A 288358-nucleotide genomic window follows, 5' to 3' on the forward strand; every position below is an offset into this window, starting at 1 on the left:
ATCTGGGATTTGCTTTTGAGGAGCAGCTCCACAGCTACAGTCTACTGTGTTGGACCTTCAATACTCATCATCTCAAGATGGAGAATACTTTCTCATATTCCCGTGAAGAGGGGCAACGGATTATCACAGCAACATCACTGTTGGATGATTTACCCGGCGGTGAGCTACCCAGAGCTGATCTACAAAAAGTCTTTAAAGAACTGAGGCACCTGTTGGAGAAAGACACAAGACTCCATTTGAACTCAGTGACTTTGTCAGACTACTGGAGAAAAGGATTCATCCCCAGAGGACTGAGGATCAAGAAATTCCCGGCCTATGGAGGAGATGGTAAGAAGGGCTTCAGAGACAAGTGGGAAGCCATTCTCAACAAATGTTCCTCTGATTTAATGCTCTTGCTTATAGAAGAGTCAAATAAAGATAGAGAAGAACTCAAGAAAGCAATTGCTGAGGCGAAAAAGACAATAGCAGAACACTCAGCTACTACCATCAAACAAGAACTTGATGAAAAATTGAAGACAGACCTGATGAAGTACACCCAAAACCTCAAAGAAGAAAAGCTATGGAAGTTCCAGAGGGATCCCACAGACTACAATGAGGGCAAAGTCTACAACTGGAATAAGAGACCACAGAGGAGTACAGATGGAGGCCCATCAACGAAAGCAAAGCCTAGGACAGTCTCCTTCAACTTCACCAGCAGCGAAGAAGAGGACAACTACATGACCTCTGAACCCGAGACCACCCAAGAGGATGTGGACGTGGACGCGGACAAGGCAGGTCCAGAGGCAGAGGAAGTGGAGGACACGGAGGGGTAGAAGGAAACGAGGAACCCAGGAGGACGCGGAGCAAAACCAGGCACAAGACGTAATCAACGTCTCTGGCAAAGCTCTGTCAGAGGAGAGTATCCAAGTCCTTTCCAAAGGATTGTCCTTTGCACCTACCCATTCAGCAAAGTTGTTTGATACAAAGATCGACCTCTTCCGATTCTACAGGAATCTACACCTTAAGACACAGTACAAGCATAATGCCACTACTTCTGCAAGCTTCACAGACACAGGTCAGACAGACTCTTATTCCAGTAGACGGCAGTTTAAGCCTAAATCTACTTTCTGCCCATTGGTTCAAAATGCTGCTTTGAATACATTTGCCAATAAGGTTAATTTTGATGTGGAAAACTTATTTAAGAACAAGAGGGCTCACAAACAAAGTAACCTCTCACACAAAGAAAAGATAGCATTGGAAGCCCTGTCCAAAGATGATGAAATAGTAATTAAAAAGGCGGATAAGGGGGGTGCTATTGTTGTGTGGGGCAAGGATATGTATATAAAAGAGGCATTTCATCAGTTACATAATACAGAGTTCTACCAGCCCCTGCCTTACAATCCAACCCGAATCACTCAAACAAGAATTGGGAAGAATACTTTTGGAGGCAAAAGACAATGGCTGGATTTCAGAGCCTGAATGTAGTTTTCTATTGAATGAAAATCCGAGAATGGCAACGTTTTATATGCTACCAAAGATACATAAATGTATTGAGAACCCGCCAGGTAGATCTGTCATCTCAGGAAATGAAAGCCTCACTGAATCAGTATCTAAGTACATTGACTTTTCATTAAACCTTTTTACCTTCCCTCCCCTGCATATGTTCAGGATACATCTGATGTTTTAAACAAGATCAAAGAACTGCAAAATGTAGGCACTGAAACTTTTCTTGTCACAATGGATGTGGAAGCATTGTATACTAACATTGAACACCAACAGGGGCTTGAAGCACTCTCACATTTCTTGAGTCTACGACCAGCATCAGAGATGCCACCTACTGACTTCCTGCTTTCATTGACAGAATGGACATTGACTAATAACATCTTTATTTTCCAGGACAAGATTTTTAAACAGATAAAAGGGTGTGCCATGGGGGCGTGCTATAGCCCTTCATATGCAGGTCTTTACTTGGGCAAATGGGAAGAAGACTTTGTTTTAAACTGTGAAAAGAATGTGTTTCTGAAGTATATTGTGTGGTGGGGCCACTATATTGACGATGTTGGCTTACTTTGGTCTGGGTCAGAAACAGAGAATTCCATTAGTTTCTGAACAGCATTAACCCTAATATTAAGCTGTCCCTGGAATATAGTAAAGACTCTATTCACTTTTTGGATCTTACTATCTTTAAAGATGAACAAGGGTCTTTACATACCTCTATATATAGGAAACCAACAGACAGACCTTTTGGGCAGTTCCAAAGAGTCCGAAGAATTTGTGACCAAGATGAGGTTTTTGATCGTAATTCTAAAGAGATGATGACAAGATTTTTGGAACGGGGATATAAGAACACCACGCTCCAGAATGCCTACTCTATAGCAAAACACACTGACAGGTCATCGTTATTGAAAAGAAACACACACAAACAGACAAAAGACAGACCAATATTTGTCACTAAGTACAGCACAGAGGCTGAACAAATTAAACAAATTATAAAAAAGAATTGGGGTATTGTTGAGAGTGATGGCCTACTGACCCAGGTCTTCCCTGAACCACCTTTGATAAGTTTTAAAAGATGCCCTACTCTGCAAGACAAACTGGTCCACAGCTACCTCAAACAAGATGGGCTACAAACATGGATGGACACCAGGCCCAAGGGTTGTTACAAATGCCACCATTGTAATCATTGTTCTAATGTAATGCAGACCAAAACTTTCCAGGATGTTGTATCCCAAAAACAACTCATTATTAACCATTTCATTAATTGTAAAACCTCTTTTGTCATTTATAGACTGGAGTGCCCTGCATGCAATGTTTTCTATGTAGGAAGAACAAAACGACGACTACAAGATAGACTGGCTGAACACAAATATGCAATCCGCACTGGCAACATTAACTATCCCATGGCAAGACATTACATGGAACATCATAGTAGTGACCCGTCCACCTTACAGGCCTGTGGGATTGATCACATTCCACTGACCTTGAGGAAAGGTGATAGACAAAGACAGTTAAATCAGAAAGAAACCTTCTGGATTTATAAATTGCAGGCCACTAAATATCCGGGCCTAAATGAGGACCTTGACTTCAGAGTCTTTATTTGAATTTTTGCTTGTTTGTGTTTGTTTTGGGTTCACTCTCTACATATTAGTTTTTAATTTGACAATAATGTGTCTGAATGTTGACTTTTCTGTATGCATGGTTGTATATACGACATTTATTTCTCACAGGGATGTAAGGATGACACCTGCTGGTGGTTGTATACTCTTACACTTATCACCTGACTAGCACATCTGCAATGTGGAGAGTCCTGATTGGTTGACTTATTATTTAAAAAAACCTCTCCTTTCCTGTTGAGAACTGTTTGACTCCCTGATGAAGGCTTGTTTGCCGAAACGCATCAGAGTTTTTTTAAAGGTTTAAATGTAACCAAGCCAACAAAATAAAGGCTTTTTAACCTTTGACAATTGAGAGTGCCTTGGAATCCCCTGTTTTTCTCTCATCAAAACTATTAATGAACACATGTGGAATTATGTACTTAAAAAAAGTGTGAAATAACTGAAAACATGTCTTATATTCTAGTTTCTTTAAAACTATTGCTATTTTTTTAAATGGAATACCATATTCAGCAAGCCATAACTTGACAAATATTCATGTGGGCCAAATAACTTTGCATTCATTTATAGTTTTGATGCCTTCAGTGAGAATCTACAATGTAAATAGTCATGAAAATAAAGAAAACGCATTGAAATGAGAAGATGTGTCCAAACTTTTGGCCTGTACTGTATACATATATGCCGTCTCTGGTCTCAAAGTCAAAGTCAGCTTTATTGTCAATTTCTTCACATGTTCCAGACATACAAAGAGATCATCAGATGATGTTAAGCACTTTTACTTTGAGTATGAAGCTTTTTGTCTTGCCTTTGGCGAAAATTGTGCATAAATTCGCAGTGTAAAAAAACACTATTTTTAATTGGAGTTTTATACTGTCCTACAATTTATTCAGTCTCCTATCAATCCAAGCATGTTAATATTTAAAGATGAATTACAAATTAGTGATAAACAAAGACAGATCAAAATTAGTCAGAGACATTAATTGGGACTGGACATGGTTTAGGACAGTGGTATGAACCTGAAAACAGTGCCATAGTAATGGTGATAGAAGGGCATTGTTGAACAAAATGTAATGTAATAAGTAATAGAAAATAAAAACTTTTTTGTAAATATAGCAGAGATCATTTATATTTTACTTCCAGTTAGCTGAATGACTGAGATGTTTGGCTCTTTAAAGCCACTGGTCTTCACATGATGAACATTGTGTATGACATAATTTATTTAGGTAATAACACTGCATTGTAATTGTAGGTCTAAATGCATATAACATAATGTGTAATGTATACTTAAATGCACTACTTGTTACTTAAAATACATTTTTCTCTGATGACAAAGCTTAAACCATAATCATATCTTGATCCATGCCACAATCATGTGAAACACCATGATTGGTGACATATTGTGTGCCCTCTCTTAAGAACTGTGCCGCTCCATTTCTCCTAGAGATATCTAACAGTATCCAATTGTATTTTATGCATTGTTTAGTGTTATCTGTTGGGGGGAACTAAAATGGTGTAGGTGTTACACTCATTCATGTCTCCTCCTTTTTCTATTCTCCACTCCTATCTCATACTCCACCTCTACAAGAACACTCTTATCAGCTACCTGTGACTTGCTCACACACTCAATAGGTGGAAGGAATATTTAGATACAGGTTGATTGAACAGGTTAAAAGATACAACACATATAACAATGCAGTGGTACACAAAAGGACAAGTTAAGGTAATCACTAATCAGCAAGTTGATGCAATCAGAGAAATGTTTTTGATAAGTCTGCACACAGATATACACATTGCATAGACATTAGAAATTCAATGTGGAACGTGTTTATTTTGTATGTTTCTCTTCAATGGGTTTCATCATTTGTTCCTACCAAGTGTCATTGCTACAACTTGTCCTTACCACAACAATTCATTCAATATTCCAATATCCAATATTACTGTCAGGATCCTGCCTGGATGGATGACTGTGCCACCCTGGTGGCCATTTAGTGTAGTGTCCTGTGTGTGCTGTGTTTGCCTGTGTTTTGTGTTTACCTGCCTGTCACCTGCCTTTGTCTCCGCCCCATCTCCTTATTTAGTCTGTGCTTCCCGTCTTGTTAGTTTCCCCTCCATTTCTGCTTCCACACCTGTTACCTGTTATTGTCTCATTGGTCTCGTCCAGTCCTCTGTCTCTCTGTTAATTGGTCTGTGTATTTCTACCCCCCTGTTTCTCTGTCCTTTGTCGGATCGTCTCTCTATTTTGTCTAGTCAAAGTTATGTATGTGCAAGTCTGTAAATGTCAAGTTTATAGTTATAAATAAAGTGTGTTTGTCCGAAAGACGGCCTGTAAGAGTCTTGCGCGTGGGTCCAATCTTCAGTATCCTGACAAACTGATTGTCTAATATGCCTAATAGCACTCTCACTATAGGTATTACAGTTATTTTCAACTGCTTACACAATACATCTTAGCTTATCACACAATTTTCTAAACATGTCTTTCAAACACCACAACCCCACACCAAATCTGCAAAACCATAATTCTCAGTGTTTGGCACAGTTTTCAATTTCCTAAAACACAATTTGCAAAACACCACACATGTCTACCTAACACACAAACATCTAACAGGAAGTAACTTGATTTCGTTTTTCAAACACAACCTATCAAAATGCCACACTTATTCACCAGTGCTTGACTCTCTCTGCACACGTAAACACTCATGAATTTACTGAACACCATCCGATCATTGCCTTAGTATACACCTCTGAATAGATATACTCTCTATCAATCTGCTCCTATAGGATTCTCCCTTCTTCAGAAGAAATTTTGACCTCACAGAATACTAATTTCATAAGATTACTATTCCATGGATGTAAATATTATTTTATTATACTCTGTCAATGCTAACCATAAGCGATTATATTGTGCTGCACCCTTTCATGAGGTAAAAACAGCTTTGTTTTCTACACAGGACTAGTGTGTACACAGGACTAGTGTGTTATGGATAGTCATCTACTTGATGGTCTGTGTCAACGTAAATTACACAATAAAATTATAGCTAGTACCCTTTAATATTGTTACATTTCATATTGTATTTTTAGATTAGATTTTAGGAAGGATTAATATATGATCACTTTCAGAAAATGAGAACAGGGGCTGTGGCAATCTAGGAAATGCAATGTGCTACAGTTGTCACCATATTTGTGACAGTGAAGTTCAGGAAGTTAGGAAGGAATCTACCTTACAAAAATGTGAGCCATTCCTATGCAGAATCAAAGATCTATGGATACCCCTTGTGCAATGAGTTGTTTTTTTTTTTGTAAAATATACAGCTTTGGAAAAAAAAATAAGAGACCACTGCACATTTTTCTGATGTCATCCTATGGTTGCTGAGTGACATTCGAATGACGGTCATATTCAATTTTGCAGTGGTCTCTTAACTTTGAATATGACCGTCAACTCATTCGAATGTCACTCAACTGTAGGATGACATCAGAAAAATGTGCAGTACCGGTTAGTCTTTTAATTTTTTCCAGAGCTGTTTGTGCTACTTGTAAAATGTTGTTTGTTGAGAGCCTCCTTTTCCTTTATTTTTTTTCTCTTTTTGTAAAAAAAAAATTATTATTATTATTATTATTAATAATAATAATAATAATAATAATAATAATAATAACAATCATCATCATCATCATTAATTGTTAACATTATTAATAATATTAATATTATTATTATTATTATTATTAATAATAATAATAATAATTGTATTATTATTATTATTTACATGGTCATGTGTATGGTTGTATATTTCATAATATGTAACCGTCTTGAGATAGAGAGGGACACCTCTGCTCTGGTGACACTTTGAAGGTCGTTCCACCATTGGGGAACAACAAATGCAAATAGTCTGAAATGCCATCTGTGTGGGCAGCGGTGCCAGACAACGTGCTAGACGACATGCCTTGGAGGAACACAGTGGCCGAGAGGTAACATAAGCCTTTATGAGAGCACTTATGACAGACAAACAAGGTGGCTCGGAACAATAATAATATTCTAACAAACAATATTCTACGAACAATCCCACTTAATGGAAGGGAGGGGTCTGTTTGCCTATTTGGTGGCCTGTTGAGCTCACTTCACTATTGGGACAAATACTATAATTAATGACTGGTATTCTTCCTCATATGCAACCATATTTGGTTGGACGATCACTGTGTACTCAGCCTTTGGTGCCAACCTTACTTTGCCTAAGGCAGTGCTTCTCAAACTTTTTCTGTCATTCCCCACTTTAGAGGTGGGGCATTTTCAAGCCCCACCTGACCCCATCACCCCAGCAAAATTGTTATGTCCCCTGGATCTGATGTTGTTTTTATTTATATGTAGGCTTGTTTTTGAAAAGGCAATCATAAAGATAGGCCCATTAGTGGGGCCCGGCCCACACTGAGAACCATTGCTCTTTCTCTGTACATAACAGTATTAAAAGACAACAAGCAATTAGCAAGCTAAATATTCACCAGCTGGAATCTTTTGGAAAGTTTTGTGGCAGTATTCTCATCTGATTGACAAAATGAAGTCTTCCATGTGTATCTTAGCATTGCAGACTAATTAGACATTTGTGTTTAAACTTGGTTTAAAAATGGTGAGGATTTAAGAAACACTTTAGGTAAGATGGCTCGCCCCAGAGGTCTAAGGTAAATGTTTATTACATGTGTCTTTACATAATATACAACTTAAACCGCTAAAGCTGAAATCTAAATTCTAATTAAAGGGATACTTACAGTTCTTTGTTCATTTGTGTATGGAAACATTATGTAAGAAGTATGGGTGATTCAAAATCATGAATCAACTTTGGGAGTGAATGAACTGCTGTTCTATTCTGTCTCCACTCTTTGTCACTATTTTATCCAAATTATCATACTGTCCTTATGAGGATATGCAGGGCAGGTATGCAAGCTAACTCACAGTCATTTACTATGGCATGTTTTGAAAGGCGAGACTAGTGCCTGTGAAATTATCAATGTTGTCTAGACACTTTGAAGTCCATGTTAATGTGCATTTACTGTAGGGTGTGTTGTACTTCAGTTCATTTCTAGGTATGTGAACAATATGAAGTTAGGGCAATTCCACACAAAACTACCATGTCCATTACGCTAATACAATACCATGGTATGGTATGATGTGAATGATGATTACTTGAAATTTGAGCATTCACTCTTCTTGGTTGTAAAACTTACATGAAAATCATCATTCGCATCATACAAATACCATGACATTTAGTTGCCGTTATGGATATGACTTTTTGCATGGAATTGCCCGCTTTCACGCTCATAAAGCAGGCTGGAAATAAACATACTGAACACAAGTGAAATTGTATGATTCACAATATAGGTCTCATAAGGTTACTCAAATTCAAATAAGGTTACTCAAATTCTTGTTGATGATATATGGTCCATTAGGACAGATAAACACACCTGGCTGACACTCTGTAGAGGCTATGCAGACTATAGTGAAATGAAAATGTATGAAACACACACCATCTACTAAATTGTTAAGAGAGATGAATCAGCAGCAAGCTTTTATCAATGTTGCTGATGTTGTTGTGTTTCTAGGAATACTGTGGGATGATGCATTGTAACTCCTTGACCGATAGCTCTAACTTGGCCTACTTTTTGTGATATCAGAAGGTGGGGTAAATGCTTTCTTATGTCTGTCTGATTTGTTTAATTGCTTCTTAATCAATCAGAATGACGATCAATGTTGTGTTTCACTAGGAGTCATAGCAACTCACTGACCTATTGCTGAGACTGGAAAACAAGCGCACATGGATTGAGTAAGAAATAAAACATCTGGAATGGATGTAAACTGATCTAAATTAAGCCTTAAAGGAGATTTTTCACAGATCTTTGTTTCTCGAGATCACAGAGTACTGTCGGTACGAAAACAATCGGTTCTACCTAGCTTGAATTGCTGCAGCCGACAGCTAGAGTAGCCAGGCAGTTACAGTGTTACACTCTGGGGGCATGTTCATGAGCCCCCATGATCATGCCCCCAGTGTAGCATTGTAGCAAGTTAACTTGAGAGAACAGATGGAACCATAAATGCTGTGTGCATTTGGTACAGTCATGATTCCTTAAAGGAGAAATCCGGCAAGTTCTCACATAGATCTCCGTTTCTCGAGGTCACCGAGTACTGTCGGTAAGGAAAAACCCCGAAAACAATCGGCATTACCTAGCTCGAACTGCTAACGCAGCCAGGCAGCTACAGCGCTACACTCAGGAGGCATGTACATGGGAGCTCACAGACATGCCCCCAGAGTGTAGTGCTGAGGATATGCAGGGCAGGTATGCAAGGCCCCTTATGTGAGTTATGACAAGGGAAATTCATAACCAGAGAACGTTGGGAAATCCCATTCAAGTCAATGGAGTGCTCTAGTAGCATTGTGAAGAGCCGTATAATGATCACCTTTATTACATAATTCTCAAAGACAAATGCCGTGGAAATTGTTATTGTCTCTACAAATAAAAAAAAGTCAATGAAACTGTAATTGACCTAAATGTGCTAATTAATTATTTAGAATGTCACATTATCTGGTCCCCGATCCATAAAATATAAGTTAATGTATTTAACTTGGAGGGGGCCCATAACCTACTGTAGCGCTTCGCCTGTGCCAAGACTACCCAGACCTATCTGAACCTGAGATTGATAGCCAAGTAAGAAAGGCAGCACACTGGAAATGAATGTACTATGGTGTTGTATGCCCAAATCAGGGTAGAGTGTGGCACTTCTTAAGTTTGGTTCATTGCCTTGGCAAATATTACACACGGACGCATTTGGGCGTCAGCTATTCAATATGTGTTCAACCCTCTCCTTTTCAAATATTTGGAGCGCATACTTGCAGCCAATAATTTAAACAGAAGGGCAACACAGAAAACAAAGCAGAACCTTCTGGTCGTTTCTTAACACTTCTAATTGAATTTGGTTTTTTGGCACTGTGATTAACAACAGCTAACTCACAGTCATTTACTATGGCATGTTTTGAAAGGCGAGACTAGTGCCTGTGAAATTATCAATGTTGTCTAGACACTTTGAAGTCCATGTTAATGTGCATTTACTGTAGGGTGTGTTGTACTTCAGTTCATTTCTAGGTATGTGAACAATATGAAGTTAGGGCAATTCCACACAAAACTACCACGTCCATTACGCTAATACAATACCATGGTATGGTATGATGTGAATGATGATTACTTGAAATTTGAGCATTCACTCTTCTTGGTTGTAAAACTTACATGAAAATCATCATTCGCATCATACAAATACCATGACATTTAGTTGCCGTTATGGATATGACTCTTTTGCATGGAATTGCCCGTTTACGTTCATAAAGCAGGCTGGAAATAAACATACTGAACACAAGTGAAATTGTATGATTCACAATATAGGTCTCATAAGGTTACTCAAATTCAAATAAGGTTACTCAAATTCTTGTTGATGATATATGGTCCATTAGGACAGATAAACACACCTGGCTGACACTCTGTAGAGGCTATGCAGACTATAGTGAAATGAAAATGTATGAAACACACACCATCTACTAAATTGTTAAGAGAGATGAATCAGCAGCAAACTTTTATCAATGTTGCTGATGTTGTTGTGTTTCTAGGAATACTGTGGGATGATGCATTGTAACTCCTTGACCGATAGCTCTAACTTGGCCTACTTTTTGTGATATCAGAAGGTGGGGTAAATGCTTTCTTATGTCTGTCTGATTTGTTTAATTGCTTCTTAATCAATCAGAATGACGATCAATGTTGTGTTTCACTAGGAGTCATAGCAACTCACTGACCTATTGCTGAGACTGGAAAACAAGCGCACATGGATTGAGTAAGAAATAAAACATCTGGAATGGATGTAAACTGATCTAAATTAAGCCTTAAAGGAGATTTTTCACAGATCTTTGTTTCTCGAGATCACAGAGTACTGTCGGTACGAAAACAATCGGTTCTACCTAGCTTGAATTGCTGCAGCCGACAGCTAGAGTAGCCAGGCAGTTACAGTGTTACACTCTGGGGGCATGTTCATGAGCCCCCATGATCATGCCCCCAGTGTAGCATTGTAGCAAGTTAACTTGAGAGAACAGATGGAACCATAAATGCTGTGTGCATTTGGTACAGTCATGATTCCTTAAAGGAGAAATCCGGCAAGTTCTCACATAGATCTCCGTTTCTCGAGGTCACCGAGTACTGTCGGTAAGGAAAAACCCCGAAAACAATCGGCATTACCTGGCTCGAACTGCTAACGCAGCCAGGCAGCTACAGCGCTACACTCAGGAGGCATGTACATGGGAGCTCACAGACATGCCCCCAGAGTGTAGTGCTGTAGCAGAAAAGACATTTTTCTAAATCATGTCCGGTTTCCTTTTCAAGTTAACATTTAATGATCATAAACTTTATAATTTACTTTATGTTTTCTGTGGTTATGGATGTGGGAAAACACTCAAGATAATATCTGTTGAAGATATTTACTCATATGGGAGTGCTATGACACTGTTTTTCATCATCAGGCCACAAATGTGCCACCCTGCACCAAGTCATCTGTCGATACACTGCTAGTTGAAAAGGGGGACTGTACTTACTAGGCACACAAAGAGTAAAGAGTAAAGTAGAGAGATTTCACTCACAATGAATTAATCTGGTTATCTGCACAGTTTACAAGGAATGTTAAGTGTTGATATTCTCCTGATGGCCTTACAGTATTATAAACAAAACTATTATCTGCCATAGATTTAAGCTCACTATAAGCCATTATATCCAGCATACAGTATCCATTGATGCATCCTGTTGTACAAAAATAGGTGAAAATAGCTGGTTTGATTTTGTTTCCTGTTTCCCAGCTTTATCTCCTAAGAGTTTTTATCCACCTCTAGTCTTCTCTTTATTTTTTCCCTGACCTCAGGCAGATTGAAGTCCAAAATGCTACAGCATTCATAAACTGTGTATACTACATTTGTGGAGATATGAATCTGTGCATAGAATTTCAGAGCTTTTTGTGGGCATGGGGGATATTTTATTTCAGTTTAAACATGGGACAAAACTGTTGCACTAAACATTTTAGTACAGTGTCATTACATCATTTTCTAACATTTTCAAGTCTTGTTGTCTCAGTACCTTATACTAAACTAGGTATGCTTACACTAAAGGGACACTGAAGATAACAAGACACTTGAAACATCTGTATCATGTTTGGAGCAATGCGAAGCAAACTAAAAAAGCGTCCACTTGTTGTTCTTTCTGAATTGTAGGTTGCATCTTCAATCTTTTTTGAGTGTGCACCTCAACTGGAACACTAGACTACAGTAGATGGTACTATCAGCTAAATCAGGAAAGAAGAAAGTAAACATTCCCCTTAGGCACAGGTGTACATTTATCTGAGGATTCACTGCCAGGTCTATATTTGGCTGTTAGGGGTGGGCAATATGGACAAAAAATAATATCGATATTTTTTGTGATTTTGACGATAACGATAATTAGTCGATATCCTTTAAAAAATTGTTTTTGTTAAAGGGACACCAGGCAACGTTTTCGTGTTAATTAATCATCTTCGTAAGTCGGTATATGGTTAAATGACTCATTACAGGGCGAATGAAGGCTCTCTCGCCCCACTGCCTGTAGGAAGAATATCCCACTTGCAAGTTCGGTGTATCCTACCCGCCAACCGAAGCTGGATCAGTTTACAGCACAGAGGCAGGCTAACAAAACGCTAGAGATTGTTGCAAACGTGGCAGAGCCGGCGAAGAAGCAGCGAAAACCCTTGACGGAGGACGCAAAGAAAAGGAAAAGAGCTTCAGACGAGCGAGGGGGAGTTTCGTAGAGAAAAAATATCAGGCTTGCCTGGTGTCCCTTTAAAGTCTGAGTTACTTTACAGCTCATTATTTATGAATAGCCAGTCCCTCCAGGATTTCGCAAGGATTTTTTGAGATTGTTGCGATCTAAAATGCCTGATTTCGCGACAGCTTTTCTTTTGTTGCGAAGAAATTGCGAGAGGAAGTGAAAATTGCACAAATAGTTGCGATTTTTTTTCAATTATTTTTTAATTGAGGGTAATTAAGGTCAGTAAGACCAAAATTACACGGATCATCTTGATGCTTATTAAAAAGGATAAGTAAAGGTAAATAGTAAGGGTTACAGAAAATCAAAGTAGGCCTACTTTATTTGTGTAAATACTTTGACTGGGGTAATTCACAAAGCAATATAACCTTTCGTAGAACTGTCCAAAAAAGACAGCCCCCTAAAGAGATGGCATAATGTCATATGTTTCAATACATTCATATATGTTGTAATTCATATTAAGTTCATATCTTTTTAATAGGGCTGTCAAAATAACTGATTAATTTAGATTAATTAATTTGAGAAAAAATAACTGATTAACTGATTAAAAAATAACTGATTAAAAAATAACTGATCTCAAGGGGCCATGTCAACCCATTCCATAACCACTCATTTCATGTATAGCGCCACCTAGTTAAACACAAAAAAAGTAAAAATGAGGTGTTGCAATCGCAGGTATCTGTGACCTAACATAGTCAAAACTGCACAAAATTGGAAGTGTAGGATCATTATGACACCCTCTGAATGCACACCAAGTTTCGTGGAATTCCGTTCATGGGGGGCCACACAATAAATTAATTTATGTTACTATACACCAACTGGCCTGTAGGTGGCCGGAGACAGTTTTCTGTGAATATCTCAAGAACCGTAGGGCCTAGGAGGTCCACCTTTTTTTGTATGTTGGTCTTAAGGGGGCATTTAGTGACCGTCCAACAAGGATTCCCGGGACACTGAAAGACCGGGGTACACAAAACTTGGTGGGCATGTAACCCCATATGGATAGCATGGAACCATCATTTTCGTTTTGATCTGTAGCCCCCCCGCTGGACTGGACCCCCCGAAAGGAGGGTAGGGCAGACACAGTTTTCTGTGAATATCTTGAGAACCGTAGGGCCTAGGATGACCAATTTTTTCTGTTTGTTTGCCTCCAGGGGTCATGTTAACCCATTCCATGTGCACACATGTGCATAAACAGATACACACGCACACACATACATTCACAGTAATCATACGTATGACACACTTACACAGTAGACATATGTACGCATGCAAACACACATACGCAGACAAACACACAAGCACGCACACACGCGCACACACACACACACCCACACACATAAACATAAACGTGTGCACGCACACATGCACACAATTCAAGAATTTCTCAGAATTATGAACAGGCAAGATGGGGGTGGGGTTGTATAAAATGAATTTTACATGTGAAATCTATGAACTAATCATGTTTTGGTACTTGTTGTCTAGCAGATACCAATGAGAATTGAGTGTGGATATTGCAATTTAGTGAGACAGTTAGAATCATATAGGCCTTTCAGCGTGATTTATTTTTGTGGAAAAAATGTGCTGGACTGGGTGGCGGTCATATTTTGTACCGCTCTGCGGTACATCTAGTTTCCTTCTATGTTTTGTTTTAGAGCAGGGGTCTCAAACACCCGGCCCGCGTCCGGACCAATTCCGGCCCGCGACGTATGTCAAAATAATAATGTAATCCGGCCCTTGAGGCTATTTTTAATTGCGACAAACAACGATACTGATTAAAGTAGACGATAGATCCAAGTACGGTGACAAATCTCATTTGTAGCCTACTCTGCTCCACTATGTGCTAGACATCCAGAGCTTGATTCAAACCCAAAATCGCTGCGCAAAGTTTTCAGGAAATACTTGTATTACACGCGAGAAACACAAAGACGTACAAGGATACAAGGATACAGGGAAGTTTATTGTCACATGCATATAGTTACTGGAAGTAAGAAATGCAGTGAAATTATGTCTGGTGTCAGCCTATTTGTGCATTTATGGGGGGGGGGGTAAAAGTGCAGTAGAAGAGGGGTTTAGTAGATTAAGTGGCAAGGGCTGCATAAGGGCTTTCTTGAATTTCCCCTGGGGATCAATTAAGTATCTATCTATCATCTATCTATCTAAGAAAGGTGGGGGAGGATTGGGATTGGGGGGACCAACAAGGAGCACCCAAGAGCAACAGGGGCAAGGAAAAACTCCCTTACCAAGGAAGAAACCTTGGGCAGATCTTGGTGTGTGTGTTGGGGGATGACAGGGGAGGTGGGATAGTGTGCTGTGTATGTGGGGAGAGGGCAGTGTGCAATATGTGTGTTGGAGAAGCTTCCTCATGAAATAATGTGCTGTGTAGGTAGGGGAGAGGGGGGGGCAGTGTACCTGCAAGTATGGTGAAGGGACTTACTATTGCAAGCAGAGTACTGTATGTATGATGTATGTGAGTGATGACAGTGAAGATGTGTGTGTGGGCGGGAGGGGAGTGGAGCAGTGACTGTGTGTGTGTGTGTGTGTGTAGTGTGTGTGTGGGTAGGTGGGGGGGTAGAGGATGTGTGTTGGAGAAGATCCTGAAGACAATGTGCTTGTTGACGTGCATTTGTAATGACGCGGAAGCGATGCAGGCCATAGTTTTGCACGATCTGAAGCAGAAATAGGCCTACACCTAATGTTGAAAAAACGTTCACGTGTGATGAAGTCTTAGGTAGGCTATGTTATTCACCTATTCTGATTCTGAAGGAGAATATCCTTTTGGAGATTATGATCGATCGTCTATTGACAGTGATAGTCACAGTGAGTCTATGAATGGAAGTGCGTCTTTGCGTGTAGCCTATACGACGGTGTCCACTAAGCATACCATGCTTATTTCGACCCTCTGCCCAACATAGCTTGGAGGTTGCAATGGTAATCGTGATGAAAGTGTCCGTAATGGACGTGGTACAGACAGCAGGGCTAGTAGAAACAGGGCTCTAAAGCAGTGTTTCTCAAAGTGTGGTCCAGGGACCACTGGTGGTGTGCAAGCTAGCCCAAGTGGTCCGTGAGCAGACGTAGTAAAATATAATATAGAGGAGTTGTTTGCAATATTGAACCAACTTGTATGTAAATCCAAACATTTCTGCAACACTGCCTATGTAAGCCATGCCAGTTTAAATCATATGAATTCTCTGACACAATAAGCAAGGTGCAAATACAATCAAAGTGGTTCAGTGAGTAGGCCTATTGTGTAATTTACTATTGAAGTAGGAGTAGGAGGTTTTTTTTAGCTAGGTGGTTCGTGAGCCTTTTTTTATTGATTAAGTGGTCCTTGGTCTGAAAAAGTTTGAGAAACACTGGTCTAAAGAACTACAAGGTCACCCACATGATGCAAACTTCTCGGTACTCAGACTACCCGCAACAGGAACTGATTTGACCAGAATACTTTATTGTAGGCCTAGTGGTTTAGTAACACATCACTAAACCATATACATCTTAGGTGTTGGTATACATCTTAGGTGTTTTCCTGTTAATTTGTTATGTGGGTAATATGAAAAAAAGGAAAGTAAACCTGCTCAAATATGTTCATCCAGTATTTACTGAAAGGTGCATAATTTGAGGTGCTTGCCATCCAGTGATGGGTACATTTACCCCCTTCATAAACTTTTGTTTATACTCAAAGATTTTTACATTTACAGTAGGACTTTATCTCTGACCACTTTCAAGCCATGGCCTTTTGAAATTTTGATATAAAAATCCAAATGGTGTTGCTTTCTTAACTCTGACGCCTATTTGCCAAAAGTTATGAGGAGAAAATATTTTTATTTGGTGTGAAACACACACATACCCGTTTTTATGCTTTTTGTTTGTTTTATCATTTGTATTAATATTTATTTTATCATTATTTTATTTATAAGCTAAGGTTGCTAGCACAGGTGTCTAAAACTAGATAAAAACACTTGCACTTTCTGTTTGCAGTTTTGTGTGGTAGGCCTATTTGAAAAAAAGAACATTGCATTTTCAGAAATAGCCGGCCCTCCAATCAGATGACGTTGGCAGAAGTGGCCCCCAGCTCATTTGAGTTTTGAGACCCCTGTTTTAGAGCAATCACGTAGGCTAGCATTCCAAGTTACAGAATAGAAACTAATGCGTTAGCTTATGACTAATGTAAATGAGAAATCCCATAGAGATGCTAACGGTTAGCATAATCGGTAAACGTATATTTAGAGCGAACTTCAGTCCATTTACAAAAGAGTTACATGAGAATAGTTATTTGTTTACAACTGACTATTAAAATACTCAAAGGCTTATGTTTTCTCTACATATAATACCGTGTAGGAAAAAACGTGACTGTCTCATCAATGCTACTTGAACAGAAGTAGCCGCATAAAATCCTAAGTAGGCTACTCTTGCTGCACAACATAAACATTAGGCTGCGTGGGACAACGTTGTGACCCACTAGTAATCACGTGACACTTGCTCTGCACTTCTCCCGCATAGCCTACCTCCTGGGAATGTATGAGTCTTTAGTGAGTGATTTTGAGTGTTTTTTTCCCCATAAGTAGGCCTAATTTAAATACTAGATAATGTCAATTTGCACATGTTAAAACAACAATCACGATATTATCGCAGACGATATATATCGCCCACCCCTATTGGCTGTGTCATTGTATTTGGTCTGATACCAAGATTTGCTGATTAAATAGTCAAATAGCCTTTATCGGGACATATCAAGAGTGCCCGATAATACACCCTTAAAGCCTTTGTGCCTTCCAGCAGGATTGTTTGGTAAACAGGAGGGGCAGATGCGAATATGGGAGAGGGAGTACCTGGGAGTACCGGGCGGTAACAGCAGGGAAGGGCAGTGAGTAAAGACTGGGAAAGGGACCTCAACTGGTCACTCCAGGAAGAAAAAATATGATGGGGAATATAGTAAAGGAAAATGCCGTAATGGACAATTAGGAATGAATATTGGAGATAAAAACCTTGTTGGTATCAAATATGTAGGTGTAAATCAAGGTTTTGACAGGAAAACTAGAGTATAAATGATGTTTTAAACCTCTCGCCTACCTAAAGTAAAACAGTATGCGATTTTTAGTTCTTGCATGAACATGTACTGTGAGTTAAAACTAAATTAAACACATCACAGATTGTATCAGTGTTTGGAGTAGATTAGCACGCGTAGTTGAGATTTTGTTTTAGAATAGAATAGAATAGAATAGAATAGAATAGAATAGAATAGAATAGAATAAATCTTTTTAATGTCCACCAAGGTGGATTTCTTTTCTTTGGCTCATCAGACATAAAAGACAATCAATTTTATCTCTGCATTTTTCAAACTTGATACTTCTCTTGTATTTGACATAAAACATCATCAATCTACTTTTTAAGTATATATGCTAAATAAATAATAAACCTGGAATAGATATACTATACAAAAAATGTTAATCATTGTAATGCGCCAAAGACATACAAATTGGGGTGAGGCGTAATCGCACCTAGGCAGGGCTATTACTGGCCTCACCTTTACCCTAAGTCCAACGAGTGCTTAGTGGTGCTTGAGCGGTGTCAAGGATTCAAGGATTTTAATTGTTATTCCAAAAACATGGGTATGAGTTGGGAACGAAACAGGTTATTGAGGTCCCAGTTAAGGCCAGCAATAAATTACCTTAAAAAATACAGCCGTTCATAAAGAAATAAATAGCCGCCCCCCCCCATCCCTTCTCACTCACATACACACTTATGCACATCCCAGAATACACACACATACTGTATGCACACACTCAACCAGCTAGACCTGACAGCAGCATTAGTACTAAACTTATGAGCAAGTGCATATGCAAAAACTGTATAGACTGGATAAAGTCAAGTGCCCTGGTGGAAGGCGGGACTGAGTCAGGCAAGGGGATTCAGTGCCAAAACAAGATAACTACTGACGTTATGCCACAGATTGCATTGCAATTCAGGTGTTGCCCATACGGTGATCCCATGCATGTTCCTCTTAGTGGAGGACAACTCCCACTTGTGGACTATATGATGTACTGCATGCAGCATTTTACAGGTTGTATAAATTTCACATTTGCGCAAAGCTCAATTTGCTTTCCCAGTCACTTTGGATGGTCGCACAACAATCAGCTATCCTTTTGTTTCATTATTTATTTTATTTCTACTTTTTTACCACTTCTCTTGAACTAGTTGTGTTATCTATTTAGGGTATTTCCTTAACCTCTGATAAAACATTTTATCTTGTATTTATATTATTATCTTATATTTTCTATGTCTTTTGTTTCTACTATTTTACCATTGATATTTGTTCGTTTATGTACATATTTGTTATATATAAAGGGTGTACAGTTTTCTCATAACCATACTTACTTATCCTAACTACTGTACTGGTCCCTCTATTTTTGTCATGTTTCCTTATATATTTTGTTTTTATGCTGTCTTTGTTTGTTCTTGCTAAGCATCTTGCATAATGGTGGTGGTAGTGTACTGGTAAAGGAGCTGGGCTAGCGTGCAGCAGCCTGAAAAGCTGTGGTTAAATTCCCGGTTTCCACCGGGAACTTAACCCCAAGTTCCTCCATGGACAATGTAATTCCTTGTGATATAGTTGACATATGTAAGTCACTTTGGATAACAGTGTCTGCTAAATGAATAAATGTACATGTTCATATCTGCCGATATGTCGGTAATACAACTCTTCAACTGTGCCCAATATGATATTGTTCATCCTTAACCAATATAATAATATAATATAATACAATATAATATACAAGTAGCCTAGACGTCAAAAATAATTAGCCAGATCATATATAGGTCACATGTAGGCCTAGGGAATGTCGAAACTCAGTATTTTCACTACAACATAAAACATATGCTCTATGACCTTATTGCCCATAAAGCTCTTGGCTGTATTTTGGAGATGACAGCTTTGGTGAATGCTTTGATATATGAAAGGGAGATGGAGAAAGCCAAGATTTTAGTCTCTGGTCTCTTGGTGTCTACTAATGCTAACCACAAATGATGGCCTCCACCGGCAAATATCTAACTGTATGACCATTCTTCTTGTACAAAACCGATTAATTTATAGGCTAGTGACAAATGGTCAGAAAGGGCTTTAGTTTTTGAGATACCCCTACCGGAGGTAGAACTAAACCCAACAATGTTTTTCCTCATCTCTAAGGTCTCCCATATATGAAATGGATTCTTAGCTAAAAATATTTTACTGCTAAGATTGTTAAATTAACAGATATTGTTATACACCCCAAAACCAAAAAAGAACTAAAATATAGCCTGTCCGTATTGGAGTAAAGGCATATAAATTAGTGCAGATCAATCACACAAGCTCTGAGAGCTTTGAAACTTGGCATGTTTATAGTCAGGAAGTTGCTTTACCTACTAGAAAAGACGTGGATGTGAATATCTTGATGTATGGAATGAATAGAGACATGTAAACATACACCTAAAATAAGCGGACATGCAAAAAATGAATATCTATGCAGAATGTTTTCATTTACTTTGTAGATGATGGCTTATGGGAAAGGTGGGGTTGTACTGAATCCAACAATGCCAAATATGTAAATATAGTATGGCGAATCAGGGTGTCCTGTCACTCAATGTATGAGGTGTCCAAAATGAAAGAAAACGGAACACTGGCAAAATACAGTCTCCAAGTCCAAATCACATTATCAGTGGTGAGGAGAATGTTGACATTCATTGTTACTGCAAGGTAAGTTACATAAGGTAAGTGCTGCTCTATATTTACATTTAATAATGATACATTTCATATGTCCCAGTATTAAACAATTCATATGAAACACATATCCAATTGAATCAGGTTAACATTGGAATGGAACACCTTTATTAAAAATAAATATATATTTATATTCACTTGAATTTTGTTTTGGTCAAGTCATTACTGAATAATGGAAAATAATATTATTTAGCTTTTGTCTGTCCAGACCAGCAGTGGACAGTAGAGCCTACACTGCTTACTTCACCCCTAAGTAGCTAAACAGTTAGTTGTAGAAACTACTTTCCCTAGCTAGGAAAGTACTTAGCCCTCTGACCAATGTTTCATAATTCAACTTGATTTGCATTTCGATGAAAATTCTGAAATGTATATCATTTTTGCTGTTCACTAGTCTTTTGAATTATGGAGAATGTCTTACAGGCATTGGATCCAAAGCTTTGTATCATTTGTGGGAAACATTTTGAAAAGGGCAAGAAAAAAGATCCCTATGTCCAAAACCCCACAGTAGAAGGCCTCCAACATATACTTACCCTTGCTCAGCAGAGAGAGAGATGGTGATGTCCATAAAACTCTGGCTCCATATACAGATGATATTTCCTCCAAAATCAAAGTTGCATATCATGTATCATGTAGAGTGAACTACTGCAGTAAGACAAAAATCAGTGAGCAAAGTTGCAAATCAGTGAGCAAGTTGCAAATGCTGAGAGTGAGAGCACATCTGCACCAAGAAGGCTGAGTATCAAATACTGAGAGTTTCAAATACTGAGAGATTGTTTCATTTGTGGGAAGCTCTAGATCAGAACCTCTGACAGCCATTTCGACTGGTACAGGGGCAATGTAAATTATAGGCCAAGTATACTTGCGTATACAAGGAATTTGGTCTCTGCATTTATCCCATCCGGAACACACTAACCCGGAGCAGTGAGCTGCCTTATTACAGTGGTGCTCGGGGAGCAGTGAGGGGTTAGGTGCCTTGCTCAAGGGCACCATGGATGTGGGCATGGGAGAGCAGTGCTCAACCACTTCCCTCGCCTTTTTCCCTTCTGGGTCGGGGATCGAACCGGTAACAAGCCCAAACCCCTAACCAGTAGGCCACGGCTGTCCCTAGTACCAGAGACAAGGTCCTTCGGGCAGCTTCTGAAAGGCTTGATGAAGATGTACATTCAAATTCTTTCATGCCCAGATCTCTTTGCATATGATGCCAAATACCATAAAATGTGCCTTGCACACTCCATCTCTAAACGAAATATAACAGCAGCCATAGAAAAGAATCAAAAAAGCAGACCAATGTCTATAACAAAGCGTTTATTAAGCTCACTGAAGACATTGATAATAGAACAGTATTGTCCAAAGATATAAAAGTGATATCTCAATTCTTTGACTGATAGCTATGACGATATACTAATGACCATTGCTGAGCAAGAAGGTGTGTCTATAGTTCAACACAAGAAATATAGATCCTGGAAACTAAAGGAAAAGCTGATACAGCATTACAAAGACCGGCTTGCATTTGTTCCACGTCCAAGACAGTCAGATCTGATCTGCTCAGTATGACCAAAGATCCTTGATTACTAGCTCCGCTTTAACCCTCTCTGGTATGACCATGACTATAGTATGACCATATTGTGCACTGAGGGAAGCTGCTAAACTCACAGAAATAACAGTAGACTGAGACTACGCTTCCACAGACAAGTCAGAGTCTTTCCGAAATCCAAATATTACACAGGGCTGCAGACATATTGAGGAAAAGCATGGATCAGGTAGAGCATGACAGTGAGTAATATGTCAGCAGTGACTGTCTATTATGTTTCCAATGCAGCAAGTATGTACCCAACATCCTGTATGACTTTGTGAACTGGTGTGTTGATTAACATGCCCACAGAAATGACCAAACATGTGGTGATGACCCAGTTTCAAAGGAGAATCTGTGTGTTAATTTGTCATGATCTCATTGAACAGGGCTGTCACATCCATACGCCGATCACACTGGGAGTTCCCATTTTGATACATCATGAGTTTGGTAGTAAGACAGTCATCAATGAGCTCAGTGCAATGGGACACTGTGTTTCCTATACAGAAGTTAGGCACTTTTCACATCTGTTGCAGCAGACCAGATATCAAGGACAGAGAGTGGTGTCTACATCCCAACTGGCCCCACTGGAGTTGCTGAACATGGAATTTGTGATGCAGCCATCAGCAACTTTGACCAAAATGAAGACACCCTGGATGTGAAGCGTAAAAGAATGGACAAAATGTACCTGTAAAGTTTATCTCCATCCATTCATATCAATCGTGTTTAAGGTGGTGAGGGACCTCTGAACCTGAGAGAACCTGTGCTAGGCATTTATCTGCGGTGGAGACTTGGCCTCTTCGGAACACAACAGACATCATAGCATGAGTTGTACACTTCCCATCCCAGTTGTCGATGGCTGCATCAACAATTCCATGTTCAGCAACCCAAGTGAGAACAGTTGGGATGTAGACACCACTGTCCTTGATCTATATTTCTTGTGTTGACACACCTTCTTGCTCAGAAATGGTCTTTAGTATGTTCTCATAGCCATCAGTCAATGAGTTGAATCCTCACTTTCATACCTTTGGACAAAACTGTTTTATCAATGTCTTCAGTGAGCTTAATAAAGGCTTTGTTATAGACATTGGTCTGCTTTTTTCACTATTTTCTATGGCTTCTGCTATATTTCATTTAGAGATGTAGTGTGCAAGGCATTTTATGGTATTTGGTATCATGCAAAAAGATCTGGGCATGAAAGGATTAGAAGATGTACATCTACAAGCCTTTCAGAAGCTGCCCGAAGGACCTTGTCTCTGGTACTTGCGACTGTTCCAGTTGAAATTGCTGTCAGCAGGGATGGATTACTGCACGGCCCTTCCGGGCCCAGACCCAGGGGCCCAAGGTGTCAGGGGGCCCTGAAGCCCAAGCCTTTGCATGGAATCATTGCCTCAATATCAACAAATCAGGATGTAGGCTATGAATCTGATTGAATTTAGTATTGGCCATCCCCAAAATGCACCAGCATACAGGAAATCACATTAAACAAAATTAAAAATGTTCTGGGGGAGGACCCCCAACCCCCCCTCCCACATATGCAACAATTAGTGGGGGGCCCTTAATACATCTGGGCCCAGGGGCCTGAAAGTTAATAATCCGCCCGTGGCTGTCAGAGGTTCTGGTTTAGAGCTGGCCTTCCCACAAATGAAACAATCTCTCCGCATTTGAAATTATGTTGTATCAGCCCTACTCAGCCTTCTTGGTGCAGATGTGCTCTCACTCTCAAGATTTGCAACTTGCTGCTGCTCACTGATTTTTGTCTTACTGCAGTAGTTCGCTATACATGATATGAAACTTTGATTTTGGAGAAAATATCATCTGTATATGGAGCCAGAGTTTTATGGACATCACCATCTCTCTCTCTGCTGAGCAAGGGTAAGTATGTAGGCCTCTACTGTTGGGACATAGGCCTTCTACTGTGGGGTTTTGGACATAGGGATCTTTTTTCTTGCCCTTTTCAAAATGTTTCCCACAAGCTTTGGATCCAATGTCTGTAAGACATTCTCAGTAAAAGTATTCTCAGTATAATTCAAGAGACTAGTGAAAAGTAAAAATGACAGAATTTTCATTGAAATGCAAATCAAGTTGAATTACACATGCAACATTATTCAGAGGGCTAAGTACATTCTTAGCTAGGGAAAGTAGTTTCTACAACTAACTGTTTAGCTACTTAGGGGTGAAGTAAGCAGTAGGCTCTACTGTCCACTGCTGGTCTGGACAGACAAAAGCTAACAATATTATTTTCCATTGTTCAGTAATGACTTGACCAAAACAAAATTCAAGTGAATGTATATATTTTAATAAAGGTGTTCCATTCCAGTGTTAACTTGATTCAATTGGATCTGTGTTTCATATGAAATGTATCATTATTAAATGTAAATATAGATCAGCACTTGCCTTGCAGTAACAATGAATTTATCAACATTCTTCTCACCACTGATAATGTGATTTGGACTTGAGACTGTATTTTGCTAGTGTTCTGTTTACTTTCATTTTGGACACCTCATACATTGAGTGACAGAACACCCTAACTTGTCATACTACATTTACATATTTGGTATTGTTGGATTCAGTACAACCCCACTTTTCCCATAAGCCATCATATGTGTTTCTATGATAATCCCTGGTAAAGCAGCTACAAAGTAAATTAAAACATTCTGCATAGATATTCATTTTTTGCATGTCCGCTTATTTTAGGTGTATGTTTACATGTTTCTATTCATTCCATACATCAAGATATTCACATCCAGTCTTCTCTAGTAGGTAAGGCAACTTCCTGACTATAAACATGCCAAGTTTCAAAGCTCTCAGAGCTTGTGTGATTGATCTGCACTAGTTTATATGCCTTAACTCCCATACGGACAGGCTATATTTTAGTCCTTTTTTGGTTTTGGGGTGTATAACAATATCTGTTAATTTAACAATCTTAGCAGTAAAATATTTTTAGCTAAGAATCCATTTCATATATGGGAGACCTTAGAGATAAGGAAAAACATTGTTGCGTTTAGTTCTACCTCCGGTAGGGGTATCTCAAAAATGTGGGGCCATTGTCACTAGCCTATTAATGAAGCTCTAACTTTCTTCGGCCTCAAAGTAGGCGGTCCACCACCCGTAAGGGGTCCGTAAAATAATTTGCTTTAAATTATTAAATGAAAAATTCATATACAGATGACGACCCTTCTCACTAATAAAATAAGGAAATTGTGTCTATGGGTGCATTCAGAGCACCTCGGAATGACAAGGACCGCCCCCATGGCTACTTTGTTTTTCCGACAGCAAGTGTTCAAGTGCTTTGCCATCGAATGTGTGACAAACACGGATGCCACAACAAAGGTTAAACATACACTCACTAATCCTCCCAACAAAGGTCAAACATACACTCACTAATCCTAAACAAACAACTGTATTTGCTTAAAATATAGTGTAAGATGCTCGTGAAAGAAAGATATGCAGCTTTTCAAGTGATAAAAAGGGCAAATTCCCAAGTTCACATTAAAAATGTTGCAACTCTGTTAGCAAAATCTAGCCCCAGTTTCCGACCTCTGACTCACACATTAATGCTGCTTTCGAGATGTCTCGTAAATGTCTCGTAAATCCGCCGCCCGAGTTGGAAAGTGTAAATTACCCAGCTTTCTTGCGGCATTTTGGGCAGGCACGCCCACTTTACCTCGGAGTACTTGAGGCAAAGATTGTTAAGGCGGAGCAAGATATTTCATCAGGAGCCACTTCCGGGAACCCGGATCGCACGAGGGGTCAAAATCCCCCTTTATGCAGAGCAGAGGCAGCAACTGCTCCATTGAAGTCTATGGGCATAGCTCAGAATTTCACCACATACGCTAAGGTCTTGGTTCTATAGAGTTAGGAATGTGAATTTCGGGCACATTTTCATGATCCTCAAACCCTTCTGAACATTTCAGGTACATTTTTAGCATTTTTGAGCAATCCAGTCTGGAGAAAATGGAAAAAATATCAGGTGTGCGCCGGTTATTTATGCCGCTGCTGTTGGCCGGTTGCAACTTACGCTCGTCAATACGTCATCGACACGACTCTTTTTGCAGACAGGATTCGATCCCCATTTCGCGCCCATAGACATGAACTACGACGAAGTATCTTGCTCCGCCTTAACAATCTTTGCTTGAGGGTACCCCGAGGTGGACGTACGACCTTACAAAAAACATGGCTGCGCCCATAGTTGAGATGAGATGTATTTTTTTGCATATGTACTGTGTTGGTCATGTTAAAGTTGATGTAATGCTCTTACACACTAGATTACATTGCTGCTTCAATCCGGTCACCAATTCATGCATTGCACGGTCTTGCCTGCTGTACAATGTAACAATTTGTTTTCCAGCCGTTTAGCTAGAGGCTACATGTAGCACAAAACAATAACAATGACTAGCCTCCTGATAATGCCCCTCGTGGCTCGAGAGAAAGGCGTTCCTAAAGCCAGTCATTGGTACATGTTGTATGGGAGACCTAGCGTTCATGGGCTTCGGAAAAACCTTTTCCCCGGTGAAAACATCATCATTCCGCGTCATTCACGTCACGTAATGTGTGAGTCAGAGGTCGGAAACTGGGGCTAGATTTTGCTAACAGAAGGCGTGTTCGACTTTGACTGAGTCTGACTTGGTCTGGCTTTCTACGTAAATGTGATCTTCAGAGGCTAGCCGGGAGGAGCTACAACAGAGGGCAGCTCATCCCGGACAGACAGGCTACAGTCTGCCTGGCGTGACTCGCGGGGAGACATCCGCGGGGAGATATCGCGGAATGTTGTTTGCAATAAACACAGCAGAACTTTCATTCTTACTCATTAAAATGAGCATGATGACTGACAAAATAAATTCTTATGATGTAGTTTAAATAAACCACTGTTGTCATACAGTTAACAGGCCTGCATTGTAGCACATAAATTCAATATCAAGTGTTTCCCCTATATGTGTGTCTATCTATTTAGCCAACAGCAGAAAATAACAGAATATCCAAACATTTTCAGTAGGCTAGCCTACCATTGTTGCAGAAATCCGCGTTATAAGAAGGTATCCCCGATTTCTGTTTATTTTCGCATATTCCAACATAAGGAAGCAGCATGAGACTCTCGTCATAATCGTCATGAGGACATTCCTCCCAAATGGCCCTATCACGTCTTTGAACTGACGTCATGAGGGCGTGTTTTAGCTCGTGCAGCTTGTGAAAGGCAACTGCAAGATCTGACTGCAGGCTAAGACTCCCAATATTTTAAGGTCATGTGACATGGTGTCCGCGGTGGTAAGTCCCTCCCGGCTGACAGAAGTCGGACAGAATTTCTAACCAGCAAGCATTGCGTCCATCCCAGTATGCATTGTGTTCAACCCAGCATGCATCACATCAAGTCAGATCTGCACAGATCTGCCTCCAAGTCGAACACGCCTAGAGTTGCCCAGTTAGGGGCTCGTCATCACTTTTATTCGTCCGTTGTAGCATGGCGGATCTAGAATAGGGCTGGGAGGGGCAATAGGCGTGTTCGACTTGGACTGAGTCTGACTTGGTCTGGCTTTCTACGTAAATGTGATCTTCAGAGGCTAGCCGGGAGGAGCTACAACAGAGGGCAGCTCATCCCGGACAGACAGGCTACAGTCTGCCTGGCGTGACTTCATGGGGAGACATCCGCGGGGAGATATCATGAATGTTGTTTGCAATAAACACAGCAGAACTTTCATTCTTACTCATTAAAATGAGCATGATGACTGACAAAATAAATTCTTATGATGTAGTTTAAATAAACCACTGTTGTCATACAGTTAACAGGCCTGCATTGTAGCACATAAATTCAATATCAAGTGTTTCCCCTATATGTGTGTCTATCTATTTAGCCAACAGCAGAAAATAACAGAATATCCAAACATTTTCAGTAGGCTAGCCTACCATTGTTGCAGAAATCACGTATAAGAAGGTATCCCTTCGATTTCTGTTTATTTTCGCATATTCCAACATAAGGAAGCAGCATGAGACTCTCGTCATAATCGTCATGAGGACATTCCTCCCAAATGGCCCTATCACGTCTTTGAACTGACGTCATGAGGGCGTGTTTTAGCTCGTGCAGCTTGTGAAAGGCAACTGCAAGATCTGACTGCAGGCTAAGACTCCCGCAATATTTTAAGGTCATGTGACATGGTGTCACGGTGGTAAGTCCCTCCCCGGCTGACAGAAGTCGGACAGAATTTCTAACCAGCAAGCATTGCGTCCATCCCAGTATGCATTGTGTTCAACCCAGCATGCATCACATCAAGTCAGATCTGCACAGATCTGCCTCAAGTCGAACACGCCTAGAGTTGCCCAGTTAGGGGCTCGTCATCACTTTTGTCGTCACGTTGTAGCATGGCCGGATCTAGAATAGGGCTGGGAGGGGCAATAGGCGTGTTCGACTTGGACTGAGTCTGACTTGGTCTGGCTTTCTACGTAAACGTGATCTTCAGAGGCTAGCCGGGAGGAGCTACAACAGAGGGCAGCTTATCCCGGACAGACAGGCTACAGTCTGCCTGACGTGACTCGCGGGAGACATCGCGGGAGATATCGCGGAATGTTGTTTGCAATAAACACAGCAGAACTTTCATTCTTACTCATTCAAATGAGCATGATGACTGACGAAATAAATTCTTATGATGTAGTTTAAATAAACCACTGTTGCCATACAGTTAACAGGCCTGCATTGTAGCACATACATTCAATATCAAGTGTTTCCCCTATATGTGTGTCTATCTATTTAGCCAACAGCAGAAAATAACAGAATATCCAAACATTTTCAGTAGGCTAGCCTACCATTGTTGCAGAAATCATGTATAAGAAGGTATCCCTTCGATTTCTGTTTATTTTCGCATATTCCAACATAAGGAAGCAGCATGAGACTCGTCATAATCGTCATGAGGACATTCCTCCCAAATGGCCCTATCACGTCTTTGAACTGACGTCATGAGGGCGTGTTTTAGCTCGTGCAGCTCGTGGAAAGCAACTACAAGATCTGACTGCAGGCTAAGACTCCCGCGATATTTTAAGGTCATGTGACATGGTGTCACGGTGGTAAGTCCCTCCCCGGCTGACAGAAGTCGGACAGAATTTCTAACCAGCAAGCATTGTATCCATCCCAGTATGCATTGTGTTCAACCCAGCATGCATCACATCAAGTCAGATCTGCACAGATCTGCCTCAAGTCGAACACGCCTATTGCCCCTCCAAATATTTCTTCTGCCCCACCTAATTGGTCAATTTTAATTGACAGCTATTGAATCTGCCAATCACAGTTTTCTAATTCGTCCTAATTCGGAGGTTCACAGGCCACTGTGGCCTTGGTGCCCATTTCTTTCTATATTCTGCTTTGCATCCGACTAGCAATTTTTATTTAGCCTATGGCCTGATTAAGCTTAGCATTCACAACATAAAATTAATTTAGCCTATGTATTTTACGCGGTGGAGAATGTGACAGCGCCGCGGCAAGAAAGAAAGTCGTCCAAATTCACCCATTCTTTGCTGAAATAGCCTATACTCCGATAGCCTACTCTTCACAAAGATATTACAATTATCACATCACCGCGAAAAGAGCTTTTCTCAGCTTTTAAACGATGTTGGTCATAAGTTGTGGTAAACGGTTCATGAAAAAGTAACTTTAATGTATCATGTTACATTCTCTTCCATCTCCCTACCCATTCATCTCGGTGGAATACTTCACGAATTTTTCCAAACACATGACAAACCATATATTAGAAGAAACAGCAGACCTTACCGAATAAAAGGTGTAAAGCATTCCCCTGTACAGTTAGCCATTCCAGAGTAATCCGTTTTACATTTGCAGCAATGAAATGAGTTTCTTAAAGCTGAACTGTGCTTTAATTGTTCAATACATGATTTCATAACAAGCCACATAGAAAATAAATGTTAAATATAGCCTTGAGCCTAGATATCTGTAAATATTAAAATCAGATGACTAATATGTCATGTTTGCTATTAGATACGGGTTTTAAGGTGAAAAGTAAGGCATTTGTAGGTGAAACTGGGGGGGGGGGCGTGTATTCATTGTGCCCACCCCAAATTTCTATTTGCCCCCCCAATCTGAGCAGCCTAGATCCGGGCCTGCGTTGTAGTTTGTTTGTAGTCCATGTGGCCTTTCATGTCCAACAGTTTTAATGTGAACTTGGGAATTTTTCACTTGAAGGCTGCATATCTTTCTTTCACAAGCATCTTAAACTATATTTTAAGCAAATACATGTTTATTTAGGATTAGTGAGTGTATGTTTTAACCTTTGTTGTGGTATCCATGTTTGTCACACATTCCGACGGCAAAGCACATGAACACTTGCTGTCGGAAAAACAAAGTAGCCACGGGGGCGGTCCTTGTCATTCCGAAGTGCCCTGAATGCACCATGAGTGTACAATGATTTACGAGACATCTCGAAAGCAGCATTAGTGACGTGAATGACGCGGAATGATGATGTTTTCACTCGGAGAAAGGTTTTTCCGAAGCCCATGAACTCTAGGTATTTGCCCCGACCCACATTGACTCAGTCAGCTGTTACGAAAAAACATTCCTAACCTACTTGGCTTGGTTTTTTGTAAGCTAGCAAGCAAGCTGATGAACGTGGACAAATGTTGAGTCTGTGCACGTCATCAAGTGACGCAAAATCCAAAGTTGACAAAACCTAGCGTTCATGGGCTTCGGAAAAACATCATCATTCCGCGTCAATCACGTCACTTAATGTGTGAGTCAGAGGTCGGAAACTGGGGCTAGATTTTGCTAACAGCAGAGAATGTCTAATAAGGGGAGAACCTTCACTCAAAGATTGTTAAGGCGGAGCAAGATATTTCATCAGGAGCCACTTCCGGGAACCCGGATCGCACGAGGGGGGGGTCAAAATCCCCCTTTATGCAGAGCAGAGGCAGCGACTGCTCCATTGAAGTCTATGGGCATAGCTCAGAATTTCACCACATATGCTAAGGTCTTGGTTCTATAGAGTTAGGAATGTGAATTTCGGGCACATTTTCATGATCCTCAAACCCTTCTGAACATTTCAGGTACATTTTTAGCATTTTTGAGCGATCCAGTCTGGAGAAAATCAACCTTATATCAGGTGTGCGCCGGTTATTTCTGCCGCTACTGTTGGCTGGTTGCAACTTACGCCAATAATACGCCATCGACACGCCTCTTTATGCAGACAGGATTCGATCCCCATTTCGTGCCCATAGACATGAACTACAACGAAGTATCTTGCTCCGCCTTAACAATCTTTGCTTCACTCTCGGAACGCTTCCGGTATGGTACTGCATCTAGGGGCGCTCGCGGGCGAGTCCAGAATGAATGGAGGTCTATAGAGCTGTACCCTTCAAAATCCACTTTTCTCGGGATATAATTTTTTTTTCAAGTAATTTGAATATTGTATTCGAAAGGGGAGGCAAAGACAAAACACTTGGTTGAGTATTATATTTTTTACTTAATTGTTCTAAAAAGCCTTTCAAACGTGTCAATGACGTCATTCATTAGCATGATCATAGCATAGCATAGCATCGATGCTAGCGTGTTATGGGCAACAACTACCCAACCTGTAAGAAAACGAAAGGACATGACTCCCGGATTATTTCACTTTTGATTGATAATCCATATCCATTTTGCGAAAAAAAAAAAAAATCTGAGGTTTTCAGTTGTTAAATAGGTGAAAACAATAAATGTAGCCATGTAGCTCCATAGGACCCCATGTATTTTGGACTCGCCCGCGATCGCCATCTAGGTGAACTCTGGTGAACTGCAGCCAAGTTCGTTTTGTATGGGATTAATAGAGAGTGGGGAGGCTCTCCGTAGACGGGCTCTGCTAACAGAGTTGCCCAGTTAGGGGCTCTTCATCACTTTTGTCGTCACGTTGTAGTTCGTTTGTAGTCCATGTGGCCTTTCATGTCCAACAGTTTTAATGTGAACTTGGGAATTTGCCCTTTTTATCACTTGAACAGCTGCATATCTTTCTTTCACAAGCATCTTACACTATATTTTAAGCAAATACAGTTGTTTGTTTAGGATTAGTGAGTGTATGTTTTAACCTTTGTTTTGGCATCCGTGTTTGTCACACATTCGATGGCAAAGCACTTGAACACTAGCCTGACGAGCCAGACCCACATTAAAATGTACGGTCTGGGCACTCACCGTTCGCAGTGCTCAGTCCGAGGGGCGGGATAATCAGTTGTCTTTCAAATTCCCTCTGCACGCAATAGGACAGCGGCAGCGCTATGAATCCCATGCGTTTCCTACCAGCGGAGCTAGTTGGCTAGTTCAAACGTTTGCCAACTTAATAAAATCTTAACTCGTGTCACACTGTTCGCCAACAGCAGCATCCATCTTATTTGTCAAAGTCAAAAGTCAAAGTCAGCTTTATTGTCGATTTCTTCACATGTTCCAGACATACAAAGAGATCGAAATTACGTTTCTCACTATCCCACGGTGAAGACAAGACATATTTGACCAATTTTAAGTCCACAGACAAACATAACATTCAAGTAAACAAAAAAGTAAGTAAATAAGTAAATAAGAGGGCACATATAATAATAATGAAAAAATAAGAGCAGCAAAATTTTGTTGAAATTGTGCATAGACAGTCAATAAAATACTAGTGCAAATACTGTAAAATACTATAAAATACTGTTTGACCTAAGTAATAAAGAAAGTGGCATAGTGGTGCAAGTTATGTAAGAGCAGCAGAAGTGTTGTGTTTTCAGGACAACAACACCAAGTTGTAAAGTGTACAAGTGTGCAAGTGTTCAAGTGTGCAGGTGGAGTAGTGCAGGCGGCCATTGTGGGTCCAATGTCCAGGATGTTATGTAGCTGAGGGTGGAGGGGGGAGAGGAGGGAGAGAGTTCAGCATCCTTACAGCTTGGTGTATGAAGCTGTTAGTGAGTCTGGTAGTCTTGGAGCGCAGGCTTCTGTACCTCTTCCCAGAGGGCAGTAGATCAAACAGATTGTGAGCCGGGTGACTTGCATCACTCACAATTTTGGTCGCCTTTGGGGTGAGGTGGGTGGTGTAAATGTCCTTCAGGGAGGGGAGTGAAGCACCAATGATCCTTCCAGCTGTGTTCACTATGCGCTGCAGGGCTTTCCTGTTGTATTCAGTGCAGCTTCCGCCCCACACAGCGATACAGCTGGAGAGGATGCTCTCAATGGTGCCTCGGTAGAATGTGGTCATGATGGCTGGTGGAGCACTTGCTCGCCTGAGTTTTCGCGAGGAAGTACAGGCGGCCTGAGCTCTCTTCGCCAGTGATGCAGTGTTGGTGGTCCAGGAGAGGTCTTCACTGATGTGCACCCCAGGAATTTGGTGCTGCTCGCTCTCTCCACCACAGCACCGTCGATGGTCAGTGGCAGGTGTTGGGTGTGACCTCTCCGAAGTCAACAACAATCTCTTTGGTCTTGCTGGCGCTCAGCAGGAGGTTGTTGTCCCTGCACCACGTGGTCAGATGGTCGACCTCCAACCTGTATTGAGTCTCGTCGCCCTTGGTGATGAGACCCACCAGAGTTGTGTCGTCACAACTTGTTTTCAAGTAGCAGGGAATTCAAGCCAAACTGTTGCAACTCTGCCATCAATCATTATGTTAAGCCCACCTAACGACTCTATACACGATTTCATTGGCCTGATTGAGTTTCGATTTCTGGAGCTCACAAGCCAGAGAGTTGCCAGACTAGCTGGCAGGGCCGGGGCGCGTCTAGATTTCTAGGCTACTTGAACACTTGCTGTCGGAAAAACAAAGTAGCCATGGGGGCGGTCCTTGTCATTCCGAGGTGCTCTGAATGCACCCAAAGATCAAGTTACACACCTGCCATAAAACATGGGATAAAGAACCTTATTCTTCCTCACATGGGGTCCTTGGAACCTAAAAAATTGAGAACCCAGGTCTAGCAACTACGCAAAATCCTAAATCTGGAAATAAGCAATCTAGGCCTATGCCCAGAGCGGGATTAGCCTACCTTGGCTGAACCTTGATTTGGTCCACCCCTGAATAGAATTACGACAATAGCCTATAACAAAACCTTTAAAAAGGTAATTATTAAAGTTTCACAGTGCCCACTCTTCCACTTACTTACAACATTAAATTGTCTTATGCTCGTCTTCTTGACAAGTAAAGTTTAGTCTGCAGGCTCAACATCTCGTAGCCTAAACCAGCTAGATAACTTAGGAAATAATAGCCATAATATAATATTAGGCAAATAGATTGGATACACCAAAGAATGTCTAATAAGACGGGCTCTGGATACACTTTGGTCTTTAAAAAATGCCGCCCAACACATGGGAATAGTTTGTTACCAACTTCCGTGGCTGTTGAGGTCACACACATGCTCGTTCTCGCCATGATGTGTACCACTTTTTCACGCCCAAACAGATGTGCGCGTTCTCAGCACTTAGGAATTCGATTTTACTGACGCTGTAGGAACCGAAAGCTCCTCGAACGGTCACGAACTCCACGACCGTCCTCCTCCCCGGTTTCACCCTCATTTCAAACTAAGCCTGCACCTTGAAGAAAATATCATACTGATCACGCTTTGAACTAACGTTACGGTTTAATCGGCCTAAAAGCAACATGCCTGCTGTTTCCAAGGGTGATGGAATGCGTGGCCTTGCTGTTTTCATTTCTGATATAAGAAATTGTAAGTGAAAATCTTTCCTGCTTGTTTACTAGGAACGTGCTGTTAGCTGACTAGCTAGCTGTGTCAAACTAGCCAGCTAACATTAGCCAGTAAGATCACAAGACAAACTTAGAAAGTAAGCTAATATATACTAGCACGTACGGTTAGCTAGCCGAGTCAACAACATGGGCTTGTTCCCCTCGGAGCACCTTTGGATCTGGCGGGACAAAAATGGATGAAAGACGCGAAATGTTTGGCATATTAGTTTTCTGGTGTTGCAAGCAGGGCATTAATACTGATTAGTTAGCTAACGTTAGTTGGTTAACTTTTCACGTCTGCTAACATGGCTAATGTCAGGTAGCATTGTAGTTGGCTGACCTCAAATTGGGCAACTAACGTTAACCAGTTATCATAGCTAACTGGTATAACTTGTACATATTATTATGGCATAGGCGGTGTGTCTCGTAATAGGTGTCAGGCTGCAGACAAACGTAGCGGCTTAATGTGTCGCTGTGTAGTTGTGGTACAGTTTAGGTGGATGTGTAGCGTTAGATAACATATCTTGTCTGACTTGGCTAATCAAGATGTGGGTGTGACGTGAGCCAGGAAGATGAGTAAAAGCTATCGGTAGTTAGCTACGAGCGACCTAGCTAATCTGAAAACTGATGGGTGAAGTTGCCGATTCTTTTGAAGCACAGAGATAATGCAACGTTAACAAAATGGTAAAGACCTGGCAGCGTTAGAAACACCTGGCGACGTTAGCAGCTATGTTTCATCCGTGTTTGACGGTGAACCTGGAAGTCAGTTGTGCAGCAAGTTGATGACCTTAACTTAGCAAGAAGTTAAGTTAAGTAAACAAATGTCATTCAAAAGTGTCATACTAAGTTGTCGATGATCAGTGATCTTAACTGTTATGCTTTAACACCTCCACAGCCCACTGAGGTAGCTTTAACGTAAAAGTAATAGAGGCCAAGAGAGTAACATCCTTGAAGTATTCAGTGGGCGAAGGTTCGTTCCCGGAATCCAGACATTTCCTTGTAAAAATCCATGCTACAGATCTAGCCGACCTCAGACTGGTCAATACGTTTTTCATGTCTGGTCTATGTCACTTGATGATGATATTAATTATGGATACAGTCCAGTCGACTCGTGTGTTTGTATTTTAAGAGTAAGGCTTGTTGATGTTGTTTCCTTTGAACATAGGAAGTATAATGCAGCCATTTCAGTCTCACTACCTCTGTAATAGCGTAGTAGGCTACTGCATACTGGATAGACAAGTGTTGATGTTTTAACACTGTCCGGTACATGTCAACAGCATTTTTGCACACAGCAAGCAGAACAAAGGAAGAGCTCTTGAATATTTGATGAACCCAGTAGTGCCCTAGATCAGCGGTCCCCAACCACCGGGCCGTAGCCTACGACAAGAGCCAGATACCTCAGATACCTCAAAGAAAAAGAAGGGGTCATTCAATACGAAATATGACGAGTCATAGTTAAAATATGGTTTCGCAGAGACCGGTGACTCGCATGCACCAAGTCCTTTATGTGTGGTATTTGGCGATAAGTTGTCAAACGAAGCAATGAAACCATCAAAGCTAATTCGACATCTAGAGTCCAAGCATCCTACACTTAAAGACAAACCCCTTGAGTTCTTTGAGCGTAAGAAACGCGAGCAAGAAGGACAAAAAACTAGTGCGTAAAGCAACCACATCGGTGAACGTGGCTGCGCTAAAAGCCTTATAGTGGCTAGTCGGATTGCTAAATCTAAGAAGCCCTTTACTATTGGGGAAGAGTTAATTCTGCCTGCTGGTAAAGGCATGTGCAATGAACTCCTTGGGGAGGCTGCAGCAAAAAAAAAATAGCTCAGGTACCGCTTTCTGCAAGCAATGTCCATAGGCGAATTGATGATATGTCAGAGGATATTGAGGCACAGTTGTTAGAGAGGGTGAATGGGTCACCGTGGTACGCTATCCAAGTTGGTTGGTTGCAGGTCACTGGCCAGAGTGTTTGAGTTGCGAGAGACGCTGCAGAGATTTCTTACAGAAAAAAAGTCACCTTTAGCTGCATATTTTAGTGATGAGGGCTGGGTGTCAAAACTCGCTGTGTGACATGTTCGGGTTGCTTAATGACCTCAACCTGTCACTGCAGGGGAGAATGACGACTGTCTTAAACTGGCAGATAAAGTCGCTGCATTTAAAGCCAAGCTTGATTTGTGGGTACGACGAGTGGATCGGGGTGTATTCAATATGTTCCAAACAGTAGTGGGGGTTTTGGGAGAGACTGAGGCAGGGCCCTTTCTCTCGCAGCTGGTGCGCGATCACCTTGTTGCGCTTTCAAATGAGTTTGATCGTTACTTCCCATCCTCCAAAGATCCACGGCAAACCAGTGAGTGGGTCCGCAACCCATTTGTCAATATCCCGAATAGTCCTAACTTGTCAGCGCAGGAGGAAGAGCAGTTGATTTAAATTGCAAATGACGGTGGTCTTAAGAGTGTGTAGGCTATGAGGAAACCTCTCTGGCGGGTTTTTGTATGAAAACCAAAGCAGAATATCCCGAGATAGCCGTTAAAGCGCTGAAAACGTTTCTACCATTTCCCACCACGTATCTTTGCGAGGCCGGGTTTTCGGCAATGACTGCAACTAAGACCAAATTGCGCAATCGACTAGACATTTCAAACACACTGAGGGTGTCACTGTCTAACATCACCCCCAGATGGAACCCTCTTGTTGCAGGGAAACAAGCACAGGGCTCCCACTGAATATATTCGTAATGCACGTTTAGTTCCGATGTTTTGTTACCATATTTTGTTAAGCATGTTCACACATGATAGATGTAGCTTCAAGTTGTTCAATTTTCATAGTTTATATTGTTAAATTTTCACTTCTTGAAGTTCACGTTTTTCACATTTTTAAGAGTTCGTTACCTTCACTGTTCATACATAACTGGAGCTAGTTCTTTTCAAGTAATGCATGCACAACACGGAACCTGGAACCCCCGAACCCCCCCCCCGGTCCGTGAAAAAAAAAAAAAAAAGGGAATCAAACCGGTACATAGTACAAAAAAGGTTGGGGACCCCTGCCCTAGATGTGCAGCTTGGTCTAAAGCGGCAGACAGTGGAGATGTGTATTGATGCCCTATGTGGTGAACTGGTAAACTAGTATGACTGACAGTTAGGCTGTGGTGAATTGTTTTCAGTTGTCATTATGAGAGAAAGCTATAAATCTGGCCTTCTCTTTAATGTTTGGTCAGTTCAGTTGTAAACATGTAGGCTATGATTGGTCCTTAGGGAGCTGTACTGGAGATTTGAGGCGATTCACTGAAAGTAATAACCTACATCTGCTTGGAGTACAGCCCTTGGGAAAGAACCACTCATGAACCAGTTTGCAATCAGTCACTTTTATATAACACTAATTGTGTTAACCTCAATCTGACCACTCAGACTAACCATTTTTCTTAGGAATTAGGATCTTATTTTGTTAAGATGGTTCCAGTTTGTTGGTTATTGACTACTTCCTCATTGAAAAGGAACAACATTTAATCTCACTTTCACAACATGAATTGAAGGAGAGGGGGTCACACATAGTAGTGTAGCCTTGTGTAGCATATGAAATGACACTCAAGTTTAAATTATTCAGTATCGTTCTTTAATTATTCAATTGTTAAAGCTTTAAATAATCTTCTAAGTCATTGAGAAGCACTGCAAAATTTGCAGTAGAATTGCATAGCAATTGCATTGCATACCAAGGATGACGGTTATGATATTATCATATTTCGCGCTTCTCCTGTTCATGTGTCTATTTAGGCTAAACTTGGCTGGCCCACATCAGTAGCCACCTTTCCCCCACAGTCCCCAGTGGCCCTTAGAACAGATGAGCTTCTATTTAGAGCCGTTATATCTCTGCCCTTGAAATGCTGCTGTCCAGCGTGGCTTCAGATGGCATAGGGTGGTGGTGGTGTGGGTGGTGTGTTTCTTAGAGGAAAGAGAAACGCTTGGTGTGCTTGACAGTGTGAAGGTAACACTGATGATTTGGCCTCTGCCCGTCAGTGTACGGCTTTTACAAAGAGTTTAATTTTATTGTGGTGTTTCAGGTCAAGAGGCCTGTGTTGTCTATATAGCATCCGTTCAATTTCATGGTGTTGTGTCAACATTTTCGTTTTCTGCTCTTTTTTTTTTTTTACATGAAATTAATATTAGCAGCATTATTTAGGTAATGTAAGTTTCAGAACACACTCTTCAATACATTGCTATCTCTTCACAGGTAAAAGCAAGGAAGCTGAGATCAAAAGGATAAACAAAGAGTTGGCCAATATACGCTCCAAGTTTAAAGGTAAGTTGACAAATCTCAAAGAAGAATAGGCTAATATGAGATTTACATGAGAGATTAATTCCGGGTCCAGCCAAATCCCGTGCTTTTAATGTGGAGTTGGGTGTTGATATCCTGCCGTGGTCAGCAGTTTTCAAATAAATACTGAAAAGAAGCGTGTTTAAGGCCAACATGGGAATAGGTTAGAGCCAGGCTGGATGATTTGTTGAGTCATTAGCCCCAGCAGAGAACAAGGGTGCAGCTCGCCACGACTAGTCCTGAGAATCTCCCATGGAACAGCAAGCATGGACACAACACTAGCTACATTTGTAGAAAATACACACACACACACACACACACACACACACACACACACACACACACACACACACACACACACACACAAAAGACTGGGACTACCACCATATTCCTTCTTCCTTTTCCTGCCCTTTGAAAGTGGTCTAATCCTCGTCTCATTCCTTCACCTAATCCCCATCACGGGATGGTTCTGCCCCAGTCCCCCCCACTCCACTCTCTTTCCATTTTTTCTCTCCGCTTTGTGCTGCTTGCGTAGGATGTTAATGTGTCCCCTTAAATTGCATAGTTTGGCCTCCTTTTACGTGAGCCCATAAATGCATAACCATCACCATTGTCTGTAGCAGATTTAGAGCCAAGACCAGGTTTTCCATGCACAGAAAGAAAAGAGCTGTTCCAGTTTTGGCCTTTTTTGAGTGTTGAAGCCATGTTTCGGTGTGGAGTGAGTGAATAAGCCGGGAGGACTGGGCTGCCACTTCCTCTCAGGGGAGAGAAAGTGCAACGGTCAGCTTCCTGTCCCATGCTGCTGACTCACCCCTCACTATTCCTCCTCTGTCTCTCTCTCTCTCTGTCTCTCTCTCCCTCTCCCTCTCTCCCTCCCCACCTTACCATCAAACCACACTCCTTTCTCCCACCATCGTCGCTCCCTCTCTCCCCCCCCCCCCCCTTCCCCGGCAGAGCACAATCACTCCTGATGTTGCTATATCTGGTTGTTTTGAGCTTGACCTGTGCATTCTCTGTGAACACGCTCATGTGTTTAGGAGTGTATTAGCCTCAGCAGACACTCAGTAAGGCCCAAGACTCCTAATACTAGGCTACTTCGTGCAGCACTCGATGATGGTAAAACGTACATGAAGTCTGTTTGCTCTGCAACAGTGCAAATTGTAAAGCATGGCTGAATGTGTTTTGCTCTTTAGCCGTAGCATCATTAACTTAAATTATGGGTTTGGTAAGGAGTTCAAACGTTTTCTTGGGAGCAAAAGGGAGTTTTGAGTTAGACCGTTGTTTGCATCAGCAACAAAATGACTTATAGGTTGTACTGTAGCAGCAGCCATAGAGCCACGTCAATTTTCAAACCAATGAAGACAGTGTATTAGCTTCCTTCATATTCCGTTAGCTTCAAGACGGGTGCGTTCGACTTCTTGCAATGTTGTGCAGATCTGGCTGAACGTGACGTGTGTCTGTTGTAAACATGCATCACGTTCAGCCAGATATAGCCAGAAGTTAAACTCGCCCACTGATTTGAAGCTACCGGAATACAAAAGAAGGTAATACACTGACTTCATTAACAGTCCTTATTATAACCTCTCTGTACACTTTCAATGTGTTGATGTGATGTTCTCCACATTACCACTGAAGTATAAGGCTATTTTGAGCCTTGTCAGTGATTTTAAAATAGCTATTTATTTTGACATGACTCCACTGCTACCAAGCTATAAGCCATTGTGTTGCTAAGGCAAGCAAGAGCCTATCTCGAAACTCCTCAGATTAACATAATTTTGCTCACACATGAAAGTTGTGTCTACACCAAATCATTCCTTTAAATAAAACATTAACCTAATTGCTATTAGGCATGTTGGACATTTGAAGCATCAAACATTTCCCAACAATTGGATCTAATTTGTTCTGTGCATTAGGTGACAAGGCTCTGGATGGCTACAGCAAGAAGAAGTATGTGTGCAAACTCCTTTTCATTTTCCTTCTGGGCCATGATATCGATTTTGGTCATATGGAGGCAGTCAACCTCCTGAGTTCCAACAAATACACAGAAAAACAAATCGTAAGTTTGTCCCTACAAATTAAGTTTGTCCATGTAATAAGAGCTTTTGGTCAATTTTTGTCCCTTCTGAATCTTAGTTTCTCTTAGCTTATCGCTTCTCATAGATGCATGTTTCTTCATGCTCAATGTGCATGTCGGGTTGATCTGGTCTGTCACTGTGTAGTATGCATGTTTAAGCCTCGCTCTTCTGTCCTTACAGGGCTACCTTTTCATCTCAGTGTTAGTCAACTCCAACAGCGATCTCATCAGGCTCATCAACAACGCCATTAAGAATGACTTGGCCAGCAGAAATCCCACCTTCATGAACCTGGCCCTCCACTGTATAGCCAATGTGGGAAGCAGAGAAATGGCAGAGGCGTTTGCAGCAGATGTGCCGCGCATCCTGGTAGCAGGGTGAGCTGGATTGTAGCGCTTCCAAGACGGAATGATGTCACCTGACATGAATATTGCTCTTGGAAATTCACTGTTTGTGTGTGTGTGTGTTTATTGTATAGGGACACGATGGACAGTGTGAAACAGAGTGCAGCTCTTTGCTTGCTGCGCCTCAACAGAACCTCACCAGACTTGGTCCCCATGGGTGAGTGGACTGCCCGCGTGGTCCACCTTCTCAATGACCAGCATTTGGTAAGTATGGGCATAGCCTCAACTCAAAGAGTGGATGCACATTTGATCAAGTCAAGTGGGTTTTATTGTTATTTCAACCATATACACCGTATATAGTGAGACAAAATGTTTCACCATGGATCAAGTGGTGTTGATATTTAAATCATATAAAAAAATAATTTGAGAGAGGCTACATTTAGTGCACAAACATTCTACTGTAACATTCTACTGTAGATATACATAAAGTGCAGGTACTACTTAAAAGTAAGGGACAGGACAGACAACAAAAGACAGGGCATAAGTAGACTTGTAACAGAGCACTGATTGTTATAAGTTAAGTTCACATTGAGGTGGAGGTAGAATATATAGAATTTAGCAGCAGAGAAAAGTGCAGGAGTGCATTTCAGTTCATGGAATTAGTTGTCCTCTTGCACAGGGCGTAGTGACTGCTGCCACCAGCCTCATCACCACGCTGGCTCAGAAGAACCCAGACGACTTTAAGACCTCCGTTTCTCTGGCCGTGGCCCGACTCAGCAGGGTAAGATGGGCTCATGCTGTATCGAATTGCATTACATTGAATTGAATTTATTTATTGTCATTATACTGGTATGGACAACAATTCAGGTGCACCACCTTGGTGGAGCCCCCATAATATAGGGAATACTGAGCCGTTGCACATATGCAAGGCGCCATCACCTGTAGAAGAAGTTATATGGCCTTTTAGAACATAGAGGCCTCGGGCCTGGCTAACAAGAAGTGTTGTTAGTTTCTCATGATTTGAGCAAGCATTTTCTGGTGTGAATTTGTCCTATATTGTGCCCCCTCAAGATTGTCACGTCAGCCTCCACAGATCTACAGGATTACACATACTACTTTGTCGCAGCACCCTGGCTGTCGGTGAAACTATTGCGACTCTTGCAATGTTACCCTCCACCAGGTATGTGCAGTGTGTCGGTTTTCTACATGACCGATGTAATTATGTACGATTTAAAAGGTGATTAGCTTGAACTCATCTCCGGTGTTTCCCTGCAGAGGATGCTGCTATCCGAGGGCGTCTGACCGAGTGTTTGGAAACCATCCTTAACAAGGCCCAGGAACCTCCCAAGTCCAAGAAGGTCCAGCACTCAAACGCTAAGAATGCTGTGCTGTTCGAGGCAATCAGCCTCATCATTCACCATGACAGGTCAGTGCTGGCCAGGGCAGACCTCACACCAGAGGCAGCAGAGTTGATGCAATCTCAAATGTTCGGTGTCTTAAAGTCACATACTGTAACTGTCTGAAACAGTTAGTTGGTTTGTTTGTTATTTAGTTTATTAGTCTGTTGATTAATTAATTTAAATAGTTAATTTATTTGTTTATTGTCCCAGAGGGGGAAATGAGTTAAGTTGAGTTAATAAAAAAGGTTTTTGGTGCATAACTGCTGAACTTCTGAATCCATACAGTGAGCCAACCCTGCTGGTGAGGGCATGTAACCAGCTGGGCCAGTTCCTACAGCACAGAGAAACCAATCTGCGCTATCTTGCCCTGGAAAGCATGTGCACGCTGGCCAGCTCCGAGTTCTCCCACGAGGCCGTCAAAACACACATTGAAACAGTCATCAATGCTCTCAAGGTAACCAGTGTGCAATCTACGCTGTGTACATTTTGTTCTATATTATCTGTCTCAAGAGAAACATCTTGTTTTAATTTGAGAGCACAATAACATAATCTCTGTTTGTGTTTTGTGTTTGATTGTCTGCGTGTTTGTTTGTCTGCCTCTGTCTCCATGCTGCAGACGGAGAGAGATGTGAGTGTGAGGCAGCGGGCTGTGGACCTCCTCTATGCCATGTGTGACCGGAGCAATGCCAAACAGATTGTAGCAGAGATGCTCAGTTACCTGGAGACAGCCGACTACTCCATTCGAGAGGAAATTGTATGTCCTGTTTCACAGCCATAATCTTTGCCTCAGAGTATGGTTGTAAGTAATATGGTAATATGTCGTAAACAGTCACCGCAAACTTTTTTGCATCTATGTGCACTATAGGTGCTGAAGGTGGCTATTTTGGCCGAGAAATATGCAGTGGACTACACGTGGTACGTGGACACCATCCTGAACCTCATCAGAATCGCAGGAGATTACGTCAGCGAGGAAGTTTGGTATCGGGTCATCCAGATTGTTATTAACAGAGACGATGTGCAAGGCTATGCTGCTAAGACGGTCTTTGAGGTACAGTGTCCGATGTTTCTGCTTTCAGTAACTTCCTGCTTCTGTGTTAATGTGGCATAGGAACTACTTTGACAATGGTGCAACTACCACATTAAGTTCTCATTTTAAGTTTGTTTTTAATGCACTTGGCATAACCAGTTCATATGCAATACATCATAGAAAGACATCTGCTTCTTACATATGATCTGCAGTTCTTCTTCTCATGTTTATTATCTGTGTGGAGTTTAAATAATCAGAAATAATGTAGTCATTAATTGACACCAATGAGTAGTAAGTATGTCTAACTGTCTGTGTTTAACTTGTCTGCTCACAACAGTCCTCTGTGCTCCCCCCGTCCCTCGTGCTCAGGGAAAGTCCGGCCACCCGCACGTCTGCTTGCCAGGGCTAGTGCACTTCACTTCTCTCACCATAGCAACTGCTCTCTCGCTCTCTCGCTCTCTCTCTCTCTCTTCTCTCTCTCTCTCTCTCTCTCTCTTCTCTTTCTCTCTCTTGCTTGCTCTCTCGCTCTCTCTCTTCTCTTTTCTCTCGCTTTCTCTCTCTCTCTCTCTCTCGCTCTCTCTCTCTTGCTCTCACTTGCTCTCTCGCTCTCTCTCTCTTGCTCTCTCTCGCTCTCTCTCTCTTCTCTTTTCACGCTCTCTCTTTTCTCGCTCTCTCTCTCTCTTCTCTCTCGCTCGCTCTCTCTCTCTCTCTCTCTCTAGTCATGGCAGTGTAGGGGTGCCTCCTCTATGAAAGGGGCTTTTCACAAAAACCCATTTTGTTCTTGCTTCCCTCAGTCTCGGCTTGTGTCTGTCTCTACATAACTGTCTCACACTGGTAGGTCACTTCCAAGATCCAACAGCATTAATCCCCACCATACTGTCATAGGTTGTCTGGTCTCCCGCAGCCGCTGTTTCATTCATGCTGGCATGAGGGATTCATTTTGCATCTGCTACTTTGCCCAGCCCTCCCTCCGTGGTCCTCAGTAAATAATGTAGATTTATGTGCCAGTCTGCATGAAGCACACGGGTTGTAGTTGAAGCCCCCCCCCTCTTTTCCCCCCACATCCTCATGCTCTGTGCTGTACCGACATGCATGAAAGTAATAATGATCGATATTATGTACAAAAGATGAATAGACATCAATTTCAGCTTTGTCTATGGTGGTTGAAATTGTAGTTATCATTTCTTTTGCCATTCTGTGACCAGGAACTGACAGCAAATCATTTACTCAGATCTGCCTCGTCAGATTATCTTTTGAGTTGTGACGCTTCCTGTTCCTCTTTGCCACTGCACTTTCGAGCAACAAATCTCCCGCAAACACCAAGCTCCTCCCAGCCTTGTGTCGATTTGCCCACCCCATCTGTCTCTCCCCCCCCCCCCCGCCCCCCCCTCTCTCTCCCCCAAAAATCTGACAAAAAATCTGATTTTTGCCAACCCATTTTCTGTCTCCCTTTTAAACAACACTTGTCCTTTTTGAGCTTCACAGGAAATCCCTCCAATCTCACCAATCCCTCCTTATCCTCCTTCCGCAGGCTTTGCAAGCCCCAGCTTGCCATGAGAATCTAGTGAAGGTTGGAGGGTACATCCTGGGAGAATTTGGAAATCTTATTGCGGGGGATCCACGGTCTAGGTATGCTTTCACCAACGTACAGTACAGCATGGTAGAGGTGCCTTTTTGGTGCGATTTTAGTGGTTTAGTGGTAAAGCTTTGTGGATGAATAATGTATTGTAAATAATGAAACGTTCTTCTTCATTAAAATACAGGGTGCATAAGTATTCACCCCCCTATGTTAAACCTACGTTAAATTCCCATAGAGGCAGGCAGATTTTCATTTTTAAAGGCCAGTTATTTCATGGATCCAGGATACTATGCATCCTGATAAAGTTCCCTTGGCCTTTGGAATTAAAATAGCCCCACATCATCACATAATAATAATAATAATAATAATAATAATAATGAAGAACATTATTATGCCTGCCTCTATGGGAATTTAACATAGGGGTGCGAATCCTTATGACCCCTGTATTTTAAGGAAGAACATTTATTTATTTACAATACATTATTCATTCACAAACAAAATTGGTGTCCTTAAAGGTTGGATTTTCCCTCATTTTTGTTTTAATTAAGGCATTAAGATCAATTTCCATAAGTTTTTTGGTAACACTTTATTTTAATGTGTCGTCTTTACAGTGTACTTACATAATTAGGTACAGTGGTACAACCTGTGTAACAACATGTACTCATGTTAACTTAGGCAAATTGGCAAAGTTTTGTAAAAGCACTCAGTATTACAATGTAACAACTATATGTAGGTACACACATACATAATGCAAGTACAATGATAGTACCTGATAGTACATGGTGTTACACAGATTGTACCACTGTACCTAATTAGGTAGGTACACTGTAACAGCGACACATTAAAATAAAGTGTTACCGATTTTTTTTTTTTAATTTTTTTTTTTTTATTTTTATTATTCCTCTTTTTAGTGAACTTTAGCATGGGGGTGAATACTTTTGCAAGGCACTGTAGGTTTTAGTCAGAGTTTATTTTCTTCCGGATTTTGCGTCAACGATTCTCGGGACACTGAAAGACCAAGCGCCACAAAACTTGGTGGGCATGTAGCCCCACAAGGATGACCAGGAACCAATGTTTTTCATCGCCATCACCCACCCACCGCACCGGGCCTCCCGAAAGGAGGGTGGGCCGGACACAGTTTTATATTAATATCTTTTTTCTTTTGTTTTTCGATTTCGTATGTTTTTTTGATTTGAAGTGTATCATTATAACACCCTCTGAATGCATGCCAAGTTTCGTGGAATTCTGTTCATGGGGGGCCATACAATAAATTAACATATGAGTACATTTAGTGACTGTACACCAATCAGCCTGTAGATGGCCGGACACAGTTTTCGGCAATGTGGGGTTGTGGCGCCCTCTAGAGTCTTCAGTGCCCTCTCTTGTGATGTTTTCTGAAAATATATTCACAATATAACTAGTTGACACACGGCCCATTATAATAACTTGGAGTAAGATTTTCCAGGTAATTTAACACATGCTGCTCGTGTCTAACTATTCAGTTCATTAGCTTTCTTATGTTTCTGTACTAGCAAAATCTACCATGTCTACAAGTTTTAGACAGACTGCATTGTCTTCAATTAGGGCCAGATCTACTAGCATGCAATGAGCCATTTGGAAAGTGACTGTGTTTGGGGTTGTCTATGTTTTGTATTTGTCATCTTAAAAAAATATATAATGTATATATAATATAATATAATATAATATAATGTAGGCCAATTTAAGACCTAGCTCAAAGGCTCCAAAGCTCTCAGGACACCCGCCATTGTTCCATATATTTCCTATGCTCCAAAATGTGGATTTCATGTCATGCTGTGCTCGGCATAAGCCCCATTGAAACAGGTCCTCTTCCCCTCTCTCTCTGCAGTCCACTAGTTCAGTTCAACTTGCTGCACTCCAAGTTCCACCTGTGCTCGGTGCCCACCAGAGCTCTCCTGCTCTCGGCCTACATCAAGTTCATCAACCTGTTCCCCGAGGTGAAGGGCACCATCCAGGAAGTGCTGCGCTCTGACAGTCAGCTCCGCAATGCAGACGTGGAGCTGCAGCAGCGGGCGGTGGAGTACCTTCGCCTCAGCTGCGTCGCCAGCACAGACATACTGGTGAGGATTGGCTTCATGGACAATGAGTTGCAGAACTCTGTATATACCTTACAGAGTGTGTGAAGCAGCGGCGCCGGAACGAGTTTGAAAGTGGGGGTGCAAAAAAACAAAACAAAAAAAAGCTGGTTTCGGGCTGGGTTCCCCGAGACAATTTTGAAAATTCCAGAGGCCAACTATTCACGCACGTTTTCACGTGGGATATTACGATATAAGATAGTCTAATAATAATCTATTATTATAACAAAAATTGTCATTATGTTAGGTGCTGTGTAGTGATTTCGGGTGGTTTCATTCAAGATAATTGGACTGCAAGTAGCGTCTTTTTACGCACAGAGTGATTTAGTCTAGGCTACAAATTCTAAATGGATAATCTGCTAAAATAAACTGCGCCTGATATTGACAGACACAGACACACCAGCATAACCTGAATTTCCATTCAAGGAATAAAGGAGGTAGTCTGTAGCCTACAATAATAATGATCACAATCTCCATTTTCTGTCCTGTGCACGCAGCCAAGCCTTGTCAATGACTGTGATGAAAAGATCTGCACGTAACCTACTTTCTACATTTTGAAGGTTAGCGTAAAAGGTCCCCCGGTAACCTGTCACTGTTTATCCCCGTAAGAAAACGACACTAGAATTAGTTACCCAACTGTGCCTGTTCCCTTTGTGTTTGACTGTAATCATGTTATACATTAATTAGTGATTAAAAATGACCTTTCTGCGCTCCATATCTGCATGATTTGCATGATTCTCTACAACGTTTTACTGCATTGCCATGAACATAGTAAAGGCAAAAAAGGTGTTTCTTTGTCGAACAAATTGGGATGCAATGTGAGCCTTGAATTGAATGCCATGCAGGAATTTGCTAGGATCTCAAAACCGGATTATGAACATTCTTTGCCATAGAGAAACACACAATAGCGTTGGATTATAAACATGCTTTGCCACAAAAACAGAGCTATATGAAGTTATTATTTTGCTGTCACTTCGTCTGTTTTATAACCCAGAAGGATGTACTTGGTATCAAATGATAGCTCTGTGTCTCCTCTTTCATCCGACATGCGTGGCATATCTATCCGATGACAGGTCCGCGATTCAAACGAGAGTAATGGGTGTGCAGTTGGTTTTTGTACATGACGTTATTATTTTGCAGTCAGTTCGCCTGGTTTCATAAGCCAGAAGGATCGACATACTTGGTACCAATGGGTAGCCCTGTGTCTCCTCTTTCATCTGATATGCTTGCCATATCTATGCGTTCACGGGTTTGCAAGTAATTCAAACGAGAGTAATGGGTGCGCAGGTGAACGCAGAGACTGTAAATATGATGCAATTTCATTTCATGATTTTTTTTAAATCTTCATACTTTAACGTACAGACAAGTGCGTGATCTCGTTGGAAAGCCTCACTTCTGCTCTGTCATGCAATTAAGGCTTCTTGCTGCTAGGAACAGTTGCGGAGCAAAGTAACAGAGAAGAAAGGGTGTGTTTTTTGACGCACTTTGCATCAATCGGCTTCGAAATGGTTAAAATCTCACGGATCCCCTGAAGTGCCTTCACGTACCCCCATTTGGGAACCACTGAGCGATGCCGTGTCGGTGTTGTGGTCAACAACTGCCCTTTTTTTTTTACCCCCGAAAAGTGGGGGTGCGTTCGCACCCCCTGCACCGGTGCTTCCGGCGCGCTTGGTGTGAAGAGTTAATAAGGTTAGGTGAGATGTATAAATATGTATCCTGTCTTGATCATTGCACTCTTCGGAGCTTATTGCCCAACCTCATTTAGGTCAAAAGAGGAAGTACAGCTGCTTTGTAATGTAATTATTTCCCCAGTGCATAGTTTGCAGGCCCATCTGTGAATGGAAAAATAGATTGTTTTTAAATAAATCAGGTACTTAGTCACGTTTGTGCTCTGTTTGCTGTCTTCGCCCATTTAGGCCACAGTATTGGAGGAGATGCCTCCTTTCCCAGAGCGCGAGTCGTCCATTTTGGCCAAGCTGAAGAGGAAGAAGGGGCCTGGAACAGTGCCAGACATTGAGGAGAACCGCAAGGAGCGCAATGCCAACGTCAACGGAGGCCCAAATCATACCAGTGCCACCTCAAATGCCAAGGTGAAAAAGCTTTTTGAGACGTTTCACGCTTTGTTTATGAAGACGACTTTATCATCCGCTGTGTTTGTTTGTCTGGATATGGCAGACAAAACAAACACTATTTTAGGGTGGTAAAAAGATACGAGTCTGCTAACTCTATGAAAGAAAATACATGAGGGTGAAGGTCAGCTTAGTGTAAAAAGCATGTTGGGACTTGCTGCTGTAAAAGAAATGTAGAAATTCTGGACAATGGCTGTCTCAAACCACCTACTTGCACACTTCAAATACTTTAAGTTTTTGTTTAAGTTTAAGTGCATATATTGGGACAATACTAACCATCGAAAAATGGGCACAACGCAAGGACCGATAAGCGCTCATGTGCACACTAGCAATGTCCTGACGAAAGTATGCGTTTTGAGAGACAACCATCGTCTTGTCAAGAGTTGCTGTATGTCTACGGGTGCTTTTCCATATCAGTTCCCTGTTCCTCATATGACTTAATCCTCCCTCATTTCTCTTCTCTCCCTCTTTTTTATTTTGAAATCTCTTCACGCTTCTCTGCGCTCCACGCTCCACTCTACGGGCCTCTGCTCTTTCACTCCCCGGGGCTTCTCAGGCCTCCCCTCCATCCTTTGTTGGGGATCTGCTGGCTCCGGCCCCTCCCCCCACCAACCGGCCCCGCCCAGTGTCCTCCGCCTCCTTCCTGCAGAACCCCCTCACCCCTCTCCCCCCTCAGGCCTATGCTATCCCCTTAGCAGCCTCTGCTGGGACATTCTATCAGGTCTTCAGTGTGTGTGTGTGTGTGTCTGTGTCTGTGTTTGTGGAAGAGTGTGTGTGTGTGTGTGTGTGTGTGTGTGTGTGTGTGTGTGTGTGTGTGTGTGTGTGTGTGTGTGTGTGGAAGATTATGTCCTTGAGTGCCTGCTTGTGTCACGCAGCATGCATTTGCAGTGCTTTCCTCCACACCTTCCTCACGCAACCTAATTCCGTTTGTCAAAAACAGTCAATTGAAACTGATGTAACGGGTCTAAAAATGTCCTGTATTGCTGATGATATTTGAACACATCTCACTAACATTTGAACACAGCAGAGTCCAGGTAAGTCCTGGCAAAGTGCTATGCATTTGTGGATGGACTGGAGTAATCTGTTCACTGTATTGTAAGGTTGTTTGTTCGTTGCAAGTAAAAGATGTATTGTGCGTCATTGTGATATATCATTTGCCCTAATCAATTGGTATATCAACAAGGCTGCATGCTAGTTCTTTTAGATATTGAAATAGGAAACGAATATGAGTGATGCCTATTATGCTAATCATCATAGAGCTCCAGGAGCCTTCAAATACACCAGCGCTAACTGTTCTCTTCCTGTCTTCCTCAAAGCAGGTAGCTGCCCCTGCCGCCGCCTCCTCCACAGATCTGCTGGGTCTGGGAAGCTCCACCTCCCTTAACTCCACCCCTCCTGCAGCTGCCCCTCCCACTGCAGCGAGCCTGCTTGTTGACGTGTTCTCAGAGAACAGCCCACCGGTGTCGGCGCCGGCGCACATCGCTGTCCCTGCCACTGCCGCCCCTGCAGCCGATGACAACTTCTCCAGGTGAGGAGGCGCGGATGTGAGACAGAGATGTCACAGAGACGAGGACATGCTTGTTTATTCGTGCTTGTCCGCGAGTCTGCAATTTTATATCGCTTTGTTATATTACAAAGAGATGTTATCTGTTGTGTGTATTTAACATGGTCACACTGACAGTTAAAACTGCCGTACAAAAATGAGTGAGCCCAGTGGTGAGCTTGTATAGACAGGTTAGCCCATCGTGTATATGAACTTTTCATATAGTATGAAACAAAAAGAACATCACCATGTGCATGTATTACATTTGGCTGCAGCATCACAACAAAGTCCTTCCATGTGGCTGAATCAATTCTGGCAGATGTACAGGAACCAACTGACAAGTAAGGTGCCTGAAGGAGGTCAACCCAAGTTTATAACACTGGGGTGTTGATTTTAGGGAATAGGGGACTTGAGAAGCACTTAATTGACTGAACTGAACTATTGTGGCTGCATGTGTTTTTCCCCTCCAATCAAAACCCCTCTCTTAGGTATTGCATGACAGGAAAGGTGGGAGAGGCTCTGGGGTTAATTCTTAATGTAGCCTATAACATTAACAACAAAATGACGCCATGTTGGCATATGTACTTCAAAGTGTTTTCTCTGAGGATGCCATCTTGTGGCATTGGATTAGAATGAGTCACCTTTCTATTACACTACAGCTTACTACAAGCAACTCACAGGGCTGTCTGGGTCACAAAATCAATCACCAAGGCTCTTACTGAAGATGCACAATGTTCTCTGCATAGGATGGCTGTTGTGTGATATGTGTACACATACAGGTGAATTAATTCTCTGGGAAAGTTGTGCATCCTCTTACCGTCTCTTACCATCTCTTACTGTCTCTTGGTCAGGTTTGTCTGCAAGAACAATGGGGTGCTGTATGAGAACCAGCTGCTTCAGATTGGCTTGAAGTCAGAGTATCGACAGAACCTAGGTGAGTAGTACCCCCCAAAGCGTATTTCTGTAACCCTGTCTGTCATCCACAATTGAGACCACCAAAGCACCGGGTTAAAATGTCACCCAGGCTGCAAAACGCCTTTTGTTTTTCCCTTATATTCAGTACACTTAATGCTTCTCTAGTCACTTTGTAATTGTCATGTGGACATCGGCTTACTCCCACTCACTTTTGTTTCTCCTCCTGTAGGTCGGATGTATGTGTTTTTTGGGAACAAAACCTCAACACAATTCCTCAATTTTGCCTCCAATGTGGTCTGCCAGGACACTCTTGCTTCTCATATTCTTCTCATATTTTTTTAGCTCAAAATAGGAACTCACCAAGGAACTTGCCTATAAACAGTGTAGTATGTTTGCACACATGTACAGGATAATGCCGGTTTCCTACACATTGAAAGAACCAGAAAATTCCAAAATGTATAGGAATAAAATTCAAACAGTAAAAGTAGGTGTAATTCAGTAGAAGCTGTGGGAGGTGCTTGAGTTTCGATCCAGTTTGTGTGGAATATAAGGTATCACAGAATTGGCCAAATCTTTCTCTGTGGAGACCATCAGTAGATTAAAGACAGTGTAGATGTAATAGTTGTCCACAATACACCAGTGTTTTCCAGCCCCTTTGGCCCTGTCTGACTGAAACACAACAAAGGGGTTGTGTTTCAGTATGGACAAACAGTAATGGAAACTTCCAAGAATGACTGCTTCCGCCAGAGTCATGGTAACCATGCATTATTGTGTCAGAAATTCTCTATTTTTCCTTTAGTCAATCCCAATCCACATTTAGATGTGACCCTGACATTTGCAGATGTATGCACCTTGGAGAGCGTTTTTGAAAAGTATTGTTTTTTTGTGTGTCAGAATGTGCTGTTTTGGTATGGACAGATAGATGCAGAGAGCTAACAATGCATTTTCAAATTCACACGGGTTGGTATGGACGGGGCCTAATATTGCCGATGAGTTGGCTACAACATACCAACAACACGCTAGCTAAAACGCAATGCTAATAGATGTAAAAGCTGTTCTGAGATTTTTGTAGTGCTTCCGACCCAGAGGTCAAGCTTACATGGTGAATAGCCAAGTCGCGGTCTCCTCACAACACCATCATCTGAGCTGTATAAGTAGATCCTCTTAAAAGCAGACCTTAAAAAAATGCAAATGCAAAATGCTTATTTTCAGCAAAGAGATCAATTCTGTTAACACATAAACTAGGTAGTTGGCCCTGATGAATACAAGCTTACCAGGTGAACAGTCGGTCGGTTGGGTTGGGTTGGTGTGTTGTCTGTTGTAAACATTGAATAGTCTGTGAGGGCCTGTCTTTCCTCTATATCAGTCCATCCTTAACCAGCCTGCTCACAGCTCAACGTGCATCTGAAACCAGTTGATCCCACAGTGGATGGAGGAGCTCAGCTCCAACAGATCATCAACATTGAATGCGTGTCTGACTTTGTAGAAGCACCTGTTCTCAACATCCAGTTCAGGTACTGTGTTTTGTCTCTATTGTTTGACAGCATTTTGGTGCAGTCGAAAATTTTCACTTCGATGAAACAAGTGATGCCTAGACACAGAATGTTAGATACAACATAGTACACGTATTTGATGCTTGGAAACATTACAGGTATGGAGGCACTCTCCAGAACATCGCTGTTAAGCTGCCTATCACTTTGAACAAGTTTTTCCAGCCCACAGAGATGATGTCGCAAGACTTCTTCCAGCGATGGAAACAACTAAGCGCGTAGGACATTTTTGTTTGTTAAACTAAAATAGCTATATTAACTGATGTTTGCTTAGAAACATGTCAAATGTGTGTGTGTTGGTTCTTGTATTTAATGAAAACCTTTTAACTCCATGTTTCATTTATAATTGTGCATATCAGTCCACAGCAGGAGGTTCAGAAAATCTTCAAAGCCAAGCATTCCATGGACACTGAAGTCACCAAAGCAAAGGTAAGATTATCTAAATAGACCTCTGAAGTTCGCCTACAAAAAAGAACCAAAACGGCCATCTTTGCCCATATAAGGAGATCCGGTTGTTAATTGAAGCTAACTACCTATGGCAAGTAGCATTGCAAGTTAGCTCTGGGGTAGCAAAAATATAAGTGTACGTACCGGAGATCACAGTATCCACTGGAAGGCAGAGGACAAAAGTGTGTTCAGGAAAACGTCTGCATATCAGACTTTTTCACCCCCGCGAGAGTTTAACAGGTGCGATAATTCAAAATCCCTATGTTATTTTCTCATAGGAAAAATCGCCAGCTTTTTTGTAGGCGAACTTCAGAGGTCTATGAGTAGTGACTGTCTCCTAATAGGTGGAATATGCATTTCATTTGCTTATTGGACCATGGTAACCTTGACGGGGACAACAAGGAGGTGGACATCCCCCAGCCCCAGTTCGGTTTAATCTAATTTTATGCCTTGCTGCTGCTCAAGTTCTAGTGGCACGTGTTCTTTTCTCTAATGTTCTATCATTCATCTGCAATGTTCTTTCACAGATCATTGGTTTTGGAGTTGCTCTTTTGGATGGGGTCGACCCTAACCCCTCCAACTTTGTAGGCGCAGGAGTCATCCATACGAAAACCACTCAGGTGGGCTGCCTGCTTCGGCTGGAGCCCAACATGCAAGCACAGGTAGGCTGCCAACAGGTACTGCACCCACTGTGCTACAGCGTTCCCAAACACATACAATAAGACTATTCTGTCTGCATGACACTATGACTACTATTTTCTATACATAGATATTATGTATATTTGTTTGTTTGTTTGTTTGTTTGTTTGTTTGTTGTTCTTAGCAGATGCTTTTGTCCAAAGCGACTTACAATGACATCAATAAACATTGCATTAACATTATGTAAATGGTCAGTTTATAGTAAAGTCATTCACTAAATAAAAAAATGCCTATTATTACTTGTATATAGCACATTCCTAATGAAGGCTGAACATCGGCAAACCCTTTGTATGTTTTCCACAGCATGTTCATATATGAAATCTCCTTTGCTCTGTTTACTTTAGCAGTTAAAAAAACAAGGCATTCTTTGTCTTTTTCTGCAGATGTATCGTCTAACTCTGAGAACGAGCCGGGATACTGTGTCTCAGAGGCTCTGTGATCTTCTGTCAGATCAGTTCTGAAATGAACACTCTGTTCACTCAAGCCTGACCGATGGCCCATGCCATCTGATCCTAGAGCAGTCTTGAACATCATCCACCCCAACACACTTCATGTTTTGAGACCCACACAAGCTTGCCTCTCTGTATGGCACCCCCTCGAACCAACCAGTCGAGATTACCTAAATCAAAATGTGTTCGATGTACAGTGTAAATTCTCCTTTTTTATTTTTTACTTTACTAAAAAAAAGTGTATCTCTCTCTCACCACTTGGCTTTATTAACAGCTCACGGCTAACAGTCGCCTTGTCCTCTGATATGTCCATGTGCACACATATTAAAATCTTGCGCTTTTACAGTTGGGAGGTTAGTGTCTCAACCCTGATGCAGGGATTTGGGGTGGGTTTTTTTAACTGGAAGAATAAGAGTTTTTACAAGGTGATGGCTCCCCTCTTGTTGTGCAATGACTGCATCCAACTGTGCCTTCATTTTCGATTCTTCATAATCAAAAAACATTGTTAAATGGAAAGACTGTTTTTGTTGATGTTGATGTTTACCTTTATAGAAAAGTACTTTGTCACCTGTAGATGCACTTATCATTGTAAGATTCACTCCACAAACGGTTTTATTCCCTCCAGTTACTGTGTTGCAAAATGTTGTGTCCTTTGGCGGCTTAACTCCAGTCCTCATATAACGATTATCAGTATTGTGTACTGTCGCTGTTGCTGCTTGACCTGTAGCAGTGTCTAGGCTGACTGTATTCTTAAGTAGCATAGATTCTTTCAAATACATAAGAAACAGTGACAAACTCTTGCTGTTGAGAAGGCACTACTGATGAATCCTGTATTTAAATTCACCAAGGATTAAGTGCCTCATATTTGTATCTGCTCCAAAGCACACAAATGCTTCCCTTTTAAATAATTATTGTGAAGTTTCCTTGTTCCCATGTACCAATCAAGGACATTTACTTGAGTAAACCACTCAGGCAGTCTCAAAAGATAAAGGGATTTTTATTCCCAGTCTTCCCCCTTCTCTGCATCACTGTTATCACTCTACACATTGTTCTATAACTCCATTTTGGAAACTGGGAAACATGGCTCAACCAGAGACCGGAAACTCTTCAAAGAGCTTGTGCATGAAAAGCTAACTACAGTATCCTCACCATCATGAAGGGTACGAAGCCCTCTTACCTGCGTTGTCACTGGCTAACTTTACTGTCTGGTCAGGTGCCGGCTATGCCACTGCCTGTTCTCCCTGTGCCTTTAAGTTGTATGTTTTGGTTACTGATTTATTTTATCTTTGTGTTTTGTATGTGTGTATAAATGTGTATATACACCCAAACATTTGTTGTACTTTAAATCATATCACAGGTTTTCTCAATTAAACCAGTGTCTCACACAGTGGCCATTTCTTGAAAACCACACCATTTTGAAAAAATGGAGGAGTCTCTGTTGTTTTGGTGCTGCTTTCTTGCGTATCAACCAGGGTGCCTTGAATCTGTGCATCCTGGAGCTGAACATATAGCCCAGAGTCAGAGAACTCAGTTGCAGGTCATGGGTCCTCCGACAGGATAGTGACGCAAAACACAAAGCCAAAAGCACCCAAAATGGCTAGGAAGTTAGAACCCAACAGTGGACTATTCTGAAGTGTCATAACACTGTCATGACTGCTGACAAGACACTGCATCTGCAGGCAATTGAGTTTCTATTGATCAAAAGAAGCTACTTTTATTTTATACCAAACAAGATTCATCATGTGCCACCCAGCAAAATGCATAAAACATGTTTGTTTCGTAAGAGAGCACCATTAAGATATCCATAAGTTTCCTGCAGACAACTACATGAATTCTCAGGGAAATTTCCTCTGAACACTGATGTAAATGTCATGGACAAAGACGTCCTTGTGTCATTCTCCCATTTGCACCCATTGGCAGGGTTGTCTGGTTGTTCCACTGAGAAAACATGATCAAAGTGACAATCATCATATCATACTCTTAAGAGCATTCACAGAACACCCTATTTTCTTCCCCTTTCTTTGAAGGTGAAGAAAATACACCAAAACCAGAAAAAACACCAAAATCAGATCAGCTGTGATGTGTGGTTTGTTTTGCAACATCTCGCTGTACTTGCTCATAAGGGTGACAAGCTCAACATAGTTGAATGTAGTCTCTCCCCCAAAAAGTGGTCGGTGATGGGTTAGAATGCCCCTATGGCCAATACCCAGTAATTATTTTTGGTGAAGTTGACTAAAAACAGGTATAAAACATAATATTTTGGTGATTTGTTGTAATCTCACAATGAGGACAAATCCCAATCTTCAAGGGAAGCAAATTTATTCTGCTAGGTGCGACCGAGCTCGCACCCAGTTACCTGGTGCTGGGCATTGGCTAGGTTCACGGGCATACGCATGCCCAACACAGTAAGCACAGGAGTGGTCAAGCCTGCTGACAAGGTAGCCGGGCATGTGTAAGTTAATGTTACGCACAGTCGCACACTCAAGAGTGTGGCAGGTTTAGCCTGGGGTCTTTTTTTTTAATGATTATTTTCGGACGTGACACAAGAGCCTATCCGAAGGCGGGCTATGTTTTTATTCCCTTAGAGTCTTTGCCTCACCACAGTGCAATACCTCGTTTGTACACCAGACTAACACAGCCCCCCTCGGTTGACCAGAAGACAGGCACAGAGGTGTACAGGGTGGAGCCTTTCCGACATTGTTGGATCTCTATGCAAACTACAGCGAAAACCCACTGAAACTGTTTTGATCGGAAACGTGTGGTCGACAGAAAGGATATCCCTGTCTTCTCTTTTAACTCTGCCTTTCCCACCGCAAAAAAGGAAAAACTTTCTGAACGTCTCTGCAGCAGGTAGGATTTCTTTTCTTTCAACTCAGATAGGAATGTTACATTGTAACGTTAAGGCCAATAGTTACGTTAACAGGCCCTTGCGGTCGTTTGATAGGCAGTTTAGTCTAGTTTTTTTGGATTATGTTGAGAAAATTAATTGTTCGCAATGTAGGCCTACGTTAGTGTTCTCATACGCGATCGTTACATTTATCCGGGCCCCTCCATTCGATTCCACCGTAAATCTATCAACACTTCCTTTGTCTCGCGTCCGTTTAATCAACTCACCTTGCGGACTTTCCTGTGTAGCATAGCGTATTGCATGCCATTTGAGTTGATTGTTGATATTGAAATTACTGAAATGGATATTGCTATTGTTTGGATGGATTGTTACCCCATAACCGCCTAGTAGGCTAGCTTATTCAATGTAGGAGTAAGACCCTACTGATCAGAGGGATATTGGTTTTGCAGTCTGGAACTGTTTTAGGCTACTTTTTTTAAACTTTAGGCTTGTATTTTTCTGTCATTTAGACTGCCATGCTAGACTGTTCTGTAGGCTAATGGTTTGGTTTGGGAAGGCCTGTCTGAGTTTTGTGAAGTGGCAGTGGGGTCATGTAACCTATAGGGAATTAAATTAACTATATTAAGGTACATCCCGTTTGTGGTCACACATTTTGCTAAGAATTCAATATGGTTTTAGTTTTTTGCGTGTGTGTCAGCTGTTATGTGCCAAAGCTTATTCAGGTCAAGATCTTGACCTGACAGTGACTTTGTAAACACAAGTTTAATGAAGCATTCACACAATAAAACTGTTTGTTTTGAATTGACAGTCAAACAGCAGAGGAGGAGCATTTAACTAACACATAGGTGTGAGGCCTAGAGGCCAGATGGAAAAGACACTAAAAAGAGGTGAACAGCTTTAGAAAGGTCACTGAGTATAATCTGTACAGCCAAGAAAGCCTTTGCAGAATCTCTAGTGTGTAGGCTACAGCATGGTTATGCTCATAAGTATAAGTATATATACTCTTTTGATCCCGTGAGGGAAATTTGGTCTCTGCATTTATCACAATCTGTGAATTAGTGAAACACACACACAGCACACAGTGTACACACAGTGAAGTGAAGCACACACTAATCCCGGCCCAGTGAGCTGCCTGCATCAACAGCGGCACTCGGGGAGCAGTGAGGGGTTAGGTGCCTTGCTCAAGGGCACTTCAGCTGTGCCTACTGGTCGGCGTTCGAACCGGCAACCCTCCGGTTACAGGTCCGAAGTGCTAACCAGTAGGCCACGGCTGCCTAAGCATGCTGTCATGCACCTACATGGACTTATCTGAAGATACAATTACAAACAGAATTGTTTATACAGTTAGAAAGGCATTGCTAAAAAAAAACTGCTAATAAACGGCTAATAAATTGCATTTAATAAATGGAAGTGTAGGCATTTGAACTGCCATCACTTATCATGTGTGACTATGACAGTGAGCTGAGGCCTAGTGATGAAATCGCACGAGAGTTCAACCAGTATAGCTTTAATACCACCAATACTATAAAAATAAGGACATTAACAAATTAGTAGTCAGTTATAAAATAGCCTCTATGTCTAGGTTAAGGACCATACCAATCTTTCTGTTAGACAGTATCCACCTTGAAGGGACTACATTTGAATGAGCAACGATGTGAAAATGTGAACCCTGAAGGCTTTGTGGATCCACTGTCTGGCAACAGGGTGACTCATTCTGCCTCACACACACACGATAACACGAAGGTACAAAGACAAATTTATCCGCCCCTTAGCTCAGTACTTTGATAAGCATGTTCCTGTCGGTCCTGAAGTTGCCAGGAATGGAAAACAGATGACCATACAGAGGCTGAGTTATGATGTATTCAAAAGCTGAGCTATGATGTGTTCTTAGTCATTTTTAAACCTGCCACTCCCCTGGTGCTCTGGACATGAGTCAGGTAAATGGCAAACAGAGAAACCACACATGGACAAGTTCTTTATCTCAGCTTAGAAAAGTAAACTGTCACTCACAAATTGAGTCAGGTCTAGACCATGGCTCTGATTTTTGTTAACGCGACACAATGGAAGAATTTATATCTATGCCCCTTGGCATCAGCATCAATTTTCTAAGCTATTTAGCGCTAAGATGGTACCCAGTTAGTCAATAACTGACTAAAAATGTCATGATCTTACCCGATCAACAATAGTGCAACATTGAGCTTTATGGGTGCATATTAGCAATGTCAGAGACTTAAAGGAAAACTGTCCATTTTTCACATAGATCTCTGTTTCTCAAAGTCACCGAGGACTGTCTGGATGAAAAAAAAATGAAAACAATTGGTTCTACCTAGCTTGAGTTGCTGCAGCTAACAGCTAGAGCAGCTAGACAGCTACAGTGTTACATTCTGGGGGCATGATTATGGCTGGAGTTCTCCTTTAATTCCCCATATTAAAAGTCAGTGTAGCATCAGAATGAGTTGCATTGATAATCTCAGATTTAGTTGCATTGTTGTATTCGTCAGGTTTCTAAAATTTATTTATTAGGAAGTTGCTTTCATCAAATTAAATTAATCTCTGGGTTTTATTTTGTCTTTTCTTTCAGCATGGGGGCTTATGATGAAAAGAAAGAAAAATGTGGCACAATCTGTCTAAAGTACTTGCTCTTCACCTTCAATTTCCTTTTTTTGGGTGAGTGTGGTCACTTTATTTTCCAGTGAAGTTCTGAGCCCTTTGCATTGCTCTACCTGAGAGCAAGGTTTTAGTATTCTAATCTTTGAATGAACTTCTGTGTTTGTGCCAGACTTCCAGTACATACAAGACATTTTTGTACAACATTCATGAAAAGATGGGAAATATGAGGCTTATTTAGACAGTATGTGAAATATGAGGCTTATTTAGACAGTACATGTGATGAATTTAGTTAATCTGATTTAACATTTATATTCAAATCTTTTACCATTAACTTGTGATATCTCTTTGAAATGGTCATTTATTTCATTCAGATGTATGATAAATCATGTTGTAAGAAAGTAATCCTTACGGTTATAGATAATATGCAGCTTTAGTTATGGGCAATGAGGATGTGATTTGTTGTCCACTACCAGCTGGCCGGGGGTGCGGTGATGGCAGTAGGGATATGGACAGTGGCAGAGAAGAGTGACTACATCAGCCTGCTCTCATCCAGGATCTATGCTGTCTCGGCCTACATTCTCATTGTGGCAGGGATCATTGTCATGATTACAGGCGTCCTGGGATGCTGTGCGACCTTCAAAGAACAGAAAGGGCTCCTGAGGATGGTGAGACAGACATATACACACACACACACACGTGCACGCTCACACACACACACACACACACACACACACACACACACACACACACACACACACACACACACACACACACACACACACACACATATTATTGAATGACAGCTGGATGGGCTTGACCAATGATAAAGTTAGCTGATATTAAACTTAAATTATGCAATGGAACTCAAGCACACAAGCTACCACAAGCACAACTTATGTAGTCATTCAGCACCTAGCCCTGATGATGACAGAATTTCTGATGACCCAGTTATTGTAAGACCACAATGTAACTTACATTCATTGTCCGTCTACAGCTGAGAAGGTGGGTCAATGTTAGACCTTGTGTAACTGATAAATGCAGCTTTTTTGTGATCCAGATAACCTAACCAAGATGTCAGAGGGTAGTCTTTGATATGATGAATATATTGCTGACATCATAAATGTTGTTTGAAATAATGTAGAATAATTAAAATACAGTGATAATGAATATACGCTGCTGTTGAGTTTGGAATCAGCGAAACACATTTTCCCAAAGAAGTCCTACAGTGTTTGCTTTCAATCCATCATCAAATGTGGTACAAAATAAATAGAAAATATTGTCAAGGCATTGGACAAACAAATATATGATTTCAGCATTAAATAAGTTTTTTTTTTTTTTTTTGGAAGTCATGTGACTGTTTTGCCTCCATCAAAAGTGTTCATAATGCATTGATTAGTTATCACGTCTGTTCATTGTGACTTCTTGTTGGAATGTGTGAAGCACTTTTCAGCGTGCATTTGGAATGAGCATAGAGATTAGCTCCTTTAGGCATCCCTGATACTCCCTCTTGTCAGGGTCAGAGGGCAAATAAACTGGATCAGTCACTGACATTCTATCAGCCCTAGAATGTAAACTGATTAATGTGACTAAATTACTATGCCTAAATAATACATGTAATTACCAATATACAGCAATTCCACATGTTAACCATTCAGCAACCATTTCGAGACAACCCAAATCGAGGCTTTTGGTGATATATGGAATGCATGTGATAACGTGTGAATGGGACAGATATCTTGAATATCAAATTCCTTAGAGCTAAAACAATGGACTTGTGTGTGAAAGAATGTGGAGAAAAATGCTGGAAGGCACCTCAGTGCTTGCGGAGAAAGTGAGAAATCCCAGAACAAACCACAGCTAGAATAATGACAAGCCCCTAAGAGAGTGAATCGCAAATGAAGAGTAACACATGAGATGATTGATCTGTTTAACTGTAGGCAGGCAATCAGTCTGTGCTGTCTTAGCTGCTGCCTGTAGTACATATTGTGGAAGGATTTGTTTAATTTTAATCTCCTTGAGAGGAGCTAGATTTTCCTAATCTTATCAGTCAACTGTAGTGTAGTGTAGTCTTATGTCTGTGAAATTTGAACTGCTGTAGGCACAGTGGTAGGGAGGTCATGTAAGCAAGGGCATGTCCATGCTCGTGGTGGTATGCGTCTGCAGTGTGTCTGAAGGCTTCCATTTTAATGCTGCTCAAACAGGTGTTGTGGCCGGCCAGAGTGAGAGCCCCGCTCAGATGTGATTTATTTGGGCTGGGCTGAGGCAGGGCCGTAATCCCATTAGAGGCACTGACTCAGCTTTATGTTTCCTGTGCAGGATCTTGGCATGATGGCAACTGGCCAGTCTTGCATTAGCTCTGACGTGCTCAGTTATACTGAAGCAACATTGCTTTTTGATCAAAAAATCAGGATGTCTTATAGGAAGAGTCAAAGAATTGTTATTTTGTGCATTGTTTTATTTAAACATGGAGATGAGTGTTTTGAGTGTTTGTTCTAACATGATCATTCTTACTTCTTGTTGTCTTCCCAATTTAGTATTTTGTTTTGTTGCTGTTCATCTTCCTGCTGGAAGTCCTTGCTGGAGTTTTGGCATATGTCTACTACCAACAGGTATGTGCTTGTGTCTCGTGTACTATAATTAGTGAAACAAATCATTGTGCATTTTATGTCAGAAGGGAAGGGAGAATATAGAATCAGAGGCAAGCAGATAAATTCCTACATGCATCAGGATTAAACATACATCAGGCAAACTGGCATACCCTCAAATATGTAGCCTATATGGGATTGTGGACATTGGAGAGAGCCAGCTCTGTGTGTTAATAATGTTACTATTATAAGGATGAGCAGAACTATGAATCAGAAAATGGTATCAATAACCGATTCATTTACAGCAGAGTTTTTCTTTGAACTAATAAGTGAATATAATCATACTTTGCACTATTAAACAAAGTATAAGTATAAGTATATAGTATATATACTCTTTTGATCCCATGAGGGAAATTTGGTCTCTGCATTTATCCCAATCCGTGAATTAGTGAAACACACACAGCACACAGTGTACACACAGTGAGGAAGCACACACTAATCCCGGCACAGTGAGCTGCCTGCATCAACAGCGGCGCTCGGGGAGCAGTGAGGGGTTTGGTGCCTTGCTCAAGGGCACTTCAGCCGTGCCTACTGGTCGGGGTTCGAACCGGCAACCCTCCGGTTACAGGTCCGAAGTGCTAACCAGTAGGCCATGGCTGCCCTCTAAAGTTGCCGCCGAGCCAGCCAGGAGCATTATGTTGCTACATTCATCCATTCACTTCCACCAGCAAACTATATTACTGAAGTGAATGGATTTCAGACAGATCAGTATTACTCAATCAAGACAAAACCATGATCACAGATATTAAAAATAAGTGAACTCTGTCCCTGCAGCCTGTCTCATGTATGTCAAGTATTTGAATGAATTGGAGAAAAACCCATTTAGACCTTGTCATGATATGACACCCCCTGCTGGAGAAATACAGAAGTGCACTGTATTCTTGTGACACTCCTGGTCAACTGGTCTGTTGTGCATTTGCCTTGCCCACTAAAGCTGATTATGCACAAGGCAACTTCTTCCATGCCATGTACTTCTGCAATGTTCTTGAGTGTTGTTGGGGCACATTCCCAAATTTTAATCATCAACATTAATCATCAGAAGGCAAATCTGAATCATCCAAACAGAGCACATGGAACCAATCATGTGGTTTCCCAGCAACATTGCTCAAAATGGTGCCCTACTGTCGATAGGTATTCAAAACCCAACTTATAATGTTAACGATAAAAAAAATCGTATTGATGTCATGACAACTTGCTTTTGCTGTAATTCCATGGAGAACCACAAATTGCTTTACGGAAAATACATAAACCTTCTCAGTTGACATGGCTGTTTGGAGGTTGTCTTTGCTGGTTTGGAAACAAATCCACATGTACTGAGTCCAGGGTGAAGGGGGTGAGACATGAGTGGTATTTACGACAGTTTGTGTAAAATTCAAATTCTGCACAACTATAGGTGTACCCTGGAAATCCAGAGTTCTCGCGAGAGCTAAATTTGAATTTACTCAGCGAGTAACTCTGGCGACGAGTAATGATGCTCATTAGCTATACCCATGAAACCGAGCTGCACCAATCACATTGGTGTATCTGATAGGCGGGCCAGAGATGAGCTAAACAGATGATGACAGCGTTGCAGTGTCGAAGTCCGGAAACATTGGTCGTAGTATTATCCAATTGCGTGCAGTGATATTTTCAAATGCATGCTTGGTGCCGCCCCTCGAGTTGGGCCATTTTTATTACTCGTAGCCTGACCCTTAATCTTTCTGATTGGGTCTGGTCCTCCAGGCCACTATAGGGGGAGCCAGTAGCCAAAAAAATACATTTACACCAGTAGCATTCAATACGTTTAAATCTGTGCAGTGAGTGAGTGAGTTGAAACTAGAGTGTGAATAAGTATCTGACTATAACCTCTAAACTTTTAACCTTTAACTATAACCTTTATTCCACAGTTGAATGCAGAGTTAAAGGAGAACCTGAGAGAGACCATGGTCCAGAAGTACCAACAAAAAAATGAAGAGCACATCACTAAAGCTGTGGATAAACTACAGCAGGAGGTGAGCAAGAGAGGGTAGCTAATGCAACTTTGAGAATTCTGTTAGCCAAGTAGAAATGGCATGACATTTGAGAAAATTGAATAAATGTCAGTGGATGCAGCATTATAGAATAAGGATGCGTAATGGCTGCTGTCACACAGGTGGGTGTGACACATTGGTGGTGGTTAGTGAGTTTCCCCCTTCACTGTAAAGCACTTTGGGTGCCATGAAAACATTATAGAAATGCATTTTGTTGTTGCTGTTGCTGCTGCTGTTGCATCGGTTGCATGAACACCCTCTCTGTGTGGTTACAGTTCAAATGCTGTGGCAGCAACAGTTCCTCAGACTGGAGTTCCAGTGCGTGGGTCCGCTCTGGTGAGGCAAATGGGCGATTGGTGCCTGACAGTTGCTGCAAAACCATGACCGTAGAGTGCGGGAAGAGAGACCATCCCTCAAATATTTATAAGGTCGAGGTAAGACTGAAATATGGAAGTCATTTGTGGGTTTAGTCTAGGCAAATCACTGAGCACGGCATGGATAGAAACAGAAATAGTAATATAGTTGTTACACCAGTTCCATACTAAAAGACTGCCTGACATGCCATAACATCTGCATTATCTGTCTGAAGGGCGGATGTATAACAAAGCTGGAGAACTTTATCCTGGACCACCTAAAGATCATAGGTGCTGTTGGAGTTGGCATCGCATGTGTACAAGTAAGTGTCACTGTGGTAGCCAGCAGTTCCCATGGAGATTACATCTCAAGTATAAAAAGCTTATGTTGTTATTACAGGGTTGGCTGACTATGAGTGTTTGCTTGTTATTTATTATTCTTATTATGTTTGCTCAAATCATTGCAGCTATGTCTATTATGATTTAGTCTCTTGTCAGACATTATGACTATTGGCAATAACAGGTATAGGGCCCTGAGTTAAATGGTGGATAAAGTGCAAAGTTTAGAGTCTAACTAAGGGCCTGTCCACACGGAGACGCTTTTTAGGTTAAACGCAGAGGTTTTGCTTCGTCTTGGCCGAGCGTCCAAACGAATCCTGTAAACGCACTGCCCGAAACCGCACTTTTCTGAAACCTGGTCCCAGAGTGGAAAAATCTGAAACCGTAGCCCGTTTGAATTTCTTTAGACAGCGAAACCGCACATCCTGCTTGCATCCTGCCACACCTCAGCTGCCCTGGACTTGCACTTATAGTATTGCCTAACAATACTAGTTTTCATACATGACATTACCTACGATTACACTCCGTAAGATAAATATCACAACTGGTGCTGCGCAGCGCTGATAGCTTATGACTTGGTGGACTGAACACTGTTTTTCCCGGTGTTTTTTTATGCATTCTAGCTACTGTCAGTGACGCGAAGTTATTAGGAAAGTGCGGTGTAAGTTTAGGCTACATTAATTTGTGCGTAGTGCCAGTGTCATTCATTTATTTTACATGTCTTACAACATATATACATGCATTCAGTGGAGTGAAATCAGATATAAGCATAAAGACGCTTAGAACTCACGTTAAGCAGATGGTAGCACACTGAATGCAAATGCGCGATTTGATGCAGGCAAACGTATTGACTGTTACTAACGAAGGTTTTATAGCAATATTATAAATGTGGCGACAGAATAGCCTAGAACTTGGGTAAGCCTTGCGTTTAGTAGCCTAATTGCGGTGATAGCCAAAACTAATGTGAATCACGGACTTTCCTACAACCAAAGAAAGTAAAGGTGATTAGTAGGCCTACCTGCGTTAGCCAAATAAAGGACGGGACTGCACCCTTCACAAACCGTAAAATAAAGTTTATTAGTTTTACAGTTGACAGTTCACCATCAGTCCACACAAACAATTCTGGTTTCCTTGCACTAGCCATTTAAATTAAGTAGCCTATTCTGTCTGTTTGTAAAGCGCAAGAAGTTTTGGTCAATTTCTGTAAAAAAACAGTGCCACCTATAGGCCTGGGGTATGAAGTAACGTGTTGAGTCGTGTTGAGATGGATCCGTTTGGACGCAAATATTCTTGATACGGTTCCAGGGAAGACGGAGTTAAAAAAGATCGGTTTAGTACGTGTGGACTAGGCCTTAAATCTATTTCCTAGTTTAAAGGTTCTCTAAGCACGGTTGGGTAACATCACTTCTGTTAATGTTTCAAACAAAACAGAGAGCTAGCTCGCCCCTTCCTACCGTGCAATTGAAACTGACATGAACTGCATCTCGTCAGCGATTGGCTGGAACAGTTTGTTATGTTTCACGGTCCAGGCTGTTTTTGTAGACGTTTTTGGAGCCTGGGTTGTCCACAGAGACCGCTTTTTTTTACAGTATTCAGGGGACAGGCAACTAGCAGATTGTGAGGAGATGTTTGCTGTATGTGACAGAAATGTTTTATCTTAGAAACCATGTACCATGACTTAGAGCACCTTTAATATCATGAGCAAGATCCATCCTATGCACAAACATCAGCGGATCAGCTAAATGCTCCCACATGCCACAGCTTTATTTGATGCGCTAGACACTTTGCTCATTGAGTGACTTTGCACTTTGCTCATCATTTACATTAGGGCCCCAAGTGTTTAACATTGGATCACAAAGAGTTTTTTGAACATGTGCATTCTGGCTTACTCATTTCTTTCCTCTCTCTCTCTCTCTCTCTCTCTCTCTCTCTCTCTCTGACAGATAATAGGTATGATATTCACATGCTGTCTGTACCGAAGTTTGAAGGCAGAGCCATACTGAGGGTGATGAGGTACAGCATGTAGAGAGATATTTCACTGAGCAGCATTTCACATTAAATAATGTTAGCATTTTATTGACTACTATGCCTTATAGTTGGAGGTAAGGAAGAAGAATATTAACATGATATTGTTTTTAAAAGATTTTCTTATTGTAATTGTGATGCATATCCTATTAGAGCCCACTGCTAAATATTATGAGCTAAAAGCACTGCAGTTTATCATTTCACAGCATATAGGCCTATAGCAAACTGAAGATACTGCTTTGGAGCACACTAACTTGTTAATGTACTGTATATGTTGTGTTGAGGTACTTGTGGCAACAAAACAGGTATTTGTTAGTTAATGTAGTGTAAAATCGCTCACAACTCACATATTCACAAACAATTTTGTGGTCAAATACAGCATGCTTTCACAGGACCTAAGCTGAACTGCCTTAAATTACTAGCTCCTTTAAACCATGACATGATCCAGACTATGCAAGCTTTTCAAACACTGATTTCAATGTTATTATTACTGGTGTTTTGGCACTGTTTGAACATTTCTGTAATCAAAATGAGCTTTTGTATATTCAGGATTTAACTGACTGAAGTGCCAACTCTGCTGTATTCTCACATTTTTTACCGTTGTCAACGGATACCTTCAAACCAAAGTTTTGAAAATGATTAAGCCTTTATCTGCCACCGTGGTCAATGTCAGTTTTTTTTCCTGTCCTCACTGTATATTTTATTTGTGTTATTTTATGTTACCATTTTTTTTTTTAGCAGAAATGAAGTTGGATGTATGTATGTATTTATCATAATAATATGACCCAACATTAAACTTTCATAATACAAGGCTCATTCTCAATCACATGTTCCAGTCTTTTTATGTGTATAATGTATGGAACCAAAATAAATGTATTCTTTAAACTATTCAATTTGCACCAAGCGTGTTTTATATAACAAGTACAGAGGACAATTTCACTCAGTTATTCCATATTTAGGCGGGTCAATATATGAAAAAAAAACACCTAACCTCAAAAAAATTGATACAAAAGGTTTTTCAACTGATTATGATACCTTTAAATGTACTTAATAACATTATTATTAAATATCTAGTAAAATCTGACCCCAGTAAAGGGGTCATGTTCAAGATGGCGTCCAAGATGGCCACCAGAAGCTAATTTGGGCATTATTCAGCCTAGGAAAGTGTTTTTCGTGTTTAATCAGATTTAGAGGTCACTGATTCATATATGTCAGACTAAAGTATCAGTTCATCATTTTCAAAGACTTGTCATTTTCAAGATGGCATTAAAGATGGCCACCAGAAGCTAATTTTGGCTATACTGTATGTGAAACATTATTCAGCCTAGGAAAGTTTTTTTCATGTTTAATCAGATTTAGAGGGCCTGAATCATATATGTCACACAATCCTTCATTAAATCATGCCACCCTAAAAAGATGGTTGTGGCGTAACAAGAGGTCATTAATTAATTATAATCTATTGAATTGTAATCCCTCCTTTTCCACAACTTTCCAATCATGCTGCCAATTCAGTCTACTTAAAGCATAGAGAACGATAGACATCATTTCATTCTACTTTTTTTTTACGACTTTCTGTCAGTTTAGTCACATACATACGACAGACTATTAAGGCCACACATGAAGAAAACAAATATTTTTGCCATGATGAGAAGCCAAACCCAACATGTCGTTTAAAGTCGACATGTCAACATTAAATACAACATTTTGAGAATAAAGTTGAAATATCATGTCAACTTTAATCTCTATGATCTTTGGTGTCAGCAAAAGACAGCATTCCAGAAGAGGAGATTTTGTCCTTCAGTCATGTGCCAATTCCTTCACTACTCCCAATCAGACAACACAGGTGATTGGTGAATTAAGATGCCAAGTGATGGCTGTACTTTTTGGTGGGAAGTCCACAGACTCTCTTGCAACATTACGGCGCAACACCCTGAGTAGGAAGGTTGTCCTTGCATCATTATTTGTGACTCCAGAACGTCTCCCTCCAACTGAATCTGCTAGTAAGCTTCACAGCTTTTGACAGTTATCCGCTGTAACTGTGTGCATTTCTGCAAGACACTCTTCTGTTAATGTAGATACGGATTACGCTTCACTGCTGCCTGTGGAACATGTCAAAATGAACAATGTGACAATCTGCACAACTTCCTTTCAGAGGACTGGAGGATGATGGATGATGATGAATAATGATATAGTAATTATTTCTGATATACTAATAAATATAGTTTAATATTAAAGGAACCGTATGTAAGAAAAACATTTCAATTAATCATAAAATGGCCCTGATATGTCACTAGACATTAAGAAATCATGTTCATTTCAAATACTTATATCACTGACAACAGTAGTCCGGCCAGGATATTGTCATTTAAAAAGTGAAGTTGCAGCCCTCAACTGATGTTGATGTTGTGTTTTGTCATGTCATGTTGTGTTTTGGCCTGATGCGCCACCCTCCACCTATCTACTAATCACAAAGTCAGTAGTGTTTCGCCATCAGGGTTGGCATCCTCGAGTCAGGGGGGAGGGGGAGGGGATACACCGCTCTTCAGTATTTTGAAAGTGATTGCAGTACCAGTTTTGGCCACAATCGTACATATGGTTCCTTTAAGTTTAATTAGCTCCCCCCTTATGATAGAGGCCAACATGTATTTGATGCACACAAATATATAATGCATGCCTATGCATGGGTTATGGTTCACTAAAGTCATAGAACAGCCAGAACTATATATATTATAAAAAGCATATACCCTGAACATGAAATATAACATCAATCAACTTATGTTCCCAACTTCCACCAGACACCACACTTTGCTTAGTGTGCAAAGTTGCTAGTGTGCAGCTAGTGTGCAGCTGATACATTTTGGTATGTACAGTCCAGGGGAAACAAATTAAACAACCTAAACTATATATTTTCTGAAAACATATAACCTGTAGATGAGACATAACACCAGTTAAGACATGGCCCATCTTCCTCCATGAATGCACAATACATTGCCCTCTATTCTGTATAGGCGAATCTATATAAAGTGGATACATTTGGGCATGTCCAGTCCAGGGGAAACAAATTAAACACCCTGAACAATGATTTTCTGAAAGCATATAACCTGCAGATGATATAACATCAGATAAGACATGTCCCATCTTCCTCCATGCCAGGAACAATACATTGCCCTCTATTCTGTATTGGCAAATCTAGTGTAAAGCGGATACATGTTGGCCTATATTGTCCAGGGAAAAGATATTAAACATCCTAAACTATATATTTTCTGAAAGCATTTAACCTGCAGATGAGATATAACACCAGTTAAGACATGTCCCATCTTCCTCCATGACATGAACAATGCATTGCCCTCTATTCTGTATAGGCGAATCTAGTGTAAAGGGGATACATTTTAGCCTATATTGTCCAGGCAAAACAAATCAAACCCCCAAAACTATATATTTTCTAAAAGCATATAACCTCTAGATGAGATATAACACCAGTTAACACCAGTTCTTCCTCCATGCCATGGAGATGGTTCATAATCCTGTATTGCATTTGCTCTGTATTAAAACGCATTGATTTTAATATATGGCTGAAAAAGGTAGAGTTAAATTACCATTTAAAATCATATTCTTATTTAATATGACCACAATTTGACATCAATTTCACCCATGTAGGCTGAATAGTAATTGAGATATAGCAGAGCCCGTCTACGGAGAGCCTCCCCACTCTATTAATCCCATACAAACGAATTTGGCTGCAGTTCACCAGAGTTCACCTAGATGGCGATCGCGGGCGAGTCCAAAATACATGGGGTCCTATGGAGCTACATGGCTAAATTTATTGTTTTCACCTATTTAACAACTGAAACCCTCAGATTTTATTTTATTTTTTGCAAAATGGATATGGATTATCAATCAAAAGTGAAATAATCCGAGAGTCATGTCCTTTCATTTTCTTACAGGTTGGGTCGTTGTTGCCCATAACACGCTAGCACTGATGCTATGCTATGCTATGATCATGCTAATGAATGACGTCATTCACACGTTTGAAAGGCTTTTTAGAACAATTAAGTGACTTTAAAAAATATAATACTCAACCAAGTGTATTGTCTTTGCCCTCCCTTTCGAATAGAATATTCAAATTACTTGAAAAAAATTATATCCCGAGAAAAGTGAATTTTGAGGGGTACTGCTCCATAGACCTCCATTCATTCTGGACTTGCCCGCGAGCGCCCCTAGATGCAGTATCACACCGGAAGAGTTCCGAGAGTGAAGGTTCTCCCCTTATTAGACATTCTCTTGATATAGCCATTTTAACCTCTTGACAGCCATTTTGAAAATGACCCCTTTCCCAAGGTCAGATTTCACTAGATTTTTAGTATGTTATTTAACATGTCCAACAGTACCAGAATCCATGAAAAAACCTTTTGTATCAATTTTTTTGACGTTGAACCCTATATTGACCTGCCTAATTATGTAATATAGGACTACAAGAAATGTGGTAGCACAGTGGTTAGAGGAGTGAGCTCTGACCACAAGGATTGTTGGTTCAAATCCAGGCTCAGCACAACATTTCACCTTATTCCGCGCACAAACATGGTGGCGCTAGCTTTGCCCACATTGTCTCCGAACTTCCGATTGAGCATATATTTTTTAAAGTCACTTAATTGTTCTAAAAAGCCTTTCAAACGTGTCAATGACGTCATTCATTAGCATGATCATAGCATAGCACGAATGCAAGTCAAGAAATATTTGTGGATGTCGCCATCTACTGGATTGCGATTTCTGTGTGCCGGTGAATTAAAGTAGGCCTATTTACGTGTGGACTACGTGTGTGACTTTCATGTGAAGAACGTCTCAAAAACACGTAATTTTGGAAAGCGAAGAATGCGTGTGCTGGTGATCCACAAATGCAGACTCACATTTCACAAATGAAATTTTCGATTTTACAAATGGCATTTTATTTACAAATGCACATCTATATTTGTAAAAATCAATATACGAGTTACAAATATGACTTTTTTCATTTGTAGATATCAAAACACACATGCAAATCAAGAAATATTTGTGAATCCCCCTCTGCGCATATACAAATATTATTGAGACAAATTTAGCTCCATAGTTATTCATTCAAGAATTAGAGGTGTAAAGGTACACATTTTCACACACCGAACTATATAGGTACAGGACATCAGATTCAATACAGATGTGTACTGAATGCAGTCTTAAAAACGGTAATCAACAGTACAGGCTTTTTTGCGCGCAGACCATGTTTCAAATTCGAGTTCCCACACCTTTAGTTAATTCATGCCAAAAAACATTTGACACCTTTTCAAAACACTATTTCTATATGTGCTGAGCATCAGTAATATTGTCAGTGAATGTTAGGCTAGGAGTACTTAGAGGATTACTGTACTGAAAATTAACCAAACCATGACTTCAACACCAAGGTACGTACTTAATCATGACTTTTGTGCACTGTTACACCCCTATCGTGATATACAGTCCTTGATCATAGTGAAAGGTTGTTGATATTTCAGTTCAAACAGCCAATCAAACACCAAGCTCCCCTTGCCCCTGAAGCAACATTGCTGGTTGCTGTTTGTTTCCTATTTACAGAGCAAGGACTATGAATGGGCAGTATTATTTCTATATAATTACTTGATTTAAATACACACTGGATAAGTAAGAGAATAAGAGGTGTGAGTTCAGTAAGTGATTAAGTGAAGTGAGTCTGTTGTTTCGTCTGCAGGGGTGAATCTTGATTGCTCTTCTATCAGTGGAGAAGACACAGGAAGACCATGTGAAAGACCACTATGATCACTCCCGCAGCCAAGCTGGAAGTCCTTTTTGAAGCTGTGGCAGGAAAGAATCAGAGATACATGTGAGTGGTCAGAGAAAGACACGTGCCAAATTATTGTCCCCTCTGTTCTGTATGGATGATGTCATTATAATGTATGGAACTCTGTTCTGTGCAGGACTTCACCTGAGGATGCTGTAGTGTTTGCTGCGGTTGTAGCAACAGTAGTAGTAGTAGGAGTAGTAGTGGGAGTAGTAGTGGTGGTGGTCAGTGGGGTGGTTGTTTTAGGGACTGTGGTTGTTGCTGTTACTTCTCTACCCAGAAGGAGGACTGGCCCAGAGCGCACAGTATAGTTACTGGAAAGGATCGAGGTCACTAGAACATTCGGATTAACAGGATCACATGGCCCTGGGCATCTATCAGTAGCCTGCGTGGTTACGCAAAGGCTCACTGTACATTCGACATACATCTTTAGGAAGAGACACAAAAATATCAAGTCAACATCAGATATGCACAATGGTAGATTACAAAAACATAATCTGTACCAAGTAGGCCTATCTTTGACTATGCAGAGGTGTAAAAGTCCAGCTTCAGAAAGTAAAAGTCCTGGGGCCTCATTTATAAAGCGTTCTTACGCACAGATTTAATCTTAGGCCGTGCGTACGCTCAAATCCATGCCAACACTGAGATTTATAAAAAAACGTCTTTGACGTGGAAAAGTGCTTATCTCCACGTCAGGTTCAAACTTGACGTACGACCATTTCCTTGTGGTAATGCCGGGGTACTAACCTGAGGTTAATCTGAGGTCTAACTGCGATCAAAATTCCAAGACCAACGATTTCATGTCTTTCTTTGCCATATGCATGATCAATATCTCCGGCTTTTGACTCCGGCTGCATTACTGTAGGCCTACGATATGTTATGAAGTTTGAGCAGGCTCAGGATGCCAGATTTCAGTAGAAGACATAATAATCCGATCTGATTGGATTTCTGCCATGTCAGATTTTTTTGTCAGATGTCTTGCAGAATGAGCAGTCGAATATACAGTTTGAACACTGCAAAAGCATCCGTTTGAAGCATACTGTTTACCGTATGTGAGACTGAGATCGCATTTTTCTACTTATGCATTACATATTTTAATACTCCATTCAGCTAAGGTGTGGTAAAGAAGGCTTGATTGGGTTACACTTTACTTGACAGTAGCCTATCAACATAAGAGTGACATGACACTGTCATGAACGTGTCATAGGCTAAGTCATAAACGTTTATGACATAACGCTTCTGTTGTTAAGTGACATTCGGTTTTTGTCATAAGTTAGGTTAGCAAAAATGACTGGCATTAATATACACTGAGATAATTTTGTTCACATACTTCAGTAAAAATGTTCTCTGTTTCAAAAAAAATACTATGAAATCACCTGATAACAACCATACATCTACAGTAGGCCTACCCTCCAGAATTAGCACCTTTCACCTCACTGTGTGTTCACTGTGTGCTGAGTGTGCTTCACTAATTCACGGATTAGGATAAATGCAGAGACCAAATTTCCCTCACAGGATCAAAAGACTATATATACTTATACTTTGGAGAAGTTGACTAAAAACAGGCTAATAAGCGCATGTTATTCTACAGAGTTACGAAGAACTTTAATCTATCAGTACAGTAGGCAAATTTCCATGATCAACCAATCAGACAACATGACAAGTTATGCGGTTGCCCAGCAACATTGCTCAAAAAGTGCTCATCACCATAATAGTATGACTTGTAGAATGTGTAGAATTTACCTTTATCATTTGTCTTTTGTGGTATTCATCCTCATAATCATTGACTGCTGTTAGTGTAGCCTACTATAGCCGACTCTCCATACTCAGCGCAACATTTCACCTTATTCCGCGCACAAACATGGTGGCGCTAGCTTTGCCCACATTGTCTCCGAACTTCCGATTGAGCATATATTTTTTAAAGTCACTTAATTGTTCTAAAAAGCCTTTCAAACGTGTCAATGACGTCATTCATTAGCATGATCATAGCATAGCACGAATGCAAGTCAAGAAATATTTGTGGATGTCGCCATCTACTGGATTGCGATTTCTGTGTGCCGGTGAATTCCACATTACGTGTGGATTTGTGTGACTTTCATGTGAAGAACGTCTCAAAAACACGTAACTTTGGAAAGCGAAGAATCCACAAATGCAGACTCACATTTCACAAATGAAATTTTCGGTTTTACAAATGGCATTTTATTTACAAATGCACATCTATATTTGTAAAAATCAATATACGAGTTACAAATATGACTTTTTTCATTTGTAGATATCAAAACACACATGCAAATCAAGAAATATTTGTGAATCCCCCTCTGCGCATATACAAATATTATTGAGACAAATTTAGCTCCATAGTTATTCATTCAAGAATTAGAGGTGTAAAGGTACACATTTTCACACACCGAACTATATAGGTACAGGACATCAGATTCAATACAGATGTGTAACATACCACAATGACATCACTATGGGAAGAGCTTTAGTCATGTTATCCCTAAGCTCTAGGATTCACTTCCATACCTTGGGTATCAAGAAAGTTACTTTTTAAGTAGGCCTATTTTTTATCATTAGTTCTTCTTCTTCTTCTTACTATTATTATCATTATAATATATACTGCTCAAAAAAATTAAGGGAACACTTACAGTTTTCCACAATTGTTAAAACACATTTTTTGAAACCTTCCACCCTTTTCTCCATTCTCAAACATTCACAGAATGTCTGACAGTTCTTGCAAAATAAAACACTCGCCTCAAAAGTTTTACTTGTGCTCAGAACCAAACAGTGTCAGAGTACCGATCCAGTGTATTATTGAAGTGTTCCCTTCATTTTTTTGAGCAGTATATTATAGGCCTTTATTACACGGCTCTTCAGAGTGCTGCAGAAAGTTCCATTCACACGAATGGGCCTTCCCAATGTTCGGAGGTCTGTTAAGTAAGGGATATTGTCAAGATCGTCCACTGCACGTCGGGGTTCTGTTCTCCCTGTCGGGACTTATTTTCTGATAATTACCGGTGGACAATACAATCATCCCTTACATATTATATTATCTGACCTCCCTCAGAACATAATCAACTTCTTTGGAAGTTGCCATGTCAACTGCATGGAATGCAGCTATGCAACAGTAGCATAGCCAGGTACTGTCATTTGGGTGTGCATAAGGTGTGCAAAACAAATAGTTACCTGTTGATCAACCATAACAGCTTTGGCCCATTCCAGAATTGCAAATACATATCAAGTAAAGAAAAAATATATTTTTCCCATTTGTTTCATTTAACTTTTTATTCTCATAGAATACTTTAAATGTAACACTTTCAGCATGTACTGTAAGCCTCTAAGCTAGAGACTGTTTGTTTTGGAGTTACAAAACAAAGCTCACCCATTCCATCTGGATCACTTTTACTTCTTCATGCTTCTTGAACAACTCTGTGCTAAGCATAAAGGTTCTGCTGGTATTGGGTATATCAATGCCCCATCAATAAATAAAATGAACCAAGGTTACTGATGGATGGTGGGTTTCTCTATGATCTGTCTGTCACCCATACACACACCCACAAGGATTCCTCTATGCAGAGTCACCTGCTGCTGAGAGGATACTCTCTGAACTGCTTGAATGTCTGCTGACAACTATTTGCATACATGCACAGCAAAATCAGTGTGAATCCAACACTCATGAGATGAATGCATTCTGCCAAGTGCTGTCCAACAAGCTGCCTCATACATGGGATTTAAATCAACAACCTAGAGAGGTGCAAGTGGTTGCAACTTCCGTATCACATTTGGGTCCAAGTGCCCATGGGGAGACCCTTGTTCGAATCTGACCCAGGGTCATTTCTGGATCCCAGCTCTCTCTCCCATTTGCTTCCTGTCACTCTTCACTTTCCTATCAATGAACTAAGGTGAAATGCCCAAAAATATACTGTAGAAAAAGAAATTAGCAGCCCAGCTTAGTGTCACTGACGAATCAAGTAGCCTAGTATGCACATTTCATTTTTGAGTGCTCAAGAGCGCTGAATCAGCACCTGTCAAATTATGAAAACAACACCTCCTGAAATCATTTTTGGCTAAGAAGTTGCATCCGTACCCTACTTCATGGTTGTGCTGAGGTTCTATTGGACTACTGTTTCAGTTGTCCACTAAACAAATCTCCGCATCATAATCGGGTCGAGCTGATGGTCATTGCCTCTGCATTTGGCATGCATTCTCCATTTTGATATGGAGACTCACTATAACTGATTAGTGGCTCCTATTTACATTAGATCTATAGATTAGAATAAGTTATATTGCCTTATGCCTATGTGATCCTTATGGACTGGCATATAGGCCAACATATTCAAAAGTGAGAAATTTACAATAAGTACATCTGTTAGCAAACAAAATAGAAGTTCATTAACCTACCGTGTTCCCCACAGTTTTGATTTGAGCCAGGTTAAGTCGGTAGACCTTAATCGTCGGAGTTTGTATGAGGATTTCGAGACTTTTGTTGTCACGTTTACACCTGAGAGAGAGAGAGAGATTTCTTAATTTGTGTCACAAATGTTTGTTTTTCGGGGGTGAAAGGGGATTGAAAAGCAGGATGAAAGCAGAGAAAACATGGAACCACCACAAGGCTACTGACCCATTCTCTACAATAGGAGAAGCATCAGCAAAGTCCTCCGTCTCAGATTCTTTGCATCCACCCATGAGAAGCTGGGCCTGTGTATTTGAGCTGTTGGAGAACACGTACAAGTCCAGCTCCTCCAGTCTGTTGACCTCTTTCATCGCCACTCTAGCCTCCCTCGGAAACCTCCTAAACTGACCGATGCGGGTTAAATTGCCCAACGGGCCTTCCCCTGGACGATGGAACTCCAACCAGAAGATCACCTTCCCAAACACCTTCTCCTCTGTGGGAATGATGACCTTGTAGTGGGGGCCCTGAGCTTCCCGCCCTGCGATCCGGCAGGCCAGGGGCAGAATCAGCGTAGGCCGCCGGGTGATGGGGGAGGACACACCAGTGCTCCTCAGTGTGTTTGTGTACACCAACTCTGAACCAGAGTGCTTGGGGAAAAAATGACATTACACTCAGTAAGCAGATACTTTAAAGGTAGCCTACACCATTGGTTCTCAAAGTGGGGTCCGGGGACCCCCAGGGGTCAGCAGCACATTGTCAGGGGGTCCCTGACCAAGTTTGCTACAAAATATGAAATTGCCTTATGTCAGGATCTGGCCCGGACCGTTGGATTTGTGCCACCCTGGTGGCCATTTTGTGTATTGTCCTGTGTTTGTTTTTGCCTGTTCCCCATGTGCTTTGTGTTACCTGCCTGAGGCTAATAAGCTATCACCAACTGCTAGCATTCAATTGAACCCCATTCATTTTGGCGTGACTTTGACAGCGAATAACTTTACATCTGAAGCGTTTAAAGACTCTATTTGTCCATTGTTTCTTTCTAAAGAAGAATGTATGAAACGCTCCATTACCTTGTATCTCACATTATGGCCCCGAAGCAGCCGTTTTTGTAAAAATAGGCTAACAAGGATGGCATGCATGCGACCTTCTGTCGCACAGTAGAAAAATTATTTAGTCAGGAGAAGCTCGCAGAGAATCGGGGGAAGTATGTGGGGGATGTGGAGGCATACAGTCAAGGGAGAAGCCCATAGAGAGTCCATGAAAGCATCAGAACACAATACTTCAACGTTTTGATGGATTGGCAGTAGCCTACTTCGGAATGTGGCAAGTGAATTCATATAGGGTAACATTTAACCACGAACAACTAGAATATTTTAAGAAAAGTATATGAAGTTAAGTAGGGGTAACAAGGTACAACGGGGTCATCCCTATGTTCCCAGGATCCTATGTTCCTAGGGTCCTATGTTTCCCAGATTAATATGGTAGATAATGGGAACATGAAAAAGGGTCCTATGTTTCCAGGGTCCTATGTTCCCAGGGTCCTATGTTCCTAGGGCCCTGACTTTCTAATGGATTTGTGCTTAAAGACAAATAAAGATGAACAAAACTCACGAGACTCACGGAAGATGACACATGACTCACAGGAGATATCACAGAATTTTGTCTGCATTGGATATTACTTACATTTCCTTCCTATTCATTAAAATGAACATGATGACTGATGTTTAATAAAACATTGTAGGCATACATTTACCAAGTCATCATTATATCGTAACAGTAAATACTACTATGCAGAGGAGACCTTACGTAACAATACTATCAGAGGATGGGAGTGCAGAAACATAAGTACTAATCAAGTCTACTGAAGGAGATGGTGGTAGAAGGAGAAAGAGGTGGAATTAGAATGAATAAGGGAAGTGCATGGTAAGTGCATGTTAAGTGTTTTAGATGGTTGGAAGTGTTAGGAGAGGAAAGAAAGAAGAAACCAAGAATGAGTTTAACATCCAATATATACAGTATATATAGGCTATATACATATACAGTATATATATATATATATATATGACCTTCAAGTATTTTCTAAGCTCCTTGTATAAGCATTATATGCAGAAACTTTTTTTACCACTGTCTTCGTGCCACAACTACTCAGTGAAAAGCTAGCAGTCACATGAGTAGTGTTGTGGAAGACGGCGCAGGAAGGATCGTTTAGCTGAAGGTCATTCAAGGGCAGATCAGACATGGTGGAGATGGGAAGCACCAGAGACATGGTGCTGTTGATACAGTTAAGCTCTGGGATGGGCGACACAGAGGATGCAATTAGTGTCACTTTCTGTTTCAACATATTCAAGTCAAAGTTCATATCAATCAGACAAATGCGTCTACAGCAATGATTTTCCCCCAACAGTCAGACCAAACTGACTGCAGACAGACAGATTTATAAGAGTATCAGAGTAGGATGACACAGAGCAATTGTGTGATATGTTTGCATGCTACTATACCTGTGCCAGCGGGCAAGTCGCTCATAGGTCCTGAGAGGAATGGGAACAGATGGAGGAGTGGGAAGAGACTGTTAAAGCTGGGCTGCTTATTCACAGGGCACGTTATCAAATCTCAGTTTACAGAAAATGTTCCAAACTGAATTACAATGTGTATACTATATTGACTCTGTTTATTATATTGCTGTAGCTGTAGGTCTGTTAAAAATTCTTAAATGTTAATAGCTGTTATTCTATTGCTGTAAATCACCTTGGATAAACGCGCCTGCCAAATTAATAAATACATGTAACTGTAATGTAAATGTATACTATTCCAGAAGGGTCTTACTTTGCTGAAGCCAAATGCACCGAATCTCCGACTGCAAACTGCAAAGAAATCCATTAGTAAAAATGTTTTTTTTTTCACCATAACTATGTTGTCTCAAATGATGAGTTGAGAAATTACATTCATTTTATCAATGAGATATATTCACTAATCAACTGACTAATGTGACAACTGACACACACAATTACATTAATGATTACAGAGAAAACCTGTTTTAATGCATTTTAAGTTCAACAGATAATGTCAGCTAACACATATTTTGACTTAATTTTATGCAGTGATTCACCTGTCAGTATTTGCAGTGAAACAAATGGACAGCAAACGGCTGAGGTCATTAGGGCCTCTGACCCATGCCAGAGTGACTGATTTCTCAGATTCTTGTGTATTTTGAAGTGGGGATATGTACAGGCTGGGGGGACCAGCAATGGCCATCTCCAATACACTTTAAAAAGAAAAAGGAAGAAGATGTTCAGGATGGTTTAAGATGGTTTTAGTAAATATTTATGTAATTAGATGTTATGGGAAAAAATAGAACAGTTTCTCCATACTTTTCAGCCTCTGAACGAATGGTGACATTGAATTTCACCTCCTCATATGGCAGGACAGAAATCATAGCATTCTCATCTGGGCTTTCATCAACAAATACAGGCAGCACAGAACAGTCCGATAATTTGTTCTCCACTAGAACAACAAAGCAGATTCACGTGACAGATATGTTTCCATCCAACCCATAATTAGCATCTGTATCTTTGTACATAACATGATTGGTGGGGGTAAATTGATTTAACTCCAATAACCAATAACCAAAAATATTTTTTTCTATAGCTGTGTAATCAGATTAATGTCATGAAATTAATTCAGTTGTTTTTTAAGTAGTATCATCTAGTAACTGGACATATAACCCATACCACAAAACCATGTGCCTTAAGCATTAACACAAATCTCACCTGTGATGGAGAGGAAGATAGGATTTGAACTGAATGCCTTTTCTTCCATTTGGACAAAAGGTTTAGGAACGGGAAAATCCTCAACCATCAGCTTCACAGAGTATTGTCCCTCAGATGCTCCTCCTTTGTACCTCAGAGTGCAAGACGCCTGTCGAAAAGGGAGAAAATACGGGAGTAGGCTATACATTGAGAGCAGCTTGTAAAAGTGAGGCAAAGCCACTTGCTGAGTGAGGTCTCCGATAAGCAGGTAGGACTGTCAGGCTTTTCAAACTCACCTCATCTAACAGAAAAAAAGCATGCTGCGGACAGTTCCCATGGCACTCTCCGAGATCATCACGGGCGTATCGACACCTAACTCTATCTCCATCGAGGTCGTACACACTCAGGGGGATGTCACGAGAGCAGTTTGTATTTACCCTAATTTGGGAGCATAAAGAAATGGCCGGTATGATGTTTTCTTTTGCACTCCTTGGTGTAATGTATAATAATAGACTCGAAGAGCTCAAGCTTTTACCTGATTGGAGGAATCAGAGCTGAGAATGGAGACCGGTTCATCTTTCGTGTGTCCTTGCGGGTAGACAGGTCTGCTCTTGTGGAGAGCACAACACCAACATCGGACCTAAAGGGTAGTAGAGACATCTACTCCTTAGAAGTTTTGTAGTTTTGTCATCAATATAGTACAGCCACTAACACCACCATCATTAGTACTACTACTACTACTACTACTACAACTACTACTAGTACTACTACTATTACTACCACTACTACTCAGGACCGGCTCTAGGGTGGGCTAAGCCCACCCAAGCATTATGTCTTGCCCACCCAAACAAAGTCAAACCCAGCTTGGATGTAGATGAGTTGGTGTTGAGTGTAATGGTAGCTAGCTGGTACATAGCTGGGCAGTGCTGCTGCTGCTACTACTACTACTAATACTACCACTACTACTATAACTACAACTACTCTTACTACTGCTACTATAACTACTACTACTACGGAATTAGTGTGTGCTTCACCTTGGGCAGCCGTGGCCCACTGGTTAGCACTCTGGACTTGTAAAAAGTGTATATATATATATATATACATATATACTAATACTACCACAACTACTACTGCTACTATAACCACTACTACTACTCATACTATCATGCTACTGCAACTATTACTAAAACTACTACTAAATTCTTTTCTTGACACAGGTTTAGATCACAAAACCATCCAGTGTTGAAATGTTGAAATGTACTCACTTACCCCAGATTAATGTTGGAGGAATGCTGGCTGGGTACAGTGTTCTGCCATTGGCGGACACACCAACCAGGGGAAGGCTGACCTCCTTGCAGGGGGGAGGGAACAGTGTGTGCAATGCATAATGAATTGCCGTCATTGCACACACTGTCCAGGAGAGATGGACAAGGCAGAGGGGCGATCACACTAAAGTGGGCCCTCACCTGGACAGAGAGAAAAAGTGATCAGTGTCCACACATTTGAATTCATGTAGTCCAAATAATTTACCGGTCCTTTTACAATGTCAAGAATATGAAGACACATAAAGCTAGTAGCCTACCGTACTTTCCCGTTTATTAACTGAGAACTATTAACTGATTCATTGGGCTATTGGGCACTGTGGTTAATACAAGGGTGCGGTCAATATATTGTTTTTTTTTTATTTATTTATTTGCATAAAACACTGTCCTGCAGTTTATAGCCTACATAATGCAGCTAATAAATGGGAAATTACTGTAGGCCTACTGCACTCTACCAAATGAGTTCCAACAGGTAAACACCAAAATTAAAAGGAGAAATATTACCTCAGCACTGTTTCCATCCAAAGGTTCGGTGTTAATGATGGCCACTAAAAGGGATGCTTTACAGCGTGGTATCAATAAGAAAACACTTAGGATCAGTGCCTGCCTCCACCACAAAGTTTGGCTTGACATCGGGACCAGAAACAGGCCTATTTTAGGATGGATGTTCAGTTCTGTACAAATAAAAAGACATTCTTTGAATTGCTTGTCTTTGATGGTGTTTTTTTAAATACAAAAATATATATTATATATTAAAATATATTATCTAAATACAAAGTTATTTTTATTATTGTGTACTATTTGCTATTTTGTTTTTCATTTGTTGCATAGAATATTGCCACTTATGAAAAATACTGTATTTTCAGCAAAAGGCTGATGTTTAATACTTGATACCTTTGGACTACTATTGTTGTTACAGTAAAATAACACTTGAGTGCGTTATGAAATATTACTGTAATTATGCAATGTAACACTGTTAAAGATAGCAAGTGTTTTGAAAAAAAAAACAAAAAACTACATCAACCATTATCAAGGGTTCAAAGGCATGTTTTCCTGATAAATCGAAGACAAACCTCTATCAAAGAATAGTGTTGCACAGTCTGTGAGATTAAGAGATATCAAATATCTTACTCTCTTTGTACAATTTAACTTCCTCAAAATATGACAGATGTTCATGAAGAAACAACTCAAAGTCACTTTTGGTACTCAAACAATAATTAACTTGACTATTATTTTCATTTCGGAAATTCAGAAATTAAGTGCCAAATTCACAAATCATAAATTGTAGAAATATTTTCAAGTGTCAAATACCAGGATTAAAAGATGATGGAGCATAAGTGTATGATCGCCAAAGTTCAACGTCATATGTTCTGTGTAAAGCGCAATTTGCTTATGCTTGGTGAAGGGTAAGAATTTTTAAAATGTTTCTGGTGTCATAAGAGCTGTTTGAACTCATCTAAAGTGCAATTTTAGATTCAGAAAGATTTTTAGGCCTTAAAAGGTGTTACTAAGCCCTAAATATAAATGTGAAATATCACAAACTTGATCATATAAATAGCAATAAATTATCAGATTAATATAAAAAATCTGTCATTGAATGACGTAAAAATGAAAACTCCAAACAATGACAAGTCACTGAATCTAGATGTTAACTCGAGATCAAGTGGAAACATGTATGTTACAATTTAGCCTATGTTCGTATGCAATTTTATATTAAATCGAAAGAAAAATGCTTTCATTTCATTTATCACTATCAGAAAACAATCAGATTAAAGTGCATAGACTGCAACATAAGCAAACTATCAAGTACCAACCAATTTGGCCAAAATAAGAGTAAACTCTGATAAAGTGTGTTGTCAAATACCAGGATTAAAAGATGATAGAGCATAAGTGTATGATCACCAAAGTTCAACGTCACATGTTGTGCAAGTGTGAAGCGCAATTTGCTTATGCTTGCGAAGGGTCAGAATTTTTAACATTTTTCTGGTGTCAGAGCTGTTTGAACTCAGTCCAGCACAGAGTTTCACAAATCCAAAGTGCAATTTTAGACTCAGAAAGATTTCTAGGCCTTAAAAGGTGTTACTAATCCCTAAACAGAAATGTGAAATATCACAAATATGATCATATAAATAGCAAGTGCAATTTTAGACTCAGAAAGATTTCTAGGCCTTAAAAGGTGTTACTAATCCCTAAACAGAAATGTGAAATATCACAAATATGATCATATAAATAGCAATAAATAAATTGAAACATGTTACAATTTAGCCTATGTTCGTATGCAATTTTATATAAAATCTAAGAAAAATGCTTTAACACCCAGAGCTCATTTCATTTATCACTATCAGAAAACAATCAGATTAAAGTGCATAGATGGCAACACTAAGCAACCTATCAAGTACCAACCAATTTGGCCAAAATAAGAGTAAACTCTGATAACTCTGGTGAAAACAACTCAAATTCTATGTCATTTTCAATAATAAACTAAAGTCACAAGGGTCACAATGTAAGTTAATCTTAATAAAACATATTGAATAACTTACTTGCTAGGTGTTTAGGTTAGGTCCTTTACCCCCGAAAGCAAATCCAAAACTAGTGAAACTAACTTGGTGAGGAGGTGTGCAGTAAGGCTAGGATCTCCTGACTAAAACTATTGGTATGTACAGAAAGAAGGCAAACTGGTTTAACCAACACTCATAAAAGACCTGACATCTTACACTTTGATGTGGCCTATAAGGGTTCCAATCAGTGAGGATAAACTTATGGGTGGCCTTTATTCTGAGCCAATCTTGCAGCCAGAAAATGTATCAGAATCAAGATGCAACCCATGTATTAAAACCAATATAATATAGTAAAGGGAATATATCTTGGATGCAAATATTAATTCATTGTGGTTGACAACAGTGGTGGTAATAGTTCCAGGAGGGTCTATGGGTCCTCTACAATATTCCACAGTTCAGACTTTGACAAAATTTAGATTTCCAGTATACAAGGATACAAGGAAGTTTATTGTCACATGCATATAGTTACTGGAAGTAAGAAATGCAGTGAAATTATGTCTGGTGTCAGCCTATTTGTGCATTTATGGGGGGAGGGGTGTAGTGTGCTGTAGTGCGTGTGTGGGTAGGTGGGGGCAGTGTGCTGTAAGTAGAGTAGAGTATGTGTGCACCCCTGAATGATTGTGCTTATAGCTTGCTCCACCTGTTGAGCAACACGTCAGTGTTGACGACACTTTTGAGTGATAGGCCTGTAGCATTCAAGAGAATCACTGGAACCAGCTCTGCAAGACTTGGATAGCCTCTGGCCATCCTTGAAAGGTGTATGTCTGAATTAAGTGAATTTAGCACTAGGATGCCCAGATAAATGTTTTTAATGGGTAGATTACATTAAGGCTGCATAAGGATTAATGGGTGGCTAACTACATATTTTGCCCTAATCAACCTAAAATCAACAAGATAACATTTAGCATGTGGTTCCCCGTTGGGCTGGTTTTAAGAAATTAATGTTAGCCAAGAAAAAACCCAACATGGCCACCATTTCTAAAGATGGTTGCCAATCATCATCAGTCATACAGTCAGTTGTTATGGAGATTTGTAACATTGTTTTTTTTGTACAGTAATCTGGGTCATGGATGACCTATTTTAAATTAAAAACAACTAATTCATCACCTTTAGTTAATTTGGAGTTATGCCTAGACTGCCTGACAACATCCTATGGAGCTAAGATCGCAAATTCATTCTTCTCATATCAGACTGCAAAAATGCAGAATAAAACTACATTAAAGTTCCTGCCTTTACTTCACGTTTGTCATAGACCAATAACTCTTGGATATCCCTTCTCATACTCACACTCTGGCCTTACAATCAGTCCCCCTTCAAACATATTGCCGAGTCATACGGTAGATAAAATTCAATTGATGACTTATTCAAATCAAGCAAATAAAACCACACAAGACTACACAAAGCAGTGAGGGCAGGTTATTTTTAATGATAGGGCTACAAATTATTAACATGGTCATATTTTTTTTTCACAGGAATGGTCATAATTTTGATAGATTTAAGAGTCAAAGATCCACTCAACCGTTGTAAGTATCAGTAGTACATCAGTCCTTATAAAGAGTCATCAGAGTCCAATTTCAAAGCAATTGGTCCACTATTTCAAATGTCACTGCTCAGCAGAGCTAGACCTTCAGTCCATCTTTGAGGTTTTTTTTTTTTTTTTTTTTTTGACCAGCTCGCCAGGAGGTGTCCATTTCTAACGTGTTTATTGGGGTCAAGTCTAAAGCTACAGAATAGCCTGCTTTGATAGAGACCAATCAGTTGTCAGAGTCAATCCCAACCAGTAGGTGGACACCGCAGGTCTGGTAGGCAGTATGCTGAGGGAGTCGGGGGGGAGTGGGGGATTGGTCCCGCAAGTGCTTGCCCCTGTCTTTGCCCGTTCACTGTCCATTCTTTACATTCTGGATCTTCTCCTACAAAAAAAAAATAAAGAAATCCATTTTTATTTCATGTTCAAAATGTTTTAACTGATCAGAGGAAATTTAAATTTGAGAGGGAACTGAGGAACTCCCTGTGGGAAAGGGACTATAAATCATCATCGTCATAATCATCCAATAAGAACACATGGAACTAGTTCTGTGGTTGCCCAGCAACATTGCTCAAGAGGTTGCCCCATGAATCATCACCTATACTACTTTGTGCTATGAGGGATAAAAGACTTGCTGGAGCTAGGAGGTCAACAGGAGGACAACGAAAACACCCGTTTTAGTGGATGCGATTTGTTCATCGTCACATTCATATTTCAAACAAGTGGATGCTGCACACAATTCTTCCACCATAAGGCAAAAATTAAACAAACAAACAGACCACACATTTGTGCGTACCTTAATCATCGTCTCCAGCTTGATGGCATCTGCCGCAAACTTACGGATTCCGTCCGAAAGCTTCTCCACAGCCATGCGGTCCTCGTTGTGCTGCCAGCGGAAGTCCTTCTCATTCAGATGCACCTTATCCAGGTCAGCAGCCTTGGCTGGAGGAACAGGGCATATCAATGTATTTAAAATCAATCATAAAATCACTAGTAACATACTTATATAGTGTAAAGATAATTAGTAACATAGTTATGTAGTATATAGTGTAGAGAGCCATTTTTACCCGTCTGTGGTGTGAGGCAGGGAGTCACCGTGTCGTGGTCCTGGCTGAGCTCCCCTAGCAGCCCTGGGGAGATGGTGAGCAGGTCACAGCCGGCCAGGGCCTTCACCTCGCCGGTGTTCCTGAAGGAGGCTCCCATCACCACTGTGCTGTAGCCATACTTCTTGTAGTAGTTGTAGATCTTTGTGACACTTACCACACCTGAAGTGAAAAGACTTTGCATTAAAGGACTCTGCGTTGGGACATAAAGTACACATAAGCAGGTGCAATTCAAAAGTCTCTGGGTCAGTGGGAAGTAAGCAATCTTTGGTACATCTTGGCATATAGAACTTAGTTTCCTATTAAGCAGGTGCTGTTTTCCTACACCGACTACTATCCCTTGTGAGTACCTGGGTCCTCGTTGGGCTCATAGCTCTTGCGGTCTGTGTTCTCCTTGTACCAGTCCAGGATGCGGCCCACGAAGGGGGAGATGAGGGTGACCTTGGCCTCAGCACAAGCCACTGCCTGGGCGAAGGAGAAGAGCAGCGTCATGTTGCAGTGGATCCCGTACTTGTCCTCCAACTCCCTGTGCAACACACACACAATGAAAACGCTTATTTACACGCAACTCAAATGGAGGAAGCACTCGATTAATAAGACATAAATAAACAAACTAATAAATAAATATGCAAATAAAAATAGTCAAGGACAAAAAGTACACTGTTTTTTGTGCATGTAAGGGATACAATCGGAAACAAGGTACATTTCCTGTGCAGGTATAAATGTGCACATATATATTTATTTGAGTGTAACAGGGAAGGTAAAATATACCAAATGTAAAAAAAAAACATCATGCCTTACCGGCCAGCCTGAATCCCCTCCCAGGTCGAGGAGAGTTTGATCAGCACACGGTCCTTGCTTATACCAGCATCCTCATACAGGCCAATGAGCCGCCTTGCTCTCGCCACCATCTCATCTTTATCATAGGACAACCTGGCACAGAGGACCGGGTGGAGGCAGAATAAACGGCAAATTAGTAAACAACAACAAACTACTGGGCAATGGTCTTCATCCACCACAGCACATCAAGGTGGCAGTTTCTGCTCGTGGCTATATACTGTATGATCAGGTACAACCAAAGTGCATGGCAAGTGAATTACACTCTAAACACTACATTCTCGTCTCAAATAGAAAGTGTCCGACACGATCATCTCATTGTGTTGGTGCCCTGACAATCTGCAACTTCAACTGAAGTGAAGTGAAAACATATTGAATATTGAATGAAGTGAAACATTCAATACTCATACCTGGCATCTACCTCAGTAGAGACTCGGCCTGGAATCTTCTTCAGGATCTCCACTCCGAAGCTGACAAAAAGCTTATCCATGATGTTGGTAACTTGCTCCTCCTCACTCCTGTTAAACATAATGTAAATATAATATAAAAATAAATGACTGCCGTGATTAAAACTGTACATTTAATTTTGCATGTATGGGTTCAGCATGCTATGTCTGAATTAGGGCTGCATGCCATATTTCTGATAGATATTGCGATTTGATTTATGATATAATATTTGAAAAAGTCAAGCTTTGGTTCAACATCCCAAATTTCGCTTTAGGTTGGGCCACTTATGATTGGTGAGGATGCCTAGTGCATGAGAAGCACAGCATTTCTGTTAGGTGAGCTTCACTGTCTGTCACACAAGTAGGATGACATGAATATAAAAATCATAAATGTGACAACATTAACCACTGGGTTGACCACAGAGTTGCAACAAGCTGCATGATTCCGTTGAAGCCGTTGCGATTATCTATTTTCATCAGTTCAAATTGCAGCTTTGATTAAAAATCGGTTAATTGCGCAGCCCTAGCCAGAACTGTAACACTTGTGTCTGAATGCATATTCGCTGGCCTCACCCGCCCTTGGCGATACCGTATTTGATGGCCTGATCCACGAGGTGCTGATAGGCTGGCATTTTGGCAGCGGCCAGGATGAGGGACGGGTTGGTGGTGGCATCCTGAGGCTTGTACTCATCGATGGCTAAAGAGAATGACAAACAGATACACCATCAGCGCGCACACACTTACACACGTTTTGTTAATCAGCTGAAAAAACATTAAATACAAAAAAAAAAAAAGAACAGTTGGGGGAACAAAAAATAAATAAAAAAAGACAAACAAAAACAATTTAGGCACCAAATACCGTAATGGTCAAGCCAATGGCAGCTTCCCCCACTAGGCTATGTGTGTGCTTGGCTGTGGTCCAGGATGGCCCCATTGTCCAGTGCCCTGCACTTGGCTCCTTCCAGCAGTGAATTGAATTACTGGGATTCAATTGTTGCTTAGCAATACCACATCCCTCAGTGACCTCAATGTCCTCTTTTTGCAGTTGGACACTGCTGCCACCAATAATTAGGAACTGAAGCACAGAGTAACCTACATTCTATTTATGTCAAAGAAGCCGTGACCACTTTCAATTTCAATTTTGTTTACCTACACTGATTCCACTACAAACTGGTTGAACAGCCTATTGTTCACTTACAAGAAATGGCTCAAGAATTCAGATTAACAGTCGGTGATGCCTTTGTTGGAGACTTTAATATTACATACATGTCCCTCACTCTTTCCAAAACATCTATCTATCTATCTATCTATCTATCCACCTTATTCGTGAAACCCAATTTCTGTCTGGTTCTCATCTTCCGTCCATTCTGTTTACATTATAATTTAGTGGAGTCTCAGCAGGCTCACCAGAATATTCGGCTTTTCAAAATATTGACAATTCTGCACTCAATATAGATATGCTATATAATATATGACTAATCACATTAAAATTATAACACTGAACAAAATTAAAACAAACGGATTTCTAAATACTGAAGTGTCATGGCAAGGCCCATTGTTGGCTCATGAATATTGTGGATACCTTGGATTATAAATTACACAAGGACAAATAGCCTACCTTCCAGGCCAACATTTTAGTTACCATTTTGCCAGTACATGTAATGGCCACAAGGTGGTAGGCTACTCCGCCAGTTGTGATGTCACCTCTTTCACAAGCCTGCAAATTCTTATGCATCTAGTTTCTTCCACACAGCTCTCTTTTAACAAATAAAAAGCTGTGTACCTAATTATATATATAGACAAAAGATATGAACCAAACTATATGCCCCGGGTAAAGTTGCATTTAACAGCACCTGACTTATCAGCTGAATTTATCTGTGCAACAAACTACCATGACCAACAGAAGAACCAACATAGTTTTTTAAAAGGCATAATTGCTGACACAAAGTTTTCACAGAGCCAAGACCAGTGCGTGGCACACACATGCCCTGAGTGCAGACTGTCATTGTGTAATGAAGACACATGAAGCGTGCCACAGGGCCTAGGAGTGGACAGAGCAGTGGACAGATGACTGAGTACACACACACACACACACACACACACACACCCTCTGAACGTCAAATATTTAACTCGGCCCATAATCCTACTGCACATTAACAAACAAATTACATGAGCTCCAGGAATGTCTCACTCACTGACAAATTCTGTGTTATCAAAGTACTGTGAATAAGGCGGGAATCATATCTGGGAGTGGCTGAGCAAACATTACAAGCAAAGATGTTTACAACTGATACAGCCTTCGAGGTAGATAAGGTCATAATCATTCCCAAAGACAGAAGTATTTTTAGGGGAGCAATATCTGAACAGATCAAACCAAATTCCAAAGAAAAACAGTGTAGCTACGCTGTCTGATCGGAGTTGCTCAATGCCAAACTGCAGTGAGACGGAGACACAGACAGAAAGGTTGACAGAGGAAAGAGCTGGAATAGGCCATTGAGCTGCACTGAATGTGCACTGAAAAACAAAGCAGACAACTACAACATCTCAGCAACCTTGTCAGTGTCATCACACTATCTTCGTAGCCAAGCAGATCAAGTCTTGAGAAATCAAAGCATCTTAAAGAAGAAATCATCTAGAACTGGATTTCAATTCCGTACACAAATTTGAAACTCTTGGTCCACTGTCTATACACATATTTGGTTGGAGGAAGTAACCAGTATTTCAGGAACAGATTTCAAAAGTATTCAGAAGAGATAAAAGGCTCCAACAAGGAAGGAGGAAATTCCCCCAAAAAAGCAACACAATAGGGATGGCCACTTACATCGACACCTGCATACTATACAAGCTTCAGGAAGCTGGCAATTTTAAAACATAGCACTTTATTTCAACAGCTGTATTATCTGCTGATGTTTCAAATCATTCCTGTATGCAACAAGTGGCAGTGACCGTGTTAGAGAAACGAGTAACGATTGTGGCTGGATGGTCAAACCAGCAGGAACGCACGGTTGTGACGTCACTTTCTGTCTCGTCACTGTGACTTTGTAAGCATGAGGAAATCGGAGTTTTGCACAGTTTGGAAATGTATCAATTTCACAACATACATTTCCTCATCGTGCCCACGAGAAGTTAGGACATGACTGAATATTGCACAGCAGAAAGCAAGTCTAGCTAAAATCTAAAAATGATGGTCAACACCTGATTCAAAGTTTCTAATAAATAATGCAATCTATACGCACCCCGTTAATTACGGAAAATGCCTGTGGTCTGGTGTGCATATGATCATTTTAAACCCATTAGGTACCAGTCACATGTTTTAACAAATCATGACCGTACTAATGACCAGTACGCGTGACTGCCGTGGTAGACTTTGTGAAGACTATTAAACGGCTAACCCTAAGTGCATCAGCAATACAACACTGTTCGCTTAACCTTACCGAAGTAACTTTCCTTTCCAAGTGTAACAGCATGACGTTACATGACATGCATTAATGTAATTAAACGTGAATCTCACGATTCAAGGCCATTTGTTTGCTTGTCTGTCCGGTGAATTTAATGTTAAACATTAACTTACAAGATGTAACGTTAGGCTTCCCCTGTTGTGGCTTGCTACATTATTATGCTAACCTTATTTCTGCAAATGCTAAATGCAAGGTTAAACTTCCGAGTTGCGATAACATTAAACTTTAGATGTAACTTAGTCTTCACTCAGTAGAGTTTACAGTCAAGGCTGAGCAATAGTGTGGTTGATCATTTCGATCGGATTAACGTTACTGATGAGCACGTAGCAAGTGTCTAGCTGGCTAACTTGTTGCCTTGCGAACTGAGAGTAAGCTAGTTAGCAAGCTAATAAGCACCGTGGCGGCCTAGATCTAGCGAGCAAGCAGTGATGCACTGAAGCTAGATTCTTTAGACTGGTTACCGCACTTCAAGGTATCACTGATGCAAGCACTGCATTCTCAATTTTAAAATACATTTCCAGCTAGAGTTAGCTTGCTAATGCAAGTAAACGTTTCAGAGCCCAATGAAGTTCGCTTGCCCAGTCTTACCATTGAAGTCTCCCGTGTCAGCAACGACCACGGTGTATTTTTTCAGCTGTTCTAGTGCTGACTCCATCTTTCGTCGTTTGTCAGGTGACACAGACATGATGAGAGAGAACAGGGGGGCTTTATATACCGAAGCGCGTGAAACGAATTTGGAATGTCGGGTCCACAGCAGCGACAGGAGGACGAGGAGGACGGGAGCGTGTACGTGCAGTGACAGGCAGAGCAAAGGAGGCGCGCGTGCAAGTGGGGCTGAACTGGAAGGCGGGACATAATGCTTAACCATACACTGCTTAACCAATGGACAGTGAAACTTTGTTACACACCTTACTGTATCTCAGCTCATGGACCATCCAATGGAGTTGTGGTGGATTGGAAGCAGTCGAATACAGTTCAAGTAATTCAACTCACTCCATCAAAAGCATTTATTTAAGCTTTCAGTTAGAATTCCATGCATTAATTCAGGCAAACACTATCGATTAATCAAATAAAAATATCAATATCCTGATCATGTTGCCTACTTGCAACAATATAACGCAGTGTAACGCACACATTAAAAGTGACCGAACACATGGCTAAATTATTATTAATAGGTCTACATGCGACAATCAAACAAAATACACGAAGCAAATAACATGTGGAACAGGGAGGGGTAGCAGAGGCTAATTAGGGGAAAGCAGCATAGGCCTATGCCTACACTTCTCAAAACTGAAAGTTTGTCAGCTCCCACTAGAGGGTGATAGTGTATATAAAATATTGGAAACGTTTTGGACAGTGCTGCTGTTCAAACCAAAGTTTTAACATCAGTAGGCCTACGTCAGGAGAGAGAGATTCGTCTTTCATCAGGAGCTGCCTTTCCTGTCGGAGTAAAGGAGTAAAGTGTGAAACATTTGGGAGTCTTCGCAGTGTTTCTTTTGACGTGTCGTGCATACTGTAGCCTGCGGAGACAGTCGCCAACACAACATAGACCTAGCCTAAGGTAAGTGGTTATATTTTAAGTTATTTGGTGATGCTAGCCTACTCAAAGCAAAATATAGCCTAGGCTACCACATCATTTGTGACACATGCCAATAGGCTATGTGATAACGTGTGCAATGCGCTTTTGTGAGTTTTTTTTTTTTTAATTAAAATTGTACCTTAGGCCTATGTATTCTAAGATTGTCGACTTTTATTTACTAAAATATTTTTCTTCTTTTTTTCTTTTTTGTGTGTGAAGTGTGTCCTCCCTTACTACAGATTGACTGGGTAGCCTAGGCTTTGATTACAGAGATGAAAAGAAAAGCCTATCCAGATTGTTGGAAGTGTCACTCCAATAAGGCTACAGTAGATTATTTATTCTGTGTGGAAAATGAGTAGGCTACAGATGGAGAAGTCCAGTGTAACTGTGCTAACCCTGTGTGTAAATGAAACAAAGGATCTTTCTCTTGGTTTATGATGGAACACAAAAATAAACTCTCCAAGAAAAATAACATTTCAACATTCCCGGCATTCCAGATGGTGGTCCCTCCCTGACTGCTTTTTTAGTATGAAGAGAGGGACACACTGGCCAGCTAAAAAACCGTAGGCCTACACCTGGGCTGGCTGTGTGGCAGGACACACAAACCCTAAAGTCCTCAGAGCTCCCAAGGAAGAAGTAAACATGAACTGGTTTCTGGCCTTATTCCTAACCTCACACTAAATGTTAAAGCATCTAGGCCTATTGAATAAAACGTTTGAATAAAAACGTCTTATAACAAAAGATGCTAGGTTAATAGTGAAACACTGATTTTGTGCACTGGCTAGCTTGTGAGTAGTGACTCACATGTTGTTCTGAAAGACACATTCATCTGTCTTGCAAGATGATGTGTTTAGTATAAGCTAGCTGATGCCATCATACAAAAATACCCTGCTCTCAAGGGAGATCTGACATAGTAGGAATAGAGTAGGCTGTGCCTTGATGCTGTTGAACAGGGACTTGAAAGATAATGTTCTGTGTATTTTAGTGGAGTGTCGGGGATTGATTGGAAACTGCTGGATGGAGCTGCAAAACATCTAACCTCTCTCAGTTCAGCTCCCACGGTCAAAGTCTGAACCTCTGATCTCTGGCTGGGAACAGCTGCATCACATTCACGTTCACAGATAACAAAGTATCATTTTGTGATGCACTCTCTTCATATTTCTGTACTTGAGAAGAACACATCTTTATGATGCTCTCTGTAATTTTAGGTTCAGAAAAACTAATTTATAGTGAAGAGAGACGTGACACACCCCGCAAATAAATATATGCATACACATGCAAACATCCACTACTGTTTGGCCAGTCTAGTGGTTTTCTTGCATGGAGTTTTTTTAGTCTGCCAAAGCTGTTGACAATTATCATAAACACTGACTCCATAAAGTAAAGACTGGCCAGGGCAAAAGCTCTCCTTGAATAAGGCAGTGTGTGTATAGTGTGTGGGATAGTGAATGCTATATTTAGGAAGGGAGGTGTGGTGAAATGTGGAAAAGAATGAGCAAGAACCCATGGTACAGTCACACAATATGTCTGTGTTTTGTCAGTAAGCGTTTGTGTGGGTGAGTCTTGATGCTGCTTTTCATAGAAGTGCTGCTTTTTATACAAAGGAGAAGGGGAAAGGAGAGGGTGCAAGTTTGTCATGAGGAGTCGTGACCAGAATAAACATTGCCTTATAAAGGAGGGTGAACAGAGAAAGGGTTTTAGGAGAACAGGAGGACTGTTGAATCTCTGTTTTTATTACAGAGATATAAAAGTATGGTGGACGTTTTTAAATCCCTTTTACTTTATATTTTATTTACTTTATATGTGGTGCTGAATCCTTAACTAGCCTGTCTCACCATGTCTGTAACTAATATCCACAATAAAATCCTACAGATTCGGCAAACACATGAGAAATCAAAGAGCCTATTGCCTCCAGAAGGTGCACTGCAAAGGCCAATATGAATGAACAAAGTCCATCCACTCTTTCCTCATTTCTATCTTGAAAATCCCATATATGATTAGGTGCAAACACGTCCTTTCAGGTGTACCATATTTCTTAATGTTTCCCTTTCATTTAATTTAATTACATGGTCAATTAGCTCTGTTCATTAGCCTTTGTTAATAGAAGTGTTCACTGTGTCACCATTACCTCCGAGGAAGAAATAATGACAGTAATCTCAGCCCCAACTAGGCCATAGGCACAGGTAATATATCGGACTAATAGATCATGCCTGTAGTCCATTTCAAGCTTTTAATCAAACATTGTCTTTGTATGTGATATAACATATTGAATGAGGTTTCATTATTGTGTGATTTGCATTTTTGGAATACATTTTTAGTGACATGAAAAGCTAACCTTATCCCAATTGCAGAATATGTAATATAGACAACAGTAAGACCTGTTTCAATTTTTGTTTGTTTTGTTTGTTTTATATACTCTTTTGATCCTTCTGTTTAACTTCTGTTAAAGCATTTGTCAACATCCTCTAATCTAGACTATTTTGATAGAATATCATATGAAGGGGGGCCTCTGCACAACACTATCAGTGTAGCCTGAATACATCACTCTGCAAGGAGAGCAGGAGTAAAAAGAAAGGTGAGACATTTTAGGGAGTTTGATGAGACAGCCCAAGCCTTCAGCTATACTCCCTGGATTAGTATAATCAGGTGGTGATTTTGGGGTCACTTATTAGTTTATCTCATTTGGCCACCAAAATCATCACCTGATTATACTGATACTGATACTGTCACTTTTACAATTACACTTATACAATTTCTATATCAGATTGTATTACATATTGTATACTGCAGAAAATGTTTTGTTGACTCAAATTAACACAGTGAAGTTATCTTTGAGTGATTGAGTTAATTTATGTTTTGGTTGGGGATGCTGTAGTTATGTTTTGGTTGGTGGTGCTGTAGTTATGGTTTGGTTGGGGGTGCTGTAGTTATGTTTTGGTTGGTGGTGCTGTTGTTACAGTATGGTTGGGGGTGGGGGTGCTGTAGTTATGTTTTGGTTGGGGGTGCTGTAATGTTTTGGTTGGTGGTGCTGTAGTATATGGTTGGGGGTGGGGGTGCTGTAGTTATGTTTTGGTTGGGGGTGCTGTAGTTATGTTTTGGTAAATATAAGAATAAGTATATATACTCTTTTGATCCTGTGAGGGAAATTTGGTCTCTGCATTTATCCCAATCCGTGAATTAGTGAAACACACTCGGCACACAGTGAACACACAGAGAGGTAAAGCACACAACAGCGGCGCTCGGGAAGCAGTGAGGGGTTAGGTGCCTTGCTCAAGGGCACTTCAGCCCCTTCCTACTGGTCGGGGTTTGAACCCGGCAACCCTCCGGTTACAAGTCTGAAGCGCTAACCAGTAGGCCACGGCTGCCCCAGGCTGGTTGGGGTGGGGGTGCTGTAGTTATGTTTTGGTTGGGGGTTCTGTAGTTATGTTTTGGTTAGAGGTGCTATAATTATGTTGTGGTTGGGGGTGCTGTTGTTATTTTCTGGTTGGGGATGCTGTAGTGTAAGTCGAAATTCCCACGGGGACGCAACCTCTAATCTGACCTGCGATCATTTCTCGATCCCACCCCATCTCTCTTTCCCACTCACCTCCTGTCACTTTTCACTGTATTATCTGAATAAAGGCAAAATTAATATGTCAGTTTATGTGTAATAAACTTGACGCTACACGTTGGCATAACTTAAATCAAAGCAACACGATGACTGGGTTAATCATTTTTACAGTGTATTATGAATATCAATTAAGAATAAAATGTCTAGATATACCACAAAGGACAATGGTTGGTACTTAAAATCAAACCATTTTATGGGACATTATGTAACAGCATACACACCTCTCTCAGGACCTTTCAGGATGTTAAGAAGGCTGTACCGTCCCCACAAGCATAAATGTTGATGTTGAGGAAAAGGATATGTTGGGTGGAGACCCAGACACAGCTGAACAAATTTGCTGAAATCTGCTGATATTGAGTGGGAGAGTAGGAATTGGGCATTGACAAGAATAGCCGTTGAAAATTATCTTTCACATTTTATTTTGATTTCAAAATGATTTTCATAATCAAAATGTGTAGTATGACCATTATATATTATGCTAATAGAATTTAGATGGAAAATAAATAATGAAAGATTCATTAGTTATTTTAGTTGCATACCTACCACATACACGTGTATGGCATGTTGAGTGATTTTATAGAATTGACATGTTTGCCCTATCCCTGACTTACCTATTGATAGAATGAGTGGCACCTTGTTTGTTTTCAGTCCCAACACACATTCCACCAGAGTGCAAATAGCATCAACACCTCTTTCCGTGTAGTTATGCAACTAGCATAATGACATATTTTTGTTGCCAGTGTAGGAATGCTAAATAAGTGTGACCTGTATGATGGTAGGGAGGCAAAACATCTTAAGATGGATGAAAATCTGGTGAGTTGTTTGTTACTATAGTATCTTTTTCCTAATAGTTATTATGTCTCTGCCGATGCGCTGCATATTTTTTTCTGAAAGTAACTTAATCTTACATGGTGTTCTTTTTTTCTGGATTCCTTTTTTACCTGCTCTGAGCTAATTAACTTTTGAGAGAGAGAATGCTTTGACAACTCCCCGGGCTCTGCAGGCTTTTCCAATAGAGTGAAAGACGAGAGAGAACAGTAGTTTATGCAGTGCCTGACTTCCATTGACTTAAACACAGAAATGCTCTGGCAAATTTGCATTTATCACAACCTTAGATGTCAATTAAAACAGTGCTCTGCGACTGGGAAATCCTTTTCATGATGAGCACTCAGGGGTTTAAATCTTGCTGATTATGGCTAGAGGTAGAAGTCAACGCCACAGACCTTAAGACTGAGTAAATTCCAGACAGATATACTTCCAATATCAGGGCCTGCAATTGTCAAGGCAACCTTGTTTTTACAATTAAAGTAGCGTATAATGTTATTCATTCTGATGGCACAGGGCACTGACTGCAGGTGTTCATCTATCATTCAGATTAACAGCCCAGAAGGATTCTTTCACCATCTAGTCTTGACTCATTCTTAGTGCTTCAATAGCACTAAGAAAATGCACCTTCATGTATTAACAAAGCGATATCGAGCCAGATATCAGGTATCAGCATTAAGCTGAGTTTTATATTTTATGATCAGAAAATACATCGTTTTTAAATTGATATTTTGGATATTATTATTGGATAAACGCATTGGCATGTAGTCAATTTTGATTAAAGGCTTTTTATATTTATGAGGAGTGGCTCAATTCTTCTGTTTTTTCAACATCCCACAGCTTAATTGGATTGAGATTGATGACCTCATCTGAGAGTGATCACCTTGAACTCGTTTTGTTCCTCAAACCATTCCTGAACCATTTTTGCTTTGTGGCAGGGCACATTATCCTGCTGAAAGAGGCCACTGGCATCAAGGAATGCTGTTTCAATGAAAGGGTCCACATGATCTGCAACAATGCTTAAGTAGGTGGTGTGTCAAAGGAACATCCACATGAATGGCATCCTGGTGCCATATGTTCCCCAAGTAAGCGACGCACACGTGATGTAAAAGAAAACGTGATTCATCACACCACTTCTTTCATTGCTCTGTGGTCCAGTTCAGATATTCACATTCCCATTGTGGGTGCTTTTGGCAGTGGACAGGGGACAGCATGGGCACCCTGACTGGTCCATGGCTACGCAGCCCCATACGCAACAAACTGCGATTATCCTATTTTACCAGCAAACACAAAAACAAAAATGTGCAAATATTAAGTTTATAATTAAAAGTTAATTTGCTGTAATAGTCCAGTCATTTTAGGAGAAAGGGTTGAACAAATTGCAACACAAGCAAACTTAACTGATTTTGTATCCTCAATATGTCCTGAGTAAGGGGAAAAAAGCCCCGAAGAATCCCAATAGGGGAAAGTTTAGAAAAAGACCTAAATATACCCTATTCATGCTTATACAGTATTTTTTTCTCAAAAATAGGGAAAAAAATTAACCTTCACATATCACCATGAAAATTACTGAGTTGATTACTTACATCAAGACAAACAAAAAATGTATTATAAGTTTTTTGAAATTGTTTGTTAACATGGGCAAACAGGGCATAATGTAATTATGTATAGCTAGTGACCCAAAAATAATTGCAACATTTGACAAACAAATTGTCTAAGGCATGGAGGAAGATAATACATGTCTTAACTGGTATTATATCTCATCTAGAAGGTATATGCTTATAGAAAATATATAGATAATGGTGTTTAATTTGTTTTCCCTGGACAGTATAGGCCAAAATGTATCCACTTTACACTAGATTGGCCTTTACAGAATAGAGGGCAATGTATTGTGCATGGCATAGAGGAAGATGGGAAATGTCTTAAATGGTGTTATATCTCCTCTAGAGTGTATATGCTTATAGAAAATATATAGTTTATGGTGTTTAATTTGTTTTCCCTGGACAGTATAGGCCAAAATGTGTCCACTTTACACTAGATTCACCTTTACAGAATAGAGGGCAATGTATTGTGCATGGCATAGAGGAAGATGGGAAATGTCTTAAATGGTGTTATATCTCCCCCGGAGGGTATATGCTTTCAGAAAATATATAGTTTAGGGTGTTTAATTTGTTTCCCTTAATAGTGCAGGCCAAAATGGATCAGCTGTTCACTTGATTCGCCTATACAGAATAGAGGAGTATGTGTTATGCATGGTATGGAGGAAGATGGGACATAAGTTGATTGATGCTATATTTCATGTACAGTGCATATACTTTTAGAATATGTATAGTTTTGACTGTTCTATGACTTTGGTAAAACCATGATCCATGCATAGGCATGCATTATTTTTCTTTTATTCAATTATTAATCTTAAACTATATTTATTAGTATAGCATTTTTGCCAGATGTCACAACAATAGTCACACTTGGAGGCTAACTGCAGTTATCCCATCTGCACCCTTCTGTCGAATTAGGACATTATCATGTCCATCTTCAACTTTGCCTTCACAATTTTCCTGCATTCACTAACATAAACATACTGTGCTGTCCGATTATTGTTTTAGACAAAAACTGTGCAAAGTAAAGGGGCATCATACAGGCCCCTCTGATTGGACAGACAGTATATCAGTCAACCCCTGCAAGAGGTCAATTACTATAAGACTTGCAAAATGATGGACTGATACTTTAGTGTGATATACTGTATGTTTCAGTGACCTCTAAATCAGATTACGTAAACACCAAAACCACTTTCCTAGGCTGAATAATGCCTAACTATGTGTTTGTACAGATTACACATTGTGGAACACTTACATGCAAAAACCCACTTGGCTCTATTTAAAGATTCAACAACCATTTCCATTTCCAACAACCATTGATTCAAAGGGCCACAATGTAAAAATAGACACCAATTTTGCAACAAACCATTATGAAATAAGCCAAAGGAATTCACTCTTTGAAAATAAAAAAAATGTTCCTCAACAATGCAAGATTCTAAAATTCCATGTTAAAGGTCCAGTATGTAGGAAATAATGGAAAATAAACTGTAACCATTCCAAAAATGATCACCATATGTTGTCAGAGAGTAAGGAAACACGATGAATTGAAGTAATGGCTTATTTGACAACATTACTCTAACCCGTAAAACCGTTTTCGTTTATGTTTTGAACGATTAATTCTAGAATAGCGTATTAATAATGGGCTAGCGCGTCGTCCTATTTGGGTTGCCAAATTAGCAAAGGCCAACTGTCAACAGCTGTCAGTAGTCATGAACTTCACGAGGGCAGGCAAATTTTAATTTCCAAAATTAAAACAAGAAACAAATTAAGTGGACATCGGAGGAGCTTCCTGAGATGGTGACGTCTTGGTCAAACGAAGAATATAAGTCTGACGCAGAGCTGGCCATATTTCTCCACAACAGCCTAGGCTAAACTTCATCTGCATCGCTAACTTCAGCTAAATATGTTACGTTGGTTAGAGAGGTATTTTTTGTTTTCACTGTTTCCGTAATGTGTAGCTGGGACATGGTTGGAGAACCATGTCCCAGCTACACATTACCTTAGCTGCAGGTCAACTAGCTAAGTCTTCATTACATCTGGCAACCCAGAAGAGGCTCGCTTCTGGTAGTCTTGAGAACGTTCACCAGTGTTTTGATTTTGGCCTACAGAACGTTCGGTAACAATCCTACAAATCGCACCTTTAAGTTGGATGGGGTCAGATATTCTTTAGAATGTGTATTCTACAACATTCTAATTACAGTTTTGTCAGTATTTGCTGAAGAATAATGCATAAAACAACCCTCATTTTAACATATTTCCACCAACTGGATTGTCATGGTCTTTTACTATGGTGTAAAGATCACCAATTGAAATATTAAAATGTGAAAATAAATTCTGTTGCAATTAGTTTTGGGTCAGACCTTTGCTTGGACTATTAGCTCCGTTGTGGTATGTATACAAATTAACTATACGTAATTACATTATGCCCTGTTTGCCCATGTTAACAAACAATTTCAAAAAACTTATAATACATTTTTTGTTTGTCTTGATGTAAGTAATCAACTCAGTAATTTTCATGGTGATATGTGAAGGTTAATTTTTCCCCTATTCACGGAGAAAAATACTGTATAGGCATGAATAGGGTATATTTGGGTCTTTTCAAACTTTCCCCCATCGATTCTTCGGGCTTTTTTCCCTTACTCAGGACATATTGAGGATTCAAAATCAGTTAAGTTTGCTTGGGTTGCAATTTGTTCAACCTTGACCCCTATGTTGGCTTAAAATGACTGGACTATAAGTAAAGTCTTAAATGTATGCCATTTTGCTCACAATATTATTGCTTTCTTTTTGCTTTACTTATACATTTCGGACACTACTCACAACCAACCATCACGACCATGATTTTATGACTGCATTTTATGAATATGAATTTGTTTATAACAAACATAGTAGAAACCATTGGGCATTCTCTTCAGCATTTCATCATTATAAGTCCAAATCATTGCAAATATTGCTGTTGTGGTTTTGGTGGTTTGGTTTGTAGAGGTGGAATCTATATAACATGTCATAAGACTTTGTTACAATATTACCCTCCACGCCCTGTAAAAGCTATCAATGGAGCCTGCCTAGTGAGGACTCTGTTACCTAATAGTCTTTGTTATTGTGTCTGTTATACATTCATAGAACAAATACTGTACGTAGTGACCGAGATAGACAGCTTTTAGACATAGACAACTTGATCTTGAAACACCTGAAGATATTGATATGCTACTGTATGTCTGCATTTGGAAAAAAGTTTTACGTTGGCTGTCACCTTAATTGGCTGTGGTATGTTCCTCAATTCATTCCCTTAATTTGAAACTTTGTCACTGACGACTTCAGAGTGCACATGGTGAATTGATATGCAAGTTTTATCTGGTCGACAAACCAGGGACTACTTCATAGGTGAGCAAATATACAAAATTAATTAACATTCTAATGAGTACACCACAACCGGGAACTCAACAAAGCCATGAATAAATAACACTCTGAAGCTCTATAGGCTTTGACAGAATCATATCACATTAAATCATCTTTCTGCTCTGTGGTGCTGATATTGGAGGAGACTGGTGACAGGTGAGTGCGCTCGACCTGTGGTCTGTCCGGCTCCCAGTATCCCACTACAGTGATAGGAACAGAATGTTGTGAAAAGTCTACAGAAGGCATGCACTAAACTTAGGGTGCAGGACTAAAGGAAAAGTCACAGCAATAACATCAAAAAAGTCTGCACACCAGTAGCTCCCGAGCAAATATTTAATTACAGACTTATTTTTGTCTGTAATTAAATATTTAAATATTAATTGTCTGTAATTAAATATTTGACTTGACCCCAAAACGTCACATAATTAAATATTTGCTCAGAAACTACTGGTGTGTGGATTTTTGTGTTATTTAACAGAGTGCTGTGACTCTGGGCCGCCCAGTTGATGAGATTAAAGCCTAGGTTCTAGCCTTCTGTGACCATGAAAGATGTCAAAGCAGTTACCATAAAGCCTTGGACTTTTCAGTTGCAGTTACTGCTTTTGGCCACTAGATGTCCTCATTTGCACCTTTTTTTTGTAATATTCGGAAATTGCCTGATTTTCTCGGCTCATGTGTTTGAGTGATTATTGTTAATTAATCAGAGTATTTAAGGAGCATGTGTTTGTTAGTGCCTTTGCTGAGTTCTCCTGTGTGCCACCTGTATCGTAAGTGTACTCCTGTTTTGAATACTCTTGAAAAGACTTTTGGTTATCAATTTCTCCCTCTTTGAGGTGTTTTTTGACTTTGAATTTTTGGCTGGCCTGTTTGAATGGACTTTGTCTACTGCCCTTTGTTTTTGGATTTTTTGCCTGCAGAGCCTGTTCTCCCCAGCCACTCTTAGCTGCCAGAGTCCGGAACTGGATAGCGTAGTCGGCTGCAGACCGGTTTCATGGCGCAGATCGAGGAGCTTCTTGGCTGCCATGCGGCCAGTGGCTGTAGGAGTGAAGACCTTAATCGTCTCCCTAGAAAAGGACCTGAAGGAGTCACAGGCCACACTACCTGCCTCTTTTCAAGACTCCTGTCTCCCGAGCCTCCTGAGCTTTCCCGAGTGCCCCCTGAGTACCACAACTTGAGAGAGGTCTTTAATAAGAAAAGAGCAACAACCCTTCCACCCCACAGACCTTATGATTGTGCCGTAGACCTGTTACCTGGAACCTGTCCCCGTAGGGGTCGCATTTTCTCTCTGTCAGCTCCAGAACGAGTGGCCATGGACCAGTATATCAGGGAGGCGCTGGCTTCATCTGACCTTCGTGCTCTCCAGCGGGTGCGGGCTTCTTCTTCGTTGGCAAGAAGGATGGAGGTCTTCGGCCATGCATTGATTATCGTGGACTCAATAAAATCACAATAAGGAATCGCTATCCACTTCCCCTCATTGCTTCAGCCTTTGAGTTGCTCCAGGGAGCCACCATCTTTACCAAGCTGGATCTTCACAATGCTTATCACCTTGTGCGTATTCGTGAGGGGGACGAATGGAAGACGGCATTCAACACTCCTACAGGCCATTATGAATACCAGGTCATGCCTTTTGGCCTCACCAACGCTCCAGCTGTGTTCCAAGCTCTGATCAATGACGTCCTACGGGACATGTTGAATAAGTTTGTCTTTGTTTATCTTGACATCTTAATCTAAGGATCTCCGTCAACATGTCCAGCACGTCCGTCTTGTCCTGATCGACCGGGGATCATCAGGAGATGATCCTAAAGGGAGGGGTCCTGTCAGGTCCCAGGGACTTTTCAGTTGCAGTTACTGCTTTTGGCCACTAGATGTCCTCATTTGCACCTTGTTTTTGTAATTTTCGGAAATTGACCGATCCCAAGCCCCGCCCCCTTTTACCATGTCACAATGAGGACTTCGGAGGACCTCGGTCAACTTTGAATTTTCTAGTGTCCATTCTGTATGACAACACGCCGGTTATGCGAATGCTATAATGCTTATTTTGCGAGTAGCCTAAGTAACTAAATAACTAAAGAGCTCAAAAAGGTTAAAATATATGCCTGGGGTACTTGTAGAAGTGACATCCGATATCCTGACCGTGTGAAACGTTAACACACATAGGCCTAACTTTGCACAACTTTGGATAGACTGCTACTTTTCAGTAAAGAAATCTGTGTGTACGAAAATGTTCCCTTTATTTGTGTTCATAACTACACACAAAAACATAACTAAACATGGTTTCCACTGTTGAAACGGCAACATAAGCCTACGCAAAAAAGTAAAGCCTACCTACCTCGCAGGAACTGAACTCGCACACTCATACGATTGGAAGACGCGAAAATAGGCTATACCTTCAATCACGTATCGCCACACACAACAAGAATAGGCTACTTTCAGCTTTAGGCACAGGCTAACTTGCCATGTTTAACTTGGGATAGAAGACTGTTCACAGAAATAAGCTAACGATTATTTTTTTTCAACAAACGCAATAGGCTAATAGCCTACTGCGATGCATTTGATGGCTGAACGAGATAGCCAATGTCTTCTAAAGATCAAATCATGTGCCGATTCAAAGCCTTGCTGCATAGGCTATGCAGTCTCGAAATCGTCAATATTAGGCCTACTACATTGCCCACATTTAAATTAAGTACAGCCTAAGCGGGCACTGATGAAGTCTAGTGCAAGACAAATCACGTCAGCGAAGGAATTGCTCTTGATAGCGTCTGCCTGCTCGGATAGATCTAGTGGTTTCTTTTCAATACACTACGATCATGTTTATTTGAACTCTTCCTTCTAAAGCAGCCATTCAAAAAAAATAAGTAGGCTATCGGCCTACCGAAGCGAAGCTATCCACCTCCCCAACATGAGCTGCTTATAGGCTAGCCACTCTCCCAAGTTGCGTGGGAACTTTGGATCTGCAGCACTTGGTCCCATCTTCAATTAATCCTCGAAATATGGTTAGATTTTGTTATGGACACGTCAACACCATGTTTGTACAGACCTGTTTATTGAATCAGAGTCACATCTGTAGCAAATAAGGTAAACTACCTGCTCGTGATGCTTATCCCCAGTTAACATGCATCCCATTAAGATCCGTAACACCGGATTGGTTTCAATTTGTGGTGTTCCACCTCGTTGATAACAGTGGACATTGTGAATGTGCCCTTCCGCATACTAAAGGCCTTTCTGGCCTCTGTTTTTTGAGTATATCAATATTATTTGACGCCCAGAAATCCAGCATACACTGGGGTGCTGCGTCCCCATGTTGAACACGCGTTCTCGCACACTTTCCTGCAAACTTGTCCGACTTAGCAACAGTAACTATGGGACTGACAATGGGAGGTGGGGCTTGGGATCGGTCAATTGCCTGATTTTCTCGGCTCACGTGTTTGAGTGATTACACCTGTGATTGTTAATGAATCAGAGTATTTAAGGAGCATGTGTTTGTTAGTGCCTTTGCTGAGTTCTCCTGTGTGCCACCTGTATCTGTCATGAGCTCTCTCTCTGCCTGGTAACACACACTGATTGAAGTCTGACCTCCACCTGTTCCTGCTCTGCTCTGCTCTGCCTCACCCTCCTTACCTACCAGCTGCACTGCATTCACCACTCATCATGCCCTGTATATAAAGCCTTGCTTTTCAGTCCACACTTGTCAGATTGTCTGCAACCAGCACCAGTTACCTGCCTGTTTTGGAAAACGCCTCTGACTCTTTTTGCCTGTGATCCCGACCCGCCGACTACTTCTGTGTTCTCCAGCCCCGTAATCTTGGCCTGCCTTCCGTCCCCTCTTCTACTTAATACCGCCTAGTCCTTGACTGTACTGCTGCTTCGTTTCAATTGCTGTTGTGTGTGTGTTTCCCCCAGGACTTCCCAGATCATCCAGCTCCTGCCATCGCTGTTCGGCTACTGGGGGAACACACACACGCAGACTCTTGGAACTCCTGTACCCCCGAACCCCTGAAACCCCCTTAACCCCCAACCCTTAAATAAACTTTTGAACGTGACGCTTTTGTGGTCCTCGTCCTGTTTGGTGTCTGACAGTACGATCTGACCAAACATGGACCCAGCGCACGGTCGAACCAGCATGGAAACCGACGAACCAGAACCACCCACCGCCATGCAACGCCTGGAAGAGACAGAGAGAGAGAGGTAAACCGCAACACTGCTGACATTGCCTCCCTACTTCAAGCCGGCTACCAACAACGTCAGCAGTTCCAACAGCAACAACTTGCAATGATCATTCAACTTCTCACCAACCTTTCTCCTCTGCCTGCTCCCACCGGCCCAGCCCCAGCCAGCCTGCTCACCGGCCCAGCACCCGAGTCTCCTGCCCAGTCCACTGCTGCCGTGGCTGCCGGAGCCCCAGAACCCAGGATCGGCAATCCAGAGCGGTTCAGCGGCGACCCAACCCAGGTACGGGCGTTCCTGACGAGCTGCCGTGTCCAGTTTACCCTGCAACCCAGGACTTTTGCCACTGAAGGGGCGAGGGTCGGTTACGTGATCACTCACCTGACGGGCCGAGCTCGACTCTGGGGAACGGCGGAGTTCGAGCGCCAGACCCCAGCATGTGCAACCTTCAACCTATTCGCAGAGGAGATGCTCAAGGTATTCGATTTGGAATCCGCAACAGCCGAGGCATCTCGGACCCTGATGAGTATTCGCCAAGGCAGAAGGACTGTTGCGGATTACTCCATTGACTTTCGAACTGTGGCAAGTCGGAGCTCCTGGAACATGGATGCATTGGTGGATGCCTTCCTCCACAGCCTGGCGGACTACATAAAGGACGAGCTGGTTTCCCATGATCAACCCCCCACTCTTGATGAAGCCATTGCTCTGTCTGTCAGCATCGACCGCAGGATCCAGGCCCGCCGTCGTGAGAGAGGGCGCCAGAGTCCATCCACCAGCACACGGAGTGTCCCAACTGCCCTTCTGTCCGCACCTGCCACACCATCTAGCCAGCCGGACCAGTCTGAACCGATGGAGATCGGCCGCCCCCCCCTAACCCCCTGCAGAGCCCAGCGACGCATCACCTCCAACTTGTGCCTGTACTGTGGTGGTGATGGTCATCGAGTCGCCACCTGTCCAGCAAAAAGCCAGAGCTCACCAGATGTAGGGAGAACTGGATGAGCTCAATGAACATTCAGCCCTCCATCAGCCGTGAACCCCTCATCCAAGTCTGTCTTCACCTGTCTGATTCCACTCACACCCCTGGCAGCCCTGGTGGACTCTGGGCGCAGAAGCAAACATTATTGACACAGGACTTGCTCGTCAGCTGGGCTTGGAAAGCCATCGCTTGTCCACTCCTGTTCCAGCCCGGCCCTGGACGGTCACGCACTGGCACAGTTACCAGCATCACAGCCCCCATCTCAATGATGGTGTCAGGAAACCACCGAGAGACCATCCGCTTCCACCTGCTCAGCTCTCCAGGCCAACCCCTAATCCTGGGCTACCCTTGGCTCCGTCTCCACAATCCTCACCTCGATTGGGCCTCCGGAACTGTGAAAGAGTGGGGAAATGCCTGCCACCTGACCTGTTTGCGTGCTGCCTCGCTGCCCCCCCGCTCAGTACCCCCCCAGCACTGCCCCCCGACATTTCTAATGTCCCTGAATGTTACCATGGCCTCCGAGAGGTGTTCAACAAGACCAAAGCCACATCTCTGCCCCCCACACCGTCCGTGCGACTGTGCCATTGATCTCCTCCCTGGGACTGCTCCACCCAAAGGTCACCTCTACTCACTATCCCCTCCTGAAAGAAAAACTATGGAGGATTACATCAGGGACTCCCTGGCAGCTGGACTCATCCGCCCGTCTTCCTCTCCTGCTGGTGCCGGGTTCTTCTTTGTGGGAAAGAAAGATGGTTCTCTTCGCCCCTGCATTGATTATCGAGGTCTGAATGATGTCACAGTGAAGAACCGGTGCCCTCTGCCTTTACTCACCTCTGCTTTTGAGTTGCTCCAGGGATCCACTATTTTCACCAAACTGGACCTTAGAAATGCTTACCACCTAGTGCGAGTAAGGGAGGGTGACGAGTGGAAGACTGCATTCAACACCCACACCGGCCATTATGAGTACCTGGTAATGCCATTTGGCCTCACCAACGCCCCAGCGGTATTCCAGGCGCTGGTGAATGATGTGCTGCGGGACATGCTGAATAAATTCGTCTTCGTGTACCTGGACGACATCTTAATTTTCTCCAGAACTCTGTCCGAACACACCCGTCATGTCCAGCTGGTTCTTCGACGGCTCCTGGAGAACTCTCTCTATGTCAAAGCGGAGAAATGTGAGTTCCATGCTCAGACTGTGTCATTCCTGGGATACATCGTCGCTGAAGGCAATATCCAGATGGACCCCACAAAGGTCTCGGCAGTTACCTCCTGGCCAGTTCCGGGGAATAGGAAGAAGTTGCAGCAATTCCTCGGTTTTGCCAATTTCTACCGGAAATTCATCCGGAACTACAGCTCCGTCGCCGCTCCCCTCACAGCTCTGACCAGCATCAAACACCCCTTTTTCTGGACCCCAGAGGCCAACACAGCCTTTCATACCCTCAATGCCCGGTTCACCACTGCCCCCATCCTCCAGATGCCGGATTCAGACCGGCAGTTCGTTGTCGAGGTGGATGCCTCAGACGTGGGAGTCGGGGCCATACTCTCTCAACGGGCAGAGGAGGACAACAAGTTGCACCCCTGTGCATTTTTCTCTCGCCGGCTTTCACCTGCAGAGCGCAATTATGATGTTGGAAACCGTGAGATGTTGGCTGTCAAGCTTGCCCTGGAGGAGTGGCGTCACTGGCTGGGGGGGTCCACAGTTCCGTTCCTGGTCTGGACCGATCACAAAAACCTCGAATACATCCGCAATGCCAAACGTCCCGCTGGGCCTTGTTTTTCACCAGATTCAACTTCACCCTGTCATACCGCCCAGGTTCTCGGAACACCAAGCCGGACGCTCTCTCCCGTCAGTTTCATAAGGATGACGCCCCTTCCCAGGAACCTGCATCAATTCTGCCCGATCCCTGCGTCGTAGCTGCCCTGACCTGGGATATCGAGGAGGAAATTCAAGAGGCCCTCCGTGACCATCCCAGTCCCAGTGCATGCCCAGACGGTCGCCTCTTCTTCGCCCCAGAGAATTTGAGGTCCCGGTCATACAGTGGGGACACAACTCCCGCCTTGCCTGCCACCCGGGCTCCGCCCGCACCTGCCATCTCCTTGCCCAGCGCTTCTGGTGGTCTTCTTTGAGAAGGGATGTCCGAGAATTCGTCCGTGCCTGCCCCACCTGCAATCAGAACAAGTCCTCCACTCGGCCCCCCGCTGGTTTACTCCAGCCCTTGCCTGTGCCCACACGACCCTGGTCCCACGTCTCCTTGGACTTTGTAACTGGCCTCCCACCATCAGGTGGGATGACGGTCATTCTCACTGTGGTTGACCGGTTCAGCAAGATGGCACACTTCATTCCCCTCCCTAAACTGCCATCTGCCAGAGAGACTGCCCAGGCTGTTCTTGATCATGTCTTCCGTCTACACGGGCTGCCCAGGGATGTTGTCTCTGACCGAGGCCCGCAATTCACCTCTACATTCTGGAAGGAGTTCTGCCGTCTTCTAGGGGCCACAGTGAGTCTCACCTCTGGGTTCCACCCCCAGTCCAATGGTCAATCCGAGCGGGCAAACCAGGAGCTGGAGAAGGCGCTGCGGTGCATGGTTTCTCGCAAACCCCAGGCTTGGGCACAACAACTGATGTGGATAGAGTATGCTCACAACTCCCTCACCTGCTCTGCCACTGGTATGTCACCTTTCCAGTGTGTGTATGGCTACCAGCCCCCCCTGTTCCCCAGCCAGGAAGGAGATGTGTCCTGCCCGTCTGCCCTCGCCTATGCCCGCCGTTGCCGTCGTACCTGGTCACAAGCTCGTGCCACGCTACTCAAGTCAGCTGTCAGCTATGCCACTGGGGCTAACCGCCGAAGATCGCCGGCACCCGCCTACCGTGTTGGCCAGAAGGTGTGGCCCGTTCCCTATCCAGAGGGTCATCAGCCCAACCGCAGTCCGGCTCCAGTTGCCAACCTCCATGAGGGTGCACCCTACTTTCCATGTTTCGAAAGTCAAGCCGACGCATGAAAGCCCGCTGGTCCCCGTGCCGCTTCCTCCTCCTCCTCCTCCCTGTTGACGGTGGGCTGGTGTACACCGCTCGACGCCTGCTTCGTCCAGACGGGCGAGGTAGGGGCCTCCAGTATCTCGTCGACTGGGAGGGCTATGGACCTGAGGAGAGAACCTGGGTGCCAGCCAGTCGGATTGTGGACCGGACACTCATCGCCAACTTCCACCATCTGCATCCTGATCAACCTGCAATCCGTGGGGCCGCCCCAGAGGGGTCCCTAACCGCCCTGCCCGCCCGGCTTCCTGTCCTGTGCCTGACCCTGACCCTGTCTCGGTACCTGTCCCGTCTTCTGTCCACTTCGACCCTCCAGCTCCCTCCGAGGATGAGGATATTCACTGACCGCCGGAGGAATTCTAGCCCTCCACCGGCTCCCCTCCGCCCCTCCCGACGTGGGTCACTCTTGGGGACTTCTGGGGCCGCCCCTTAGGGGGTTCTGTCATGAGCTCTCTCTGCCTGGTAACACACGCTGATTGAAGTCTGACCTCCACCTGTTCCTGCTCTGCTCTGCTCTGCCTCACCCTCGTTACCTACCAGCTGCACTGCATTCACCACTCATCATGCCCTGTATATAAAGCCTTGCTTTTCAGTCCACACTTGTCAGATCGCCTGCAACCAGCACCAGTTACCTGCCTGTTTTGGAAAACGCCTCTGACTCTTTGCCTGTGATCCCGACCCGCCGACTACTTCTGTGTTCTCCAGCCCCGTAATCTTGGCCTGCCTTCCGTCCCTCTTCTACTTAATACCGCCTAGTCCTTGACTGTACTGCTGCTTCGCTTCAATTGCTGTTGTTGTGTGTGTTTCCCCCAGGACTTCCCGGATCATCCAGCTCCTGCCATCGCTGTTCGGCTACTGGGGAACACACACACGCAGACTCTGGAACTCCTGTACCCCCGAAACCCCTGAAACCCCTTAACCCCAACCCTTAAATAAACTTTTGAACGTGACGCTTTTGTGGTCCTCGTCCTGTTTGGTGTCTGACAGTATCGTAAGTGTACTCCTGTTTTGAATACTCTTGAAAAGACTTTTGGTTATCAATTTCTCCCTCTTTGAGGTGTTTTTTGACTTTGAATTTTTGGCTGGCCTGTTTGAATGGACTTTGTCTTCTGCCCTCTGTTTTTGGATTTTTTTTTGCTTTTTTTCGACTTGATGGTCATTGCCTATACCTGTGATCCTTTGCAACAATCTGCAAGAAAGTCTGTTTGCCTGCCTGTTTTTGTGACTCAGTAAAGTGAACTCTGAATCTGACTCCTCTGCATTTTGGTTCATTCATAGCTGAGGGTTGTACAGGGGATTCATCTCCACCTTTCACTGGGGAGACCCGGGTTTGAATCCCCGTGCGGGCCTGACTCTGAGTGAGATTCTGGCTAAACAAAATACACTTTTGGGTGATTCTCAGTCAAGGCCTCTCAAACAGCCACATGGTAACTGTGTACTTTTCTATAACTGCTGAACTCCCATCAGATAGATGGGACTATGACTGTAATGAATATACTTCTGTTCCATTTATCCATCCATGTGCCTGCTTTGCCCTAGTGGTGATGGGGTATATGTGACATGTGAAGAGTTTTGGATGTTGATCGAGCACTTTTATGTTCCTTCCTCTCCTCTCCCTTCCCTCATCCAGTCATACATGCCCAACCTGTCAAAACAATCATGCTAGCAGTTATAAAAAGGCAGAAATAATTTCATTTTAGTATTTGTATAAATGTATAGCATTCATATTTTATTTGATTCAATTATGTATAGCACAGCCTCTGCAATATATATACAGTGAACTTTCTAGTTTGAGAGTATCGAATATCATTAATCCATGTTTTCATCCTCTGCTCTTACAATAAATCCTAGCATTTTTAGTGACCCGAGAATTATGACCTTAATCTATGCAATGAGAACAGAACAAACCTAAAAAGCCTTAACCTTAATCACATCAGTAGCACTGCCTGCTCATCAATCAATACCTGCCCTGTGGACTCTTTATGATGGAATCGTTGAGCCAAAATTAATGCTGCACCTGTGAAGCTTATGGGTTCATACCACCTCTAGTAGCATATGGCTATGTGTGAAATAAAACATTTAGTTTTTCCTCTGAGCGTTTGAATAGCCAGAAGCTATATTTGTCACGCAGAACATTCCCTCTTGTTTTATTCCGGGAAACGAAACCAAGGTCAGGTTTGGCGCAGCCTTAAAAAACAAAGATGACAGCAGATGTGGTTAAGGGTTGTATTTAAGTGAGTGCTGTCTAATCAGGGGATAATATTATTAATCTAGCAGTGAGGGACAACCCCTTTGCGTTGAGACAGGGATTTGGCTCATGTCGTATATACGGCGCATCTTACTGTCTGCTTTTTAATCCTCATTTCTCCTCTTCCTGTAACCTTGCCAACCATTCTATCATAATGATTGCCTGGTTATCATAATTACCGCTCAGCCCTACTTGAAAGTCACTTAGTTGCCCGCCTCTACCTGTCACTGACTAGGAGATTACGTGTCTCAAGGCTAATGCTCTGGAAGATTTGATGTATTACATCTGTGCTTATGATCACTGCACCATGTCCTTGCCTGTTGCAGACCTCAAATACACGTCTGTGTTTTGTGAGTGTGTGTGTGAGTGCGTTGTTGTGTTTTGTCCAGTATTAAGTGAAAGTTTTGATTCCTGTTTTGACACATGGGTTTGTGAAGGCTGGATTATTTGTCTCAATCTTCAAGCACCACTGGTAGATCGGATTGTGGCCACTTAATCCTAATTCAGATGAAGACAATGGCACCAGGATTATGGTGAGGTTAATGATGAGGGTTATCCTCCACCTCGCCCACCCTGCCTTTGTCTCCCATACCCTCCTCTCTTAAGACCCTCACCAAATCCTGCTCTGCTCTGCTCTAATTGAGGACAGCAGCTGTTGCACACTGATGACTTTTAGGATCCAGTAGAATCAATTGTTTTGATGAAAACATGTTCAGATAGTATGTTTAGGATGGCATGAAGTTACCATGCCATTTGCTGAATCTTATCTGCACTAAGCTACATGATGATTGTAGGAAAATTGTTTCCATTTGTTTTTACGGGCTAGTTATGTTCTCCCTAAAGTCAGGCAGACTTTACTTTTGTGAAATTAGCAATGAACCAATGATAAATAAAATAAATAACAGTTTGAGGAAATAATAAAACTATGATAAACTGAGCTTGGTGGTACTTCAGTGATCATCACTGAGCACCACTGAATAATTAGACACAGTATCAAAGTCAAAGTCAAAGTCTGCTTTATTGTCAATTTCTTCACATGTCAAGACATACAAAGAGATCGAAATTGCGTTTCCTACTATCCCACGGTGGAGACAAGACATATTTTACCAATTGGGTCCACAGACAAACATAACATTCAAGTAAACAATATAAAAAGTAAAAATAAGAAGGCACATACAATGAAGAAATAAGAGCAGCAAAATTTGGTAGAAATTGTGCATACAGTAGACAGTCAATATAATAGTGCAAAAGTCAGGCCAATAAATGGCTGAGGTAGTTTTGTTTGACCTAAGTATGCAAGTGGCATAGTGGTGCAAGTTATGTAAGAGCAGCAGAAGTGTTCAGGACAACAGGACAACAACAACAAGTTGCAAGTGTACAAGTGGAGTAGTGCAAGTGGAGTAGTGCAAGGCAGCCATTGTGGGTCTAAAAGTCCAGGATGTTATGTAGCTGAGGGTGGAGGGGGAGAGGGGGGAGAGAGTTCAGGATCCTAACAGCCTGGTGTATGAAGCTGTTGGTGAGTCTGGTGGTGCGGGAGCGCAGGCTTCTGTACCTCTTCCCAGAGGGCAGTAGATCAAACAAATTGTGAGCGGGGTGACTTGCATCACTCACAATTGTGGTCGCCTTGCGAGTGAGGTGTAAATGTCCTTCAGGGAGGGGAGTGAAGCACCAATAATCCTTCCAGCTGTGTTCACTATGCGCTGCAGGGCTTTCCTGTTGTATTCAGTGCAGCTTCCGCCCCACACAGCGATACAGCTGGAGAGGATGCTCTCAATGGTGCCTCGGTAGAATGTGGTCATGATGGCTGGTGGAGCACTTGCTCGCCTGAGTTTCCGCAGGAAGTACAGGCAGCGCTGAGCTTTCTTTGCCAGTGATGCAGTGTTGGTGGTCCAGAAGAGGTCTTCACTGATGTGCACCCCCAGGAATTTGGTGCTGCTCACTCTCCACCACAGCACCGTCGATGGTCAGTGGCAGGTGTTGGGTGTGACCTCTACGGAAGTCAACAACAATCTCCTTGGTCTTGCTGACGTTCAGCAGGAGGTTGTTGTCCCTGCACCACGTGGTCAGAAGGTCGACCTCCAACCTGTATTGAGTCTCGTCGCCCTTGGTGATGAGACCCACCAGAGTTGTGTCGTCAGCAAATTTCACTATGTGGTTGTTGCTGTATGTGTGAGAAGTATTTTGACATGCTAATGCCAACACTGGCATCTCTCATCATTAAATCCCCTGGAAGTAGTTTGAGACAGCATGGTCCACCTGAAGTTGCAAAATGATGATGTCATTTTGGCGATGATATATATTTAGAAAGAACTCTGAACTAATAAAACGAATAATGGCCAACATATAAATGGTCTGAATGTCAACAATCTACAAAGAAACATTGAACAGATAGTGCTTGGTTAATTTGTTAGAACTCCAATTGCAGTGTGTCTTTGAATTTCAATAATATACCTCTCTGAAAGTGAGAGACATGCTGATTTTCCTTTCAAATAAGAATAATAAGAGCTATTTTTTGTAAGGAATGGAATGGATTGATGTGCTGAATGCTTTTCAAGGCTAATGGAAACCATTCAAACCAAAGGAAATTCTCTGGAGAAGAATAACAAGAATAATACCTTCTTTTCTTCTTAGGTAAATGTGTATTTTAAGAGCATGCAGTTTGAAAACTAAATAATGTTATCTTCAACAACAAAGGTAATGGTGCCCACAATCACACACAACCGGACTGTGTATTATGTATTTCTGTCTGGCTTTCTTTTTTAACATGCAAAGGTTGCAATTTGTGGTGATGATTGAAATTCTAGTACATCTCAGTGAGTGATGCAGAAATTCAAATAATGATGTAATAGGCTTTGAGTAGAGACATCACATCCCATCATTTGTTGTCTACACTCTGAAGGATCTGTGTATAGGCAATAGAATTTTCCATTGGTACTTGTGGTTTAGGTGTATGGCAGCTTTAGTGCTCCCTATAGCAGGTAACACGGCTGTTTAAAAAAATAAAATAAAATAGAAAGTCGATTGTGACAAAACAAAATCAACGGCATATTGTGCTGTGAAGGTAGGCCACTTACGGATACAAGGTATTGTATGCTATGTGACGACACGTGTTCCAGCTGTCCCCTGTTCTGATTATATCTTTTGCCCAGTTGTGGTATATTGGTTAATCTAGCTTGTTGATTAGCAGAAAGCGCATGTTGTGCTGTGGAGGAATACCTATACCGATCCCGTGTACAGCATGCAGCGCATGTTGCAGCCATCTCCAGCCTACTGTGCATTGCTGTTGAATCCTGCATCATCATGTATTAATAAGGTTTGGTTTCCCATTGCCTGCCCTGGGAAGTCCTCAACCAATAGCAGAAGGACACTTTAGCATCTTACTGTGTAAAGCTGAAGTATACATATGCTTTCTATGCCAGAGTTGAAAGCTTCAAAATGTTGCTTGTTTTTTAACTTTAGTGTTGTTCATACATTCCCATCCCATTAAGACCTAGGTACACCCAGTCCAGTGCATGGGGGCAGCCGTGGCCTACTGGTTAGCGCTTCGGACTTGTTACCAGAGGGTTCCCGGTTCAAACCCCGACCAGTAGGCACGGCTGAAGTGCCCTTGAGCAAGGCACCTAACCCCTCACTGCTCCCCGAGCGCCGCTGTTGTTGCAGGCAGCTCACTGCGCCGGGATTAGTGTGTGCTTCACCTCACTGTGTGCTGAGTGTGTTTCACTAATTCATGGATTGGGATAAATGCAGAGACCAAATTTCCCTCACGGGATCAAAAGAGTATATATACTTATACTTATACACTGTTTGGACCTTGGTAATAAATAGGAAAAACAAATATGGGTGGGTCAATGTTGTTCGGCCTCTTTTTTTTTGTCAAAGTTCACAAGCCCATAGTGCAAGAACTAAACCATGTAGGAGGCTCAAATTTTGCATGCTGGTACATGACTTTTTGTGAGAGTGTTTCTACGTATCTCAATAAGGAACATAAATCAAGAGCCTATGTGGAGTACAAATATATCTTCTGAAGGCCTAAACAGAGCCCAGCCAAAAACTCCAATAAAATTTTGATCAAATTTGAGGGACAGCTATGACCATGCAGGTCATCCAGACCAAATGCTATATACTATTCCTATTTATGTACCAGCATGCAAAATGTGAGCCTCCTACATGGTGTAGTTCTTGCACTATGGGCTTGTGAACTTTGACAAAAAAAAGAGGCCAAACAAAATTGACACCCCCCTCCCCCCGTAAAACTGGCTGTATCTTGGAAAGTATTGATCTTACATAAAAGTAATTTTACAGTGTGTCTCCTGGGTAACATAGGTACATAGGTTTCAGAATATTTTGAGACCTAAGTGCGTGGGCCCTGGTTGAATTGATGTGGAATGACCCATAAGCATCATTAAAGCCACATTAGTATCCTAACACTTGAACAAGTTAGTCCTTTCACTTGACAATATTATAATGATATAATGTTCTGATCTAAAATAAGATATTTTTAAATTATTTCAGATATTAAGGGATTTGGTGATGGTATGATTTTCATCTTTCTTTTCACAACTTTGGTATCACACCTCTTTCAGGTCCTGCCACTGGTGTACTGATAAATGAGATAGACAGCATGTATGCTCAGTGCCATGTCTTTTGAAAGTGCTTGACCTGCTGTGTTACTAAAGTGACAAAAGGGCAACATTTTTATTCATATTAAGAGTAAACAAACCCTGTGTGGCTCGATGAAACCACCAAACCTGGTAGGATATCTGCTGTTGTGCACTTCTTTTTTATGTATTTATATTCTTATTTATTTATTTTTTTGGCCTACAGCCATTCTCCCATGTCATTTCACGCTTCTCTCACACAGTGTTTTGCTCAGTTCAATTCTCTCATGTATTACTTATGTGTATAGATTCTTGGCAATTTTGCAATTGGGGATGAACTGCTCGTTGTGTTTAGATGTTGGATAGATATTGCAAGCCTGGAGAGATCCTTATTGGCCTTAACCTAGTCTCTCCCTCAACCTGAAATGCTCCATCACTATAATAATGACTGTTAAGAGCAGCGTATTAGGAGTATATAGTATAGTATATATTCTCTTTTGTTCCTGCATTTATCCCAATCCGTGAATTAGTGAAACACACTCAGCACACAGTGAGGTGAAGCACACACTAATCCCGGCGCAGTGAACTGCCTGCAACAACAGCAAACAACACTTCAGCCGTGCCTACTGGTCGGGGTTCGAACCGGCAACTCTCCGGTTACAAGTCCGAAGCGCTAACCAGTAGGCCACGGCTGCCCCCACTGCACTCCTCACTGGGGATTTTTGATGTCTTGATGTGGCACATTAATCAAAACTTAGTCTGTATTTCTATGTAGCGGCACACAGTTTTAATTATTCATTAAGCGGACACAAATATATTGGCCTACAAGTAACCCAACTGTCTAACCAGCTTATGTCAAACACAATTCCAGTGTTATATACTGTACGAGGCACTTAAGGAATCATTGCTCATCCTCTTGGTGAACACAGCTCCACAAGTGGATGGATGGGAACACCAAATTCTGCAAGGATGGGTATGGGGTATTAAGGGGTTGGATGGTGTATAAACAGGTGGGTATGGGGTTCTAAGTAAGTAAGTAAGTATTGTATTTATATAGCGCATATAAAGGGGTGGGGATGGGGTATGACGTATTAAGGAGTTGGGTATTAAGGGATGGGTTAGAAAGGGATGGGGATGGGGTATTAACGGATGTGGATGGGGCATGAAGGAATAGGGGTGATGGGGGGGGATTAATTGACCACGGGCCCTGTCACTCATACACGGCACTGTAGTGGTTGATTGAAATGGTATCTCAAAGGTCAGTTGCCTTCAGTCTAACAACAAATGATGTGAGTGAGGACATTGCTAATATGATGGATGTTCCTTTATTACTGCAATATCCTGCTAGCAGTACATTCCTATGTTAATTCCTAAGCCTTCTTTATCTCTCTGTATTGCTCTAACTTTCATTAATTTACTGTTTACCTCGACATTTGTCTACATTTTTCAAATTTCAAAACGATAAATGTTTTGTTTTATCTGTCCCTATGATGTATGATATTGGCTTGCCTTCTGTCAAAATAGTACTCAAAGTCAAAGTAACCACAGATGCCTAATTTAGTGTCAATAATACTGAATATAACATATAGGGTTATATAGGGCGCTGAAACAGCAAAGCTGTATCCTGGTGCCTTAAACATATTTTACAGTCTACATCTCCTTTAGCAGTAAAAATTGTTCTTCAAACCCACACAAGGCAGAGAGAAACTTCAAAGACCTCCTCATAGCCTTTTTGTAAGTAGGCCAATCTTTAGTAAAGATTCCCACTGGTTCTAAATATCTGTCCCTCCATCTTCTCAAAACGGAGGCCAGTTGACTAAAATTACTAACGTGTCGATTAATGTATGTATTATTTATGGGATGTTTGAATGATAACCTACTTAAGATCCATCACACCATATATAATTCATTTATATGATATTTTCCTATGGTGACGCTCATGATTCTTAGTTTCTATCCTTAAGTGCCCCCCCCTTTTTTTTACACTTTTTCGGCTAGGCAGAAGTACCCTCTTTCAAAACAGAGATGCAATTGGAAATGCTCCAGGTCTTCCTTTCAATATGTGAAATACATTGCAATCCAGTGGCTGCCTGACACAAACAAATGAGTAACACTTTTTCTGCATGGTTTGTTATGTTAGCGAATTAAACTGTTTTAAGGCAGTATTCACAAAGTAATGCTGTAAGATGTAGCCCCAAATGGAAGGTTTCCATAGGTGATCTGTTTGAAAAGACAGGGCAAGATGGGTGGGGAAGATGAGTAGTGAAGAGGAGAGAGCATTAAGTGTGGTTAGGGAGAGAGTGTGAGAGGGAGGGAGTGCGAAAGGAAGGGAGTGGAGAGGGAGGGAGGGAGGGAGGGAGGGAGAGAAAAGCACAGGCAGTTCTCTTAATGATGCCTCTCGGATTAGTGTCCTAGGCTGTGAAAGGTTGCAGAGTGTCACTCTAAATGAGGACTGCTCTCTGAGAAAGGGAGGATGGGGAATTAGAGATAGAGAGGGCTGGCTGTGAGTCATTACATACCACTTGCAATCTGCTTTTTCTGCAGCAGATTCTTAGTGCAGTGTGTTCCATCAATTCTGGCAATTACATTCAAGGGGTGTCAGTTTGTCTTTTTTTGGTTATGCACTCCTGCTCGTAATTGTCCACTGTCGGAATTGTGCTGTGCTTACTTGTCCGCACAGAGGCATTTGTAAGCGAGCCCGCATTGTTTGCCAACAGGACATGCTGTGAAATCTGATCACACGCTGACACATGCTTCACAGCCTGCGCGGCTCAGTGGGCTACCTGTCTCTTTAAGCAACGCACGCCAGCATATGAATGGGGGTGGGGGCAGCAGGCGAAAGTCACGCGTGCCACAGCAAAAAAGAAAACACGTCAGCCTTTGGACCACCACTTCAGATTGCACGGTCAAATCAAAACACTCGTTTTTTCAGACAGAGCCTCCTGATTACACATCCGCGTGCAAATGAGAGGCTTGCAATCTCAGTGATTGACGGCTCCCCTGACAGCAGTTCTCAGGCTGCCACATGTGATGAGCTGCGTGAAGTGAAATATTATTTTTTTCTGTGTGTGTGTGTGTGTGTGTGTGTGTGTGTGTGTGTGTGTGTGTGTGTGTGTTGTTAGAGTGTTTGGTTTAAACAGAGTTTGTGCTGCAAGGACCGCTCCAGCATGGGGAGGGAAAGACGCACAGGGAGAGAAAGAGAAGGGGATGGAGAAAGAGAGAGAGGCAGAGTAAATGAGAGAGAGAGGAGAAAGAGTGAATGAGAGAGGGAGAAGAGAGAGAAAGACAGAGTGAGACAAAGTGAGCGAGAGAGAGTGAAAGAGGCAGAGTGAACAATAAAGGGACAAAAGAGAGAGATTGAGAGAGAGGGAAGGAGAAGAGAGATTGAGAGGGGGAGAGAGAGGGAGCAAGTGGCAAAGTGAAGGAGGAATGAGAGAGAAAAGAGAGAGAGAGAGCAAGAGGCTGAGTGAGGAGAGAAAGTGAGTGCATGAGGCAGAGTGATGTAGAGAGAGAGAGAGAGAGAGAGTCTCTTGCGCAGGAGTAATGTGCTGCATGGAACTGGTGCGATAACGGAAGCACTGGTTTCCTTTGTGTGTGTGGTCACGGGAGAGGAAGTGTAAGAGACAGGACGAGGCAGATGAAAGGGATTGGCCGCTCGCTGTAGGGGCGTGTCTCCGGTCTAAGTGACTGCTAGGATACTCCTCCTTCTCAAGGTTTGGGGACAGTTACCGATGAAGAGGGGAGCCTCTTGTGCTGTGTGTGCGACAGAGGGGTTTGTGGGCGTCTATGCACGCGCGTGTGTGTGACACCGCATAGGGTGGAGGGGAGGAGAAGGAGGAGGGGAAGCCAGAGAGGGAGGGAGGGGAGAGAGGGAGAGAGAGAGAGAGCTCCAGGCTTTAACTGGACTCCTATTATAATGCTGCAGTCTGTTTTTTCTCCACTGCAAGGAAAGCATCCACCTTTTCCACTCGGTGTCTCTGGGGTTGAATTTGACCCCTCAAGGCAACTACCTGTCCTCATCTACCTGGTGAGGAGACACAGGACGTACAGCTGAAGAAGGAAGAAAGGGACGACACTTGGAATTCCTGTCAGAAGAACGGTTGAGATCCGAGGCTGGGACCATTGGGAAATAAAACCAAGACTGAGTGTGTGAGAGAAAGAAGGAGTGTGTGTGTGTGTGAGAGAGAGAGAGAGAGAGAGAGGGAGAGTAGCATAAAGATCAGAAGCAGGCAGCAAAGAACAAGCTGAAGCACTGAGCTGAGGAGGACCACAGACCGGTGAAACGGAAGCAGGCAGCCTGCTGGGGTACCCACTGCATGCTGAGGACATCTCCGTGAAGAAGCAGCCACTGGAGCTACAGGAACTCTTTTTACCTGATTTCAGATGGATATACATGTTTTTTTCTCTCATGCTATATCTGTATTCAGTTCTTATACAACCTCACAACCTTTATTCCTGTAATTTGTTTTATTCATTCATTCTGTTCTTTTAACTCAAACTTTCTGGTAACTGTTTTAAATGTATTTGTGTTAGTCGACGTGTCTGTGTAGACTTGCATGGGAGAGTTGTTGTGAGTGAACAGGGGCGAGCTTCAACTATAAAGCCCAGCTGAAGCGTTTCAAAGAGCTGCCAGAGCACCTGCCAGAGCCCAGCCCACAGGAGCTGTTCTCACTCTCAAAGTGAGAGGAAACTGGCTAGATTAGAAAGGCGCATGAGTGTCAGAAACGGATTTCAAGAGAAGCCTGAAGCTTTACGGACATTTTAATCTCATGGAATTATACGCTGGTACCAGACAATTACCACCATAGATCTGAAAGCTGTTGTTTTAATCTACGTGCCTGGTTGACTGGCAAAACACACCTTCCCTGTGGCACGACCAATGATGTAAACTTCATTGCTTTTTTTTAGAGTCAAGCTTTTCAGAGAAGGGGTTTTTGTGGAGACGTTGAGCTGTTAGTGGAAAGGGGATTGGGGAAGGGTCCGTTTGCATTCTCCTCGCTTGTGACTTCACCTTTATCGATCTGGGGATCATCTGGCCTCTGGGGGCCACCGCGCCGGGCCCCAACCCCAAGATGCGGCGCTCGAGCACGGATGAGACGCCGTACCGGCGCAGTCCGTCACTGGACAGCAAGGCAGGCTCACCGCCGCTGCGCTACAGCGGGGAGTACGAGTACCGCAGCTCGCCGTTCACCTTCGGCTTCCGGACCACGCCGGGTCCGCAGGCGGCCAAGGGTCGCTACACGTCCACGCAGGGCAGGAAGTACGTGGTGTTTTACCTGGACCTCTCTTTCATCTTCCTCCTAGAGCTGCGGCGCTGCAGGATGGCAGAGGGCTGCATGCGAGCCCTGCGCTATGGCATGGTCTTCTTCAACCTGCTCTTCTGGGTGAGTGCCTGTGTTTACCACTTACTATCTCTCGACCTCTATTGGTGTGTGTGTGTGTGTGTGTGTGTGTGTGTGTGTGTGTGTGTGTGTGTGTGTGTGTGAGGAAATGGGCAGTGTGACGGAAAGGTAAGGACTGGTTCAGTTATTTATTTATGAGTGGATGAATGTATATCACAGATGATGTAAAGAAGTTTATCTGTGTTCTGTAAAAGTGCACAATACTCTCTCTCTCCATCTGTGTCTCCCTCTTTATCCCCCTCTCTCTCCCTCCCTCTCCCTCTCTCTCTCCCCCTCTTGCTCTCTCCTGTCTCTTTCTCTCCCTCTGTATCCCCCCCTCTCCCCCCCCCCTCTCTCTCCCACTCTATCTCTCTTTCTCTCTCTCTCTTTCTGCATTTTCATGCAAGGCTGATGTAGATCGTTGTGCTTTAGTGATCGAAATTAATCAATGTGTGGATGTCCCCTAGTGATTCTTGTTTTTTTTTTTAATTAAGTTAGATCTGAGATAGCTCTGTGAGGGGTTATGCTATTTCTCTTTTCCATTTCTCCTTTAAAATGCATGCATTGATAATACTCCTGCAATACCTCTCAGTGCCTTGGCCCTCACACATCCCATATCACATCCCCTATTATGCATTGGCACCTGCCTCCCTTGCCTCTGTCTGTCTGAGATATTTACATTGGTCACAGCCCCTGATAATATCTCTCTGCCCTTGGGAGGGGAGAGCGAGTGACTCAGTCAGTCAGATTAAATCAGACAGTCTGCCCCTCTCACTTCATCTCAGCCTCGGTGACACACAGTGGCCCGTGTTCCTCAAAACCAGATAGCCCCTTTACTCATCTCCTCCTCTCCCCTCAGTGCACCTGCCTTTCTCAGTGTGTGTGCCAAGCATGCATGCGTGGGTGGGTGGCTGTTTGTGAAGGGGCTGTGTGTGTAGGTGTGTGTGTGTGCGCATGTGTGTGTGTGCGCGTGTGTGTGTGTGTGTGCGTGTGTGGTGTGTTTGTACGCATGTGTTTGAGAACGTGGACCAGTACATCAGTGTGTACATAATGTGATTCTGTGGAGTTGTAAATATAGTGCCCTTTTTGCTTAGTGTGCAGGTGTGCACCTTATTTGGTAATAAAACGCAGCCTTTGACAGTTCTTGAATTGCAATCTTGCCGCAATCTCCTCAGGTGAGAGCCAGTCACCCCAGAGCTCTTTAAATCAGAGACTGTCAGGAGCGGGTCAGCTCATTTATGTGATTTGGGGGGGGTGGTCAGCAGCTGGTGGAATTGGGTCGGCTCAAGCGGGATAAAGAAAGGGCTGGTTGGGTAAATCAGGGGAGTGGTGACTGTCCCCCCCAGATTAGTGTTGATGCACGTACCACCGCCTCGTAGCCTTCTGTGAGTCAGAGAAGCCCTTAATAAGCTGAATTGGGCCAAGTACACAAGTACATAGACGAGGCAGGGTGCCCCTTTCAAAACAGCAGGTCGTTTCTTTTGTATGAATGAGTCTTCTTATTCACATGTGAACACACACACACATACACACATACATACACACACACACACACACACACACACACACACACACCCGCATATACACACACACACACATTCATACCTTGATGAAGCCATTAACAAACATGCTCATACACATCCACCACATTTATTTTCATCTACTAGGGCGCAATAGATAACAATGTGATCATTCTGTTGCCACAGCCCTGTAGACATGATACAGTATGTCGGAATCTGTGGGAACATCGCTAGGATTAACACAACACTTTCAGCTTTTGTGTTTATCCACTTTCCTACATTAGACATTCAACTCCCCGGAGGTCTCAATACATTTTAAATATTTTAACATTCTCACAATCTGACCAGAGTGAGGCATATAGCCCGGAGTGGTCGAACTCCCACTGAACTGGACACATGGGTATCAGTAATTTCCTGAAGAGCCGCTGAACAGGCAGCGAGAGAAAAGAAGATAAAGCCACCATTTCCCACAGCCAGTGGTGGCAGAGCTCCGATTTGGGGTATAAATGACTTAACTGTGGAATTACACCAACAATGCCCCCCAAAATATCTGCGGGTTCTTGGTGCTAATGCATTGCTCTAATCGCACAGCTTGCAGCCGACCCCCGTCGCGTCCCGGAGAGCTCCCAATCAGCCACTCAATTACTGTCACTCTGTAATTGGACTTGTTAATGTGGAGCTGGCATTTTCACACGTTGGAACCTGGGGCTGTGTGTGGGGAGAGATGGAGAGAGAGAGAGAAAGAGAGAAAAGGTGAGAGGTGGGAGAAAGGGGAAAGAGGGAATAAATAAACATAATAAACAAACATCCTAACAAAAGGGGAAAATTACAGGAGTGGTGGAAATAGATCAAGTCTGAAGTTCTATCCATGAATGTTTGTGTTCACTTGTCTGCTTAAGTGGGCCAAAGCACAGCAGTCGACAGACTCCATAAGCACATATTGAGCAACCATAGGCAAGTTATGTCCCCTTTGATTTACGATGATCAATGCTGTTCTGGCATTTGTGCCGTGGTTCTGGTCGATCACTTCTGTCCCATGAAGGATTGCACTGCTCTGATAGGGTTGGGGACGGAGGCGGGGGTGAGGTTATCTGGCAATGTCTTGTTCAATATTTCCTCTTAACAATAATGCCACTGTTGCTCAGCATCCAAAGCAATGGCTGCATTATGTTTTATGTTCCTGTGGTCTTGATGAATAGAACTAAGCCAACGCCAGATCCAAAGATTTTCTGGCATATTTAGAAGCTGCTACAAGCTTCTGGTACAGCTTACTTTTTAGTCCTTAATGTTGGACTAATAGCATTTGTTACCATTTTAAAGAAAACAGCAGACGGTCACAGCACATGCTTCAAGGGCTGTTTTCTAAATGTCAACTTTCTCTTTCAAACATTATGCTGCACACGGCCGACATTGAAATCAAAATGACTGTTCCCTCTGGAGACCAATCCAAATCTTAACCTTAAGAAATCTTTCAGTGGTGTTCCCACTAAAAGCACCAAGAAACTCTTCCATAACACAGCTTTTTACATAATTGGACCCAAAGCACACATAAATGCACCTTCCCCCATTTGGTCTGTCGCAATTCTTTTCTTACATTGACAAGGTTGAAGAAGGGAGCCGAAGATTTCGGAAAATCTAAACAGCGTGCATTAGTATCAGACATCAATCGACTAGACGTCAGAACTCTATTGAAGGCATTTTGCATAAAATGTAAAATGACTTTCAAATTCCTCTACAGTCTAAAGTATGTACAAACTAACTATGCACCAGTCTCAAATGAAAGAATGAAAAAGAAAAACATGAAAGTGTTGTTGGATCACAGTCTCTTCAGAAAGTGAGTTTCATGGTCTGTGTCCTTGTAACCTTTGCTGGCTCAGTACTGGCATGCTGGGGGAAAGGAAGGCTTTCAGGGGCTTGACTAGATACTGTAATGATCAGATGAAACAGAGTGTGACTCACCTGAATGGACGGCTCTTTGTGAACTTTGAGCTTTTGGGCGGCAAGGGCAGGAGCTAATGTCAATACATATGAACAGGGCAACAAATCACAACGCAACGCAACGCAACAGAAATGCCACAGGCAGGGGCCTGGAATGGCAGCTACATAAATCTAATTTGGTGAAACAATCCCGTAGAGTATTTGTCCGGCTGTGACCTTGATCTCGAGGACCTGTTGTCTGGACACATACTAAACCCATTTCATTAGATCACACTGTATATATTGGCATCACTAAACGCAATGTCAGTAATGACATTAGTTGCATAGCATTGTGAGTGCTTGTTTCATTGAGTGTTGTGTCGTGTGTTTGTGTGTGTGTCTTGGGGGCTTGGTGGGCAGAAAGTCTGAAGCAGGCTTGATGTCTTGTTCTCAGATGGTTTGGTTGGTCATCACAGCGCAGGGAGTCACCGTTTGCCAGTGCAGGCTGCCAGAAAAAGACGAGCCGCCTGAAGCTATCCAGCACACTTTCATCCAGGCAACACATTGGCTGCCTCAGACTCCTGGATGCCTGAAATGTTGGCCATCACGCTCCAGATGGTGCATGAAGGAAACAAAACAAAATTGATCAACAATGTCTGAAGTGACAGTGTCCTCGAATCTTTGTGAATGAGCCCCCGCGCTAACGACAGAAGGGTTGAGATCCTGCACAAGATGCCGCTCAATCTCCCTGTGTTGTTGCAGATGTGTGCCTGGCATTTCTGGAGCATTTTTCAACAGCGGCTCATTGAGCCCAAACCTAAGATGCCTTCAGTCTTAATGTTGTGATGTGATTGGATTCGGAAGTGTTATACAGCACCATTAGCCTGTCGCTAATGGAGTAAATCAATCTTCAAGTAGATTTGGAATAGGTTTTTCAATATCTCATTGACTATAGTTGCGAAATCTGTCCTTGTTGGGTTAAGGATGTAAAATTGTTTTGTGGATACATCATGTTTATCCCAATGAAGAGAGCAAGGTCAGAGTTAAAAGCTCAAGTGAGGAAACACAAATCAAGCCATTTTCTCTCATCTCACTCTAGATTGTACATCATAGTTGACTTAAACGGAGAAGAGAAGAAGAACCATCTAGTCAGCCCCCATTGCTGAAAATATTGTCCTTTGTTTCTTGATCGTTTCTTGGCTGTGGGCAGAAATCTATAGCATCGGTAATCCATGTGCATTGTGATGACGCCTCTGTGTCACACTGTTCCTGTGAAATTGGTGCAGCAGAGAGTCGCTCTGTCTCCACACAGCGTTTAAATCCCCTCACAGCGTTTAAATCCCCTCACAGCGTTTCTCCCTCACCTACAGTATCATGTCTCACATGAGAGAGGCAGAGACAGCCGTACACGCTGTGTACCCCTCTCTGTCTCTGCCCCCTTCATGTATCTACAGAAATGAGTTAAATCTCTATAGGCCACACCATCTCCGTTGCAGTAGCAGAGTTGTGAGCGAGGCGAGCAGCCTTTTCTCCATGCTGGTGAATAAACAAGTGAGTGACATTGATCCCTCAGCAGCTCTGGGCAGCTTGGGATATTTTTTTTTTCCCGGGGAGATCTGGATGCCCAAGCAGTCTCTTATCGCTGCAGTAATGAAAAGGAATCAATGTTGATTAAAAATAGCATCTAAGTCAGCAGAACAACTCTTAAGACACTGGGTGTACACGATTTGCTGTGCGCTAAGAGGCTGCGGAGTGTTTAATGTGTAAAACACCAAGGACTTTTGGCTTCAAAAGGAAACAGCTTTTTGAATTTTGAGGTAGGAAGGCAATTAAATGCTGGAATGGTGATGACTGCAAAGCAAAGCTAAAACCGGCAGGCTGTTGCCATATTTACATATGTATTACGTTTTTTAAATCTCATTTACGGCGCTATTGCTGCATTCATTCTGTGTATTTGTAGCTGGTGGTTAACTGTGTGTAGATATGTTCAGCAATCAACTGTGACACACTGCTGATAACAATCACCGTTGCATCTTCAAATATACTGATTATCATAAAATTCATTTTCCGTTCTGAATGACAATGCTCTGGCCTGTGTTTGAAACCCTGCATAAAGCTGACATCTAGGCTTTCAGTGGGGAGACAGGCATAATTAAAATCAATGGTCTAATTTGCTTCAACTTGGTAGCATTGGCTATGAGACAAGCATGGGTAGTTTTGCCCTTGTGTATCCTCCCCCCCCCCTCTCTCTCCCCCTATTCCCATCTGATTTATAAATTAGTCTTAAACAGGCCAGGGAGTCAGATACCCTCATGTGTGTATGAAGAGACACACTGGAGATAAGATGAGTGTCTCATTGCCACTGATGCAGCCCAGGCAGGGGGGTAGGGTTGGGCTGACAACAAGAGACGAAACGGGGGCGGAGGGGGGAAAAATAGGGAGAGAGAAAGATCGAGCGGGGTGTCAAAGAAGAAAGAGACTAAGCTGAAGGGCTTAAGCCAGTGAGAGGTAAAGAAATAGAGAAAGGGCTTAAAATGCAGCCACAGTCGGCTGGCACAGCGTGGAAGCATGCAGCTTTGCCTGGGCTCCGTGTGACTGATAGCTTGGGACTGTCGCAGTCCACAGACAGCTGCCTGTGCTTTGGCTGCGGCACGGGAGTGGCCCAGGGGAGGAGAGGTGACCCGAATTGGAAAGACAAACACAAACACAAACGCAAACATTAACACATACACACGCACGCACAATAAACACGCGCACGGGGGCGCGTCGCACATCCAGCTAAATGAATTAGCAGGGCCTTAATGATAACGCAGGGCCCAGCGGTGTCCAAGCGTCGGCGGACAAGCCAGTAAACGCTCTGAGGTGTGAGCAGAATGCCAGAAGAGGAGACTGATTTGGATGAAGCAGGAGAGAGAGAGAGAGAGAGAGGAAGGGAGATGGTTGGGGAAGAGGACGAGTGGAGCAGGTGTGGAGCAGCAGGGAGGACAGGGAGGAGAATCTACAGACGGAGCCAGATTGGCTGATTCATAAGGCCTATCTCTTAACGAGCATTCATTCATTAATCAAACATTTCTTCCAGCGATGAGTTGAGGAAAAAAAAGCTGCAGCAGCACCAGCGTACGCGTTCCCCACTCATCAAAAGGCTGAGCAGCATTTCGAGACAACAGCCCAGGGCAGCTTATTGAATTACGTCGATGATGAGTGGCTCTCAGCACATAGAGCTGATTATCGAGAAACAATCACTTCCCAATCTCATTCCATTTGGTGCAAAGAGCTCATCACTGATGCAGGAGTCAGTATCTGTTCACAGATGCCTCCACAGACCTGCTGCCTGGCCTCCGGTACTCATGGCCGAGCATGAGTCTTCAAAGCCATCCTCGTGCTGACACACGCTCTTTCGTCTTTAGATCCGTACTCGGAGACTCAGCAGCATACTGTGCGTGCGTATCATTAGCGACGTGGACAATACGGTTGTCCGGATTACATTATCCACGCTTCCCACTTGAATGAGAGCTTCCCATTCATCATGCAGATCCACTTTGTTCTGGTGTGCTGTCGAACACGGCTGAATTGATTCAGCACAAAGCAACAAAGGCGGACTCATTACCTGCAATGGGATGAAATGAGGAGTCTCCCGAACTCATCCCGCCGTGTGTGGCACCGCCTGGTACCCACTGGGATAATCCCCAACCCCAAGAGCACGCCACATCTCCAACACCGCCGAGCTGTCGGGCAGAGTAATTCACCATTCAGCATTCAGGGTGTGTGGACAGATTTGGCATTCAGGAAAGGCAGCAAGGACCCCGAGATTATTGAGGTTGGAAAATGATGGACTGAAAGTGTATGAGGAGAGATATGCAACGGAGTGGAGGGATGAGGGTTGGGGGGTGGGGGAGGATGAAGTTGGCGAGAAAAAGGTGGCAGCTACAGTCACAGTCGGTGAGAAGCATTTGTGATTGGCTTGGCTACCAACACAAAACCCCCTCGCTGAACACCAGGGCCTGACGTAACCGGGTGTGCGCTGCGTGTAGCCGCTAAGCGTGTGGATTTAGGGAGAAGTTGGAGGCAGCCGTTCAGTGAGCTGGAACCAATCTTTGGTCTGGAGTTGTGTTGTGGCGGTGCCCAGAGCCGGAGCTCCAGTGCGCATCCTGCCAGAGGCCTAGTGGGGTGATCTCATTTAACAGAGAATTTTGAATTTTGCCGCCAGGGTATACCGCATTAGGGCACTAAAAGCTCATATTTAAGATTGCATGAGTCCCTGCATAAAATTTATTTTTAAAATGCTTTTACATTTTAGCCGTACAGTACAACTCACACAGGAAACACACACACACACACACACACACAAACACTTACAGGCACACATACCCTTATACAGTCACACTCCTCCCACTCTATCTGGGTGACCATGAGTTTGTGTCTTTAGTGTTTTGAAAGCTTAAATAATTGTTGGTTCTTTTGTCGCTTAAACACACAGTGCTGTCAAAGGAACTCTAAGTGTGCAGAGCTCATGCCCCAGGACTGACAATCCGTCTACAGGAATGTAATTCAGCGGAGACTCATTGTCCCCTAATACTAACGAGATCTCCTTTCCTCCCACATCGCAGTCCAGCATAATCAGCTCTTGGATTCTCAGACGTTTCAGTATGACAGTATTATAACTGTCAGCCAGGTTTAGCTATATGCTCTTTTTTACTCAAATGTAAGTCAGCGCTTAAGAATGATTAGAGGGGGATTGTGTGTGTGTGTGTGTGTGTGTGTGTGTGTGTGTGTGTGTGTGTGTGTGTGTGTGTATTAACCCAGCTTCCTTGGGTCCAAGAAAAAAAAACAATGGAAAGCTTGACACCAACACACCAGTTTTCGGCGACCTTTATAACCCTGCAAGTGTACAACTGCGCTGAAGGACCGTGTGTGGGGATCAACAACAACATGGTCATAGCTGTCATGGTGGAGGCAACCATCACACTAGGCGACGACACTTCAATACACAAAACTTAATACATGCATGATTCAGCACTGGACAGGGCTGCACCTGAAAGTAAACTGGCTGGCTTGCCTGCCTGCCTTGTGCCAATCATAGCGTGTCGGATTCTGCTCTACAAAATACAACCTTACATGACGAGATGCAGTCACAATAAAAGCTCGACTTCAGGTACTGGCAACGAAGGCCAACTTGTCAATGTGGCATCCATCCAAACATGAGGCATTCTGTCTGCTGCACCAGAATGGGGAGAGGGAGATGGTGAGGCACATATTAAATGGATTCTTTCCTTATAGACCCTTTCAACTGCTTGTGTGTTCTTAAGGCATATCCGGTGGCTCAGAAAACAAAATTAAGTTTTAAAGTCGACATTTTGTAGAGCATGACTAATTCATTTTCATTTCAAAGTATCTTCTTTGGTTTTCAACGTTTTTACCAGAAACCCTCTAGGAACAGATTAAAAGGGTCTATAAGGCACTGTACATCGAGCGTCTTGACGACATTGTAGCGCTAACCTTATACAGTAGGAGCTCTGAAATGGGGTTTTCTGATAGGAAGCAGTAGGCGCTGCGCTTGCTATTGGGTTCAGTGCACCACAGTCAAACTTTGACCACGGTGTGCATCAGTGCTAACTGACCGGCAAGCTACCATGGCAAACCCTTATTGCATCGCACATGCCATTGAAAATAATGGGTTTCAGAGCGCAGTGGTGCCATTGTCAAATCTTATAGGCGCATAAGTCCCATACCAATTTCGCAACAATCCATAGCAAGCTTAAGCTTAAAACGGACTGTTTTTTTTCTTCTGTATGAAATTTGTGCTGAGAAATATCATAAACTATAGCCTAACACACCTGATTTAGTATCAATTATTGAATCCAACAAATCAGCTTGCTCTTTCAATGCTTGCATGGACACTTGTTATGCTGCAAAACTGTTAAAATATCAACCCCTGAGTAATACCCTAAAAGTAATGTAAATGTAAAGTAATTTCCTTAATCTTTGGTAGTGTGATCAAATCGCCTATGATTCCTTGCTGAAGATCAAATGTTTATCGATTACATGTGAAGTATACTTCTCTCCCTGCTCTCTGTTGGTTTACCATCCCCCCCCCCATACTAACTTCACTCCCTCTTCTCTGTTTCCCTCCCTCAATTCCCTCTTTCACAAGCTAGGGTTATTTATAGCATTCAATGCTTGCAGCTCCTTGCAGTGGTTCCGATTACAGAGCCTCTGTATGTATATGAAAGGTGGTAACTGGGACATGCAGAATGCTACAGCTCTGCAGCATGTTTGAAATGTGTTTTTCTCAATACAGTAGCATGTGTACCCTCAAAGAAAAGTAAAAGAAAAGAGAGAGAGGGAGGAGGAAGAGATAGCGGACGCGAGCAGGAACACTGGGCTTCCCTTCTATTCTGCATTCTACTTAAAAGCCTGTCGCTGTACATGCCTGTTTATGGTTGTTCTTGCTGCTGTGCTGCTGACAGGTCCTCGTGATCACCCTTGGAGGCGGGAACCCCGTACAGTGATCATTTATTTATGAGTCATACACATGGCCATATGAATTAAACACAGCAGGGGGAGAGAGGAGTGCAGAGACTTTGCAGACATCCATTAGGACCTCTTTTCCAGTCAACCAGACCTCCTTGGGTGCTCACTTATGTATGTCTCAATTAATGATGAGGATCAAACCTTGCAGCTGCAGAGCTTCTGATTCACTGTAATTGTGACACCTAACAGCCCTTACATTGTGAAACACTTAAAGCAACACCAAAGAACTTTTCCTCTGTCACACTCACCATTTGTTCTGTCACAGCACCGGCTTTGCAAATAACAATGTCCACAGACAAGGTAGAACATGTTGCATGATTTTATGAAAGTATGATTTATTGCGACATCAGATCAATCAGTCAAATTTTAGCTTCTTATGTCTCATTCCATCGAACTACAGATCCGCTACCCGATCCGGCAAACGTACATACTGTAGTGCGGTTATAGTCGATAGAGGGCTGCGAAGCGAATGCAGAAAGTGCCGTTCACCCTGTTATGAGTTGATGAACCACTGAAACGATTTTCGAAACATTATTTTATGGTACAAAAAACTCTTTGGTGTTGCTTTAATGCACTTTTGTAATGGACTTAATTCATTTCTGTGCTGGTACCCTGACAACTGTTTCTATTGTCTTTGGGATTTAGCTCATCAAATTGGCTTGCGGTGTCATGTATGATGTCAGAATTATCCAAGAGGAAGAGATTTAATTGTGTGTATGAGTCCCTTTTAAAACATGCTGCACTGCTTCGTGTAGAGAGCTGTGTGATGAGTTTGTAATGGAAGGGCAAGTAGAGAATGCTATAGCTGGTCTCTACCCATTATCAGCAGTGTCGTAGAGGCTTGGTGGCTCCAGTGGATTTGGAGACTGATAGGACACAGATGAGTTTCAACAGTGATTTCTCTATACCAGGGCTGGAATGACCCAATGACCAATAAATCTACATTGCGGCGAGTTGACACAAATTATTCACTTTGACGAATTTATGTAGTTTCAGTCCTAGTTACTTTACTTTGAGCCATGCTCTTCCTTACTTGAATCACCTTTGAAAATAGAGGATTGAAGTAGCCTATATGGGTGTTTGGGAATGAACGTTGACTTAGATGCTTTTTGAGACTTTGAGCTAAATGTCCCAGCCCGGTGTTTAAGATGCATCATCAGGTTATCATTCAGGTAGCCTATATTTTCCATTAGAAAACTATCACGTAGCGAACATGTTGTGGCTAACTCACTTAGCTCCTGTTAGTAGCCTAGGTTATGGTTATAAGCAAATGAGATGACAGTCGAAAGATGCAATTAGTGCTGTTATCAATTTTCTCGGTAGCCTATAACCGCATTTATGGTTTTCTACAAATACATCAATAATCAAATTGGCCTCTATCACTCAACCAATGCTAACAGTAACATTATTTTACCTACTCTAGGCTATTGATATAACTTAAGATTAACGTAGCCTACCTGCAGTAAAAACCAAGCATGTCCGATAAACATTCGCAGATTTATTTCGGCTTCAAGAAGAAATGGGAATTACATGTCATGCAGAAATCATCCTACCCTTATTAGACGTTCTCAGCGGTAAACTACAGTCTTGTCCTTGTAGGAAGCATAGTGTCTTTCCAACCCACTTTAGATTAACTTCCAACAAAATTACGTCTCACTGCAACGATGCGCCATCTGGTGGACAAACGACTACGTTACGCCAATACTGGAAATGCAGCCAAATTATTATGATGAATATTTGGTTTTCCTTTAATCCTACTGAATTTGTAATTATGTATCGGCCGTTGTAATTGCCGATACTGATGGTATGTGCGTACCTGTGTGTGTGTGTGTGTGCGTGTGTATATGTGTGCACCACCATCTACAGGCCAATGAGTGTACAGTCACTAAATGTACACATAACTTAATTTTTTTTTTAGACCCCCCCATGGATGAAATTCTACGAAACTTGGCATACCCCCAGAGAATATCAGGTTAATCATACACATAAAATTTGGTGCAGTTCTGAACATCTTAACTGAAGAGAGGGGCGATTAAAGCAGACTGATATTGCATTTTCATTTTCAAATCACAAATGAGTGATTATGGTCTAGGTTGATGTGGGCCCTTGAGACCAACATACCATAAAAATTTCTTCATCCTCGGTGCCACGGTTCAGGTAGTTATTTAGGAAAAACTGCATTTTTTGGGTTTCGGGTTCCGTAAACGTCTAGTGGGGCTACATACCCACCAAATTTCATGTGCCCCGGTGGTTCGGTGTCCCGGATATCGTTGACCAAAAATTCAGGAAATAGATGACGGAAAAAAAAAAAAAAAACTTTGACCCTATATGACTGCTTCGCTAGCTTCGCTAGCGGCGGTCATAATTATGGTAATAATTGCTTTACTTTAATTCGTTAACTTATTGTGTTGAAACGATGGGGAGTATGACAACTATGACAGACATTGTAGATATTCTTTTGAACATGTGTATGTGTCATAGCATACTGAAATCGGTAACACTTTCTTAAAAGACAGTTAATTAAGGAAGGAAGCATGCTTTATACAATTCCTAACAACATAACACATTTAACAACATTTTTAAGTAGGCCATCCTGGTTTGACAGAAGTCTACCTTAAATATAGCCTGGTTAGCACCAGACCTTATCTCAATTGAAATTGAGATTGGGGACAAGGTTCATTCTACTCCCATTTCCAAGGGGCGTCACTATCGAAAGCCAATCAAAATGCCCCTGGACACAATTGAATAGACCTAAAACCAATCAGAGCAATGAAGGAGATGACATATGCATAACAGAAAAAACATCTTAACAAACAAGTGTTTTTCAAAAACTGCTTCGGCCCTTAAATTTGCCAAAGGGTCGTCTGGGTTCTCCCAGGCTACCTTAAATACTGGTATTCAGTATGATGTTAAAGACACACTATGCAATATTTTCACCTTTATGAAGCCAATTTGATGGTAAACGAACTTGAAATAGGTGAATCGTTCTCCTAGCATAGCTATACAGCATAGATGTAGCGAGTCCCTACCGAGAAAACCAGAGTGGCGCCCCACCAAAACTCGCGAGAATCTGAAACATTACCTTGTCAGTAGATATAGTTCTTGGGGATAGTTTTTGCCTGTTGTTAATCCTTCACCTCACATCCACAACAAAAGCATTTGCATTGTGTACAGGGGGGATAAGTTGCGAGAAGTTTGCTATTTATGATAGCAGAGTAACATATAAATACATCGCGACTCAAATTTGCCAAAGAGAGCTCTAAACTCACCAAAAATACCTAAACCTGCATAGTACCTTTAATATGACCTAGGCTTACCAGAAATTCAGTAATCCAGTATTAAGTAACTCAAGTCAAATTAAGTCAAGCCGGTAACACTTTTTATGAAACCATTATCCATAAAGAATTATGAACACATTCATAAAGAATTACCATTTATAAAGCCTCATAACAATTGATATAAGTTTATTCCACTGCTTGGTTGAATTTCCCATTGTCCTACGTAATTTAGAACGACCATTAACCGTATGTTATCTGCACACCTATGAAGTAGATCCATTTTTTTGGCCGTATCACACTTGTATATTAATTTGCCGAACTCGTTGGGAAGTTTAAATGAACTGTCACGTTGCATCCGAGCTGTAAAATGCAGACGTTCAGAACATTGCAACATTGTAGCATATGACGGAGGTGGCTTTTAGCTAGATGGATGACAGCAGGCTAAGTAAAAGCGATGTTTCAAAGCTAAAGTTCATCAGAATCTTGGGATACGCCCGCTTGACAACGGGAGAGATAGAACTAACGACTGGCCTTTGGCCGTAGCAACCATCCATTTAGAACTAGTAACGGCAGTTTGTCCTGTGAGTTGAGAGATGAGTTGATATGTGTCGGAAGAAATTAGTTCTACAAACAAGACAGTTTTAGCGATTAAAACGTTTAAATTGTAACAGGAAATGAACACAACGCAAGTGGCAACAGTGGAATAAGCGGGATAATGGACTCCACGGTGGTCTGTTCACAGAAGTTAATGCACTACGAGGTTTGCTTCCGCTTCGCGTCGGGGCCGTTTTACAACCTCGACCGTGCATTAACTTCTGTGAACAGACCACCGTGTCATCCATTATCCCTTACATAGCTACTTCATGCATATTCATGACTGTGCTCATAATGTATTTTGATTATTATTGTATTAGCCCTAGTTTCTGTTAGCCCAGTAATATGGTAATTGTTGTCAACATTTGTAATATTAAGAGATAAAAGAAGTGTTATATATAATACATTATGTATCAAGCTGCAAGGGTTTATTCTGCAACATATGCCACACTGTATGAATGCAGCTATAACTATTGTTTTACTGTTAAATAGACTTATATAAATCCTTATGATGTATTACTAATAATTTATAACCCTAATTAAGAATGTGTTTTGTGTTTTTGTGTAATGTTAATATTGAATTTAGTGAAAGTTCTTCCCTAAAGGGATATTTCTGTAATGGGCTGTGTTATGTCCACCCAATAAGTGTCAAAGCATAGATGTTGCAAAAGTAAATATCTCAATTTGACAACTATGGTATAGTTGGCTAAAAGTGCTTTAATGGAAACTGACAGCAGCTGCAGTAAGCTTTGTAAATGTTTAATAATGCTTTTGTCCTAGAGATATTATGTAAGCGTCATGTAGCTGCAGTTACACTATTGGTCTTTCTTTGTAAAAGGGGGGCAATAACATCTGAAAGTATGTAGGCCTATACAACAACATGTGGCACAGTTAAATTGGGCTTTGTTCTCTAATATCACAAGAGCCGTGGTGCAACAACATAGCGAGTTCAAGGTTACAGTTGCGTACAGTACCATCCCGCTTCGGTTGCATTGAAATTGAAATGAAACCATTCTGCTGTATGAAACATGAAATGCACGTGCCTTATTTGCTTATGGGCATTGCCAGATACAGTGCATCAAAACTGCATCAAAGCATTTATACATGGTTTAATGTAATCATGCGAGCAGGCTTCCAAGATCCCTCACCACCTGTAATGAATATGGCTGTGTTTGCTCTATCATTTCTCTGATTAGCCTATAGTGAAATGCAGCCTCCTACACTCAGTGTGTGCCCTAGTTATTGTTCGGAGGCTCCGGATGGCAAAGCAACAGAGCACATGTATCCTGATTAAACCCTCCTGGGATTGAATTAGCAACAAATGTGAAACTTGCATCTTTGAATTCACGTTTTTATGTCTTAATAAGCTGCCTCTACTGTTGTGTCTCAATACCTGCTTCCTATGCGGAGGCAGCAGGTTCTGTGTGTTGACTTTCCATCGCTCGCTGTTCACCTGAGCAGATTCCTGTCGTTTGGTGAGGAGGTGAGGCGGCTGTGCTGCCGTGCCGCTGAGTGGGAAATGGGTTTCTTCCACTCATAAAGTGCTGGGTTTGTCTTCAGGAAGATAATGAGCTCTATGACTTCGCCGCAGTATCTTCCAGAAGGAGGCTGCCGTAGCCGGAGGCTTTTCCTATCATTGATTCTTTCTCTATCCAGCGCAACGGTTTGCAAATGAGTTCTGTGAAAAAGAGAGTGAAGCCTCAAAAATGTCTCACTGACACGGTTCACCGTCCTGAGGGAATTATACACACGCCCGAGAATGAAGAACAGGTTGTAAGTAATGAAAAGTGACGTCACATAGGCAGAGAGTGTGATGTTTTTGACAGATTTTGGTGTAACCTAAGGCACTGCATGATTCATCATTCCACATGCCATCCATCCCTTCTTTCCACTTGTCTCTTCTACTCATCCCCCTCTCCACTCTACCAGTCACCCGGCCAGACTCTCAAAACAGATGAGGACAGAAGAACTGTACTTGCTACCTCCTGCAGGCTTGAGTTTTTAGGGGCCTGTTTTTCTTAGTTGCATTATATATAATCCTTCCTCCACACTGCCAGATACACACACACACACACACACACACACACACACACACACACACACTAGATGTGGCTTTTTTTTAAAGAACACATCAATATTTGAACATCCTGCAAAAAAACAAAAACAAAGCACATAGTGGGAATATGAGCACACAACTCGAGACGTCACGACTTGAGTGCATTAAGCATTCCTGTGAAGGACTCGTTTTAAGTACTTCGATTCATTTCATCACATTTACACCATGTCTTTCATTCTGAACTTCCTCTACAGGGAGTATTTGTGTGTTATGCATGACAATGTTTAATTTAGTTTATCTGACTTTGAATGTCTGGAGATTGAAGCTGTTGACATACTCCTACTCCTTCCCCTCCTTCTGTCTCTCTCATGCTTTCTCTTTCTCTCTTACACACACACACACACACACACACATACACACATACACACAACACACACACAAACACACACACACAAACACACACACACACACACACACACACACACACACACACACACACACACTCCCTTTCTCTGTCTCTGTCTGTGCAGCTCGGGGGCTGTGGAATCCTGGGTGTGGGGGTGTGGCTGTCGGTGACCCAAGGCAACTTTGCCACCCTCTCTTCCTCGCTGCCCTCCCTGTCTGCCGCCAACCTCCTCATCGCCGTGGGGAGCATCATCATGGTGATTGGCTGCCTGGGGTGCATCGGTGCTGTGAAAGAGAGCCGGCCTCTGTTGTTGAGTGTAAGTGCCCGCCTCAAACGGAATGATGTGTTCCCTGAACAGTGCAGTCGCACTGTAAGCTTATCAGTTCAACGAGTTCTGCCCTAAATGAACCAGGGAGTGTCAACTAATAAATAGCCTCATCTCATCATCCAGTCAACAACCAATAATTCTAAAGCTAACAGAGCATGCTTTTAAGAGAGGATGCTGTCGTCAGACTCCACAGTTATCTCTGCATGACCGCTACAGTTCTATTTAGATTTAATATGTGGACACAAGAATAGCTGACACAAAGCCCGCTGGGGCTGTAAATATAGGGTTTTCAGTAAACCATTTTGGCATATGAAAATGTCTGTAAATTAATAACCAAGAACACCTATCTAGTATACAGAAGTGCCTGATGTATGGTACTGACTTGCTGATATTCTTTCTGACTTGCTGATATTCTTTCTGACACCTTAGTCACTTAGAAAATTCACCCCACTGTATGAGCGAAATGAACAGCAGGGCTTCTCGTTATTACCTCCTGAGGCAGCAACCAGCAAATGAGGGCTTTTGACAGGTTTGATCATTAGTATGAGATGTGACATTTTCATTCTGCTCCTTGCCACTTCAGGAAAGTGTCATAATTATTACATGAGCCCTGTAAAGACTGGCTTAATTAGGGCACTCATAGATTTTAAACAGATTATTTGAGTATCCAAATTTTTTTTAAAAAGGTTCTGGGAATGATCCTCAACTAATTAGAGAAATTTGCCTGATGACAGGTTTTCACACTGTGTCTACAGATGGAAGTAAATGCCTTTCACCTCATATTCCCCTTCTCCTTGCATTCCATTAATTTCAACCTATAATAAATAACTATAAATGTTTTTTTTTACATCTTTAATGTTGTTTTTGATCTCTGGCGACTCTTCACACGTCTTAAAGTGTAATTCCAGAGTAATTTGAACCCAGGGTCTTTTTCACCATGACAACCAGTCGAACACCCCCTCGAGAGCTAGATTACATTGATTGAAGGAGTACCCAGTTTGACTGCTAGCTTTAGCTTTAGCACTAATTCTGGTACACTTTCAAGTTCTTGATGCTTCGTTTTATGTGTAGGGACCCTATCCTACTGCAGAGGTGTAATGCTATTTTGAGAATTATTAGTGGTTAAAAAATGGCGGTTTGGTATACGTTTAGCGCACTGCCCTTAACACTTGCACTGTTAGCCTTTTGGGCAGTGAATGCTAAACTGCCGGTCAAACTCGGTACTCTTTCAATCAACGTAATCTAGCTCTCGAGGGGGGGTTCGACTCGTTGTCATGGTGAAATAGACCCTGGGTTCAAATTACTCCGGAATTATACTTTGAGTGAGCTTCTGGGTCAATGGATGTGCAAAAATTGGCCTCTAGGGGTCAAAGGTAATGCCTAATAACTTGCAGAATGATGAACTTAGTGAGCTAAGCCAATCCACAGTTGTCCTGCTGCAATCACATATTGACCCAACCTCTGTCCAGCTTCTGAAATGGACTGTTTACCCTGACCCTGAGATCAGCGAGCCTTGAAATTACACTCACGCTTAATCTGGGTGGACTGACATGTGAGGTTGGAGGTTGTTGAACCTCACTGACATGAGACACATTATCTGTGAAGGCAGACATGCCAGACATGGCTGGAATATATTAGTGATTTTAACTCATCACAACCTAAAACGTTATGGCACAAGAGCACAGATTTGTTCCAAGGGACCGCGTCATGTAGTCCCAAAGGGTATTGATATCGTTACTACAAGTTGATCTTGTTACATCCTCTCACACAATGTGGCATCCATCTTCTTTTCGAGGGGAACAGAAGTCATACTGAAGAGATAAATTCCTTGCGATTGATTCGTCCAAGACTTTAATTATATTCCTTCCTGTTGTGGTCTCCCCTGCCAAGGCATCGATCCATGCTAAAGGCAGATTGGAGCCATGCTGGCGAGCATGGTAGCATAAATGATGAATCTCATCACACCTCTCAAAGATTTCATGAATCTTTCATCACTACCTAGACTAGAGTCTGAATTAAGCTATGTGTGGGTGCACACACATTTCGGTTTCACACAGGATTAAGGCAAAACGCTTATAGCAGCGAGATCTTAAAATTATTCCCAGCATGCATTGCAGGTTTACACTCTGTGCTGGTTATGTATGGCATCAGATAAATTGGCTGAAGACACACACCATGTGTGTGGTTTTATCCATTAATGCATTAAGTCATGTGAAATACTGGAAAAGGAAAACAGCATGAAGTCTGTGTTTGTGCATTGCATATTCATGCAATTCAAATCTTTGATGAGCAATGATTACTGTGCTGTTTGTTAAGAAAGAGATGGGCAATGGGCAAATGCATTTTAGTGTAACGGACTCAAATACAAGAGAGGGAAATGCTGCTTAATACTTGAGCATGGACAAGGAGAAAGGCACCACTGAGCTCTTCCATTTAATCCACACCAAGTGGATTTTAAATTCATAAGCATGGTCATATTCCTGTAGGTGCATGTTTAATCATCGCAAACTCATTATCTCCGAGAAATAAAGCCCCTGTGATATCAATGAAGCCATAAATCATATTTATTGGTGGAGCAATTGACCATGATGTAGCCCCCCTCCAAAATCAATCTAAATCTTCGCTTGCTTCCTGAGCACTCTCTCAGCCAGTGGTCTGGTGTGGAGAGCAGGTGAAATCACCTTGCAGGAAGAGGTTATCACCTGCAGCGAGTCCAGGCGACGCGGCCAGATTTATGGTAAAATATTCGGTCAGCCCTCAGGGGGAAGCCATGTTTACTTGTTAAGGAGGGTATTTACGTCACTCCCTCAGTTTTAATAATTGGGCCAGCTCTCCTGAGTGTTTTTACTGCATGCAGACTCGGTGATTGTGAGGAGGCCCCGGGAACATGAAACTTTAGCATCTCCTACAGAGAGTGATGAGTGGTGAGGGAGGGAAAGAAGCAAATAGAGAGAGAGAGAGAGTGTGTGGGCAGGGAAGAGAATGGAAGAGAAAGAGAGAGAGTGTGGGGGAGAGTAAGAGAGAGACAGTAGGGGAGAGAAGGAGAGAGGGAGAGAGATAGAGAAAGAGAATGGGGGGAGAGAGAGGGAAAGTGGGGGAGAGAGGGAGAAAGAGAGTGAAGGGGTGAGCAGAAGCCAGAGAGGTGGTGTAATCAAAAGCATGGTATGAAAGGAGAGCAGGGAGATTCTCATGAGTGCAACATCTTCAGACGGAGAGCGAGTGTGCCAGAGCCAGCACCCACAGACTCACTAATGCAGACTGGGGAGAGGCACTGGAACAGTGCTCACGTTTACTCACTTCTCGCTCTTCACCCAGGCTGTTTGTTTGCCATAACACGGCTGCGATAACGCAGACATAGAGCATTCATGGAATACAATCAAAGCAATATACGATGTGTGGTGAATGACAGAGCCATACAGCGCTGTACATGAAAGACAGGAATGCTGTATGTTGGCTGAAGTCAGTAAGCAGCCTGGCGCTTTGTGACTTTATCATCAGAAATTCCTCTTCTTTTGTCTCTGCCTCTAATGGTTACTGTCAAAGGCCCTGGGAGAGGACTTTCATCAGACCCTGGCAACCCCTGGCTTTTGAAAGTATCGTGAGAGGTTCACTGGCATGAAGCTAAATCCAGACTACAGCAGAAATTTTTGACAAGTTTTCAAATGATCTTGCCAATCTCTGCAGTATAACATGGCTGTTACCCCCCTACTCTTCACCCATGTTTTCACACAGTGTTTCTCAATCTGCTTTCCTTTCGATTTGTGTTTGTATCCTCTGTCAGTTTCTCTGAAGCTCCCTCTCAGGGTCTCTGTGTCTGAGAAACGCGCGTGATGCAAGAGACAGATGTTATGGTAAGAGAGAGCAAAGATGATTCATCTCCCCAGAGTGGCTGGCAAAAAAAAGTGAAATAGTTGTCAGCCGCGCTTATGAGAAGTGCAAAGGTAAAGATGAATGACACCAAGCTGTTGTCATCCAATACGAGAGAGAGAGTGATAGAGAGAGAGAAAGAGAGAGGGTGATAGAGAGAGACAGAGAGAGAGAATGACAGAGCGAGAGAGAGAGAAAGACAAGGCTGGAGGACAGGCTGAAATAGTGGGCCAGAGAGAGGCTAGTTGGAAGTGCAGCCGGGCCATTCATCACTTACCACTTTCCCCTCTACTCCTGCCACTGATTTGCACTGCCAGTCATAAATATCGGTGTTGACTGATGGAAAAGAATTCAGCCCCTCACTCCCCCATATATAGGCCCTTTACTTTATTATCCACTCACTATCTCTCTCTCTCTCTCTCTCTTTCTTTCTCTCTCTGCAGTTCTTCATTTTGCTTCTCCTGATCTTCTTTTTGGAGATTCTGTTCATCATCCTCTTCTTTGCCTACCAAGACGAGGTGAGTTCATTACTTATTTACTCCTGTTATTGCTCCCCTGTTGTAATTGCTTGGCCTACCTGAGGCCCTCATTCAAGAGCAGCAGTCATGTTACAGTGCCGTTATATCCTTCTTCATTCTGCTGCGTTATTCTGTCCTGTGCTGTATTCAGATTGTCCCAGAGATGAGGGTTGTGAGACCCGACCTTAGTGTGGGTATCCTACTGCATGACTGACCTTGGACTGCCGAACTCATTTAATGTGTCTCATCCTGAATTTATGAGTCTTGCTCAAAGCTGATTCATAGCAGGGTCTTTTGAGGCTACAGCGGACTAGCTGACATGATTTCAGTGTTCTTAATAGACCTTTTTTTCCGCATAATGAGATTTAGAAAATTGAAGCCAATGTGTCTTTGATTGATTAGGGCTTGTTTTTTGGGGATTGTGGTTTTAGTAAGGAGCCCAGACTGTGCTTCCCCATATGGAACACTTAATATTAATATATGACAATCCTATTTATAAAGCTGCGTTTTTCTGTTTCACAACATTTTATGGAGGCCTCCTACAACCGTTGACAGGCACTCTATATTACTCCTTGACATACTTGCAAAAGCCTGCAAGTCGCTGAAAGCGTCTCCCCCACCCATAGCTGAATTCTGTTTGTGTCTGTTTTCACAAAATATAAGCTCTGTGCTTCACCACCAAATACAGCGCCGCACAAACGAAAGAAAAACAACTGTGCACAAAAGCAAGAAAAACAACACCACGAGCTGAAGATGTCACATTCTCAAAAACATTTTATTTGTTCATCGACGCTCACGTGTGTTTACTCAGGGTTTGTCAGCCGAAGGAAGATGTCTTGTGCTGTGTTTTGAGCCCCTTCTGAAAGACTGCAGATGTATTCACAGTCATGCAGTGCCAAATTGGCTGTCTGTGTTTATCAAAGGCATGTCAAACTTTAAATACCTCTGATAAACTCTGTATCAATCAGAGGGTCTCTACAGTATCTGAAGCATGACTCCCTCCTCGCTCAATCCCACGCGCTCATCCACCATGTTTAATGCATCTCACCCATCCAGCTCTCGCATATTTCCATACTGTAAGATCAAGGTCAGAGTGTCGTTGTGGGTTGTATCACACATGTGACTTTCAGGTTCTCACACCTCCACAGCCTCACAGCCAACACTACAGACAGTCCTTCGCATATACACTTGCACACCTCTGAAAATCTCCCCCCGAGGCCCTGTCTGTCGGCGCCAAAATTAATACCATCACCATCGTGGCCATTTTGAGCTTCTTCCACTCAAATCCGTCTCTTAAAGAAGTGAATGCACTCGCCATCTGTTTTAGCTGTGGGCTGAGTGGGTGAGCTCATTAGCAGCCTCCTTGCCACCAGAGGGATGGATAGGGAATTCCTGTGGGGTATGCCCTGACTGCGGTAAATACGGAGAGCCTTGGTGAGCTGCTCTGCCGTCCCAGCGACAGCCTCCGAACAGCAGGCAGACGGAAGCTTGGAGGAGGGTTGCACTCCCAAGCAGGGAGCAGGGGAATCAGGCAGGGATCTCCCTAGTGCAAGGCTGGTCTTGTTTTGCAATGTTCCAATTTCAGGAAAGAAACAGATTTGTGTATACATGCCACGCAGTGCACTGCATGTGTTGTGATGCTGTTCTTGGCCAATCATGCCAGTAAGTAGTGGTAGATGTGTTTGTAGCTGTAAGTGACTACTTTGTTGTTCCATGGAGACTCAAAGACCTGCTGTGTTAATTTAGAACCTGCAGAGGCAGTATGTCCAAGAATTTTCTATCATTTTGTCAAAACAGGGCCGTTTACTCCGATTACTGACACTGATACGGAGTAGTATGTTTTTCCTCCAGACATGAGAAACAGGGAATGAGACCTTTAATGGTATGAGACTGTGATATGGTAATGGTATTATCATCAAGCAAAATAAGATGGCACCAGCTCATTGATATCCATTGCTACCGGGCCTTGTATTTCATAGAACATCACTTGAGTTAATAGTGTGAGGTAGGTATGAGCATCAGATTGTTTTCTTTGCTTTAGGACATCTCTGCTCACAGAAACACTTCCCCCTCTTAATGAATGTGAGCACACTAGTAGGACACCTATCCTCTGTCCTAGGTAGTTGTGTAGTATTTAAATATTTCATGTCAAGTAAAACAAATTGAGAATTCAGAATGAAGCTGTTAGAACAGAGGCCATGCTATGAAACCCACTTCTTTTTAACCTAGAGCCAATCTTTTGTTTCTACAACCGCTCCCTGTCATGACGTGATGTCTGTTTTAGACCTGTGGGGGTTGAGAACTAGCTTATGGCTACGGATATGTGTGAAATCTGTTTAGTAGCATCAGCAGAACTTGGCATATTTGAGTGCACTCTAATTTGCCTTCAAAGATCAGACAAACTGAAGGGGGGGGGCACTCATCCATCCAACCCTCCAGTAGCCATGTGAGTCGCCAAGCCTGGTAAGGCATATCGTGTAGGTGGATCTTCATTGGTTCTTCTTGAGAAAATATGGATCTATACAACCACCTGAGGAAGCAAGAACATCTACTTTTTTCCAGTGTCAATTAAGTATCCATTTGCTATGGCCCTTCTAAGAGGTGAAATCACTGCCTATTTCCTATCAGAAAATGAATTCAGTTATTTTTGTTTCTTCAAAACAGTATCACACACAAGCATGACAGACTCAGCCAGTTTTGCATTGCTGTTTCTTTTTAAATGCAGTAAGAAGAGCATGGCCCTCTGGGTTTTAGAATCGAGAATTTAAGTGGAATGTTTCAAGAATAGCAGTTCAACAGTAATCAAAGCATATTGAGATGCTACACTCACAAAAGACACAGTAAATACATCCATCCACAGTCTCTCTCTCTCTCTCTCTCTCTCTCTCTCTCTTTCTTTCTCTCCTCTCTACTCGTGTTCCTCTCTTTCTCCCCTAGGGAAGGAGGGAGGACATGTTTACTCTGACGGTATGAATCAGCTCAAGGTCAGAGCCGGAGAGAGAGAGAGAGAGAGAGAGAGAGAGAGAAAGAGAAATAAAGAGTGAGAGGTGTTGGTGTGTGTGGGAAATGCTGCCTCATTCTTTCGGCACTCTGCAATCCCTGCTCAACCTGTGGTTGCATCACACTGCCATCCTTGAGAGCGGTGTGATGGTAGACATGGTGAAACAGGCATTCACGTCTGCACTCTTGCCTTTCTCTGCTAGCTCTGCTATTCACAGATGTGGCATGCCTCTCTGTTCTTCTCCCTAAGCTCACATTCTTCTCTATAGGTGCCTTTCAAGCTTAACTAGGAACTTGTCAGTTACCTAGAACTTGTCAGTTCTTCCAACTCCACACACCAGCTTTATATAGATGTGGACCATACAATGTTGCAAGCCAGCCGGTAGTGGGTGAGATTATAATAGTGATGTGCCCACGATTTTGTGATGCTTTCTTTGTGATGTGGGACTACAGGGCGCATTGCTGAAATAGAGGTGGGAGAGAGGCAATGATTAATTTTAAATAGCGCTTCATACCATGGGCATCAAAGCGGGAAAGAGAACAGCCTGCTCTAATAATAATTGATTGGAGATATGCAGACTCCTGACGTGTTGTTTTATTTAATGCAGATGTTTGTATGATTTCCCTAACCAGCCCTTCATTAGCAATGACTGCTTTACCGTCAAGTGCAGCCTGCCGGCAGTTCTATAACACAAGAATGGAGGAAAATGCTCTCATTCGAGCTCTGATTTGTTGGTTTAAAACGTCTACTTGTTGAATTTCCCCTCTATCTTCATCCTTCTCTTTTCATCACCATCATCATTTCTCTCTCATGCCTCCCTACCCTTCACCTTGCCTGCTCTTCCTCCGTCGCTTGGGCATCGTTTACATTAGCCTTACTGTATTCGTCTCCTTGCTGTCTCTCTGCTGCGTTGAATAATTAATGTCTTTGCCTCATAGACTGGGAGACACAGCCGTCTTGCCTTGACTTGAATTTAACACCACTCTCTCTCTCTCTCTCTTTCTTTCTCCCTCTCCAAACACTCCATTGAAGTCACCAGTGTGTTCTCCAAAAGCAGGTCAATCTTTAACGATCTATCATCCCTGGTCCCTGTGAGCGCTTCACAGGGAGACGGGGTAAAATTAAAGAGCCGAAACACACTGCAATATGTACGCAGCGTGATTAATGGTTTAACGGCTGCAGCGTTAATTTCCAGGGGCCTTGGCTCAATCTTATTACTTTCATAAGCATAAGCTAATAGCCGGACTGTTCTTTTGTATGACTGCCGGAGTGTCAAACATCAGGCCTCAGTTAAATGGACACGTATGAGGGGACAGTCACGGTGAAGAGCACTGGGGGTGTGGGGTGGGTACTTAACCCATCCCCATCTCCTTAAAGAAGGACACAGCCTCAGTGCAGGAGATAGAGGCTAATGTATAATTCAGCTCACACTTGAGCGCTGTTTGAGTGGGTTGCAGACAGTAGTGATTTAGTGGAGAGGATGATCCGTCTTGGCAGGACTCTGCTGGGGTCACGGAGGAGGGGCGGTGTCGCTGGCACAGTCCTCCCCCGACGCCACACGGAAACGATCAATCGCCAGTCCCTCTGTAAGTGCAGCAGAGCCAGGTCAATGATGAGGATCAATCGGATTGATGAGTTGATTACACAGGCATCTACATGTGGTCCCTTTTACCCTTGATTAAAAGTTAGGGGGCATTGTTTTGTCCACATGTTATTGTAACTTTGGCCAATGAAAGGGGTCAAGTATTGGAATCAATATGTTTGTAGTGGTTTAAAAAAAGCCAATGTTATTGTAGGTGTATCCTACTGTATGTGACCCTACTAATGAATGAGTCTCCATTTGCAGTTCATTCATTTAGAACCAAAACAGAAGTTCACAGGAATTGTGTCACTGCAAATCAACTAGATTAACTCAACCATGATAAGGAAAGGCCATAAGTCCCAACATTTTATTAAAATAAAAGGTGATTATCTTGAAATGTATTTTCTTTTAACTCACAAAAAGATTGCAAACAAGATGGAAGATCGAGGGCGACAGATACACTCACCCATTTCTTTTGGGGAGAAATCTGCTATGTTAATTATTGAAGTCAGTTAGTGTGAACAGGACTAATAAGCTAATAACTTCTGCTCCATTAAACTGCCTTTGTGCAGACTCAATGCAGTCACCTTCTCTTTGGCAGATTCCTTTTGTTGCATGCTGGACACATAAAACAGAAAAACAGATGATTATTCAAAAGCCTGAGCCTAGAAAAGCGAATTTGTGATATTGAAAGAGTTCCTGTTTGTACGTATTGATGCTCAATGATATGCTGATACAATGGGACAAAATAATATAAACAGAGTTTTATTGACTGTCAGCAACATGAAAACTTCAGTGGCAAGACTGCATTTTCTAAATACTTTCCTTTTATGGTGGAAAACTGAATGTGAGTAGGCTGATTGTTGCAGCTCACATCTGTGGTTCGTTGGATAAATCTTCACTGTGTTGTCTGTGAGACTATCTGTGTACTTTCTCTCCAAAAAGACAATAACGCACAACTGAGTCTGACTGAAATGGCCTTTCAATAAAATGCTGTATAATAAAGCTTAACTGGAACATCAGTATGTGTGCTTTAACTGTAAACAGACAACCTTCCATGCCTATTTCACAAATCCATAATAGCATGAAACCTTGAATATCCATTGTGAATAAGCATATCAGCAGGCGGCGAGGGAAATGAATGTAGAATCAGTTATCAGTAAAGAACAACTATGACAAAGAGGAACAAACAATATACAATACATTATGTAGATCTGTTTTTTTAATTTTATTTCTGCCAGTTCACAGAAATAAGACATGCATGAAACATATCCATACTGTATATCATGATCATATTTCCTGTAACCTCTTGAAGGCAGAACCTGCAACGAGTTTTATGGTAGTGGCTGAAAAAATAATGGCTATGACATGGTATTCAAAACAGAAGGCAGTGGACCAGTCTCAACATCAGAGATATGCAAGTGCATGGATCATGAGTTTATTTAGGGCTCATTTATGCATCGTGAGTAAATCAAAAGATGCAGGATATTTGATTGAATGCTCCAATAGCCTATCTCTTTCATGCCAGTCAAGATGCGTTTCTTTCACACAGCTTCCTAAAGCTAAACTGCTCCAAAAGTTCAAAGCAGGATATGAAAACATCAAAGTGCTTCCTCAACCACCTGACTATCCCCAATGTTCACCTAGATTTAAACCTTTGACCTCAGAGAGAAGACATGGAATTTACTGAGTGAGCGTCCTATCAATAAAGTAATCCCCTTATATAGTCAAGCCTTTTAACTCGTACGTTATCATACTGTCGTCGAGCTGGCAGACTCTTCAAACAGCTTGTGATTTTCAAGGTAGACCATAGCAAACCTGTATTCCAGGCTCATCAAAACACTATGCTCAGGCGAGAAATAGGATTGCTGCACCAAACGCTATTCCTACCTGGGCCTCTCCTCCCCCTCCCCTCCCCTCCATCTCCTTCTGTGATCAAGAGTGCACATTTCACTCACAGCAAGGATGCTGTCTCAGAGAGAAATTCAGAATGAGAGAGAGAGAGAGTGTGTATACGGCAGTAATGACTGGACAGTTTGGCACATCAGGGGAGGGGGGGGGTGGGGTCAATGCAGAACCTCTCCGCCTCTCTCCCTCTCTCCCCACGTTAGCAAATTGACAGGCTGACAAATCGCTCTGCTCGGCGTTGCCGCCCATTGTAGCGTGCGCTCATCTGTTTATCTGCATCCCCACTTACAGTGATGATTTGCTTCCCTCTCCTGCTCGTCTCCCACAGATTGATCACCACGCCCAGAAGGACCTGAAGAGAGGTCTCCAGCTCTTTGGCACGGAGGGGAACATTGGCCTGACCAACGCTTGGAGTATTGTGCAAACTGATGTGAGTCCTATTTTTACACCCGGCCACCTGCATTGGGGAGGGATTAACGGCAGGGAAACAAATGGGTGAGGAAGTAGCAAAAGCTGAATCGCAGCTCTGTGTGCCAAGAGACAGCGGCTGAGGCAGACCGGGGGAGCAGTCCAACAAATCATTTGGCTTACAGGAAAGAAAACTGAGTGGCAACAGCCATTTCTTCAGCTCGGTACCATAGTAACTGAATAGTTGCTACAAGCCTTTCAACACTTCAAATATAGATTGTGGTTTAAATGTATATATTTGAATACTATCCGCGTTAAAGAATATTAAATCATTTTTGCTCATTAGATCATTCTTGTTGTTGTGTATCTAGTGCTTCAAAAGCACAGATAATGAGCTCTCAGTCACTTTGGCCAGTTCTGCACTATTTCAGTTAACAAATGATCTAGAATCTATGAGCTTTTCGAGCTTTTTCAGGCGTAGGTATTAAAGCTTCAGTGTTCCATCTTGCTCGTCGCATGTCTATTGATTTTTCCACGCGTGCCAAGTACAGTACAACTGCAAGTGCATTACATCATTACTTTCACATGGAGCACATAGGTTAGGTTACACAACCTGGTTTAGACAAACATGTATGGCCTTGTGGAGACAATTGAGCAAGAAGGCAAATGGAAGCACACTTCTTGGGGTCCCTGGTGAAATCTTGTTTGTTCTGGCTCTTCTTTGATGTACTGTTCTTTGTATTATTCATGTCAAACCCACTGTCTTCCTAGCTCTACTTCAAGCCAAGGAAAGCAAAAAAACTGAGAATAATGATAAAAGTCGGTGTGTATTCGTTTGTTTGGTGTGTGTTAGCTCGGTGCTCGGGAATAAAATAGTAAATCTTCTCTAGCCGGAAGGATGGAGTGGCTGGAATAAATAGATCTTGGCAAAAGGAGCCTGGTTATTCTCTCCAGGAAGTCAGCATGTAACAAAACAACAGATTCCATGCAGGGCCATACCGAGCCATCTCTGCGATGGAAAGCATGATGTTTGAGTGTGGAGAGAATTATCCAGGGTATAGAAACGATAGAGATACACTCAATAAATAAATAATTGGATGGAGGATATGTATATAGACATATGAGAGTAGTTTGTGTCCATAAAGCAATAATACACATAGCTTTTAGCATGTGAGGGGCACTTCGCCATATGTGGCTACAATGCATTTGATGTAGTTCCACCAAGAAAACAGGATTGGGTGTATTTACAAAAAGCCCTGAATATTCTATTCCAGGCTGAGGAAAACTTGTAAATCCAGCATCCCAGACAAGGATTAGCAGGGATTGTGTTTGAATGCATGGCTGAATGCGCTCTCCCAAGGATGTTTCTCTTACAACCACTTTTCACTCATGTTCTTGTAATTTCAGCATTGAGGTTACAAAATGCATTTTCAAATGTGATTGGAGATGGACTTAACTCAGCACTAAACTAAATAGTAGGCTAGTAGAAAAACTAATTCTGCAAGAAAAGCTCGATATCTGGGTGGTATGTTTATTTATTTTCATGCAAGCCAGCTTCCTGAGTAACCTGCAACAAAATCACCCCATTTTCTGCAATCCTCTCTGGGTGTTACAGTTCCGTTGCTGTGGCGTGACCAACCACACCGACTGGTTCGAGGTCTACAACGCGACCCGAGTGCCGGACTCCTGCTGCTTAGAGTACAGCGATGCCTGCGGACTGGAGAATCCTGGCACATGGTGGACCGCGGTGAGACCAACCTGCTTTGCTTCTCCCCTCTGACAGATATTACTCCTCCACTCATACAATCTACTCTTCACTGTGCAGAGTGCTGTTTACCCTGCTGTTTACCCAAATCTACTGCTCTGGCAAAATCTGCTGTTACACTATGGAGAGTTAGGGATTCTCCAGGAATATATTACCCTCAGACAGCCCGCTGACAGCTATAGGGCACTGTCCCTGAGGCATCTGCATTATTCAGCGTTCTGAGAAAAGCCCTAAATGCCTGTTTTGGCCCATAGCGCCTGGTCAAATCATATCATGTCATATCATCTTGTCCACCTCATGCGGGGCCATGCTGCAGTGTGTTTTGAGAGCTCATCTGCCCTCCCCACAAATCATGGAATCCATTTTGTATCACATGAAAGATTTAAGAGGACCTCGCATCCGGCCTGTCGCCGGAGGGGCCAAAACATCCTTCGACGGACTTGAGATGCCGGAGCAGGCTCCGCTGCCGAGCCGAGGTCAGGTGGCCCCTGGCGCCACCGCCACAAGCATTCCGAGACATCCAGCGCTGTTCGGCACATGGAGCCCTGCGCCGCTGCGAGTCTGCCTGAGAGAGGGGAGAGAGAGAAAAAGAGGGAGGGAGAGAGAGATGGGGAGAGAGAGAAAGAGGGAGAGAGAGAGAAAGAGGCAGGAACAGAAAGGGGGAGGGGGGACGGGATAAGGCAGAGCCTCGGCCACAATAACCTTTTCTCTCTAACCGTCGTCTATTGGTCAGCGGGTAATGAAAACATCCATCTTCCCTGCCCCGGACCACCCTCTCCCCCCATTTTCAAAGGGAAATTAAGGACGAGGGTGGTCTGATGAATAACACAGCAAACATGATTTGATCAAAGAGCAACTAAGAAGTCATAGGAAATGTTTGTTGTGTTTTTAGATAGTCTTATCCACACGTCTCAGTTGTGTCAGCTGTGAAATCTCTAGTTTATGGGGTGGGAGTGGGGAGACAGGCAGGTCAGATATGCATTAAATATTTCTGTATCCAAACTAAAACACAGTGAGAAGTCAGAGAGGATTGTAGAGTAGTGAAACTCAGAGGAATTTACATACTGTTCATACCAACAGGCATACTATGCATATATCTGTGTGTGTGTTTACATTACATTTTCAACATTTCTGAAAAGTCTGTGCTATCTAAAAATCTAAGCAATAACTCTTTCTCTGTGTGTGTGTGTGTGTGTGTGCTTGCATTTATATCCACAGCCTTGTTATGAGCGCGTGAAGGGCTGGCTGCAGGAGAACTTGGTGGCTCTGTGGATTTTCGCTCTGTGCACTGCACTCACTCAGGTACAGTGCACACACCACAGTCAGACGGCGAGACAATCAATGGACTCTATTGATCAGTCAGTGAATGATGACAGCTGATTGACTGATAAAACCTTCCGGCTTTGAAACTCACCGTCTTTGTGTCTGTGCAGATCCTGGGACTGGTTTTCTCAATGACGATGTTCTGCCAAGCAGTTAAAGTGGAAACATTCTACGCCTAGAACAGGGCGGTTCCATTCGTTGGCAATGAGCTGCAACAGACACCCCCTAGAGCCAGGAGACGTCAGACATTGATTCATTCTAACCTTGTTTTCTCACAGACTTTTCCCACATCCATTTTTTTTATGTATTTCTCAGCACAAACACCATGCTTTTGTAACATTTCTATGATCTCGGTAGCTCCATTTCACAGCAAATGGAAAATGCCAGAATCAGTCATACAACCGTGGGCAACGGTCAGTCTTGTGCAAAATGTTCAATATGTGATGGAATACATATCTTTTAATCGTGTCTCTAGTTGTAAGACGTAAGAGCTTTTTTTTTTATATCAAATCACCAACAAACCCTATGAATGCGAGCTCAGGGGTTTGAAGTGGCTGTCAGTGGGAAAACAACAGTACACAGTATATAGATGTACCTGAAAATGATAAGGTCTGTAATCTTTTCACCATTTGTAATTCTATAAATATATGTACCTTGTATCTTTTCTGCTGAAGCACAACAGTAATTTATTGTTTTGAGATTGAGGGGACCTAGCAGGTGGAGCGTGGGTGAACAGAAGCCCCCCTGACTCCAGGCTCCCTTTGGAAATGAGGCTCCAGCACAAACCGTGGTTGCTATGTTTTCAAACACACAGCTTACAATCAGACCAGGGTGTTTTATTCCCTGACAACAGAGCACAATTGTTACCACGTTTGAAATGACAGTGGCATCACACATGGAGTGAATCGCACGGCAACTATCAGCAAAGTAATGATGAACGGTAACCAAAAATGATCTTTGAGTCCACAGTGCGTGGAGCAGATTCTGAATTTAGTTGATCAAAAAGGGGTCAGTAAGAATAACAAGGCTCTTGAGTTGTAGTGCTTTCAGCTTTGAATGAGTACAATGTGATGTTCTTCTTTGTTTAGACAAGGTGTTCAGTCAGCCCAAACCCCGACATTAGGAGCATGCATCCGTGAATGTAAAACAAGAAGAAAGACAGACATGCAGGTGTGTGTAGAGGGAATGGGTTGTATTTGTGATGAATAGCTGAGTACAGAGACCTGAGAACGCTGGGGCGCTGTGGATCTGCGTTGCGTAGCTCAGAGCTCGCCCTTACAATCGGAACTGGCAGATGCCTGTGACATCAAAGGGAACGGCAACAAGCTTTTGGGCTGAATCCAGTCAGGTTGGTGGGGTGACAGAGGGAATAGCAGGGGGGAGAGAGGAGAGGAGAGAGACTGTAGGGCAGGGAGATAGAGGGAGTGTGTGTGTGTGTGTGTGTGTGTGAAAAGAGTTGTGAGGTAGGGCAGTTGCGTGGTCTTGATCTCTGTATGTGTGTGTGTGTGGATGTTTGTGTGTGTGTACCACAGCGTTTTGTGCCGATGCTGCAAGTGAGAATGCACTGTGGAGCCCTGTGGAGTCGCACTTCCACACCGTGTCTGAATTCATGACCTCTGGGGAATCACGCTAACAGGCAGCATGAATGCCAGTGCAGGCTCTGCAAAGGCATTTCAGTAAACCAGAACAGACCCATTCAGATGCTGCCACTCTGGCAGACAGAGACAAGGGAATTTGTACAGACAAGTGAATATCAGTATGTTTCCAACTGACAATGTACCCATCTTCTTAATGATGACCAAGACTTATAAAAAAAAAGATATAGCCACAAATAAAGGTTTTCTAATAAAGTCTGCTATGCCCTCCGTGATTTTGTTTGAAATTAATTGTTATGAGAAATGGGCTCAGGCTCACGCATGATGCCTAATGGCATCAAAAGCCTTAACATCTAATTGTTTTTTAGAATTATAGGCTGTTCTTTGTGAATCTGAAGAGAGAGGGGGAAATAACGGTAAGAAGTTCACCACTGGTTTTCTCTTCTCCGCAAAATGTGCTTATAATGTCAGCAATTCATGCGGATTGTGTGATTGCCAGTGAACATGCATAATGGATTTATACACGTGCCATATCATATTTTGTCACTGAAAAAAGTCTGTGACATTTTCCTGGAAAAAAACCCTGCTTGATTCTGAAACCTTGAATCTTTAGAAAGACCTTCTGAGACCTAAACAACCTTGTGCCGTTTTGCATTTATAATGTAGTGCTATTTTATACGTACACCACCTCAAAGACAATAAGAAAATAAAACTTCAAATACATATGTAAGAAGGCATGCAACAGTGGCGAAGGAATAATAGATTCTAATGGCCTTGCACTGAAGGGCGAGATTACTCCCTGCAGTGGCACTAAAACAGGTGAGGAAATTATACGGCATCAGGCCGGCATCAGGCCGTGATCACCATGGTGTTTACAGTGGGCTGTCTGGCACCATAAGATCCTTCTGTTCTTTTTGAGAGAGTGGAAGCACATGAAAGAGCCTATACACTCAGGTCAAGGAGAGGATTAAAAGCTCTGGGATGCCCCAGAACATAAGTTCAGCTATGGATTTCTCTGTAAAATCAGACTATCACAGCAATGGCTTGTGGCAGTAGGCTTCTCACTAGGTGTTTCAAAGAGAAGCAAGGAAGGGAAAAGAAAAATGATGATACAGGTGATAAGTTAGCTCTGTGTTAATATTCATTCTTGGCATTTAGATCCACTACCTTGGTTATACAGTCGCAGGCTAGGCACAGGTGTGTTTTGAAGAGTATCTCAATTGCCTGCGGCCTAGACTGGATAATAGAGTAAAGAATCCCATGGAGCCAACTAATAGTCAGTCATATGGGGATAGGTGGGCACAGTTATGCTTCCTCAATTATCTGGTCTACAAAATGGGGTTCTTCAAAATGGTGGGATTTGCATAAATACAAGGGGACCTTTGTGCTTTCTGCATTTCACAAGCCAGTCTTCCTGACACTGAGCCCTAGGTGGCAAATGAAAATATTGATGGCTTTGTATCAAAGAGGAGTGACATTTCAATTTTAAAAATTCATGACTGCTGCTGAGGCTAGCTTTGTGCAGATACATCACCTGAATACTGATTCCAAATGAGAAGTGATCTTGCTCGGTCCTCCCTCTATCACTCCCTTGCTCCCCTCTATTCCTCTCTTAATATGTCATCATTCCCCCCTCGCTCTCTCACCCTTCCTTTCCACCAGTCGCGCGATCAATAATGCATTCCATCCATCGCTCTTGCGCGTTCTCGCTCTCCTTGTTCGTTCAATAAAACATACTTATATTTCCTATGTCACTCGCCCAATATGCGTCTGTGTGTGGAGGTGTCTCCAATGCATGCTACAGGTCAGTTCTTTCTTTCCATCAAACCAACACTCGACTAATGACATTGCACTCCAGGGTGACTACTGATCCATAGTGAGCACAGCCACATCGACCAAGTCCCTCAACCTGATGTGTGTTTGGGCAGGATGCGTGATTGATGATGTGTTGTGAAGTTAGGCAGTCAATCAGAGCATATATTTGGGTGTGCTCAAGTGGGGCCAAGGGTGGGTTGGAAGCCTAGGGCCTGAAGATCACAGGCGCAGAGCTTGCATGCATTTCATACAGTATAAATAGGAGGAATGGTGTCTCACCGACCTCCAACAGTGAGCCAAAATAAGTTATTTCAGTGCTCTTAGGGGTGTTCAAGCATAACGTCTGATTCATTCACACAAACTGTGATTCATGATTGAATCTGAATTCTAATTTAATACTAATTAAAGATTACTATTTAATTATTTTCCAAATAACAAGAAAAATCTCATCTATTAGGTCTGGGATTAGCAAGATATTACTGAAAAGACAATTGCAATGCGTTCTTACATTTGGTTCTTTCAATGCTCCAATGGCATAGCCTAGAAATCTAGACGCGCCCCTAGCAAATTGCATTTGCTGCCAGGGCTACCAATGGCAATTACCCATATAGACCTAATTACTTGAGTTACTGCGGCACTCCTGCATCACAAGGAGAACTTAAATGACTTTAACATGCACATAACCACACACACCGGACAGTAGGCTACGCCATAAAAGATGGCATGTAATAAGCAGTAGATGTCTCTTTACATTGACAAAGCCTCTTAAAAAATTCAACTTACTGAATGAATAAATAAATAAATAAATAACAGAATTGCCACTATACTAGGCTATTGCCATCTAGTGGTGAAAACATCTTATGGAGCACTCAGAGAATACAAACAAAATCCCTTAATTCTAAACTATGGGTTATGAGAATTTATCAAATAAATAACTGGCTAGTCGCGTTTGTGAAGAACCCCTTAATTCCGTGGGTCTTCATGGTTTTCCAACCAAGATGGCTATTTAATTCTTCAGGGTTTATTGACAGTCTAACTACTATATGAGAAGAATTCCTTGAGTATGTAGGGGCAGCAGAGCAGTGAGAATCCATTAATAATAGCCACTCTGACCTTCATGACAACTGAATATTGTCAATCAACGCTGCGTTGAGCTAAATCGCTTTAATGAAGTTTCCTTCTATGAAGAGCAGGATTAGAGTGGATGCAAAGCTGTGTAGCTGGAGGTTTTTAAGTGCCTTGGTCTAACTCATCTCTTTCCTGCTAGGGTAAAACTGGTTCTTATCATGTCCCCAATTACCCCTTGTGTGTGTGTGTGCCCAGGGGCCTTCCTACAGGAATGCCGAGCTACCTCATTTCTGTTTAATTACTCCACAATAGGCAATTTTACACATATATTGGAGTGTGCAATTCAACAGTCAATAGCTTGTAATTTAAAAAAAAAAGAATAGAAAGGAGATAGTGGCACAGGGCCCCCAAGTGCAGCCAAAACACCCAAGGTGGTGGAGTTCACATCTGCCAGTAGGCACATTATGCTGACTGGAGGGTCTGCTTACTGGCGTGAAGCTGTGCTTGGGTCCCTTCTATCCCCCACGGGCAGCTCACGATCAAAATGGTAATCTGAGCCATCACTCCCTCTACAATTACCCAAACTTTTGGAAATCATCTCCACTTCTGAGATCTGTGATAAGAGTACAAAGCATAACTTGACAAGTCAGTGACATAGTAGAATGAATTACAACGACACTCTTTAGAGGAAATACTGATGCAAATTTTATTAAAAGAAATATCACAGACAAAAAACAGACTGAGGGAAAAAAAAAAAAAAAACACTAAAAATGTATCAACGCCCTTTCCGTTCGGCACCACTCAAAGAATGCTCCTGTGATGCGCACTTGTTTCCCACAATGCACTTCCTCGCCAGGGCCATCAGACTGATGATCAGGTGCCATTAAAGCTCAAAGCCACCGCGGCGAAACCTTTTTCTCCACCGTCCTGACGTCCGGTCTGCGGCCAGAGTCTGGTCCACTCAATGCTGCTGTTCACACACTCTTTTCCCAGTCAGTGTCCTACTGGAGCGTACAACCCACCCGGGGTCGAGGGTTTCCTTTTTTTTTGAGAGCATGTATGTATGCGTGTGTGTGTGTGTGTGTGTGTGTATGCATGTATGTATGTATGTATGTGAGTGTGTGTGTGTGTGCTCACACACACGTACCTGTGTACGTGCACAAGGTCCTGCATGTGTTACAGGAAAGCTTCAAGGAGGTTCATCTCAACAATGGTGTGGGGACACACATGCACACGCACACAGAAACACATACTTACGCCAAGACAAACAACAAGATACATAAAGCATAAAGTAGACACAATTATACACACGGTGATTGTTTTTATTTATATACATGTACAGAGCTATCGGGGAGCAGCTAATGGATGCGGGTGAGCTCTTCCACAATCTTAATGACCTCATCCACTGTCGCCTCGCGTTTCATCCCACTCCCGTCATCAATCTAGAGGAGTGGACACCCCGAGAGAGAGAGAGAGAGAGAGAGAGAGAGAGAGAGAGAGAGAGAGAGAGAGAGAGAGAGCCACAATTACATGTGTCCATTTGGCAGACGCTTTTAATCTGAAGCAACTAATTCAAGCTTGCAATAGCCAGACATAAGAAACTGTCAGATATAAATTCAAGCTGTTGGAAGTAGATGTGATTCCAATTACCATTCATGGAGGAATATTTGATGTACACAGATCTTATTAAGCAAATTTATTTTTGTATTGTGTGCATGGTTTGGACTAAACCAGAGCAATATTTTGTCCTCTTAAATGCATCTTGGTTGCCCCACATTAGGTTTAACAGGAACAGTATGAATAAAATGCTCTACTTAGAGAAAAGGGCATGGAAAGCACACAAATGTCAACAGCAAACTTGCACGATGACATTGAGAACATCAATGCCGCAGACAAGCCGAGGGTCATTTTGAACTCCGCCAGGACAGTCTACCCACACCGCCGACCAGTGGAGCTCTGGGGCCTCACCTGTAATCCGCTGACCACCTCCTGCATCTTGGCTCGACCCAGGTCCAGGAAGCTCTCGATCAGGTCGCCGTCAATGAAGCCTGTGGCCTGCTCGGTCTTGCGCTCCGTGTGGAAAGACCTCCAAGTGCAAGGCGTTAAGGGAAAGGCACAAGACACACACACACAGACAAACAGAGAACATCTCGACTGAGGAACACATAGACAGGCAGCGGACATCTAGAGAGAGGAACACACAAAGACGGACAGAGGGCATCTTGACTGAGGAACACACAGAGACAAACCAAGGACAAGGTGCATAGAGGAGGTGAAAAAACAGGTTGTTTTTAGATTAATGGAAAGGATATAAGCTGTGCTCAATCTTGCCCACGCTCTTGATGACCTTGTTGAGTCTGTTTTGCAGATCTAACAGCAGGCTGTACCAGCCCTCAGACAAAGATGTCACCAGCCCTAAAAACACAGAGAGAGAGAGAGAGAGAGAGAGAGAGAGAGAGAGAGAGAGAGAGAGAGAGATGAGGTTCGCGCCACACTGCAGGTAGACTAGAGCAAACAAATTGCTTTTGCCCTCTACATGTCCAAAGACTTTTTTAAAAAAAGCCCAAGATGTCTGCCTGAGAAGGGCCACTAGGGGAAACACGGCCGCCTGCCTGCATGCTGGCAGAGCCTCACCAATCATGCCGTTGACAGTGCCAAAGAGCACGGAGCCTTGCGTGGGCGTGGAGCTCTCGCCCAGGTTCTGCAGCACCAGGGAGCCGTGGGAGAACACGTTGACGAACTCGCCGAGGTGGAAGACACCCACCTCCTGGAGGTGCTGCCGCTCCTCATCTGTGGTGGCAGCACTGCGGAGCGACGGAGCCAGAGACCAGCATGACGGGGTGAAAAGAAGAACAGAGAGAAAGAAAGAAAGAAAGAAAGAAAGAAAGAAAGAAAAAAGAGACCACAGCTCACATGAGTCTCTCTCATAGTGTAACGCAGTTGCAATAATTCAGTAGGGAGTCACACAAAGGCAAGTGATCAAACGCTAAACGCACCTGTCTTTCTGACAAACAAAGAGGTTAAAGGCATTCTCTGCCCCCAAGAAGTTGTCATCGTCGAGGATCTCAACAGCACTCATCCAGTTGGGGTTGAAATCCCGTGCAATCTTCAAAGACAAACGACAAACACACACATTTTAACTAGAGTTCCAGTAAACAAAGACATCACACCTTATTCTGCTGTATTTATTTGATCCTACATGATCCTATTCCTCTCCCCTCTAATATCCCCAATCAATATTAAAACCCCTCCAGTGCTCCACGTGGAAACTACAATGTCATTTTAAGACCATTACATTCCTTGTCAGTTCCTTAGATTACATTTCCTTCGGGCAGCTAATATACTAATGACGTGACTGGTAGGGCTGCAATTTAAGATTATTTTTTTTTAATTGCTGCATCTGTCAATTATTTTCTTGATTAATCAATTAGTTGTTTAGTCTGTAAAACATCAGACAATTGTAAAAAAAAAGTCAATGTGTTTCCCAAAGCCCAAGATGGCATCCTAAAATTAAGCAACAAGCCCTGAGAGGCCGTAAATTCCAGTGATTTTATAACAGCTTAGGGGCTATGTTGTAAGAATCTAATTATACATTTGTAAAATGTATAATGTCACCCGATATAACGGCCCATGATTTGCTACAGAACTCTAGTGGGAAGTGTGATAGGCACAAAGGAAGCACAGACCAAAATATATTAAACACAGGAAGAGAGTGACAGGACGTTCATTTATCCTTCACGCTGGAGACTGGCACCTAAGGATACAGACACAGGACACAGTGTGTCTGGAGCCCCACCCTCTCCTTCCTGCCCCCTCCTCAAAGTTGCCCTTCTTCCTTGCCCCAGCTCCCCCTCACCTCCTCAAAGTTGCCCTCCATGGGCTTGTAGGCCAGCAGCAGCACTGATCTCATGAGATCTCCCACCAGGATGAAGTCTCCTTTGGTCTTCAGGTACAGAGCCATGATGTTGTTGTAATGGTTGCACTCCGTCCTCAGCTCCTTCTCAGCCGTCCACTCGTACAGACGGACCTGAAGGGAGTAGAGTGGTGTGGGAGTGTGTGTGTGTGTGAGTGTGTGTGTGGGAGAGAGTGTGTGTGTGGGAGAGTGCGTGTGTGTGGGAGTGCGTGTGTGTGTGTGTGTGTGTGGGGGAGTGCGTGTGTGTGTAAGAAAAACCCATGAGACAAGCAAAGCAAACAAGCCTGGAGAGCAGCAGATGGTCACACTCTTCATCAAGTCAGGATGTTTCTCCTACTCACTGGCTGTAATACATCAGGCTCTACGCCCAGCGATTTGTTGATGAAAAAATGTGGACAAACTCATTAAAATACACCCCCAAAGTCTCTCCCTCTACCTCTGTATACGCACACGCATGTGCACAGAGAGAGAGTCGAGTTCCACTCACGGTGCTGTTGATGCTGGCGAGCAGTTTGCCGTTGAATTCCACCATGGAGTACACCGCTCCCTTCACCTCCTTCTCAGCGACCGTCTGGAGTTTGCCTTCGCACCGGAACATGCAACACAGATGGACACACACACACGGACACACACACAGACAGTTAGCTCTTCACACTCAAGTGTTTGGAGAAAACCAGCCTGTGGCATGCTTGTCACGTACACAGATGGCATCACTACGATAGGCGGCCATCCACACGCCTCCTCTGTGCTATACTTCTATGACAACCTGAACCGACCGGTAATTAACGGCATGTGGAGTCAGGTGCCATCGGTTCTTAGTTCTAACAAGCAGCCCACGCAGCCCCTGTGGGTGCAGCTCACCGTCGGTGTAGTGGAACACGATGATGCGTCCCTGCTTGGGCTCCGCCTCCTCGGGGTAGACCATGGCTGTGCCCACGACAAAGTAGACGGCGGGGTCGCGGCCCAGCTTGCACGACACCATGCTGAGGGCGTACTCGTTCTGCAGCAGCTGGTGGGCGTGCAGCACTGGCATGGAGAGACGGTCAGTCACAGTCAGTCACACCAGAGTAAATCACAGCAGCGACACACACACACACACACACGCTGCCAGGCTACATTAAATATTAATGCAATTTCTGAGTGCAGTTAGTGAGTGTGTGAGAGTGTGTGCGCCTACCTTCAAAGGTGTGCTGGTCCACTACAAGCAGGCTGTGGACTTCCACTTCGTCCCCAAAGGAGGTCTCATGTGGTGAAGTGCTGCTAGGAAAGAGCTTACTGGAGCTTACACTGCTGGAGAGAGCCTACAGGGAGAAACACACACGGTGTAAATTAAGTATTTCAACTCACTTACATTTTTCATCTTCAATTATTCATTTAATACAATTAATTAACAACAACAACTATACAAATGAATCATTTGCATGGCCTCAGAGCTATTTACAGAGCCTAAGGCCTACACCTGAAACTAATTAAGATGAGGACAAACGACCCGGCGCTGAGAGCTCACCTGAGTGCTGGCGCTGGGGCGGACTGGGTTGGTGGCGCCACTGGCATCTTGCATCTCCACCCTGCTGGACAGAACCCCGAAGCACTGGGATACTTCCTGGTAGCAGATCCTCCTAAAAAGGTGTGGGACACACACAGAGCCTACGTTAATAATATTATTATTATTAATATATTTTATTACACGGCTCTTCACAAGACAAGTAGAACGCTCCATTGGCTTGAATGGGATTTCCCAAAGTTCTACGGTAAAATATATTTGCTGCTATTTGTTTCTCAGCAAATGCCACGATGAACGGTAACAAATAGGCTAGGCTCTGTAGGCTAAAGTCATATCGGGGGGAGTTTATTATTTCGTTTTGACAAGTAGCCGTGTAATAAGCGGGATAATGTATAGAACGCCGGTCATTACTGGGAAAATAAGTCCCTTCAGGGCGGAACAAGACTGGTTCGCCCTGTCTGGACTTATTTTCCCAGTAATGACCGGCGTTCTATACATTATCCTTTACATATTAGAACAGCGTGGTGGCGTCCAAGTCAGTCCGACTCCTTACCACTTCTAACTAGGAATGGGTGATATGGCTAAAACTCATATTTCAATATTATGAGCAGCAATGGTGAAATGTACAATTTTGATATGGTAAGACCACTACATAATGTGGAAGAATCAATATGTAAGGGATAATGTATGGAACACCGGTCATTATCGGGAAAATAAGTCCCGACAGGTCAAACCGGTCTTGTATCGGCCTGAAGGGGCTTATTTTCCCGATAATGACTAGCGTTCCATTCTTTATCGCGCTTATTATACGGCTACTTGCCAAAATGAAAAAATAAACTCCACATGATACGTCTACATTTATTTGTTACATCCTCTAGAACACAGTAGATCAACTGTCTGCTTTCACTTTTGAATGAAGTTCCATTGCAAGAAGTGACCGGACTACTTGCGGAGTGATATTAAAAGACGTACCGGTAAATCATAAGCACAAAACCCGTTGCCATTGAATTACATGATTATATTTGACCATAGAACTTTGGGAAATCCCATTCAAGTCACTAAGAGCTGTATAATAATAATTTGTAATATCCAAAAACATTAACCCATCATACAGTCCTATGCTGCACACAAAGCTATGCAAAAATATCATTCAACCCTATTGTCAATACTGTGGTATGTAAATTCATCTATATTGCAGGAACTCGATACCATATGCAATAATACAACATGGTACATGCGTACTTCTCACACTCCATGCTTTGATGCAACACATTTCTAGAACGTCTGTACATGGAGTAACCGATTTGACACACAACAAATCAACTGGTTTGATTAACAACAAATATTAACACTGCAATCCGCAACCCGTGTCCACAGCCTCATTTCTTGACTAGAAAGTAAAATTACAACCTGACCTTTTCTCCAAGCTTCTCCAAACAAAGAGCCAAACTCTAGTCCTGCCCTTAGCCTATACCTAACCACAATACTCTTTAGGTCTGAGCCCATTTGTATTCTTCTACTGCTGCAACAGAACAAAAGGCAGAAGACAAACACAGGCTCTCTCAATAAAAAGGGACTATTATTCCTAGTCACAGCAGATTGCATTGTTATCGGATTCATAGTGATCCTGCTGTCAAGTGAATTGACGAGTCAGTGACGGATGAAGCATCACCCACGCACACCCACCTTGGTGATTCATAGAGGGGCACTGTGCGTATGTGCAACTTCTGGATCTCATCGATGGTGCCGATGGTGAGTGTGCTGTTGTTGGCCAGGGCAAGGCTGCCATGAGGGAAAAGAGAGAGAGAGAGAGAGAGAGACAGAGAGAACAAAAGTTTTCTTAACATGCTCAGAACAGAAACCACACATGGATCAGGCCAGATGGTAGCATACGCTGAGGCCAACACAAACTTGCCACTGGTGGTCCTCTGACAATCACAATCCGCCTGAAGTCCACCCACACACACACACAACAATACGCATGAGTGCACACACACACAAAACAATGTACGCACACACACACACACACACACACACCTGTCAGGGTAGCGCGCGCACACACACACACACACACCTGTCCGGGTAGCGCGCGCACACACACACACACACCTGTCAGGGTAGCCTTCGGAGTTGAGGGGGCACATGTAGTTGACCTCCTTGAGGTTTACGTTGGAGAAGACCAGCTTGTGGTTGCTAGAGTAGATGACGGTGGGCCGGTCGGAGCAGGCGAACACGTTGGAGGTGGAGAGCGAGCGGAATGTGCGCAGAACCGTGGGCTGCGTCCCCAAGGTCACCTTCTTGCGTTCGCTCAGAGCGCCTACACAGGCCCAAGGAACACAGAACACAGTTGTAAATAGAGCAGAAACCGATGTATTTAGCTTTAGTGCAATCACTGGGGGTGCATCATCTTGAAAGGTGCAGACTGCTGTGTGTCGGATATTCTTTCTTGTTCTACATGCTTTTCCCATTTCTCTATAATTATAATAATTACAAATATATTATTAATATCTTCCCTCTATGATCAAATTCTCCTTTGTTTATGGTATTTACTACACATGTGTGCATGATAATAACTGATAAATACAACCTTACCATTAAACAAAAAAAATCAAATTAATAAAATTATTTTTTCATGATTTCAATAGCATTCAGATATAAACTAACAATTGGGGTAAGTGCACAGGTAGGTGGACATAGTGGGACAGGCAGGTAGGTAAGTACAATCACTGACCTGATTGTAGGTCCAGGCCAAAGTAAAAGAGGGCTCCGTCTCCAAGTGCACACAGAAGATAATGACTTCCCTCAAACGTTGTCATCAGAATGGAACGAGGAATGATCTCTGAGGAGAGAGAGAGTGAGAGAGAGAGAGAAAGAAAGAAAGAAAGAGAGAGAAAGAGTGAGTGTTTGTGTGTGAGAGAGAGAGTGTGAGTCATTTCTCCCACCTGGCCAGACATTCTGCCACCTGCTAAACATGACAGTGTCACGCCATAATTAACCACCTTAGAATCACACCCTCTGCCCTGCCTCCACCCACACACATCTGGCTGCTGGAGAGCTCCTTGTCTGCCTCACCTCCTCCCAGCATCTCCTTGTGCAGCGGGCTGAAGCAGGGCAGCTTGAGCACGCGAGCCGAGATGTCCGTCCAGAGCCCCACGGCGCACAGGGACGACTCGCCACCGCTCTCCCCCAGAGGGGTGATGTCCAGGCAGGCCACCTCGTGCTCCATCTCTGTGGTGCTGCACAGCCAATGGGAGAGGAGGAGGAGGAGGATGAGGAAGAGGAGGATGAGAGGAAGAAGGAGGAGGAGGATGAGAAAGAGGATCGTTCCATTACAGCAGGAAGGTGACTTGCTGTGTGACTGCTCCTGTGTGTGTGTGTGTGTATGTGTGTGTGTACCTGTAGGTGATTTCAGCATGGCGCCTCCTCAGAGTGATTCAGTGGGTGTGTGTGTGTGGAGAGGAATGGTGCAGTGTTGTATACGAGAGTGTATGCGTCCATCACTGGACTGTCACTTCTCAGATATCACTTCAATTCCTCCATTTGAAATTCTTTCAAAAGCTACAATTAGACCTATTGTGAAATTACTTCTTATTCAGAAGATGAAGAGACTAACTAAATGTAGCTACTCTACATTTAAATGGCTGAAGTATGCTAGGTAGTGAGTGTGACTGTTTATTTCTACTTTGGGGTAGAAAGCATGGGGAGGTAAAAGTGGTGCAAGTGTGAAGTTGTTGTCTAGCCAACTATCACCCACAGCACTGATGCTGAGAAGTACCAGTGTCAACACCATTAACGTACATACACACATCTATAACACCATCCATTCATTCACACTTTATTAAAAGATTTCAGTCCCATTATGTGCATGTTTTAGCATTTTGTGTATGTGTGTGCCTGATCTGTTTGAGCTCACTGGTGAGGTGTTTGTGTGTGTGTGCGTGTCTGTTTACCTGATCTGTTTGAGCTCCCTGCTGATGTCTGTGTCTGAGCTCCCCTGTGTGTGTTTACCTGATCTGTTTGAGCTCCCTGCTGATGTCTGTGTCTGAGCTCCCCTGTGTGTGTGTGTGTGTGTCTGTCTGTGCCCGTGTGTGTGTGTGTGTGTGCCTGATCTGTTTGAGCTCCCTGCTGATGTCTGTGTCTGAGCTCCCCTGTGTGTGTGTGTGTACCTGATCTGTTTGAGCTCCCCGGTGAGGATCTGCAGGTAATAGAGCACACGACCCACGGCCAGCACCACCTGTGTGGAGTTGCAGGCCGCCACGCTGATGTTACGCCCCTGCGGCTCCTTCCACTCGCTCACCAAAGACTTGCTGTCCTGGGTCACCAGCCGCACGGAGCCAGACGTAATCTGCACGGCAAAAGACGACAAGAAACATGTCCGTCAACACACAGTGTCACAACCACACACTTTTAATACTACCAGCTATGGACAGGCAGGATAGTCCTCTGTCCAAGATGTCACACGTTTCCTAAACTTGAGTTTTATATGGAATATAAAAAAAATGTTGAGTGAAGAGAGAGATGAATTACAGCCGCGTTGCTTTATAATGGCCCCAACTGATTCTTAGTTGAAATATTTAAATGCATTAAAGTCTGATGTGGAAGAGAATGAAATATTTATAATGAGCAGACTTTTGCTGACACTTTTCTTTTTGTTGTGGGCAAATGAGCCTTTTATAAGAGAGCTGGGTAGCAGAGAGTCTTGCCCCCTAGAGTGTGAATGAAACGCACTCCGCTATGATTATGCAGTCCCACAGAACAAACTGTTTACACACAAAGGGTGCAGAAAATGTAATGCATTTTCATACAAATGTGTCAGGCTGATATTCAACAAAACTATGAACCAATAACTCGTTACCAATTCACGTGTTCCTTTGGTCAACTCACTGATCGATCTCTCTCTCTATCTCTCTCTCTCTCTCTCTCTCTCTCTATCTCTATTTATTAGCTCTAACCATCTCTCTCTCTCAGTATTCTCCAAAGCATTTGGGTCAAATTGCATCAAATTTGGGTCAAATACATCAAATGGGGAGGGGAAGAGGACACACAAATAAAACAGAATAATGATAATTGTACACAAATATGAATTATGAACTATGGAGAAGGGTGTGTGTCTGCAAATAAGTTCCCCTAATGTTAACATATTTTGTGCACTGTGTCAGGTATGTTCTATGTCTCTACTGTGTTTCAGGTCTAGTCCTTTCATTTGGCAGCCATGTTTGTCTGTGCCTTCCCAGCATTTCTATTGCCAGGCTATGTTCACTGAGTCTGTACTTTGTCAGTCAGGTTCTCAGGTTTTCTCTTGAAAATGTGTGTCCCCTAATGGTAACTGATTTTGTGTCTCTGTCTGTCTGTCTGTCTCTCTCTCTCTCTGTGTTTCTGTCTGTCTGTCTTTCTGTCAGCCATGTTTGTCTGTCTGTTCCCACTATCTGTTGCCAGGCTATGTTCTGTCTCTGTACTGTCTGTCAGTGTCTGTTCTCTGTCTTTCTCTTGTCTGTGTCTCATCTGCTGATTGTGTCTCTGTCTGTCTGTCTGTCTCTCTCTCTCTCTGTCTGTGTCTGTCTCTGTCTGTGTCTGTCTCTGTCTGTGTCTGTCTCTATCTGTGTCTGTCTCTATCTGTGTCTGTCTCTATCTGTGTCTCTCTCTATCTGTGTCTGTCTCTATCTGTGTCTGTCTCTATCTGTGTCTGTCTCTATCTGTGTCTGTCTCTAAATACTTCAAAACAGGCATTTGTAAGTGATAATCCAGGCAAATTATATCCACAAACGAGTCTATACCGCTTTATAGTACATCTCAGCAGAATAGCAGTCCAACTTCCACATCCTCTAACCTACAGAAATTGTATTAATGCACTACATTAAAATTTCACAAATGTTGAGCTGTCGACTTGAGAATAAGTTGCCTTTAATTATTAACAGTTTTGGAGCTGCTTACACGGCATATTCAGGGTATGAGCCTAATTGCTGTCTGACACTGGAGAGCAGCTGCCTGATGTTGACCACCTCTGCTCCTAGCAGAACATGCTGTAGAGGCAGATTTTAGTCACAACTTTTAAACACTGCATTCGCACCATGCCATTCTGATGCTAATTTAGGAGACAACTTGTTGAGTGGATGTCTACATAATATGCATATTATGCACTCAGACCAATCACCTTTTGAACCGTGTAAAAAACTGTTGTTGGGTAGTGTTTGAGTTTGTGTCTAGACGCCTTAGAAAGAAACAGGTAGTGTAGTGGGCTATACATGTTTCACAAAAGCCTGGGAAATTAAAACGTTTTAACTATAATATTTTTTAACTTGCTTGAACAACCACAACTTTTTTAATATCACTTTTCAGAATTCAAGGGGCCAAAACACCACAGTTTGAGATACTAGAGAGAGAATTTTTAAAATGAGAACTATGAGTACTATCCGGCTTTACAGAAACTCAGGACTGACAGCCATCAAAAAGAGAGAGAGAGAGGCTAGAAGGCATGAACACTCAATATTTCTCAATTGTGCTTTGTTATAGTGAAGGCAGATTACGCAATCGCTTGCCTTTTCTGACAAAAACATACCAATTCTCTCAAGTACTGCCAATGACCCCTCTCTATTTGTGACTATTTTCCAAAACACTCTAAAAGGCCTTGATTTCTTCAATACAATTATAAAATAAAAAAAATAAATAAATAAAAAACTACCAAGGATGTCAAGGACTCGTGAGAACCCACAATGTTCACAGACAGTAATGTTCATCACACAATGACCAGTTAAGAGTGCTATGAGCGTTCATCTGTCTGGGTGTTCTAGAAGAGTGCTATACACTGCCGTTCAAAAGTTTGGGGTCACTTAGAAATGTCCATTCCACTCCATTATAGACAGTTTTCAGATTACATTATGTGCTTACATAATTGCAAAAGGGTTCTCCAATGTTTTCTTTCTCAGTTAGCCTTTTAAAATTATATCAGATTAGTAAACAGAATGTGCCTTTGGAACATTGGATGAATGGTTGCTGATAATGGGCATCTGTATACTTATGCAGATATTGCATTAAAGATCAGCCATTTCTTTCACAGTCAGTCATTTACAACATTAATGATGAAAACAAGGACATTTCTAACAGTAGTGTAGGTGTTCACCTATATGGGTGTTTACCTGTCTGGGTGCTCTAAGAGTGCTATGGGTGTTCACCTGTATGGGTGTTCTATAAGGCGAGGATCACATTGGCCAGCAGCAGGTTTCCTATTGTTCTCTATGGTTCGGCAGCGGAACGCTGGCAACGCTGGCGTAACGCTAGCGTTGAGCAAGCTGAGCGTTGAACTTGTTTCAACTTTCAAAGCGCAATGCAAGAGTATTCAATTGTCATTTAAGGCAAACCGTTACCATAGGAACAAGATAGAATTTATTATGGTCTGAGCGTTGAGTTACGCTTGCCACTGGCTAATGTGATCCTATGGGTGTTTACCTGTATGGGTGTTCTATAAGAGTGCTATAGGTGTTCACCTGTATGAGTATTCACCTGTATGGGTGTTCTATAAGATTGCTATGGGTGTTCACCTGTATGGGTGTTCTATAAGAGTGCTATGGGTGTTTACCTGTATGAGCTGCTGGTGGGCCACATTCCCACAGAAGAAGGTCTGCTGGTTGTCCACAAAGCCTGGCAGCTCTGTCTCCTCTACCTCCTCTCCACTCAGCATCAGCACTCTGATTGGACAAGACAGACGCCTTAATCAGACACAACTGAACCATAAAAACAACACAACCATCAGCTCTCCTCTCCTATTCTCTCCTCTCTCAGACACAACTAAAAGGTCAACTGAGAAACCAACACTTTTCACAGCTGCACTTAAACAAGAATGAATACCATCACCATCCGATGACCCATTTTTACAGCAGACATCAGGTGCCAATGACACAATAGGGGTTCCCACTAGGGGGAACGAGGGAGCGCCCTCCAGCATGCTAATTAGGACACAAAGGCCCGTAAGAGGCATGCGGAAGTGACCCTCACCTGGTCTGACCCACGAAGGAGAGCACCAGCATGTCGTCGGTCTCTCTGCCAGCCTCAGAGCGCAGGGGCCACAGTCCTGCGGAGAGGGAAGGGGAGGGTGGGGTGTGAGAGCTGCCAGAGTGCATTACACAACACATAAAAAGGAGTCCCTGGCTGGAATTTAATCAGGGCAATTCATCAGGCCCCCGTGGTATTTTGGTGCAGTGCCTGATTAGATTGTGTTCCTAGACTGGGTTTAATATTAAATGGCTACTGCTGTCTGATGTCCTTCATCAGGATCACTGATCTGGGATCATTAGCGAACCGGCGGCTACCTATTTAGTCAAGTGAGGGAAATCCTGAAGAAGACCGGCGAGCACTAAAAAAAACAGAGGGGGGTATTATTCTCCACTCTTCTCTCCTGAGGGAAACTGATGACTTGTTAGGACACCAGGTGCCAGAGCTGAGACAGCAACTCTAGTGGCTTATTTCCCAAGGGAGGGAAGTCTACTGACTGAACAAAAACGCCATGTCTTGAAACAAAAGTGGAGTAAAAGCTTTGCCAACTAAAACAAAAAAGAAGGAAAGAAAGAAAGAAAGAAAGAAAACGAAAAAAAATGAGTGTGCCACAGGGCCTCAGTGGCAGGAGCAGCAGAAGCGCTCCTGAGGGTCAGGCTTGTGCAAAATTCCAGAATTTAATTGAAACAGGCTCTTAAATTCCAATTGAATTCTTGAATTTCACTTGCATTTCAATTGAGGTAGCAAACAGGAAGCAGAATTGCAATTCGAATTGTGCACAACCCTGCTGAGGGTACTGAAGGCTCACCTTTGATTCCTGGCAGGTCGATGCTGGCGTGCTCGTGGATGCCAATGCCATTGCGGATGATCCTCAGGGAGCCCTCTTTGAAAGCGCCAGAGCAGGTGACAAGCTGATAAAGGAGACGAGGGTTAAGTACTTACACACACACTCAAGCTGGCTGGTCTGCCAGCTCCGCATGCACACTTACAACACGGTGAAAAGCTGCCAACAGACAATTAATTTTTGAGGGTCTAGAATTCAAAAAACTTCTGAAACACTTTTCCAAAACCTTGCTTGAGACAAGGTCAGATGAAATTCCGACGTATTCCGTTTAACAAATTTCATTTACAAACTGGGTTTACAAAGGGTCAGAGCAGCTGCTTCCCTGAAGTGGCCGAAGCTTTGTTGGGTCTGAGCATGCTGTTGCTCTTACCTGACCTTGTCCCTGTCTCTCAAGGTCCACCACACACATGTCCACAATAGGACCCAGATTAGTGAACGTCTCCATCACCGCCACATAGGAGCCCTGGTCATTACTGTCCACATTTAGCTGGAACAACAGTTAGACAATAGAGAAAATGTTAGGCATTGTGTTATATCATTACCATTTGCTGGACTGCAGTCATACAGCAGCTTTGTGTGAGATTAGCAGCACTGCGGGATGGTGGCACTGACCTTAACCAACTGGGAGTCACCAAGTCTGGAGCCCACAAAGACGACTCCATTGTCAAGGTATGTGAGACACTCAGCAATGGAGGTCTGCAGGTTGGACAGGAAATAACATCAATAAAAAAAATAAGCCCTGGGCAGTTCATACAGAATCAGGCACCCAAGCAGATCTACACGTGTATGTATACACATCCCCACATAGAACAGACACACAGTTCTTCCACAAACTCTTATTCAAGCCCCCACACAAATTCACACAAAAAGGTTCACAAAACATACAAAAAAAACAGCTGTTTCCTTGACACACATCATGAATCTGCTTAACTGAATTATGAAGCTGCTCAAACCAGCATATTTCAAGTGCCATGATATACATTCTTCTTGGGCCCCCTTTTGTATCTGCTTCACTTGTACAACACACACACACACACACACCTCTCCAAGTAGTTCCACGCGCAGGTCCTTGAGCACCACGCCACCGTCCATGAGCTCCTCCTTCTCCAGGAGCAGCATAAAGAGCCGGCCCTCCATGTCTCCTAGCAGGTAGCGCGAGCCGTTGGGGTCCACGCGGTTGTGACACACGATGGTGCTTTGCTGGCGGTGGGGGAAAAAGCCCAACCAATAAACACACAGAACACAGGCCACTTCCAAAGCCTTAATATCTTATAATTCTTTCATGGAAATGATCTATTAATGCATAACCTTAATAATTGGACTTTGTGGGAACAAAATAAGGGAAATGCAGTGAGAACCATTTGACTACATTGTTTCATACCATTTTGCTATAACTTAAAGTTTTAATGGATTCGAAGCTGTGATAGCTACAAGAAAAAATAAAAAGTCTCTGGCATGTTTACTCAGCATCACTGCCACATGAAACACACAGTATACTAACCTTGATGATGGGGGGAGCAATGGCCAAATATTTATCTCCATTGTGATATGTAATAGACTCCTGACCAATGATTATAGCACCACCAAATGGCTCTGGTACTGCACAGCAAAAATACATAAATAACATTACTTCTTGGTCAAAAAATACATAAACAACACATTACTTCTTGGTCTAAGATACTCAACATACAAAGGCAGTTTAACATGTCAAAAATGAAACCTTCTCTTCCATACATACAGATATAATTTTATGTTTTTATTCATTCTGCTTTTTTCTGCCTTTCACTCAAATATCTATTTTTATTCATCCTGTCTCATATTCAGCCTGCCTCTGTACCTGGTATAACCATTGAGGCCTCTGCCTCCACATTCTCTTGCTTCCAGGGCCCCTTGTTGAACTCCTTCTCCCTCAGAGATACTTCATAGGTCTTCACATGTCGGCCCTGGGGGTCCTGCAGGAGCACATAAAAGCACAGACATGGAATATGAAGGAAGACCGTTTTCACTCATGGCTACCTTCTGTGCCAAAAAGACAAGAGGAAGAGGAAGCATAGGCTACGTGCAACTTCCTGACACATTTAGTTCACTGTTAAGGTCTTTACATAGTATTTTTCAAAATCTATGGAGAAAAAAGGATGGGGAATTTTATTTTATAAACTGTGGTGGGTGGTGGGTTTTATTTTGCAAGACAAGAAAGAGAAATGTAATTTTGGAGCCTTTGGAAATGTCTGAAGCTACTGACATCCAGACATTGTATTTTACAGCCGCATCCATCTGGATGCAAGTGGAATGAATGTTAATCTTCGCACACCTCTCCCCAGTCCTTTCCAATTACTCTAATATTTAGAATATGCAGTCACTGTGTGTGTACACAGATACAACAAGCAACACACTAACTGTGTAATCTGCAGCACAGAAGCTAGTTCTTTCTAGACTGCAGAGCTGCTGCTTACAGATTAACAGTGTGCATTGTCGCTTAACAGGACTCAGACAAAATGCACACTGTCTACTCTACCAGAGAGTGTGACCGTGTGGAAATAATACTAATATTGCATGAGGAGCTATTGTCTATGGGTTGGCCAACAGTAAGACAATGGAGGGTGTAGACGTCAATCAACGATGTAGACATCAAATCGATTCATGATTTTTTTAAAAGCTTTTTGCTCTCATTTCAGCCAGGGATTCTTTTGCCATCCAGGAAATACCTGTTTGACATGATGAAAAAAGTCTTTGGTAGAGTCTTAGAGAAATTGGGAAAAAAAAAAAATCTTCACAAGGGTACCCGAATACACATGCATTACTCGGATCTAATCTTGAAGTACAATTCATCATCTTAATACCACAATGAACAACAAATTGTGTCAATGAACAACAAAGTCTAGCATTAGGACATAACCATGCAGTAACTGCTATTACGCTCTCCTCTGCCTCTCAGACCAGCCCACACACCTGGTAGATGAAGCAGACGGTAGGTGCCTGGCAACCATACAGGAAATGCACGTCGATGACCTGCAGCTCCTCCAGGCGGATGTTAAAGGCCTTGAGCTCGCGGTTGTCGCGGTCCAGGGGGATGACCTTGAACAGGCCATCGTACAGCCGCAGCCCGATCATCCTGCACTCCGGGTCCACTATGCCAATGATGCCCGTCTCGGAGGGGCGACCAATGCGGTCCTGACAGGCAAAGACGTCAGCAATACCCAGTCAATGTCAAAGCATGCATACTTTGCATATTTTTGCATAAATGCAATTGCAATGACATTTCCAACAAAGAAGGAACAACTATGCAACACTTTCAATGAAGGCCTTGCCCTATCTGTTTGGATCAAGGCAAAGAACTTAGTACCAGAGTATGTACATACAAAATGCAAATGTGAAAAATAATGCTGCTGACAACCAGACTCTGCATCTTTATTGTGACATCCAAATGCATTCTTTGACTGCTTATAATGTACCTGAACATTCCCATGAGCACGAGTGATGATGTCAATGCTCTCTCCATTCTGTTTGTACTCCAGGATGCATGCGTTGTATTTGGCCGTGAGAATGAAGAGGAGATCCTTGCTCTCACCCTGAAGGACAAAGAACACTCATTGCAGTATGAAGAAAAAAATCCATTACCGAATACACCGGCTAGCACCCATGCAGATACACCTATCCAGATCTTCAGTGGGAGTGGAGAGGTAGTAGGCAGTACAACAGACTAACCAAAGGAACGATAGTCAAACAACAGCGTGAGTATAAAGGTGCACTGACCTTTGGCCTGAAGAGCTCCATAACTGCAATCTTGCCATACATGCCCACTTCCTTGACGGGCCGAAGCCCCTCTGCAGTGACCACATAGATCTCCAGTCGTGTGTTCTTAGCGATCAGCAAGTTCAGGTCCTCCGCGGAGGTAAAGTGGCCTGATGTATTGGGTATAATTGCAACACTTCAGTATTAAGATGTATTACACGGAATATGACTGACCTACTTCTGCCAATATGTGTTACGCCTCTGACAGAACCTGCACAACAACAATATTTAAACATTCCAGATAAAGAGGGGAAAGCGATTTAAAAAAAAAAAATCAACATAACATTAGCAGTATCTACTTGTTATTGAAGTAGACTTATGAGTGTCAGGGGTTTGTTGACATCATTATTAACGCAAGACTACGCCATAAAAATAATATTTTTTATGTACTATCCAACCGATAGTGTTGGACCTACAAGGGAAGAAATGAGCAACTCGCAAACCTTGCTAAATTAGCTAACTGGCATGCGCAATTTTAATTTGCCTGTCCAATCTAGTAAACACACTGCGGGCTCATGCAGTTGGCCTTGTCTGTTGCCTACCCGTTTGTGAAATTGGCTAAAGTTAGCCAATATGCTGTCGACTTAGCCAACGCTAGGTAGCATATAGTTGAATAACACTAAAACAATCAGGGAGGTTAACACATGTAACATTTGCTAAATGTCACGCAACAAGGTGTCATTACCATGTGTTTGTGAAATGAATGTGTCTAGATACAGACAATGCTACGTATTTAATTCCTTTGCTAATTAGTCTACCTTTCTGGGTCAGTGATGTTGAGCCAAATCTATAATCGCATGTTTAACTAGCTAGCTAGTTTGCTATGCAAGCTATCAACATCGTCAAGCCAGCGATTGCCACACATTTTAGGTTAAGGCTGTTATTTCCTAATGTAAACGATTTGACGTAAATCAGTGTCTTACAATGATGAACACAAACATTCAAAATTGAATAGACGACACAGACAAATTAGGGACATTGGTAGCGAACAGTGAACGTTTCATGCGTTAGAATGACAACAGCTAGCTAGAAGCGCTAGGCCTTTGCGACTTGCGTTAAGCGCGGGAGCTGTGCACACAGATGACAGGCTTCAGGACCACCTATGCCAATCAGATTAACAATTCCGTTCAGGACATTCACTCACCAGTAATGCAAGCATTTACTGCCGTTGGTTTCTGCGCTGTGACAACGTAGTTGTAGGACATGGCGTTCAAAAATCAAAACACGAACACCTGCAAAATAATTTTAGCTCCCTTTACATGAGCTACCATCGATTTAGCTACATCACAGTTAGCAATAATGGACACATACCGTTCATTTTGTACAGCGCCCCATGTGGTATGGTGTACTGTTCGATTTGAGACCTTTAGATTATGCTACGTATGCTAAATGTCAGATGATGAAATGTTTTCGCCATCAAATTGCCTTATATTAAATGGGCCAAAAATCGGGACACGAGAATTACGGTCCGATTTTACACTCAAACATGTTGCTCTCATACATCCCTGTGTTGTGTAGGCTGCTATGTCTGCCAAAGAAACTCTTCAGTTGGTCGCACGATGGCAGTAGAACCACACCGAGTTTCAGCACAGTGCTTTCAAGTAGGCCTAGGCCTAGGCTATTTCACAATACGGGAGTTAAGTCTATTGTTGTGACAGAATTTAATTTGCCTACCATTGAAAAGTCTTAGCCTTTAGTGTGACAACGTCATGGGTACACTAGAGCAATTATGCTGAGAATGTCTGAGCTATCAATTTTGCTGACATCTGTTCCACCAATTTGAGGGTTTCAAGGAGAAATTACCAAATCAAGGGGTTTTTGATCTCGTTTTAGTCTTGGGATCATGTTTGGCATAGGCCTACATAATTCAGAACCCCCCTTTATCAATCTTTCATATTGAAATGCACAAGGAAATAATACTTTAACACACTGCGTGTTTGCAATGATTTCCCATTGTATCTTCTAAATGACAGTTTACTGTAGCCTACACATATTAAAAGTCCATAGGTGGCAAACAAAACTAAACATTAGAGGGAATTAACTAGGCCGTCTGTTCACACCTTCACGAGGGCACCCTTTCTCTGGAAAACAGGAGTAGGGGAAATTATGCAGTAGGAGCCTAATTTCCCCTAATGACACACTGTACTAATTTCAAACACTGAAGAGGAATGACAAAAGGTGAAGTGCTGCATATCTATGCTGTAACATTAGCAAGGCTGTGGGGTGAGAGTGTCAACCCTCATTTTCATAAACAGGCAGCCCCGGCGATGTCAAAGCTGTAGCAATTTACCACCGAACATCCCACACAGATGCCAAAGGTGCCGTCTGTGCAGGCCCATAAATAAGGCATAAGCGTTTGTGATTTGAATGAATATATACATACAGAGCAGTCCTGCAAAGTGGGCCTGCTGGCAAGGTGCTATATGTGAAGTGCTGACACGACTGGGAGGCCGAACAGCCAGGGGGACACCAGGCTGCTGATGGATGGTGGAGGAGTGCAGCTTGAGCTGCTCTTTGATTTATGGACCCTGAGTTGATTTCCAAGCGTTGATGTGGACCTTTCAGATGAGCCCCCAAAGAGATGAAGAGGAGTGTACGCGCATGCATTTGTGAGGGTTTCTTTTGTGGGTGTGCGTGTGTGTGCATGAGTGTGAGTCTCTGTGTGTGTGTGTGTGTGTGTGTGTGTGTGTGTGTGTGTGTGTGTGTGTGTGTGTGTGTGTGTGTGTGTGCATGCCTGTGTGTGTGTGAGTGTATGTGAGTGAGAAGATGAGTAAATGTGTGTGTGTGTGTGTGTGTGTTCGTGCGTGTGTGTGTATGAAAGACAGACAGAAAGGGTAAACGTGAGAAAGAGAGTTACCTCATGCAATCAGCATGTTTTATTCATTAGCAACCTCACATTTCATTCCTCTCAGTTCAATGCTATGAATAAAAGCAGGAGATAAGTGAATCTCTATATCCAGTGTATCAGCATGGCCCTGGCTGGCACTGGCTGTGTGAATGTTCCAAAATACCGAGATATGTGACAACAAAGTGCTGTTCTCTATCTCCCTGCATGTCAACTGAGAAACAGCAGATATCATTTGTTTACAGGGATAAAGTGTACTGAGTCACTCAGGACAGTTATGTCAAATTCAGGTTGTAAAAACAGCATGATAGATTTTAGTCAACATTTTAGGCTTGCTGTATTGGATTTGCAAAGCTGAGGAGGTTTACTGAGTCAGCCCCCCACTATGTTCAAAAATATCTCCAATCCATTACCACCTAATCATCTCAGAATCATGTCATGAATTTTGCAGTCATCATCACCTTGACTCCATGAATGCATTGGTTAATAAGTAGAATCTGATGATGGCTATTGAGGCTGGTGAAGGGCTCCTATAGGATGTATGTAAGCACACAGGGGGGCTTGCATGGGCTTGTATCAGTCCACTACACTCTCCATCACCATCAGATCAAGATAATGATCCTTCTGTGTAGACTATAGCACCTCTTTGATCTGCAGATGCCTGGTCCCAAAGGCTTTCCCTCTGCTCTGCTCCCCTCCACTGATGTCTGGCTCCAACCAGTGAACATGTCTTAGCCACAGGAACAGGCCATTGCAGAAACTAACTGACTGTTGCATGACTCACATCCCCAAAGACCTTAGCACTACCTGTTGTTTCTGTTCTAAGATTTCCTGTGTTGACATATTGGTTCATATACAGCGATTTTGGCATTGATTGCAATAGGTATTATTTGATAAGTTATGTATTTAATAAATGTTTTTCTTAGGGTATTTCTTTCTTTAAGCAGTGAAGCAGTTGGCACCCTATCATATTTGTTTTTCCTCTTTTTATTTACTTGGGAAATATGCAATGGGTAGCAAAAAAATGTGTTGTGTAGGCACCAAATCTTGACCATAGATTCTAAATGGATTAAATCACATAGTTTAAGGGACACTATGATAATTGCTACATTTCCACTGCTGGGGCTTAGAACAAAAATATCTGGAATGCTCCCACATTTAAATCACCCATTCGTGCCAATTATGGCAGCCACATTTTCGGCTGAAAAGTGAAAGTAAGATTAACCGGTCTGATGAACTAATCAGATTCTCACAAAAGTTGGCATAGGCTACATCATCCACAAACAAATGCAAAAGTTATTCAGGGATGTTTTCCCCTTGATTTACATAATCACTACAATATCATGGTTGTGGTTGCATGCTAAACTGACACATTGCAATCAATCAAGCAAAAAATCTGAAATGTGATGTACTTATAGAGAACCTATTCAACAGCTGTTGATTTCATCCTCCATTTCCACATCCCTTTGGATAAGCGTTTAGAGCCTCTCCACAAACCTGTCTACCATGGGTGACTGTGCCAGAATTGAAGACTTCGGGTGACTTAGCTATGGGGTTTATCAGCATTCGCAAACCTCTCCACCATGATCTCCCCAACACTTTTCCTTGTTTTTATCAAGGACATCACCCAGCATATACCAAAAAAGCATTCAAGGTGCTATCTATGCTGATGATCTTGCACTCTGATACAGCGAAGCACACATCTCAACTGCAAAAACCCAAGCACCCCCAGGAGATAGAGGCATGGAACACAAATTATAACTAGTGAAGTTGAATGAAAGTAAGACATCATTTTTACCCTCCACTCAAATCCAGAAGGTGAAGGTTAAAGTTGAAGATCATCAGGTTGATAAAAATCTAACAAACATTGGGGTTTCTCCGGACTGCAGACTTGGGAACACACTGGAACTACAAGAACCAGATCAGAGCAGAATGGCCCTGATGAAGACACTTGCAGGCACTGACTGGGGCGCAGGGATGTGCTGAAAACTGAAAACATCGCCAAAACATCCAGGCGTAGGCGTGGCGGAGGGGCGGGCTTCTACCTAAAAGGGATTTACTGTGCTATACTGACTGGCGGACTATATGATATCCCACTTATTAAGACTACTCGCCAAGATGAGAAAAGACGGTTCACACAATTATGTCTTTTTATATAAGGTTGTTTCTGTTTTGTGGCTGAGGGAAAATAGTTCTTCACGCAAATAAATTTTAGTTCCAGGTGTTCCATAGCAACATATTTACTTTATGACAAAGAAGCCCCGTTACAATAAGTGGGGGTGCTTGGGTACGGTTCCAAGTGCCCACAGGGACCCAGGTTCGAATGCTATCTGCAGTCATTTCCTGATCCCACCCCATTTCTTTCTCCCACTCACTTCCTGTTATTCTTCACTTTCCTATCTGAATAAAGGCAAAAGCCCCAAAAATATACTTTAAAAGGAATGCTTGGGTCCTGATAATCAGCATTTAAGGCTATATTTTTTCTGCACTGTGCTGCTGCATTTATCTATATCTTTCTCCTGTTTCTTTCTCATGCATATCTTTTATGAACTAACATTTGTCGTTGGTAGTATTTCTCAGCATTCCTCTTATGTATGCAGTCCTCTATTTCATCAGTCCTTTTTATGAAAAAGAAAGGCTATTGTTTTGATAAAGATGCATTTTGCAGATTAAAAGGTTCCACACTGAAGAATGTGAAACTTTATTAAATACAGTTAACCAAAATTATTATAACTCTCCCTTTTATTATTATTTGATTTAATCCAGTAATTCATATTATGATATTTACTGTTTACTGAAAGGAATATCTAAACTAAAAATGTCAGTGATCCAAAGGGCATTAACCCACCATGGGACACTAAATTCACCCTTTTATTCTTAATATCACATTCAGAAGTTGGTTAAATTCAAACTAAAATCTAAAAAACTGAAACTTCTCTATCTGAATGGAATAATGAGTTTTAGAAAACTCGCCACCATTATATTAAGACATAGACATGAACATCCAGTGGAAGTTAGTTTATTTCCCATTGTTGTGATTCAGAGCATGAACTCTCTCCCCCTCTTTTCTGAGGCAATATGCTGTGTTGTTTCAAATTCTTTTGACAGCTTGTAATGCTTAGTTGTTACGCTGTCACTCCAAGTCATGCTCCCAGGAAAAAAAAAATGACAGCAGTGACCATCACTGTTTTTCCCCCATGGCTGATTTGAGCCCTCTGTGAACTCCCATTATCCCTCGCCCGTGAGTGTAGCTCTCTTAGTCAGCACACTGGCCTGGCTGTTCTTACCCCGAGGCAAAGTGAAGTTCAGCCCATGGTACATTACACAGGGCACAGGACCCACCGACAAAGCACCACATGAGATGGTTCTCCAAAGCACCGTAATCAAACACAGCAAGCAGAGCAGAGCAATGTTGAGGCAGGAGTGTGTTTTTTGTGTGAGGAGTGAGTCCACACCTCAGGGAAAATAGATGGCTGTGCAGAGCAAGTCAGACTGTTCCGAAACGGGGCAGACTTCATGAGGGCAGAACTGTTTCCTTTTTATTCTAATAGTTGTCAGGCAGGCAGGCTTCAACACAGCCTTGCTGTGTGTTTCTGGCTCTCCTGCTGACGATTAACTGAGGAAAACTTGGATCCCCAGCTTGTGCACATGTAGCCTATTAAACAGCACAGTTAGTGCTATATAAAATTTTATGTTTGCAGTTGGTGTTGTTTTAAGGGGGAAATTGTCTAATTTGCTGTTTAGCGATGCCTAAATCAGGCATATCAGCTTATCTTGCTTTGTGGAGTATACTGAACATATTTAGCAGATGTCACAAATCCCCACAGCAGGTGTCAAGTATAATCATGATGCCGCTTGCAAAATAAATTCTGTTACAAGTTACATTTTGGCACAGCCTTTAGTTTGACTGAACATTTTGTTGCCAGCTATACTGTAGGGTCAACCTAGCCATATGCTGGAGGACCAGATATTGGAATATAATGATATTGAAGGGATTGATTGCACCAAATGACTACCACACACCCAGTATGTTCATGAAGCTAAATAGAAAACCTGTCAACTTCAACATCCTTTCAGTAGAATTATATGAGGCTGGTGCTGTCTGGAAGTGCTTCAGGGAGAAATTCATCATTATGCAGCTACATATTTCTCACAAGAGAATGGTGAAATTGAACAGTTCAACTGCATACATTATTTCCAAGATGCCACTTTTGTATAAAGAAGTAGCTTGTACTCAATTTACATCTCAACTACTTTGCAAAATGTAATTATTCATTAATAATGAAAACTTGAGACTTTTACTGACGTTGAATTTGAACTTGTATTCAGTATAAGTCCTGTACACCTTGCAGTTCCTGTCATACCCCCCCCTGCATCTTTGCAATACCCTTATGTATCCAGTAAATACTTTGTCATGGGTAATCTCTATACACTAATTGAAAAATAAACTAGAATATTCTCCATAATGAGTCAAACTGTCTGAAGAATTCCATGCATTCTCTCTCACCATCTGTTTAAAAAAGTTCTGGGGATCATCAGGTTTCCAGGGTAGGCTAACTCAAAACTCTAAGGGGACGACTACTCTACGAAAATATTGACAGTACAGCTATGCTGTGTTACCTAGAGGGGATTTGCTTTGAGCTTTTGATATAGTGAAACGAAAGCTTCTTTGTTCTTCTGTTCTCAACAGACTCAGTGGAAGCTCTTCAAGAAGGAAAAAAAGTAGCATTCAGCAATAACAAAGGAAATCTCTTAATTAAAAGTCTGAAATTATGAATGCTGTCCAGCTGTGAAGGTAAGGCTCCTCTAAGGAGCATTAGCTCCCGGTTGTCTCCAGTGCTATTTATTATTGAGGGCTGAGTTATCACATTAATGGCAATTACCAGTAAAAGGCTTGCAAAAAGTGCCAAAGCTTTATAACTGTGCATACAATGTCTATTAAGCAGAGAAAATAATAAGGAAAAATATGGGGTTTTATAAGACAGACCTTTAATGTCAGTTTGGAAGGACAACGTATGCTATTCTAGATAACTGTGAGACCTGGTTTAAACATTCAAGGACTGAGAAAATTAACAGATTTTCAAGAGCATTTGGGTTGTATAGATTTTTCCCTGAGACGCCTGAACTGACAACAGCTATTTGCGTCATCCGCACACTGTTTCCTTGTGCAATGTCAAATAAGGCACAAACAAAAGCTGAGGAGCGCCATGGTGTTTTATTGAGGAATTCCCCACTGCATCCTTTGAAGTACAGTAAGTCTCAATAATGGGTTGAAAATAGCTTATTGTATAAATAGAACAATCGGAAGAGACCGTGACCTCAATGTGAAATAAGTCAACTACATACTGAACTCACAAAACTTTGTCACTGCACACTCCTCTGTAACGTAGCGAGGTACATGGCATAGTCGGTAGTCTTTTGAAGAACAGAGACAGCGACAGGGCCTTTGATAAGTGGCAGCTTCATGTCTAGGTGCCACCAACACTTGAGTTGTGGGCTGTTTGATTAGTAGTGCCAGGGAATTCTCTTAGATCTTCCTCCCTCGTCAAAACAAAGTTTTTTAACTAATGCGGGGGAGTCAGCTGACAAGGTGTGAATGCAGAGAGCTTGAAATCAGAGTAAGGTGAGAGTATATGCGAGTTTGGCTCAAATAATATCTGTTTGTCAAGAAGGTATTATTCACACTTAATGATCTCAAGTAAATATGATTTTTATTACCATTTACACCCTAAATCATTCTCAGACAATTAGGATCTCATAATACACATGGGAGAAAAAAATGGTCTCAGCTACACATAGCCTGTTGAAGATGAAAACTTGCTCTTTTTTTTAGAAAACAACAGTGTGCTCTCTGTTTTTAAGAAAGAAAATCCTTTGATAAAGCACCTGGATAAATCACACCAGTATGCATGGATCAATTATTAAAAGTTTTTTTAAGGATGAGAAGTGTGATATCTTCATAAAATTCAAAGTATATGCCCTCACTGCTTAAGGGGAGTATTCCTTGAAAGTAATTTGTGTGACAAAAAACTCTCTGAGCGCATGCGACACGCTGACAGTGCCTCCCTATTTTACATTAGCCTAGACAAGTCATAATGCATAAGGAACCTTTCCTAGGTTGTGCTGATTTTGCATGGTAAGGACCCTTTATCTAGTTTGGCAGAATAAGATCAGTCGAACACAGGGAGCAGTCCTGCTGTTCACCCGCATTGTGAAAGTGGCTGCCGGCGTTCCTTGGGGAGGTAATTAAACCGCCCCTCAAAGCTGACACCGCACAAACAATTCAGCAGGCACCCAACACGTCACGTTTTTGTACAGCAAGACCTTGACTATTTAAAAAAAGCACTCCATACTGTAATGCAGTCTTCAAATCTTGTGACCTTGGAGGTCTTCCCAGTATTTCTGCTGCATTGCTTGCTATTCACAATGGATAACCCTCATCATTGATACTCCCAGTGATGAGACTGCATTAGTACGCAAAAATATGTGATAAGCTGTGCTAATGAGAAATGTGAAACATATGCATGGACTGAAATATGTGGATTTGATTGAATAATTCATAATTGCAAGTGATTCATTTTAATAAACGTATTCAGCAAATTTCTATCACCACAAGTCACTAATTCAAATGCTCCTGGGTACATTAACTATGCATATTACCACAGTGTGGGTTCGCAACCCAGTCTTAAGTAAGTGGGATACTTAGACATGGCTTGTAAAGTTCTGTAAAAAACACAGAACTTTTGGGGGCGCTGTAGTGCAACTGGTTACAGTGTCTGTACCACATTTGGGTCCATGTGCCCTCAGGGACACAGGTTCGAGTCCGACCCGGGTCATTTTATGGTCCCACCCATCTCTCCCTCCCATTTGCTTCCTGTCACTCTCTTCACTATCCTATCAGCTTAAAGGCATAAAAGCAAAAAAAGCAAAAAAAACATTTACCATTTCATGTCAGAACCCGTCAGACATAATGATAGCTTAATAGCAATTTTTGTTTATCATTTCTCTAGACTATTTACATTTAATAATGGCATGTGACACCAACATGTCATCTGTCAGTGACTGAACACACATATCCTGTCGGTCTGAATTGCCAGATCCTTTCCCTTCATCACTCATTCCCACAAACTCTCTGACCTTGAAAATAGTCTTTTCAGAAAGCCAGAATAGTGACTGAAAATGTTTTTGCTGTGCTGTTCCCTGTCTAAAATAAACCGGTTAGGTCTCCTATGCAGGCCATGCAGGCACCTAATCTTAAATCTTACACTGCCAGATTTTATATGCAACATGCATTTTGACCCCTTCACGTCAGCTTAGGTCAGGTCAAACCAAGCATCAGGTAAACCAGTGGATCCTGGACCCAGTGCTCTTGGGCTCATGACTCACCTACGCCTCATCAACACCATTCATGAGGCAATCAGTCTCTCCCCTCTGCTCTTAAAGCCCACGGCCCTGCATCACCCCCCCCCCTGCCCTGTCATCAGCAGCCTGCTGTTTGACCCCTTTCTCACTCCCCTTTCTGCTCAGCACAGCTCTCGTATCCTTCCTAACTATCTTTAACGAAAATATTATTTGATATATTGAAAGAAAAAAAGCTTTATTTGTGTGCTGGTAATTTTTAATGATCCCCATAGGTGTATGATTGTACTGCTTTCATGGGAGCTTGGTCCTCTCTGTATGAGAGCTCAGCTCCCACTGGCTCCCACGTCATTCGAATGCTGCCCCCTCGGCCCTGCCATCAGCTGCCTTCTCCTTGATTCTTCTCCTGCTCCCCTCTCTGCTCTGTACAGCTCTGTGTCGTATCCTCCTATCCGCCACTTAAGGGGCTCACCCTCTCTCAGCTGCCCAACACCCCCACCCCTCCTGTTACGAATTCATGCTCACCCATCCTCTCCAGCTAGCAGTTATGTCCCTGGCTTTCCTTGACCCCCCCACCCCAACCCCACCGCCTCTCATTTCCTTTCAAAAGGAGCCATGCCTCATGCAGTGTCTCTCCATCACATCTAGTGCCTATTCATGCCAACATCCACCTCGCCGCACCTGTTTCTAATCCTCCAGGGGGGGCTGCGCCCTCCATTCGACCCAAGAGGAGCACGGCCAAGGCTAGCACCCTCCCTCCGCCACCGCGGCCACAGCGACTTATCTCCCTCCTTCATCTTCTATGCTCCTGCCAACGAGCCTCCAGCGCTGATTCCTGCCTTTAAGAGGTTCATCCTCACGAGTGCAGATGCTGATCTCCCCCTGCTCCGCTGCCTGCGCACATCCACACTTCATCTGCACACGTCTTCGCACAGACGAGCAGCACAATCCCTGGGAGGTGTGTCAGGACCCTGATCAGAGACTGTGGAACTGTGAGAGCTTTGCAACACCAGTAGCCAAGTGGCCAAGAGCTGATACGAATGGCATTTGTGGAATCTTGTGCCATAGAAATCCTACCGATTCAGAGGAATGGGAGGGGAGCAGTGTGTTTGAAGAGCATGGTATGTTTACGTATACTCTCTCATCCTAAAGCACAGAGGAGAGAATCTATGGGGGCATTGGTGCAATTGTCGCATTATCTCTAGATTTTCTTATTCGTACAATCCCAGTGAAACATTATTGAAACACTGGTCAAAGACCTGGCCAAACATGATTTGTCTAAAGCTTTCATGGAATAAATGATTGGCACCATAACACCATGGCAAATAATCCTGGAGAACATTGCATATATACATTTATATGAGAAATTGTTTCTGAAGCAAGAGAATGCACATTCTTTGGATTCGTAGCTGCTGGCAACGCCATGGCAAGCTCATCTCAACATTTTTCATGTTGTCTGCAGTACACTGACTCAATCTGGAGTACAGTACCACTGGAGTGTTTACCTTGGGTACAATCACCATGGTTCCCTCATGGAGACATTTCAGGTCAGCACTGTGAATGATACAATTACGCACATCCCCCATGCAGTTGAATGACGTCAAGGTGTCGGTGTTGATGGCATTAGCCGCTTCTGATCATTCTGGTGTCCAGACCAAAGTGAAACATTGGTGTCCTACTGTATGTTCATTGCAGCAATCATGCACTAAATTTGATTATGCAAGAAGCAGCCAAGGATGTGCACTTGGCAGCAAAGGCACATAATTACATTCAGGCAGTTCCAGTCTGCAGCCAAGCAGAGGTGGGCTGTGAGCACAAAAGCTCCCAAACTGATTTTTTCTCAACACACACACAGTCCTTTTGGAGACACTGAATGTGTTAGCTGACTACAAACCTTGGTTGGTGATATTTGCATCAGCAGGTCCCCCATAAAACTCCAACATAAACATGTAAATGCCAAGGGCACACAGGATTATAGTGGTGCCCTCAGAGGACATATGCAACTCTCTGGAAGAAGGCACGTTCATGAAGAAGCTCCATGATGGGGTCGACAGATACCTGAGCTATCAGGAACCAGCAGAATTCAAAGTTCCCTCTTGAGAACTGCCTACAGTGGAGCAGGCAGAACCTGCAATGAGGACATGTGTTTATTCAGACTGTGAAGTTAGAAGACTAACCATTTATTCAATAAAAACAAACAAGAAAGGCACTCAGAGAGTGATACCTTCGACAAGGCCAAATTTCTATCTTGCAAGTGAAAAATAATTTTTGTGTCTGTCCTTTGATTTGGATTCGCTCTAACATTTAATGGGTTCTTCTTTGGCCTATGCTATAACCTTCCACCAAGTATAATGGAAATTTGGTCAGTAGTTTTTTCTGTAATCCTGCTGACAAACAGACAGGCAGACAACCCACACCAAAAACACCTGGTAAAAATAATGAACAGTCTGGGGTGGTAAACAGCCACTCTGTCAGCCCGACCCAGACTCGCATGTGTAGGAAACCTATACACTTTTGGATGACATTGCCAGAAATAAAGGATTCAACTTAATCACAAATATTGCAAGTTTTATTGGAAGCCTGAGTGCATCCACAAACGGGGGGACGTTTGAGAGAGGCTGTTGTCTACACTTTATCGACAAATGGCTTGGCCATGGGGTGCCTTGCAGCACATCTCAATACAAGGCCATGTTCAAGATCTTCAATTAAGTTAGGACATACTGCTAAGCTATTGCCACTGGGATCTTATTGAGTCAGTGAGAGTGATTACACAGAGAGTTCACAGCTCAGGCTTTGGGGTCTGTGTATTAATAAATAAGCATAAGTTCAAGATTGGTTATGATTACATCCTGTAGATAAAATGAAGAGCAAGGATAAACAACCATTGCATCCAATTAAATGAAACCTGAATGCAGTCTGAATGTAAAGATGTTCAGTAACATTTCATGAGATATTTAATACTTACATATAGATCATAGTGTTAAATGATTAGAGGAAACAAATATAGAAGACTATATTCATTTGATTGTTATGGGTATACAAGCTCTCTAGCTCTAAAAACCACATTCACACACTATCTGATCAGAGGGGTAAAACAATCATTATTCCCAAACCTCAGACTAAGCACAGGATAATCACTTTTAAGACCATACTGACGTCATGACAGGTGATTGTCAGAGCTAGGGGAGAATCAGCCTGCAAATCAGGCGTATTATGCTGACAACCAAGCTTTAATCATTACTCTAGCCAAGCTTTAATCATTACTCACTAGAGCAGAGCTAAGAAACTGGAAATATCAGGTTATGCAAAACTGCTTCGTCATTACAATTACAATGGCATTGGTCAGTAAATCAGTCATTCATGCATTCATTACCCCTAACAAATGGATGACTTACTTCCATCTTTGGTAAAATATGTGAAAACATTTTTGTTTTTGTTGCTTTTCAGTGCTTTCCTCCTCTACCCTGGAGCTCTGTCCTGATGTTTGGGCTTCTCACCAGTCTCCTCCATCCAGTAGGATCTGAGAGAGAGAAACCTCGAATCTCAACAGGCCCCTGCCAGAGAGTTATAAGATTCCTCCTTTAGCAATCTGATGGCTTATGCATTGTAATGCACAATGCTTGTAACATTGCTTTCTTGGGTTAAATTGTTAATGCCATTGCTGTCTCCTGGGTCTTTCCTTGGATCTGCATTACCTCTGACTCCATCCCCAAGGCCAGGTACTTTCAACCCTTCAGCCATGCAAAAGCCTTTGTCGAATGGATTTTTTTCCCCACAGTGTTCCTGACATACGGCTTGCTTTGGAACAGCTCACACCATTGTTGATAACACCAGTTGTTCAGAAATGACCACCTCAGAGAGGAGAGATGTGTGTGAATTACTGGAAAGAATTGGATCCGATACACTTGCATGACTTTATAAGGCTGCTGATATGGACAAGATGAAACCGGCTGCTGGAAAAGAAATGTGAATATACACATGACATGACATGTCCATCAAGGATTGTGTAAAATGTAAAAAAAATAAAATGTACAAAAATAAAATGCCACAACAGAGTAGAGTGAAATCTGACCCAAAAATCTTTTTAAAAAGACATTTATTGTGATTAATCGCATCTCGTATGTATTGTATTTCCATTTGTAATTGTAAAGTGATTAAAATTAAAATGTAGGGTCTGGGCATTCACCGTTCGCAGTGCTCAGTCCGAGGGGCGGGATAATCAGTTGTCTTTCAAATTCCCTCTGCACGCAATAGGACAGCACTGAGTCCCATGCGTTTTCCCACCAGCGGAGCTAGTTGGCTAGTTCAAACTTTTGCCAACTTAAAACAAGCTTAACTCGTGTCACACTGTTGGCCAACAGCAACATCCATCTTCTTTGTTTTCAAGTAGCAGGGAATTCAAGCCAAACCGTTGCAACTCTGCCATCAATCATTATGTTAAGCCCGCCTAACGACTCTATACACGATTTGATTGGCCTGATAGAAATATAATTTTTCGAGCTCACAAGCCAACGGAAAGTTACTAGACTAGCCCTGGAAGCAAATGTAATTTGCTGCCGCTAGGGTGCGTCTAGATTTCTAGGCTAGTAAAATGATGGAAATAGTGGAATATAGTGGAAACAGTGAGATACGAATATCACTGACGAGACAAATAATGGCTTCAGCAAAATTTCAGATTTCCACTTATTGCAGTATGCAGTGTTGCAGGAAATTCCTAGAGTTTTCCAAAGGAAAGCAGTAATTATCCACTTCATTATGGTGCTCATAATGCTGAAAAAACAGACATTTTCTAATTATTTACAAGCATTTACCATCAGCAAATGTGCTAATGCATAATGACAAGGCTTCCGTTCTCAAGGGCCTGTTTGCCTGACTGTGCACCAGTCATTCAGCAAAAGGTCAGTGAAGAGGTTAAATTAGACCCTTCAGCCATCTATGGTACAATAACATATCACATATCACTAATTAAGAACAGTGGGTGAAAGCGACATTTACTATACTTCATAATCACAGGACGAAATACATAGAAAATGCATGCATTTTAAGGAAAACAGCCTAAGCAATATTATCTCATATGTAATGCAAATGTTTGCATGCAAACGCAAACTCTCTCCACTTGGGGCACAGCAACAGACAATGACCTCTTGAATTAGAAGAAGAAAAAAGAAATCACTTATAATATACACTTTTAATCAATAATCATTTTGGACATTAAACTAACATTTTACAAAGTACAATATTAGATCAAATTAACATCTGGTTATCTCAAAGATCTCCATTACAGGTAATTTGAACAAGGTAACTTAATTGCCAGCTTTTGAAATCTTCACCTAATAAACAATATACAACAGTAAACAAAAATGACTCCTTAGAAATGCATCTAATTAGTGACTAGCTTGTTCAGTATAATCACCACAACATTCATCATACAGGCCTATGTAGATACACTGTAATTATTGTGTAATCACTCGTAGGATAATTTTCCTCTAAAAAAAAACAAGCTTGCTTTTGCTTTTTGTTGGCCATATCTCTTGATATGACTAACATTTAGGCATCTAGGTGATACATTAGCCTTGTTTTTCATTCAGGTGAAATTTTTGTGAAAAAATGTGTTTTGGTAGAATATTTTTTAAAGGAATAAAACCTGAAATGACCACCTCAGAGTAAGCCATGGGCAACAAAAAAAGGAAATTAATAAAACACATTTATAAGGTAATTAAATATTGTTATAACAACACATCCACAAAGACAGTAGAATCATACAATAACAACCACCCACCCTAAGGCCACCCAGATCCACTTTTTGTACAATCACACTAACTAACAACATGATTCAGAGCTCTCAACAGCAGCAAGAGGGAACTAACTAATGTTATAAAATTACTCTTCAATGAATAACATGGCTGGAACTAATTGTTTGTTTTCACACGTCGTCTAGGTCAGAGGGATTGCAAATAAACTGAACCATGCTGTGAGACCCCAGGAGCAACACGTGCCAGCCTGCATGTGCCTTCACCATGTCTTTCACCCGTGGGGCTTAAAGAGCAGCCATTACGCTGTTTCATGCCTCCTGAGCAGATCAGGAGAGCTCCGATAGCAGCAGCACTGGCAGGGTCCCTGGAAAACGGTGTGTGTGTGTTTGTAACCTCTCATTCCCCAGTGGTCTATAAGTAATTTAATCCACAAAATAAACGTTAGCATTTGCAAGAATGGCTGAATCCAGTTACAGTGTGTTGTTTTTGTCAGATTTGAGCATAATCTTTAGGCTGAGGAACAGTTGCTTTACATTCATTATGTAAAGGTTTTTTAGTAATCAGTTCTGCCACTGTGGTAACAGCAGCCTATTGGTCAGGAAGTATATCCCTGACTTTTCATCTTATCCCCTCTTTTTTCATCAGTGTCTATAGATGTTTTTTAAAGGCTGCATAGTGTGTGATTCATCAATACTGTGGAGGTCCAATTAAAGCTCTGTAAATTCTTTGTATTTCAAATAGACAGAAAGGTAGAACCTCCAATGGCTAGTCAACATTTTAGTTCATGTGTTTATGTTCAATGAACACTCTCAAGGGCACCCAGTAATGCTGATTGCATTTCCTGTGTGTGTCAGGGAGCGAAGTGGTGAAGTGATGGCTCCAGATTAAAGCGTGGAGGTGGGGAGAGGACTTCATTAAATCATTGACGCACCCCTCCCTCAACAAAACTGCATTAGACTTGAGGATGCCAAGCTCCAAACCCTCCCAAGCACCATCTGCTTTCAAAGCCAATCTGGTGAGCCTTTTTCATACTTTCTTTGGCAAAATGTTCCCCTTCCTTCCAAATCAGTACAGAGTGAATTCCTTCATGATCAGATACAGGGCAATACAATTCATGGTATGTCAGTCTCTTCTCCGCAGTTGCTCACATAGGCCGCCGTCTACCGCCTTTACACATGAGCTGTTGATTGGCTAATAATGACAGAACTGGTAGCATTCTGCTGCTCTTTTTTATTACATGCCTAGAAGAACAGAATGCCATGTTAGACACAGGATGAGAGATATTGATATATGTATTTATGAGTTTTGGTTGCCAGAGCCAAGACACCGATTTACACTAATTCAAGGATGTTACTAAAATGCTGAAGCATTGTTTTGAGGGTTTGTTCTCTCAGAAGGCCTCAATTTTACCTTGAAAAATGTTGTGTTACATACACAAAGTATCACCTGAGGTTGGGGCCTTATTCTGATGGAAGAGGCTTTCAAATTGATTTTGAAATTTGATTAGAAACATTTTTATGTATTCAGTTCTTCAGGGAGATGTGAAAGCTTTTTGCAAACTCAATTTTCTGTTCAAAATTCTCCCCTTTGCATGGAAGCAGTTGCCCAGGAGAATGATGGCTCTAGCCATTTTAGGATAATTAATTTTTTAAAAAGCTGTAGGCCAGAGTAAAATGATATTAGTAACATATAGTAAAATTAAAATAGCAGAGAATGATTGCAATTCTCGAAAGTACTGTTGACACCAAATATGATGGGACTCTCTTTTGTAAAATGAAAGCTTTTTTTGTCTTGTTTGGATTGTTGGTCTAACCATGAGTTATACTGCTTTCAATATTGGAAAAAATGCGGAGCTAATTCAAATTTTATAATGGATGACAAACCAAGGAGAATGTGTTGAAGAATCAGTTTTGGGAAACGTATTGGTCACATAGTTAACATTCTCTATACCATCATGTAATTAAGTAAAAATATGTTGTCATACATATGTTTACACATATGGTGAAATGCTTGGTTCTGTACTATTAACTGTCCAGTAAATAGGAATGAGGTATCTGAAACTGTCAAATAATATTTGCGATTCAGCTCATTCAAATTTGGCCAAATTCAGCCTGCAAAGAAGCATTAAGCATGGCTTAGGGCACTAAAAGCCCTGTAAGCATTGCTTCCGATTGTAACTCTGTTGAATCTTGTTGTAGAGCTAAAACAGTAGCATGCTTTTAAAGGGAACCAAAGTTCCCATTTCCCCAGTGACAAGAAGAAAATGTTGCAATATTTTTTTGCTATAATTATCCTACTTCTATTGCCCAGGATTAATTGCCCAGGGATTATTGTGGGATAAGATATAGAACACCGGTCATTATCGGGAAAATAAGTCCCAACAGGGCGAACCTGTTGATCAACCGTTGCTAAGTATATCAGACCGCCGTCAAGGAAAATGGCTTTTGTGCTTCTAATTCACGTCTTTCAAATCACTCTGCAATTAGTTCAGTCACTTCTTGCATTGGAACTTCATTCAAAAGTGAAAGTAGACGGTTGATCACGTTTTTTTTTTTTTTTTTTTGGCAAGTAGTCTTGTAATAAGCGGGATAATGTATAGAATGCTGGTCATTATCCGAAAATAAGTCCCTTCAGGAGGAAGCAATTAAGACCCCTTGGCTGAGCGTCGGGGTCCTGTTCGTCCTGTTGGGACTTATTTTCTGATAATGACCGGCGTTCTATACATTATCTCTTACTTATCAGACCTCCGAACGTTGGGAAGGCCAATTCAAGTGAATGGAGCATTCTGCATTATGAAGAGCCATGTAATAATAATAGTTATTAAATTTAAGATCAGCCATTTCTTAGGAATTAGTAAATGAAAGACAAGTTTGAAAAAAAAAACTTATTGGTTACACTATTGGTATTCGTTCAGCACAGATGTAATTATCAGTCATTAACAAAAGTAGCTTGATGGAAATGCCCATTTGATGGAAAAGTGAAGCTGCATATTGGAGCCCTATCATTTAACACAATTAGAGTGCTCTCCTGCTGTTAATGAATAAATACAGCGTGTGTAAGTATGTGCCTCACTGCTGGGAGGCCAGCGACTCTTTTCCTTTGTTAATGGATTGCCTGGCAGATACGGCTGTTTTTGGAACTCTAACAGGTGTTCAAATCCCCACAGGACATAAACACAGGCTCCAATTTGTCCCCTTGCTGGGTCTTTCAGCTTGAAGGTTCATTCATGTCAGATAATTTTGATGCAATACTGTTATTTCAAGGTGATAACATTTAGCCCATTTCACCCCATCGGTCACAATTGTGAGCGAAAAAAAATATGTACTTATAAGCCTCTAAAACTGTAACTGGGGAATATCCCAATACTCAAGTAAATCAATTCAAATTCAAGTAAATATTGAAACAATAGAGTGTTTCAATGAAATGTGTGCAGTGTCAAATGTTTTGAGTAAATTGTCACATGACCAGAGCTGTTTACTTCCTGGTTGCACCTTGAGAAGAGGATGACGGCCTCACAGCTCCCAAATAAAAGGTTTTTAAAGTATGTTAAAATAAACATAGGACAAATATTTTTTGTACACATGGTCTTTAATGTGTCTAGTTATGATATATACATTTATAATTATTCAAATGTCTTTGGTGTGTTTGCAGAATGAGTAAACATGTTAACGGTCACAATAGTGACCGGTGGGATAGAATGTTGTATCTAGATGCACACATACTTCTACACCTACAAACACACAGACATACACATACTCATACATACACACATACAGAGACATACACACACTCACACACAGATACACACACACACACATACACACACCCGCTCTGCTACCAGTCTCCATTGCTGGGGTCAATGTGGAGGTGGTAAGCACCTACAAGTATCTGGGACTCCACCTGGACAATAAACTGGACTAGTCAACCAACACTGATGCACTCTACAAGAAAGTTCAGAGCAGGCTGTACTTCCTGAGGAGGCTGCGGTCCTTCAATGTGTGCAGCAAGCTCCTCAGGATGTTCTATCAGTCTGTTGTGGCCAGCGCCCTCTTCTATGCAGTAATATGCTGGGGAGGAAGCACAAAGAAGAAGGATGCTGGGCGACTTGACAGGCTGGTAAGGAAGGCTGGCTCTGTAGTGGGAGCTGAACTGGAGTGCATCACTTCAATATCTGACAAAAGGACCCTAAACAAACTGATCAACATCTTGGACAATGAATGTCATCCGCTCTACAGCACAATCAAAAACTAAAAGAGCTTGATCAGCTGGAGACTTCGCTCACTGCCATGCACAACTGAAAGGCTGAGGAAGTCATTTGTTCCTAGGGCCATTGAACTGTACAATGCTTCACTAAAGGGAAGAGGAGAGATAGACTTCTCTGCTTAGTCTGCCTCTCCACCCTCTCCATGTCCATGTTTTTTGAGTACTGACTGCCCACTACTGCTTACTACTGTTTTACTATTGTACACAGCCTAATGTTTTCTCTACTGTTTTACTGCTACACTGTTTTTCATGCTATATTAGCACACATGATCAATGGCTGCGGTCAGGCTTCTGATACAATACTGAATGAATGAATGGCTATAACCCTATTACCTCAACCTGTTCTTGCACTGAAATAGTTTTTTTATTTTACCTTGTCTACATTACACTTTACTCCCCTATTTGTCTATATTATTTATGCTGGTCTCTAGACCTTACTCTTGCACTGTTGCACTGTTGGACTACTTTTTGCACCTTCACCATGACACTCCTGTCCTGGCCCTGTCACTACAAGCGTCTTATGCTTGATCACCCTCAAGCACATTGGTCTTTCTTAATTTAACTTATATAGTGTATTTAGTTTTTAGTTTTGTTAGTTTTCTTATCTGTCTTATCTTCTACTGTCTTTATTGTACAGTGGAGTTTAGTTATATGTTTATACTTACACTTATGTTTACCACTTCTGCTGTAAGTGCATGTTGTGTGTGATGTCTGTATGCTACCGAGACCCTTGAATTTCCCCTTGAGGAAATCTCAAATCAAGTATCTATCTATCTACATACATACTCACACACACATACACACAGATATACACACTCACACACACACACACACACACAGACATACACTCACACACATACACATATTCACATATTCACACACACAGACACACACACTCACAGACATACACACACACACACATATTCACACACACACACACACACACATATTCTCACACAAACACACACATGCACACACACACACACACACACACACACACACACACACATTCACATATTCACACACACAGACATACACACACACTCACATACGCACTCACACACACACAAATATACACACTCACAGATACACACACACACACATACACACAGACATACACACTCACACATACACACACACACACAAATACACACATGCAGTACACACACAAATACACACATACACAGATATACACTCACATACACAGATATACACACTCAGACACACACACAGACACAAACACACACACACACAGACATACACACTCAAGGACTCTTCACATTGCACGCGACATGCACTTTGCCTGCTGCTCTCACACACCCACCTACAGATACACACACACACACACACACACATACAGCAGGGAAAATAAATATTGAACATGTCAACATTTTTTTCAGTAAGTATACTTCCAGTGAGGCTATTTGCATGACATTTTCACCAGACATTAGTATTAACTTAGGTAATCCACACATATAAAAAATCCAAACATTCATGTTCATAAGTAGAGTTATGAGTAAAAAAGTGAAATGCCACAGGAAAACTGTGCCATTCCACTTTTTTTTACTGAAAGAAATGTTGACGTGTTCAATACTTATTTTCTCCGCTGTACATATATATATATATATATATGTGTGTGTGTATGTGTGAGTGTCTATGTCTGTGTGTGTGTCTGAGTATGTATATCTGTGTGTGTGAGTGTATATCTGTGTGTGTGTGTGTGTGTGTGTGTTTGTGTGTGTGTGAGTGTGTATCTGTGTGTGTGAGTGTGTATGTCTGTGTGTGTGTTTGTGTCTGTGTGTTGTTTATTTACCAGGAGCTTCGGATCGTTAAAATAGAACCCTGAATGTGTATGTCTGTGCGTGCGTGTGTGTCTGCATGTAGTTGTGAGAGTTAGTGTATATGGTCTGTGTGTGTATCTGCATGGGGTGTGAGAGTTAGTGTGCATATTGTGTGTGTGCGTATATATATACAATCATGGGCGTAGATTTAGGGTGGGACGCTAAGGACTAGTCCTAATCAAAATTTTAAGATGACAAAATTGTCCCCACCAATATTTTAGCGAACTTATTTGTGCTGTTGATCATTCCGACAGCCAGCACGACAGTACAAGAAACGTCATTTGATTGGCTGATCGAGGGGTAGGGGGAAGGGTGATCAGACACGCACGCTACACGCATGGAGAGTGCCAATGCACGGGCTACTTTGCACTGGCAGTCAAGCGAGCAGGTGTGTTAACGACAACGGTAAGTTACCAGGGCTGTCTGCCAATACATACCCCAGTAAAACATTTTGATATTCCCTTTGCCCTTCAGCATGTACATGTTTGCCCCTTTTTGTGGTTTGTAGGCTAGATCAGCTATGCCACCCAAGAAGAAGAAAGAAAGCTTTTTCATTATGCAGAGTCTAAGCAAACTAGCCATACAAATTGGCAACTGGTGACCAGGCTTTCAAATTCGGATTTTACTGTGTAAAATAACATTAGCTGTAAGGATATTGTCACAGCTAAACCTAACTTCTGTAATCTTTCAACCAATCATGTTGAATAGGCTATGGGTGTGCCGCATGGACAGTGGCTATAGAAGAAGAATAGCCTAGAAGTCACTGGGCTGCCAATCTTGCAGTGTATTTGTGAATGTAGCCTGATGGAAAGAAATAAAAGATAAACAATGCAAAGAAATAAAAGATAAACTAGGTGCATTTCCTTAGAAATTAACATTTCGAGACACCAGATATTTCTATGATCTCATCCCATAAAGCTTTTCTTTGACTTAGTTTTTTGAACATTTATTTTATCTAATGACATAGCAAACATGATGAATTGAATCCACATATCCTTGCACTTGCGAAAACTATTTTTCACTAGCCTAAAACAATGAGGTCGCAAAAACAATGACTTCACACTTGACTTACGACTCCACTCAGAAGACTTCAGACTTGACTCGGACTCGAGCTTCGAGACTCCTGAACAAGCTGTATTTCATGCAATTATTTCTTTTTTTAATCCTTTGCCATAATGTGCAACGTAACGCATGTGCGCACTCACAGAAGTAAAAAAAAATGCATGCGACAAGAAGTCCTCCCGGAGTTGTGCATTTTATCATTACTTTCGGTTACAATAACTTCGTGCACAGAGGAAATAAGCGAACAGCTACATGCAAGGTGTGTGGCACCAGGATAAATTATGCCTATTCAACAACGTCTGATTTCATCAGGCATCTCCAAACGCACCCAGATAGGTCATGGCCTAGCATATCGTCACAGGTGACAAGCTAACCATCGCAAAGTGTTGTGCTAATGCTGGGAACAGACAGGGATGGACAAAAATACATCAGAATATATTTCAAAATAAAATACCTAATAGGCCTACCCTAATTTTTAATGTATCAAAAATACTGTATTTTTGTATTTAGAAAATACTCAAAATACTTTTTTCAAGGAAGTATGGAAGCACTGCAAAAAAACGTTTTTTATCCCAAACATTTAGCCTATTAAAACTATATAGTAAAAAACAATAAAAGTTGGCCCGTTATACCAAATAGTATACCGGATGCAAGTTCATGTAGTGTGATCAGAATTAAGAATAATTCAAGAATTTACATTTACATGTAGTCATCTAGCTGATGCTTATCCAAAACAACTGACAGATTCGGCAGCCGTGGCCTACTGGTTAGCGCTTCGGACTTGTAACCGAAGGGTTGCCGGTTCAAACCCCAACCAGTAGGCACGGCTGAAGTGCCCTTGAGCAAGGCACCTAACCCCTCACTGCTCCCCGAGCACTGCTGTTGTTGCAGGCAGCTCACTGCGACCGGGATTAGGCTTCACCTCACTGTGTGTTCACTATGTACTGAGTGTGTTTCACTAATTCACGGATTGGGATAAATGCAGAGATTAAATTTTCGGGATCAAAGAGTATATATACTTATACTTACTTAATTAACCACATTATAATCAATAGGCCAAAATCATAATTGTGTATCTGTGCCGAATTTCCTAATTCAAGTCCAGTGCAGAACTGAATAAGAAAATCATAAGGCTATATATCTTGAAGTTCCAGTATGTGAGAAACTTGACATGCCTTAATATCTCCAACCTCAAGTATGCAGTTAATAAGGAAATAGAATTGTTATTTAATTAAACAAGGATAACTTCTCCCCACTGTGGAATGCAGATTAGGATGCTACAAGGAAGGGAATTCAAACACACTCAACACCTTACCATCTATTGATGTCATTGTGGTTCATTGAGATATCTGACATTTTTTCTGTTAAAGATCGGCATGGAGACAATAGGACACTGTTGCCTTTGTCTGTGTCCTTATGTGAACTTGCACAGGTAAACTTGCTCATCTTTACTTGCGTGCATTTACTTCACACCAGTGCTTCAGGGCAGCCGTGGCCTACTGGTTAGCTCTTCGACTTGGGGTTGCCGGTTCAAACCCCAACCAGTAGGCACAGCTGAAGTGCCCTTGAGCAAGGCACCTAACCCCTCACTGCTCCCGAGCACTGCTGTTGTTGCAGGCAGCTCACTACTGTATGCCGATCAGTATCATGTGTTCACTATGTGCTGAGTGTGTTTCACTAATTCAATGGATTGGGATAAATGCAGAGATTAAATTTTCGGGGATCAAAAGAGTATATATACTTATACTTACTTAATTAACCACATTATAATCAATAGGCCAAAATCATAATTGTGTATCTGTGCCGAATTTCCTAATTCAAGTCCAGTGCAGAACTGAATAAGAAAATCATAAGGCTATATATCTTGAAGTTCCAGTATGTGAGAAACTTGACATGCCTTAATATCTCCAACCTCAAGTATGCAGTTAATAAGGAAATAGAATTGTTATTTAATTAAACAAGGATAACTTCTCCCCACTGTGGAATGCAGATTAGGATGCTACAAGGAAGGGAATTCAAACACACTCAACACCTTACCATCTATTGATGTCATTGTGGTTCATTGAGATATCTGACATTTTTTCTGTTAAAGATCGGCATGGAGACAATAGGACACTGTTGCCTTTGTCTGTGTCCTTATGTGAACTTGCACAGGTAAACTTGCTCATCTTTACTTGCGTACGACTTCACACCAGTGCTTCAGGGCAGCCGTGGCCTACTGGTTAGCTCTTCGGACTTGGGGGTTGCCGGTTCGAACCCCGACCAGTAGGCACAGCTGAAGTGCCCTTGAGCAAGGCACCTAATCCCTCACTGCTCTCCGAGCACCGCTGTTCTTGCAGGCAGCTCACTACTGTATGCCGGGATCAGTATCATGTGTTCACTGTGCTGAGTGTGTTTCACTAATTCACGGATTGGGATAAATGCAGAGACCAAATTTCCCTCACGGGATCAAAAGAGTATATATACTTATTGTATTGTCTATTTGCTTATACTTACTTATACTTCAGACCAGAGCTGATGCTTCAGCAATAGCCGTCACTGAAAAGCTGTGAGTGTCGTTGAACACAGCTGTTCTCACATTAGCTGATTGCGATAAACATAAACCATTGTTGCCTAATTACCAATTATTCATTACATTGTGTAGTATCTACTTTTTAGTGTCACATATAGTATTTTGCAATATTTTTAAAATACAAAAATACAAAATACAGAGCCATTTCCTTCAACCCAATAAAATACAAATGACAAATTACTATTTTGTATTTGAAATACATATTACATGTTTCAGAAATACTACACATCCCTGAGAACAGGCAGATTACATCTTTATAGTTGGCCATATGATGACATACTTAGGTTAATACTGTATTTCACCAGTTAGGGCACCAAAATGGCCAGCACTGTGTAGCCTATCTTGACATGTCTTTAAGTTTTTGGTTACAATATACAGGTAGTGGGCTCTCTGTTGATTTTAATGAGTTACATGAGTACAAGTTACAGCCTTTCTATCACAATTGACCAGACTTCGACCTTTGGTCTGCTTTTAACAAAATTCTGGCTATGATTTTTCCTTGTATTGCATCATGAGCCATCACTGCGCCTATTGCATTCTACTGTTGTTAGCCTTAAGCCTAGCTCAGTCATTATGTTCGCCCTCCAATAGAAGTGCAATGAGCTGCATTGAGCATAATAAACTGCATTTAGAATTCCAAATCCATATTTCTAGATATTTTGGTAAAAGTAACTTAAAAGGAATACAATAGTCGTGTAATGCCTTACAATTCAGATACAGATTACTTTGAAATGACAGTAATGAGTAATACATAATACATTACGATTTTGAAGTAACTTGCCCAACACTGATGACAACCAGCACTTTCTATGGGTGTGTATGTGTGTGTGTGTGTGTGTGTGTGTGTGTGTGTGTGTGTGGAGGGTCAATCAAATTCTATGATTGCCACTGATGTGAATGATCTCACAAATCACACAAACCAAATCAAATTTTTTAAAAATCGCAAAAGTATCGATTCGAGATTCTCAGTATTGTTATTGAAACAATAATGTTGGTATTGTGACAACAGGAGTTGGGGATATGTCCCCACCAAAGCTGAGACCAAACCTACGCCCTTGTATACACTAACTCTCACACCCCATGCAGATACACACACACAGACCATATACACTAACTCTACATGCAGACACGCACGCACGCACAGACATACACATTCAGGGTTCTATTTTAACGAGCCGAAGCTCCTGGTAAATAAACAATGTTTACATATTTTTCATATTTATTATTGCCATTGGTCTCAGTGTTCATATCAGTTTGACAGGAAAGTCCTGTCAGAATACCTTTATTTTAACAAAAAAGCAATTTGAGCAACCTTTAATTGAGTAAACTCACTTTTTCATCTACTTTTCTAAATTAAAAAAAATAAAATAATTATTGATTACTTCAAAGGGTTGATAATAACACATGATTTGCATATTTGCATGTCTGGGAAAAAATTGGGCTTAAATGGGTTAATTGATGTAATTCCCTGTCTGTTTGTGGCTAGAGTTGCATAGGGCACAATTATGAGTCTTTTTGTCAGGTCTCAGGTCTAAACTACCATCTTCAGAATAATAAATCAATTCAAGAACGGAAAACATGCAAATAGCTTGGTGTCATGAGGAAGTGATGAGCTGTGGGATGGCCTCTGGTCATGGCACCATTTTGCCACTAGTGCAGAGTGTTTGTGTGGCTTAAGTGCTTTAGTTTAGCCTCAATCTCTGCTTGACCTTGAATCAGGACATGGCAGTGACGACCTCGGTGTTGTTTGAGGACCTCTTAACTGCCCACAGATGGCGGATCGTCTCAGAGATTGCGCAGTGGGTCCTGGCACTCTACTGCATGATTCGGAGGTGATATTTTCTGAAACCACCTAATCCCCCATCCTCCAATCGAAAGGTCTCCAAGGTCAGTGACTTGTGCCTGTGGTTGGTGATGAACGTCTCTGCAGCTTACCAGACTTTCGCTCATATGGAAATCTATAGTTAATAGGAATTATTTTTTAACATGTTTATTGTTTTGAATTAATGACTCTGATGCTTTAATCTTGTAAGAGCTCTGAGGCGCCCAAACACAAGACACGTCAGGGACACTTGGTCCTCCTTGCTCTTTCCTCACTGCAGTGCTAATGCAGTGATTTCAGTGAGATATTAAAAGGGCGCATCTCGAAGGACACATGGAAAGGTCACGGGATTGCACACCTTTTCAGACTCACCAGATTAATGTCTGTACTGGATGCTTAAACCTGTTAGAGCTGCCCTAAGCATTTGACTTTCCTTTTTACATTATGAATTGGCAGCCTTGGAGTTAAAGTGATTAAATTATACACATCTTTTTTTGATAAGAAAATTGAATAAAATGAATGATGCAATTGTCTTGATAAACTAATAAAGCTGAAAATACAAAATATTTTCACAAATTATCCTTTCAGATTTCATGGTATATTCCCCTAGGCTTGAGGCCAGTAACATACAGTATGCTTAGTGTGCTTTACTGAAATGATGCCTTCATGGAACTCATCTCTATGCAGGAAACATATTCATGGCTTGGTTGTGAGCAAGAGGCCTCCCATTGGCATACATAGCTAAATTTATAGTCCTTGTTTTCTCCTGTAGAACTAATGGCCACTGTCTCCCCTCTTCCTTCGAGGGTTGTGAGAAGAGCGTGAGTAATTGCAGAGAGAGGAAGAGGCCCAGTCCCGGTCCTCCACTTCACCCACAGACATGCTATTGGTTGGACCTGCAGCCTTAGGCTCAATCGCACAGCCATGCCATCCATATTAGAGAGGGAGGTCATGCACTTGCGAGCAGGAGGGAGGCTTCATTTTGTGTAATGCCATGATTTATATGTCCAGAGGTACCATCATTTCTAATCTTGGCATTTATTCAACCAATCTGTAATATTTTCATTACTGGTAATGGATAATCGGTTAATTATTGGCTGAATTGTGGTGGAAAGCAGAGGATGAATTCGCCATAGAACCATAAAGTGTCTGATTTGGATCTATATAAATACACAAGTGTTCCAAGTCTAATAAACAGGCTCTGTGTGGGAGAGGATATTGTACATAATTACCGACAACTCCAGCTGATGTTATTTGATATACTGTAGCCTGGAAATTAATGCATGTAAAATGTGAAAGCCTAATATAACACCTCTTTGTCACCCCTGTGAGCATGTAAGATCATATATAATTGTTATAATGTATTTACACAGGATAATGTATTGCAAAGGTGAACATTTTTCATTACTGTAATTCAATTTCTGCCATCTGAATTTTAATGACGTTAAGAACTCAACTTGAATAGGTTTCATGCTGTTTGAAGTACGTTTTTCATCTGTTACCCAAGGGGGCTTTCATCCATATTTTTGCTTTTCAAGCATGTTTTTCCCCTTGCAGGGTCAGCATCGTATCCAATTCTTGTCAGAGCTTTTGACCTGGTAGACTCAAGTCTGACATTTTTACAAAAGAAAGGTCATTTCAAAAGGAAAGGTCAGGAGCCTTTGACCAAAAAGCCTGTAGTGTCAAATAGTGCTGTGCAAGTTGCTTGTCACTTCTCAAAGTTTATGGTATTTTCTTGCTGACACTAGGCAAGCCAACTGGAGAAGAGAAGATAGAAACAAAAAAAGGGCAAGTGGAAAATTACTGTACAACATATTTTACAGCTTATGACTCAGATGTGATAGAAATTGCTAATATTCTCAAACACCATCTAGAGTTGTTCAATACCATGTACAGATTTTTGACATTGACACCAACATGGCATGTACAGTAGTCTTAACACCAGAAACCCCAGAGAATAATTATTTTAACCTTGCAATTTCTCTACTAATATAACATTTGTACAGTTCTATTTAATTCTTTGGCCATGAACTTCATAGAAATAGAATGAAAGAGATATTTTGAACCTACGCTATAATGGTTCTTTACATGAGTGGTTCTTTTTTTAACACGTGGTGTAGAATAGGGTCATTCCAGTATCTCACCGTGCCATTATCCACACAAACTCATATCATTACAACAAAGATTTCTGTGGGTATACGATTTCTGTGGGTATCTGTGTTACACAGCATGTGAAAAATATGGCCTTAACTTCCTTAATATATTTTTTACAGATATCTCCTTTTAAGTAATGTAGGCAAGCAAACCAAATAAATATTATTCATGATTTGATGTCAAGTAAATTAAGTCCTTTTGTGTAACTAATTATACATGCGTCTCCCTCAACAGCATTTCAATGTACCCTAGTCACATGATGTTTGACTCCAATTCCTGATATTTCTGCAAAATGAGACAACCTTCAAACACATTTAGTAAAATCTTTGATCCTTGAAATCTATAATCTGGACAATGGTAGCCATTTTCAAGAGTATCTGTCTACACATTGAATTATTCTGAGGGCAGTATTAACAACAGTAAACTAGTATCACAAAAACATATATGACAATATGCATATTATAAAGAAAAACATGAAGGCTTTAAACAATTTGAGCAATTTGGTTCAACATCCGTTGTCTAAAAGGGGCTATATAAATTAATGACCTTGACCTTAGCTTAAACATGTGTGAAAAACAATGTCTTGGCTTTGTTGGTGCATTCTCAATCAATCCATTGCTTAGTGAGAGAGAAGCTCAACGGAGTCGATACAAAGAGTGAACAGCAAAGGCGAAGGTATTATTTGTCGAACTGTAGATGGATTTCAGGAGAAAAGCCACCGACTTGTCAGCTCTCTCAGTTCAGTATCAAAATCTAAACAAGATTTCCCCTGGATTGTGTACTCTTGTCACAGAGTGCTGGAGTCATGTTTGAGCCTGTAAGGATAACATTAAACTACCCTTGGTGACAAACAAATTGCACAATATTTTTCCCTTCGGTATCAACCTGGCACCATGTCCACTGTCATATATTAAGCTTTCTCTCTGTACAAGATGCTCTCATTCATGTTGTAATTCAAGTACAAATACTAGGCTATGTCTGTCCAAATACACGTTCATCGACAATCCATTAGAGTGTCGGGAGATTGCTCTCTTCCAAGACACAGCAAATGGGCTGCAGACAAAAAGCGAATCAAAGTTCTAGCTTAATAATTAAACACTTGACTTTTTTCCTGATGGCCTTGGGGTCCTATTAATCTGATTAAACTCCTTACCAATAATTGGCCACATGCATATGCAAGTTGTTTGATGCGAAGCCTAATGTTGAGTTAATAGGCCATCTTATTACCTTTGTTGGTCTGCTGGTGTCTTAGCAGAAATTAAAATCTAGCTCTTTTTCAGAGTTATTTAAGTCTCTGTTTTAGTGGCTGAAATCTGATCTGCCCTTCATCCTTCCTCCACAGTTTGATGCACAGCGGAGTTAGACCACAGAGCACTTCAGCTAGCTGGTGGTGGGAATTGGGTAAGTCCAGTCTCTCATGCAAACTTGTTGCAGTTGAAAAAAAGCCCAGACAGGGATCAAATAGGATTAGGAAAGCTTATCTGGGCACAGTTACATTCACACGCAGTCATTTAGCAAGCATGTTTATCTGAAGCGATTTACACATTGAACTCAGCACCTTGGTATTAACCTGCTACTGCCCTACCCGTTCAGTGACGGAAATACAGATTTGGGGTAAAGAGCACAGTGGCCATAGGTGATGGATTGTGGAACAATTGATTCTTTTCTACATGAAGGATAGCTGTAAAATGAACTGTGGATGTGTGATCTCCCTCTACCTCTCTCTGGACATTGATTACATCATATGGCCAGCAAAACCTCAAAGACTATAGAATCCTATCTGTTGAAATAGAGCAAGTCCAACAGCTTGACCCGTTGGCCTAACCATTGAACCAGTACATTGAAAGAGACAGAAACGCCTACATGTTGTTCCAGAGCAAAAACTCTCAGAATGAGAAATCAGTTCTTGTGGAGTCATGATCCAACATAAGTCACATTTTCAGATGTGGAATTTTTGCCAATTCATTCTAATCAATAAAGGTTTTCATCTTCAACTTTCTCACTCATACATGTCAAATGCATGGTATCAGGGATGGATTACTGCACGGGCCTACCGGGCCCAGGCCCAGGGGCCCAAGGGGTCAGGGGGCCCTGAAGCCCAAGCCTTTGCATGGAATCATTGCCTCAATATCAACACATCAGGATGTAGGCTATGAATCTGATTGAATTTAGTATTGGCCATCCCCAAAATGCACCAGAATACAGAAAATCACATCAAACAAATTAAAAATGTTCTGGGGGATGACCCCCAAACCTCCCCTCCCACATATACGACCATAAGTGGGGGGCCCTTAATACATCTGGGCCCAGGGGCCCGAAAGTTCATAATCCGCCCATGCATGGTATTCCCTCACCAAAATTATCGATTACCCCCACTACATAAATCCTGTTGGTGCATTTGTTAGCTCAACCTTTGAGGCTTCTCTAAACTACGTAGGATTAAAAGAGGATCTGTCACACATGCTTCTCTCCCTAATGCGCTTGTGATGGCTCACTAGCCCGTCTCACAAAGTTAAATAACCTGACATGTGACAGGTTTCCTGTCACTCTTCCCTGCGGTAACGCGGGCCGTTTTCTGGCTGATTTGAAGTGATGATTAAGACAGATCATCAGGGTCCGCTGAGGACACTTTCTCGGATCCTCCTGTAGGTTATGGCCGAGAGCACTTGATATGGGTTACGGTGTGCGCCTCCTTACCTCCTGCAGGTCTCCTAATTAGGCAAAAATGAGACGGGGAAAAGCCATGGAGAATGAGGCGTAGGAGTAACACTATGGGACAATAGACTCCAAACTCCATTAAAGCTGTAATGGAAATCATTTATCATGCTTTTTATTATGTGACCTCAACCTGAGCGAAATCCCCTCACCATTTGCCAAGTACTGCTTCATAGCGTATTGAGGTCTGTTTTTTTTTAACCAAACAAAAAGTACTGGTTTTCCATTAAATTACACAGACAAACAGATCAGCATGTGTAACCCGATGGGCAGAGAAAGGGAGACATATATTACAGCAGTAGAGACAGAGACAAAGTGGGGAAATAAGGACTGAGCGATGGGTAGTATTTATCATCAAAATCCTTGCCCCTTCTTTTCAAACAATATAGAAGAGTAAGGAGAAATATATGACATCATTTACTTTGATGGACAACGCAGGCAAAAATGACACCCTAATGAACCCCCCCATCAAAGCATAATCGCAGGGCAGAGTCAATCATTTACCATTTTCTTGCCAGAGTGACCCTGGTTTACGCGTGGCCCGATAATCACCTCCCCTGTACCCCTGCTGCTGGTAATAATGCTGCCTGATTGATATCATGGGAGAATGCATTACCAGAAATTCATCACACAACACAAGGAAAAGCAAGGAAGAGAGGCAGGGAAAAAAACCCTGAGAGAGCCAGTGGCTGAATTGGTGCTGACATCACATCGCCATCTCAAATCATCCACCGCTCCTCTCCTTGGATCTCTGCCCCTCCTGTTTCTGCCCATTAATAAGTCTGTCCGTCTCCTGGCCTGTTATTTAAAGCCAAAGAACCTCCCTCTCGCGCAGCTCACTGTGTTGCATCTGTCCGCCACCGCGAGCAAGACAGAGAGAGAGGGAGAGTGTGAGAGAAAGAGAGAGAAAGAAAGAGAGAAAGAGAGAGAGTGTGTGTGAGCGCGCGCGTGTCTTCGGGGGCGTGCGTGTGCGCTAGTGAGAGAGAGCGACTGAGCAAGGCGAGAGAGCGAGCCAACAGCCAGAGAGAGGAGAAGCGTGCAGTCGAGAGGGCTAAGAGAGAGAGAGAGAGAGAGAGAGACGCGGAGAGCACCGAGAGCAACACAAAGCTATGAAATTCGTCCAAGCTGTTTGCCTGCTTCTTCTCTGTCCCGTTTTTAGCCTCAACACCAGGTAAGGAAGCGAAAGACGCAGTGATTTCTCTGTGCTTATAGTCTCTCTTTTAAGGATAAGCCGGTACGGGCGCCTTCCTTGGCTAATGTCTGATATGAATCTGTGTCTGTGTTCAGTCCTGTTGGCTGGTTTAGCTGCTGTCTCCGGTAGATATCTGTGTGTTCCGGGCTTGCTGTCATTGAGAGAGATTGAGAGAGAAAGACAAGAAAAGAAAGAAGAAAAGAGGCTTATCCTCTCAACTTTCCTCTCACCGTACTCCTGTGTCTGCGCTCCGTGTTGCTTCACTGAAGGGGTGTCCCTTGTTCAGTCAAGGTGATAAATTGACGGAAATGTTCCAGTGGCTTTGACTGAATGGGAGCTCAGAAAATGTCCGTGGAAATCATGCGTGCAAGTTTTTAATCAGTTAGTGTTTTGGGGTAACTGTGGCAATGTTGGAGGTGAGGTTTGTGTGTGTCTGAGATTGTGAGGGAGAGAAAGAGAGAGGAAGAGTGCATGTGTGTCTGTGTGTGTGTGTCTGTGTAGAATAATGCTGCAGAAGAATTCTGAGGATGAGAAAAGAAGAGAGAAAGGGTGAAAAACAGGAGGAGTCATGCACAGCAGAGGGAGTATTCAGGATTAATGATTAATTAAACCATTGATCTCACCACTTTCTGCTTTACAAAACATCATTCCAGTGGTAATCACTTTCACAGATCGCAGATTCTTCTTTTCTTTTCTTTTTCCAGGAGGTTACAGGCCATGAGAAATCTTACATATCTAGTTTGCTAAAGTTATTGCCTTGCATATCTCCTCTACGCAGAGATATTCTTCTCAATGGTAATTCCATGCAGAGGAAGCAGCTTGGATGCACACCAAACAAAGCCACCCTCCCACCATCCCACCCACCCAGCTCACACCTGCTCCCTCGGTCTCATCCACACTCACATATGCACATGTTTGCAAATCTGAGGATAACTAATGGAATGAACAATCAGCAAGCAGAGACGGGACTCAGGAACACTGGTGTGCAGTTTGAATAATATTGCAGTTAGGTAGGTGCTTTTAGGTTTTAGATAAAGATTTGGTCCATTTGTGTTGGAATATGTGAAGGTGTCTAAAATATCTTCACAGGGAAGTCTCTGACAGTAGAGTCAGGCTTGTTTGTTTATTAGTATCCCCATGGATCCCTTTTTTCTTCAGCAAGAAGGCTGAGGAAATGTTTTGATCATTGTCTCTCTGATAAACAGATGGCTTTGTTTAATGTGGTGTGACCCTAAACAATAATTTTGATTTTACTAAAGAACATAAACAGAGCTAAGACAAAGGAAAACACAATAGGGCTGTATTTACATGTACACACCCATGTGCGCACAAACAAACAAACAAACAAACAAACACACACACAGTCATAAACATGACAACTAAGTGGACTAGCTCCTGATTTACAAATGAACCCATATATTGTTTTTTATTTGTTAAGTCATCTGAACTTTATAGATTTTTCCATCATTTGCATCTCATTTAGGTGGTTCGCAAACCAGAAACAGTACTGTAAAAATAACACCTGCTCCACAGTAATTAAAGCAGGCAGTATATTACTCTCCTATAAAAACCAAGCGAAAATGAGCTGTTTCAATTGCTAGTCTATATACATCTGGCCATCTGACACGGTCATTAAAGCTGAGTTAACGTGATTCTCGCAGACAGCCACTGACCAAAGTGATGTGTGTGAATGACAGACAGGATGTGTCTCATCACCTTGACACTGTACCTATTCTAGAAGTTTCACTTTTCGTCACTGTGTAATAAGCAATCTGGTTCTTTAGCTTGGCTTTGGGTGAATGATGAATTACTTAAGAAGATGGAACCTGTTTTAATTGCGAGTCCAATCAATCTATCAGTGTTATGTGTACGCTGTTTACAATACACAAGTATCAGAAAGTTCATGGAGCAATTGAAGTACTGTATGGGCACTTAAGCACATGCTTCAGTGCTTAAGTTTAAGGTTGACCTTTGGCTTTTGGATGCACTTGTTAGTCCCACATAAATACATTTTGATATTTTATACTTGACAACTACAGCTGGCCGACTATGGCTTTATGTGTCAGCATGGTCTCAGAAAGTTCTGGCAAAGCCGGCGCTGACATCTTCTGAATATGTATGAGTGAAAATGTGAAGCATGACTGCAAACACAGATTATTTACATGAAATGTAAATACACTGCTCAGAATGATGGTGTCTTATTATAGGGGGATATGGGCTTGCCTCTGTGTTGGTGGTAATGTCTGTCATTTCAGGCCATCACTCACTGACACAGAGTCTCATATTTTAATAGCTTGGAAATTCTTGGTTAAGTCTATTCACTGAAGCCTCCGAAATATGATAAGGTATTCAATTTAGCCTTTGTGTGAATAATGATTTGGGAGCAGTGCTTCACGGTGAAATACTGAAATATGTCATTTGGTCAACTTTAAATGAACCCTCCTATAATAGGATGGCTAAGCCAACCAGAGGCTAACTAACATATGAACGCCTGCCTCTGTGTTGTAGTTGTTAGGATCGTCCCCATTCGTTTCACACACAAACCTTAACACTAACCATTTAGTCACATACTGGCATGAAAATGCAACAGTTCTAAAACACCTACAGGGAAATATTGACACAATTGAAACAATTAACTTCATCACACTCATGTGTACTTTCTGCAGACTTTCCGTGTGCCGTTTTCAAAGCTTAACCCAGATAGGTGCTGCTCTGTTCAAATGTATATTCTGCTAATGGTACCCTGCTTACAGCCTATGATTAGTCTGAAGCAAAGGTGCCCCATTTGGCATGTTTATTTCCCCTGATGCCGAAGTTAGCAGTCTAAGCCAGATATGCGAGCACAGAGAGGGTGCCTGGCCAAGGAGGGGGAATTAACCCTCCAGAGAGCAAAGAGCCTGACTACTGTCTGCGATCCTTTCACAAGTGGTGCTTGGAGGTGATTTCTCTCACTAAAGCTCACCTGCACTCCAAAGTGCGACTTGGGCAAGCGAATCTCCAGGGGATCAAGTGAAGGGAAAATAGCAAACCGCCCTTCTGACAGAGCCCTTGATGTCCCAGTGCTGTAAAAGACAGACATCTGGTGTGGTTGTATAGCTATGCCTGCAGTGAACCTTTCATTACAGGTAGAATATACGGTGTCTCACCATAAATGTTTGTAATAGATTTCTAAATGTGTTTTTTTTTTTACTTTGATGTTTTAGAGCAGTGTTTCTCAAAGTGTGGTCCGGGACCACTGGTGGTCCGCAAGCTATCCTAAGTGGTCCGCGAGCAGACATGGTAAATATAATATAGATGAGTTGTTTGCAATATTGAAACAACCTGTATGTAAATCCAAACAGTTCTGTAACACTGCCTATGTACGCCAGTTTAAATCATATAAATCCTCTGACACAATAAGCAACTTGCTAAGACAATAAGCAAGGTGGTTCACTGAGTAGGCCTATTGTGTAAATATATTGTTGAAGTAGGTCTACTCTTTTTTTTTGGTGGTCCGTCAGTTTTTTTTTATTGGTTAAGTGGCCTTGGTCTGAAAAGGTTTGAGAAACACTGTTTTAGAGTATTATAAGTTGAAAGGACAATTTGTTTACTTGCAAAAACTGTAAAGAAATGCAAAAATATTGTTTTATTGAGCTTTTTAAAATGACTGCACACTGTTTGTTTTCTAAGACAACAGTGAAATATGTATGCTTTACATTTTGGACTGTATGTGGGCCTATGAATATAACTGAGCCTGTGACAGGCCACTATAAACATGGTTCAGTCAGCCAAATGAAAAATCTACCAGCAATAAAATCCCTTGACATTATGAAAGTTGAACAGAAACATTTACTTGTTGAACGAATATATTTTAACACACCAAGGTAATTTCAAAGCCCTCTTCCTGCCAAATTTCCCCTATGCCTCTGTCCTCTAGTCTTTCCTACCCTGAAGTTGATATAATTGAAATTCACAGGGCACATTGTAATCAGTGTACTATAGCGCCACAGACAACCTGACAACCACCAAAAGGGATCACAATCAACAGAACCTTGGGTTATTCATATTATATGAATATAATAAAAAGATGTTATAATTTGTGCTGATGACAATGATAATTCATGGCCACATCAGGAAAATGCCAATACTTGCATTAGTCCTAACAGTAAATTTAATATCCCATGCTAATGGTCCCGTATTCCTCATTGATGATTGCATCCCACAGGGCTCCTTGCATTGGTTTGGGAAATTGAACTGTACGCTTGGAACCACCTCCATTTTTCATTTTCGTTCTGTTGATGATGCTGAAATATGAGCGGGAATCATGCAGAACAGACAACCTGATATTATAGCAGGGACCATAAAGGCAGATCAATATACATTATAGGGGTTGTGTGGGATTGTGTTCTGTTTGCTGCCCAGAGAATAATGAATGGCGTAATAGGTTTTTAAAGGCCCAAATAAATAAATATCCCACAGGGACTACTACTGAAAAGTGGTAAAGGAGGACAGGGGATCTGAGTGGGTGAAAGGGATTTGAGGAATGCTCTTTCAGAGGGAACGTTGGTGCCACACATCAAATGGGCTTCCACTGAGTGAAAGGAAATCGGTTAAAAAGGAACTCAAGTTTTTTCTTTTCTTTCTACCCTCAATGTTAAACTCTTGGAAACCACTGTGTGAAATGGATTCAAGATCCGTGTGAAACCATTTATGTGACTGTGTTGTCAAGGTGCAGGGTAACTTTTAATTCTTGTCAGGTATGTACTGCTTATGTCATCAGAGTTCAGTGAATCAAGCAGCCACGAGAAAGGTGCCATATCAACCACACAAAACATTAGATCACAGATGACCAAAAACGATTTAACCCAACCCTTTGAAACGAGATAGAAAAGTCTCCATTCATTCACATAATGTGACATACCATACCAGTGGCAACAAATGAAAAACCTGGATCAGGCTGCATGCCACATATAGACTGAATGAAACTCAAAGAGGGTCGTATGGAGAGTCATATGGTGGACTCCACTAGGTGAATGAAGTCCTTACACGGACACTGGGCTATGATGATAGCAGCTCTTCTCGTTCCAATGGCTGTGTGAAATTGGCTGGTTTTTGGATCTCTGTCCTCATATGCTCAACTGGACTGAGATGTGGGAATAGAGTAGCTCTCCAAAAAAGCAAAAGCCTTTCCCACCTCGGCCGCAAAACCCCATTCCTGGAAGATGTTCCTCTGGAATTATGACATGAGAGAATACTTCCGAGCAGAAGTAATCCATTCGCAGATGGCTGAACTTGATTGGCAGCAGTGCTCAGGAATCCTGTGCCATGCTAATGCTGATTCACTTTCGTCAAGGGACCGGTTATGCGCCGCAAAAAAAACGTTCCCTCTGTCATCACGTCTCGAGCATCCCCTGCAGAGATCGGCTCTCAGGCGGTCCTCTCCGCGGCCCCTGGGCAGACCATCGCACCAGCACTGCATGGAGCCAGTCAGCCAGTCAATGCTGTTTTACAGTCGCGTGGTGTTCAGTGTTTTCCTTCCTCCGCCATTTGTGGTTTCTCGTTTGAGGTGGGAGTCGATGAATTACGATGAGTTGTGCTTTCGTTTATGGCCACACTGTTGTACTGTCTGCAAAATTCATGACCTCCTCCGCCAGCCGCCTTTGTCAATGAGTTGCTTTAACCAGCTGCCCTGCTGGTAGCCTGGAGTCCATTAGGTAGCCTACAAACCAGACATGTGGCACACAATGTGCACAGAATCATGTGCACAGAATCACAACTAGCATGTAGGGAACCACTGTACTTAATCAAGTCTAGACATGAACTTAATCTTTAGTCTAGGCTTGACCTTCATTTCTAGGCCTGCAGGAAATGCCACAAATCTCCAGCACACCATCTTCTGTGTACATATAGGCATTACGCCATTAGGCCATATATTTGCATGTTTCTATTTGCCTCCACAATGCATTCTTTACAGGTGAAATAAGACCACATTTCCAAAGCACCAAGCAGAACAACACAGACAATATATTTACATAACAGCATATTATGGCTCCGAAGGATGCATTCAGTATTATCTTCACTGGAGAGTGATGAAAATGGTTGTTTTTATTACTTGATCCATCACATACTTCACACTGAGTTCATTTACGACATTTCTTTATAGAGGATGCAGGAAATTCTTTTGGAAAACAACAGAACGGTTGCATTTCGCCTTTGTCTAAGGAAATTGTTAAGAGCTTACCCCACAATCAGGATTTGTATTGACCTATTGTTCCTTTGTCTTATTGGCAGTTTATGTTTTATGAAAATAACCTTGAATTTCCCTCAAGAGAAAATCTGCTGCCTGTCACTCAAAGACCTTTTTCTCTGCAATCCTGGCAACCGGATCGTGTCTGTGAATGTGTGTGTTTCAATGTGCATCTGTGTGTGTGTGTCCGGGGGTTGGGGTGGGGGGAGCTGCAGGAGGAGGGGTTAGAGGCCGGAGGGGCATGTGAATACATGGCCTAGCCGTTAGTTATTTTTATTCTGCCATCAATCAAACCATCAGCCTCAATCTGGGCCTCTTGGTACCAAAGTGGCTTTTTTTCTAAATTGAGGGTGACACTTAATGACATTGACAATGACGTGGCACTTCTTTGGAAGGACGATGCAGTGTTTTACTGTGAGTGAGCAAGTCCCACAATATTAGAGTCACGTACAGCCACTTGTGTCTGGCTTACAAAAACACAACCTGATGGAGCCCAAAGGGAGGCCACGTCATGGGAAAATCTAACTTGGCGACTGGTGTCACAAAGCACACATTACCATTAACCATTAGTATGCCATGACTTCAGAACACCATGGAAACGAATGAAGCGATAACAGTAGCCATGAGAGGCTTTACTAATGTATCTAATGACATTTATTAAATATCTTGAGAGGTTTAATTAGAGTTTACTGTCTGTTAACAGTAGCCATTAGATGTGATAAATGTATTGCTGTGGTATGTTTCCATACTGTACTATCAACAGTGTTAACACTGACCGTGACAGTAAATATGAGATTGCATCTCGGTATCTGACTAGTTCCTGAGCACTTCATCTCATATTGCTATCTAAATTGTGATCGTGTCTTTTATTCACAATTTCTGCACATGCCTTCGCCAGCCGTTGTCTTGTTCCCTCTCTAATGGGCCTTAATTGGTCCCCCATGGTAGGAGGCGAAATGCTCACAGGCGTAGCTCACCACTGATTAGCGAGATTAAAGAGAGTGAGAAGAAATTGGGTTGGGCATGAACAAAGGCGAAATTCATAAATAATACACATTAAAAAAAGTCTCTCACCCAGACCATGAAAACAAAGCCATCACAGCCTGCAAGGCTTCTCTCCTTTCATGCGAGGCTTGGGCGACTCTTCTAGTTGAAGTGATGGAAAAGGACCGATGGTTGACTTTGACCTCGCTAAGGTTATAACTGCTTTTCTGGGGTCCATGTGAACTGTAGTTCACCTCTATGGTCATTGCTGCTGGGGCAATTCATCTCCCCCCACTTACTTTCTCTCTCTCTTCCTCTCTCCAACACTTCCTCTTGCCTGCATGCATGCATGGAAGAAGGTTACATGCTGAACAGGGTTACCGTCATGTTCTTCCATGCTTTGTCAATCATTTTTGTCACGTGTACAGTTTGTCCCTTGAAATAATTCAAACTCACATTGGTACAGAAGGTGTGCCTGTACATTTAACATCATTATTGTACTACCAATCCGAAGAACCTGGACCAGAAATGATTAATTAGGTTGAACACAAAGGGTACTCCCATAGAATTGTATTCATTTCTCTGGTTTAACAAACTCCAAACTTCAGCCTGAACTCAGCCTGAGTTGGCAGACCTCAAAACGGTATGTCAAGTTATTGATGTCAGGATGACTGAAGATAATTGTGCTGATTGGGTTCACTCAATTCTGAACACACAACAGAGTAGTCTGTTCCTAACCAAACTGCCTTCAAGGTGAACCTACAAAGCTAATATCAGTTGATTGCTTATAATAGGATTCACAATTCCACACAAAAAGAGTAGACGCGGCCTTTATTTCACTTAATTGGAAGATTATTGATCCCTTGTTTCTGCTGTATTATTATAGATCTTTTCAAACAGAATCACCTCTATTCTAACATTGCTTCCTTCCTGGAAAGACCAACTTTAGTCCAACTAACTAAATGGTAACACTTTACGGTAAGTGTACATGAATTATCATGAATTCATGCATGAATTAATTCATGATTTATGCATTACTTCATTCCTTTATATCTTACAGTATGAATCATCAGGAATTTACATGAGTTCATAATATCTCATTCAACAACAACACATAAACTAAAGCATTAGGTATGATGGGTATACCATTATTATTTTATTTCTTAAGCATGATCATCATTACATGATTTTAACGTTAATTGCTCATGAGTTCATCATGTCTGTGGCACCTCAGCTAAAGTTGTGAATAATGACATGTGTTTAGGGAGCTGCACAAGTTGAGTTCAAATCAGAATTTGAGTAGTGATGACCACATTTTTGGCAGAAGAAGAAATCCTGATCATTCTTTTTTTTTTAATTAAGTTGTTAATATGTTTGGAAAAATCATGATCATTCTTAATAAATGCTAATGCTTTAGTTGATGTGTTGTTCATGTATGAGGTTACGAATGATAGACTATGAACCAGGCTTGGAATTTCACCATTCTGGGGGCAAGGCCACTTGGCCTTCAGTTGGGCATATTTGGTGGGGGGCACAAAGGCCACATGTCAGGGCACCAAGGCCAAAGTTAACTATACAGTAGTAGGCTATAAAAATGATCAAAGTTTAGCCTATTCACTGCAGTAGACCTGCATCACTGTATGAAACATTACAAAAACATTAAATGAAAACATGACATATTACATAGAACTGTAAATCATCTGACTATCTAGGCTATATATAACATTTATTTTATATTTGGCCTGTTATGTATTGAACAATTTAATCACAGCTCAGCTTTAAGAAACTCAAATAGCCTAGATGCATGCTTAGCATTTTGTGATCATTAAGGCTACTTTCACAAATTCTTAGTCAGCTGTACTCTGATTTACCAATATCTAGGCGATATTTGTAACATTTATTTTGTATTTGGCCCGTTATGAAATCATGTGGAACAATTTAAACACATTGTAAAACTTAAAAGCCCAAATTTGGAGACATCCATGTATGTCGAACTTTACTGCAAATTCATGCAGCCATGGCCGTCGTGGCCGCCGTGAAATTCCTACCCTGCTATGAACTCATGTCAATACCTGATGATTCATGAGATGTTAAGGAATTAAGTAATACATAAATCATCAATTAATTCATGCGTGAATTCATGATAATTCAGGCACCCTTAGTTCAAAGTGTTACCAACTAAACTAACGTAAACTGTAATGAAGATTATGTCTAAGTTTATATGTCAATTTCTCAACAATTTCAATCCTTTTATAATACATTTATTGATTGAGACTGCAGCCTGAACATGCTCCATATTACAGTGAACAGCATAGGGAAAGGTATAGAAATTATAGACTACCATTAGAGCCCAAACCTCTTCTCCTGAGCACTTTTGAAAATGGATCTTCCATTGTGAAGATCCATGGAAAGAAAATGCTTTATTTGAGAAATGTTGAGAAAAGTGATAATAATTGTGGTTTACCATCAATACACCTGCAATATTTACACATAGTTTCCATAGTAACAGACTATTTTGACTTAACTGTAACAGCAAAATCCTTTATTTTCTGACAATATACCTTAGTAGGTTGCTCAACATACTTTCCGGGATTGCACATCCCTTAGATGGAGACATGCACCGGTGTCCACATTACAGACTTCACCCAATTAGCCAAACAGCAGTACAGAGATTGCCCATTTGAGCCGTGTGAAACAACGAACCACATGCATTAAAGGATGACAAACAAGACAAGAAAATGGCCTTTCAAAAACAAATAGCTGTTTTCACTCTCACTCCTTTTGTACACCTTTAGTCACTATTTTTAAACTGGAGAATGATGCTGTTAGCAGAGAGCTAACATTTCAGGGGTGAGGTGCTGTGTTGTTGTCATGTTGTGGGAGGATAGCGCTGGAAAGCAAGCCTGCTTTGCCTGACTAACTTCATGAGAACCAGCACTACCAATATGGTTTAATGAGTGGGCCTTATTTATTCATGGAATTTCAAACGGAGGCCATTGAACTGAAAAATCTTTTCTCTCTCTTAAATTTTGAGTGAGAAAACACGAATAGCACATAGAGGCCAAGTGTTTTCTGTGATAAAAACTCGACCACAAAAACACTGCGGAGTAAATCCAAGTGGTTCTCGCTGGCAGACCAACATGAATCGTGTAACAATTAAAGTTGATGCACACACTCTTCTCACAAGGAAACAATACAGAGAAAAATGCATTCCATTTCTGTTATCTTTCAAAGATTACTGTCTGCCATGGAGTCAAAGACACTTGTCTACACATTCTTTTGTTGCCTCTGTGTGCATGTTAGTGAAGTCTATCCTTTTTTACATTCCCTCGTCGTATTCCAAATGTCATGCCTGTGTTTCTTTAGTGTGGGACTACATAAATCTGAATCTTTATCGGTCACCTCGCACTCCTGATGACATCTGGATGGATTTCGTTATTTTTATCTAATCTCTTTCTCTTCATTTTCTGTGTCCGAATTCATCTTGGCTGACAGAAGTGGGTCGGTTGCAGGGACACTCAGATCCGATAAGTTCCCCCGGAGTATTCCTGAAGAGCGAACATTTTGTGACCAGTGGTCCTCAAGTAGAACTGATAAAGTCTCTCACAGGGCATTTTACCTTTGTTTTCCCATTGTAAGAGCTATGATATTATGTTTTTGTTTTTTTTTTGCAAATGAGGTATAAATCGACTTCAGCAGCAAATTGGCACACATGTAAAACACACATATCCTCCTCACCTACTCGCATCTTTATCTCATACAGAGCGCAAGCTATTTCCCTCAGAGTATATGTAATATGCCAGGAAGTGTTCTGAATTCATAGGCGCTCACATTTTCCACTTGGTTTTCAACTGTATCTCACGATGAGGGTCAGGAATCCCCACTGGCAGCATATAGCCTCCGCTTTATGTTGTGCTTTTCCTCTCGCTAAATGTTTAGAGCGTAAGGAGAGTCGTTAGGAAAGTAGCCAAGGCTGAGGCTGTTGCTCTCACTCTGAGCAGCCTTGGGTTATATAACCACGTGTATTGTGTCCTCTTTGACAGTTTTTTAGGATGTAAGGTTTTTTTTATTGAATTTGTTGTATAAATGAAAACATCGCTGGTTTTAATGGAAGTGCATTGAGGCGTGTTGTGCTGTGGCAATAGCCTTATCTGAAGGATAATTTGCACTATGTCTTTGTATCTGAGGGGAAAAAAACAAATTAAGAGTGGGTGTCCTCACTGGTAATTGCAAGCATGTCTTAATACTTGTCTGTCTCTTAGCCGGCACCTCACATGTGAGCGTGTGTTTGTTCATTCCCTCCAGTGTGGCCTTTAAGGTGTTGAGGTCTTGTTGCCACGGTGAGGGGTTGCCGTGGCTTTGGGTAGTGGGTGGTGAGAGGGTGTTGTTGTGGTGCTGAAGTCCACAGCTCCCATTTGCCAGGGCTGTCTGTCTGAATGCTCGCTTGGCTGAGCTGCATCTTGGTGACGGCGTTGACAGAATGACGGGAAGGGTGCACCCGGATGAATGCCAATGTGGAAAGCTCTGTTTCTAGAGGATCCAGCACACAGAGAGACACAGGCAGACACACACATACGCAGTCCAGTTGACGAGGAGTGCATCGGTTCCCAGCTCAGCAGAAGCTACACATGTGCTTGGACAGACACATCCAAGACGTTTCAGGAGGATGATGCCATGCTACAATGGATTAGTGCAACAGTACATTAGGCTCATAGAACAGTAATCAGAAGTGACGGATGAGATTCAACATGTAACAACAAAACAGGCAACAAAACAACCAGTGTACCAGAAGAAGTATGCAAACAAGTGTTAACCTAAACAGTGCCAATGTTTCATGCAGTTGTGGGTGTGATGCCTAATTTCATATCAGTCTATGAAAGCTTTTTAAAATGGCTGTTTAGAAATATTCACTATTTACTGGTTTTTAATCAGCAAGTAGTTTGTGCAATGGTAAAGCATTTTATCTCGTGCCACAGAGAGCAGTCTTGTCCAAACTGCCCTATAACATACATGTCAGACTAAATTAGTCAGTTGTCAACCAGCCTAAATTAATAGTGCTTCTTGCTTGATCAACATGATTTAGTGTTTTCAGTGTGGTTGAGTTTTCAGGCTTTCTGTTGAAATAGAAAAAAAGCTTCATTTTTTTAAAAGGGTTTACTTTTTAAAAAAGTTTCCCCTCATATCGCTGATCCTGACAAGAAAACTGTATTATTTTAACTGTATTATTAAAAACAAAAATGCTGAAAAATACAAAAATACTGAACCAACAACACTACCTCTACAGTACTTCTCTAGCATATTTATTACTTAGAAAAGAGGGTACTCGCAGGATGTGCTACTGAAATTGGCTTGTTGGATTTGCTGAGCTGCAAGCATTTAGCAAGTAATTGATAAGTAGCCATGGAAATTTGGACACAATCTGCTAGTGCGGCCCTATTAACCCGTCAGCAGATTGCCGGCAGGTGTGTGGAATGATTACAAAATTCAGGTGTGCCACCAACACCCGAGGGCCCCATTTGAAACAGGCAGAGTCGTAGGACAGACTGTACTACAATAGGTATGTCCAACACACACACACACACACACATATATTCAGTTCCACTGAGTCACACACACACACAGACCTGCGTGCACAGGGAGATACACATGCCACACAGTCAGACAGACAGACACACATACACACACGCACAAGGACATATACACACATACCACACAGACAGACAGAGACACACACACACACACACACACACACAAGGTCATATACACACAGCCCTGTATGCACAGGCATACACACATACACACACATAAGGACATACACACAGAGCCCTGCATGCACAGGCATACACACATACACACACATAAGGACATACACACAGAGCCCTGCATGCACAGGCATACACACATACACACACATAAGGACATACACACAGAGCCCTGCATGCACAGGCATACACACATACACACACATAAGGACATACACACAGAGCCCTGCATGCACAGGTGCCCACAAGCAATCCATCACTGCACTACATTTATTAATTGTTTCACCATGGGCGCACTGTGCATAGATGGCAGAGTACCCAGACACTTCATGTGGCATACTTCCTGTATACGTGTATACACACAGGTACACCGCATGCATAAACAACCCAGCAGAGAAATGTCCAAGCTGAGCTTACATATCTCTTTCCATACGATGATGTGGTTTTCTAGTTTCATTACTGCTTGTGCCACTCTCACCAAGACAGCGTTTCACCCGGCCACTGAGTGCAGACGTGCAGCCACATGTCAGTCCGGATCATAACCGTCTCTGCGGGCATTCTTCCATAGGTGATTTTTCACGGTGTGATGTATTTTCTGGCTTTTGTGAGTATTTTGATTATCTGTATGAATGAGAGTCAGAGCTTACTCCATTCAACCCCCAAAATGAGAACGATCCACCTGTGTGCTGATTTTATGGAAATTATCCTGCTCAAGAATTGATACTGTAGCTTGTGTTTAATAACAACAATATTCATCTCATGGGGAAAAATGAATTCATGCATATTATCCAAAATAAACATTAACTGACTACTTTGGAATTCGGTATCAATTTCTACCTCTCTTTTCAGAATTCAAGTTAAAGTTAAGTTCATCAAATCAGGTTTCATTATTCAGGGGTAGTCTTCCCAAAGCTGTGCAGTTCTCTGTCCAGGAAAAGCAGCCTGACCTAACAGGCTCTCTCTCGACTGACACATTTTGGACATTCAGTATTGAAATGATTTGCACGGTTTCTGCATGCACACAAGCAAACAAGTGCAATAATCCAAGATGAGACAAAGCCTTGGACAGGTTTACGTTGGTATCAAGCTAAAATATGGTGACATTTTAACTCTGTGTGAATGCAGGACTGTCCTCTCGAGAGCCATTCCTCTTGAAACTGTTGTCATGTGCCAGTTGCCTTTTGTGCTCTACCTAGGCCAAATGCCGTGGCATTTTTCATTCTAAGACCTGCTCTAGTAGGAACATAGAATAAGTGTTGGACTATGAAGTCAGCATTCATTAAATAGATGCCTGTCTGTAGACGGATACAAATCTCACACAGAGACTGCTCACACAAGCATTTATATAGGATAGCACAAGCACAAAGGCATTCCTATAGAATGTCAGCAGTTCATCATGTTCTCTTTTGAATCTATATTCAGGGGTCACATTCAGCATGGCTCACAAGTGGTTTCATAGTGTCAGCACATGCCCCTGATTCTGCCTCTTGCTTGCAGACTTTTTTTCTGCAGAGTAGTGCTTTGTACCTTGTTTTGACACAAAGTTTTATTAGCCAAGTACCAAATCAGTGCACAGTCCAAAAACACATTCTATTAATTAGTCTATCTTGAATGTCCTGTGTGTATTGACAGCATGGGTGATTTTGTGTATAATATTTAACGTTTCGCCACTGACGGATGGCTGACTACCCACCCCTTCATCAGAGGCGGCCACCGATGTGGAGCAGCCCATCTGGCTTTGGTGGGCTTCGTTCAGATGACCTTACCAATCTTTTCTGCGACGCTGTCTTTCACACACAACATGGCAACATGACAGCACTGGATCTGAGCACATCCTTACGAAATTAAGCCCCAAATCAAGATTCAGCTGATAGTTCTTTGCCTATGTTGTGGAGAGAGATAAAGAGATTAATTCAGATGATCACCAGGGCTTTCATTAATCACCCGTTTTCCTCCATCACACTATTCAACTAATATCACGCCTCTAACAGGGCTTAATAGCAGGTATTTGTGGCAAATATCTGAAATAGTCAAACATTAGTTATAGTTTAGGGGCTGTAAAATCTTGCCTGTGGTTTAAACAAGTGGTGCAAGCAATATCTGTATTCTATTCATCCTGTAGCTTGCGAAGGCACTTGCAAAAGCAACAATGTTGTAAAAGCAGAGCCAACAATTATAGGTATACAGTACAGTGAAGTTGAGAGTGATGCTTTGTTAAATAGATGTATGTTACTTTCATTTGATGGTGTGATGACATGACCAAATACTGTGTCATGGCTGTGAGAACTTCCATACAAATCACGCAGCTACATAATAGCAATAGCTCAAGGTCATGCTGTCATACAGTGTATCAGCATAGTAGTGGTATTTTTCAGCATTGGCTTGTGGTCTCATAGTGAACTTTACGACGTGCAAATTTACAAAATTGGATCAACGATATTGTCTCCTACAGACGTCAATGATAATTAACACTTACACTTAGCCTACATGATTTTGGTTTCGATTTTCTAATTGGAGTAAGCCTTTGTGACAACACGTCATGATGCATTTGATAATGTTTGATTGTTGTTTTGGTATGAAGCATCTTTTACGTAGCCTAATGAATGCGCTCTAGAAAGTGAAAGTAGCCTAACCTAGGCCTATGCGCTCTGTGTCTGAGCTGTCTGTGCACGTCCGCAATTGATTACGTTCCTCAAATGGAGAACACATCAATCCCATGGTATTTTTGCCCTAAAATGCATGAAACATGCAAGTTCAAAATCCCTCCGGTAGCCACGTTACATCTCCGTTTCATATTTGCCTAGGCTACTAGCCTACAATAAATTGAACGAACTCAACTGACAACAGGTATCTACTGATTCGGTCATTGAGACTATGAATACAGTAGCCTACAACAAACTTTCTGTCTTTCTGAAGTTTATTTTTGTATTCCGGGGTACAGTAGCCTAATTGCATAATGTATTGACAATCGTTTTTCTTACCGGCTTGCTGTTTAAACTGACTGCGCCGCTCTAAACTTTCCTGCCAGGTTTATGACGTAAACCGCATCTCGGCTCTGGCATTGCCTAAACCAGTGTTTCTCAAACATTTTCAGACCAAGGACCACTTAACCAGTAAAATATAACCTCACGGACCATAGGATGGATCATCATGTTGGATGATAGGATTCATATGATTTAAACTGGCGTAGCTTACATAGGCAGTGTTGTAGAACTGTTTGAATTTACATACAAATTTGTTCAATATTGCAAACAACTCATCTATATTATATTTTACCATGTCTGCTTGCGGACCACTTGGGATAGCTTGCGGACCACCAGTGGTCCCCGGACCACACTTTGAGAAACACTGGCCTAAACTCATCGTGTGGGAAATCGGATTTTCTGTCAATATTGGGCTTTGAAAGTAAGGGATATTTCCTCTGTAATAGTAGGCTACATTTTGTAACATTTATAGAGAAAGCGAGGGGAAGTTAAATTAGAAATTAGAATCGTTGGAAATTGAAAACACATACATAAAAAAAATATTCGGGGCTTTTGAAAAGAGATTTGGGGCTTGAGCCCCCGAAACCACCCCCTTGCTCCGCCAATGCAACCACCCAGCAGTAACTTCTGCATTCAGTGAGATTTGCACCGCCCTAATTTTATTTTTGACTCTTCCCGTCATCGTTGCAACCTCTGAGCGCTCATTCTCCAAGTTAAATATCATTAAAAACCACCATAGAGAATGAGAGAGCAAAGAAAATGGACATACACAGAGCATCGTGGACGAGTTCGCGGAGCGCAAGGCTCGTCGTATGCCTTTCAAATAGTGCTGCGTATTATTGTTGTTGTTTTATTATTAGGGGTCATGTAGCCTAATGTTTTAGTTGTTGTTCTCTTGGTTACACTTCATGTAGCCTACTTTCGATGGACTTCAAAATTACATAGTTGCTCTCCGTGGCGCTGACGCTTGTAAGACCCGCTGTTGCGGGCATGTGTAGCCTATGTTGTAAAATGATGTTATGATGAGTTTAATAAAGGGCCCGGTCATGTGCCCCGCCCCCGGCCCGGCTCTTGTTCCGCCACTGGTGTGTGCAATACAACAGCAGCAATGAGGACTGAACTAAATGCCCTGTATAACTATGGGACTTTAGGAACTCGGCAGAAATGATCACATACCAGACTAAAAGTAAGATAGAAGGGACCATGGAAGGCTATTTTGAAAAAAAGACAGATCTAAAAGCTCTGTGTGACACTGTAATACTTTTAGATAAACCTGTAAAAATATCCAATATAAAGGCAAGTATCAGTCTCTGAAAATTAATGGTTAGAGGCCTTTCTGTGACAACGTAACTTTTCACAATTGCATAAAATTTGATTTCTTTGAAACAGGCAGTCAGGGTGGGTGATGAAACTGGAGATAACTCCATCAGACAAAATTTATTATAAAATACAATTAGGATATATAAAAATGTAATCGCTATAACACAGTTGGAGTTATGAACTGATCTGAATGTCCAGCTCCTCCAAGTTACTAAACCGTTTAACATACAGTTTTCTATAACTACAGACCCTGTGTACAGCTGCAAATCTGTTTCCAATCATTTTGCATTAGTGCTTGTTAAACACTGTTTTAGGTACATACTGGTGAGGGTGCATATCTGAGTATTCATTCTGTTAAGTGACTATGGTCTTGTATAATGCATTATACAACCGCCATCAACCCAAATACCTTCCTTGGCTGACAACAAAATCTGAATATAGGGTCTGGTAACATGGCAGCGGAATCCCATTAACTTAATGGATGAGACTAATAATAAAACGTTACTTCTCCCCTAACTGGATTAGCAATGATCATGTGTTTGCAGGGATTTGCTGTGCTGCTAGACTACAGAGGTGTCCCGCCATGCAAAGCCTTTAAGCAACGTCATCTCACATCACTGCTTTGTCAACAGTGGATGCTTTCTCTAGGTCAAGCAGATTAAAGGTTAAAGGAAAATTATGCATTTTGAAAGGATCATTTACAAATGTTTACACTACAGCATGAATGGATAACAGGCATGAAGTGACCAGATTTTGTACGCTTTACTGTGGGCGATGAGCCTATTTCATTGTAGCCTTTTGGCCCCTTCGAGTCCAATAACTCGTACTGTAACTCATGTCCTCATTGCAGGGATATGAAAAGGCAACGGCTTAGTCAAATGATATTGTGGGAACAATATAATCCATAAAAAGGACCCTAAGCTATCTGAACCTCTCATAACGCTGCAAGCTGGATCCACTGCTTAAGATGATGCAACTGCTACTGTCATGGCTAGGACACTGTTTACACATGGATCTGAATTTAATTTGAGTATAAGCAGATGTCTTGTAAATTGACCGTGATTTGGCCTGTTGCTGTAAACTGTACAAGTTCAAACAATAACCACAACAAATTGTCAACAAATACAGTTTACAGGAAAAGGCCAGGTACTAATGTAGTAACAATAATGATGAACTGACTCAATGGAATTCAGAGCCAACCATTACCATCATGTAACACCATTAAACAAACCAATTGATTCCAAAAATGAATTTGGTATGATCATTTCACAGTACACCTATGGATACAGCATGCTGGACCAGTGCATGGTCTAGCAATGACATTACAAGGGCGCTGTTTTAATTTCCCTGCCGTGGTGTCCTTGGTGCACCAGCAGTTATCACCAGCAACCAGCAGGCCTTTGCGATGCGTAGGCGGACAGGCTGCACCCCATCTCCGGTCCATTTGAAGAGCCCGGGCCAAGAACCTGAGACAGCAGAAGCTCCATGCTGGTGTCTCCCCTGGTGCCCCCAGGCCTGGCCCAGGAACAAACAGACGGACATATGTGCCCCTGCGCGGGGGGCAGAAAGGTTCCTGTGAGGTGGTTTCCGGGGCACGGTGGGGCCCCTGCTCAGGTGCAGCCAGCAAAAAGGGTGGACGCCGCAGGACAAGGCGCACCACTGTCATCAGCGAGAGAGTAATCAGGAAACGCAGCAGGCCTCAATCAGCTCTGATGTGCTTGAATCCGTAGGGTGTACCTACTCCTTGTGGGCTGAACAGCGTGCGCATATGGCTCGGAGATCCCTCAAAACAAAGTGCCACCGGATTAAGATATGAACATATCTTACACAGCCAACATTGAACCTGTTAGTTTATGGCAAGTCATGTGCTTTTTTATGCTTCTGTATCTTACACATGAATGTTGACAAAACAATTTTGTTTAGTGACTATAGGATGTAATGACGTTGATATATGATGTAGCAGAATGTCATTTATAGGTGAAAATAGAAATCTAGGCTGTCAGTTTATAAAACTATCGTCTAATTCTGGTTTTGTTTTTGGCACAATATGTTCCTGGCAGCTAACCTGTCCGTCCGTCACCTTAATGCCTGAGGTAGATTGCACTGTTTTGCTTCTTTTGGCAATGTTTTTTCGGGTAATGTGCTTATTTATCTGCCGCAACGGGGTTTTAGTGAAAGTGATGGGTCTGTTAGCTTGCGTGACTGACAAAGATCTTCAAATCAGGGCACCTGCCTGTCAGTCGTCCTCCTCCCCTCAGGGATGGCACATTACCACAGAGCCAGCGAGAGCCACTCCACTCTCCGCCTTCTCCCCATGCATCTCCCTCCACTGTTTATTGTGACAGCAAACCCCCATGGGTGCATTGATTGCATCGACCCTTAAGGGAATAGAAGTACATATTTATATTCCGTAAGCTTCTGTTCAGGGTATTGTCTTATCCCTTGGGTCATAGCCTAGCTTTAAATCTACCCCTCAGGTATTTCGGTGTGCTGCGTCACAAATGGAAATGCAAAGCTATTTTCATGTGTTTTTTTTTTCACCTTCCTGAAACTGATCACAGAGATATGATGACTTTTGGTATTACCATACTGAAAGCCTACCTTATATCACAAGCTTCCTGCTACTGCTAATGGAAAACAGAATTCAAATAGGATTTATTGTGAACCATAACTGCCTCTTTGCTTTTAAACTAGATGAAGACAAGGCCTTGGTCTTTTTCTGCGAGTAAGACAGGGCAAATTGGATTAGCTTCCTGCTGCAGCCTCACAGGAACCTGGTTAGCAGAGCCCTGTGCTAGCTACCTGTCCATCCGTGTGTGCTCCCTGTGTAGCTGGAGGCCGGCCAGTGGAAAATGGGCATTAGCAGAAGTGGCTCAGATGTGTCATACATCAGACTGTGTTTAGGCTGGGGAATTCACCTTAATATTTTATAATGTTGCCCTAATGCCATGGCTCCAGGCTTCCATTTTGAGCTATCTTTAACCACAAGTGTGATTTCCTGAAGAAAAAAACAAAAACAAACAAATAAAAAAAACACACACACTTCATAAGCTTATAAAGTGGATTTACACCACCTTTTGGGATACGTCATACTTCAAGTAACTCCTGTCTGCTATGAGCAAATGAGGCAGACCTACTTAGCCAGCAGAACTGGCCCTGGGTCTCTGGAGGGGAATGTGCCTCCCTCGACTGAACCCAGCCGACCACCACCAGGAAGGAACCGTGTTACCTGTCCAAAATGACCCCAAGGTTGTGGCTTTGTATTCCGATGTGAAATGCAGAATGGGAGGCTCAGATGTGCAAGAGATACATTGGGAAGCAGAGACAGACACCTGATATGGTGTCTTCCTCTCTGCCTGGTCCCTAGTGTCAGTGTCCCAGATGAGCCAAAAGTCACATGATACGGAGGGATCTAAACAGCAAAATGTGATGGGCAGCCAGCCAACTTCCATGTGAAGCCTCGGAGAGAGCGTGTGGAATATTGACTGAAACAGGAGTGAATTTAATGAACAAAGGAACCTTTCAGATATCTAACACTTGGATGACATCATAGCCTAACAGCAGGGAGATGTCAGTCTGTAATTAAAAGGAAAATGTTTCCTTTAGCTGTAGAGACCAATTTCAGTCTACAGTATATGGATTCTGCTTGCTAGGTACTACCCTCAGAAAAAAAACACTAGATTATCGGGTTGGCATGGAGACTCTTCAGTTGATTCAGTATAGCTCATATATATTTGATTACATTTCATATACGATATGCCTTCTTACACTAACCAAAATATGGGCTGCATCTGATACCAATGATTTAATCAGGAATCAAGAAAAATATCAACATTAAATATGGTCAAAATTAAGTATGTCCACAACTCTTGAATGTAGTTCTCATTAAAAGCAGGTTAAGATGAGAGCAGGATGAAACACTGATCAGTCAAGAGAGCCCTGCCCTTGAAATATGCTGCTCTGAGACTGTGATTCTGCGTCGGTAGGGAAATCTACAATGGTTTTGTAACTTGGCTATTTTGGCCTTGGATAAGACAGGGAGAGACAGGGAATAAAAAAGGCACACCATCACCAAGACATCTGGTCTATTGCTAGGCTATATTGGACGGGCAGCTGTGCTTCCAAAAAATTAGCAGTTCGAAAAAGAGGGCGTTACAATTAATGCAACGATGGGGACCGGAGTATCAATGCATTTCTGATAAGCTGTGCTCGAAACAGGGCAGAAAATACCAGCTGTTTTCACCCCCTGTATCAGACAGAGAAAGCACTTAGCTGGTAATTGTGGTTGAAGACACTGACAATTACCAGGTTGAGAGACCCTACTACGACTCAGCCCCAGCAGTTGTAGCTACACCGAAGCAGGACCTATGGGTGCCTGTGCGGTTAACAAGCTAAGCCCTCTGTCTCCCATCCCGAACGCAAGCCATGATGAACAAGACAACGGTCCTGGCACTGAATCAGCTGTAAGACGTGTAAAGTGCCAGTGTGGCTCCTGTCATGCCACATGCTTGTACTGACCTTCCCCTTGTATTTCCTCGTTAAGAGGTTGCCCTTCAGGTATTGACTACCTGTCTGATGTGGAATTTACCAGAGCAGCGTCTCGATGTGTACTGTCTGGCTTCCAAGAAAAGAACAGGTGAAAAAAGACCCAAAACATATAGGCTAGCGCTGTAGCACAAAGCCCGCCATCGTTCCATCTACAGTACATCAAGGACTGTGTTCACACAACATAAGTAAATCTTTTCCTCCTGATCCAGTTCAAAGGCACTTCTGGTACACTTTCCTTTGAAGTCAACATTCATTGTACTTGGTAAATGGGATCTCAATATGTTGTGATGGATCTGTACAGTGCTGAGAAGAAGCTGTGTGCATTGGATAGAGGATGTATTCTTTGCAAGATCTTCTCTACCTCTGAATATTCAGAAACTTTGCTAATGCATTAATAGGATGTAAGCTTACAAAAAGCACACTGGGAGCCGGTAACCAGTATTGCATTCTCCCACCCTTCTTAACTATAACAATCTTACAGATTCATCCTTACTGGTTGGAGATTCATCATTTTTAAATACCAAATTACACTTTCAAAAGGAAATATACAGATGGTGGTATCAAAAATAGATGTCATAATTGAAAGCACATTATGATGAAATAACTTTTTTTTATTTATCTCAAGACCATAAAAAAGGATTGTACCAGCATGCTCAATGAATGACAAGGAATATAAAAGTTATAAAGAATGATGCATTAATGGAAATTTAGAGGTTAAGATTAATCTCCGCTTTGGTCTTACACAGCCCCCTAAACTTAACTAATTAATCCAACTGATAATAATTCAGTCACAACCTATTACCTTCTCTCCTACACAATGAAAGTCGATTTAGGGCCTTGGAGCAGATTTCAAATTAATTGCAGCTTATTCAGATGTATGTCCCACATTAAACCGTTCAAGTTCTTCAGGATTCAGATATGACGAGCATGGCTGCGAGGCCTGTCATCATAAATTACTTGGCTAGAAATGTGGGCCATATAAAAAGTCTGTTACGGGCTGCAGCAAAACAAAAAAATTTCCCTCTACATTATCTCCTCAGAGTTCCTGTTAACACTTAATATCTAGCACTCAATCAACCCTTTAATACTTTTGTGCCTAGTGGTCAATCTCTATACGACTTAAGTATTCAAGATATACCAGTTCAGGCTTCAGTTGGCACAGTCGTGCTGTGTATGTAGACTCATTATTCAGCATTTATGTGACACGGCCGTTCATCCTTTTTTATAATGTGGTAGATATTTTATGCTCCTCTGCCGTTTTTTCACGTATATCGTTCGGTATTTATCCTGTCCCTCTCAGTATTCTCCCAGGATTGCTTCATCTTAATTGGAAAGCAGAGTTAATTATCCCCCGGCCCATTGTTGGCACGGCCTCCGCTGGGCCTCTAGGGACTCTGGCAGGTCTGGCACACAGTCCTGAGAACATCAAGGGAGAGAAATGAGATGAATGCCACAGTCCCCCCCACCCCCTTTGTGGTCCTGGGAACCAATTCAGTGGTAGTTCAAAACAGGACTAAATGCCAGGTATTTAAAGATGATATCACCCAGTTTGTTCCATTAACAAACTTGCAATCCAGAACAGTGTCGGCGAGCACTCAAGCACTCATGAACAAAGAAAAATGTCATCTGCATTAATCCCTTTTTTTCTTCTTCTTTGACATAACTGTCATATTTTCTCCCATTCAATTAAACATTGGTCACTCATAGACTTTGCTGGCTAATTAAAATGGTTTGAATTTTGACACTTTATAATGTATGTGTCTGTTTGAGGATATGATGCAAGAAAAAAGTTTTGATTCATGTAGACCATATCTCCCAATGATATAGTATCAAATATTGATGCCATGAATGTGAAAGCAACTTATCTGAAATGGACTTTTTTTACCTTCACAAACCATTTGCTGCTTGCCAATTTACAAATGTTACCATCATAGCCGTTTCCCTGTTAGTGATTTCAATATTTTGGCCAATGTGCTCACAGAAAAAAAAAAAAAAACAACAACCTGAAAGCCAAATTTGATGCTGGTTCCCATTAACATATAATTTCAAGCTCGATACGGCAATCCTTAACCAAAGTACAAAATCACATTGCTTTATACACATGTGCAATTATTTCACGTCATTTTCTCTCTTTAGATGCCTGGCTGGATGAACAGTGAATGTTGAGCCAGAATATAAAAGAGCTTTGCTCAGATTAAAGAGTATCACAGTGATTGTTTCAGGCTATGTTCTACCACTTCTGGTTGCAGGCAGCCTAAACACTGAAATGTTGAATGTGTCTCTTTCCTTTCCCATTTTTTTTTTACGGCTTTCAATTATTAAGTAGGATTTTAAATATTTACCAATCTTTGGTTTCAAATCACAAAAACGCCTCCTTCCTCATTGCTTGTTTGCTCTTTGAAGGCTTCCCCAGTATGCATTCTGGCCTACACTGTTGTAACAACAGGCCCTCATTCAAGATGTCCACTTGTATTGTGAGAGTAGTAGTTTGCTTGCCAACACCAGGACACATTATAAGATCCCCATCTGTGAGCATCAAAGAACAGGAATTCTACTTAATTATATTAGTTACCCATGCCGTTCCAAAACAGTAGGGAGAAAGAGCACCGTTGAAGGCAATATCTTACCCAGTGGGGAATAATCCTCAGATATAGCTGAAAGACCGCAATACTGAGGGAGGATCAAAAAAGACGGAGGCTGCAGTGGTGATCGCATACAGTAATATTTTACATGCCACACTTTCAGGAATGACTATAGGAAAGCCTGGGAGTGTGATGATTATCATGGTTTGTGATCATGGCATGTCAGGAGAGAGATGACATGTCAGGAGAGAGATGACAAATGCAAAGTCTCCTGAACAAAGAAGTTGTCAGTCCAAGCCGGAGCAGGGAGTGTGCCATAAATCTGTGAGGAAACTGTTTTGGAATTCCTCTTGTTTGAGAAAGGGATATAATCACCATGAGCTTCTCATCTGGGATACTAGCAATTAAATACCTATACGCAGTTACTTTAACTACAGCGGAAACTCCCTTCACTACTGATATGACATTTTTTACCTCTTTTGACAGCTGGATTTGACAATTATTTAATTTTTTATGCTTGTTTAGCTCCTCTGAGTCACTACTGTCTCTATACAACATATTAGTTTATTTGGTCCTGAAAGGGTTAACTTTTGGAATATCAATTATTTTATTACCATATCGTCATGTATGTTAGAATTCTCAAAAGCTACATTTAACTCCACATCATCCCCTTATTTGGCACACCAGTGTCCTTCTCCAGGCTAGCTCAGGTGCTTAAGAGCCACACGTACTGTAACAACACACCTTGCATCCGACAATCCTACCGTAACACAATCCATATGCCTTAAGTTATTGTAGGCCTACTTATAAACGAATGTAATAGCTTTCTATAATAACGCTTTTCAAGGCTTTTAAATGGGCTCCCTGCAGCAACTATAGTACTTCTCCATGTTTAATCCTCATAACTGAATATATGATAGTTTACACAGTTGGGAGGCATAGGTGGTTATTAAGAAATTCCTCTGGTTTAGCAGAACGTAATGTGTGGAAATTGAAAAATAACATTGAACACACACACAGCAAACCTTCACCCTCAAGCCCAATGTCGACCCAGACTAAAAATAAACACACATTACTTCCTCAGGTTGAGAAGGAAAACATTGGAAGTTTTCAGTATTTGTGTTTCAGGTAGAGGGGATCAGCAGGAGGAAAGAATCTCCAGATCAATAATGACAGCCCTTCTCTCGAGGCTCCTCATGTTCAATAGACGGGTGTAACATGCTTTGGGATAGGCTGACATTTTCTATCAGACGTCACGGAAAACACAACCTGCCCTCAAGGGGAACTGCAGTTGTCAGGCAGAGGCAAACATAGCAAGGAACTACACATCCAAAATGGATTTAATTCATGGTTCTAATATTTAATAATACCACAGCGGTGGCATCAGATTCTGAATCGTCAATTAACGAATGGCAAGGAAACTAATGTAGAAAAATTGTCAAGAGACGGATGGTGTCAAGTTACTAGTTCATTAACAATCAGTCTTACATGATGAATGGCTGCCAAAAATCGTGCTTTTCAAAGGACCACAGCTGTTACATCTGGGGAATGCCATGTGTTTGCCTGGTTTTATGTTTTAACACTAAACTACAGTATTCATGCACTGTTTCCATGCTGAAATTGGCATGTGTTTAAGTATATAGGTCCACAAAGATAGCTTTGAAATGACCAGGTGATGATGAAAGGGCAGTATTCATGCACTTTGACATTAATGCATATAACGTCTTCAGCGAGAGAGAGAGAGAGTGTGAATGTGACACCCAGCTAATGTGTCAGCAGCGAACATTACTTGTTATGTAAAATTACATGACAAGTACATGTCAGGTATTCAGGAAACTGTCCCCCTAAAACACCCATTTATGTCATTGACCATGATCATGATAAATCTCCTTTCTTGATCAATTGTGTTTGTGTGTTCTGTGGTATTTTGAAGATGAGATTGAGGTGACTTCATCTCATCAGCCCGGGTTGTCAGTTGATCATTTCCAGGGGACTATATATTTTTTCCCTTTGCAGTCATAACATTTGTTTGAGTCAGAAAAACAATCCAAATGTTTAAGAACATATTCAGTGAAACACACAGATTAAAATTACAGTAGAAATTACAGTAGATGTTATTTGGTCCATTAACTGGATTCATTCTATTCAACTTCCAGTGTTGGATGCTAAAGAATAAGAGGTGGGATTTATTTCTTCTTCTACTAGGAATTTAAGTGGAAAGATGGTGATGGTCTCTGCAGAGGTGAAAACAGAGCACCCAAGTGTTGCAAATGCCCACAGCCAACTGGACCATGAGAGCCCTGCATCCCCAGCATCGCTCCCTACACCCTGAGAGATTAGAACTGGGACTCCAATCATTATTTTCCCATCAAACTTCTGGCTGCAGAAAAAATGGCCTGGTTTAAGCCGGCAGCCATAGAAGTCCATCACCACAGCAAGGTTAATAGCAAATCACTTTGAGGAATTGATCTAAGCTGGTGTGGGCTTTGGACTCATGCAGTGTCACCCTAGCAGAGACGGAGGATCCTTGTCTGAGGGGGGACAGCCATTAATGACAGGAGCCTTCAGGAGGCAGAGCCCTCTTAAAAGGTTGATTCGGAGCCAATCTGGGCCTGGATAGAGTGCCACCATGCAAAAGCTTTCCAAACGAGTGTTTAGCCGCCAGTTTTGCACTTTAGTCCAGATAACTTAACTGACCGACTTGAATTCAAAGCTTCCCTGTTGATTTATGCAATGGATTATTTCTGAATAGATAAGAAAAAGCAAATACGCTAAAAGCAAATAAATGAATAAAAACGTTTTCAAACAAATAACATTGTGCTGATGACTACCTACATACATTCAGTTTTAATCGCCCGTGAACTTGAATTCAACAGCAAATCAAAGCTTCCCTTTAATCCTATGCAATATATAATATATAGCTGAATATATAAGCTCTATACTGAAAGCAAAAGAAAAGCCTTTGCAAAGGCTGCTGATCAGTGTGCTGATGCCTACAGCATATACAGTGCATTCAGTTTTAATCACCCGTGAGTTATTTAGAATTGAGCTATTTTATTGCCCCTTCACACCAAAAGGGCCATCTCTGTACTGTTGATATGGTGCGAGGCCATAGGAGGCCAAGTGCCATTGAGAACACAGAGGTCATGTCCTCGGTAATTTTTATCCCATGAAATATCTCATTGCTATCGACACTTGAGAGACATTAAATAATTGATTATCACAGAGTCGTTTGTGACTCTCCTCACTGGAAAGGAGGATGTCAGAGAGAAGAAAGAAAAAAACCCTCTCTAGGTTCTGTAGGCTACGGAGCCATTTGGCAGGGGAGATCAGAGCTGTACAGAGAAACAGACAGGGAGATGATGAAATAGTGCATGGACTGGCAGCAAATCTCCTGCAGAGGAGGGAAATGAGCAGTCTAATATTGCCTCAAATCTTGAAGCATATGGCCGGCATTTACCTTCAAATGTGTCCTCAGTGAAATGACCAACAAGGGGGGAATATGTCCCTAAGTCTACATTATTAGCAGTAGCTTGGCCTACAAGCATATGAATCCGTACCCATGAGGTTACGATATGAACTTTAGCAATATGTGCATTTACAGTGCAATCAAGATTAGACGTGTGTTGGAAAATAAAGAACTAGTACAATGAATTGCATATTTGGTATCCTTCCTTTATGTAATTACTTTGGAGTGAAGTCAGCCTCTTCTTAATTGAATTATAATGAAATGCATCCCGTATTACTAATGTTTTGAGGGGTTCGCCTGTAGCTTGTAAAATCATATGCGTTTAGTGGCAAATTGTTTAGGAAATTAAAAAAATAATCCAATCAATCCACTCAATTATATAGATAGCTTTAATGAACTGAGTAGAGACTTTAATGTGTAATGAAGAATGGTTGGGCTACGATTTTCTTGAATCACCATCACACATTTCCCTTAAAATGCACTGAAACATGGGAAACTACATCCATAGCACAAATTGCTACCCATTTGGCATCCCAGGGATCCGACTACAAATCAGATTGCAGTAACAGCAGCCTAAAAATATACAATTACATTTTAACCTCTGTGATAGGATGTGCTAGTGAAGCTATATGGAAAAACTTGGAGCTGTCGTCTGTACTGCTGGCAGATCCCCGTCTGTATTAGTGAAAAGCATTCTAGCATTCGTCTCATACAAGTAATACATGCAATTAGAGGCCTCTATTTGTATGTCCCCCTTGTTTCCCCCTGTGTAATCAGTGAGAGAGCACTGCTACCTGTTCCGAGCCGTGACATGCAGTCAGGAAGAGTGAGTCAATGTCAGAGGAGATTTTTGTACCCCGAGCCTGTCCTCAAAGGAGAACACCAGACACACTGAGCCTAAAATAGGCTTTCCAAGGCATGAAGTGCATTGTGAATTGGAGTTTGGGCGCAGGGAGGGGGACGGTGTGCACACGCTGTGCAGTGTTTTACATAATGTGCTTAGCTTAGAGCCTGTTGGATGTGTGAGTGGGTGGGGTGGGGGTCTGAATGCAAATCGATCCTGATGCAACCATAAGCAGCCATCCGGTGTCACTCAGTGCAGCGCAGATCACCTGCGTGCCAGGACTTTTACGCCCCGCCAGGACCGAGCGGCTCTTGCACTGGGCTTAAATTGGCCTACATTCAATTTTCAAGGAATCAAGACACCCCCCCAAACCCCACCCCCTCCGGCTTCTCCACATTTAAATGATAAATTTATGATTTCAGGCCGTGGCTCACTGACGTCACATATGGTGTAATGAAACAAAAAAATCTGAATGACATGCCTTACTGCGGTAGAGAACAGGAGGGAAAAACCCCTCTTTTTTCCCACTTTGAAGCAAATGCTCACTACTTTTGGTGTTCATCGTCTCAGTATTCACTGATGACTTCGACTCTTTTGTCTCCAGAGAGGACGGCCAGACCTCAATGCAAGTGACATTAATGCAAATCAGTTCTTCAGAGCCGGGGCCTAACCTCCACCAGTTTAGATCTGAATAGGAGACAGTGTGTGTTCTGAGGAGTGTTAATGAGAGAGCTGATTATTGCTCGCCCTGTCAGACTGGGCCGACACAACAGCAGACGGAATTGGCTGGCTGGTGGTGTCTGTAATCTCTCTGATGCCATCGGATGCTACCCATCTGACCCCAGCTGTATGAGACAACAGAGATGCTGCTGCCACAGCAAGACAACACCGACTTCAGAAGTGGCCATTGTTCAGACTTTGAAATGTCTATTTTAATGAGAAATATCAACAATGGGACAAAAAAACTTTAGCAGTACACATTGTTCTTTAAATTATCCATTTTCTTGAGAAATATCAACAATGGGACAACACCGACTTCAGAAGTAAACATTGTTCAGACTTTGTTGAGATTTCTTTTAGACTTAAAATCTTATTTTTACAACAACCTAACAACAACATCCTTTTCAGCTGGCAAGTGCTCCTGCTCTTGCTGGTGTTCAAAGGGGAAGTGCAATTGAATGCAATTGTAATGCGCAGTTGTATATGTGCGCTAATGCAATTAGTCTGTTAGGGGCTCAGCGTGCCACCTGCTAAGTCCCAAGATATGCAAAAGCCAAACAAAAACGTGTAATCCAAAATGATGAAAGGCTTTACTGTTCTTTGGCAGCAAGCACATTTTTAGTCCCATCTCTATACTAACACTAATAGCACTCCCAGGGAAAAGAGATGTCAGTGGAACTGCAAAAGCCATCTGCATGTGAAAGTGCCAGAGATGCATCCTCACAAAAATTTGGGGGAATTTTGAAGATGTCCTATTCCGATCATATTCACCGCTAATCAGATTTTTGGCTTTAACTAAACTTAACAATAGATTTTACTGCCATCAGATCAGGGCCTATACAGTATATGAAAAACCTGAATGTACTAAACTAAATATAACTTGTAATGGCTTGATTTAGGGGTAACACTTAAAAGTAATACCACTCCTAATTTTAGGGCTCGTACATTTTTCATTTGGGTGAAATCCAGAAAGCATTTCAAACACTAAAAGTAGCTCCTCAACCCAAGTCATTTTAGGGGTAATCTAGAGCGGCAGATTCTCAATTCTGCTCCAGTAACCTCCAGCTCTTGCATATGTCCATGATTTAAGTCATCAATATCACTCCAGATTAGCTAAATATACACCTGATTTATTTCCTCAAGAGCATTGTAATTGCATATGCTTTAATCATGAGTACTTTCAATAGGGATAGGTGGAGGCAGTGGAGGGCAGTGGGTTTTCAGAGAAAAACAATGGTCCAAAATGTCTGCTGTCTGTTACCTGCTTTGTGATGTTAACGTCAGGAGAGATTTAATGTCAACTTTTTGAGGAGACATAGACAGCCACAATTGACGTAGTGTATTATTCATTATTTATCATCAGAAAAAAATGGGCATTACCTCTTACCTTGTCAGTCTTTAATGGGTTTGGTCTGGAAAGTTTTAAGACTTTAAATGCTAAGAGTTAAGAGAACATTCTTTCATAAAGGGGGCACTAATTGAAGAGCAGAGATGTCAATGTCATGTTTTGTTAGAGATCATCAGTTAAATGAGTTCACAAGCTGTGTTATTTATTGTAGGTCTCCTTGATCAGTTGTGTATTATTTTCCTTTTCTTTCTATTTGCTTTCAAGAGGCTTCATCTGTTGCTTGAACAAGGTGATTTATCGTCATGAAGTAGCAATTACTGTTTCACTTGTAACATAACCCGTTGTCTATCGAGTGCAACACTCCAACTATTCCTGGGGGACTCGACTGACTGAAGGAGGAAACAATCTGTCTTTTATAATTGATGGAGGTTCAAAAAGATCAAGAGTCGAGAAGCGACTAGGGTAGAAAGGGTTATCTTCTGTAGTTTTATGGTCCCTGCTTTTTTTCACTGTTACAATTTATTGGCAAAGTTATATTGGCTTGTAGGCTGAACTATGAAAAATATGGAAAATATGGCGACAAAAAACACCACCTAAAAATGAAATTACTTTTTTTCTGTTTACTGATAGGCTGGAGTTCACAAGTACTATAAAGTCTGCACAGGAATGGATTAAAATGGGTTGAAAGCAAACAAGGCTAATTGAAACCTGTTGCTGAAAAACAGGTGCAGTGTCCCAGCATGACTCAGACTTGTTATGAAAAAGATGGGCTGGCATGATTACTTATTGTTTGGATAAATGGGATCTCAATTTCAAATGATGTGCAATTCGTTTTTATAATTATTCTGCATATCTGCACCTGACAACTTAAAACTCCTAAATCCCTGAGCCTACTTTATAATAGGTATTATCCCCCTCATCTTAAAAAAAACTTTTTAGATACAGTAGATCAATAACTTTTTTTTCTTTCTTTTTTAAATAATCACATTATTTTCATTATTGGGGTTATTGCTACCCCCACCTCCTCCTTTGCTTAAAAAAACAACCCCCCCACACACACACACACACACACAAACCCTGAATAGGGCAGCATAAACCATGAAACACTGCTTGCATGGGAGACTTTGCTATATGCTGTTCAGTGGCACTGGTCTGGTCTATCCTTGTTTTCTTGTGTATCTGGAACACTACTAAAACAGCAGTGTGTTTTCTTTGGAGAATCCTTTTTCTCTAAATGGCACCCTAAATATTTAATTGGTTTCTTTCACCATTTTTAGCACTTCAGATACCATGTGTTGAGTCGTAAAGGTCATCTGTTGTGCAAGACTGTGTTGCAAGGCACTCAAACTGTGAAAAAGGGAGTCTGTGCCATTGAATATAGGCTATGTGTTGATGTGTGTGTGCATGAGTATATGTGTTCATGCGGGTGTATGCATACTTCTGCCATTGCGTGCAAACACAGTGAGCTCCTGACATTGATTTGTACACACAGAGACAACCACACACACACACACACACACACACACACACACGGGAGTGCACACACATGAGGAAGGAGCATTGTCATGGCAAAGGGAGCATGTCGTCAGCTTGCAGCCTCAGAGCAACCTCGACTACACCTAATTCCCAGAGACATACGTGTCACTCCGGCACCCAAGCTACCATGACTTTAAACCAGTCTCTGTCTGATTAAATAAGAGACTTCATTTTAAGCCACTACTGATGCAGCCCCCCACCACCACCATCCACCACCCACCCCCGTGTCTGTCCCTAACTGTGAGTTTATCCAAGCCTAATCTCCTGGACAGGTCTGCTAGTGCCAGAGGGTGAGCTCTGTGGAGGAAGCTGTGCTAGCACTGTGTGGTCCTCCAGCAAGCCAATTCCTGCAGTCCCATGCTGCAGCCACGATAAGCAGCTGCCTTGGCAGACTTGGTCGGGACATTTGAAACAGCTGAGCTATATGGCTGTTACAATGTGCCACTGTTCCAAACTAATTTGGGCCTGCCTGACAGTAGGGGGCTTGAGACAGTGGAGCAAACCATTAACTCATCTTCCCATGGCACCACTGGATCTAAAAGAGGGCATCTATGACACTATTAGATGCCTCTGTCCACACAAAAAATATAATGTTCTGATATTTCGTGGATCTGTGGATGCAACCTAGATGTTTCTTGGATACTCTACTTCTATTCCAGTACCTCTGTGTGCCAATGTAATCATGTTTATCAGCAACAATTTCTAGGTGTGTTATGGGATCCGTGAGGCCACAGAACCCATTACATGGACTGACTTTCTTATCTGTTGATACACTGGCTGATAAATACATTACACACAGGATTTACACCAAACAATATTTGACATCGCTGTTTGGAGAGACAATGTGCAAATTAAAACCTGTTGCTGTACAACAGGTGCTATGATGCATTAGGTCTGACGTACATCATAACAATGGCATTTTAAACAGACATATACTCATATACAGTACATTCATATACATTATTTTTATGGCATCTGTGCATGTATGCACAGTTTGCTCTTGATCATCTGTAACCACTCCACATAATGTACAGTACATGACTGAAAAAGAAATCAAAGATAAAGGGGGTTTGCCCTTTCCCAAGGGAGTATTGCACTGAATTTGCTGTCCTTGAATTTACAGTAAAAAAAAAAAAAAAACATTCTTAGAAAAAGCTATGGCATATTTTTTCTCTCATCTTCACTCTGAATTGCCTTCCAGACACAACAGTACATCTCCTCCCACTGAAGCACAAAGGCTTTTATCCCTCCAACCCATCCACCCCCGCACCCTCCCAAATCCACAGAGCTGCATTAAAACACATCATTCAAATAGACCTTCCATCCACTTGTTGTTCCAGCTGCTGATCACTACTGTATGCATAGATTTCTTTTCTCTCCTTTTTTAAAAAAAAATATGAAAATTATGAAGCCCGGTAAACACAGCTAAACCATGTTATCTCTGCTGATACAATTTGGTGAAGCATCCAAACTTTTTTCTTTGGCTCATTTTAAATTGGAATATGCAAATTTACTTTTTCATGAAGGTAGATGACCTCTCCTGGGAAGCCCACCGAGTTATTTTCAATTTTCATCCATTTGCGTTGCCACACAGACGTCTTGTAACAACTTTAAGAGTTAATTAAAGACGAATCCAAACAATTTTGTGGAGCATTAGGGGGATTAAACTCTGCTGAGACTTGTGGCATTTTGATGATTTTTTTTTTGTGTGCTCAGGGCTCTTGAAAGACGGAAGGGGCCAGGGCGCCACTGAAAGGGCTGATATTTGTCGATACAATGCTCCATTTGAGAAAGCCCTCTAGATGAAATAGTTGTGCACCGAGATTATTAAAATGGAACAGTGCTTGATCAGTACGAATCAGTTCGTGTGCTGAGTGAAATAAAATGGAAGGTACCGCACAGGTTATTGATTTATTGTCAAGAACGTGTCTAAATATATACACAGTGCACCTATATCAAAACATAAACACACAAACACATACACCTATAAAAGGGCATTCCTCCATTGTTCATAAAGTATATATCACTGTACATAGCTAGAAACACAACCGGCCAGTTATGGTCAAAAATGACGACATGGGGATTTTGGTTGCGGTCTTACTCAACAGCAAGCCCTTTTCACGCTGACAGCTCAGGATTACACAGGCCAGTGTTCTCATCTCCTCTGCCACATAAGTGAAGGAATTCTGACACCTGTTTTGTGTGGTGTTAAGTGCCCATCGATTCCTTCTTTGACATCTTGTCCCTGTGACTTAAATAGAAAGTCTAGCACATTTAAGATTAGTGAAACCATTCTATTCTCCGTCATGTCCCGCCTGCTACACGTCTATGTGAGGACGGATCACAGATCCTCTGACCACTCTGGTCCCCGCCCGCTCCTGATACGACTCTACGCTGTATTATGTGAGGGGAGATTGCTCTGCCAAATAAACCCCAGGTCCTTTGACCACAACAACACAAGGAAGAGTGGCACAAGACTAGATCAACCATAACAACCCATAACATGCGCTGAATTCCATTCATATGAGTCATATGCTAAATCACTGTCCACCTTATCCAATTTTATAGTCAATTAATGATTGTTCATCTAAGCATATTTTGCAGACCGTTATGACAGGCTCTGAGGCATTTTTTATTCATGTTTAGCTTGAAGAAATAACTATTTTTCTTACATCATTAATATTCATTGATGTATTATTGCAGCAGATTTTGAAATGACTGATGAGCCTATTTAAAGCCACCCCAAGCTTGGGGCTAGAGGGGGGAGGGAGGGGGGGCATTAGAACCTGGCCTTTCTAGCCAAAGATTCCACAAAGACACATATTGAAACTTCGGTGGATGCCAAACACAATCCTACAATGCTTTATTCATTAGACAAGCAATTTAGAAGAGCTTCCCTAAAGAACTGAAGAAGCAGACAGATGCATCAGGGGCATGAGCTGCTCTTTAAATCCCAACATGATGGGAACAAATCTGAAACAGGTTCCCGTTGCAAGACACGCCGTTGATTGCCAATGTTTGGCGGATGTTGCAGCTGGCAGTGCCAACTGCCAGGGGGCACAACCCAAGAAACAGGCAATGGAGCATTTCACAGAGCACCCTGAGCACCCTGTGGCAAGTCAAGTCTGCCATGAATGCAGTGAGTGCAGGAGAGAGTGTAGGAGGCTCCTTCATGATGGTGTGTAGGTCTGAAGTATCAGGTGGATGCACTGGAATCACAGTGAATGATTGAACGAACCTACGGATATCTGTAGGTTTGAAGAATGACAGATGCATAAGGTATCTTGCGTCTACTCTAAGTTTTAAACATTTCCCAGTCTATCTCAAAAATATGTGTTACTAATAAGTGAGGAAGTGATGTTTACACCTAAAAAGTTGTGGGTGTGTGCAAGTCCCCAAGTTGCTCCAGGGACATTGGCCCTTGTAATATATCCAAACTCCCCCTATTACCGTCGGTCCCGTATTTCCGCCGTCTTGCGTGTATGTGTCACTTAATATCCATTTCTATACAAACCAAGACGGCGGACTCCTAAAGAGGTGTATCTAAATTAGCGATGTACCAAAAATGACATTTTACCGTGACTCGAAGAGCTGTAAACAGTGTTGTAAGGCTGCGTGTACACAACCGCTTGGCGCTCCAGTGGAATTTTAACAATTTTGAAAAATGTAAGGTTCATTTAGCAAATGTTATTTTGAAGTGTTAAAAAACATCGTTGTTTTAGAATTTCTGAACAAAAGTGGTGATAATTGGGGGTGTTACGATAATTGACATATGTAAGTCGCTTTGGATAAAAACTGATAAAAAAAAAAACAATTGTTTGTTTTTTACTGACTGACAGTCACATTATATACACTTTGGCATAACATGGAAATGTCTCCATCTCAACAGAAGAGATATGCATACTTGGGCTGTATTTAAAATGTAAACAATGAGCACCAAGAGGTTGTGTTTTGTAGTGGAACAGATATGGGGTTGTTGTTAGGCACGATGCAAAAACACTTTAGCTGTTCTAAAATCACTGTAAACCATGGACACTTACTGTACCTATTACCACACACACTTACAAGTAACACTTACTGTAAATGGTCAATGCATCAGTGGTTATTTAACGTAGCATGACTGTAATCCCCAAGCACACAGAAGGCTGTATATGTAGTGCTTCCGTCTTACGTCCATCTTTAGAGAGCCCATTTGATTCAGTGCATTATGTTTGAATAAGCTACTAGAAGTTAGTCATTAATTTAATTTGATAAACCCCATGGCACCTAGACTTGGGTGTGCTTTCACTATATCATAAGAGTTTGGCAGACACTGGTTTTAACCAGCCACTATTTGTCCTGAAGGTGACAATCTCACCATTAACCATCTTAGCCTCGAATGTAAGAGGGCCTGCCCATTTAGCTATTGCATAGTTTGTTGGAATCCAACTAGATTAACTTCAGCTTGAGTGGCAACTGTCATATTTTATTTGAGGCTGCTGGTTTTGCTGTACACTTTTTTTCATCTACAATGTTCCCAGGCATACAATAGTCTTTGCATATAACATTGAGGAAAACATAACATTTAGGACAGCATAACATTTAGGACAAAGGCCACAAATCATAAACGTCTTGAGGTATAGTCCTTAATTTAGGCCTACATTTTGCCATGTTGTTTGCCAATATTGCTATGCATTTGGTACAAGGACGCTGTTAGCAACACATAAGCGCTGTCTTTATTTTTTAAAAGCTTTTGGCATGTATGTGGAAATGGCTGTACCCACTTTATTTTAATGTGTCGCTGTTACAGTGTACAACAAGGTTGTAGCAGCACAGCTGTTACATGTACACTGAAGACAATGAGGCCTTGACTGGAGCTAAGCATGCTGTGTATATCAAATCTATCATGACCCGATTTACCCCATCCAGCAGGTCTCAGGTCAGCTCTTTGCCTCTGATGAAAATTTAGGCAAATTGGCAAAGTTTTGTAAAAGCACTCAGTATGACAATGTAACAACTATATGTAGGTACCCACAAATACATTATGCAAGTACAATGATAGTACCTGATAGTACATGTTGTTACACAGGTTGTACCACTGTACCTAATTAGGTAAGTACACTGTAACAGCGACACATTAAAATAAAGTGTTACCGAATATTCTATCTCTTTCAGGTGTAAAGTTATCTGCAGTGTAAATTCTGGTCATGGTTATATTAGTAAACTTACATAAATAATGCCAATAACAAAAATGCCAATGCAGACTCTAGTTAGCACAAGCAAGCTCTTGCAACCCATTTTTTCAGTGTTCAAATGTTCAATGTCCTCCGGCAGATATTTCATCGGATAAATCACTTTCCTTCACTTTCCTTTCGATCAATTTCAGAAAGTCCTCAGTAACATTATGGGCTCTAATATGATGATCAAAAGCGCAAAGTGTGTTGTTATCACGACACAAAGCTTATTCCGATTGTACACTCGAGTTTTTCGCCATGCGCGTCTCTTTTATTGAACAATGCGCTCAGGCTCAATGCGAACGACCTAAGGTGTGGCCTGGCGCAAGATCTAAAAATCGCTATCGTACACTATCTAAGAAGCATTGCACCACTGACCAAGATAAAACTGGTCTTTAGCAAGGTGCATATGGAGCACAGCTGAAGACGCACTGTCACGAGATGTAAGCAGCAACTCCTCTGCAGGATAAATGTCCTTAAGTTTTTTATTCAGTCATTTGAACATTATTGGGGTAAATTTTTTCAGGCTATGTTTTCGATGGTAACCCATTGTCAGTCATTAGTGAAAGTAATTAACTGTGTATTACTGTTTTGTCTTTGACTATAACACCACGGTGAAGTTAGTTTCACTTTGCCAATGAGTTCAAATAATAGACAAGTGAGGATGCAAGTAGGCTATTTTGTTTGAATGATCGCCAGTGACCATGCATTTTTGATCGCCAAAATATAGCCCAATATTTCAATGTTTCCTTTTCTTCTCTGTCCAGTGTAGTCTCTAAGTGGCTGTAAGGGAAGGCAAAAGACAGGTAGCAGCTTCCATAGTAGTAAACATCCACAGCAAACATATCAAATGATAGGGTCTTCTTTTGAGTAGACAATCTTAACGATCTGAAACACAAGTATCAAACGCAAAACGCAAGTAGCTTTATGGGCGGATCTCAAGCGCTGTTGCTATTATACCAGCGGGATAAATGACTCTTGTGCCCGACGCAAATCTAAAATAGGTTGGTCTGAAGTAGCAACATTTCACGAGCAATAAGCCAATCAGAGCGTCATCTCACATTCCCTTTAAAAGCAGGCGCGTTTGTTTCATGGCAGATTGCTATTATAATGGCTGATTTGCCAGGTGCACACCAGGAGCGGTTCACAGCCGATGAGACCGACGTTCTCGTCAGGGCCGTAAAAGACAGAGAAGTGGCATTGTATGGGGCTGGGAGAAACCCACCCAAATTTGCTTCGGTTAAATAGGCGTGGGAGGAAACTGACACAATTGTTTCCATGGCTGCCATTTTTCTTTTTGACAAAATGTAAATAAAGAAATGTCACAAAGACATACTGTACTTTCTAATGTTTTAGGCTCACTCTCACTGACTCACGAGGTTATGAATGCATGGTGATATTTTTGCAATGTAGTCTAACATTAGACTGAGATTACTTTGCTTCACTATACCTCACTATAGACGATGCAGCTCTTCTGTCAGATAAGCTCTCCTCTTCCGTGCTGCTGGGTTAAATGGCATCGGTACATGCAGTTCAACATCACCCCTCCTTATGTCCCCTAATATTTCTTCATTTATGTCATCAACACATCCATGATTCATGGAAATGTTGTGTAAAACACAACATGCCACAAAGAATGCTGCGACTTCTTGCGGACTGTACTGTAAGTGCCTCCTGACCTATCCAAACACCTGAAGCACATCTTCAATATGTCGAATGTTCGTTCAATTACACTGCGTGTTTGTGTGTGTTTTCGATTAAATAGCATTGCCATGAGATGGCAGACATCTGTCACAGCCTGACGGGTCAGGTGTAGCTTACGCCTACATTCCTCCTCACTGAGGGAGAGTGAGGTCAGTCTGGGCCGACAGACCCTTTCCCTGCCGCGTCTCTTCTCTGTCCCAAGACTTACTCGATCTCACTGTGCAATAGAAAAATTATGAGCAAGCGCATCTTAACCACGCTACATTATTGCCAAGCATGCGCCCTTAAAATAGCATCTGAAAAACGTGCCACTGACTTTAGACTAGGTTTTTTCTGGTCTGTGGCAGAATTGTTTTCTGAAACTGCAAAATAGCACCAGGGAACGTTTGCGCCAGAACACGCCTCCTCTTTTCGCTGAACAAACCCCTGGAGCGCAAGTTCATTCCCTAACCGATGTGCGTCTGTGGAGGGAAAATTCCGCTGCATTCTGCTTGAATGCAAAATAGGAATGATACAAGCGGCAGTGTACAAAGTCAATTGTGCTGGAGTGCAAGATAGGGCCCTTAGTCTCTTTGCTGCCACTTTAAATTTGTCTCCAGGTACATTTTGTAGAGTCATTTGGTTATGTAGCTTTTTGAAAGACCTTTCTTTAGAGCATTGGCCTTGGCTACAATCTGCATATGGATTTGTATCTGCATTTGTCCCGTTGTTGCAGATGAAACATATGATGGTTTCTTCACCACTCGTTCAGAGACTCTCTTCTTTTTGTTCTTTTTGACTCTCTTCTCTGTTTGTCATCTTCATATACTTCTTCAGGTGTATCCACACCTGTGACAGCCTTTCACACAACACTCTTTTTGCTTTCTCTCTAAATGTGTCCTGATCAACCTGCAAGTTGAATGAGCATGAACACTTTGTGCAGTCGTGCTCACGAGTCTGTCTTTCACAATAAGTAAATTCTTCATAAGGCTCATCACCAGAATGTACTTGCACCTTGACTAGGGATGTAACGATTACTGGTATAATGGTAAACCGCGATACAAATGTTGACGATAATAATTACTGTTTTCATTTCAAACATCATGATTATCACTGTTGATTACCGCGGTATGGAAACCATGTGTTTAAGAATTTCCAGCTTCATCCGAGCCTGCTTTTGACATACAGTAGGCCTGGTACAATGGAACAAAACTGGTACCCTACTGATTCTGTTGTCTAATTGATGGTCTTAACTACGATTCGGATTAGGCTACACCTAATTTTAAAAGGCGGAACTTTTTCACCGCAAAATGTGCACTGTATCATGTAGCCACTCTGTCCACATTTAAATCAATTCCACTCACGTTATCAGGAGAATACAGTAGCCTAAAGTTTTATTTTGAATGCTTACTTTGATCTCACTCATTGCATCCAAATAACAGAAATAGCAAACTCCAAGTTATGGTAGGGTAAGTTAACACAATGAAGACACTTTTAGAAATACTGTGATAATACCGAAAACTGTGATAATTTTGGTCACTATAACCGTGAGGTTAAATTTTCATACCGTTATATCCCTAACCTTGACCCACAGAGATGCTTTGTCTTCAATTGTGCTCAAACCAGACGCAGCAATACTTTGCTTCTTATCTCTCTCACCTATGACTTTTGAACAAAGCAAGCACCTGCTGTCTTCTGTGGAATGAGAGACTAAAAATGGCTGGACTGCCATTGCCAATCAACAGTTATCTACAAAAAAGTATTAAAATCCTAATTAATCTATTGTTAATGTTGAAAATATGACCAAAAACCTTTCAACTGTCATAAGATTTCTTTGACATGTAAACCATTGCCTCCTACTATGCAAACGTTACGTTAGCTGGACATACCAGTCTTGATTTGATAGCTAGCAAATTATGCTGATGGCAATACTGGTTGAAAGGTACATGCAAATTAGCTTTCACAAAATAATGCACAGAGTGTATATTTACACTAATTAAGTAAAAACATCCATAATTGCTTTGCCATGATGTTCTTGTAAAGGTGAAGTTGTACATGAACGAAAAAGGTAAAACATGACCTAATTTACATAATGTAACTGCAATATCCTATCTAAAAACATACTTTTGTATGATCATTTGTTATATTTCATACAATTTGAATATTATTTGGGCCTAAAGCCATTAATCTATCTACTTAAAGCCATATTATCAATACATTTCTTTATTATGCATTTATATTCGCTAAGGTATTGCAATATGAAAATTGTCTCATTAACTATGGGTGATATAAAAATGTCCCAAGCAGAAATGGATTCTACGCGAAAAAGTACTATAGAATGAATTGAGAAATGCTTGATAGTGACCTGAATCAAATCCTTCTGGGTTATGCCCTGTCTATAATATGTGGGCTGCAGTGTTCGTAGTCCTACACACTGGTGGTGAGCAACATGATTAAATTCTCTGTTTACTCTCTGAATAAAAGACCCATGATAAAACATTAGACTAAGGAGTAATTCATTTCAGGCTGATCTACAAGGTTACTTAATTTCTCTCCAATTCTGTTCCTTGACAGCAAAGTGTATTTTTTATATATATATATGAGAGAGAGAGAGAGAGAAAGAGAGAGAGAGAGAGAGAGGTGTGATCATCAAAAGGTGCGATCATCGTTAGCATACAGGAAAGCAATCACTTAAAGCACAATCTTTTAAAACAGTTTAAATGGGAAATAAGAAAAGTTAATAGAGAAAGGAGTTTGAAAAAGATGTTTATCAAGGCAAGACTAAAATGAACTAAAAAAAGCCTTGATAAGAAACCAGCAAAGTCATTAAATCAAGGTTAATCATTACATTAATCTACAAATATGGCTCTACGTAGTGCTAGATACAGCATTTTGAGTTAATACCATGCCATTAAAATCACACTGGTTTTATGACTGCCAAATCTATGATTTGGGCTGTATTGTTTATTGTTACAAATCGTGAAAATAGTTGGATTGATTTATTCAAGTTAGCCATTACAAAAGCCTGACAACCTGATTACTTTTTTTTTGTGCCAAGAATCAAAGACTGTAATGGATGTTAACAGAACGCCAGTATAAATCTGTAACTTTCAAGTGGCAGGACAAAAGCTGCACATAACTACCCCTTAGACACTGTGTGTGCCATGCAACTCTACACAGGCTCAATGAGAGCTGACATTTTCTGTCTTTCTCACTCAAACTCATTGCAGGATGTTTGTTTTTTAAGAGGCCACTTTTTTAGGTCCAACAGGGAATAGACTGTCTTATTGAGTTTGTCTTCCTCCACTTCATAGGCTACAAGGCATAGGACAGTTCTTTTCCATCTGTTTATTTATGGAGTGGTCTGACACAGTACAGACTGGCTTCACTCGCTACTTCTAAATCCAAAACCTCAAATTCAATCTGTCAACAAATGCACAATATTCACCAAAAAAAACTGGTCTAAATGATCATTTGAAAGAAAATGTTGGCAAGAATTCACAAGTTTACACTGACCTTGAGTTTTTTAATACTCTTATGGTTATAAGGATGAGCAACCTGAACTTCGACTTTGGAGTCTAATACCTTTAGCATCTAATACCTCGTCGATTTAATTTGGGAAAACTCCAAAGACGTCATCATTCTAATCCCAGAGATGCATCCCAACAATAATAGGCTACTGTGAGGGCTTTCCTGTTGTGGCGATGCCAATTTAAGATACAGATATACCATAACTAAACCAACAAACCAGCACTTGCAGATTTCAAAACTAAAAGAGCAATGACAAATGTTTTTACATTTGTCTCTGTGGGATGACCTATTAATTACCAAATATTTTGTGAAGCAAATTATTTTTCGAATAAATGAGTTGCTTAATTAGATGAGAGATGAATAATGCACCAAAAAAAAAAAAAAAAAACTTAACAGCACACTCAGTGTCAAAATCATAAGGAAATATCTTTGGTTTGTACTGTCCTCGGAACCCAGGATGACTCCCTGTGTCAGATGCTAAGATAGGCCTTATCTGTTAGGCAATTAACCACTTTCCTCTAGCCCTCAAATGCAATTAATTTCTTGACTCACACAAGGTTGAGGCGTGTGTTAATCGCCCCCTGAAAGGTTACCCTGACATTGTGATATGCATCACTAATGTTTGTTACGATATATCTTTTATTTTTTAGCCTTTATTTTTTCCCAGTCCATTTATTCAAAACATCCTGATTAAATAGGACACAACTAAACTAAGCGCATAAGTTTAATACCGGTTTTAGTGAGCACAGGCTTTATTTCACCGCACGCTGGCCTAAGGCGGAGCTGACTGTCTCGTGTTTGAGGGTTGTGCCTCGCCTCAGGGGGATGAGTGTACGTGAACAACTGAACACGGCGAGGTACTTCATTAGGAGCTAAACTAAATCATTTGTTATTGGTCAGACTCTCATGGACCCTGTATAATTCAGTCAGAGAGAAGCGTCCTATCATTTTCATTTAAATCTGAGCCACTGTAAGTAGAGTGCACACAGATATTGTACTTCCGGGAAAATGTAATTAGCGGCAGCATGTCCCTCTCTGAAAAACAGAGAAAGAACGAAAGAAAAAAAGAAGAGGCTCAAATTGGGTTCAGACTTCATTTCTCAAAAGACGATGGACGTGACATTGTGGTCCTTGGTGCCTTTCTCAGACACAGCCATGCTCAGCTATGACATCAGTTAGTCATGCTAGAGCATAAAAAAAAGCCAGATAGCTTATCATTTGTGTGACACTGTTCTCTGTGTAGATAGGTTAATGTGGAAAATATGGGTGAGAGATTGTCCTTATTTCACACACACCCTGTTCCAATATGGCTCTCGCTGGGGTCCATCCTATTGAAATACATGGCTTTCATTTAGACTGAATTGGCATGGAGGGACATTCTGCTGGCCTGTTTTCCGTGAATGCTTGAGTGAGCACAAGTGCATCCTGTCTTCTGGAAATTGCTTCGGGTCCAGAGTGGGGTTTGGAAGCCTCCCACTACCGTGCTTTACTCTCCTGATCACAGATGAACCCTAAAGGTCATTCTTTTGACTTGGCTGGGTCTGTCAGATTGGTGTCCTTTGTCATACGTCTTATCAGCCGAGGCAAGTGTGGAAGTCAATGCTGGTATCTGTGCATAATGGGATCGGATTGATTTTTAATGTTTCTGTGCCCTTCGGAATGAAACAAAAGCACCACTCACCGTATTGGTGTTCTACCAAACATAATTAGATTTTTTTTTTTAGCCTTCTTTGAAGCACCACTGAGAGGAAACATGGAGAGAATGGTCCTTCACCATAGATGGTCAAATACTTCTTAGGTCAAGTCAATCTCTCATTAACTCACATTGACTGAAGCATTTTATTCTAGCAAAAATGCAGTGAAAGAAAACAGCATGATAACAAAACCTTTCTGGCAAATAAAATGTACAATCCCTGTACTTGTTACGATACGACAACACTGGCAAGAATTTTACATTATCACGATATACCACGTGTCAAAACAATTCTGGTACAGTCACCGCTTGGACAGGGTGCTGTATCCCCTTTGGCATTACATGCTCAACTGCACCTGACACTTAACAACAGGCAGTCTCTTATGTCGACCCCTTTAGATGTCTTGATTGATCACTGCTCTGTACCGTCCTCAGCCATGAACTTGTGTCTATGAACATGCCATTAGAGCATTATTTAGAATGTTTTTACATGGCACACTCTGAAGAGAATGTGAAGCCTTTGATGGGTCTTATGTCCTTAAATCACTGTGTTCTTGTTTTGACTGTAGCTATAGAGACTACAGTATATGCTCTTCTACCTCTCTGTTTTGCTCTCGTTTTTATGTCAAATATGTATGTTAGTATTAATTGTGTAATGGCGCTTGGGGTGCTAATTACGGTGTTCACAGCATAAGGGAGAACAAAACCGTCCTCATTAGCAGACATGTCTGTTCGACGTGTTCATCATCCGTCATTATGCTGTCTATGCCTTAGCCGGAGCTATGGGCAAAATTCACACAATTTCTGGTGGACAGGTTGTCTGAGAGAATATGGAGAATATCTGACATCTTTCTCCCATTGTGGGCCTAGCAGTATTTGGATTAGTTTTAAGCACAATTAGGAGTAAGCACTCTTCCTCTGTTTGCACTAGTTTGAGTAACCCTAGTTTGAGTAACCCTAAGGACTGTTTTGGAGGTTTTAGACTAAGGCTTCTCTGGAGTCTCTTAATACATTATTAGTGATTAAAATATTTTACTTCCATTATCATCATGAAAATGATGTGAACAGAGCCCTCGCTTTGAAAGTGCTAGAGCTGCTAGCCCCACAATGTATTTCATAAGGATTTCAGAAGCCCAAATCCCTTCCCGAATGTTTGAAAAATTCATTGATCCCCACTGTGGGGCCTGATATTCCGGAAGGAATATTATTTCGAAGTCCCTTCTGTACACACGTTTGTTTAAAAATCACACAGTTGGGACAAACATGGTCAGGTTATTAAATTAGCAAAAAAAAAAAAAAATTCCCAGCAGATCGTCCCCTTCAAAGGGGCAGTCAAGTTTAATACCGGCAAGACTAGCCAGCTTGACCTGAGCTTTATTTGATAAAATATCCCTGCAGACAGGCCCACAGCTAGAAAGATGACTTTGTGTCACACATCTAAGGCTGGAAAGAATCAAAATATGTGCATGAGAAAAAAAGACCACAAATCTAGACAGGCTCAGCGGCATCAAATGGATACTCACATGCGCGCGCACAACACACACACACACACACACACACAACACTCACTCTCTCTCTCTCTCTCTCTCTCTCTGATTTGTTCAGTGCACGGATGTGTGATTCTTGCCCCTGAAATGCAGTGTGCTTATTTATTTATTTTTGTGATAAGCAGTGACATTATGTCAGACACCTACTCTTCTCATCTGTCCTTCATGTAGGATGGGAACAAAACAGGAAAAATGTCTTTCACAAACAGGAAATTACAGAACGACAAAGGCTTTTAAAGCCTGGGAAGTAATTGGCTGACATTTATGCATGGATATGCCTGTAAGAAATTACTGAATTATTCATCCATTATGATAAGTATTTCTATTTCAATTAATTCCAATTCTAAAAATATCACACTATTCAAGTGATGAAGAAATTAGTTGATTTTATACTGGGTAAAGTAACTGACAATGAAAGCTAGTCATCATCTTGTTAATTGTTGATGATATTGAGATAACATAAAAGCTGTATCAAAATCTGACTGCACAGATGTTTCATGTTTTACCAAGACTGAGTTAGATGCTCTGCTGGGTCTGTTGATAAGTATGCAAGCGGAATTACTTATGAAAATGGACTTTAAATCCCACAAAGTTTATATGGGCAACACACACATTGAATTGTTATCATCAAAACTACAATGTGTCCTAATGGCTTTCCCATTTTACTTCCCTTTCAAGTCTCAGTCGATAAAAATACATTTTTGCTACCGCAGTTAACACAGACCAGTCCAAAACATTCAGGAAAAAAGGCAAGCACTGATGTCATCTGTTCTAGTTAACAGAGCAACCAAATTCACTCCATTACTCCTTAAAACAGTTTGAGACTGTCAAAAAAAATATAACTCACTGATGCTTGTGTAACAAATATGGCTGTATATTCTAAGGGCAAATTGCAGACATGACAAGTAGATTTTTTCTCAAGAAAGTGTTTTAAGGTTGACTGGCTCACTCTGCAGTCGGCAAAGGCCAAGTCACCACTGAAATACGATTATAAGAAAAAAAATGAGGAAATAACAAAACAGGTCTGCCACACTATAAGAGCAGTGATTTGTGTCTTGGATTATTAAGAGCTCACTTGCTCTGAATATATCCCCACTTGGCTATATACAGACAGCTACACAATGTGAGAAATTTGTATCTCATTCCAAACTGGGGGTACATAACAAACCTGTCATGTCAGAGCACTATCAAATGACATAATCAGATGGATTTACTCAAGGAAATAGTGCAATGTAAAGTTAAAATAATATGTCATCATTAATTCAGCTTTCAGCATGTCATTAAGATATTTTACAACTGTGAAGAACTGTGTAAGGGATAATGGCCACTAAGGTGTCCTGATCCATGAAATTAATGGATGAGGCGGATACAAAGAACTCCACGACGTGAAGCGGAGTGGAGTTTCCTCCGCCAAGTTCATTAACTCCATACATCAGGACACCTTGAAGTCCGCTGTCCCGCTTACTCTCTGCCTTTCACTCATGTAGGAAATAGGCATGCATTTATAGCACAGAAAGGAAACATGAGGTTCAGTTTAAAAAGAAGCCAACCTGTTCAATTTGTTGTACTACTTTCTTCGGCTACGGACAATGAGGGTGTGTTCCTGGTTACAATTGATTCCACTGTCCCGAAGCCTGCTTGTTCAACAGTCGTTTAGCCAACTATGGTTGTTAAAGTTGCCATTCAAAAGAGCACTGACACGGGACAGCAACTAAACGTCTTTACCAGAGGGGTAGCCTATTTCACAAAGGCAGAATTAACACATCCAGGATAAGTGATAAAGCGAGGTTTGACATAGCGTTGTCTGGTCATCCTAGCTAAACTCGTTTCACTAACGCCAATCCAAGATGAGTAGGAGCAACTATTTTTTGATTTATGATGTGTGCGCGTTCTCGTTTCTGCCCCAAAGAACTCACGGTTGAAAAAAAAAGACGCGGGAAATAGCGTCATTCACACAAAGTGAACGACTGCTTTTGATATAGACTAACAATGGAGTGAAGTTGTCCTTTTTGGAATGGGGAATCATGGCTATTTCTGTAAAACAGCAGGAGTAGGCGTGGTAGACCAACTGAATGCAAATTTACGTAGTCACCCACGTCCGAGTGCTTCCTGTCTCGGCACGCAACGTCATTAAGAAAGCGCTTGCCACTGCAAAGATGCACATAGTATGATATACCTTTATATTATAGTTGAAAACACCTTCAAAAACTTGCCCCTCCACTTCCAATCACCTACAGTAGGCTATTCATCAAACATCTATCAACAAAAGAAGTAAACAAGGAGTACCTAGGCCTATGTTAATTATTATAAGGCTATCACAATTAAAATAATAACCAGTAGTAGGCAGACAATCTTGTTTGTTTTGCGAGCAAATACATTTAGCAAATAGTATATAAATGGAATAAAGCTCCTTAAAAAATAGCATGGAGGTCTGATTTGAATGACAGCTAGCTGAACCAATAAGACAACATAATTAGCATTAGAATTAACTTAGCTTGGCTGTTAGCCTGGTCGGGACCAGACTAGGTGCAGAGAATGAATCCCCATGGTAACTGATGTGACATCTCTTTTGTGAAACCAAGTCAAGGCTAAATTCATCCAGGATAACCAAAAAATCCCAGCTTAATCCCTTATCTAGGTTTTGTGAAATACCCCTCAGATCCACTTCATTGTTGTCCTAATAAAGAATTAATCAGCATATCAGAAAATACATTGGGGAAGAAATGTGGAGAACTATGAGGAAATGCATCTGTTATATTCTTAATCACTTACGTATGAATGATCCTTACCTGAACAATCTTACCCATAACTTCCTGTGCAGTAATATTTAGTTGTGACATTGTTGATGTTTTGTGTATTCTCTATGACCTGTCCTTTTAATAAAGGAATGTACAGTAGGGTGGCCTGGCTTTTCCCCTATACTTCATCAGTGAGTGAACCAAAGAATTACCCTCAAGTTCAAGAGGTCATTCATTGTCCATTGAGTAAATGCTAAAGCTTAAAGTAAGACCTGTGTACGGCCTCACATTGGAAGACATTTAACAAATAGGCTGTTTTAGGAGGCAAATCTTTCAGCAAATTACTGACATTTTGGCCTCTTAAGATCAGCTGTTAAGTTTTGACTCGTGGTGAATGATTTGTATTGTGCTTTACTGCCTCGTGTTATCTTTGCTTTGCAAGCTGCCTTATTTAAATTTCACATTTAGCTAAAGTCATTTCGGGCCAAATGTTGGCCTCAAGGGCACAGACACAATATTAGCGTGGATGGCTTTTGAACCTGCTGCGTTGTTTCGGTCTTGTCTCGAAAAAAAAAAAAAAACTACACCATAGCACTGCCTATTGATGGGTTTTTCCTGCTTTGCTCCAAGCTTGTTGAAGACAGCCCGTGCTTATCAGCACCAAACTCATAATTGGTTGAAGGAGAGGGGTGAGTATTTAAATAGATGAATGGTTTAGGGAATATGTGTTGTGGCTTACAAGGGTATGCTGCCCAAAGATTTATTTCCATTAGCATTATGAGCCCAGCTCACACATCAGTCTTCTGGAGCTTTCCATGTGAGGAATGGCTGGAGGTTAGCAAGCTGGTATTTACATATCGCCGTATATATCACTCGTAAATGCCTGCAGTCTCAGAGGTCCATAGTGTAAACAGACAGATGCTGCACTTGAAATCGCATGGGCTTGGTTTTACAGACCAACACAAGCAGAGCTTCAGAGAACAAAGCTGCTGATTAGCTATGCTAATGTTGTAAGCATTCAGGAACTGAACTGCTCTGACGAAAATGGGTTACATAGCTATCAAGCTGTCATATTTTCCAGTTGATTGGGGATAAATGGCAGATTTGCAGAGAGCCCTTATTCGTCCCTAGCCTCCGGCGCCTGTCCCCCCAGCCCTATACTCATCTGTACACCTGGCCTCTGACACTCGATTCTTGACATCTTTCTCATCTGCGGTCAATGGGAAATGAGCCTGCGACATAAGCTTTGTCTAACGACAGCTCAGTACTATTGCAATTACAGGAGATTTAGTGTCAAAAATTCAGACAGAAACAAACTTAATATTCTACTCATATGGGATGTTTGTACAAGACGAGACTCTGTAAACATGACTGATTGATTTTGTCGCAGGTGTTTGGTGGTCATGCTCAGCTAAAGCAATGCATCAATCTCCTTACAACCCTTGGGCTGTCCTCCTCATTAAAACTATTTATTTGCATCCTCTTAATGGCATTATAAATCCACATATAAATTGGAAGTTATACAACTGCTGTCAGGCAATAATGTCTATGACAGAAAAGTCAACTATCTAATTTGCTGCTATTAAAATTAAACTGACTGACAACAGGACAAGACATAATGAGTTTGTTTGTTGCCCTCTCAACCGGTAACAACCTTTTTGGGCGCACTGACAAGGTTTGCTTTCTGTAAACTACGCTGGGGTTAGCAGAATATGAATTAGTACAATAAAGAAAAAAGGTCTCCTATGTTCTTAACATAATCCAATCCCCCTCTTTTTACTGTACAGCCACAAAAGGCAAAATAACGTCTTAAAGCTATTAATGCTTATTCTAAGGGCTTGGGTCAATAACTGTTAACCGGAGAGCTAGAGTGGAGAAGTGGTTGTCCCTGGCCTGTCGAGTGGAGCACATCTCCCGGCCCGGCCTCCTGTTTGGCCTTGTCCACCCTTATTGAGCTGTATCAGTGAGGTTGGCTTGTGCACCTCAGCACTTTTCCTTCTTCTCGGCCCAAAGCTCAGCACTTCTTCATTATATGGCAGGGTCAACTTCATTTAGCTCAGTCGCTGCCGGGGCCACAGAAACAGTTGTTCTCAGAATGTGAGCAGATCGTCCCCATGTGCTCTAACCAGAGCTGGCATGACACAGTCTATCACCAACAATATAGTATTTTCTATATTGCAAACTTAACTGGTTTTGGTCCAAGTGTTTTGAGACGTAAATGCTCCAGGTTGGCAGTATGCCTTTTTTGTTATTTTATTAAAAGATCTATTTCTCTGAAGGAATCAATACCTCAAACCATTTTTTTTTCTGATAGTGTTGCCAGTATACTATATTCTATAAATAATTATACTTGCAGAATCCTCCACACACACAGTTCAGATGTAAACCAACTGATAATACACATTAGCAAATGATGCAGCAGACTACTATCCGAGCCTCCATCTAATATCGTATCCAATACTGCTAGACTGCATTCCTCAGAGGGCCTGTGCAGTCAGTGTTGTGGAAACTGAGCCTAGAAAGTTCCGGAAAGTTATTGGTGGTGGTGGTGGAGGGGGGTAAATCAGTGATTGAACGAGTTAGCAATGACATGGCGTCCCTTAATACGTTGTCACTTAATCTTCTAATTAGTAAATCAAAGCTAATCTCCCATGCATATCACGCCATTCCCCTCTGAAGACGAGGCCACACATCTGAACGTTTCAGTATTTGCATAATCTTGAGGCTATAATCCACTGATTGGCTTCATAGCAACATCCATGTTACAGACATAACAGCTTTCCCTCCAATTGTCTTTCCCCTGAAATATGTTGGTTTTCTGCTCTGCCAGACAATTACGTTGTTCTGAGAATTAGGTGCATGCCCTCTCAGGTCAGAGCACAACAGGTCATCTCTGCTTGCTATCCTGGATTAATTTGGAAGGAAAATAAACTACAAATTAGATGGAGCCATTTTTCTTTTCTCCACACCACACTTATGTGATCACTGGCACCAGCGCAGTACAGACTGCAGAGAGTGATCATAAGGCCGTTTGTCTGACACCCAGCTTCTCATTACTGCACTTCAGCAATCCAACTCTTTTTCCTGTGTGTGAGAGCTTGCCAGAACATCCGTGTCAGGAGAGGTCACAGCACAATTATGCATTCCGCACTTTTTTTTTTCCCCCCACACAGTAATGACCAATTTACTCCTCATCCTAACGTGAACGGGGGCCAGCTATCTGTAGTATTGCAATAGAGCTGTTTCTGTGTCAGTGGGACTCAAATTGCAGACCAACAGAGCCAGATGAGCCGACTCCCTTGGGTAACAGGCTTGGCAGACACAGGGTGATTTCTTTCCCTTTAAAAAAAAAAATTGTCTTTAAAAAAATCATCTGAATTCACACGCATCCAGTATAAATTTCACAGATGCCAAGAGAAAGGGATTCCTGTGTAGGGTGCATTGCTGTATGCATTATTTATTTCCCAGGTGCTCTCTCTATTACTGATTTATGTGTTATTGTGCTGGAGATGTTGACGTGATTTTTGACAAGATTCAATGCGATGCTCTGCTGAGGGGCTTTGGATACATGCCTGTAAATGCCCGGATATATTTGAACAAGCCAACAGCTTTTGTTTAGTCCCCACCAGCATTATTTACATGAACAAAATCAAGCAGTACCAACAACATTCTGATTGGTGTTGTTGATCATCTCCAACATAAGTCATGCTGTGTGAGTGCATCAAAATGAAGCATTCCTTTCAGCAATGGAGGCCTTCTGTGGTTTTGTTACTCACAAGGCAGCAGTGTGAATGTTCTAATTGGTCCCTATCGAACATGTTGCCCATGTCTATTTGTACAGCACTAAATGTGCACATCTATGTATTCGTGTGTGTGTGTGTGAATGAATAAATGTGTTGATGGTTTGAGCAAGACAAGCTCAGTGTTTCTGTTTTAGGTTCGTGGTCCATCTGGTGCAGGGAAGGCAGACCTGAAGCAGTCATACATCAGTCTCCCATATCTTTATCTCCCAGCACAGATGACAGGGAGAGAGGGAGGGAGGGCAAGAGACACACAGTGAGGGAGGGGAAAGAGAGAGAAAGAGAAAGAGCGAGGTAAACAGAGGGGGGAATGGGAAAAGAGGGCAAAGAGATGGAGAGGCACTTTGACACAGAAAGGGTGAAAGAGAAAAGAGAGCATTGATCAGTGCTCTCTCCGGGGCCTGTGAATATTTCCTCCCTGCACAATGTCAAGAACAGTATTTTGAATAAGCGAATGGTCATGCATAAAATAGCACACTATATGGAGAACTTCTACCTGCCAACCCCTTGAAGTTGTATTCTTTTTGCTTTCATTGTACTTTTCCCTTTCTGAATTTCTTTCATTTCCTTCAGCTGGCTTCACAATTAGCTGTGGAGAAAGAAACCATATGCCAAATTCTCATGAAAAAACATCAGCAGATATTCTAAAATCTTAAACTACAGTAAGGATTGTTCATCTTCAGGGTTAATGTGCCACCCTCTCAGTGCATGTTAATCTTCATGAAATGCCTGTTGCAAATTCTCCAGGCTCTGCACGCAGACTCTGGAATACTAAACTGATTTTCTCTAGAGGCAAGCGGTATAAATGAAGTAATCTTTCTTTCTCCTCCATAGCTATGAGGGCCTGGAGAAGAAGCTGAAGGAGGTGTTCACAGAGAGAACGGGGATCTTACGCCAACTCTCCAAAACTTCAAAGGAGCTGGACAGCATAAAAGGAAACCTTCAGGTGAGTATTCTCTTTCTCTCTCTGACAGCCTTCACAGTTCAAATAAGTTGATGTGAATGCTACAGGAACTTTGAGAGACGGTCCCCAGTAATCTCTTGGATGTATAGTAGAACTTTCTTAGAAACATTTAAAAAATGAAATGTCACTACTCAGCCAAAAGGGACCCTTGAGAGAATGAACAATAAATGATCTGTAAAGCATTCTGCAAAGATGGATGCGAGTTGATGGCCATGAAATGACAGTTCTGATATTATATATGGGATCAGGACTCAGCTAAAAGAACCATAGCTATGCAGCTGCATATACTCTGCTACAGGGCCAAATTCACCTATTGAGCAGAGGTACCAACATGCCTCTTCAAAGAATATTCTTTCTATTCAGTTCCCTCGTCCTAGTTGTATTAGTCTGCAGGCGCTCAATGCCTGCAGAGGTAACTGCATTTCATGGTGTATGTGTCTATTGTAGACACTGAAAAGATATTGCCCGTGCACTGCAAATGTGTAAAGAATCCTGCAATAATTTCATTACAGAAAAAGACGCACCGACACTGGTATTTGGTAGATGTGGCATTATTTGGAACATACTGTATGTGAGGTTTAAAGTCAGACATATAGTTCTACCAGAAAGACTCAGTAGACAGAATAGAATCAGTTAACGATTTAATTAGTAAAGGAACGGCTTGGATGCAAGCATGATAGAGTCCTGAACAGGTAACAGTCTTTGGCGTAGGCCCCGCCTCGATCCGTCCCAGCGATGAGCCGGATCTCGCCTCCCGCCGATGGATGAAGGCAGGGCGGGAGCCTACCCCCACGACGAGACAGGGACCAACTGGTGGCGGTGGCTGAAGGAAGGTGTGGTAGGCAGACCGTGCCCGATGGGCGGGACTGCTGGCAGAGGTGGCTGGAGGGAGGTGGAGGGGCGTCAAAGTCAGCGTACTGAGAAGCAGAAGCAGTGTTAGGTGGTACATATTTAAAGAGCCCACTGAATTCTATAGGCTAGCTGATTGAATGAGTGAATGATCCGATTGCAGGGCTTTCGAAAGTAGGCAAAGCTAAGATTGGCTCCGTGTAAGCATGGGAGGAGTAAGCTACACTACGAGTCTTCCTAGTAGAACTTTCGCTGAAGCTATCATTTATCATCAGTGTTAGCCACTCTAATGTGATCAATTATGTATATGTGACTGATTAACCTTTTCTGGAAGACTGTCTTTTGGTAGTGTTTATTTTCATAATGAGATACCCCGAGACTGTGGGTCAGCTTATGAAAATTAAACTTTGCCAGATGGACCTCATAGACTTGGCAGAGGCTTTACGGGCTGCTAGGGTGAACCTTGGCAGTGGCTTCATGCCAGCATGCCTTGGACATCAGGTTGTCAGATCATACTATACAGATCAGCTACTGTGTGTGAATAAACACACACACACACACACACACACACACACACACACACACACACACACACACACACACACACACACACACACACACACACACATACAGTACTGTGTGAGGGAAAGAGCTTGTTTAATTGGAAATAATGATGGTCTAAACACAAAAAGATATTTCGGTATCAATGTGCATTCGTGTTCTTATGTAAGATCCGAAGAAAGAGAAATAATATCACAAATCTAAACAGGCCTTTCAAACCATAAGGGTCAATTCAAGGTTGCACCTGCATTTGTATTCATGCTGTGTCCTGTAATATCAATTTATTTGTGTTGTACACCAGTAATGCAATCTTGCTGCTCAGGGCACCTCCATTAATTTCCATTATTAATTCTAGAATTGTGTTTAGACTCCATATATGTTGCCATGCCGTTTTAAAGTCACTGTTGCACAAAACAGCATGCACATGAGTCTGTGTGAGACTAAATGAATGCTCTCTTACAGTTAAATGTTAATCTAGGGCTTCTGTTCAATTGTCATTGATTGTTTCTTGAATTTCATTGATCTATTTTCCTCTGAAGTACACAGATTTCAGCCTTGATTTGAGTCAAAAGGCCTGCCGAAGGCACTTTATTGATGTGTTTGTTTCAAATCAAAGGCAGCTAAGTAAACTCAGGTGCAATGGATGACTCAATGGATGAATGGCAACTCTGAAAAGACCTCTTGGGATTGAGGTCATCTTTGTTACTCCGGAAACACTCTATCTTGGGGTTTGGGTACAAAGGCAAAATGATTCATTCTAACAGAGGATACTTGGAGAGGGTCATGGTACAAATGGTGTAGACTCAGAGATTGTGTGATAGTCAAGTGCTGATATTCAATGGTGATTCATTTCATGTGTGTTATGAGTCACAGTGTTTCGTGTTTGTGGGGAAATGCTAAATGACGTACACTACCGGTCATAAGTTTGGGGTCACTTATAAATTGGCAACATGGGAGCTACATGGTAAGCCACGCAAAGTGCCTGTAGGCCTACTTGTTTGCCATTACATGTATGAAGTACTCGACAGGTTTGTCATTGACAGAGGTGCTTTGTTTCCATGTGGCATTTTCTCTCATGTGTTAGTAATTCAGTGAACACCGCTCACTGGGGTTTCTGTCCCATTTTGTCTAAATAGAGAGAAATTTTGTCTCCATTTCTGTCCCAATTTGTCTCAGTTGTCTCTTGTGTGAATAACGGAATACCCAGAACGGTTCTGCAACCCACTTTTGGGTCCCGACCCACCAGTTAACTCACTGAATGCCAAGCTGTTTTCGGAAGCTTTGTCCTAGAGTGCCAGCAATCTAGACCATTGTTGATGATTTTTGTACAGCCACAGCATATTCTGTGTTATAGCTATGAACACATACAATGGCTCGTTTGAAAGGTGAGACTTAAAGCTCTCAGTGGGTGCAAACCGTGTATTTCTACACGCCTCTGTTCCTGAGAAATTCCAAGCTAAACAGTGGCTAGTTTTCATCAAAATCCCTGTTTGTTTTTTTTCTAGAAATGGAGATATTGCGTCTTTTATGACCTGAGAAGTGTTGCCTGCAAAGTTTCTGGGAAGAGATCTAACGAGACCTGCCACCTAGTGATAAACCCACTGATTTTGACCTGGCGTGCATGTCACTGATAGGCTAAACAGTGACTGATTTGAAACAAAGCGGCAACCATCAATAGAGTTAAGATCAAACGTCCAGATAAAATGTCCAGATCTTGCGTTTTCGTTTTCGATCGTCATATATTTCATTTCTATTCATCACAGAGTTCCCAAAATCACATATAAGGTGTGTTAGAGTGTCTAGTTTCGTAATTAAAAAAAAAAGCTAAAAACGTAATATTACGTTTTTGGCACTCAACGCATGGGAAGAAAAAATGTAATATTACGTTTTTGGCACTCAATGAGTTAAGAAACACTACATTGAAGATCAGCCATTTCTTTCTACAACAGTCAAGAACCCTTTTGCAATTATGTAAGCACATAATATAATCTGAAATCTGCTGCCATGAAAAAAACAATGCAACTGATCTCAGCTGGTATTCTGTCTATAATGGAGTGGAATGGACATTTCTAAGTGACCCCAAACTTTTGACCAGTAGTGTAAATGGCACTCTTTAACCACTCTCCTGGTACTTACAGGGTACTTACAATCCTCATTAAAAGAGCGCTTTAATTGTATAGTTGCTAACACAGATGATTCAGGGATGATTATGATGTGACATCTACTGCTAAAAATCTATGCATCGCCTTAGCTACTGTGCAGAGTTCAAAATAAACTATCCCAGATAGATATTTTTAAGAATCCACAGTTGTTTGTCAACAAGGTAATGTTATTTATAATGCTGGCTAAAACAACTAATACACTGTGTATACTGTGATACACTATATGGCTCCCTCAGCCATGTAGTTTGATACTAAACGCTCACACGGACAGTCTGGGAACTACAATTTTAAGAAGGGATATGATTTATCCAAAAGGATACTGGAGCAAGGCAGTGGACTCTTATAGTACCGCAGACTTTTCTCTGAAAATAAAAGACTCTCCCTCTCTCTCTCTCCACCTCTCTCCTCCAGACGCTGAAGAATGATGACTCCGTGGCTAAGACGGATGTGCAAAGAATTCTGGAGCTCAGCCACAAACAGAGGTAAATCTGTTTGACTTCAGTCAAATTCTTTTCTCTTCTATTCCATCCTTTAATGGTCTCTTCTATTCCATAAGTATTGCAATATCAGATAAATGCAGTCTTTTCTAGATTGTCTTTAATCAATTGAAAATGTTCTCATATATTTCAAAGAAAAGAGGAAGGCGTGACATAACCACTGATTTTTTTGGACAGTTTTTGGACTCTTTTATGTAGAACCATCCCTCTGTTCCTCAAAATTATTGCTTTCATCAGTAATCTTGTTTCTCTCCCCAGAGCACTTTAAATGAATTTGAAAAAACGTATCTGATGAATCAATAGAGTGCTGCATCAAATGGAATTACCGTCTACCCTCATAAGAATTTACTTTAAAACCTGCCAAGGGGTGCTTTACTAGCCAAATATTATAATAGTCTTTTGTGAAAACAACAGTAATTATGGCACTTGGATGATCTCCGTAAGCGTTGACTGACACACATTGATCCTTGAATGTACCTGAGCACTATTGGCAAGTTAGCACCAGGCCATTGCCTCAAATGAAGTCCTCTTGAATCATTTGTCATATCACTGATGCACTTATGTAGTTTCAGAACACTATCCAAAACAGAATGCTCAGAATACAGAACACTGTCCAAAACAGTGGCACTAAGATCAAACCATGAATCAAACAATGAGAAAAGAGATTACTGATTCATCAGTTCAAACAGCAGCGTGATTATCCCTGAATTGCAGCATGCTTGATAGTTCACTTGGCCTTGCCTTCATTTACCCTAAAGTCAGGCTTCAGTTGGTTAGACTTAATTCTTCAGATGGCTACCACGTAAACTCTCCTTGACAACATCATAGCAACAGATTAAATCCATTAAGGGTCATCCTCTTTGCGGCTCCAGGTTATACAGTGACAGAATTCAATTTCCCTGAACGTCAGGTGTGGATTGATTTTATTCCTGCAGACACTCAATAGCTTAAATAGTTTAAAAATGATGGTTAATAAGAATAGTTCTGATATATTGTTTACTTCTGCAGACAGCTTTAAAAAAATCCATAGCTTAAAATAGCAGTTGGCCGTTCAAGATAATGGGCCCTTGTGAAAAGTGGTGTTCTTCTTCTGGTTGAATAGCAATTAAATGGTACAGGGGACTGTAGATGGATGCTTCTAGCGAGCTGGAGCTGAATGTATGTTCCCAAGCTGTGGCATCTGCCTCAGGAACATCATCTTCAGCTGTGATGACTAGTTCTTACATAAACTGCATTTGTCATCACAGTAAGAAGTCCTTTGCAAAACACTGATTCAAACAGTATGCTACTGTATTATTACAGTGATGTTAATGGTGCTGTGTGTCATCTACCAGCAGTTTCTATACTGCATGTAGGGGAATATACAGTGTTTGTCAGGTGCCAAGGGCTACATCCAAAATGGTGCCATCGTCCATGGCCGCAATATATTCAGAAACTGTTAGGTCTTTAGTCTGTAGAGCTACAGTATATAGAGCCTATTTGTTCAATTTAGCTTCTAGTATCTCAAACTTCTGTCATCACAAAATAGTTCAGCAACCACTGGTTCCTTTTCCTTTTCTTGCCACTTCAACGAAAAAAAGCAAAAGGCACTCTCTAAAGCAGGGGTGGGCAAACTGCGGCCCGTGAGCCGGATCCAGCCCGCCAAGCACTTTCCGAGCATTTCATTTGGTTATCAGACTGCTCGCTATTTTTTTCCTGCGATAGAGACTATGTTGGTTAGCTTAACTGCAAACTGCTTTTCACTCTCCTTAGAGAATGTTTACAATGTCAAAACGTCATGTTAAATAGAGATGATAGGCCTACTCTTATTATCTCCTTTGCAGCAGATCTAACTTGAACGTTATGCTACTCCGTTAAATTGGGAAGCGGGTTGTGCGGCCCGCTGGCCAATTTTCAAAACCCAATGTAGCCCTTGAGCCAAAAAGTTTGCCCACCCCTGCTCTAAAGCCTATGTTGTCTGTTTCGAGTTACTAAAGAGTTACTGGTTTGTGGATAAGGACCAACTCCCTATCAGTGGTGATTGCTGCTCTTTGGAACAGGGGAAGCTCTGATAAAAAATTGTCAATTATTAAATTAATATTATTAAGGTGCTATATTGTTCTTTGAGGGGAAAAATGATCCCAAAACCCAGAATAGTCCAAACAGTAGGCATGGCAGATGGCATAATGTAATGTAGCCTACACCGTTATATAGCGCGCTACCTAACTTAGCCTAAATACACAACTGAAACAAAAGCAAGTCACAAACTCTGTAACTCCACATTACGGTTTTATTTACAGTATGCTATTTACAAAGACAAATAGAAACCGACTGTATTGCTCCCAAATTATGAGAACTTGAGCAGCAACTTGCCTTGCCTCTCGATTTCACCTGCCAACGTTAACGTTACACTGTAACAAGATTCTGTGATTTTCACAGCATCACTGCTGTTTTTGAGAAAAATGTGTACTGTATTTGTGAATACAGTATGTTGCTGTAGTTTTGCTATGAATTATGGTCAAAATGGTCAAACTACAGTAATAAAAATTTGCTAATCATAACACAGTAATAAATCTGACTCCTCCCTCACTTGTCAGCTTTTTGAAAATTTTGAAAAAAACATGGCGGAAAATCAGTTGGGGTTTTCTGTTTTCTTTTTTTGCACATAAATACAAAGTTAAGCTCCCAGATAGCAAGGTGACATTGATATTATGTTGATTTTCCATCCAAATCATCATTTTGAAAAGATATTGAAAAGTCATGGATTTATGGTTTACTGGGAAATTTTGACGTGGTGATTGAAACGTGCACCGCGCGGCGGCGCTTGAACTGTCCGGGCGCGGGAGATCATTTTAAGCAACAGTTCAGTCAGTCAGACCAACGGTGTTCAGCTCTGTCAAGTTCGCAGCTCCCACCTTAATGGTAAGCAAGCATTTATTTATGTAACGTTAATGTTTCATTGTGAAATTGTACTACATTAAATTCGGGCATGTGTACAGTCTATGTACGTTGTACTGTCTAACTTACAAACTCATCCATGCTTGTTGGATCAACTAAGTAAGTAACGTTAGGCTAGCTATCATAGTTGCTGTTGCTGTGAAGGTGGCATTAACGTTTATGTTTTATGTTACGTTAACGTTTTGGCAGTCTCATTTATATTAGGCCTACCTTAGTTCTCAGTAAGTTACAGTTTATTACATTCATATAAAACATTCGCTAGTAGTGCTAGGCCTAGTATGTTACTGTCACAATGTTAGGCTGAAGATGATGTGCTGCTGGAGGTTTAGCTGCTACCAGCTAACTTATGTAACGTTAACTCATCGTAATCATGTACGGTTTTGTGAGTTTAATAGGCTAACTTTAGCAATATTGATATAAGTTAACTTTAAGTCACATCTGACTATCATTAACCGTTGTTCGGACGAACAGCCAATGGCTGTTGCTGCCATATGTGTTGCTGCAAGCAAACATCATCAATGAGCTCACCCAGCTGGCTAACGTTAGCAGCTAAATATACCTTTAAGAAACTGAGTTATGCTAACACCATCTTCAGCCTGGCATTTTGACAGTAAACTAAAAAAACATACAGTATATATATAAATGATTATTCTAAAGTTTCACTTGTAAGTAGCCTTCAGTTTCAGTTGAAAATTGTTATCTAACACTGTTTATCTTTTTTTCTTCTATTTCTGCTAGGTGCTGCTTCACTCTGCTACTGGTGGTGGATCAGGCTGACTGCAACCGTTGGTCTAACGTTAGGATGCAGCACAGGAGAATTTCTAAACGGAAAAAAGTGAATAAATGTACTTGCTTTTCAAACTGATAACAAGTTGTCAATGGTTATTTATGCAAGTTTGTGTAGCCTAAACCATACCTAGGCCTAGTCAAATTTATCCTGGCTGTAGATAAAGCAGGATATGAATTTCCCAAAATTACTGTATATAATATTACAGCACTGGTATTACTACTGTACTAAGTTACAGTATGATCCATAAGTACTGTGATTAAAAATACAGTAGACAATTCAATACTGTATACATTACAGCACTGGTAGTACTACTGTAGTTTGCATTTACAGTATCAGGCATAGGTACTGTGATTTCATATACAGTAGGTGTACTGTAGAGTGAAATACAGCAACTTGCTGGTTATTTGCTGCCAGCAAGTTGCTGTAAATTTTACGTTAAACTTTTTACAGTGTAACTCATTCCTTGAACTTAACCACTTCCTGTCAGATCGCGACATATGCTGTCAATCAAAAAGAGTCCAGCCTCTATGACGGTTCCTCCAATCATCATACAGAAGCTCGGCGTCCGGGCCATCCCACTGTCCCATTCACTCCCAGAGACGCCGGGCTTCCCTGGAAATGACGATTTTGTGGCGCTTGTCCAATAAACGTGTAGCTTTTCTGCACTGAGATCAGCCCACTCTGTAGTGCCATTGAAAGTCCAGTGAAGCCCAGCGTCTATGGGTTTTTTGCATGGTTTTTTGATGGATCGTGTCATCACAGCAATTTATTACGGGTGCGAAATCACGACAAATGACCAGCAAAACCTTATTGCTGAGCAAACTAGCCATGAAGATGAACATGTTTTCAGCATGTTCTACTGTAGTTGGAATAGTAGGCTAGAAGCTAATGTAATAGTGTTATTTGATGCGATTTTCTGTGATATTTTAGAGGAGGCTGAGCTTCCCCTGTAGTCTTAGAGCAATCGCCTCTGCTCCCTATGTATATATAAAGAGCTCATCATAAGATAATCCTACTGATTCATAGTTAAAGCTGATTATACTGATAAAAATCATTATAACCCATTCATGCTAAAGGATCCCTTAAATCCTACATACCGCACCTTTAAATGACTTAAACTGTTAATTCACTGCTAAATAAGCCAATATCACAGATATTGAGCAACTCATTAACCTGGGATTACTGCACCTTTTAGTAAATGTGCCCCTATGTACTGTATACACATGCAAGTTATCAAGAAAATATAATACCCTAGTTACATATTGTTTGGGTGTAGGATCACAGATATGAGATGTTTTCATATAAAGTGTTTGGACTAGTCATACTAGATCTTTCAGTAAGTGGACTTGTGTAAAACTGAAATTGTTTGGACAACCTAACCCTCTGCTCTGCCTCCACACCAATCTTCCTGCCAATAAACAATAAATTGCTAATGTTGAACATAGCTCTCATATTTGAAGACGGTATACTGAACAACCTCCAACAAAACGCTATTCATCATACTGTACAGTATGTATGGTTTAAATTGTCCATATGGAATTGGACTAACACTGAAAACATTGAATTCATTCAAGTTGCACTGACAATGGAAATGACCACACTTCAAAAATTCAATTTACTCCTCCTGTTGGATGTACTGTAGGCATGCATGCTCTTTTCTAATGCACACTCAGGCACTCTGGTGAGCTCTCTCTTATTGCTTTATTCTCTCTCTCTGCCTCTTGCACACACATGCACACATAAACACACACACATACACAAACGTCAAACACACACCAACACACTCACAGGGAGGAAATGAAGTCGCTTCAGACGGCCCTGCAGAAGCAGCTTGATGAGGCGACGGAGAAAGCAGAGAAGCAGCAGGCTACGGTAAGCCCCGGCTACAGCCCAACCCCCCCCCCACCTCCCATTGCTTGTCTCTGTTCTTCCTCTTCCCCCTTTACCTGAACCCTTGCTTTCATTACCCCTCGTATGAAATCATTGGTTAGGTGAGAGCAAGTGTGACAGGATCCAAACCGAGTCCACTGGCACCGCCGCGTTCCTCCCCTGTCAGCCCCTCTCATCACGTTCCAGTGGGCCTCGCTCAAGCATAAACGGCACGGCACACCCCAGCTAAAAGTTGTCAGATGCATGGTAGGCCTTTGCCTCATGCCCCTGCATGTGAGACGATAACAGTCACCCCGGCATAGCCTGCATCATTAGTTCACTCTCAGGCAAATCTTATTTTAACAACGCCTCTTTTTTTTAAAAATAATTTACATATTTATTTCACACCTCTTAAATTGTATAGAAGTTGGCCACTGACTATACGATCACAAAGTGCCTGGGCGCTTTCTCCACCAATTAGCCAGCAGCCGAAGCACATACGCCTTCTCCATAACCTGGGTAGTTTGGCTGTGGCACTCACTAGCATCCAAAGTAGCTCATTAACCATCTGTCTGTCTGAAACCAACAGTACGTGTTCATCTGCTTGCATGTAACCGACTGCTTTATGAGAACCACATCAGCACGTTTGCACAACAACAGCTAAGTAGGCTTGTTTGCACAGTGCATTTAGTCATGACTGATGCAACTCACTTGTTAAACAGCGTTTCTTCTTCCTTCCTGTCGTGGTGGCATCACGGTCCTATGAGCATCTGCCTGCACAAGTGCCCTCTAAAGCTAATTATCAGGAAATCAAAACAGGATGTCTAATTAATGTCACAGATTATGTGGTGGAGAGGCAGACTGGCATGTATTGTATTTTTAAGTATTAAAATATATTTTTATATCTATTAAGTATAGAGTATGTTAATTATAGAAAACAGTGGGAGGCATCTCAGTGGCAGGGGTAGAGAGGTATCTGCATTCTGGAACTTTTCCTCAGCTACTCTCGTTCTTCCCCCGTTACTTTGCTAAAGGCTGTGCAGGAGAAGAGCTCTCTGGCAGCCGTGTGTTGAATCTGAATGAATCACTGGGGAAAATTTGCATTTTACCAGCCTGAGCTGTTCTGCGCTCCCAGTTCACCATCATCTGACGCTAATTACACATTTGGTGACAGATTCATGGCCTGAAAATTGTAAAAGTATGCCCATTCAGCTGAAGACATAATCAGTGCTATGGACAAGTATGGAAAAGTATGGACATAAATTGTGCCTGATTTTTTTTTATTTTTGGAGGAATCGGTCCAGTGACTTACTTTGTGGTCTTCTATTTCACTGTGTCTGCCAGCCAGCCTAAAAGGTGACACAAACGGAGAAAGATGGCAATATGTCAGTGCACTCAGGCTGCAGGCTTTATTCTCGTTGGGGATTTCTGTCCCTCTGTTGAGCGTTTTTAATAATACAAAGGGCATTCATATCCACTCAAACGTGGTATTGTCTGTGACAAGAGCACGTTTGTACCCCCATCAGTGATGCAGCTCTGGAGCTTTGATAGTGATTTTTTGATGGGTGACAGTGGAATTCACCTCTGTGGTCTTCTAAAGGCCACTATAATGGAAATGGGAAATATGTTGAAACCATTTTCAATATTGCCCTGTTGTGAGTGCAAAGAGGCCCTTTAATGCCTCTCTCTCCCCTGCTGCACCATCAGATGTCCTGCTATATCTTCATCTCTGTCACAGCTCCTCACCTCAGTCTCTTATTGGCTGGGTCCAGTCCAGTCCAGTACAGTAGACATACAGTGCATTCAGAACTCACAAAATGAGTAGTGCATAAATTAGGGGCCTCTCGTGAGCAATATTCAAATATTTTGGCTGACATACAAATGCAGTGTCCTAATATTTGCACATTTGTGTTTGTTTGCTTGCTAGCTTAAACAGCATAGCAATATAGGTCTGTTGTGTGAAGATGCCCATAGCTGAATTTATAATTACCTGCGAGTCAATTACTGTAAAACTAGCCCCGGCGCTGGGCATTTTGGATACACACACAGATGTTGTTCTCTAGCTTGCAATTAGATGCATTTTCCCCCCATGGTGGCGGTCATTGCTTGAGGCAGAAGAGTGGAATTAGAATCGAGGGTGTTTGACATTTGAGACTGAGCTTGGCGAATTCAATATAAGGGCCGAAGGTAGAAAACATAGTTTGATTGGTGTTGCGTTTGCCCCGCGGGAATGTAAACAGTGCAGATCATGTTCATTTTTAGAAACACGGCACATATTGTTTGTGGAAATTTTCTCTCTTATGACATAACACCACATCCAGGAATGGCCCTGTTGCATTTTCTTTTGCCGAACAGTGGGTTTTTTGTTAAATTACTTTATCATTACCTGAGAAGTTATAAAACAAAAAACAAATATCTTCTAAGCAAGGAAATTGGTGTATGCTTAATGACAGAGTAAGCAGACCTGGGAGGCTATTCTTGGTTTGCTTATTGTTTGGACATGTTATGGGCAATTACTTGGGATAGTTTTCTTTGAAAAAGGTTTTATTGAAGAATGTGGTTATTTGGTGGATATACAGTAACATGTATGGCAATGTAGTTTATAAGCAAATTCTGCAGTTTGTTTCAAATTATAGTCCGATTTTACTATGTTTAACTCAAATTACAATGGAAAACATATACACACACGTTCAAAAGCTATCTTTGCAGTGCTCTACACTTAATGAGATAGCTGAGAGGAATATTCCCCTTTTTGCAGATCAAGTTCCTCAAGATGGAAATGGAGAAGAAGACCAAGATAATTAAGGACCTGCAACAAGAGGTACATGCAAAGTCTCTTGGGGTTATGGGTGGCATGGAGTGTCTTTACCACACGTTTAATCATTATCTATATCAGAGGTTCTCCACATTTTTGGGGCTAAGCCACACCAGCTTATGGTTACTGATTATAAAGTATCACACATATTATTATAAGCTATAACAAGGGTGTTCATTCTTATGCCCATATTTTTTTCTATACAGTGTTCATGAGCTGGGACCACAGTGATAGGCATATGCTCAGATGATGTTAACTGAGCTTTTTAATTAAGAAGCTGTGTCATTGATGCATTTGCAAAAATAGCCCTATACCCTATTTCATGGGCCTGTATAAGAACGAATTGGGTTCCTCAAAATTCCACGGCACACCTCACTTTGCCTCACAGCACACTGGTTGAGAACCACTGATCTATACATTTAAAGGGTGCTTTTTAACAAGCAGTATGCAAGTTGATTGTAATGCACAGTGGACAGCAAGGAACCAACCACCATGAAGCCCTAAACCACAAAGTTCATGATGATACATCAAACCCCTTTATTGATACTTGTTTCCACTGCCAACAATTGTAACTCTGAATTTAAAATGTTTTTGTGCCAGTATGCTGCGTGCCACATGTGTTACACAACCTCTTGCTGTTCATTCTTAAATTGTACCAAAGGGAGTGTTTGTGTGTCATAAAATCTGTCATAAAAAAGTGCTATCGTTTGCACTTTTAGGCTCACATGCATGCCCTGGAAATGTTTTGGCTTTTATCTTGTTCTGCCGCAAAGTCTTTCACAGGCCTTATCTGTTATGGTGCCATTGCCTAGAGTGGTCCCATCAGCCACAGTGGAGCGTTGCAGGAAACTTGGCACTTTGCGCATAAAAAGTCACAGTACAATGACATATCTGCTCGGATGGATCTCATTTTCACTCAGGGTCTGTTCTGGTGTGGCCACATGTCACTTTTAATGACAGCTGCCATTTCTCTACCAGGCACAGAGGATGGCCCTTATTTAGAAAGAGGAGATGCAAGTGCCTGGACTTGATTCCAGGCCAATTCCGCCTCATTGAGTCACATAGCACAGCTATTCTACCTCATTAACCGTGTGTGTGTGTGTGTGTGTGTGTGTGTGTGTATGTATGTGTCTGGAGAACAAAAGAGTCAGAAGAAAGATAGGAGATGAGATAGGGTTTCATGTGGCTCTCTGGGAAGAGAGTGGTGTTGCTGGGGGCATCAGTGTCACAGAGTTGATTTGATTTCTGACCCATGGAAGCCATACAGCATGTACACAGATATGAGAAAGCTCCTTGCAAATGTAAAAAACCAAACAGTGCCTTTCAAAGAAAGCAAACTCCCACCCCCTACCCCAAATGTTTCCTGTATCTGCACAAACACATTATTTTAGTATTGATGTGTTTTCCTTTGTCCGTGGCAACAAATAACTGGCATCCTGACAGAACAACTATTTGCCCTCTCCCTAAATGTTGTGTTTATAAAGAGGACCATTAAGACTAGGGTGGATATGAAAAATGGAGGAAGTGAGCCGTTTTTGTGGCAGTGTTCTCTTAGCTGTCACTCCATCTTGAGACAGACGTTCATTGTCATTTCCCTCATATTACTGAAAGAGAGTCCCGCACCTAGGTCACCTTGAGGAGTCATAATAGGCTTACTCAAGAAGAAATGTATTTGTCACTGGAGACAACAACAAAACAGGAGTCTTCTACACAACAGACTTTTTTTTCAGATCACAAATGGATTAGCTGCTCTAGAGCACAAACATCAATCTCTACTACAGTGCATCTTTGTTTTTCCATATTTTCCAACAGAACAAAAGCCTAAAGAACAAACTTCTGTCCGGCAACAAGCTCTGCGACATCCATGCAGAAGAGGCAAGTTCCCTTTTCACTACATGGGTTTCTCTCTTGTTATCTCTCTCTCTCTCTCACACACACACACACACAAACACACACACACACACACACACACACACACACACACACACACACACACACACACACACACACACACACACACACACACACTTAAATGAAGCTTTATAGAATATCTAATTATAACTCAGTGGATGTTATACACGTTGCTAAAAATCTTGTCAAATGGCTTCTTCATTATTGTAAGCATTTCTATGTGTCTATGGATGCTAACCACTATTTTCTGCAATGCACTTATGTAATTACATGTACAGCACCATAATCTGTTTGGGGAGGGGGCTGTCTTTACCCACCATTAGATGTACAAGGTTTGTGTGTGTGTTGTGATGTGTTTTGGTTTGTGTGTGTGGCAGGATAGCAGTGGGAGTGGGATTGAGCATTTATTCAGTGGGCAGGCCGCCAGTGCGTGACTGTATTATTGTGTGGGCCTTGCAGTTCACTGAAGGGAAGATTTTTATATTTTGCTGTTTTGTGAAGGTCTCTCCTTTGACTGGAAGCTTTGCCCAGCAAGCGTCCACAAAAGAGTCCTCTGCTGTGGCTCAAAAAATCCTGCTACGTGATCTAAAACCAATTTCACTATTTGAATAAGCTAACGCACATTTCCTTATCTTCCTTTTGCAGTCCAAAAAAATCCAGGCGCAGCTGAAAGAGCTGAGGTACGGCAAAAAGGATTTAATTTTCAAGGTAAGCATCAACCAAAAAAAGATTCCTCATTATTGGCCCTTAACAGAGGTAAACTGGTGCTTCAGTCCACCTTCAAAGGTGATTCCAGCCAGGCCTCCAGCTTAATTGAGTCTCAGATCATTGACTTCCTGCCTTGAGGGAAATGCCTACACATTTGGGAGCCTCAACATGTCATCCTATCCAATTTTCAGTTCTGTTTTCTTCCCCATACAGTATAAAACGGCTTTATTTTTACGGCATTTCTGAAATGGGTGGCATTGGCAGAGTCACTCCCCTGAGACTGGATTCTTCCCTTTAAAAAAATCTGAATACCGGGACCTTGTTATAGGCTACTGCACAGTTGATTTTTGCAGAGCTCTTACTTGAAAAGGGTTTGACAGAAGCATATGTTGGTCTTCCATTTTCTTTTCCAGCCAAGGTGAGCTGGCATTCAATAATTTAACATCTTCAATACTAATTGCTTATGCCAGATTTTGCGAAAAGATTTATAATAAAAACCTTCCAAATCATCCATCCAAAGGTCTAATGTAAGCAAGTATGTAAAAAACACACTGAAATAATTTTCAGGTTATTACAAACTTTTCACATGGGTGCAGGAGCAGTTAACAGCATGCTAATAATATGATACAGTAAATTTAGCAAAACTGGTCATTAACCACCAAAACCAACAAAATAAAAAAATAATAATGTGTTTGAGGAACGAGTTTACTGTAGTTGAGAAAAGTGACCTTTGTAAAAGGGTTTTGCATAAGGGAATACGTGTAATGATCATTGGCATTTATTGGCACATGCAGGCGACCTTTCCAGTCTTGCATGCAGATGGGGAAATGTCAGTGGTTATTTCTGACACAGTGGATTTTCATATCAACCTATAAACCTTGAGACCTGGCACACAAGTTGACATTAGTGTTCATACATGATGTAAGCCAGGGGGTCAAAATTGCATATCTCTGACCTCACGGTTTTGATAGGGCAGACTAGCTGGAATCCCATCAATTTCTTCCCCAATAGTGTTTACCACAGAATATCAGATGGATCAATATTCATCCTTATCGATAAGGGGTATTTGCATTTTGTTTATCTGTGATGCTTAACCTCGGTGCAGCCTGTCACTTCCCAAACCCCAATGTAACACAGCCATGTATTACATTGTTATTCATTTATAATTAACTTTTATGGGCATCTCACCATTGGCATGATCTATGCCTATCTTTCTAGACAGTAAATGTACAGACCATGCACTTGAAATTAAGGTAACACTTTACTTGACTGGTGAGTTCATAACACATTCATAGCAGCTGTCATAAGCTGCACATAAAGCATTCATGACTGTTTCATGAGACATGACTCAACATTCATACTAAACCTTTCATGAATGTGGAAGACAGAACAGTGACAACTTGTCAAAATAAAAGTCCAACAATCGCAAAGCAGCATTGCCGTTTTTGTTCCAAACCTCTTACCTGATCACGTCACATCTGAGTCAATGGGCTACTCCAGTGCCAAAAAGACAGAACATGGTCAAGCAAATAATTTTTGTTTCATACAAAAAATTATTTGTTTTATGATGTAACCTTTGCAGATAATTTCTCATAATTTGCTACTGGGAATGTCCATTGTCCAACCGTTCCAGGTTAACAAATAAGGGTCAGCTGAATGTAGGCTAGTTTAGGCTACCTCCCAGTGTTAAACTCAGTGATTACGAATACTTCACAACTTGTATAGTAAAGTGACATTCGATGTAGACTTCATAAGATATTCATGAAATATTTACAAAGGCTGAAGAGAAAAACGGCAATGCTGCTTTGCGACTTGTTGGACTTTTATTTTGACAAGTTGTCATCATTCTGTCTTCCACATTCATGAAAGGTTTGTTATGAATGTTGAGTCATGTCTCATGAAACAGTCATGAATGCTTTATGTGCAGTTAATGACAGCTGCTATGAATGTGTTATGAACTCACCCGTCAAGTAAAGTGTTACCGAAATGAATAATGGAGTTCATTAGATTAATGATGACACGCTATGAATGTGCTGAGGTGAGGTGTGGCAGTGCAGTGGTTCATGTATATGGTTTGGCATTAAGGGAGGCAGCCAGATGGAATATGACCCAGACACCCACCACCCCACCCCACTCCACACACACACACTTACTTTCTTCTTTCTGGAATACATGATTGAACTAGGTGCTCTTTGAAGCAAAGATTTGATATCACCACTTGAATTCTTTAAAGAACAGCCACTGTCGCTATCAGTGTGATATCTGTTTCATTCTTAAAGTCAGGTTTTGATTCTTCTGCCACAGGTTCAATGATGACAGTATTTAAAGACAAATCTGATCTTTTTTTTTTGTTACATTTCCAATTATATTTAAAATGTCCCTATTTGAGGCAGTTTTTGTTCAAGCGAGTACATCCATGGTCCGCTTTACTTTAAAGTCATTTGGTTTAAGGAACACAGCATACAGTTTGTCTGCCTTTCAATTTGGAATTGATGTGGAAAGATTACCCACTGGCTTTTGGGCTCATGATTAAAGAAGACCATCAGAGACTTTATAGCATCGGCTGCCTTTCAAGTACTGAGGAGTCATTTCAAAAAGCATTGTTCAGTGATATCACAGACAACAGGGATTGCTCAGATTGCTTTAGCTCCCAGCTGAAGTTTTTCAAAACATTGATATGTGATCCCACTTGTGTTTTCCAGTGGCCAATGACTTGTTAGGATTCTGCGTCTGGGGAACCTGTTCATTTGCAGCTACTGTTAACTTGCCATAAGCATGTGGTGCACTTCAGTCTAATAACTTTAAAGACATCTGCATTTCATATCATACCATGGTGAGTCTTGAGAAAGCCACCAGATAGTGTAGTAATACGTAATACCGTTTCACAAACTGTGGAAAGTCATACTGCATAAATATACCACTGTTTACATTTCCAAAAATTCTATTCAGTGAACCAACAACTTCTGACAAACTAATTGGTACTATTTTGTTGAGTAAATGAGCACAAAAAAAGTGTTGTGTTCATTAAAAAAAGTTGTTAATACTACACATGGCTACCATGACAGTTAAAACAATTATGTGTGTGGGGTCTTGAGTAGGTCAGTTGGCTAACTTAAAAATGTGCATGGAGGATGTGTTCTCAGAATCTCAGGCGTCCACATGAATGCCAGTTTAATAACATTTTGATATCAATTGGCTATACATCATGGAGCTTATACAGCTTTGCTATTGATTTCTTTTTTGAAGATTATTTTTTTGCAGGCTTAGCTTAAAATATTAAATGGCTTGTTAAACTATTACCTCTTTTGGAGCAATGTAGCCTCTCCTCTCTCTGGACCAGTAGCTTTTATCCATCTAGCTTTCAGCCAACTCAAACCATTAAGTGATAATTATCAAGGTATGCACAATGGTGGAAGAATCCAGGACATTTCTATTTTATATGCAGTCTATTTCCAGAACAATATGGCATGTGAATACTTTTGTAGCAAAACAAATGCTCATATATTTGCAAGCTGATGTGCCATTATGTGAATTAACAAGCTGGAGAAATGCTGTGCCATTGGCTTTGTATTTGCTTGTTAGCACATACCATACTGTATGGAAATCTCTTGAGGTCCAGTTGTGTCAGCAATGTGTCTTTCCTACAGGGTCAACAGCTAATGGACTTGGAAAACAAGTTACGAGTAGCCAAAGAGGAGCTGGAGAAAGCCGCGCTGGACAAGGTAAGGACAATTACAGTGTTTCTGAGAATTAAGTTGCCCTTTCCCTCTCTCATTTGCATGCTGCTTGTCCTACCTTGGGACCTTCATTTTGGCTAGACAGCAAGCACATCCCTAAAAGGAGGGAGGAGGTTACAGCACTGCAGGGAACACTAGAGGAATACGCCATTATAATCCCTTTTCACATCTATGTGCTGTCTGCAGGAGTCTCAGCTCAAAGCCCTGAAGGACACAGTGCATCTCTGCTTCTCCTCTGTTCTGCACAGCCAGACGGCAAACGGACACAGATTCCCTGCTAACCCGACTCACCTGTTTAGGTACGCTCCACTGATCAACAGCTCCAGAGTCACTTTTCAGCAGCCACACGCAAAGGTAAAGTACCTTCCAACCTGACACATGCTTACTCTCTGTAAAATATCTATTAAACAGGCCGTGTACAACACTGTTACCTAGCCCCACTGGGACACAGCTAGACTTGCCAGAGTTGCAATGCATTAAGCGCAGTACACATTACACAGTCCACAGAATGTCTAAACTTGGTTGGCAGGCAAAATAAAACATTATATCTTATTTTGTGCTTATAGCTGTTCAGCAGGACTTCTGAGTTCTTTTATGTTATACAACTAACCTATTGTGTATGATGTGAGATTTTTCACTATTCATGAACCATTGGTTTTCATTTTTACTGCATCAATGCATCAATGTTCATGCACTGTTTTACGGGTGTGCATTGTTTATATATTTTTTGAAAGAAATCGCAGGGTAATTGCTGAGGTTTTGCAATAAGATTTGTCGGTAACACTTTACTTGACAGTATCGACATAAGAGTAACATGACACTGTCATGAACACATGACACTGTCATGACACATGAACCCTAACCCTAATCCTATCCTTCAACCCTAATCCTAACCCTAACTTGTTATGACAAAAACCGAATGTCACTTAATAACAGAAGCGTAATGTCATAAACGTGACACATTCATGACGGTGTCATGTCACTCTTATGTCGACACTGTCAAGTTAAGTGTAACCGATTTGTCTCTTTAGAAGAGCGTTTGCAGCTTTGGACAAGGAAAAATGTATTGCCAGTCATTTTTGCATTGGGACTGAATTAACATACTATACTATTCAGCAGCTAGCACCACTGTGAAGCTAACAATAAAGTGATCATGTAATTGTGTGGCATAGGTCAACATCATCTTCCCTACTCCCATTTTGGACCAAAGGCATCTGAGGGGTGGACTTTTGAGTGGATAATGTGCTCGAGCTGTGCTACTACACATACCATTATTCCATTGTCCTTCACAGTCTCCCAAGAGCATGTGCGTAAATTACTTTTTAGAGGTATACAAAAGCTTCTCTGGAATATGTACAGAGAATTAATAGATTCACCACAAAAACAAGAAGGAAGAGCACATAGCATATTGAATGGAGGAACACCAATCAGTTTCAGCAGTGGCATGCAGAATCCTGCTATAAAGACACGCCATGAAAGAGACAGGATGACTTCACTAAACATCTGCTAATTGACACTTTTGATCATGGTGATCCAAAGAAAGAGGAGCTCTTTCCTTGTATTGCACTCTTTGTCTGTAAGATTCCTGTCATTATGGATTTCATGCTGTGCCTTTAGGAACAAACAGTCCTTTTTAGATGAAGTACATGCTTTTTGCGACAGCTCCTCTACAAAGGCTATCACTGTGATATTGGACTAATCAAGCTGATGACAGCACTGCAGTGTCTCACAGCTCACACTGCTCTTTGTGAGTGAATCAGTATGTAAGAGGCTTTTCCCTCTGTGTTGCAGTCAGAATGCATTCAGCCTCTGAGATGTCTTGCTGAGAGCCCTGACGTTATAAGCTACCCAGAGGACACTGCAGTTATTTTTCATTACACCCCAGTAGTCCCGTCCATAACCCGGATACGTCTCCTGAACAATATCAAGAAACATCAAATAGTCGTATAAAAGCCATCTTATAGTGCCGTCCATGGTATCGAGTTAATATCTGAACACAGTAGGCGAAGCACATGAGAGGATGACCTCATCACAGCAACCTGTGATTTGGCTATAGCTTTTAGTTTCAAGAGCAGTGAACAGCAAACATATGCTTGTTCAACCGAAAAAAAATCTAGATTGAAAACACTGCTTATTATTAAAGAAAGTGAGATGGTGAAATTTTATGTTTTACAGCCTGCTTGATTAGCATTCAAATAGCTAATGCACATCTCCCATCAGGAATTGGTGTACTCTCATGTTTCCACTGTGCTAGTCTTCTTAATGAATTGGAAATGGTATCTGTCAGATACATAACTGTTGCTCTTGTCTGTCAATATGAACTACTCCTTTTACTTGAAGAAAGGCAGGGAAATGGGGTTTCAATTAGTGTCCGTGGCAAAACTACAAATTCAAAATGCATTCACTTCTACTTTATTGGTAGTCTTTTTCTGCTCATTTAAAGCTATTTCATCAACTGATTTTCATCTGTAAAGGTTTTGCAGAAGTTGCGGCTCTACTGGCTCATGGAGTTCCAAACATTTTAAAGTGCCATGCCCAAACAAGCTCAGCACCCAGGAACTAATTTCAAGGGGATAACGTTCATCCCATTTAAATGTTCAAATAAACAAAATGAACAGACACTATCACTTAATAAATGGATGTACACAAAACCACATGAACATAAAACTACTCTATCAACATGGCTTATTGTTCGCCATTCAAACCAAAACGACCACAGTAAAATTTTACTACAAATGACATTTTGTATGCTAGCGTAAAATACATGCATGACCTACAATGTATTTATACACATTTTGTTCAGATGTTCCTTAAATTCTTTCTCTTAGCATTAACTACATAAAGACATAATACATAAACGTAATTCTCTCAAAACATGAAAAGGGTGTTTTGAGTTATCAGGCCTGACTACACTCACTGTATTTACTTTAAAGCTAATTTGAAATGCAGCAGTTAGACACAGTTGTGTGATCAGCAGTGTGCGTTAATTATTCATGGTTATATTTATGTACAGGGAGCTACCCTGTGATAGTCATTTAAGTATTGTGTGCTCTGTGGATGCACAGGTATTAAGTTGTTATGGCAGTGATTTATTTCCTCATTGTATTTTCTTACAATCAAGAGATGATTTGTTTTAAAGTAATATTTGTACCTATTGTGATTCAACAAGACTTTTCTGGACTATCTATAAAACATTATTTTTTGAAGAACTCATAACCATATCATATCTATTTATAACACATTGCAGCAAATCTCTATTGTCTCCCCAACAGCAATCTCTAAAGCTTGCCATTCATTTTCATGATCTGCGAGAAAATATATATATTTTAGTTGCTGGTGGCTATAAGTGAAAATCGTCTTTGTGTTAGCACCAGGCTCATCTTCTGTTTGTGTGCGTAATGTCCTAAGCTCCAGCAGACACTAGTGATAACACCGCAGCCTCTGCACACAATTCCCGGCTAGTGAAAGATTCATTAGTGGGGTTTCAGGGATCAGCCAGATTGGAGGGGTTTCTTCATATTTAACAGGCCTTGAGAGGTGGCAAGTGCTCTGGTGAAATAACATGCTGATTTTACTAACTTGTCCGAAATGCTTTTCGTCTTTTACTGTATGTAATGTATATTGAAGAATAATCTTTTTTAATATTTTAACTTTTTTTGTTGGGTTGTGTGAGTGATATATGATTCAACTAATTTGTCTTGAAGATTAAAGGGAATAATCTAATATAAGCACACTTTCACAGATAAACTAGATGTACCGCATAGCGGTACAAAATATGACCGCCGCTCAGTCCTGTACATCCGTTCCGCGAAAATAAATCACACTTCAATTTGTCTCCATATTTTACTCCATCCCCTACTCTTGAAACTTTTGTGTATGCTTGTTTGGCATGCCTGAGTGTGTGTGTGCGGCTGCACAGAAAGTAGCCTACTGGTGCTGAAAAGGTGAATAGATTGTAGAATAGCCAAAGAAGATGTAGCA

General features: G+C 41.7%; 7 protein-coding genes across 15 annotated transcripts in view; 4 read left to right on the forward strand and 3 right to left on the reverse strand.

Moving 5' to 3' along the window:
• The first annotated feature begins 34573 nt into the window (after positions 1 to 34573).
• LOC125307074 (AP-2 complex subunit alpha-2) lies at positions 34574 to 56888 on the forward strand. 8 transcript variants are annotated; one of them, XM_048262835.1, is made up of 24 exons: positions 34574 to 34913; positions 39152 to 39220; positions 41149 to 41291; positions 41491 to 41684; positions 41786 to 41915; positions 42331 to 42432; positions 42723 to 42831; positions 42927 to 43077; positions 43337 to 43505; positions 43668 to 43805; positions 43917 to 44099; positions 45610 to 45707; positions 47525 to 47756; positions 49688 to 49861; positions 50457 to 50621; positions 51217 to 51428; positions 51719 to 51784; positions 52295 to 52377; positions 52588 to 52677; positions 53749 to 53872; positions 54010 to 54126; positions 54268 to 54337; positions 54883 to 55017; positions 55438 to 56888. In XM_048262835.1, exons 1-24 carry the CDS (start codon positions 34847 to 34849, stop codon positions 55513 to 55515), a joined length of 3099 nt encoding a protein of 1032 aa, XP_048118792.1. In that variant the 5' UTR covers positions 34574 to 34846; the 3' UTR covers positions 55516 to 56888. The 8 variants fall into 8 exon arrangements, with proteins under 8 accessions (XP_048118792.1, XP_048118794.1, XP_048118796.1 ...); XM_048262837.1 differs by having other exon boundaries at positions 51220 to 51428; XM_048262838.1 differs by lacking the exon at positions 34574 to 34913 and adding an exon at positions 35113 to 35143.
• Positions 56889 to 60933: 4045 nt separating this feature from the next.
• Positions 60934 to 69220, forward strand: LOC125307611 (CD151 antigen-like). The gene is given in 8 exon segments (XM_048263665.1): positions 60934 to 61011; positions 61013 to 61018; positions 61435 to 61626; positions 63496 to 63570; positions 65493 to 65597; positions 65891 to 66049; positions 66205 to 66291; positions 68251 to 69220. Coding segments are annotated over 8 exon segments (762 nt in total). The 3' UTR covers positions 68311 to 69220.
• Positions 69221 to 73423: 4203 nt separating this feature from the next.
• On the reverse strand, positions 73424 to 86235 carry LOC125306803. Its single transcript, XM_048262357.1, has 15 exons — positions 86155 to 86235; positions 84119 to 84288; positions 83562 to 83758; positions 82828 to 82932; positions 82589 to 82730; positions 82314 to 82461; positions 81915 to 82047; positions 81653 to 81808; positions 81370 to 81407; positions 81045 to 81074; positions 80669 to 80835; positions 78778 to 79196; positions 78558 to 78657; positions 74301 to 74583; positions 73424 to 74170 (listed from the first exon to the last, which is right to left on the reverse strand). The coding sequence occupies exons 2-15, from the start codon at positions 84245 to 84247 to the stop codon at positions 74091 to 74093; spliced, it is 2127 nt and encodes a 708-aa protein (XP_048118314.1). The 5' UTR covers positions 84248 to 84288; positions 86155 to 86235; the 3' UTR covers positions 73424 to 74090.
• A 1340-nt stretch (positions 86236 to 87575) lies between these two features.
• Positions 87576 to 94356, reverse strand: taldo1 (transaldolase 1). Its single transcript, XM_048263592.1, has 8 exons — positions 94130 to 94356; positions 90657 to 90780; positions 90048 to 90155; positions 89602 to 89733; positions 89151 to 89326; positions 88765 to 88962; positions 88494 to 88639; positions 87576 to 88082 (listed from the first exon to the last, which is right to left on the reverse strand). The coding sequence occupies exons 1-8, from the start codon at positions 94224 to 94226 to the stop codon at positions 88050 to 88052; spliced, it is 1014 nt and encodes a 337-aa protein (XP_048119549.1). The 5' UTR covers positions 94227 to 94356; the 3' UTR covers positions 87576 to 88049.
• Positions 94357 to 94945: 589 nt separating this feature from the next.
• On the forward strand, positions 94946 to 157819 carry tspan4a (tetraspanin 4a). 2 transcript variants are annotated; one of them, XM_048262535.1, is made up of 8 exons: positions 94946 to 95102; positions 124876 to 124955; positions 141379 to 141570; positions 145893 to 145967; positions 152787 to 152888; positions 154482 to 154613; positions 155850 to 155933; positions 156065 to 157819. In XM_048262535.1, the coding sequence occupies exons 2-8, from the start codon at positions 124893 to 124895 to the stop codon at positions 156131 to 156133; spliced, it is 717 nt and encodes a 238-aa protein (XP_048118492.1). In that variant the 5' UTR covers positions 94946 to 95102; positions 124876 to 124892; the 3' UTR covers positions 156134 to 157819. The 2 variants fall into 2 exon arrangements, with proteins under 2 accessions (XP_048118492.1, XP_048118491.1); XM_048262534.1 differs by lacking the exon at positions 94946 to 95102 and having other exon boundaries at positions 123438 to 124955.
• A 3918-nt stretch (positions 157820 to 161737) lies between these two features.
• Positions 161738 to 179772, reverse strand: ddb1 (damage-specific DNA binding protein 1). Its single transcript, XM_048262536.1, has 27 exons — positions 179616 to 179772; positions 178433 to 178581; positions 178132 to 178248; positions 177629 to 177850; positions 176517 to 176631; positions 176181 to 176278; positions 175721 to 175879; positions 175292 to 175375; positions 175050 to 175166; positions 174644 to 174746; positions 173839 to 173914; positions 173423 to 173531; positions 170016 to 170194; positions 168922 to 169085; positions 168581 to 168688; positions 167959 to 168166; positions 167536 to 167631; positions 165853 to 165964; positions 165523 to 165646; positions 165207 to 165371; positions 164833 to 164927; positions 164289 to 164459; positions 163429 to 163538; positions 163067 to 163236; positions 162745 to 162847; positions 162401 to 162524; positions 161738 to 161874 (listed from the first exon to the last, which is right to left on the reverse strand). Exons 1-27 carry the CDS (start codon positions 179674 to 179676, stop codon positions 161791 to 161793), a joined length of 3423 nt encoding a protein of 1140 aa, XP_048118493.1. The 5' UTR covers positions 179677 to 179772; the 3' UTR covers positions 161738 to 161790.
• Positions 179773 to 211668: 31896 nt separating this feature from the next.
• The window catches only part of luzp2 (leucine zipper protein 2), an 83071-nt gene continuing 6381 nt past the window's right edge, over positions 211669 to 288358 (forward strand). The window contains exons 1-9 of the mRNA XM_048263355.1: positions 211669 to 212028; positions 265412 to 265523; positions 269525 to 269595; positions 275128 to 275209; positions 277965 to 278027; positions 279834 to 279896; positions 280578 to 280640; positions 284288 to 284362; positions 284564 to 284731. Coding sequence (XP_048119312.1) covers positions 211967 to 212028; positions 265412 to 265523; positions 269525 to 269595; positions 275128 to 275209; positions 277965 to 278027; positions 279834 to 279896; positions 280578 to 280640; positions 284288 to 284362; positions 284564 to 284731 — 759 coding nt within the window. The 5' untranslated portion in view covers positions 211669 to 211966. The remainder of the gene's footprint in view (positions 212029 to 265411; positions 265524 to 269524; positions 269596 to 275127; positions 275210 to 277964; positions 278028 to 279833; positions 279897 to 280577; positions 280641 to 284287; positions 284363 to 284563; positions 284732 to 288358) is intronic.

This window comes from Alosa alosa, chromosome 14 (genome assembly GCF_017589495.1).
Source record: "Alosa alosa isolate M-15738 ecotype Scorff River chromosome 14, AALO_Geno_1.1, whole genome shotgun sequence".
Lineage (NCBI taxonomy): Eukaryota > Metazoa > Chordata > Actinopteri > Clupeiformes > Clupeidae > Alosa > Alosa alosa.

Excerpts from the sequence above, each read along its gene's own strand:
- LOC125306803 (XM_048262357.1), bottom strand. The coding sequence starts at position 84,247 with ATGTCAAGCCAAACTTTGTGGTGGAGGCAGGCACTGATCCTAAGTGTT. Across the intron at positions 82,933-83,561 it reads TCCTCCAACATTAATCTGGG|GTCCGATGTTGGTGTTGTGC; the intron begins GTAAGTGAGTAC and ends ACTACCCTTTAG. Across the intron at positions 82,731-82,827 it reads GCTCTGATTCCTCCAATCAG|GGTAAATACAAACTGCTCTC; the intron begins GTAAAAGCTTGA and ends CTCCCAAATTAG.
- taldo1 (XM_048263592.1), bottom strand. The coding sequence starts at position 94,226 with ATGTCTGTGTCACCTGACAAACGACGAAAGATGGAGTCAGCACTAGAA. Across the intron at positions 89,734-90,047 it reads TCTACTGAGGTAGATGCCAG|GTTGTCCTATGATAAAGATG; the intron begins GTATGAGTATTG and ends CCTCTGTGCCAG. Across the intron at positions 88,083-88,493 it reads AGCTGGAGACGATGATTAAG|GAGAAGATCCAGAATGTAAA; the intron begins GTACGCACAAAT and ends TTTTTTTTGTAG.
- tspan4a (XM_048262534.1), top strand. The coding sequence starts at position 124,644 with ATGCGGCGCTCGAGCACGGATGAGACGCCGTACCGGCGCAGTCCGTCA. Across the intron at positions 124,956-141,378 it reads TCTTCAACCTGCTCTTCTGG|CTCGGGGGCTGTGGAATCCT; the intron begins GTGAGTGCCTGT and ends CTGTCTGTGCAG. Across the intron at positions 152,889-154,481 it reads GGAGTATTGTGCAAACTGAT|TTCCGTTGCTGTGGCGTGAC; the intron begins GTGAGTCCTATT and ends TGGGTGTTACAG.
- ddb1 (XM_048262536.1), bottom strand. The coding sequence starts at position 179,676 with ATGTCCTACAACTACGTTGTCACAGCGCAGAAACCAACGGCAGTAAAT. Across the intron at positions 177,851-178,131 it reads GTGCTCATGGGAATGTTCAG|GACCGCATTGGTCGCCCCTC; the intron begins GTACATTATAAG and ends TTTGCCTGTCAG. Across the intron at positions 163,237-163,428 it reads TTTGTTTGTCAGAAAGACAG|TGCTGCCACCACAGATGAGG; the intron begins GTGCGTTTAGCG and ends GTCGCTCCGCAG.
- LOC125307074 (XM_048262835.1), top strand. The coding sequence starts at position 34,847 with ATGCCTGCTGTTTCCAAGGGTGATGGAATGCGTGGCCTTGCTGTTTTC. Across the intron at positions 41,292-41,490 it reads AATACACAGAAAAACAAATC|GGCTACCTTTTCATCTCAGT; the intron begins GTAAGTTTGTCC and ends CTGTCCTTACAG. Across the intron at positions 55,018-55,437 it reads AGCCCAACATGCAAGCACAG|ATGTATCGTCTAACTCTGAG; the intron begins GTAGGCTGCCAA and ends CTTTTTCTGCAG.